This window comes from Oryctolagus cuniculus, chromosome 11 (genome assembly GCF_051225735.1).
Source record: "Oryctolagus cuniculus isolate XC-2025 breed Fujian yellow rabbit chromosome 11, ASM5122573v1, whole genome shotgun sequence".
Taxonomy (NCBI): Eukaryota; Metazoa; Chordata; class Mammalia; order Lagomorpha; family Leporidae; genus Oryctolagus; species Oryctolagus cuniculus.
Genome location: NC_142877.1, coordinates 12151333 through 12433562, shown reverse-complemented (window position 1 = coordinate 12433562; position 282230 = coordinate 12151333). Strand labels below are relative to the sequence as shown.

The 282230-nt window shown below is 52.2% G+C and overlaps 2 protein-coding genes, 1 long non-coding RNA gene, 1 other non-coding gene and 1 pseudogene across 52 annotated transcripts in view; 2 read left to right on the top strand and 3 right to left on the bottom strand.

Annotated features, from left to right (window-relative positions):
- Positions 1-85, bottom strand: part of LOC103352387 (uncharacterized) — a 12316-nt gene extending 12231 nt beyond the window's left edge. For 14 of the 28 annotated variants that reach the window (XR_016216503.1, XR_016216485.1, XR_016216484.1 and 11 more), the window contains exon 1: positions 1-83. This exon is cut by the window's left edge and continues 56 nt beyond it. This is a non-coding gene — a long non-coding RNA (uncharacterized LOC103352387). The other 14 variants (XR_016216492.1, XR_016216501.1, XR_016216508.1 and 11 more) reach the window with 4 other exon arrangements.
- Positions 86-39784: 39699 nt separating this feature from the next.
- Positions 39785-185367, top strand: NCOA3 (nuclear receptor coactivator 3). Of its 15 annotated transcripts, XM_089307068.1 has the most exons (25): positions 41307-41518; positions 78046-78224; positions 111550-111630; positions 143035-143129; positions 148268-148372; positions 149130-149302; positions 150040-150140; positions 151595-151769; positions 152567-152755; positions 152949-153050; positions 158606-158746; positions 158976-159123; positions 159786-160177; positions 160639-161501; positions 162254-162389; positions 163841-164035; positions 165107-165361; positions 165457-165583; positions 166781-166952; positions 173661-173954; positions 177445-177549; positions 180529-180757; positions 181296-181470; positions 181793-181934; positions 182204-185367. In XM_089307068.1, exons 5-25 carry the CDS (start codon positions 148278-148280, stop codon positions 182213-182215), a joined length of 4221 nt encoding a protein of 1406 aa, XP_089163194.1. In that variant the 5' UTR covers positions 41307-41518; positions 78046-78224; positions 111550-111630; positions 143035-143129; positions 148268-148277; the 3' UTR covers positions 182216-185367. The 15 variants fall into 15 exon arrangements, with proteins under 15 accessions (XP_089163195.1, XP_069907822.2, XP_069907820.2 ...); XM_089307069.1 differs by lacking the exons at positions 41307-41518; positions 78046-78224; positions 143035-143129 and adding exons at positions 39785-40021; positions 145640-145759; XM_070051721.2 differs by lacking the exons at positions 41307-41518; positions 78046-78224 and adding an exon at positions 39785-40021.
- LOC127491226 (small nucleolar RNA SNORA14) lies at positions 55200-55330 on the top strand. Its single transcript, XR_007919816.2, has one exon. It is a non-coding gene; the product is annotated as a small nucleolar RNA SNORA14 (small nucleolar RNA).
- On the bottom strand, positions 90136-93764 carry LOC149123335 (BTB/POZ domain-containing protein KCTD1 pseudogene; annotated as a pseudogene). Its single transcript, XR_016216483.1, has one exon. The product of XR_016216483.1 is annotated as a BTB/POZ domain-containing protein KCTD1 pseudogene (transcript).
- Positions 185368-186128: 761 nt separating the features above from the next.
- SULF2 (sulfatase 2) lies at positions 186129-275636 on the bottom strand. 7 transcript variants are annotated; one of them, XM_051844953.3, is made up of 21 exons: positions 275402-275636; positions 254176-254413; positions 238788-239027; positions 217508-217659; positions 208442-208611; positions 204463-204613; positions 202615-202790; positions 200343-200471; positions 198622-198678; positions 198143-198272; positions 196282-196495; positions 192976-193204; positions 192770-192866; positions 192315-192409; positions 191528-191587; positions 191029-191195; positions 190758-190900; positions 188998-189121; positions 187761-187794; positions 187537-187590; positions 186129-186794 (listed from the first exon to the last, which is right to left on the bottom strand). In XM_051844953.3, the coding sequence occupies exons 2-21, from the start codon at positions 254348-254350 to the stop codon at positions 186764-186766; spliced, it is 2628 nt and encodes an 875-aa protein (XP_051700913.3). In that variant the 5' UTR covers positions 254351-254413; positions 275402-275636; the 3' UTR covers positions 186129-186763. The 7 variants fall into 7 exon arrangements, with proteins under 7 accessions (XP_051700913.3, XP_051700912.3, XP_089163992.1 ...); XM_051844952.3 differs by lacking the exon at positions 275402-275636 and adding an exon at positions 274607-274773; XM_089307866.1 differs by lacking the exons at positions 254176-254413; positions 275402-275636 and adding an exon at positions 240369-240719.
- Between the last annotated feature and the right edge of the window lie 6594 nt (positions 275637-282230).

The following is a 282230-nucleotide window of genomic DNA, read 5'->3' as shown; positions in this document are numbered from 1 at the left end:
GTTGGGCGCCAGCTGCGGTGACTGTTCCTCGCCACCGCCGGAGAATTAGGCAGGCTGCCCGTAGCTTGCCTTGACCGAGGAGGGGAAAGTGTGCCACCCGCCACTCAGCCTTCCCCAAACCCAGGGGACAATCAGGCGCGGTGTGGAGCCCAGTCGAAGCAGGGTCTCACGGTATTGTAAAAGGGAGGTGTATATATAGCTGAGGTACAGAGCGGATGGTACAGAGCTAGATGAGCTGATGCGGGCAAGGGGTGGGGTGTTGTGATGCAAAAGGGTCCTAGCCACTCCTGTTATACCACCTTAAGGATCCTTAGGCAGAAGCGCCCTGGGGCTGGGGTGTTTGCTACCAGGGATCTGAAACTTAAAGTCAGGTTTTCAAATTCGAGGCAGGCTCAGGAAGTTCCTCTAGGCCTCTCCGGATTCCTGCCTGCGTCCCAGCTCCTCTGCGTCCAGTTCCAGCCTCCTGCTCATGCTGATTCCGCACACCTGGGAAGGCAGCAGATGACGGCTGTGATGGCGCAGGTATCGGGGTCCCTTCCACCCACGTGGAGGACCAGGTGGGGCTCCAAGTTCCTGTCTTTGGCCTTGGCATTTGTGGAGTGAACCAGCAGATCTCTCTGCCTTTTCAGATAATAAATAAGTAGTTTTACAGGAAAACACAGTCTTTGGAGGCTAGATCAGTGACATGGACGCTCCTGGAGGCGGCTCACGCTCGGATTCAGGCAGAGCAGAGTCCAGAAACCCGGAGGTGGTCAAAGAGATGGCGTCGTGGACGTTCTGAGGGAGGCTCTCTCTCTCTCTCGCTCTCTCTCTCTCTCTCTCTCTCCTCTTTTCAGTGTCTAATTAACTCCCATTGAAGTCGACGACTTTATTAATTTATTGAACACGTAATCTGTCCCACATGCATTGCTTGGAGCGGGACAGGGTTTTGTGAATAACAACCCAGTGGACAAGTCTGTTCATTTGCAAAGGCTTAAATGTTTGTTCCATGTACAGTTAGAAGACCTTGCAAGTTTCACCACTACGAAATTAAATTATACATGGCCTAATTAGAATATCCGTAATCCTTCTAAAGCATTGCAATTTCAGACAACTGGAGCGTTCAGAGGAAGCCGGAGCGGCTCCATGATTGGCCTCCACCCCCCGGCTGCTGGGACCCTTGACTAACTTTGACCTTGACTGACTACAGCCACCACTGGAAGCAGGCACTGCGCGGTTGCCTCTGGGTCGCCAGGCCCCGCACTGTGTGCGTCAATCTGAGATTTCTGTAATTGTTCAAGGGTGGGATGTGAACCACGAATTAATTGTTTTTACATAGGCTCAACAAAACCAGCATTTTAATATAATGCATGAAAAGAAATACAAACCCCCTTTGTTCCAATATTTAGTCTCTGGACACTTTTGAAGTGGTTTTGTTGTTTTTAAGCGTTTTCCCCCCACAGGAGCCTGCTGTGGCTCCGTCACCGTTGGTGATGAAGGCGGCAGTCCGCCATTTTCCCTGTGCCCTGCGCTCTGCCACGACACTGCCTTGGGTGGACGGACACACATGGGCTGCTCACTCTCTTCTCAGTTAGTCGGCGTCGCGTTGCAGCACTTGATGTGCTGAAACTATGGAAAATATAAAGGTTTATTGATTTATTTGAGAGGCAGAGTTATAGACAGAGGGAGAGACAGAGAGGTCTTCCATCCACTGGTTCACTCCCCCAAGGGGCACAATGGTTGGGGCTGGGCCAACCCGAAGCCAGGAGGCAGGAGCTTCCTCTGGGGCACCCTTGTGGGTTCAGGGACCCAAGGACTTGGGCCATCCTCTGCTGCTTTCCTGGGCACATTAACAGGGAGCTGGTTGGGAGTAGAGCAGCCGGGATACGAAAGGCACCCATATGCAATGCCTGACTGTAGATGGTGGCTTAATTCACTGTGCCACGGCACCAGCTCCTGAATTATCACATTTGTAAGGGTCTTATAACTCATTTTTTTTTTTTGCAAATATAGTTTGAGTTCCAAATCCGTGCCCCATAATCCTCTAAGCAACAGGGCCCGGCTGAGCAGTGGAGGTGGGAAGGCCGCTGGCTAAGTGTCGAGTGTGTGTGGTTGCCCCAACCTGCAGCACCGCATCCTGCTGGTTCCAGTCCTGGCTACTCCTCTTCCGATCCAGCTCCCTGCTTATGGCCTGGGAAAGCAGCAGAGGACAGCCAAGTGCTTGGGCCCCTGCACTCACATGGGAGACCACAGGAAGCTCCTAACTCCCAGCTTTGGCCTGGCTCATTTTGGCCTGGCCCATAGCAGCCATCTGGGGAGTGAACCAGTGAATGGAAGATCTCTAACTCTGTCTCTCTCTCTAACTCTGCCTTTTAAATGCATAAAATAAATATTTAAAAAAAAAAAAAACACACTCATCTCTGAGTTTCAGGGGGTGAGGAACCTGGGAGTGACTTGGCGGTGGCTCCAGCTGTGTCTCCACCAGCGTCTCCGTCTCCATCTGCGTGGGCTGTGCTGTCAGGTGCACTGCCGTCATCCGCTACTGAGCCTGTATCTCTTTTAAAGAAGGACCCTTTAGGGGTGGACTTTTGGTGTAGTCATTAAGGTGATTCTTCAGGTACTTCCATGCCACATCAGAGTGCCTGGGTTCAAGTCCTGTCTCTGTTTCCAGATTCCAGCTTCCTGCTAATGTGCACCCTGGGAGGCAGCTGGCGACCTGTCAAGTATTTGGGTCCCTGCCATCCATGTGGAAGACCCAGATGGAGTTTCTGGCTCCTGGCTTCAGCCTGGCCCACTTTGGCTGTTGCAGGCATTTGGAGAGCGAAACAGTGGATAGAGGATCTCCTCTCTCTCTGCCTTTCAAATAAATACAAATTTAAAAACAACAAAGCAAGTTATTAAACAAAAAACAAGAAAGAAAGAAAGAAAGAAAGAAAGAAAGAAAGAAAGAAAGAAAGAAAGAAAGAAAGAAAGAAAGAAAGAAAGAAAGAAAGAACGGAGGTTCTTATATAAGCCTCAGGTCCCACAAAAGTTGGAACCTGCGCTGGGGGAGGATCTGCAGCTGGAATGCTGGAGGTTTGGCGCCTGGGGCCGGAAGCAGGACCTGTCTGGTGGAGTGGTTGGCTGAGGACTGATCTACCTGGGGAAGGTGTAGGCTCAGCACCTCCCTCTCTACCATCCCTTACTCCTTGAGAGCTTCCGCTGCTGGTTTAATGATCAGAGGTTCTGATGAGTGACAAGGAGACAGCGCACTGTCTGCACACTGTAGGGTGTGTTTAAACACGGCGACAATTCTCAGGTGAAGAGTGGCTGTTGTTGACCCTACTGCTCTGTAGGTGGCTGTGCAGGGGGAGGGGGCAGGAGAGCCCCTGGACTGAGGGGCGGGGGCCTCACAAGTTAATTGCCTTGTTTGGTCTCATTCTTCTCAAACCACAGGAGTAATAAAATGCAGTATTTTCTTCTTTGGGTTTTTTCTTAACAACATCAAGGAAAACAGAGCTGTCTCTTAAAACCCTCTGGCAACTATCAATTTTTGAGGTTCCCTTTATGAATTCACAAAAAAAGCTAACAATAAACCACTAACTCTTTAAAAAAATTCTTTTTTAATGTACTTGAGAGAGAGAATGCCAGTGTTCCCATTCCCTGGTTTACCCCTCAAATGCCAGCGATGGCCCTGGTCCAGCCAGGAGCTGGAACTCAAACCAGGTCTGCCACATGGGTGGCAAGTTGTCGGAGACGCCACCCCTGGCTCCCAGGGTCTGCATTAATGGGGATGCTGGAAGTAGAAGCCAGAGGGCAGGGATCAAACCAGGCTCTCCATTGTGGAGACATGGGTATATTTTCGGTTTTTGTTGTTTAGATTTATTTATTTAATTAAAAGATAGAAAGATAGAATCAGAGAGAGAGAGACACACACACACACAGAGAGAAGAATATTCTATCTGCTGGCTCACTCCCCAAATGGCTGCAGTGTTCAGGGCTAGGCCAGGCTGAAGCCAGGAGCCTGGAGTTTCATTTGGGTCTCCCGTGTGCATGGGACCTAAGCCCGTGGCCCATCTTCCGCCGCCTTCCCAGAGTCCTTAGCAGAGAGCTGGACCAGAAGTGGAGCCGCCGGGCCTGGAATTGGCACTCCCATGGAAATGCAGGCATCACAGTGGAGGCTTAGCCTGCCGTGGCACAAGCACCGCTCCAGACGTGGGCGACCAACCAGCGTCTCAGCCACCAGCTCAGATGCCCACCCCAACCACCGACTCTTACTTATTTATTTATTTGAAAGGCAGAGTTAGAGAGTTGAGAGAGAGAGGGAGAGAGATAGATAGATAGAGATCTTCCATCACTGGTTTATTTCCCAAATGACTGCAGTAGCCAGAGCTGGGCTGATCTGAAGCCAGGAGCCAGCTTTGTCCAGGTCTCCCATAAAGGTGGCAGGGGTCCAAGCACCTGGGCCACCTTCAGCTGCTTTCCCAGGCACACTAGCAGGGAGCTGGATTGGAAGTGGAGCAGCCGGGTCACAAACCAGTGCCCACGTGGGATGCTGGTGCCGCAGGTAGTGGCTTTACCCACTAGGCCACCACACCGGGGCCACACAGCTGTGTTTAGCCGGAGGACCAGCTGTCTAGAGGGAACACTGCTCATCATGCTCTCCCACCCCCACTCTCCTGCCATCTGATGCTCAGCCAGTGCAGGGGACACATTACCAAAGCAATGAGGAGGGGCGGGCATTCAGCACCTGGGATGGCCGGGTCCCCTACGAGAGGGCTCAGACTGCAGCCCCAGTTCCGCTCTGGATTCCAGCTTCCTGCTACTGCACAGTACGTAGAGGAAGTCTCCAGTGCCTGGGTCCTTGCTGCCCGCGTAGGAGACCCAGGCTGAGTCCCAGGCTTCCGGCTTCAGCCTGGCCCAGCCGTGGCTTTTGTGGGCATTCGAGTGGTGAACCTGCAGATGGGAGATCTCTGTCTCTTTCTTTGCCTCTCTGCCTTTCAAATATAATATATAAAGGGAAATAGGGGGGCCGGTGCTATGGGGAAGTGGGCTAAAGCCCCAGCCTGAGGTGCAGCATCCCACATGGGCGCCAGTTCTAGTCCTGGCTGCTCCACTCCCAATCCAGCTCAATGCTGTGGCCTGGGAAAGCAGTGGAAGATGGCCCAAGTTCTTGGGCCCCTGCGCCCGCGTGTGAGACCCGGAGCAAGCTCTTGGCTCCTGGCTTCGGATTGGCTCAGCTCCTGCTGCTGCAGCCATCTGGGGAGTGAACCAGCGGATGCAAGACCTCTCTCTCTGTCTCTCCCTCTCTCTCTGTCTCTGTCTCTCCTTGTAATTCTTTCAACTACATAAAAATAAATCTTTTAAAAAAGAAAAATAGAACTAAAAAAAGCAGTGATGGGCAGGGGGGTTGCAACCCTGCCTCACCTCTCCACGGTGATGAGGCTGTGGCCGAGTGGTGAGAGCCCCTGCTGCTCTGGTCTCCTCGTGCGTACAGCAGGCACCGTGACAGCACGGAGTTTCTCGAGACTGCTGAAAGATTTAAACAGGTTAATCCTTGTAAAATATTAACAAGAGGGGTTGGCAGGCAGCCAGCGTTACATAAGAGTTAACTATTAGTGTGCACTTGCAGCTTCCGGTGAGTCACTTTCTGCTGCTGCCAACACAGGAACCAGGAAGCGGTGGAGAGGAACTCTGAGCAAGGGCAAAAGCCACAGCTCACAGCTCACAGCTCACGGCTGCCTGGCTTGAATCCACTAATTTCTAAATTCCAGTCTGGGGGCGGGCACCGCTCGGCATGCCCGTGTCCCGTGTCGGGGGGCTGAGGCCCAGGTCCCAGCTCCACTCCCAGCTCCCGCTTCCTGCGGATGCCCTGGGAGGCAGCAGGTGCTGGCCGAGTCGTTGAGTCTCTGATTGCCCACGTGGGAGCTGGGTTGAGTTTGGGGCTCCTGGCTGTAGCCTGACTCAGTCCTGGCTCTTGTGAGCATTTGCAGAGGGAACCAGTGAATGGAAGTGTTTGTTCCCTCTCCTTCTCTCTCTCTAATTTTGAAACAAATTTTATAAAGTTTTTTAAAAAATAAGAGATTTATTCTTTGGGGAAAAAAAAAGTGAGAAGGATTATTTTTGTGCAAGAAAGTCTCCCGTGAGTGGCAGAGCCTCTGGCCTCCCTGGTCATAGCCCACTAACGCCGATGGCGTCCCCTTGTCCTTGTGACCGCCACAGTTGTCTAAGAACTCCCCCCCTCACACACACACTAGTTACCACCTTTGCTAAGGACCATTTTTCTTAAGACGTTTGTTCTTGTTGTGGTGTAGTGGGTTAAGCCACTGCCAGTTTGAGCCCCAGCTGCTCCACTTCCGATCCAGCTCCCTGCTAACACGCCTGGGAAAGCAGCAGCAGATGGCTCAAGTGCTTGGGCCCCTGTATTCACCTAGGAGTCCTGGATGAAGCTCCTGGCTCCTGGCTTCAGTCTGGCTCGGATCTGGTGGCCAACTGGGGTGTGAACCAGCTGATGGAAGACCTCTATCTCTGGGCCGGCGCCGCGGCTCACTAGGCTAATCCTCCGCCTAGTGGCGCCGGCACACCGGGTTCTAGTCCCGGTCGGGGCGCCGGATTCTGTCCCGGTTGCCCCTCTTCCAGGCCAGCTCTCTGCTGTGGCCCGGGAGTGCAGTGGAGGATGGCCCAGGTGCTTGGGCCCTGCACCCCATGGGAGACCAGGAAAAGCACCTGGCTCCTGGCTCCTGCCATCAGATCAGCGCGGTGCGCCGGCCGCAGCGTGCTGGCCGCGGCGGCCATTGGAGGGTGAACCAATGGCAAAGGAAGACCTTTCTCTCTGTCTCTCTCTCTCACTGTCCACTCTGCCTGTCAAAAAAAAAAAAAAAAAAAAAAAAAAAAAAAAACAAACTCTATCTCTGCCTCTCCCTCTCTCTCTGTAACTCTGCCTTTCAAATAATCTTTAACAAATTAATAAAGTTTGTTCCAGTATGGGATAAAGACAAGGACCTGAAGAAAGCCTGGGGTGTGACCTGCAGGTTACATGGGAGGAGTTTACTACCTAGAGGAAATAGGCTGTGCAAAGGCCCTGTGGGAGGGGGTGCTTTCCGGGAATTGAGGAAAATCGACAGTGTCAGAGACGTTGAGACCGAAAGGTTCTTAAGCCAGGCGGCGTGAGTTCGAGTGTGCTGACTGGCGAGCTCAACATTACACTGACCTGGAAAGACGCGCTGCTGTGGTGCAGACAACAGGTCGGAGAAAGCCAGGGCAATGAGGCGGCTTATTCCTACTGGGCAAAGGTGGGAATCAGCCAGAATGACCTCACAGAATGACCTCAGGTGGGGCCACAGTGAAGCCAGCAGTTCTCGGGGTCCCCCCCTGAGCAGCAGCAGTGCCTGAGAGCCCCAGAGGTCCTGACCCCTCACCTCCTGACTCGGCCTCTCCCGGTGGTGGTGGGGTGTGTGTGGGGGGCAGTGTGCATCCAGCAGGTCTTCCAGACGGTGGGGGGGGAGTGCACTCAGCACGTTTCCAGATTGGGGGGGGAGTGTGCACTCAGGTCTTCCAGACGGTGCAGGGTGAGGGGGAGTGTGCACTCAGCAGGTCTTCCAGATGGTGGTGGGGGGGGAGTGTGCACTCAGCAGGTCTTCCAGATGGTGGGGGGGAGTGTGCACTCAGGTCTTCCAGATGGTGGTGGGGGGGCAGTGTGCACTCAGGTCTTCCAGATGGTTGGGGGGGGGGTGTGCACTCAGGTCTTCCAGATGGTTGGGGGGGGGGGTGTGCACTCAGGTCTTCCAGATGGTGATGGTGGGGGGGGGGAGTGTGCACTCAGGTCTTCCAGATGGTGGGGTGGGGGGAAGTGTGCACTCAGGTCTTCCAGATGGTGATGGTGGGGGGGGGAGTGTGCACTCAGGTCTTCCAGATGGTGGGGGGGAGTGGGCACTCAGGTCTTCCAGATGGTGGGGGGGCAGTGTGCACTCAGGTCTTCCAGATGGTGGGGGGGGAGTGTGCACTCAGCAGGTCTTCCAGATGGTGGGGGGGGGCAGTGTGCACTCAGCAGGTCTTCCAGATGGTGGGGGGGGAGTGTGCACTCAGGTCTTCCAGATGGTGGGGGGGGGGGAGTGTGCACTCAGCAGGTTTCCAGAGGACCGTGAGGCCGCCCACGTCTGAGAGCCGCCCGGGGAAGTGTGCGTCAGAGGAGCTGCGGGTTCACCTGCGACTTCAGAAGCTGCTGTCCGGGAAGGAGCCGGAAGGGCTTTAAGCGAAGGGACGCGGGTGAGCGTGCTGAGTGGTCTGTGTGTCAAGCCGTAGGATCTCCAGCGAGAAGAAATCATGGACAAAATGTCCAAGCAAGTGAAAAGGCAAGGACAAAAGTCTGCACATTTTGTTTCCATTTGGTATAAAAGCAAACAATGTCTTGGGTGGGTACAGGCGCGTTTGCAACACTGTTAGAACATTCAGGAACAGCCCCTTCCCAGCCAGCGAGCAGCGATCCCACGATCCCTCGCACACAGAGCCGGGGCCTGGGGACGGTGGCCTTTCCGCACCCAGTCCCGCTGTGGCCCTTCTAGGGTCTGCCGTGGTCTGCCCGGTGGCGGTGCCCTCTTCTCTTCGCCCTCCCCTCCGCTCTGGCTCAGGCTCCGCCAGGCTTCCCAGCGCTCTGTGTTCCTTTTGGAGCTGCTTGGGAGGAGAGAGGTGGGGGGAGCTTCCGTCTCCCAGAGCCCTGGCGTCTCTCCCAGATGCTGGGGGCTCCCGTGGGCCCCGGTCCCATGCATCATCACCCTGCACCCAGGCCAGAGGGGAAGCAGAGGTGAGGAGGCGGGAGATCCCTTTTTGCGTCTGGAGAGGTTGTAGACACAGGAGAGCTGCTTTCTTGTTTGATTTTTGATTTATTTGAAGGGCAGAGAGAGCTCTCATCCTGCTGGTTCACTCCCCCAAATGCCTGCAACAGCTGGGGCTAGGCCAGGCCGAAGCCAGGAGCCAGGAGCACCATTCGGGTCTCCCCTGTGGGCAGCAGGGACCCAGCTTCTGGGACCATCACCTGCTACCTCCCAAGGTATGCATTTAGCAGGAAGGCAGAGTGGGGACTTGAACCCAGGCCCTTGATGCGGGGTGTCTTACTGCTGTGCCGCACGCAGGCCCCACCCTGGGGGCTGGCGCCCTAGCAGGGCTCACTGCGGCGGGAGCGCAGTGCCTCCCGCTCCCCAGCCTCTGGTGTTTGCTGCCTTCCTGGGCAGCAGGGAGAGTCCAGAGATAAGCTCAAGGCCATGTTGTTCAGCCCTTGATTGCTACAGATCTGCTGCCTACAGAGAAAGAATGTTCTAGAAAGACCCAGCAGACAAGACTCACAGTGCTGGGGATTAGCTGGGCTGAGAGGAAGGGCGAAGGGACAGGTGTGAGGACTTTACTTTCCTACCAGTGGTTTGGCGAGGGGGTGGTGAGGCAGCGAAGCTGTGGCTCAGACCACAGCAGTAGGCCAGGTGGCCTTGGGTCAAATGTGGTTTGAACTCTCAGAGGCCGTGTGACTGCGGGCAGCGGACTGTTGCTCAAGTAGAGATGGTGGTCGTCATAGCAACTGCTTCACAGGGATGCCGTGAGAAATAAGTGAGTTCATACACTCCTGCCTCTCAGCAGTGCTCTCACGGAGCAAGTACTCAACAAAACTCAAGTGCAAATCCATATGCGTAATTCTGTGTCAATCAAAAATAAAGCTCGACTTAAAGTTAGGATATTGTTACTGTATTATGTATATTTTCCATGAATATGTGTTACTTTTTTTAAGATTCATTTTTATTTTTTTGAGAGGCAGAGTTACAGAGAGGCAGATGCAGAGAGAGAGAGAGAGAGAGAGAGAGAGAGAGAGAGAGAGAGAGAGGTCTTCCAACTGCTGGTTCACTCCCCAGATGGCTGCAATGGCCGAAGCTGTGTCAATCCGAAGCCAGGAGCCAGGAGCTTCTTCCAGGTCTCCCACATGGGTGCAGGGGCCCAAGGACTTGGGCCATCTTCTACTGCTTTCCCAGGTGCATTATCAGGGAGCTGGATCAGAAGAGGAGCAACCGGGACTAGAACCGGCGCCCATATGGGATGCTGGCACTTCAGGCTGGGGCTTTAACCCGCTGCGCCATAGCGCCAGCCCTTATGTGTTACATTTATAATAAAAAAAAAAAAAACCTAGAAAGTCCTTTCTTTTTTTTTTAATGAGGAAGTTGAAGATTTTATTATGTTTCTTATTTGCTTAGCGCTGCTGCTTCCCTGTATAAACAGCACCGGCACACGCAGAGTATTGCAGACTTCAGAGAGCGTGCTGTTCTCTGGCACTGTACAACCAGCAAAAACTGTTCTGCATCCCCAGCTACTCCCGATGGAAAGACATTACATGTGTTGACCCCAGTCCAGGGATGGGTATAAGCAAGTTACAGTATTACATAAGGCTTAAGATAACAATGTTATCCTTGGATTACATTATTTGTATAACTAGTTGTTACCACAGATAACTTCATGTATTCTGAATACTGGTGCCTAGGGCCTAGTAGAAAAATTGCAAGGTACTGTGAAAAAGCGGCATATTGTGTTCGTCTACAATCATTTACAAAATTAGGGGAGATTTTCTCCCCGGAGCAGAGTGGGAAGTAATATTTCTTCCCATCAATATTGCTAAAAGTTGCTGGTGTAAGTCCTGTCCGCCACTAATTTAGGATAAAACTGTGCTGGGTGAGGTTGTTCCATACCGGTTTGTGTAAGGGTTCCGCTCGCATTCCTCAGTAGGTCTTGTGTGTTTCTCACAGGCTTCTTCCCTCATTAGTTCATCTGGCTCTGAAGGCTGCTCGGTGTCACCTTGATCAGCCAGCCGTCTTCAGAGCAGGAGCTGTGGGCGAGTCCTGGGTTGTCTGCAGGGGCTGCGTTAGCTGCCGCCTCGCCCTGCTAGAGGAGACTGGAGTTCACCAGCAGCTTTCACGCTTTCCGGGGCACCAAACGCATCTTGTTTTTTCAATTTTGTCCCAGTTTTAGGCAGACTACAATAAACAACATCTCCCAAAGCTGTGCAAAGTCTCTGGTTCCCGCGGTTCCAATGCCATTTTCTGTTGTTATCCGTTCATGTTTCTCTGTGTATTTAGGCACCAGGAGCAGAGCGGGTCCCATGCGCAGCATCTGGAAGGCGCCCGCCCACAGTCGCCAGGGCAGAGGTGAGCACGGTGCGGTGGGCTCCAAGGCCACGAGCAGGCTGCCGGCTGCCCCGCGCCACTCGCCAAAAGTTCTTTCCAAAGGCCAGCTCTAGTGTCTAGTGCGGTTAGACGGACACCTGTCTTCTGCCTCAGCAATTCCACTCTTGGAGTAAGAGGAATGAATGTCGTGCCCATGAAAACGTTTGTTCAGGCGTGTTCACAGGCAGGCAGGCAGGCGTTGTGACACAGCAGGGTACGCCACTGCCTGGGAAGCCTGCATCCCGTGCCAGAGCAGGGCTTCAAGTCCCGGCTGCTCCACCTCCCGTGCGGCTCCTACCCACGTGCCTGGGAGGCAGTGGATGGTGACCCAAGGTCTCGGGTACCTTGTGGGAGACCCGGATGGACTTGTGGACTCCTGGCTTCAGCCTGGCGAAGTCCCGGCTGTGGCAGCCATTTGGAGAGTGAACAGGTGATGAAAGATTATAAATATATATATATTTTTTTACAGGCAGAGTGGACAGTGAGAGAGAGAGAGAGAGAGAGAGAGAGAGAGAAAGGTCTTCCTTTGCTGTTGGTTCACCCTCCAATGGCTGCCGCGGCCGGTGCGCTGCGGCCAGCGCACCACGCTGATCCGAAGGCAGGAGCCAGGTGCTTCTCCTGGTCTCCCATGGGGTGCAGGGCCCAAGCACTTGGGCCATCCTCCACTGCACTCCCTGGCCACAGCAGAGAGCTGGCCTGGAAGAGGGGCAACCGGGACAGAATCCGGCGCCCTGACCGGGACCGGTGTGCCGGCGCCGCAAGGCAGAGGATTAGCCTAGTGAGCCGTGGCGCCGGCCTATGAATAAATCTTAAAAAACAAAAGAATATTCCCAGAAACTTGTTTCATAATCATCCAAATAAAAAACAACCAAATGCTCATCACAAGAAGACGGACTGGGTTAAGTCCCAGCTCTGGCACCTGACTCCAGCTCTGTTAGCAGACACGCTGGGAGGGAGCAGTGATGGCCCAAGTGGTTGGGTTCCTGGAAGACCTGCATCGAATTCCTGGCTCCTGGCTTTCGCCCAGGCCAGGAGCTATGGCACACATTTGGAGAATGAACCAGTAAATAGGTGCTCGCTCCCTCTCTTTCTCTTTCTCTCTGCCTCTTAAACAATTAAAACTAAAATCTGAAAAAAAAAAAAAAAAAGAGGACTGACAAATAAATGATGGTATAATTGGATAGTGGATTACTACTCAGAAGTCAGATATAAAAGAGTTCACTTTGAGGGCCAGCGATGTGGCACAGCAGGTGGAGCCGCAGCCTGTGACGCCAGCAGCCCATATGGGCATCGGTTTGAGTCCTGGCTGCTCCACTTCTGCTTCAGCTCCCTGCTAATGTGCCTGGAAAGCAGTGGAAGATGGCCCAAGTGCTTGGACCTCTGTACCCATGTGAGAGACCTGGGTGAAGCTCCTAGCTCCTGGCTTCGGTTTGGCCCAGCTCTGGCCTTTGCAATCATTTGGGGACTGAACAAGCAGATGGAAGATTTCTCTCTACTCCTCTTCTCTCTGTGTGACTCTGACTTTCAAATAGATAAATAAATATTAAAAAAAAATTCAGTTTGGACCCAGCATTGTGGTGCAGTGGGTAAAGCCACTGCCTACAAGGCTGGCATCCTATCTGGGCGCCGGTTCAAGTCCCAGCTGCTCCACTTCTGATCCAGCTTCTTGCTAATGCACTTGGGAAAGCAGTGGAAGAGGGCCCACGTGCTTGGGCCCCTGCATCCACATGGGAGACCCAGGGAAAGCTCCTGGCTCCTGGCTTTAGAGCAGCTCAGTTCTGGCTGTTGCAGCCATTTGGGGAGTGAACCAGCAGGTGGAATATTTCTCTCTGTCTCTCCCTCTCTCTCTCTGTGTAACTCTGACTTTCAAATAAGTAAATAAATATTTTAAAAATAAATGAAAATTTTAAAAAAGTTCATTTTGCATGATTCTGTTGGTAGGAAGTCCAGAAGCAGGCAAAACGAGTGGTGGTCAAGGGCAGAATAGTTTTGACTTTGGGAAAGGATAAGAGGGAACTTTCTAGGGAATGGAAGTGTTTTGTGCCCCAGAGGACATTCGGCAACATCTGTGGACATTTGTGGTTGTCCCAGCTGGGCTGGGGTGGCTACTGGCAGCCCGTGGGTGGGTGCAGGCAAGGAGTGCCGCTCAGCACCTACATGGCACAGGACGGCCCCACAACAAAGAGTTATCTGGCCCTACATGACAGTAATGCTGACAACGAGACACTTCGGGAAGTGTTTTGTTTTATTTATTTATTTTCAGTTTCATCACTTTAATCTCACTCTGTTCTCATCCGCACTGACTGTAGGTGACAGGTGCATACACAGCTTGATTGACGAGTCTCCACCCTCATCGGTTTTCTGGACCCTCTTGGGCGGGTGGGATGTGGGACGTTCTATAGTCCCGTGACCCAGACAGCTGTGTTGAGCCCCGTGTCTGTGCATACCTGTGGAGTCGCCATCTCCATGGCAAACCTCAGGATGTCTGTGAGCGCCTGCGACCCAGCTTCTGGAAGCCCACGCCGCAGATAGCCTGTGGATGCTGATGGCGCACTTTCGGCTCACCAACACACTGATGGCAGACGGCCCACTGCCCCTGCCGCCTTCGTGGGAGCCATTCTGTAGGGGCCCAAGTTAGAACGGAAGCTGGGAGATCAGGGGCTCCTGCCTCCTCTAGGGGCGCTCGCCACGCTGATGGGCGACGTCGGAGCGGCAGAAGCAGCGAGCTAGCCCAGGGATATAGAGTTGTCACCGGAATGCAGCCAGCCACGTGGATTCCCTGTTCCCTTGCATCTGTGGGATTCGCTCATTCGGATAGGACGGGAACAAAAGCAATGGACGTTAATGCTGGGCAAGGCAGTGGAGAAACGTGTGCCCGCTCCATTCTTTTGTCCCCCTCCCCGTCCCCGCTGGATGCAGACAACAATGATGGAGCCCCAGGGACAGAAGAGAGCTGTCAGTCAACTGGCAGCCAGCACAGCCGGCCCTGTGAGCGAGAGATAAAGCCCTCCAAGGCGAGCCCTGCAATGTCGGTCTGTGGGGTGCAGTGGCTGATGGTCCGCTCATCCCATGTTCAGCCAAAAATAGAGCCTTGGAAGGGCAGGTCTCCCAGCTGATCTACTGAGGGCCAGTTAATCTCCCTGGTAAATTCTCTGAGAGCAGGGATCATGTGGTATACATCTTCTTAATCCTCCACAATGCTAAGCACCATGTTGAACAAATGCCACATTTTTTTTTTTTTCCCCTCCCAAAGTCATACGGCTTCTTGGGTTGCAAGAGAACTTAAGTGAACTTTTGTAATCTTTCCAAGGCACCCTTATGGGGCCACAAGATACCAACTCCCATATCCCATGCGGGATTTACTGTATCACCAGCTCCGAACTTGGGTTCTAGTAGGTTTATGACAACCAACGTACGTCTTCTTTCCCTTAGCCTCGCTGTTAGGTTCACAGACATGACCGTGACCATGACCGAGGCAGTGAGACAGAAGAGGTTTGAGGGTCCTCAAGGCAAGCAGCTTCTTCTCTTTCAAGAGAAAGCCCTAAATACGAGGGGACTTCACAAAGCTTGCAGCAAATGAAGTTAAAAGCTAAGTTTGGGGTGGGCATGGTGGGACAGTGGGTTAAGTCTGGGGTGGGCACAGTGGGACACTGGGTTAAGCTACCACTCGGGAAGCTGGCAGCCCATATCGGAGTGCCTGGATCGAGTCCCGGCCACTCAGCCTCTGATCCAGCTTCCTGCCAATGTACCTTGGAGGCAGCAGATGACAGCTCCAATGCATGCGCCCCTGCCACCCACATGGGACACCCAGATGGCTCCTGCTTTGGGCCTAGCCCAACATAGGGAAGTTCTCTCTCTTTCTCTCTTTCTTTGTTTCTCCCTCTCCCTGTGTTCCTCTGCCTTTCAAATCTTAAAAAAAGAGAGAGAGCAAAAAACCAAAGAGGAGCGACAGGCAGACATGGTTCCCAAAGGTTCCAACATGGCCGGGAGTTTCTGCATTGGCTCTCTGCCTCTCAGGACTTTAGCTTTGCCCATTCGTGGTGCCGAATAGCAGCCACAGTTCCAGACGTCCAAGTCACAGCGCCACGTGTCTCTGTTAGCAAGAAAAGCTTTCCCCAGAAGCACCGGGTAGTTTTTTTTTCCTCTTGTTTTATTGGCTGGGTGGCATCACATGACAATGCCCTGACCAATCACTGAATTCCATAATTGGCTCACATCCATATGATTCTCTTGCAGGCTGGGGCTGGACGGGCACCCGTCCCCTTGGAAGCATACGGCCATAGGAGAAAAGCAAACACATGGCCATGAGCACAATTATGATACAATAAGGTGGATGGGTTTTCAGTAGACCAACGACACACTGTCATAAACACTGCCGTTAATTATAGATATTGGTGTAGGCCTTACTTAAGCATATGTCAGCAAATGACTGCAAAGAAAGAAGTTGGGGGGGGGGTGGGAGATGCCAATGTAGTCCATAAGCTGTACTTTGGAAATCTATATTCATTAAATAAAAGTTAAAAAAAAAAAAAAAAGAAGTTAGGGAGAATTATATTGGCTTTCACAGCTCAAAAGTTTTCCGAGTTTGTCAGCTTCAGGCATGGGTGGACCCAGACGACAATGTCTTCAGTACATGGTCCCTCTATTCATCTCTTGTCTCTACTTTCCGAAGTGCTGGCTTTACTCTCAGACAGAATCCTACCCAGTGGTGGCCCCAGAAGTTCCCAGCATACTTCTTACCAGGTTAGCATCTCCAGAGGAAAATGTATCTCCTAGGCAATACAAGTTTAAGAATTCAGTCTTAGAGACTTGGCTTGGACAGCAACCTCATCCTTGAACCAATTACTATACCTGGGAGGAGTGGAAAGCCCTGATTGGCCAAGCCTAGATTTTGGGACTACCTCTTGAACCAGGAAAATGAGCTTATTTCCTTAAGAATGTGGGGAAGGCAGCCCGAACGCTGCCAGTGTAGACTCTGTGAGTGACTGGGTGATCCCAAGAGCCCAGCACCAGCATGCTTTGCACCGGGGCAACCAAGTTCTAAAGCCCCTTGGACTTTCTCTAGTTCTTTCATTGATTCCTGCAGGGTCACGTCCCGGTGAGGGCAGGGGTACGTCGCGAGGAGTGTGTCCCCGGGTGATTCCATCACGGTGTGGGATCGGAGTTTGTGTTGCACAGTCCTGGCTGGCAGAGGCCCGTCGCTGGATGGGACCGCGGGAGGCAGTCAGGGCAAGCAGTAGCCACCAGGTACATGGGGCTGGTGGGGCGCAGTGAGGCACATGGCTTTACAGGAGGCTGTTTTTGTAAATACAAGTACACACCAAAACAACGATAGAAAGTATAGTATGGGCCAGCGCTGCGGCTCACTAGGCTAATCCTCTGCACCCCAGGTTCTCGTCCTGGTCAGGGCGCCGGATTCTTTCCCGGTTGCTCCTCTTCCAGTCCAGCTCTCTGCTGTGGCCAGGGAGGGCAGTGGAGGATGGCCCAGGTCCTTGGGCCCCTGCACCCGCATGGGAGACCAGGAGGAAGCACCTGGCTCCTGGCTTTGGATCAGCGCGGTGTGCTGGCCGTAGCGGCCATCTGGGGGGTGAACCAACAGAAGGAAGACCTTTCTCTCTGTCTCTCTCTCTCGCTGTCTAACTCTGCCTTAAAAAAAAAAAAAAGTATAATATGGGAAATAACATAAGCTGGTAGCATAGTCGCTTATTATCATTCCCAAGTAATATGTGCTTTACACAATTGTACAAGGTCGCTTCAGAAAGTATGTGGAAAGTGGAATTAAACTATAAGCCTCCAGTGTTTAAGCCTCTGGTTGGGACAACCAAAGCGCCTGGTTCAAGTCTTGGCTCCACTTCCAGTTCCAGCTTCCTGCTAACCTGTACCCCGAGAGGCAGTGATGAGAGCTCAAATGTTGCATCTTTGCCACCCATGTGGAGGCTTGGATTGAGTTCCGTGCCCCCAGCCTTTGGAGGGTGAACCAGCTGATAGGAACTCTGTCTCTCTCTGTTCCTGGTTTTCTTTCTGCCACCCAAATAAACCATACAATTTTTAAAACACAGGTTTCTTTTAGTGCAAACATACTGTGAAGCCCACGCATGTAGCCATTTCCATGGATTTTTGGGGACCCTTGGAGGGCGCTATCCATGTTTGTTTCCACCAGCGTCACCGCAAACATGCATGCCTCACTATAGCCTGAGATGGCTGTGATGTCGCTAGGCCACAGGACCATTTCAGCCACTGAGATCTCACGGGACCGCGGTCATACGTGCAGTGCATGTCTGTGTGTGGCTGCGGCTTGCACTGGGCACTTGGGCCATTCGCCGCTGCTTCTCAAAAGCATGAGGTATCTGGGACCTCTGGGAATGCAGCATTGGGCTCAGCAGGCCTGAGTCTGCCTGCCCGTGGACCACAGGAGGTCACAGTGCGTCTTGAGGGTGATCCCGGCCCTCCAGAGGAAGCCACGGTTGAGTTGGGCAGAAAAGCAGGCCATATGAGTTCCTTTTCAAAGAAATTTGAATTACACTATGAGCCAAGGGGCTGGAGCTATGGGTCAAGCCACTACCCGCAGTGCAGGTGTCCCACATGAGCAGGGGTTCGAGTCTTGGCTGCTCTGCTTATAATCCATCACCCTGCCAATGCACCTGGAAAGGCAGTGGATAACAGCTCAAGTATTTTGGTCCCGGCTTCTTACACGGGAGACCACGATGGAGTTCCAGGCTCCTGGCTTCAGCTGTCCAGTTCTGGCCATTATGGCCATTTGAGGAATGAAACAGCAGATGGAAGATCTCTCTCTTTCTTTCTCTCTCTCTTTTACACTGTAACTCTGCCTTTCAAAAAAGAAATACTTTTTTTTTTTTTTAAAGTAACTCAGGGGCCGGGGCCAGCGCCGCGGCTCACTAGGCTAATCCTCCGCCTTGCGGTGCCGGCACACCGGGTTCTAGTCCCGGTCGGGGCGCCGGATTCTGTCCCGGTTGCCCCTCTTCCAGGCCAGCTCTCTGCTGTGGCCAGGGAGTGCAGTGGAGGATGGCCCAAGTGCTTGGGCCCTGCACCCCATGGGAGACCAGGAGAAGCACCTGGCTCCTGCCATCGGATCAGCGCGGTGCGCCGGCCGCAGCGCGCCAGCCGTGGCGGCCATTGGAGGGTGAACCAACGGCAAAAGGAAGACCTTTCTCTCTGTCTCTCTCTCACTATCCACCCTGCCTGTCAAAAAATAAATAAATAAATAAATAAATAAATAAATAAATAAATAAAGTAACTCAGATTGAAGTAAGTAATGATAAGGTGGGTTGTGGTTGTAGCACAAAAGTCCCCGAGGTGTAGCAAGAGTGAGTGAAACGGGGAATTCTAGTAGAAGCAGGCTCTTTTCCGGAACTGTGTTTGGCTGAACCACACTGGACAAAACCTCCCTTGCGTGGAAAGTAGAGGAACTTTCAAAGTACAGACAGCTGCTGCTGCCTCCAGGTGTAGCTTCAACGCCCAAACACTTTCTGCTGCAGCCTCTTCGAACCTGAGGGCGATATGCAAATGTATTTTCAAAGTTCCTTCTTTCGGGGAGCGAAGGCATTGTGTGTCCAAGCTCTCTGCCCGAAGCACCAGGTGGCCAGAGCAGCTGGCTTTTGAAGTCTTGCCAAACAGACTTGAAAAAGTTGGCAACCCAGGCAAGACCCCAGAGTGGTACCCAGAACCCGCGACCTTGAAAGAGGCCCGCTTGTTATTTACAGAGAGGCTGGCTTTGCTGAGCAGGCGGATTGAAACCCTGTGCAGTTGCGGGAAGAGAGTGTGTGTGTGTCGGCTTTTCATTTTCTTTCCTCTCCTGTAGTTATGAACGTGTGATCCCAAGGGTCAGCGGCTCATGTCACCGTGGAGTTGTTTCTGGTGTGTCCCTGGAGCCTGAAATGCTCACTGCACTGGAGCTGATTAACTCAGAGGGGAAGTTCAAGGCGTGTTTTCTGCTTTTCCTGTCTGTACCTGTGAGCCGCCCGCCAGAAACCCCACACACCCTTTCTGCATTCATCAATGAAAAGTGAAAGCTGATAAAGAAAAGAATGCCTGTTACAATTTATCAAGCGCATCTCTTAAAAAAACCAGCGCCTTTGGGGTGGGTGTTTGGGGCTGCGTGGGAGGCCCCATCCCGGGTTAGAATGCCTGGGTTCGAGTTCCAGCTGTGGGGGCAGCGTGAAGGTCCAGGTACTTGGGGGACTCGGACTGAGTTCTGGGCTCCTGGCTTCAGCCTGGCTCTGCCCTGTCTGCTCCGGGCATTTGTGGAATAAATCAGCGAGTGAATGGGAGATCTCCATCTCTCTGCCTTTCAAATAAATGAAAATAAACTGTAAAAAATTAAAGGCATCTTTATACCTAAAATGACTGGTAAGTCTGGTTAAACAACATACTGATAAATCTGGATAATGGATTTTTTTTTTTTTTTTTTTTTAAGAAAATGTCCAGGGCCAGTGCTGTGGTGCAGTAAGTTAATGCCCTGGCCTGAAGCGCTGGCATCCCATATGGGCACCGGTTCGAGACCTGGCTGCTCCATTTCCAATCCAGCTCTCTGTTATGGCCTGGGAAAACAGTGGAGGATGTCCCAAGTCCTTGGGCCCCTGCACCCGCATGGGAGACCCGGACAAGGCTCCTGGCTCCTGACTTTGGATTGGCGCAGCTCCAGCCATTGCAGCCAACTGGGGATTGGACCATTGGATGGAGGATCTCTCTCCTTTTCTCTCTCTGCCTCTCTGTAACTCTGACTTTCAAATAAATAAATAATTTTTTTTTTTTATTTTTTACAGGCAGAGTGGACAGTGAGAGAGAGAGAGAGAAAGGTCTTCCTTTTCTTTTGGTTCACCCCCCAATGGCCGCTGCGGCCGGCGCACTGCGCTGATCTGAAGCCAGGAGCCAGGTGCTTCTCCTGGTCTCCCATGGGGTGCAGGACCCAAGCACTTGGGCCATCCTCCACTGCACTCCCTGGCCACAGCAGAGAGCTGGCCTGGAAGAGGGGCAACCGGGACAGAATCCGGCACCCTGACCGGGACTAGAACCCGGGGTGCTGGCGCCGCAGGCAGAGGATTAGCCTAGTGAGCCACGGCGCCGACCAATAAATAAATCTTAAAAAAAAAAAAAGAAAGAAAGAAAGAAAGAAAATGTCCTCATGGGACCGGTATTGTGGTACAGCAGGTTAGGCTGCTGCCTGTATCCCATGTGGGCACTGGTTCAGGTCCTGGCTGCTCCACTTCCAGTCCAGCTTCCTGCTGGTGCATCTGGGAAGGCAGGGGAAGATGGTGCCTGGGTCCCTGCAGCCCCTGGGGGACGTGGGTGGAGCTCCAGTCTCCTGGCTTTGGCCTGGCCCAGCCCTGGACGTTGTAGCCATTTGGGGAGTGAATGAGCAGATGAAAGAAATCTGTTTGTGTCTCTCCCTCTCTCTCTGTAACTCTGCCTTTCAAATAAATAAGTACAACTTTATTTAAAACAGTAAACAGAAAATGTCCTTGTTCATCTCCTGGGTCTGGCAATGCAGGGTAAGGAAACCCACTTTGGCCCTTCGCCTGGCTCTGATCAAATGAGATTTTGTTAGCGTTCCTATCCGCCCGCCTTCCTTTCTTCCTTGTTAAGCTTTATTAAATACTCGCTATGGTGCTGTGCTATTTGTCAGGGACGCAATGAAAACCAAAACAAATAATCTCAGCTCAGGTGGAGTGCAATTTATTGGCAGGTGTGACAACTCAAATGCTCAACAGGAACCAACAGGAACACATCAGGGAATGGTGTGGACTGCGGCACACCGGAGAGCTCATGTCCCTTTCCACGTCCTTATATTGACCGTGCAGGAGGACTAGACCCCGTTCCTTCATCTACTCATACATACTTCATGAGAAGTCACAAACTCATAGAGATTCAGATGCTTCTGTGAAATCTACCAACATTCAGACACTGTCAGCTCATTCAGATGTTTAAAAAAGATTTCTTCATTTTTTTGAAAGGCAGTTAGGGAGAGGAGAGACAGAGATATCTTGCATCCACTGGTTTACTCCCCAAGTGCCCCCCATAGCTAGTGCTGGGCCAGGCTGAAGCCAAGAGCCAGGAGCTCCGTCCGTGTCTCCCACGTGGGTGGCAGGGACCCAAGTCCTTGGGCCATCCTCTGCTGCCTCTCAGGTGCATCAGCAGGGAGCTGGATTAGAAGTGGAGCAGCTGGAACTCAATTAACACCGAGAGGGGACACTGGCGTCACAAGGGGTGGCTTGATCCTTGTGCCACAACGCCAGCCCCCTCTTCCAACCTGCCATACGGATCAATGCTTTCCCTTGCTGAGTAGTGTGACCACTGCACGGTCCGGGTGTACCACCATGAACTGGTGGATGCACACCTGGGCTGGTTCCAGCTCTGGGGTCACCTCCTGAGCCTACATAAAGTTTTATTGGAACACCGCCCGGCCCACTCCCTTACACAGGCTGTGGCTCCTTCCCAGGGCTCGCGAGGCTGCCCACAGCCTAAAATGTTTACTCTCTGGCCCTTTACAGGAAAGGATTCCCGAGCCCCCTTGTAAGCTCGTGATGCACATGAACCTGCCTCACTGTTACTACAACATCTCCAGGTGATTATTCCCAGTGTCACTCACTTTCTGCAAAGGAACAGACTGAGGCCCAGAGACAGGCAGTAATTTTCCCAAGGACACACAGCTGAGCTAAGTTTCAAACTAAGCAATCTGGCTGCGAGAAGGGGGCGGGGTGTTGCCACCTAACCAACGCTGCTTCTCAATTCTCTTCTGATAGGGCCGCCCAAAACAGAGACAGACAACCGGGAACCAGCCGCTGAGCGACAGGGGTTGGCTCTGGGGGCAAGGGAGTAAGAGGTTTAGCTTGTGCACTTGTGCTCCTTTGCTTTCTTTTCTTTTCTTTTTTTCTTTTTTTTTTCTTTTTCTTTCTTTCTTTTTTTTTTTTTTTTTTTGACAGGCAGAGTGGACAGTGAGAGAGAGAGACAGAGAGAAAGGTCTTCCTTTTGCCGTTGATTCACCCTCCAATGGCCTCCACGGCTGGCGCGCTGCGGCCGGCGCACCGCACTGATCCGAAGCCAGGAGCCAGGTGCTTCTCCTGGTCTCCCATGGGGTGCAGGGCCCAACCACTTGGGCCATCCTCCACTGCCTTCCCGGGCCATAGCAGAGAGCTGGCCTGGAAGAGGGGCAACCGGGACAGAATCTGGCACCCCGACCAGGACTAGAACCTGGTGTGCCGGCGCCACAGGCGGAGGATTAGCCTATTGAGCCGCGGCATCGGCCTCCTTTGCTTTCTTAGGACAATTATGCTGGGAACAGAGCTAAAACGGCTCACTTGACAGTTCCGTGTAGGGCTTCTGAAAGTTTTCCAGGATTTAATTTAAGCACAGGACTGAAGGCCTGGACCCCTGGTTTTTGCTCCTACATTTGCAGCTGGACAATCAGCGCTGTCATTGTTGTCTTCTGCTGTGTCCTAGCGGCTTTCAGCTAAGTAGGGATGGGACACCTGCCAACACTGAGTGTGTGGGGGCAGAGGTGGCCAACTGGCGACACTGCAAGGAAATGCGTCTCTCTTCTCCCTTTACTGGGGGGTGATTTGGGTCTCTCACTAGGGTGACGACTGTTCTGCTTTTCCTCGGATTGAAGGGGTTTTCTAGGATTCAGGTCTTGCAGGACAAAGACCAAGAAAGGCCCAGAAAAATTGTGCTGATTCATCCAGGCACCTGGGTCCCAAGCTGGACTCCAAAAGACAAAGATTTCAATTGAAAGAAATTTAAAATTTCTCTGCTTCGAGAGCTCCACGCGCAGAGTGGCTCTTCCACCCAGCACACACAGTGAGTCCTAAGGACCGGGCCCTCTCCAAACAGAGCCATCAGGCCCAGGAAATCCCCTGTTAGCATACAAACTCCCAAACTCGCATTGCCCTAATAAAGTCCTGTTGCTTTTATTTGAAAGGCCAAGTTACACACACACACACACAGAGAGAGAGAGTGAGAGAGAGAGAGAAAGAGAGACAGAGACAGAGAGAGACAGGTCTTCCATCCTCTGGTTCACTCCTCAAATGGCCACAATGGCTGGAGCTGGGCCAGACGGAAGCCAGGGGCCAGGAGCCTCCTGTGGGTCTCCCACGTGGGTGCAGGGCCATCCTTCACTGCTCTCCCGGGCCACTAGCAGGGAGCTGGATCGGAAGTGGAGCAGCTGGGACTCAGCTGCCATACGGGACGCCAGAGCTACAGGCAGCCGCTTAACAGCTATGCCACAGCGCTGGCCCGAGTTGCTTTTTAATAAAATTTTTACTTTATTTTTGTTTGCGAACCATCTGCTGGTTCATTCTCCAAATGCCTGCAACAGCCAATGCTGGACCAGGCCAAAAAGCCCAAAACTCAGTCTGGGTCTCCCATGTTGGGGTAGAGACGCAAGTACTGGAGTCATCACCTGGTGTCTCCCGGGGTGCCCAGGAGCAGGGAACCGGAGCAGAGCTGGGCCTTGAACCCAGGCACTCGGATCTGGGAAGACGGGAATGTTGACGGTTAAGCCAAATGCCCTCCCTCTTTTTTTTTTTTTTTTTTTTTGTCTTTTAATATTTTTTTCTTAGTTTTGACCTGTTCTACAGGATGTCCTTTAATTTGGATTTCTGATTTTTTCTCCCCCATAGATTTAGATTTAGTGCAAACGTTTTTGGGTAAAATCCTGTGAGGATGATCTACGTGTCATTAAGGAGCGGTTAGTCCCAGGCCTCCAAGGTCACCTATGCTTCTTCCTGGTGACCCCAGACTCCAACCCTGGTCTCTGGGGCCTCTGCACCCGCGCACTTCTGTGTCCTGTCTTCCCAGAACAGACTTTTCCCCACTCCTGCCGGTAGCGTGGTTTCTTGGGGCCAGAACTCTGCTGAAAGAGTAATAATTTTGCTGTGTTACTTTTGCACACAGCTCCCTTCTCTCCAGCGAGGCCTGAAGTGCCATTGTTTGTGTCCAACTTCCTCACAGCACTCCTTCCCTGGTTCAAGATAAGGCCTGTTCTCAGCAGGGCTGGGGAGCCACACCCGGGGAGGCTGCTCCGGCATGTCCCACATTGTTCCCTTTCTCTGATAAGCTGAGGACACTCCTCTGTCTCTCACCTGTCTCCCTGCAGCTGCCCCGGAGATTATTCACACTCTGTCTACACTGCACTCAGGGTCACTTCTTCTCTGTCCACACTGCTCTCTGAGGGACACTTCTTTGCGGGACCCCCTGGCGGCGTGGCCGCTTCTCTTCGGGGCTGGTTAATTATGCTGAGTGTGTATTCTCGGCAGCCAGTTACAGCCCACCTGCCCCCAGAATTCCAGCCTAAACCAGTCTTGCAAAACTTGGACACGCATCAGAATCAGCCGGAACGCTTGTTCCAATACAAATGGCCCCTGCGCTGCTCTGGTCCAAGCCCAGATCCCCTCTCGCCTGGAGGGCGGCAGCTACTTTCTCTCTGGCATCCTGTCCAGCGCCTGCCTCAGCCCCGAGAGTTGCCAGCCAGATCCTTGAGAAATGCCAGGCCGACCACGACCCTGCCCCCACCCCCGCTGAGTGCGCATCCAGTGGCCGCTGCTGTTAGAATAAATGGCAGGGGCCGGTGCTGTGGCACAGCAGGTTAACGCCCTGGCCTGAAGCGTTGGCATCCCATATGGAAGCCGGTTCTAATCCCGGCTGCTCCACTTCCAGTTGCGCTCTCTGCTATGGCCTGGGAAAGCAGTAGAGGATGGCCCAAGTCCTTGGGCCCCTGCACCCACGTGGGAGACCTGGAAGAAGCTCCTGGCTCCTGGCTTCGGATCTGCACAGCTCCAGCCGTTGCGGCCATCTGGGGAGTGAACCATCGAACCGAAGACCTCTCTTTCTCTCTACCTCTACTCTCTGTGTAACTCTGACTTTCAAATAAATAAATAAATCTTTAAAAAAAAAAAGAATAAATGGCAAAGATCTCTTACGACCAACAATCATCTCCCTGCCCAGCCCTGCCTCCTGTCTGGCCTCAGTGCTTCTGGAGCTTATCCCTCACACTGCAGGCTCACTGGGGGCCGCCCTGGCCTGCACACACCTGGCTGTGTGCCCTTGTCCCCACCCCCACCTGGGACCCTGGGCTTGACATCTTTGTATTTACAGGATGAGTGAAGCAATGTCCAAGATGTGGAAGTGTGAATTATGCCCGTTACCGATTAAGTTAGAAAACACACAAAGGAAAAAACCAGAGAGTAGCCACTCGGTGTCTGTCAAAGGTGCCGATCTTGTCCAGTGGGGGAATGCACAATACAATCCCGTGGGCGGTTCAGGACCTGAGCCCCGGACGCGCCTGCTGGCTCGGGGGCCCAGGAGCTCCTGACGGTGGGTGCACGGGTGCCCTCTGCAACTTGCTCACCAATGCTACGGCTGCGCGAGGTCGTCAGCATCCACGAGAAAATACGGGATGGTGTTGCCTGCTCCGGGCCCGAGGGTTCTTGGCTGCAAAAGGGGCTGAATGGATGATATTCCCACTTCCATCTGCCCAGAGCCGCTTGCTCCTGCTCTGTGATATCGCCGTATCCTCACACTACCTGTGTCACTGACTTCAAGAGCATTTTTCTTGAGATCAGTTTGCTTATTTTCAATTATATAAAGTTTATTTCAAAAGGAAACGTTAAGGGTGGGCGTTTGGTGTGTGGTGAAGGTGCCACTTGGGTCGCTCCCGTTCCATATCAGGGTGCCCGGGCTCTCCCAGTTCCAGCTTCCTGCTTCTGTACCCCTTGGGGGGCAGCAGGTGGTCACTCAGCGGCTGGGTCCCTGCCATCCGTGTGTGAGGCCCAGGAGGAATCCCTGGCTCCTGGCTTCTGACTGGCTCAACCCTGGTTGCTGGGGACATTTGGGGAGAAAACCAGCAGGTGGGGGATGTCTGTAGGATGTTCTCTTTCTGTCTGTCTCTCTGCCTTTCACTAAGTAAATAACTAAAAAATCTCAAAAGGAAACATTATATCAATAGACGAGCAGAAAATCCTGTATCCTTTGCTGGGTACACTTGCCTGGTAGAGGCCTCCGGCTTCAAATCTGCTTGTGCTTTGTTCCAGAGGGGATTGCAAGGCTGATGTTGTGGTGCAGCAGGTCAAGTGGCCACCTGCATCCCATATGAGTGCCGGTTCGAGTCCTGGCTGTTCCACTTCTGATCTAGCTCCTATATGGGATGCCAGTGTCACAGGCAGTGGCCCTACTGCTATGATACAATGGCAGCCCCACAGCATTTTTTTAAAAAGATTTATTTATTTAATTGAAAGGCAGATATACAGAGAGAGAGCTTTCATCCTCTGGTTCACTCCCCAAATGACTCCAATGGCTGGGCTGGGTCAGGCCAAAGCCGGGAGTCCATCCAGGTCTCCCATGTGGGTGGCAGGAGCCTAACTACTGTGCCAGCCACCCCCTGCTGCTTCCCCAGGCTCATTAGCAGGGAGCTGGATTGGAAGTAGAGCAGCTGGGGCTTAAGCAGGTGCTCATACGGGATGCGACATCACAGGTGGTGACTTAAGCAGCTATGCCGCCGCCACTCTGCCCCCCCACAGAAGAAACTGTGCTTGTGGGCAGTTCCCTCCCAGCCCTTCCACTTCCTATCCTTGGCTCCCATGAACCCATTTTCCGACTCGATGGATTTAGCTATTCTGGACATTTCGTACGAATGGAATTGTGCTATGTGTGACCTCTTAACACTGGGCATATTTTCTTTATTTTATTTTTTTACAGGTAGAGTTAGATAGTGAGAGAGAGACAGAGAGAAAGGTCTTCCTTCCATTGGTTCACCCCCCAAATGGCTGCTACAGCCGGCACTGAGCCGATCCAAAGCCAGGAGCCAGGTGCTTCCTCCTGGTCTCTCATGTGGGTGCAGGGCCCAAGCACTTGGGCCATCCTCCACTGCCTTCCCAGGCCACAGCAGAGAGCTGGACTGGAAGAGGGGCAACCGGGACAGAATCCGGCGCCCTGACCGGGACTAGAACCCGGGGTGCCAGGGCCGCAGGCGGAGGATTAGCTTAGTCAGCTGCGGCGCCGGCCTCACTGGGCATCTCTTCATCGTCAGCTTAGCACAGCTGTAAGATTTGTCCCTGTTGTGGAGCATACTAATGCCCTGTTCCTTCATGCCACCAAATAGCATCCCACCAGATGGACACTGCAACTGACAGGTGAGGGAGTTGTTTCCACTTTTTTTTTTTTTTTTTTTTGTCTCTGATGAAGAGAGCTTCCACACGTGCTCGCAAGCAAGTTTTTGTGTGGACGCCTGTTTTCAGTGCTCTTGGGTGTGTACCTGGGAGTGGGACTGCTGAACGGCGTGGCTTCTCTACGCTGAACTTTCTGGGGAACTGCTGCAGCTGCTCCTTCCGTGGCCTCTCACGACGGTGGCCGTCCTGTGTTTGGAGCTTTTGGCTGCAGAAATGAAGATGCACCTGATGTGCTTTAGAAAGGGATGGGCTGGTGGTGAGGACTTCTGCAGGGATTTCACCTTGCTACCATTGCTTCCGGGAAGTCATCAGCGCACGCAGGAGAAAGGGGCCCACAGGACAGTGTCCCTTCGCCCAGTGCAGCCATGCAGCCCTCCTGGGACGCCCCCAGCCTGTGTACCTGCTGACTCCCCGGCTGGCAGCGCCCTCTCTGCAGACAGTGTGAGACCCGCCATCTTCTCAGCATTCCTTGTCACCCAAACGTCACCTTCTGTGGGAGCCTGGCCAGACACGCTGAAGCGGTCCCCAGCCCCCAGCCCCCAGCCCCCAGCCTCTGTGCATCACCGTGCCTTGTTTCTTTCACAGCGCGCTCACCACTTCCTGACATGGTTTTGTTTATTTGTTGCCTTTGGGGTTCTTTGTCCCCCTCCCCATGTCTCTGCTGGCTAGAATTTGAGTTCCTGACATCACAATTGTGCATTGCTCCTTCTATCTCCTGGTCTAGAATAAGTGCCTCAGAAGACGTTACCTTACATGATCTCAATTTAAAAAAAAAAACCATTTAAAATGTTTATTTATTTCAAAGGCATAGACAGAAGACAGGGATCTCCCACCTGCTGCTTCATTTTCCCGAATGCCCATGCTAACCAAACCCGGGCCAGGCCAATGCCAGGACCCTGGAATTCAATCTGGGTCTCCTATGGGGCTGGCAAGCGCTGAGCCACCACCCGCTGCCTCCCAGGGTGTGCATGAGCAGGAAGCTGGAATTGGAAGCAGAGCCAGGACCTGAACCCTCCTACTCTGCTGTGGGATGCAGGCATCCCGTGTGGCATCTTAAACACTGTGCCAAATGCCTGCTTCTGAAAAGGTCTTTGAAGGTGGATGAAGCTGAGAAATTCGAGATGGAGATATTATCCAGAGTTACCTGGAAGGACTCAAAGTATCCACAAGGGGGTCTTTTTTTTAAAAAAAAAAAAAAAAAGATTTATTTTTTGAAAGTCAGAGTTACATAGAGAGAGGAGAGGCGGGGGGTGGGGCTGCTGTGTTAATCCAAAGCCAGGAACCAGGAGCTTCTTCCTCTTTCCCAAGGACTTGGGCCATCCTCCACTGCTTTCCCAGGCCATAGCAGAGAGCTGGATCAGAAGTGGAGCAGCCGGGACTCGAACTGGTGCCCATACGGGATGCCAGCGCTTCAGGCCAGGGCATTAACCCACTGCGTCACAACGCCGGCCCCTACAAGGGTCTTTTTAAGAGGGAAGCGAGAGGGTCAGTCTCGGAGAAGATGTGACAATGGAAATTAAGCGGAAGTGAGGCAGCTGCTGGCCTTCAAGACGGACCAGGCCAGCGAGTCAGGAATGTGGGGAAGCTTCCGAGACTGGGAAGGCGAGGAAACCCATTCTCCCGTTACAGCACCCAGAGGGATGCAGCCTTTGGTTCTAGACCCCAGTCCAGACTCCTCGCCTCCAGGGCCCTAACAGCGGACTTTTGCAGGGCTTGAAGTCTTCCATTCACAGCTATTTGTTACAGTAGCCAGAGGCAACAAACTCAGCACTCATAAATACCCAGCCCTGGCTGTTAGGAGCAGATGCAAGGTCTCTCTCTGTCTCTGCGTCTGTCTCTCTCTGCCCTTCACGTGCAATGGAAAGAAATAAAACATGTCAAAATGTTAAGCTCGCTGCTTTGCCGGTGTTTAGCTAAGCCTCCTCTCCGGGGAGGTTCAGGGGTCGGATCCCAGCCTTGCTGAGTCCACGGCTCCGAGCTCCGGGAGGAGGCTCCTGTGCTGGTGCAGGTTCTGTCTCGGGAGCCCCTCCACCTCCTTTCCTGCCCTCGCATTTGCATTTCCGCCCCAGACCCTCGCTTTCTGAGACCCACGACGCCTTTCCTCTGCCAGTCATAGGATCAGGTCACAGCGACTGGTTGAGTTTTCAGTTCCATTTTTGTTTGTTGGTGTCTGGGGATTTCCCTTACTTTCTCGTGAACTCGGTTATTCGTTTGAAAGAATTCTTGTGATCCTTTACCCAGAATTTTAAAACCTTTTGGTGGTGGGGGCAGGGCGTTTCGGGCGCTCTCAATCGCTCTGTGGCTGGAAATGGTCTCCTGCACTTGACTTTCTTGGTGCCTCTTCTCTTCCTGCAGGCGCTGAGTACTCACGTTCTGTCCTATCACAGCTCGTCCTCTGTCCTATCACAGCTCGTCCTCGTCCCCTCTGTCCCGTCTGCCCCTTACCCCTTCCGCTTCCAGGCCTCATGCTAACACGCCGATCCACTCTGTAGTTTCTAATCACAATCCACCCTTCGTGGGGCTCTGATGGTTGCACCTGGTTTCTGCTGAACCAGATGTGTTCGCGCCCCTGTGCACTGGCTGCCACGGGAGCTGAGGCCCGCGTCTAACCCACTCTGCTGCGGGGTGAGCAGAGGCTCTTCCTGTGGCTGGGGGAAGCAGCACGGCTCACGAGCAGAGCAACTTCACCTTAACAGGCTCTGCACGCAGTTGTTGATAATAGCCACAGGGTTTTGTCTCCTTTTTTTTTTTTTTTTTTTTTTGACAGGCAGAGTTAGACAGTGAGAGAGAGAGAGAGAGAGAGAGAGAAAGGTCTTCCTTCTGTTGGTTCAACCCCCAAGTGGCCGCTACGGCCAGCGTGTTGTGCCAATCTGAAGCCAGGAGCCAGGTGCTTCCTCCTGGTCTCCCATGCGGGTGCAGGGCCCAAGGACCTGGGCCATCCTCCACTGCCTTCCTAGGCCACAGCAGAGAGCTGGCCTGGAAGAGGGGCAACCGGGACAGAAGTCGGCGCCCCAACCGGGACTAGAACCCGGTGTGCCGGCGCCGCAGGCGGAGGATTAGCCTAGTGAGCTGCGGCGCCGGCCAATCTCTCCTTTCTTTTTGAAAGCTGCACTCATAACTCAGCTCACACAGTCACCCCTGGCATAGATATAGTTTTCAGGCCCCAGCACATTCACTCTTGCAACGCTCCTACTCTGTAATTACTAAATAATTGGAGAGGGTTTATCCTTTTAAATAAGCTGTCATGATTTAAAGACCCAACTTCATTTAAAGAAAAGGAACTGGGCGATTCCAGGGCCGTAGTTGGCCAACTTTTAATAACCTGGAGACGGGGCCAGTGTTGCGCACTGGGTTAAGCTGCTCTGTATGTTGCTGGCATCCCATATCTGCGCACTGACTCAAGTCCTGGCTGCTCCACGTCTGATCCAGCTTCCTGCTAATGGGCCTGGGAAAGCAGCAGAGGACGGCCCGAATACTTGGGCCCTTGCCACTCACATGGGAGACTTGGATGGAGTTCCTGGCCCCTGGCTTGGCCTGGCCCTGCCCCAGCCCTTGTGGCCATTTAAGGAGTGAACCAGCGTAAGGAAGATCTCTCTCTCCCTCCCTCTCTTTCTCCTTCCACCTCTCCCTCTTTCTATGTAACTCTGCCTTTCAATTAAATAAATAAATCTTAGAAACCAAAACCAAACAAAAAGCCCAGTAAGAAAAGGTCTCCCAGGTACTTGATGTTACGGAACAGTCAGAGGCAGAGCAGTGCGGGTGGCAAAGCAGCACTGGGGTCAGCCACATGTGCAAACGCGTGCGTGTGTGTTATTTTTTTTTTTTTTTTTGACAGGCAGAGTGGACAGTGAGAGAGAGAGACAGAGAGAGAAAGGTCTTCCTTTTGCCGTTGGTTCACCCTCCAATGGCCGCCGCTGCAGCCGGCGCACCGCGCTGATCCGATGGCAGGAGCCAGGAGCCAGGTGCTTTTCCTGGTCTCCCATGGGGTGCAGGGCCCAAGCACCTGGGCCATCCTCCACTGCACTCCCTGGCCACAGCAGAGGGCTGGCCTGGAAGAGGGGCAACCAGGACAGAATCCGGCGCCCCAACCGGGACTAGAACCCGGTGTGCCGGCGCCGCAAGGTGGAGGATTAGCCTAGTGAGCCACGGCGCCGGCTGTGTGTGTTATTTTGTAGGTACCGATGCGCCTCCATTTCCATTGGGGTTGCTGCATCTGGAGGAACTCACTGACGTTCGAAACATTGGGAGTCAAAATGCATTTTTTCTTTGACAGGTAGAGTTCGACAGTGAGAGAGAGGGACAGAGAGAAAGGTCTTCCTTCCGTTGGTTCATCCCCCAAATGGCTGCTACAGCTGGCGCCTGTGCCATTCCAAAGCCAGGAGCCAGGTGCTTCCTCCTGGTCTCCCAGGACCCAAGCACTTGGGCCATTCTCCACTGCACTCCCAGGCCACAGCAGAGAGCTGGCCTGGAAGAGGAGCAACCGGGACAGAATCTGGTGCCCCAACCAGGACTAGAACCTGGAGTGCCGGCGCCGCAGGCGGAGGATTAGCCTGGTGAGCCGTGGCGCTGGCCCAAAATGCATTTCACGCAGCAGCCTCCTGAACGTCCTGGCTTCACGGCCCAGCGCGCTGCAGGGCGTCGGGGGTGCAGCATCACGGTCCGGGGCTGAGCAGGAGCCCGGCCCGCTGCCCAGTGTCCTCAGACAGCACAACGCTAGCGCGGGAGGAGATCAGATTCACAATTCCCAGGCCGTTTTTCCGAGTCCCCATCGTGTTGCGTCATTGAAGCCGAGAAAGTGTGAGGTCAGGGACCACTGAGCATCTCCTGGTTAACACCTCAGCAGTTGGCATCAGCGCCGATTTCAAAAGCAAGGAGGGGAAGAGAGGACGGGGAGAAGAAGGCCACAAAGCCCTGCGCCCGGTGGGGAGATCGCGCTGCAGCACGGCCACGCCTCACATCTCTCTCTTTCTGGAGAAGGCGAGGGTTGGACTGAGTCCTAACAACTGTGACGTCATGACCTGTGCTGCCCACCAGCAGTGGGTCTCACTTCCCACTGAGATTTCACCTTGAGGCTACTGGATTCTCAGTTCTCTGTAGCAAGCCCGGGGAACAAGTCTGAAGCTCTGGAAAAGAATATGGGGGCTAAAGAGCTACCCCCAGCTTGGTGTGGTCCAGCCTGTGATGATGGAATCACGGCGCTAAATACACTTCACCTTGCATTTTATTTATTTATTTGAAAGGCAGAGTCACCAGAGAGAGAGAGAGAGAGAGAGAGAGAGAGACAGAGAGAGGGAGAGACAGACAAAGAGATTTTCCATCCACGGGTTCACTTCCCAAATGCCTACAACAGCTGGGGCTGGGCCAGGCAACAGAAGCCAGGAAGCTTGGAACGCCATCTGAGACTCCTACACAGGTGACAGGCACCCAAGCACCTGAGCCGTCACCTTCTGCCCCCAGAGTGTGCATTAGCTGGATTGGAAGCAGAGGTAGCACTCTATCCCAGCTGCATGTCCCAAGTGGCAGCAGCTGACCCCACTGTGCTAGAACATGAACATGTGCCTTATTTTAAAATATTATTCGAAAGAGAGAGACAGACAGGCAGAGATCTTCCATGCATTGGTTCACTCCCCAAGTGGCTGCAACAGATAGGGATGGGCCAGACTGAAATAAGGAGCCTAAAACTCTGTCCTGGTCTGCCACGTGGGTGGCAGTGGGCTGAGTACTTGAACCATCATCTGCTGCCTCCCAGGGTGTGCACTGGCAGGAAGTTGGATTGGAATTCTAGTTGTCAGGACTCCAGTCAGATACTCTGATGTGGGAGGCTGGCTTCCCAAGCCAACACTTAATCACTGGGTCAAAGACCCATGTAACACTGTATGTCTATATAAACTTGAGATAAAAAGTTTAAGAGACAAAGGCTGGCATTGTGGCACAATGGACTGGGCTACTGCCTGTGATGCCTGCATCCCACATGAGTGCTGGTTTGAGTCCTGGCTGCTCCACTTCAGATCCAGTTCCCTGCTAATGCGCCTGGGAAAACAGAGCAGGATGGCCCCAGTACTTGGGCCCCTGCCCCCACGTGGGAGATCCTGGTGGAGTTCCAGGCTCCTGGCTTTGGTGTGGCCCCTCCCTGGATGTTGCGGTCATCTGGGGAGTGAGCTAGCGGATGCAAGCTCTCTCTGTGTCTCTGTCTCTGTCTCAGTTTCTCTCTCGATCTCATTTCCCTCACCCCTGTAACTCCGCCTTTCAAATATATAAATAATTTTTTTAAAAAAGGCTAAAGATGATACGCACTACATGAGATCTCCTCTGATATTCGGTAATATTTCACTATAGTTTTTAAACATAGTGGAGAAGCTCCCCAGCATTGATCTCCACACCCTCAAATGGGTTTTGACCCACCATGCAGTTCCTGGTCTTTCTCTAGTTCCTCCTAACATCCACGAATCTTTTTTGTGCTTCTATAATTTGCCTATCCTGGACATTTCATATATGTAGAATCATACAGAATATTGTCTTTTTTTTTTTTTTTTTTTGACAGGCAGAGTTAGACAGTGAGAGAGAGACAGAGACAGAGAGAAAGGTCTTCCTTCCGTTGGTTCACCCCCCAAATGACCGCTACGGCTGGCGCGCTGTGCCATTCCAAAGCCAGGAGCCAGGTGCTTCTCCTGGTCTCCCATGTGGGTGCAGGGCCCAAGCACTTGGGCCATCCTCCACCGCACTCCCGGGCCACAGCAGAGAGCTGGCCTGGTCCTTTGGGGTGTTTCAGCTATCAGGAGTAACGTTGCTGTGAGTGTTTCCATACAGGCTTCTGTGTGGATATTTGTTTTTAGTTCTCTTGGGCACACACACACACACACACACACACCTAGGAGGAGAATTGCTAGGTCCTATGGCAACTCCAGGTTGAACACCTTGAAGAAGGGCCTGTTTCCAAAATGGTGGCACCACTTTACAGTCCCACTTACAAGTTCCAGTTTCCTCATTCTTGTCAACACTCTGTCTTCTTCTTTAATGGGTATGCTTTGTTATTTGAAAGGCAGAGAGAGAGAGAAAGATATCTTCCATTCCTCAAATACTGAAAACAGTTGGGGCTGGGCTAAGTCAAAGCCAGGAGCTCAGAACTCAAACAGGGTCTCCTGCGAGGGTGGCAGGGACCCAACTACTCAGGCTGCCACCTGCTGCCTCCCTGAAAGTCCATTAGCAGGGAGTCAGACAGGAAGTGGAGCAGCCAGGACTGGAACCAGGCACTCTGACATGGGGTGTGGGCCTCACCAGAGGTGGCTTAACTCGCTGCTCCACAACACCTCCCCCCAACACTGCTTCTTTATTTTAGTTATCCTACCTCGGGAAAATTCTTTTTAAGTATTTGATTTTCAATTGTTTTTCCCCAAAGCAAATATATTCAGTATATAAGTCCTGGAAAGAAAAAAAAAAGTGCGTTAGGCTTCTGGCTCTTCCAGCCTGGACAGCCATTCGCAGGTGGTGGGGCGGGAACCGGGTGCCAGTTCCAACGTCTCCAACGTCTCACCTGTCTCTGGCACGGCAGCCCCACAGGGCCCTGGGCTGGCCGCGGCTTAAAGGCAGCAGCAGGAACAAGCTGCCGCTGGGTGGAAGTCCTGCTGCTGCTCTCGCCACCGAAGCTGGCCCTCCAGCTGCTGCTTCTCAGAGGTGGGTGTTTTCCTCTCCCTTTAAAGCAGGACAACGAGTATTCACGGGCCCCCGGTGGCATCTGTCTGTCGTTCCCTCTCCCCTCGCTGTGTGCTCCCCTGGGTGCAGAGTGGCTTAGAGGAGAGCCTGGGGTAGAGCCTGGGCCCCAGGCCCGCTCACTCTCAAGCGATTTCAAAAACAGAGTCGTGGGCACGCTCAGGGCCTCGGCATTTGCCTGAGCAGTCTGTGCTGTCTGCAGGAACGTTTCAGCCTGGAAGGACGCTAAAGAGGCAAAATGGGAGGAAAAAGCAGGAAACTGTGACTAACCCTCGGCATGAACCCCTCCAAACCCCAAGTTTGGGACTGCCATCCCTAATCACCGTTAACCTTTGTCACCCATACACTTGACACAAGACACCATTTTCAGGACCTCCGCCAGATTGTTTTATTTAATACTTATAACATCCTATGAAGTGTGAATTATCATGGTTACTACTGCTCTTACTTTAGGAAATGGAGATACAGAGAGTTCAAGCAACTAGACATTATCACACAGCTTTCGAAGTAACAAAACCAGGGCCAGCGCTGTGGAGTAGCAGGTAAACCCGCCACCTGCAGTGCTGGCATCCCATAAGGGTGCCGGTTCGAGTCCCGGCTGCTCCACTTCCGATCCAGCTCTCTGCTATGGCCTGGGAAGGCAGTGGAAGATGGCCCAAGTCCTTGGGCCCCTGCACCCACGTGAGAGACCCAGAAGATACTTCTGGCTCCTGGCTTCTGATTTGCCCAGCTCTGGCCATTGCGGCCAACTGGGGAGTGAACCAGTGGATGGAGGACCTCTTCCTCTCTGCCTCTCCTTCTCTCTCTGTGTAACTCTGACTTTCAAATAAATAAATAAATCTTTAAAAAAAAAAAGTAACAAAACCAGCCTGGCCAGTTAGGCAGTGAGTACCAAGCCATAACTCTTAACCATGAGACTCTATTTTTTTAAATATTTAGTTTATGTATTTGAAAGGCAGAATTACAGAGATAGAACCACTGGTTCACTCCCCAAATGGTCACAATGGCCAGGGCTGGACCAGTCTGAAGCCAGGAGCCAGGAGCTTCTTCTGAGTCTTCCCTGTGGGTGCAGGAGCCCAAGCACTTGGGCCATCCTCTGCTGCTTTCCCAGGCCATTAGCAGGGAGCTGGATTGGAAGTGGAGCAGCCAGGACTTGAACCAGCACCCATATGGGATGCCAGCATTACAGGCAGCAGCTTAACCAGCCAGGCCACAGTTCCAGCCCCCATGAGGCTCTATTGTAACACAATGAGAGAAGGATTTGGGGGACTGTGAGAGCAGGAGGGGCAGAAGCAGAGACTGAAACACTAGATGCTTGCGTCTCCACATTCTCTAGGGGAGGCCTCTCGCCTAGTTCCCTGCTGTAATGGGCTGTAAGGGACCTTTACTTAGCAGGGAGAAGGGGGCAAGTTTGGAAAAAAATTTATGTTTGAAAAGAAAGAAAGGGTGATAGAAGATTGCTCTTGATACGTTCGTCTTTCTGCTTTCTGCTATTTGGATTTGGTTGTGAGCTGATGCCTTATGGCAGTCATCCTGTGACCATGAGGCTAAAAGCTAGGGACAGACAATCAATTTGCTGAAGATGATAGAGCAGAGAAATTGTAAGATTCTGGTCCTTGATAATCATACACTGTAACTCTCCACCTCCACCAATGCTACAGGGAGACAATTAAATGTCTTTATTGTTCATGCATCTGTGAAAGGCAGCCAAGCAGACTAGGTAAGAACATGAGTTTGTGAACCTGGGTTCATATCCTGACCAATCCAGGTCTCCCATGTGGGTGGCAGGGACCCCAGTGCTTGAGCCATCACCTGTGGCCTCCCTGGTGGGCATCAGCAGGGAGCTGGAACTGGACGCGGGGTCAGATAGGGGACTTGGATGTGGGGCTTGGATATGGGATCCGGCTAGCCAAGTGGCTCGGAACGGCTATGTCCAACGTCCACAGGCACAATCACTTTAATGTTGCCCATGATTCTATAGGTTGACTAGGCTCCGTGGGATGGTTCTTCTGTTTCAGGCTTCTTGGCCAGGGCTGAAGTCACCTGGAGCCTCAGAGACCGGACCGTGCCAAAGGGCTGACTTATGGCTGGCAGCTCGGCTGGCTCTTGCCTGGGATCTCACCAGGGCTGTCCAGTGCAGTGTCTCCTGTCTCACCATGTGGGTTGGTCTTCCCACGGCATGGCAACTGGGTTCCAAGAGGAAAGAAGTGGAAGCGGCCACTCATCTCCACCCTCGGCTTGGATGTCCCGCCATATTCCCACCAGCCAGCCACAGAGCCAACTCCAAGTCAAGCCAGAGAAAATCCAGTCAGCCACTTCCGGAGACGTCGTCTGTGGACAGGAGGAAGGACGAAGGCAGTTATCTTCAAGACCGTCTGCCAGAGCATGTCACTCGGTCGGCTCCGATTGTTTTAAGATTTATTTTTTTATTTGAAAGGCAGAGTGACATGGGCTGGCATTATGGTGTAGCAGGTAAAGCCACCTCCTTTGACACTAGCATCCCGTATGGGCACCGGTTCATGTCCCAGCTGCTCCACTTTCAACCCAGCTCCCTGCTGGCCTGGGAAAGCAGAAGAAGATGGCCCAAGTACCTGGGCCCCTGCACCAGTGTGGGAGACCTGGAAGAAGCTCCTGGCTCCTGATTTTGGCTTGGCTCTGTCTTAGTCATTGTGGCTACTTAGGGAGTAAACCAGGGGATGGAAGATCTCTCTGTTTCCCTCTTTCTCTGCCTTTCAAACAAGTAAATCAATCAATCAACCTTGTTTTTAAAGGCAGAGTGATGGAGAGTGAGAGAGACGAGAGATGAGCTTTTTTTTTTTTGTTGTTTTCAGTTATAGAAAGACAGGGAGAGAGGGAAATAGATTCCATCTGCTGATTTACTCCCCAAATGGCGGCAACTAGCAGAAGCCAGGAGCTTCTTATGGGTCTCTCACAAGGGTGCAGGGGCCCAAGCACTTGGGCCATCCTCCACTGCTTTCCCAGGCCATAACAGAGAGTGGGATCAGAAGTGGAGCAGCCAGGACACGAACAGGCACCCATCTGGGGTGCCGGTGTTGTAAGTGGCGGCTTAACCTGCTGTGCTACAAGGCTGGCCGGACAGGGCTCTTTGACCTGCTGGCTTCACCTGCAGCAGGGCAATACCCACCCTCGATTTTAGAAAGTTATTTTGTTTTTATTTACTTGAAAGGCAGAATGAAGGGGGTAGGGAGAGATCATTCACCTGCTGGTTCACTCCTCAGATGCCTGCAACAGCCAGGGTCAGGCCAGGCCAAAGCCAGGAGGCAGGTACTCCATCCAGGTCTCTTAGGCGGATGGCAGGGACCCAAGTACTTGAGCCATCACCCTGCTTCCCAGGGTCTGCATTAGGAAAATCTTGGGTGAGGACCTACAGCTGGGATTCAAACCCAGCTATTCCGATGTGGAAGGCAGGGATCCTAACTGGCCCTTAACCCCCCCAGTCTGAGAACTGGCCTCAGAATATGTATTTTGGACTGTATGTCTGTTTGAGTCAATAATTCAATTTCCTTTCCCTTTCTTTTCAAGTATTTTTTTTTTTTAAGATTTGTTTTATTTATTTGAAAGACAGTTACAGAGAGAGGCAGAGAGAGAGAGAGAGAGAGAGAGAGGTCTTCCATTTGCTGGTTCACTGCCCAGTTGGCCACAACAGCCAGAGCTGCGCTGATCTGAAACCAGGAGCCAGGAGCTTCTTCCGGGTCTCCCATGTGGGTACAGGGACCCAAGAGCTTGGGTCATCCTCTACTGCTTTCCCAGGCCACAGCAGAGAACTGGATCGGGAGTGGAGCAGCTGGGTCTTGAACCGGAGCCCATATGGGATGCTGGTGCTGTAGGCAGAGGATTAACCTACCGCACCAGGCATCGGCCCCACAAGTATTTGTTAAGTGCCTTCTAAAGGCCAGGTGCTGGGGCAACTGCAGTGAACTAAACAAATTCTCTGCTGTTGTTCAGAGACAGAGACAGCTAAAAAAAAAAAAATCTTGGGTGGAGATACTCCTCAGGAGGAACGTAAAGCAAAGCAGTCTGTAGAAAATCTGCAGAGACCTGGATGACGACAGGGAGCAAGAGGAGGAGCAGTCCAGGCTGGCCCTGTGGTGTAGAAGGGTGAGCCTCTGCCTGCAGCGCTGGCATCCCACAAGGTTGCTGGTTCAAGTCCTGGCTGCTCCACTTTCATCCAGCTCTCTGCTAAAGCGCCTGGGAAAGTAGGGGGAATGGGTCAAGTGCTTGGGCCCCTTACCCATGTGGGAGACCTGGAAGAAGCTCCTGGCTCCGGATCGGCTCAGCTCCAGCCATTGTGACCATTTGGGGAGTGAACCAGAGGATGGAAGATTCTCTCTCATTCTCTCTCTCCTTCTATTTCTACCTTTCAAATAAATAAATCTTTAAAAAATATACAGGCAGGTAAAGTGAATCTTTGCAGATGAATTTATTAAAAAAAGAGAAGTCCAAAGGGAGCAGCAAGTGCAAAGGTCCTGAGGCGGGAAGAGGCCTGGCATGTTTAGGGATGTCAGTGTCCTGCCTGGGATGAGAAATGGGGGCTGGTGGGGAGGGGGGGAGATATGTTATTTGAGATCAGAGAGAAAGGTGGAGACCAGAGCAGTTAGTGTCTGGGCTTTATCTCAGATGCAATGGGACACTGTTGGCAAGTGTCCAGCTGGAAGTGGCCTGCTTTAATACCTGGTATTTCAAAGGTCCCTGGGCTCCTGCGTGGGGCGTGGCCTGTCAAGAGCCAGTGAGAGGTGTCCGGGAGCACCTGGGAGCCAGGTGCAGCTGCTCAGGTGGAAGCCTGTCCCTTCTCTGGATTCCGAGCATGCAACACAGCATTTATTTGTCGGCTTGTGAGGAAGTGAATTCATCCATGCAGCAAATATTGACTGAGTTCTGCCGTGGGTGCTGAAGATGCATCCGGGAACAGACGAGAACAGGTTTCTCGGGGCTTTCATGCTCGTGAGGAAGGGAGATCACAACAAGGTAAGGCAACAGCCATAGAGGGTGTTCCCAACACAGTACTCTGAAGGGCAGTGAAACGGGGAAGAGGGACAGGAGGCCGGGCTCCGTGGTCAGGAACCCAGAACAGAGCAGTCAGGGAAGGCTGCCCGGAAGAGGGGACTGACATCTGGACGGGGAGAGGAGCGTGGGCTCTGCGGCAGAGGAAATAGGTGCAAAGTGGCCGGGGGTGCCGCACGCCCAGGCCGGCCACAGCGACCCCAGGGCTCCGGGGTGCCGCACGCCCAGGCCGGCCACAGCGACCCCAGGGCTCCGGGGTGCCGCACGGCCAGGCCGGCCACAGCGACCCCAGGGCTCCGGGGTGCCGCACGCCCTGGCCGGCCACAGCGACCCCAGGGCTCCGGGGTGCCGCACGCCCAGGCCGGCCACAGCGACCCCAGGGCTCCGGGGTGCCGCACGCCCAGGCCGGCCACAGCGACCCCAGGGCTCCGGGGTGCCGCACGCCCAGGCCGGCCACAGCGACCCCAGGGCTCCGGGGTGCCGCACGCCCAGGCCGGCCACAGCGACCCCAGGGCTCCGGGGTGCCGCACTGTGCAGTGAGCATGAGGAGGGAGTGGCTAAGGGCGGCGGGAGGCAGCTGTGTGGGGGCTCCGCAGGTTCCCGCAGGGGTTTGCAGGAGACACGAGCCTCACTGGGTTTCTACCGCCTGCCTCTGGCTGCCGCCCGGGGCGTGAACTCCGGAGGCAGGGAGAGCAGTGAGGCGGCGGCTGCCCGGGCCAGGTGGGAGACGATGGCCGGCGGCGGAGCTGCCCCTTCGGCCTCAGACCCCGCGTCGGCCTCTGGCACACGATCCGCACGCATTCTGAACATCACCCGGATGCAGCCAAGCCTCATCTGCCGCGTCGGGTTCTCTGCCCTCTCCCGGGCTTCGCGGGTTTAAGAAGCCCGTCTTCGATGACGTGCTCCCGGCTGGAGTCGGCTTAGCCGACGTCTCGTGCGGGCCACCGCCGCCGGCCGCCGACCGCACACCCCGCGCCGCCCCGTTCCCTCAAGATGCCCGATTTCAGGGTCTGGGCTTGACACACAATGGGCGCTCCGCAGACGTTCGGAGGCCAAGTATGAAAAAAATGAAGGGCAGGGCCCGGACCGCATTCCACTCCCCGAATCCCGCAGCGGCTCGCACGCGCCCGCGACCCACGCCGCCCCGAGGCTCGCACGAGGCCACGCCCTCTGCCGCGGAAGCCCGAGCGCGGCGCCGGACCCCGCGGCCGCGAGCGCAAGGCCCCCTGGGACCGGTAGTGCTGGGCGTGGCCGCGGGACTACAAATCCCGGCGGCCCCCGCGCCGCGGCTTCAGCGGCTGCCGCCTCAGCTCCTGTGCAGCGACGGCGGCGGCCGCAGCTGAGGCGGTGGCGGCGGTGGCGGCAGCAGCAGCAGCAGCAGCAGCGGCAGCGGTGGCGGCTGCAGGGTGAGCGGCGAGTTTCCGATTTAAAGCTGAGCTGCGAGGAAGATGGCGGCTGGCGGTGAGTGGAGATAAAGGCGGCGGCGGCGGCGGGCGAGGCGCTGGGAAGAGGGCGAGCCGGCGGCTGGGGCTCTGCCGAGGCGCTGAGGGGCGCGCCGCGAGCGCTGAGGGGGTCTCGGGGTGCCGGGGCCACGCCGCTTCCCTGCAGCCGGGGGGCGGCCGACGGCGGAGCCGCTGGCTTTGGGGGTCCCCGGGGGTCCCCGCGCGGAGGGCTTCCCGCGGAGTTCGGGGGCCCACTTGGCCCGCCCGTCCCTGAAGTTTGAGCGCCCAGCCCCGGGGGCTGTTCGGCAGGCGGCCCGCGTCTGCCTGCCGGGGTGCGGAGGGGCTGGGGGCGGCCGCGCGGACCCCCGCCGCAGCCTGCGGGCCGGCCCCCGGGGTCGGGGTGGAGCTGCCCGCCGGCTCTGCTCCTGCGCCGGGGCATTTAAAGACTATTTGAGCGCGAGCGATCTTCCGTGGGATTTGCGGCGGGGGCTCGCTCCGAGCGTCCTGCGGGCTCCGGCGTGCAGGCTGGGAAGTGGCCAGGGGGCAGTTGCGGGGTGGGATCGGGGGTCGCCGTCTTCATTAGTAGCGCTGCGCTCGCGCTCGGTGCCGGGCGCGCCTCTCGGCTCGGTCGCTCATTGATTCAGCGTGCGATGCTTGAAACCGACGGTCTTGCCCTTGCCTTTGCAGCCGGCCGGCAGCCGATGGGAAGCTCGGGTGCTTCCCGGGCAGGGCGAGGGCACCTGGGGTGGAAAAGTTAACCCGGGGAGCGGCCGCGAGGGGCAGGGGGCGTCGTCCCGGGGGCCCCCGGGCCGGCGGACTTGGCGGTGGACGGGCTCGAAGGGTCCGAGATAATCTCGAAGTCGAAACTTTTTTTTCCCCCTTCCTCCGCTTCTGAATGCGAGGACTTCCTTTTTGCAGTTTTTGAGCAGCGCTTCGGGGCCAACCTGTTTTTGTTATTAAGCCGCGCAGGAACAGGAAGGCGAGCGCCAGCTGTCTTGCTGCAGTGGCTTTGAATGGAGGGTCGAGATGGGCGGCGGTGGGAGCGGGGGAGACTGCTGGCTCGCGTTGATTGCCATGCCCGCCCGGCCTCGGACCGGCTGACCAGTCCCTGGCCGCAGGGAAGCGCCGGCGTTTGCGGCAGCAGGTTGTTGAAGACGACCGGGGGGAGGGGGGACCCTAGGTCTTCTGCGAATCGTGCGTGCTCTGAAATGCTAGTGGAGACCTGGAAGTTGCGAGAATTGTTCGCGCGCGGACGATGTGTAAATGAACGTTTGCTGAGACAGGTACAAAGATGGAAAAAGGAATCCTCCCTCCTGCACTCTAAAGCGTGCAGTGCCCCCTTCTCGGAGGGATGCCTGCCGCTAGTTCCTAGCGCACCCGTGGTCTTCGGGATGGTTATTTTGAGATTTTCATTGGATGCACACCCCTGTTGGGAACCAGAAGCAGGGAGTGAACAGAAGAAAGGGAAACTGTGATGGGAACATTGTTTTCTTAATGACAAGCCCGCTAGCTATTAGAAAACCCTTTCTGAATTGATTGTGACGTTGCCTTATCTGCTGATACCCTTGAAGAAATCACCTTCCGTGGGGTTCAGCAGGAAGAATCTGGCCAGGGCTCATTGTCTGCACGTGAGACGAATCCCGTGTTTGTTGCATGTAAAATGATATTGAACGCTATGGCTCCAGTCAATGGAGGGTGCTTTGGATCCTGCATGTAAATGAGCAGTAATATAAATTGCCTGTGATCCTAAATTGCAGAGGTATTTTGTGTGTTGATAGAAATAACAGCGTTTAAAAAAAGGCGGATGCTGCCTTTTGGTGTATAGAAGTGCATTTTGGAGATGGGATTGTCAACCAAGCAGGGAGGCTGTAGTCCCTAGAGCAGTTACAGGCAATGTTTCTGCTAGAAAATATTACTTAACTACAGAGGTTTTGCAAATGCAAGACAACTTCAGCAAGGTTTCCTTTTTAGAAGTTTTAGAATGGCTGCTTTTAAAATTTACTAACAATTCATTAAAAATTCAGTGATATTTGAGCTAGGGCATTAGGGATGATACTAAATAAACCATATTTTGAAAGTGATTATGCTGTACATTTCCCCTCCATAGAAAATTATTTCTATAAAGCACCTCCTGCCCCGTATGCAAATAAGTTTGAATGAATTCGGGATAAAGTGAGTGAACCCTGGACCCTTTTTCAAAATTTTTTGCCAGGCAGAGCTAGACAGTGAGAGACACAGAGTTACAGACAGTGAGAGGGCCGTGGCTCAATAGGCTAATCTTCCGCCTTGCGGCGCCAGCACACCAGGTTCTAGTCTAGTCCCGGTCGGGGCACCGGATCCTGTCCTGGTTGCCTCTCTTCCAGGCCCGCTCTCTGCTGTGGCCAGGGAGTGCAGTGGAGGATGGCCCAAGTGCTTGGGCCCTGCACCCCATGGGAGACCAGGAGAAGCACCTGGCTCCTGCCTTCGGATTAGCGCAGTGCGCCGGCTGCAGCACGCCGGCCGCGGCGGCCATTGGAGGGTGAACCAATGGCAAAGGAAGACCTTTCTCTCTCTCTCTCTCTCTCTCTCTCTCTCACTGTCCACTCTGCCTGTCAAAAAATAAAAAATAAATAAATAAATAAATAAAAATAAAATAGACAGTGAGAGAGAGAGAAAGGTCTTCTGTCCGTTGGTTCACTCTTCTAATGGCTGCTACGCCGATCCGAAGCCAGATGCCGGCTACTTCCTCCTGATCTCTCATGCGGGTGCAGGGACCCAAGCACCTGGGCCATCCTCCACTGCACTCCTGGGCCACAGCAGAGAGCTGGACTGGAAGAGGAGCAACTGGGAATAGAACCCAGGGTGCCGGTGCCCCATGCGGAGGATTAGCCAAGTGAGCCCCGTCCCCCTCCCTTTTTCTAAGAGGTGTGTGAATAGTGGTTCTTGAGGTAGTGCCTAAGTAGTGCCTTCTGGGTCTTTTGAAGTAAACTTCCTTGCTATGTTAGGGACATGACGTTAAAGATAAATTTTTTTTTTTAACAAAGAATTCTATTATGCATTAGCAGTTTGATTCTAGAATAGGTTCTTTTAACTTGAATTCTGTGTTTTTGAAAAGTCTTTTCAAAGAATAAAAATGTCTTAGTTTAGACAATAGGGTAAGATAAAACATCCCTTTCTATTGTCATCTTACTAATTGGTTGTTAAACTAGATGGCTTCAGGACTTTTTGCATTTTTTTAAACTACACAGTTTTAAACCTTGGCCAGAGGAGGAATAGAACTTCTGAAAACTTTTAATTTGTTGCAAGTTTAGAATGAGTATAGCCTCCAGTGGCTCCTCTTCTGCATAGCAAATTGGCCACAATTTAATACAGTTGTTACTCGTTAATGCTACCTGGGGCCAGAAGAGCAGAGTTGTTGCACATGATGGAAGAGGACTGTAGTTTCTCATGGGTTAAACCAGAGGTTTCCTGTACCTGTCTGAATTTTTTCTTATTGGGTGGTTAAAGCTCTGGATACAGAAAATGAGTACTGGAAGTGTGGGTAAACTTTGCTTCTTTCTTGTAGTTCAACAGATTGGAAAAATAGGTGACTGTTGGTTTTAGGTTCTCAAGAATAGCACTGAGATGGAGTGCTGTACTATAATGTAGGCATTTTCTCCCAGTTTGAGTGCTTTTTGGGGGGAGCCTGGAACTCTTCCCTGGTTTCCCACATGGATGCAGGGGCCCAAGCACTTTGTCTGCTGCTGCTTTCCCAGGTTCATGAGCACAAAGCTGGTTTGGAAGTTGAGCGGCCAGGTTGGATGGGATGCAGGCAGCAGCTTAACCCACTGTGCCACAGCGCTGGCCCCGGGCTGTGTTTTAATGAGGCTTATTGCATCAGTTTATTAATGTTTGCTAGGTAGATGCATTTGGTTCATTGTTTTTCTGAGAGGGTAGCTGAATGGTTATTTTTGAGTCAAGAATAGTTTATCCGCAGCCCAATGTTGTTTTCAGTCCTTTGACAAATGATGGAATCTACTTGAATTTAATCACCTCTCCCTCTCCTACCTTCTGGTGAAGAGTTGTGAAATGAAGAGGAAAACGGCCAGCAGGTAGCAGGAGCAGAAAGGGAGACTTGCGGGGTCTAGAGAGCCGATTTATCTCACACTGGATGAGCGTAGGCTACAGACTTCCAGTTGCCACCTTGCTCGGCATTAACTCGGTTTGGTAGGTGCTGCGGGCCTCGGTGGTATACGGTGGGGGAAGTCATAAAGGTCTGTGTAGCTAACTGTAGTGAAATTTGTGGCCTAGAGGCAGGGGAGAGGAGTCTGACCTGACCAGCAAGCAGGTTTTGCCTATATTCTAAAGGGAAACGGACTACTGTCTTTTCAAGTTTGCCTTTTTTCAGATTTTGTTCAGAACACCTGTCCACCTATTTTTTTCTTTTCTGTTAATTTTGTGTTGACAGGAGAGGCTGTGCCATTCTTGTCTGCTGTTGCTGTGAAGTGTCCTGTTGATGTCCAGTTTCCTTGCCGAAGGGCTCTGAGTGGAGGCCATGCGGTGTCACTGTGGCAAGCAGACTGACTAGATGGCTCAGTTTAACCCTTGGTTTTCTATGTAGGAGATCCTGAGAAGGGAGTATTGGCCTGGGATCACATGGTAATGGCTAATCTGCTCCCTGGGGCTTTGCTATTGGTAGCTCTGGCAGCTGAGTTGGCATGGTGGATGGATGGATGGGAAAGGCCTGCAGAAGCCAGCATAATCCTCAATTAGGATAAGCCTTATGGTTAATTGAATGTTGAGTGTACAGGTTAAATCCCATTATAACAAACTCCAGGGGACTAGTGAAATTATTTTGTTGTACTGGGATTAGTCTTTATTAAATGTTGTTTAAAATAAATTAGTCTTTTTGTTTTTGTTAGAGGTGTTAGAGGTTCTGGAAAAAATTCTTTTTATGAAGTGACTTGACAAGTTGTTACTCACAGATCTTCCATTTTTAATGCTTTCTCTTTTAAAGAGGAAAAAAATTGATGTTGAACTGGGCAGATAATTTCTTTTCCCCCTACATGTCTTGAGCAGCTCCATTGTTTTATCTCAGCAACCTCATCAGTTTATTAACACCACCATCAAAGTGTGGTCAGAAGTCATGGGAAGGCTGGCGCCGCGGCTCTATAGGCTAATCCTCCGCCTGCGGTGCTGACACCCCGAGTTCTAGTCCTGGTTGGGGCGCCGGTTCTGTCCTGGTTGCTTCTTTTCCAGTACAGCTCTCTGCTGTGGCCCGGGAGTGCAGTGGAGGATGGCCCAAGTGCTTGGGCTCTGCACCCCATGGGAGACCAGGAGAAGCACCTGGCTCCTGGCTTCGGATCAGCATGGTGTGCCGGCCACTGCCGCCACTGGAGGGTGAACCAACAGTAAAGGAAAACCTTTCTCTCTGTCTCTTTCTCTCACTGTCCACTCTGCCTCTCAAAAAAAAAAAAAAAAAAAAAAAAAAAAAAAGTGATGGGAAATTCCCCAGGTTTTCAGGTGGCTGCTCCGGGTCGTTTTTTGTGCTCCTGACAACTTTCTAGAATACATGAATATACTTTGTTTTGGTGTGAAGTTTTCTTTGAGTCAGTCGTTGACTTAGTTCTGTTCTCTTCAGCTTGTAGAGGTTTGAGATCATTAGATCTCTAAATGGTATTTTGTTGAGGAAAAAGTGATGATTGTAGTCTTTAACTTGGAGATACTGTATGTGTAAGTGTAGAATTTATATATCTGAGAAAAAGACTCTTCTTAGGCTTGACCAGAAGTAAACTTCTTTCTGTCCTGCACTTTTTGATTGGTGTTTGCCAAACTTCAGGCAATTATATCCCATCCCTCCCATATCAAGGGTAACATTCTTAGTCCTTAGAGAATTTTGATTGGGTACAGCAAGATATTTTTGAAGTCATTCTTTTAAGCAGACGCTCCGTAAAGGAAGGAATGTCTGAGAGGGAATCTCGAGGCTGCCCACGCGGCGTTTTGAAAGTCCTCAAGTCTTGGCTGGTGCAGCTCACTAGGCTAATCCTCCGCCTGCGGCGCTGGCACCCCAGGTTCTAGTCCTGGTTGGAGCACCAGTTCTGTCCCGGTTGCCCCTCTTCCAGTCCAGCTCTCTGCTGTGGCCCAGGAGGGCAGTGGAGGATGGCCCAAGTTCTTGGGTCCCTGTACCCGCATGGGAGACCAGGAAGAAGCTCCTGGCTCTTGGCTTCAGATCAGCACAGCTCTGGCCGTCGTGGCCATTTAGGGGGTGAACCAATGGAAGGAAGATCTTTCTCTCTGTCTCTAACTCTGCCTCTCAAAAAAAAAGTTCTCAAGTCTTAAGAATAATGACTGAAGCCGGCGCCGTGGCTCAATAGGCTAATCCTCCACCTTGCGGCGCCGGCACACCGGGTTCTAGTCCCGGTCGGGGCGCCGGATTCTGTCCCGGTTGCCCCTCTTCCAGGCCAGCTCTCTGCTATGGCCAGGGAGTGCAGTGGAGGATGGCCCAGGTGCTTGGGCCCTGCACCCCATGGGAGACCAGGAAAAGCACCTGGCTCCTGGCTCCTGCCATCGGATCAGCGCGGTGCGCCGGCTGCAGCGGCGGCCATTGGAGGGTGAACCAACGGCAAAGGAAGACCTTTCTCTCTCTCTCTGTCTCTCTCTCTCACTGTCCACTCTGCCTGTCAAAAATAAAATAAAAAAAAAAAAAAAAAAAGAAAACACTTATAAAAAAAAAAAAAAAGAATAATGACTGACTAGTAGGCAGGAAGCCCGCAGTTGTACTGTGGTATTGTCTCTCCATCTCACGTACTTGAGAACTTCAGTACAAAAGAGGAGAAAGCGTGGGGAGGGGAGGGAGAGGGTTTTAACAGTAACAACAACAAAAAGAGGCAGTGGGGCTTTTGGAGTAAGTATTCTTTGCTGTTTAAATGAAATTTGAAACCAAATTTTTCTACTTTGGAGCAAACACATACTATAATCTAAATCCTAAATTGATAGTTTTTTTTTTTTTTTTGAGAGGCAGAGTGGACAGTAAGAGAGAGAGACAGAGAGGAAGGTCTTCCTTTGCCGTTGGTTCACCCTCCAATGGCTGCTGTGGCCGGCGCACTGCGCTGACCTGAAGGCAGGAGCCAGGTGCTTCTCCTGGTCTCCCATGGGGTGCAGGGCCCAAGCACTTGGGCCATCCTCCACTGCACTCCCGGGCCACAGCAGAGAGCTGTACTGGAAGAGGGGCAACCGGGACAGAATCCGGCTCCCCGACCGGGACTAGAACCCGGTGTGCTGGTGCCGCAAGGTGGAGGATTAGCCTAGTGAGCCGTGGTGCCAGCCAAAATTGATAGTTTTATAAGTGCAAGTTAATAATTCTTGGTGGAAAGAATAGCAGCTCAGTTTCTTTCTTTTTTTTTTTCTTTCTTTTTTTTTGGACAGAGTGGACAGTGAGAGAGAGACACAGGGAGAAAGGTCTTCCTTTACTGCTGGTTCACCCTCCAATGGTGGCTGCGGCTGGCGCACTGCACTGATCTGAAACCAGGAGCCAGGTGCTTCCTCCTGGTCTCCCATGCAGGTGCAGGGCCCAAGGACTTGGGCCATCCTCCACTGCACTCCTGGGCCACAGCAGAGAGCTGGACTGGAAGAGGGGCAACTGGGACAGAATCCGGCGCCCCGACCGGGACTAGAACCCGGTGTGCCGGCGCTGCAGGCGGAGGATTAGCCTAGTGAGCCATGGCACTAGCTCAGTTTCAAAACAGAACTTAAAAATATTCTTCATGTGAAAATTTTTCCTCTTCTGGTACCTGATCCATAATCATTTGTTAGTTTGTTACTTTGGAAAGAATACTTAGCAATGAAGGATTCAAGTATTTTGTAAGCTTGTGCTGCTGTAAGATTTGGACAGATCAGTATGTCTGGGGCTGTTTTTAAATCTATAAAACAGAGATATCATTATCCAAGATTGCTTGTGTTAGAAAATTTTGTGGGGGTCTGGCGCCGTGGCTCAATAGGCTAATCCTCCGCCTGCGGCACCGGCACACCGAGTTCTAGTCCTGGTCGGGGCGCCGGATTCTGTCCCGGTTGCCCCTCTTCCAGGCCAGCTCTCTGCTGTGGCCCGGGAGTGCAGTGGAGGATGGCCCAAGTGCTTGGGCCCTGCACCCCATGGGAGACCAGGAGAAGCACTTGGCTCCTGCCATCAGATCAGCGCCGTGCGCTGGCCGCAGCGTGCCGGCCGTGGTGGCCATTGGAGGGTGAACCAACGGCAAAGGAAGACCTTTCTCTCTGTCTCTCTGTCTCTCTCTCTAACTCTTCCTGTCAAAAAAAAAAAAAAATCTTTAAAGAAAATTCTGTAAAGTTAAGGAATCATATAGAATTGTAGAATGGTCTTTAACTTAACTTTTATTGACCAAACATTTATGTGACCAAACTTTTATATGACCAAACATAATGAATTCAGTTCTTTATGTGAGATTACAGTGTAAAGTCAGATGCAGCTTTCAGAGTGCTAATCATAAATTGTTTTTGGGGCAGGCATTTAGTGGTTGGTAAGACTCCTTTTGGGATGCCCACATCCATATCAGAGTACCTAGGTTTGCACCCAGGTGGTGATGGGTCTCTGCCATCCACATGGAGACTCATATTGAATTCCTGGTTCCCAACTTTGACAGGGCTCAGGCCCTGCCTTTGTGAACACTTGGAGAACGCATGAGTGAATGTGAGCTCTGTCTTTCAAATAAATCAGTTAAAGAAACTACAGGACTTTACTGACTTTACCATAGTATGTCATAAATGGGTAAAACATCTCTGTCACATACACATTGGGGGAGATTGAACCCCCATATTCTAGGGCAGGGGAGGGGAACCACTGGCTCATAGGCGGTTAAGGCCTGCAGAATCCTTTCTGGCCCTGTCAAGGCAACCTTAGGCTGGATTTGAAATTCAATAAATCTGTAGCAGGCTAACTTTGAGTTGATAATTTTGTATGGCCTAAGAAATGATGTTATAAATATCCAAAAGGCCCTTGGCAGAAAAAAAAGGTTTTCCACCCAGTTTTCAAGAGTAAGAAAACAAAGGGAATTTTTTTTCTCTCTCAGTAAAGTTGTCATTGGTGAAATGGATTATTTTTTTTTTTTTTTTTTTTTTTTTTTTAATTTTTCTGACAGGCAGAGTGGACAGTGAGAGAGAGACAGAGAGAAAGGTCTTCCTTTGCCGTTGGTTCACCCTCCAATGGCCGCCGCGGCCGGCGCGCTGCGGCCAGCGCACCGCACCGATCCGATGGCAGGAGCCAGGAGCCAGGTGCTTTTCCTGGTCTCCCATGGGGTGCAGGGCCCAAGCACCTGGGCCATCCTCCACTGCACTCCCGGGCCACAGCAGAGGGCTGGCCTGGAAGAGGGGCAACCGGGACAGAATCCGGCGCCCCGACCGGGACTAGAACCCGGTGTGCCGGCGCCGCTAGGCGGAGGATTAGCCTAGTGAGCCGCGGCGCCGGCTGAAATGGATTATTGAATTTAAGTCACCCTGTCGAGTAGCTACATCAGCTTGGTTTTGTTTGCAGATTGGAATTTGGCAACTTCATTTGAAAATGTTTTAAGGATTACCCAGCATCCTCTTCACCAAATTGTGTTTTTAGTCTGTGTACCAAATGACTTTGTGTCCACTGCTGTTGGAGCGAGTATTTGGCTGCATCTAGGAAAATGCAGCTCCATCAATGAGAGAATAACTGCACATACATCTTGGAAGGCTGGTTGTTTCCTCTTGATATAATACGGCCAGTTTTAAAACAATTGCATTGAAAATCATTAAAAAGGAATTCGGGAATTACTTTCAAAGTTCACAACCACTTCTAGGCTCGTGGAAGCCTTAGGCATATGGATCCCACATTAGGTAAACCTGTAATCTGTAACTTGCAAAGTAACCATAGGTATTTCTGTTCTTTCTCCAAAGTATAAAATAGTCTCCGCATGATTTTTTTTTTTTTTTTTAAGGATTTTAAAAATTTATTTAGGAGGTAGAGTTACAGAGAGAAGGAAAGAGAGATGCTGGTTCATTCCCTTAGTGGCTGCAACAGCCAGAGCTGGGCTGATCTGAAGCCAGGAGTCAGGAGCTTCTTCTGTCTCCCACGTGGGTGCAGGGGCCCAAGTACTTGGTCTGTCTTCCACTGCTTTCCCAGGCCATAGCTGAGCTGGATCAGAATTGGAGCATCCAGGACTTGAACTGGTACCCATATGGAATGCTGGCACCACAGGTAGAGGCCCAGTTCACTATGCCACAGTGCCAGCCCCCTCCATATACAATTCTTTAAGCTGCGTATGCACACCACAATTTGGCCTTAAACTTTAGTCTTTACTTTGCTTTTCTGTGGCTGGTCCCGTTCCCCATATGCCCATGTATGATGACTTAGTATTTATTAAGCTTTTACTATTTAATGCACTGTAAGAATTAACAAGGTTTTTGACCTCCAAGGGTGCAAAGCCAGGTACCCAGCATTACTTTAACACAAGGCAGTCTGCCCTAAGTTTCTTTTACCTCTGAAGTTGGTAGACCAGTTCAGAGGAGGAGAGGGGTTACCCGTGACCAGGTTATCAGGTGCAGGACATTAATGAATAAGTGTTTTTTTTTTTTTTTTTAATTTATGTGGGCAGCTCAAGATGAACTATTAACAAAGCTCAGTGGATGCTTTTGATTTTTTTTTTTTTTTTAAGATTTATTTGAAAGTCAGAGTTACACAGAGAGGAGAGGGAGAGTGAGAGAGGTCTTCCATCCGATGGTTTATTACCCAATTGGCTGCAATGGCTGGAGCTGCGCTGATCTGAAGCCAGGAGCCAGGAGCTTCTGGGTCTCCCACACGAGTGCAGGGGCCCAAGCACTTGGGCCATCTTCTACTGCTTTCCCAGGGCATTGCAGAGAGCTGGATCGGAAGTGGAGTGGCCGGGTCTCGAACCGGTGCCCATATGGGATACCAGCGCTTTGGCCAGGGTTTTAACCTGTTGTACTACAGTGCTGGCCCCTGAAGAATAAGATTTTTAAAAGGGGCTGGCTTTGTGGCACAGAGGTTTAAGCTGCTGCCTGTGATATGCATATCCCATATGAGCGCTGGTTTGATTCCTGGCTGCTCCATTTCCTACATACATAGCTCTCTGCTAATGCGCCTGGGAAAGCAGCAGAAGGTAGCCCCAATGCTCTCCATGTGGAGGACTCAGATGGAGTTCCAGGCTCCTGGCTTCAGCCTGGCCCATCTCCAGCCATTGTGGCCATTTGGGGAGTGAACCGATGGATAGAGGATCTCTCTCTCCTTCTTTGTCTATAGTTCTGCCTTTCCAATAAATAAATCTTTTTAAAAAATTCAAAATTATTAAAAATTCTATTTTTTCATTTATTTGAAAGGGTAGCAGAAAGAGTTCTTCCATCTGCTGGTTCACTCCCCAGATGCCTGAAAGTTGGGGCTGGGCAAGGCCAACGCCAAGGAGTGAGGAACAAAGTCCTGGCTTCCCATGTGGGTAGCAGGGACCTGAGTACTTGAGCCATTTGCCGCCTCCCAGGGTGCAAATTAGCAGGAATCTGGAATCAAGAGTGATGTCCTAACTGAATCCCAGGTACTCTGGTGTGGGATGTGGGCATCCCAAGCCCATATCCTCTGTGCCCCAACAATACCCCCCCCCCCTTTTAAGATTTATTTGAAAGGCAGAGTTAGAGGGAGAGATAGAGTGTGCGCATGCTAGAGAGTTCTTCCATCTTCTGGTTCACTTCCTAAATGGCCACAGTGGTTTGAGCTGGCTCCAGGAGCCGGGAGCTTCATCCAGGTCTCTCATGTGGATGGCAGGAGCCCAAGGACTTGGACTATCTATCTTCTACTGCTTTCCCAGGCCATAGCAGAGAGCTGGATGGGAAGTGGTACAGTCAGAACTGGCACCCATATGGTGAGATGCTGGCACTGCAGGCGGCAGCTTTACCCTCTACGCCATAGTGCTGCTGCCCCCTCTCCCCTTTAAAGATTTTAATTACTCAAAGTAAAATCTTAAAAAACAAAACAAAACAAAACAAAAAAACAGCTTACTGTTTCCTGTTGCTGGAAGGCATGACATTTTCACATTGTTCTTCATTGTCTAAGAGTTTGAAGCTGCTTAGGGAATTTTAAAACACTTTTTAAAAAAATGTCTATTAAAAAATCTTAACACACAGAGATGCACTTGCAAATGGTGTCACTTAATATCTTTTGAGGCTGACATCAGGTGCTTTACCTCCTATGCCATAATACTGGTCCAATAAAAGGGATTTTGAATTAAAACTACAGTGAGATGTCATTACACATCTACCAGAATGTTGAAATGTAAGACTATTAATACTAAGTGTCAGCGAGGAAATAAAATTGGAATTTGGCTGTATTGCCAACAAGAACACAAAATGGTACAGTCCCTTACCGTTCACAGGTAAGCAGTTTCACCATTTCTTTAAAACTAAACATACATTTAACATGTAACCCAGCAATCCCAGCTCCTGGCATGCAATCACATCCACACTAAGACTTGAATCGAGATGTTCAGTAGCAGCACTACTCATGACAACCAAAAACAAACAACAAAAATGTTGCTTATAATTAGTAAGCTATTAAGTATACTGTCAAAATGCAGCATTGCACATATCCATACCAAGCAATAGTAGAACTCCTGATACACCCAACGTGAGCGACTCTCACAGGGTGAAGCTGAGCGAGAGCTCTGAAGCAGTCCTGATTGGTTCCAATTAGATGAAATGTAAATGAAATTTGACAAAATGCAAAGCTGTATTGATAGAAAGCAGATCAGCAAACCTACAGCTAAAATGTTATTAATGGTTACCACGTTCAGATGTGCATTCAACATGTACTGAAGGCACTAGCCATTACAATAAAGCAAGAAAAAAGAAAAGGCATACTGACTGGAAACAATGAAGTAAAATTGTTTTATTCTCCGAAAACATCATCAACACCTATGGAGTAACCCAACCTTAACTCAACTCTAGTTGAGAACAGATATTCTTGCAGACCGCTATAAGCCACACTGTGTGGGTATACAGAAACTCCAAACCCCAGTTCGGCGATAGAGGGTTTAATGAATCTGCACACTAGCTGCAGGCAAGTCCTCAACTTCACCTCTTCACGTAAAAGCCCAACAATGCCTCCATTAATTATAATGCTTACATTTCCATCTCCAACCAGACTTAGGATGTATGTAACATATATGATGATTTAGTGGACATATACACTCATCTCTTGAATATTCATAACCTTTTCCAAAAAATATGGAATGGTATACTTTCCCTAAAAGCAAGCCCTATAAAATTTGTAACTCTTGTAATTTGTAATTTCTTTCTCTCTCTCTCTCTCTGCCTCTCCTCTGTGTAACTCTTTCAAATAAATAAATCTCAAAAAAATGTTTAGCAAGATTGTAAGATCCTAAGTCAGTATTCAAAAATAAATTACACTTTGACATACTAGCAAAAATAGTGGAAATTGAAATTTAAGAACCAGTACTGAAGTAGGCATTTGATTTAACACTAAGATTTCAGTTAAGACACATCCCATATCAGAGTACCTGGGTTCAATACCCCATTTCAATTTTCCACCAGTGCAAACCCTGGGAGGTAGCAGGTAATGGCTCAAGTAGTTGGGTCCCTGTCACCCATGAGGGAAATTTTAATTGAATTTCTAACTCTTGCCTTCAGCCCCAACTCAGCAGCTATTTGGGGAGTAAGCCAACAGATAGACTTTCTAATTTTAAAAAAATTAAAAATAGTATTGGTAGCCTCACTGTAAATGCTTGCAAAGTATGAGTGAATGCTGTAGAAATCACAGTGGAGTCAAAAGCTTGTGCTTCTCCTGTGGTTGTCTTATTTCGTACCTGCTGCATTAAAAAAATTATTTATTTATTTGAAAGTCAGAATTAGAGGTAGAGACAGAGATCTTCCATCCTCTGATTCAATCCCCAGGTAGTAGCAGTGGCCAGAGCTGAGCTTGGCCAAACCCAGGAGTTTCACCCGAGTCTCCCACATGGGTGACAGGGGTCCGAGTACTTTGGCCATCTTCTGCTGCTTTTCCCAGACCATTAGCAGGGATCAGATCAGAAGTGGAGCTGTTGAGACTTGAGCCGGTGCCCACATGGGATGCTGGCATCCGAGTCTATGGCTACACCTGCTACACCACAATGCCTGCCCCATCTGCGACCTATTTTAAGAAAGATTCACACGAAGGAAACTTCCCAAAACCATGCCTATCCACTTTGGTTGTGTAGGAATGCTCCTTTGCAACAATAGAGGAGTCAATTTGTTGCAATAAGAAATGTTTTTGCAACTTGTCCAGTTGCTCAGCCAAAACAGTGTTTGAAGTTAAAATTTACATCATGAAAGAAACAGAAGCGTGCCAAGAGAGCTGGACTTTCCAAGTTACCTGACCTTAAAGACACAGAAGCTGTTCAGAAGTTCTTTTTTTTTTCTTTTTTCTTTTTTTTTTTTTTTTTTTTAAGATTTATTTTGTTTATTTGAAAGATAGAGTTACAGAGAGAGGTAGAGACAGAGAAAGAGGTGCTCCATTTGCTGGCTCACTCCCCAGAGGGCCGCAATGGCCGGAGCTGTGCCGATCCGAAGCCAGGAGCCAGATCCTCCTCCAGGTCTCCCATGCAGGCACAGGGGCCCAAGGACTTGGGCCATCTTCCAGTGCTTTCCCAGGACATAGCAGAGAGCTGGATCGGAAGAGGAGCAGCCGGGACCAGAACCGGCACCCATATGGGATGCCGGCGCTTCAGGCCAGGGCCTTAACCCACTGCGCCACAGCGCCAGCCCCTCAGAAGTTCTTCATTGAAGAAATACAGCTTCGTGAAGAGTTTCTAGCTCAAGGTGAATGAGAAGGCTGTGGACCATCTCAGAAAGGCAGTTGCCATATGTGGACAGTCATAGCAGTTACCACGAGTGTTACAGCGTCCTCTTCCAACACCAGTGTCCCATATGCTATTGACAATACTCCTCACAATAAGAGAATCGCTGACTGCTCAGAGCTTGGCTGAAGATGATGTGGAATGATGCACAAATGTCAACATAATAAAATCTCAGTTTGAAATTGAAAAACTAAATAATAAAAATGAAGGGGCCAGTTTTGAAGCACAGCAGGTTAGGTCACCACTTGTGACACCAGCATCCTATGCTGGTTCGAGTCCCAGCTACTCGACTTCTGATTTAGCGTCTTGTTAATGCACCTGCAAAGGCAGCAGCAGAAGACCCCTGCTCTCTGATTTTGACTTTCAAAAAAATAAATCTTAAAAACAAACAAACAAACAAAAAAACAAAACTAGAATATACAACTTTCTAGAATAAGAAGAAAGGGGCTGGTGTTGTGGCTAGCAAGTTGGACTGCTGCCTGCAATCCAGCGTTTTATATGAGTTCCAGTTCCAGTCTCAGCTGTTCCACTTCTGATTTCAGCTCCCTGCTAATGAGCCTGGTAAAGCAGTACAGAATGGGATGAGCACATAGGCCACGCCCACCACGTGGGAGACCTGGATGGAGTTCTTGGCTCCTGGCTTCAGCCTGGCCCAGTCCCAGTTGTTGGGGCCATTTGAGAGTGAACCAGCAGATGAAGATTATCTCTCTCCCTCTACCTCTCTATAACTCTGCCTTTTAAGTAAATAATACATAAATAAATAGTTTTTTTTTTTTTTTTTTACAAAAAATATTGAGCATACTTGGTTTGGCAAAGTTGTGTTAAAGAAGCATGAACAATTTTTAGAAAATTTGAGAAGCAGGGACTGAGAGACCAAGAGACAGAGAGCTCCCCATCTTCTGGTTCACCCTGAAAATGCCTGCAACAGTTGGGTTTGGGCCAGGGCAGAGTTGGGAGCTGGGAACTCAATCTAGGTCTCCCATGCGAGTCGCGGCCCTATCACGTGAGCCTTCGCGGCTGTCTCTCAGTCTGCATCAGCAGGAAGCTGGGTCAGGAGCTGGAGTGAGGAGTACAGATGAGGCAGTCAATCCAGTGTAGGACATAGAACCTTTTTTTTTTTTTTTTTTTTTTTTTTGACAGGCAGAGTGGACAGTGAGAGAGAGAGAGACAGAGAAAGGTCTTTCTTTCTTTATTTATTTATTTTTTTTTTTATTTTTGACAGGCAGAGTGGACAGTGAGAGAGAGAGACAGAGAGAGAAAGGTCTTTCTTTGCTGTTGGTTCACCCTCCAATGGCCGCCGCAGCTGGCGCGCTGCAGCCGGCGCATCGTGCTGATCCGAAGCCAGGAGCCAGGTGCTTCTCCTGGTCTCCCATGGGGTGCAGGGCCCAAGCACTTGGGCCATCCTCCACTGCACTCCCTGGCCACAGCAGAGAGCTGGCCTGGAAGAGGGGCAACCGGGACAGAATCCGGCGCCCCGACTGGGACTAGAACCTGGTGTGCCGGCGCCGCAAGGCAGAGGATTAGCCTAGTGAGCAGCGGCGCCGGCTGACATAGAATCTTAACACCTGGCCTAAGTGTCTACTCTAGCCTGAACTTATTAAAAAATCAATAAATTTAACTCTAGTGACATTAAAACCTTCCGCTCATCAAAAACACTAATGAAATGAGGCCACAGACTGAAAGAAATTATTTTTAATGCATATATCCAAAAATATCTTTGCCTCTAGAATAAAGAACTTAGATCTCCATAAGAAGATAAAACATTCCTGCTGAAAAATGAGCAAAAGATATAAAAAGAGACTTCATTATGCAAGTGACAAATAAGTACAAGAAAAGATACTGAACATTAGCCATCAGGGAAACAAAGATACCATTGTACATGCTAATATTAAAAAGAATGGTAGTACCAAGTATTGATGGAAATGTGGAGTAACTGGGGATTACAGGCCTAACTTGCTACACAAGCATCTGATATGGGTGCTGGTTTGAGTCCCAGCTGCTCCACTTGCCCTCTAGCATCCTGCTAATGTACCTGGGAAAGTAATAGAGGATGGCCCAAGTACTTGGACCCCTGCCACCCATTTGGGTTGGAGACCCAAATGGAGTTCCAGGCTGCTGCCTTTAGCCTGGCCCAGCTTTAGCCTGGCTGTTGCAGTCATTTGCAGTCATTTCTTTCTTTCTCTCTCTTTCTCTTTCTCTCTCTCTCTCCTTCCTTCTTTCCTTTCGCCTTTCCTTTATTTTTTTAAAGATTTATTTATTTGAAAGTCAGAGTTACACAGAGAGAGGAGAGGGAGATGAAGAGGGAGCCTTCATCCGATGGTTCACTCCCTAGTTGGCTGCAATGGCTGGAGCTGCGCTGATCTGAAGCCAGGAGCTTCTTCTGGGTCTCCCATGTGGGTGCAAAGGCCTAAGGACTTGGGCCATTTTCTGCTTTCCCAGGCCATTGCAGAGAGCTGGATCGGAAGTGGAGCAGCCGAGTCTCATCCATATGGGATGCGGGTGCTTCAGGCCAGGGTGTTAACCCGCTGTGCCACAGCACCAGTCCCTGGGCAGTTTCTAAAATTTTTAAGTACTGAGTATACACTTACCCGTATATCCCAGCCATTCCTCCTGTAGTATTTACCCAAGAGAAATACAAGCATATATCCACATATAACCTTGTACAGAAGTGGTCCTTTTTTGATAACCAAAAACTAATAACAACCCAAATGCTCATCAACAAGTGAGTGGATCAATAAGCTGTGATACAATAGTATAGTGGAATAGTACTAATCAATTAAAAATAAACTATTGATATTTGCAACATGGATGACTCTCAGAATTAATATACTAAGTGAAAGAAGGCAGCTTCCTCTAAAAATGTATATTTACAACTAATTTAAGACTTAGTTATTTATTTGAAAGGCAGAGTTAGAAAGAGAAGAGAGGTCTTCCATTCACTGGTTCGCTCAAATGGCTGCAACGACAAGGCTGAGCCAGGCCGAAGCCAGGAGCTGCTTGCAGGTCTCCCATGTGGGTGCAGGGGCTCAAGGACTTGGGCCATCTTCCACTGCTTTCCCAAGCACGTTAGCAGGAGCTGGATTGGAAATGGAGCATTCGGTACTTGAACAGGCCAGCATATGGGATGCCAGTGCCGCAGTGGCAGCCCCACAGTTCTTTTTTAATCTTCAGTGGCACAAAGTGTCAATAATTCCCTAGAGATGGTGAAGGATGGATTATAAAGAAATACCAGGGAACTTTGCAAGGTACTGTACAATGGGTATGTCCATCATTATAATTGTGGTAATGGATTCACAGCTGGATACCTACAGAATGTTCATGGAAGTGGGATTAAAAGATAAGTTCATTTTGAGGCAAAAAGTCTTTCAAATCCATACATCCAAAGAAGTTTACAGAAAAATGCCTATTATGAAAAAAACTGCATAGATCTCAAAATTTTTGCACCATAATGAACTTATTGTTTAATTCCTCTTTTCTAGGAACTTACTTAAGTCCACTAGTTTATATGTTTTAGATGTAGGCAGGAGTAAACATTGTGCTGCAGTGGGTTAAACTGTCACTTGGAAGTGCCTATACCCTATGTCAGGACTGCATAGGTTCCAGTCCCACTTCCCCTCTGACCCAGCTTCCTGCTAATGTGCACCCTGGGAGGCATGAGATGATAGTTCAAGTACTTGGGTCCCTGCCACCCATGTGGGAGACCCAAATGGAATTCCTGCTTCCTGATGTCAGTATGGCCTACCTTGGGCTTTTGCGGGTGTTTGGGAAGATCTCTCTCTTCCTTTCAAATAAAAATAAGCTTCAAATTAGACACACACACACACACACATACACACACACAGAGAGAAAACTGCTAATTATATGTCAATTATACCTCAATGAAGGTCAAAATTTCATCAGATAGGGGCTGGTGCCATGGCTCACCTGGCTAATCCTCTGCCTACAGTGCCGGCATCCCATATGGGCTCCAGGTTCTAGTCCCGGCTGCTCCTCTTCCAGTCCAGCCCACTGCTGTGGCCCAGGAGGGCAGTAGAGTGGCCCAGGTGCTTGGGCCCCTGCACCAGCGTGGGAGACCAGGGGGAAACACCTGGCTCCTGGCTTCGGATTGGTGCAGCGCCAGCTGTGGCAGCCATTTGGGGAGTGAACCAACAGAAGGACCTTTCTCTCTCTCTCTCTCTCTCCCCAACTGTCTAACTCTGTCAAATAAATAAAAATTTTCATGATAGAAAGTAAGTTGATGGTTCTAGGGATGGACTGCAAGAGAGAAAGAAGGAATTTTCTAGGTGAAGAAAATGTTCTGCATCTTGATTGTGATGATGGTAACAAAGTTGTCTACATTTGCCAAAAACTCACACTGTGTACTTAAATGAATTTACTGTAAGTAAATTGTACCTCAAACAAGCAAATTAAAAAATTTAAAATCCAGTGTTATTAGGTACGTTTTATTTTATTTTATTTTTTTGATAGATGCAGAGAGAGAAAGTCCTCTACCCACTGTTTGACTCCCCAAATGGCTGCAACAGCTGGAACTGTGCCAATCTGAAACCAGGAGCTTGGAGCTTCTTCCGGGTCTCTCACACAGATGCAGGGGCCCAAGGACCTGGGCCGTCTTCCACTGCTTTCCCAGGCCATAGCAGAGAGCTGGACGGAAGTAGAGGAGTCAGGATTCAACCGGTGCCCATATGGGATGCTAGCACTGCAGATGGCAGCTTTACCCACTATGACACAATGCTGGCCCCATATATAGGTACATTTTTTTTTTTTTGACAGGCAGAGTGGACAGTGAGAGAGAAAGGTCTTCCTTTGCCGTTGGTTCACCCTCCAATGGCTGCTGCGGCCGGCGCACCGCGCTGATCCAATGGCAGGAGCTAGGTGCTTCTCCTGGTCTCCCATGGGTGCAGGGCCCAAGCACTTGGGCCATCCTCCACTGCACTCCCGGGCCACAGCAGAGAGCTGGCCTGGAAGAGGGGCAACCGGGACAGAATCCGGCGCCCTGACCAGGACTAGAACCTGGTGTGCTGGCGCCGCAAGGCGGAGGATTAGACTAGTGAGCCGCGGCGCCGGCCTAGGTACATTTTAAACACACTAGAGGCCAATATCATGGTGCAGAAGATTAAGCTGCTACCATCTGAAGTGGCATCCCAAATCAGAGTACTATTTCAAGTCCTGCCTGCTCCACTTTTTTTTTTTTTTTAAACTTAATAAATTTTTATTTAAGGAAGTCCTCATGTTGCAATTCCTTCCACTGTCAATCAAAGTCCTCCAGTTAACTGTTGTAAATCTTCAAGCCCTTCTAATGCTTAATTCACAGTTTTCTTATCAAACCACAATTTATGGTCTGTTAATCCCCACTTGAGTATATATGTAGTAACTTCTAAATTCCACCTAAAATCTTTGGAATATAATTTCTTAAGCAATTTACTCTTGGTATGCAGGGCTCCAAGCACTTGGACCATCCTCTGCTGCTTTCCCAGGCGCGTTAACAGGGAGCTGGATCTGAAGTGGAGCAGCCGGGACTTGAACCACGGCCCATATGGGATGCTGGTGCTGCAGGCCAGGGCTTTAACCTGCTGTGCCACAGTGCTGGCCCCCTGCTGATGGATTTGTAAATTGATACGAACTCTGCCAGGAGGCAAGTTTTTCTGTCTTTAAATTCCTACTCTTTGGGGCAGTAGGTTAATCCTCCTCTTGCCGCTCCGCATCCCTTATGCGCGCAGGTTCTAGTCTCAGCTGCCCCACTTCTGATCCAGCTCTCTGCTATGGCCTGGGAAAGCAGTAGAGGATGGCCCAAGTCCTTGGGCCCCTGCACCCATGTGAGAGACCCGGAAAAAGCTCCTGGCTTCAGATTGGCGCAGCTCCAGCCATTGCGGCCATCTGGGGTGTGAACCAGTGGAAGGAAGACCTTTCTCTGTCTCTTCCTCTCATTGTCTGTGACTCTACCTCTCAAATAAATAAATAAAATTAAAAAAAAAATTCATACTCTTTGATCCAGCATTCTACTTCAAAAAATATATACTTTATTAAAAAAGTAGTAGAATGATGAAATATATATGAGAATATTTACATAGTTTTGTTTGCATTAATATGAAACTGTATAAATTATATATTATATATTCATACAATGAAACACTATAACTATCAGAAATTTTTAAAGCACTTTTTAAAGAAATATGTATTTGAAAGGGAGAGTTAGAGGAAGAGAGAGAGAGAGAGAGACAGACACTGAGAGAGAGAAAGACTGAGACTGTCCATCTGCTGGTTCACTTCCCAAATGGCCATAATGGCCAGAGCTGGGCTGGTCTAAAGCCAGGAGCCAGGAGCTTCTTCTGAGTCTGACATGTGGATACAGGGACCCAAAGACTTGGACTGTCTTTGTTGCTTTCTCAAGCCGTAGCAGAGAGCTCAACTGGAAGTAGAGCAGCTGAGACTCCAACAGGCACCCATGTGGGATGCTTTGGCAGGGGGCAGCCTGAACCACTACACCACAGTACTTGCCCCTAGAAATTTCTCGGCAGCTATAAGTCACCTAACCTAGATTCGAGATATTCTCCAAGACCATTTGAAAAATGTATAAAATAGGCCGGTGCTGCGGCTCACTAGGCTAATCCTAGCGGCGCCGGCACACCAGGTTCTAGTCCCAGTCGGGGCGCCGGATTCTGTCCCGGTTGCCCCTCTTCCAGGCCAGCTCTCTGCTGTGGCCAGGGAGTGCAGTGGAGGATGGCCCAAGTACCTGGGCCCTGCACCCCATGGGAGACCAGGATAAGTACCTGGCTCCTGCCTTCAGATAGGCGCGGTACGCCGGCCACGGCGGCCATTGGAGGGTGAACCATCCGCAAAGGAAGACCTTTCTCTCTGTCTCTCTCTCTCTCTCTCTACTGTAGCAGGTGGCAGCTTTACCTGCTGTGCCACAACACCGGCCTCTTTTAGTTTATTTCTATATAAAGGTGCGGGTTGGTGTCCCTGCTGCTCCACTTCTGATCCAGCTCCCCACTGATGGCTTGGGAAAATCAGTGGAAGATGGCCCAAGTGGCCCTGCCTCCCACATAGGAGACCTAGAAGAAGCTCCTGGCTCCTGGCTTTGGTGTAGCCCAGCCCTGGCTACTGCAGCTATGTGGATACATTCAAAAGTATTAGGTTTTGAATGCTTGTTTAATCACCTGATTAGAAAATCCTGGCTTCACATTGTGTTTTCACATTTTTCTGTTTATATTAAGTTGTAACCATCAATTGTCTCCATGAACACTTTTTCTTGTTTAGAAAGCAAGACGCACCTCAGGTTACTTTACCCGTCCCTTCACCCCAGTTTAAAGATACATATTTTAATTCCTTTCTGTCTGGATTATTCTTTCTGTCATGCTGGAATTTTGGAGCATTTTGCAATTTACGCTTAAGATGGCAAGTTAAAAAAGAAACAGTGGAAATTTCCAGCTTTTAAAAAATGTGACTACTAGTCTAATAACTGCTTTGTAGGAAGAAAGAAACATGAAAAAGAACCGCAGACGTTCTGGATGTCAGCCTGTGAAATTTTCCACTATTTCCCGTGATGACGGGCAGACAGGCTTATGCCGCTGGGTTCTGTGCAACTGCAGTTGTGCCCTGAGAGCAATGTGAAGTGCTCTATCAATGATAAAATGGCATCTGGCCAGCTATTAATGAGCAGTGCGTAAGTTTGCACATCTAAGGTATTGTATGTTTCTTTTATCTCTGCCTGAATATTTGGGCATAAACACTAAAGTTGCAGACTTATTTAAAACTCGTGTCATTCAAATTCCTGTTTTAAATGATTTTGATTTTTTATTTCAGATTTATTATGCATCTGAGAAGATATATAATTATTTGATAGTGCTGTGTAAATAATATTTAATAGGATTTTATAGTATATAGAATAATACTCTGAAAAGTAAAAGCAAATTTTGAAGATTTATATTAGCTCAATATTGATTTGGTGTGATTCAAGAAACATTTAACATTTTAACTATTTTAGTTTCCTATTAATCTTTCACAAGTCAGCAAACTTTACATTAAAATTGATTCTGTGTCTGCTGAATGACTTTCAGATTAGAAGACAGTGTTATCTTGTTTTCCTGATGATGGAAGCTTAGGTTGCCTTGCTCTGTAAACTGGCAGAGCAGAACAATGAAGAGGTTACAGATAAACTATAATTACCCATCTTATTCCATCTCTTTTTTGACAAATGTCTAACATATTAAGGAATGAACGGAGGAATTCAGGTTTTATGAATTAACCTTTTAAACTTAGGCATGTCTGCACTGAAGAATTTGAAGGTTCAAAGTGGCACAACAGATGCATGTGTCTGAAACATTTGTAAGTTACTCACATTTTGAACCATATTAATGGCTAAGTTTATCTGTTTTTCTAGACGGTTAGGTCTTAGATTTGAGCAGGAATAGGGCTGAGGCAACGGAGTGTCCTCCACCCCTTCCCCGTGAGCTGTTCTTCCCTAGTGTGGTTCTTGGGTCCTGCTGACGTTTCCTGTGTGTGTAACACTGCTCCTGACCTCTTCCTGCACTTCCCTTCTCAACCCTTACTCTCTCTACAGCTATCCCCCCCCCCCCCCCCCCCCCCCGCCAAGCCTAAATTTCATTCTGACCGGTTGCCTTCTTGTCCACTGTCAACCTTCCATTCTTCGAGTCTCTCACTTTCTGGTTGCTGACTGTTCATCAAGTATTATTTATCTTTGGAGTCTTTTGCTGCCAAGTTCCCTGCTTCTGAGAGATTGATTTTGTAGTGTTTGACCCTCAAACATACATATCCTCACAGCCTCCAAAAGTCCTCATTTCTGTTCCATGTATTTTTTTTTTAAGATTTATTAATTATTTGAAAGAGTTAGAGAGCTGGTGGAGGGGGAGAGAAATCTTCCATCTGCTGGTTTACTCCTCAGGTGGCTTTAATGGCAGGGCCGGGCCAGGCTGAAGCCAGGAGCCTGGAACTCTGTGCAGGTCTCCTACGTTGGTGCAGAGGCCCAAGGACTTGGGCCAGTTGTGTAGCTCTCCTGGGTACAGTAGCAGGGAGCTAGATTGTTAAATGGAGTAGCAGGGACTGGCATATTGCAGGTGGTGGCTTAACCAGCTGCCCCACAATGCAGGCCCCTGTTGCCCTGTTTTATTTTATTCTACAAAGATTTACTGAGTGCTAGCTAAGTGTTGGCTCTTCTCTAGATGTTAGGAATATTAACAGTGACCAGAATGGCGATGGAAAAAATAATGCCGTGTAAGAGTACTGGAGATTGGTTTGTGTGTGTTGAAGTTTTAGGTGGGCAGTCACAGTATCTTTGCAGAGAAATAATTGAGTAGAGGGCCTAGGATGTATATCTTGTGGATATTGGAGTGCAGAATTGGGTATGGAGGACATTTTGTATAGTGAAGCATCAGAACAGAGGCCTTCGGGTGGGAGCATTCTTAGTGTATTTGAAGAATAACAAGGTCACCAGTGTGCCAGAGCACAGTGGGCACAGGAGTAATGAGGGTAGATATCAGAGAGCTGACTGGGGGGCCTTCTAGACATTTGTAGGGACTGAAGCTTTTTACTTTGTGTGAAATGGGAAACTGTTACAAGTTTTTAATTATATTTGATTATTCAAAAAAGATCATTGATTTTTTTCTTCCAATTAAAGCATTCTTTTTTATTATAAAAATTAATTCATGAGCCGGCGCCGCGGCTCACTAGGCTAATCCTCCACCTTGCAGCACCGGCACACCGGGTTCTAGTCCCGGTCGGGGCGCCGGATTCTGTCCCGGGTGCCCCTCTTCCAGGCCAGCTCTCTGCTGTGGCCTGGGAGTGCAGTGAAGGATGGCCCAAGTGCTTGGGCCCTGCACCCACATGGGAGACCAGGATAAGTACCTGGCTCCTGCCATCGGATCAGCGCGGTGCGCCGGCCGCAGCGCGCCGGCCGCGGCGGCCATTGGAGGGTGAACCAACGGCAAAGGAAGACCTTTCTCTCTGTCTCTCTCTCTCACTGTCCACTCTGCCTGTCAAAAAAAAAAAAAAAAATTAATTCATGCTCATATGGAATACATAAAAATACAGAAATTTACAAACTAAAAAAATAAGGATTACCAGTAGTAGTCTTCTCATCGATTTTTTTTAAAAGGTTTATTTTATTTATTTGAAAGACAGAGTTGTTTTTTTTTTTTTGTTTTGTTTTTTTTTTTTTTTTGACAGGCAGAGTGGACAGTGAGAGAGACAAAGAGAAAGGTCTTCCTTTGCTGTTGGTTCACCCTCCAATGGCCGCCGCGGCCGGCGCGCTGCGGCCGGCGCACCGCGCTGAGAGAGAGAGAGAGAGGTAGAGCCGGGGGGGGGGGGGAAGAGACTGAGACTGAGACTACTCCACTCCGATCCGGCTCTCTGCTGAGGCCTGGGAAAGCAGTAGAAGATGGCCCAAGTGCTTGGGCCCCTGCACCTGCGTGGGAGACTGGGAAGAAGCTCCTGGCTTCTGATAGGCTCAGCTCTGGCTGTTTCGGTCAATTGGAAAGTGAAGCAGTGGATGGAAGACCTCTCTTTTTCTCTCGCTGCCTCTCCTTCTCTCTAACTCTGACTTTCAAATCAATCAATCAATCTTTTTTTTTTTTTTTAAAAAGATGCTATATATAATCAATGTCTCACTAGTGTTAGCATCCTTAACTATGTAATGAGCACCATTTTATTGGAAACTGCTGAATTCATCTTCAGTGATTAATAACTTTCTGAATATTCTGGGCATTCAGTTGTATTCTCCTTAAACTTGAAAACAAGATAAGAGAAGACCTAAGTAATATGCCTTTTACTTTAGATTACCAACATCTTTTGAGGATAAGTTCTTTGGATAGTTATTTTCCGTGTAAAATTCTTTAAATATTTTTCAATTCTATAAGACTTTTTCTTTTTTAAAGATTTATTTGGTTGAAAGGTAGAATTACAAAGAGGCAGAGGCAGAGAGAAAGAGAGATGTCTTCCATCCTCTGGTTCACTCCCTAGATAACCTCAATGGCTGAAGCTGTGCTGATCCGAAGCCAGGAGCCAGGTGCTTCTTCTAGGTCTCCCATGCGGGTCCAGAGGCCCAAAGACTTGGGCTGTCTTCTATTGCTTTCCCAGGCCATAGCAGAGAGCTGGATCAGAAGTGGAGCAGCTGGGACTTGAACTGGCCTCTGTATGGGATGCCAGCACTGCAGGCAGTGGCTTTACCTGCTGTGCCACAGCGCTGGCCCCAAGACTTGTTTTATAAATAATGAATATTATTGCTTACTTGGCATATGTAAAACATTCTAGGAAATACAAAGTTGAGTGAAAAAAGCCCTCTACCAGAAAAGAGCTCATGTACCTAGTTCTTAGCTTCCTGCTTATGAGAACCCTGGGAGGCAGGGGTGATGGCTAATCTGATTCTGTTCCTGCTACCCATCTGAGAGACTTGGTTTGTTTCCAGCTTTAGGCCCTTCTCAATCCTTTGGGAGCCTTTGGAGAGTTCACCCAGCTTTTGGGAGCACAACTCTGTCTTGTTTCCTCTGTCAAGTAAAAAAATTGAGTTTTTCAGGGGCAGGTACTTGGCACAATGGTTAAGATGCTGGTTGGGACTGCTGCAATCTGTAATGGAATGCGTAGTTCAAGTCCTGGTGCCTGTGCTTCCGGTCCTGCTTCCTGTTGATCTGCAGTGTGGGAGGCAGTGGAAATGGCTCTGTTGCTTGGGTCCCTGCCATCCATGTGAGAGACCTGGATTGATTTCTGGACTCCTATTCTCAGCCTGGCTCAGCCTAGCTGTTGGCAGGGATTTGGGGAGTGAGCCAGCAGGTAAGAGATTTCTGACTCTCTCTGCCTTTTAAATAAAATAAAAATAAGTAAGTATAGTAAAATAAAACATTTCACCCCAGACTTCCTCCTAGTTGTTTCTATTTGCTGATTTCAAGTGCATTTGCAACCCATCATTGCTATTTCTTGGAAGTGATTGCTTTGGAACCTTATTTTATATCAGTATTCTTTTCTTTAAATCTCATATTCTCTCACACACAACCTATACTTAGAAGGTTACTTTTAGGGGTCAGCATGTGGTACAGTTGGTTAAGCTGCGACTTGTGATTCCAGCATCCCGTGTGAGTGCTGGTTGGAGGCCTGGCTGCTCCCCTTCTGATCAGCTTCCTGCTAATGTGTCTGGGAGAGCATTGGAAGATGGCCCTAGTGCTTGGGCTCTTGTCATCCACATAGGAAGCACAGATGGAGTTCTGGGCTCTTGGCTTCTGCGTGACCCAACTCCAGATGTTGCTGCCATTTGGGTCGTGTCTGTCTTGCTCTCTCTCTGTCACTCTGCCTTTCAAATAAATAAACCCTTGAAAAACATTTAGATGGACTACAGAGAGAGATGGATAGAGATCTTCAGTTTGCTGGTTCAATCTCCAAATGCCTGCAGCTGCTGGGCTGGGGCATGCCAAAGCCAGGAGTCTGCAACTTGCTCTGGGTTTCCCATATGGGTGACAGGGACGCAAGTACCTGCTGCCTCTCAGGGTGTGCATGAGCAGGTAGCTGGAGTTGAGAGCGGGGCCAGGACTTGAACCCAGGCACCTTGAGATGGTATGAGATGGTATGTGGCTGTTCCAAGTGGCTTTTTTTTTTTTTTTTTTTTTTTTTGACAGGCAGAGTTAGGACAGTGAGAGAGAGAGAGACAGAGAGAAAGGTCTTCCTTCCATTGGTTCACCCCCCGAAATGGCTACTATGGTCGGTGCGTTGCGCTGATCTGAAGCCAGGAGCCAGGTGCTTCCTCCTGGTCTCCCATGGGCCACAGCAGAGAGCTGGACTGGAAGAGGAGCAACCGGGACAGAATCCGGCGCTCTGACCGGGACTAGAACCCAGGGTTCTGGTGCCGCAGATGGAGGATTAGCCTAGTGAGCCGTGGCGCTGGCCCCAAGTGGCATCTTAAGTGCTGTGCCAGATGTCTGCCCTGCTATATATACTTTTGCAGTCTTGCATAGGAGCACTTTGTTTCTTTATTCTTTTTTTTTTTTTTTTTTTTTTTTTTTTTGACAGGCAGAGTGGACAGTGAGAGAGATAGAGAGAAAGGTCTTCCTTTTGCTGTTGGTTCACCCTCCAATGGCTGCTGCGGCCGGCGCACCGCGCTGATCCCGAAGGCAGGAGCCAGGTGCTTCTCCTGGTCTCCCATGGGGTGCAGGGCCCAAGCACTTGGGCCATCCTCCACTGCACTCCCTGGCCATAGCAGAGAGCTGGCCAGGAAGAGGGGCAACTGGGACAGAATCCGGCGCCCGGACCGGGACTAGAACCTGGTGTGCCGGCACCGCAAGGCGGAGGATTAGCCTATTGAGCCACGGGGCCGGCCCTTTATTCTTTTTTTTAAGATTATTTATTTGATAGTCAGTTACACATAGAGGCAGAGAAAGAGAAAGAGGGAGAGGGAGAGGTCTTCCATCCACTGGTTCACACCCCAATTGGCCACAACAGCCAGAGCTGTGTCGATCTGAAGCCAGGAGCCAGGAGCTTCTTCCAGGTCTCCCACATGGGATCAGCGGCCCAAGGACTTACTTGAGCCATCTTCTACTGCTTTCCCAGGCCACAGCAGAGAGCTGGATTGGAAGTAGAGCAGCCGGGACACAACATGGCACCCATATGGAATGCCAGCACCGCAGGCCAGGGTGTTAACCTGCTGCGCCACAGTGCCAGCCCCAAAATATTACTTTTTATATTTGAAAGAGTTAGAGACAGAAAGCTTCTAGCCACTGTTTACTCTCCACATGGCCATAATGGCCTGGGCTGGACCAGTTTGAATTTAGGAGCCAGGAGTTTCTTCCAGGAGACCACCTGGGTAGCAAGGGCCCAATTGCTTGGGCCGTCTTCTGCTTTTCCCAGGCCATTAGCAGACAGCTGGATTGGAAGTGGAGCTGCCAGGGCCACCCATATGGGATGCCACAGGTGGCAGCTTTATCTGCTATGCTACAATGCTGGACCCTGTAAGGAAATTTTTTTTAAAAAGATTTATTTTCTTTATTTGAAAGACAGTTACAGAGAGAGGTAGACAGAGGAAGGTCTTCCATCCAGCGGCTAACTTCCCAAATGGCCACAATGCCAGAGTGGAGCCAATCCGGAGCCAGGAGCTTGTTCCAGGTTTCCCACATAGATACAGGGGCTCAAGCAGTTGGACCATCCTCTGCTGCTCTCTCAGGCTCATTAGCAGGGAGCTGGATCAGAAGAGGAGCAGGTGGGACTTGAACTGGCGCCCATATGGGATGCTGGCACTGCAGGTGGCAGCTTTACCCATTATGCCACAGTGCCGGCCCCTAGTGCTTGCTTCTAAGTTAAGTTTTTTACTTGAGCTGTACTGTCAACTTGCCTATAGTCCTTATTTCTATCTGATATTTTTCTTTTGAAGGATTATTGAATCTAACTCATGCAGATAAATCACAATAATCTAGTTAGTCCAACAAATGACTGCATATAAAAACCAAGAGGATTAAAATGTCCTATTTAGATAACCTTTTGTTGATTTGACACGTCTTTTGTTCTGGGAACATTGTAGTTCATGATGTGATTTTCTTGAAACAAAGAAATATGTAATATTAATTTATTTGGTTTGGAGAGGAATGGGGAACCTGAGCTATAATATTCTATCTAAGAGTCTGACATTCATATCTTTAACTACAGTAATAAGGTTTTTGGAAAAATGATTTGTGGACATATGAGATAATTTTAAAATATATATTTTTCTATGTCTCCTGAGAGACATTTGTATTTTTTAAATAACCAAAATTATTATTCCTGTCTTTGAATGAATCTAATATGTTTTAAAATTTTTTCATTTACATTTTGAGAGGCAAAGAGAAACAGAGTGGTTCATTCTTCAGATGCCTCGGGGCTGGGCCAGGCTGGAGCTGGGAGCCAGAATACTGTCCAGGACTTATTACTTGGTGGTAGGAACCCAATTGTTCAAGCCACCCCCGCTGCCTCTGAAGGTCTGCATTAGCAGGAAGCTGGAGTCAGGAGCCAGAGCTGGGAATTGAATCCCATATGGATATGGGCCTCTTAACTGTTGTATGTTTTGCTTTTTGAAACTAGGTATGAAATTATCCCCTACCTCTACCCCATTTTAGCTTTCAGCATCTGTTATGGCTGCTTTACTTTTCCCAAACCTTTATTTAGAGTGAAAAATTAGCTCAGGTGTCCTGCTTCTAAGACTTCACTTTGCCTTTTGATGGAATTTTACATAATGGTTGGCCAAGGTTGTTTTATTTTAGTATCTTTCTATGGTTTACTTAGTTAACTTTTTCAACCTGTGGGACAATATGTTGTTTGAATTGTGAATTTCGACTTTTCCTTTCTTGTCCCATAGACATTATGTATGCTAGTAGAACATAAGAGTTTCTCCACTGGGAGTCATCTGCTTTGCTTACTCCTATCCTTGATACTCAGAATGGTGGCAGGCATACGATAGTGGTGGCAAGTGTTTAAATGTTTGTTGAATACATTCAGAGTAGTGGTAGAGAAAGTTTCTGTCTGTTGAGCACACCATATGGCAGAGTGCTGAGCACTCTGGATTTGGTGGTATTTCCACTTTATAGCTGAAGGAGTTGTTTCTTACTATAATGGTGTGTGAATGGGTATGAGGGAGGAAGAAGAAGGTGAAGTTAGTATTTGTTGAGGATGCTGCCAGCTATGACTAAATTTCATCAATCTTAAGATGTCGTGCCGGAGCCGGCGCTGTGGCGCAGTAGGTTAATCCCCGCCTTGCAGCGCCAGCATCCCACATGGGTGCCGGTTCTATTCCTGGCTGCTCTTCTTCCAATCCAGCTCTCTGCTTACGGCCTGGGAAAGCAGTGGAAGATGGCCCAAGTCCTGCATCCATATGGGAGACCTGGAAGAAGCTCCTGTCTGCTGGCTTTGGATCGGCCTAGCTCTGGCCGTTGCGGCCATTTGGGGAGTGAACCTGCAGAAGGAAGGCCTTGCTCTCTGTCTCCCCCCCCTCATTTTCTGTTAACTCTACCTCTCAGATAAATAAAATCCCTAAAAAAATGTTGTGGTGGGGGCAGGGAGCACTGTGTATGACACCGGCATCCTGCAGGTTTTTTTTTTTTTTTTTTTTTTTTTTTTAAGATTTATTATTTCTTTGAAACAGTACAGAGAGAGAGAGAGAGACAGAGAGACATTTTTATCCTGTGGTTCATTCCCCAGATGGCCGCAGAGGCTGGAGCTGAGCCAGGCCAAACCAGGAGCTTCGTCTGGGTCTTGCACATGGGTAGCAGGGGCCCAGACACTTTTTGACCATCTTCAGCTGCTTTTCCCAGGACACTAGCAGGGAGCTAGACTGGAAGTAGAGCAGCCAGGACATAAACTGTATCCATATGGGGTGCTGATACTGCAGGAAGCAGCCTATCTATGCCACGACCTCAGCCCCCAAAATTAAATATTTTAAAAGAAAGATGTCATCAGGTTTACAGCATATTATTTTATTTTATTTTATTTTATTTTATTTTATTTTATTTTTTTTTTTGACAGGCAGAGTGGACAGTGAGAGAGAGAGACAGAGAGAGAAAGGTCTTCCTTTGCCGTTGGTTCACCCTCCAATGGCCGCCGCTGCAGCCGGCGCACCGCGCTGATCCTGGCAGGAGCCAGGAGCCAGGTGCTTTTCCTGGTCTCCCATGGGGTGCAGGGCCCAAGCACCTGGGCCATCCTCCACTGCACTCCCTGGCCATAGCAGAGAGCTGGCCTGGAAGAGGGGCAACCGGGACAGAATCCGGCGCCCCAACCGGGACTAGAACCCGGTGTGCCGGCGCCGCAAGGTGGAGGATTAGCCTATTGAGCCACGGCGCCGGCCAGCATATTATTTTATATACTATTTGGAAAAATTGTGAAATTGCCAATTAAACTATGGTATCTTGTTAATATGACACATTCTGATTTCAGATACAAAAACATGAAAAAATTCTAAGAATCTGTAAAATAATGAATACCAGCAATATTATATAAACTGTCATTTAACAGTCAAAACCTTCCAGATACATATGATATCCTCATTTCAAATTAAAAGATTTTATTTGATTATCTGAAAGGCAGAGTTAGAGAAAGGCAGAAACAGATCTTCCATCTGCTGGTTCACTTTTTATTTTTTAAGATTTATTTTTATTTATTTGAAAGACAGAGTTACAGAGAGAAAGGCTTTCCATCTGCTGGTTCACTCCCCAGATGGCCGCAATGGCCGGAGCTATGCAGATCTGAAGCCAGGAACCAGGATCCTCTTCCAGGTCTCCCACGTGGGTGCAGGGCCCAAGGACTTGGGCCACCTTCCATTGCTTTCCTAGGCCATAGCAGAGAGCTGGGTCGGAAGAGGAGCATCCGGGACTAGAACCGGCGCCAGTATGGGATGCCAGTGCTTTAGGCCAGGGCTTTAACCTGCTATGCCACAGTGCCGGCCCCTGGTTCACTTTTTAAATGGCTGCAACGGGTGGGACTAAGCCAGGCCAGAGCCAGGAGCTTTATTTGGCTCTTCCATGTGGGTGGGAGGGGCCCAAGTCCTTAGGTTATCTTGTGCTGCCTTTCCCAGCTATGTTAGCAGGGAACTGGTGGACGTGGAACAGCTGGGACTCAAACCTGTGCCCTCTTAGGGATGCCGGAGTCGCAGGTGTCCACGTAACCTAGTGTGCAATAACCCTGGTCCCCTTTTCTTATTTTAGAGATGAAGAAATTGAAGCTCATGGATTAAGTTGAGAAATTTAGAAATTGGTAGAGAATCCAAATTTACATCTCTTAGATTTCATAGGCATGTGCTTCTTACCACCACACATTGCTTTAGGAGTCAGATCAACAAAATAGGTCATTGGCTTGTCAGTTCTAGCTTGAAGATTCTTAAATTCTTTCCTAATGTAATGGATTTTTCCCTTTTAAAAATATAACAAATAAATTTACTGTGTATTAGTTGCTCTGTGTATCGGCACATACACAAGAAAACCTTTTGTTTCAAGGAATTTATAGTCTGTTTGGGGAGGTGAGAAATAAGCACGAGAGCTGGATAACTACTGAAGTTTTAAATAACATTTCAGAGACTAATGGAACAGGTTTAACAAGGCAGTGCAGGATTAATTGCCAAATAAATTGTACAAATAATTGCTTTTGGAGTTTGGAGGAAGGAGAGATTGCTTGAGGCTGGACTTATCTAGGGAAGGATTGAAATGAATTCCTGGGAGATATTTTCAGTTAGTGAGATTATTTACTTTACTTCTAAATCATATTACTGTTTATTGCAAATGGAACTGCAAACTAAACATGAATAACTTTCATATCTTAGTTTTTCCTCTGTGTGAGAGCATAGAACTACCACTCTTTGAAAAGTAAAAGAAATCATGTTTTCTACAGGTATTTGCTTCTGTGGATCAAGTGGATGGAGACGATACTCACTTTTTTTTTTTTTTTTTAAGATTTTATTTATTTGAGAGACAGAAAAGTCTCCCATCTACTGGTTCAGTCCCTAAATGGCCACAGTGGCGGGAGCTGAGCTGCTCCGAAGCCAGGAGCCAGGAGCCAGGAGCTTCTTCTGGGTCTCCCACGTGGATGCAGGGGCCCAAGGACTTGGGACGTCTGCAACTGCTTTTCCAGGCCATAGCAGAGAGCTGGATCAGTGGCGCAGCAGCTGGTACTCAAACCGGCACCCATATGGGATGCTGGCGCCACAGGTGGAGGCTTAGCCTACTCTGCCGCAGTGCTGGCCCAGTACTCATTTTTTAGAAGACTTCTGAGTGAAAAGCGAAGGCAGCTCCCGTCCCTGCCTGCCTGGAGTGCCACATGAACAGCCAGTGCCACTTTCTGAGCCGTTGCCAAGGTTGTTTTTTGTGACTCCTGGTGTTCATGGTGAAGCGCTAGGAAGAAGCGCTAATCCTCCTATGTTACTAGTATTTTCTACATTTTGGAAATAGGAATATCATTGAAGATATGCAGAAAGTAAAGAATGGGCCACCGTGTTTCAGGAGGATGTGCTTGGCACTGTTTCAGGGTGGGTTCCCAGACCAGACGCTCTGAGCTCAGCATTAGGTTTTACAGTGTGTTACTTGTTTTACAGACTGACAGGTAGTAAAAGCTTAGAAAGTGGAAAAGCTGCAAAGTGGACCTGACGTATTTTTTGTAGATTTATTTAATTAAATTATTTATTTGGAAGGTAGGCTTAGAGAAAGAGAGATGAGAAAACGCATCTTCCATTCACTGGTTCACTCCCTAAATGGCTGCAACTGCTGGGCCCAGCTGAAGCCAGGAGCCTGGAATTGCAGTTGAGTCTCTCATGGGTGGCAGGACCCAGGTGCTTGAACCACTGCTTTCCTAGGCATTTCACAGGGAGCTGAATTGAAAGTGGAATAGGCAGGATTCCAGCTAGCGGTCAAATGGGAGAACAGGATTGCAGGCAGCAGCTTAACACGCTGTGCCACAAACTGGCCCCTGTAAGAATTTATTTTAATTGAAAAACAGGGCATTGAGAGAAAGAGGGAGAGAGGAAGAACTGATCTGCTGGTTCACTTCCCAGATGGGCCACAACAGCTGGGGGTGGTGGCAGGCAGAATCCAGGAGCCTGGAAATCATCCAGATGTTTTCTGTGAGCGTCACAACTCAAGGACGCAGTCATCTTCTGCTTTCCTAGACACATAGAATGGAGCTGAATCAGAAGAGGAGCAGCTGGGACTCTGAGATGGGATGCCGCTCTGTGACACTAGCTCTGATCTGGGGAATGTTATTCAACCTGTTTTTTCTTTTTTTCTTTCAATATTTTTTTCTTGTTAAAAAAAATTTGATAGGGGGCTGGCTTGGCACCATGATTTAAGCTGCCACCTATGATGCTAGTATCCCATATGAGTGCTGGTATCCAATATGAGCACTGGTTCAAGTACTGGCTGGCCACTTCCTATCCAGCTCCCTGCTAATGTGTCCGAGAAAGCAGCAGAGGATGGATGGATCAAGTGCTTGGGCCCCTGCCACCTGTGTGGAAGACTCAGATGGAGCTCCAGGCTCCTGGCTTCAGCCTGACCCAGCCCTGGCTTTTGTGGCCATTTGGGTAGTGAACCAGCAGATGGAAGATCTCTTTCTCTCTCTCTCTCTCTCTCTCTCTCCCTGTCTCTTTGTTGTCCCTATATTTTATGGAGATTAGTTCCATGGACACCAAAATCTGTATATATTTAAGTCTCTAATTAAAAATGTTGTAATATTTGTATACAACCTGTGCATATCATCCTGTATACTTTAAATAGATTACTTGTAAAACCTAATATAGTGTACATTATCTGTAAATAGTCATTAGACTGTATTGTTCAGAGAATAAAGACAAGAAAGTCTGTACACCATCATAGGCCCAACTATAAAGTATACAAAAAGAGATCCAAGGCAAATTGTGCCCAAACTATGAGTGCTGGAGAGAGGGAGACAGAGAGAGGGGAAATTTGTAGAATGGTGTGAGGTTAAAGCAGAACCTACCTACACATTTCTTCATTTGTATATGTTCATTGTACTCAGTGTGTGGCAAGTTCAAGTTAATTCTGTTTGGAATTTTCTGGGCTTTTTTTTTTTTTCCCAAATATATTTGCTCTGTGATTGTTGGTGGAACCTGCAGATACAGGGGGCAAACCACATCTCAAACTTGGTGCCTTGAAACAGTGTTTGTTATCTAGTTTCTGAAGGTTAGGACTGTGACAGTAGCCTTGCTTGGTGGTTCCTGCTTGAGGTTTCTCATGGTCGCAGTTGTCTGAAGGTTTGACAGGGCTGGAGGATTTGCTTTCAAGGTGGCCCACTTAACAGTGATTGCAGGAGGCCTTGGTTCTTTGCTTGAGTGTTCTGAAGGTGCTCTGCAGAGTAAATGATCAGCGAGAGGGTGTGGGGAGCAATCCGGACTAGACTAAGTTACTGGAATTAAGACTTATTCTATGCATCTGCTCTCCCACAATATGGCGCTGGGAGAGAAGAAAACAGCTTTTACACAGCTGCCTCCAGTTCAACCAATAAACTGTAGGACTTGCTCCTGATTGGAGAGCAGCGTACTCGGCGTGTGGGCAGCCGAGTTAGGATTGGCGGAGGAGGACTATAAAGGAGGAGAGAGACAACATGCACCAGGAACATCTAAGGGGAACACCTGTGCAGCCCCCGAGAGAGCCGGCCGGCGGTGTGCCGCTCCCCTGCGGAAGTGGGGAATGTGGCCAGGGGGAACTGCCCTTCCACGGAGGTGGAAGGGATAGTAGCCAACCCGGGAAGAACCAGCAGCAAACCCGGGGAGGGCCGAGCAGACGAAAGAACAGCGCAGGGTCCTGTGTCGTTCCTCCACGAAGAGGGGGAGCGACAGAGGGGAAAAAGGAAGGAAGTTGTAATGTTTTCTATGACCCCCGGGGACAAACGGTCACTTTTCCACTTTTCTTTCTGTCTCTCTTGCCAACCCTGATACTATGTGGGAATGGAGACTTAACGGTATGAATACCAAGAGATGGGAAATTCTGGGGTCCATCTCGGAGGCTGGCTACTGTAGTGAGACTGCTTCAGAAAGAGTGGTTTAGCAGTCGTTAACCAGCACCCTGTTAATTTATTAGTAGTAAAATGCTCATTCTAACTTACACCCTTTTCACTTAGTAGCTATATTTCTATAAAGAGAAGCTTCCTTGATTCAATTGTTTGGTTACCCAGAGAGAATACAGTTCAAGTAGGAAAGATGAGATACATATTGAGTTCTTCCTCTTTTTTTTTTTTTTTTAAGGATTTATTTTTTCATTTGAAAGTCAGTTGCGGTGAGCGAGACGGGGAGCGAGAGTGCACACACGTGTGCCTGCATTGGACCATCTTCTGCAGCTTACCTGGTTGCATTAGCAGGGAGCTGGATTCGAGTGAAGCAGCTGGGACTTCAGCCGGTGCCTCTATGGGACGCTGATGTCTCAGGTGACGACTTTACCTGCTCTGCCACAGCACTAGCCCCCTACCGTCTTATTTCTTAGTACATTGAAAAATAACAGAAGTTTTATTTGCATTCTTCAGTGCTAAAAAAACATTTTCTCCAACTCAAACTGTTTTGAAGAGCTGGCACCATGTGGGAGACCTGGATGAAGCTCCTGGCTTTGGTCTGGCCCAGTCCTGGCTGTTGTGGCAATTTGGGGACTAAACCAGTGGATGGAAAATCCTCCCTGCCCTGCCCCCTGTAACACTGACTTCCAAATTAAAAAGATTTTTTTGGAAATGATTTTAGATATGCAAAAAATGGAGTATTTCTTTATATTCATTCAGGTTCCCCTACTTTAGTGATCAAAACTAATGTTAATATTGGTACAGTAAATAACAAGTATTATCATATTTTCCTCTGTCTTTTTATCTGTTTTAGGATCCAGTTCTACTGTTTGTCTCTATCTTTTTTGGGCTTGTTTTATTTTTCATAGCTGGGTATGGAAGTCTGTGACAATGTGTGTATATATATATATATATTTTTTTTTTTTTTTGTAATTATTTACTGGGGCTGGTCTTGTGGCATAAATGGGTTAAGCCACCTCCTGTGATGCAAGCATCCTGTATGGGAACTGGTTTGAGTCTTGACTGCTCCACTTCCAATCCAGCTCCCTGCTAATGTGCGCAGGAAAGCAGCGGAAGATGCCCCAAGTCCTTGGGCCCCTGCGCCCACATAGGAGACCTGGAAGAAGCTCCTGGCTCCTGGCTTCAGATCAGCCTAGCTCCGGGCATTGCAGCCTCTTGGAGTAAACCAGTGGATAGAAGATCTCGCGCTCGGGCTCTCGCGCTCTTGCCCTCTCTTGTAACTCTGCCTTTCAAATAAATAAAATCTTTTAATTATTTATTTGAAATGCAAAGTGGGGTGGTGGGAGAGAGATGTTCCACCTGCTGGTTCACTCCCCAAATGAATGGCTTGGGCTGGTCCAGGCAGAAGGCAAGAGCCTGGAGCTCCATCTGTGTGTCCCACATGGGTTGCAGGGGCATGAATATTTGGGTCATCTTTTGCCGCTTTCTGAGGTGTACTAGCAGGAAGGTGGGATTGGAAGTGATGCTACAAAACTGGATGCTGGTGTTGCAGACGGCAGCTTGGCTTAGCTCACTGTGCCACAATGCCAGAGGCATTCGTGGTTTTTTTTTTTTTTTTTTTTTTTTTAGTTTGCATTCTTGTTCTAGTTAGTTGTCTTTATATTAAACTCTTATGTTTTTTTTTTTTTTTTTTTTTTTTTGACAGGCAGAGTGGACAGTGAGAGAGAGAGACAGAGAGAAAGGTCTTCCTTTGCCGTTGGTTCACCCTCCAATGGCCGCCGCGGCCGGCGCGCTGCGGCCGGCGCACCGCGCTGATCCGATGGCAGGAGCCAGGAGCCAGGTGCTTTTCCTGGTCTCCCATGGGGTGCAGGGCCCAAGCACCTAGGCCATCCTCCACTGCACTCCCTGGCCACAGCAGAGGGCTGGCCTGGAAGAGGGGCAACCGGGACAGAATCCGGCGCCCCGACCGGGACTAGAACCCAGTGTGCCGGCGCCGCTAGGCGGAGGATTAGCCTAGTGAGCCGCGGCGCCGGCCTATTAAACTCTTATGTAATAGAACTTAGTTTTATTCATTTGTTTTTTGGAATACTGTTGGACTAAACCTACTAACTGTTCTCTTCCCCAGCATCTGATTTAAAGTAATACTTTTTTTTTTTTTTAATATCATTTAAGGCAATCAGCCAGTATATTCTAGTTTTTAAAAGTCACTGGAGGCCGGTGCTGTGGCTCACTAGGCTAATCCTCCACCTTGCGGCGCCAGCACACCGGATTCTAGTCCCGGTTGCCCCTCTTCCAGGCCAGCTCTCTGCTGTGGCCCTGGAGTGCAGTGGAGGATGGCCCAAGTGCTTAGGCCCTGCACCCCATGGGAGACCAGGAGAAGCACCTGGCTCCTGCCATCGGATCAGCACAGTGCGCCGGCCGCAGCGCGCCGGCCATGGTGGCCATTGGAGGGTGAACCAACGGCAAAGGAAGACCTTTCTCTGTCTCTCTCTCTCACTGTCCACTCTGCCTGTCCAAAAAAAAAAAAAAAAAAAAAAAAAAAAAAGTCACTGGAGAGGCAGAGAGTGAGAAAACCTGTTCTCATCTACTTGTTCAATCCCTAAATGTCCATGATGGGCAGTGTGAAACCAGGGGTTAGGAACTCCTCCCAAATCTCCCATACTTTTACCATTACACACATTAGCAGGAAGTTGGAGTCGGGACTTGACTCAGCTACTCTAATGGGTTGGGTGCCATAACCAGGATCATTTTTTTAAATAAAAGATTTATTTATTTATTTGAAAGTTGGAGTTACACAGAGAGAAGCAGAGGCAGAGGCAGAGAGAGAGGGAGGGAGGGAGCGGTCTTGTATCTACTGGTTCACTCCCTAATGGGCCGCAACAGCTGGAGCTGTGCCAGTCTGAAGCCAGGAGCTTCTTCTGGGTCTCCCATGCAGGTGCAGGGACCCAAAGACTTGGGCCATCTTCCACTGCTTTCCCAGGTCACAGCAGAGAGCTGGATCAGAAGTGGAGCAGCTGAGGCTTGAACTGGTGCCCATATGGGATGCCGGCACTGCAGGTGGCAGCTTTACCCGCTACACCACAGTGCCAGCCCTGAGGCAGTGTCTTAATATGCTGTACCACAGTGCTGGCTGCCCAACTGGCAACTTAATTGCTAGTCTCAAAATTTACCCTCATAGTAACTGAAGCCCACCTTTACAACCCTAAGTAATACTACCATAATACTAATTCTCTAATATACCAACATTTTTATTTATTGTATTTAATGGTCACATGATTTTCCCTGATAAAGCATATCTCTGCTCTCCTCTTGCTGACTGATAGATCTCAAACACTTAGATGAGTGCTTGGTGTATCGTAGACATTCATTATTCATTTGTTGAGTGAGAAAATATGCCTTATTTTCCTTTGAAAGGACTCTGTCCTTCTCAAGCTATTCTTTGTTCCATCTCCAAATGTGACATGAAGATATTTTTCTGGCTCATGTCATATCCATCCTCAAACACTGTGGAAGTGCATTAGGGAAGTCCCTGCTCTTTGTTGGTATCATTTTAGCTCCTGGTCAGTTTAGTCTGGAACCATGTATAGAAATCCATTCAAGGGGCCGGTGCCACAGCTGACTAGGCTAATCCTCTGCCTGCGGCGCCAGCACCCCAGGTTCTAGTCCCGGTTGGGGCACTGGTTCTGTCCCGGTTGCTCCTCTTCCAGTCCAGCTTTCTGCTGTGGCCCAGGAAGGCAGTGGAGGATGGCCCAAGTGCTTGGGCCCTTCACCCGCATTGGAGACCAGGAGGAAGCACCTAGCTCCTGGCTTTGGATCAGCACAGCGTGCCAGCCAGAGTGGCCATTTGGGGGGTGAACCATCGGAAGGAAGACCTTTCTGTCTCTCTCTCTCTCACTGTCCCAACTCTGCCTGTCGCAAAAAAAAAAAAAAAAAAAAAAATCCATTCAAAGGATGGGCATCAGTGCAGTGGTTTATTTATTTTCTGAAAGATTTATTTATTTATTTGAAAGGCAGAGTTACACAGAAAGGGGAGAGGCAGAGAAAAAGAGACCCTTCACCCTTCACTGTTTTATTTTTTATTTTTATTTTTTTTATGCAGTTTGAGAAGAAGGTATATGTAGACATTAGTATACAGTTGCAGGGGCCGGCACTGTGGTGTAGCAGGCACCTGCAGTGCCGGCATCCCATATGTGCACCGGTTCGAGTCTTGGCTGCTCCACTTCTGATCTAGCGCTCTGTTATGGCCTAGGAAAGCAATAGAAGATGGCTCATGTCCTTGGGCTCTTGCACCCACATGGAAAGACCTGGGGGAAACTCCTGGCTCTGGGCTTCGGATCGATGGAGCTCGGGCCGTTGTGGCCAATTGGGGAGTGAACCAGCGGATGGAAAACCTCTCTCTCTTTGTAACTCTGACTTTCAAATAAATATTTTTTAAAAAAGAACTGACCTATGAAAACCAAAAATAATTTAAAAAATATGATTATAGGTTGCTTTTTAAACATGCTTTAAAAGCATGTTACACCTCCCTAATGTGTTTGTAATTCTGTTTTAGCAAACTAAGAGAGTGGTAGTAGTTTGGAAAGGAGTGTATCTGTTTATCAGATGATCTTCCCAAGAAAAGCGGTGCTGTTCTGTACATCACTGTCGGGAACAAAGTGGAATACAGCAGCAAGGACGTCAGTTATGAATATGATGAGATCTGTTAGGGTTATTAAATCTCTAAAAATTGCTGTTTAGTGTGCTTTAAAAATTGTTGGTTATTAATGAGAACATTTTAAAAATCACTATTTTCTCCCTTAGGTTTGCATAAAACACCTCAAGGTGTTGCAAAGACTTATTTTAGAGTTAGAAATCCAGGAATATCATTTTGGTGTCTATATTTTTTAGTCTTTTATCTGCATAAATTCCATAAAACAGTATATAAGAAAAAGAAATGGGATCATATCAAAATATATTATGAACATTTTTAGACTGTAGTATTCTGTTGTGGATATATCAGCTTCTTTAAATTGGTTTTCTAATGCTACTTATAGGTTAACTTTTTGTTGCTAGTATCAAGTAACATTGTGTTTAAAAGTATTTGATGTCTAATTCAGTTGAAGGGAAACATTTTTAAAGTGTTTATGTCCTCTATTTTCTTTAAATTTGTAGATGGTTGTTTCTAGAGGGTTGAACATAGACTATTTAAAAAGGAATAAATTTCCAAATTAGTAAACTTTTTTTTTTGAAGGTTTATTTTATTTAAAAGAGTTACAGAGAAAGGTAGAGAGAGGTCTTCCATCTACTGGTTCACTCTCCCAATGGCCACAACGGCCAGAGCTGGGCTGATCTGAAGCCAGGAGCCCATATGGGCGCCCACATGGGACGCTGGCACTGCAGGCTGGGCCTTCAACCTGCTGTGCCACAGCGCTGGCCCCCAGATTAATAAACTTTTGTTCTCTCAAAATTTTAAGAAAGTTACAGAGTCTTGTTCTCCTGATTGTTCTTTCAGAGGTTTTTTCTTTCTTTTTTTAAGATATATTTACTTATTTGAGAGTGAGAGGCAAATTTACAGAGAGAGAGGTCTTCCATTACTGGTTCATTCCTCAAATGGCCACAACGGCCAGAGCTGGGCTGATGTGAAGCCAGGAGCCAGGAGCTTCTTCCGGGCCTCTCATGTGGGTGCAGGGGTCATCTTCCACTGCTTTCCCAGGCCATTAGCAGGGAGCTGAGGTCAGAAGTGGAACAGCCAGGACTGGAACCAGCGCCCATAGTGGATGCTGACACCACAGGTGGAGGCTTAATACTCTACACCACAGTGCTGCCCCACCCCTCCAGTTGTTTTTGAAACTGTGGCGCAGCGAGTTGATGCCCTGGCTTGAAGCGCAAGTATCCTATATGGGCGCCGGTTCAAGATCCTTGGGAGACCAGAGGAAGCTCCTGGTTCCTGGCTCCGGATTGGTGCAGCTCCGACTGTTGCAGCCAGTTGGGGAGTGAACCATTATCAGGTGGTTTCCCATTCTGTTTCCATCAAAATTGAAGGAGGAATTTATCAGATTGCTCTGAAAGAACATGAAAAATTCTTTGATTGTTCACTGAGATTTTTGTCATGTAATTAAGATTGAATTGAAATGATTGAGTGGCACTGTTTTCACATAACTCCTTCCATTTATTTGCCTACTTACGTCAGCAAATTTTATAACTGAAAAACACCTGGGCAGAGGAAGATGGTATGGACTTCCCTTCATACGCAACTAAACAGATTTCATGATGTTAAACTGTATATATTTAATAAGACTCTTAAAATGTTTGTTTGGAACAATTAGGATATAATTATCATAATGATTGCAGAAATAGCTCCAGATAAAATATTTTTCAACATTTAGCACCTATGATGAGATGTAATTTAACTATCCAGTTTATTTTTTTGTTTCAGAGGTAGAATGATCAATAAAATGCGCCCAAGCATAAAATAGTATTTCATTATGATCAGATTCTGTGGGTGAAGAGGAACAGAAATTCGCGTTCTAGGAGAAAGAGCCTTAAAACTTCTGACTTAGTGAGGAATTATGATAATCTAGTTCCTCGGAATAAGGAATGATAGAGCATTTTATAAAGATGCAAATATGGTATCTTGGAAATTATTGCTTTCTAACTAGTTAGATTTGAAAAATGTAAATGTCAATTTAAGGTTGTATGGCATGCACGTTTTCTAGATTCTTTTTGCAGATCTATTAGAAAAAAATCTGAAGTCCTTTGGTACCTATTTGGTATTAAGCTTTATGCTGGCTGCATTGGTGATAAAACAAAAAGTGTGCCGCATTCTTAGGTTTTTCTATAAAGCATATTCCTTGAAAGCTATTTAATTTATGTCTGAAGTAAAGACACCAACTTTATAAAAACATGAAATGTCAAGAGCTTTAGTGTTGTACAAGGAATCACAAATACATATTCTGTATTTGGAATTTAAATCCCCCCCCATGTTTTCTTTATCAGGGTGCAGGCTGGAAAAGAAATGTTTGCTTCTTCTTGGCAGTGATGAATGGAAGCTTAGAATAGTGGTGATTCTGTTAAAATTTAAATGTGTATTTAAAAAGATTATAATTTTCTTATAATTTAGCAATGTAATTTTCCTGCATTAGAAATAAGAGAAATTTTTGCATGGTCTAATGTTTCATCATTAAGATAATTTAATGTATTTGTATACATCATCATCCATGAATTATAAATAGGAAGGCTGAAATGGAAAGGTTAATGTAAGCATTTTTAAAAACCAATTTTTTTTTTTTTTTGGCGTGAAGGAAGCTCTAGTTCTCGAGATTTTAAAATCCTGATGTGTACCAGGTTAGTCCTTTTGCTAAGGATGAGGCACTTTTGTGGTAGTGTTGCCATGGTGACTTCCTTCCCAGCGCTGTCTCAAGGTCACTCATCACTCATAGCTCTGAATACTTGGATTTTGTTAAAGAAAAATATCAACATTGAGTGGATAAAGCAAAGCTAATTATCACATCACCTTAAACAACTCGAGAAAAATTATACTTTTAAACAGTATTTTATGTTAATAGTGTGATAAAATATTTTGTTTTGATATTGAATTTTAACCTTCCAGATGGAAAATGGTAACGGTAAATCTATACCTCAACCATAGTCATATATTATAATGCTTTGATTTTATAACAGTTATGCCTTTGTAACATGTAGCAACTTCAGGTTATTGCATATATACCCCTTAAGATTGGATTTTTGATGTAAAAGCAAAGATTCCTTAATTTTTCTTTTTGGTAAATGCACCTTGAAGGTGCCAGTTGCTTTGACCTTTGTCCATAAAAGAACAGAATGATCATTGAATTTTCTGCAAACTAGCTTTTAGAGATCTGTTTTCTACCTGATTCCTATTTCATACACTCTTTGTCTTATGCTATTATTAATTTTCTGTGTTCTAACTTTGAGTTTTTATCTTTTAGCTAAATATAGATGTTATGCAATAAAAGCTGTTCATTAAAGATCTTTGTATATTGTTATCAAACTGTTATTTAATAAAAGAAGATAGGAAAAGAATGCCCCTTGTAGTAGTCTTTATTATGAGTCTTGTTCTAGGGATAGAAAAATCATGGCCTCCATGAGGTTGGAAGGTGACTGAAATCAGAGATGAGAAGCATTGTAGAAAGGAAAGAGCCAGTGAAACAAATGAAATGCGACTTGAACATGTATGGCTGGAAAATTTGATCTTCTAGCTAATTCGAACGTAAGTAGTTGTGGAACTTCCAGGGGAATTGGATGAATTAGTTCTCAAAGCATTTCACCTCTGTCTTTGCAGGCGAGACACCTTTGCAATGTCTGATCAAGTCATTTTTACATGCTTGAAATTTCAGTGAATACAAAGCTCTATAGATAGTTTTACAAATATACAGGTAGTAGTATAAACCTTGTTTCATTTAAGCATAGTTATGGTACTATTTTTGCTAATTCATTTGGAAAGAGGCATTGATTTAAAACTCTGTAAGCTGTGATGTACAACAACCTATCTAGAAATAAGGGTGTTAGACTGAGAGGCCAGTGCCCTGCACTGATCCTTTATCTGTCAGGTCACTTGCTGTGTTGGGTTTAATTTTCCTCATCTACAAAACAATGTGGTCCCATTTGCATTGTGAATTTTCATAATTCTAGTGTCAGCATCTTGTAAAATTTTGTTTATCTCCAGTAAGATAGGAGAATTGCAGTTTGTACTAATCTACAATGTTGAATATTTCAAACTGATTTGTCTAATTTTAAATACAGATTTTTTTCTTTGGTATTATTAAAGTGATTTTGTATTCCAGATGCATATTTAACTAGGCTTTTTAAAAATTTAAATAAAAAATTGAGAGGCAGAGATAGAACTTGCATCCATTGGTTCACTCCTTGGATGTGCACAGTGTCTGAGATTGAGCCAGGCTGAAGCTACAGTTGGAAATTCATTGCTGTGTTGGTAGCAGGAACCCAATTGCTTGGGCCATCACTGCTTCCTCCCAGGGAAGTTAGAGTCAGGAGCCAGAGCTGGGAGTTGAACCCAGGCATGCTGATGTGGGCTGTGGGCAGATGCAGGCATGTTAATTGCTAGGCTAAATGCTAGCTCCTGAGTTTTAAACAGTTTTTTTTTTTTTTTTTTAAGTTTATTTATGTATTTGAAAGGAGGAGTGACAGAATAGTGGGGGGTGGGGAGAAAAGAGAAGAGAGGTCTTCTATCTGCCTATTTACTCTCCAGTGGCAGCACCAGCCAGGTCTAGGTCTAGACCAGGCTAAAACCAGAAGCCAGGAACTCCACCTGGGACTCCCATGCTTGCTGTCTTCGGAGGCGCATCATCAGCAGGAAGCTGGATCAGAAGTGGAGCAGGTAGAACTCAAACTGGCACTCGGATGTGGGACGCTGGCATCACAAGTGGTGATGTAATTTGCTGTACCAGTATGCTGGCACCTTAAACAGTTCAGAAAAGAAAAATATGAGTGAAAAGTGAAAGCTATTTATGTTTCAGAAGTACATCTAGTCATAGCCATTTCCATGCATGTATTTGTGTAAACATAGTTTTTACTCTGTTGGATCATATTATACTTAATGCTGCCACTACTTTTTGTCAGTATGTGGAGATATACTTCATTTGAAAAATAATGGCTAATATAGACAACATAGTCTGATAATAAACCTTTATTGGTTGATGTTAAAACAATGCCAAAAAAGAACATGTTTTCTCCTGTCGTTACCCACTTGTGCAAATATCCCATAGAACAGATTCTTTGAAGTTGAATTTCTGGGCCTGTGTATGTCTGAGATATATGCTTCATGTTTGGATAGATATTTTAAAACTGCCTTCCAGAAAGTTTTTATTAGTGTTTACAGCCCTGTTAAACAGTGACATCTATTTTTTATGCACATTTTCCTTGGATCACAATGTTACCATTGCTACTATTTATTGAGTGCCTACCTTTTGTTAGGAATTGTGCCAAGTGCTTAACTTGACTCTCTAATCCTGGTAATCCTGTAAGATATTAGTGTGATCCCTTTTACACTTGAGGAATTTGAGGGTCAGAGAGGTGAAATAATGTGCTTCAGGCCACGTCACTAACAAATGGAAACATGGGTTTAGACCCTTATCTGTGTGATTCCAAGGTCTGTATTCCGCATACAAATTGCAAGAGTGAAGGGACCATCTTTTAACAGGTATGTGTACAAACTCAGAATGTAGATGTTTTCCTTCAAAATAAGTAATAGTTTTATATTTGATACATAAAATGCTAATAGTGTTTCACATCAGTCATAGTCTAAATACCACAAATGCAATAATAGTTTTGAAAATAAAATACATGGTATGCAAGAAATCTTTTAAAAGCTCACAAAGAGGGGCTGGCGCTGTGGCCCACTAGGTTACATCCCATATGGTGCCGGTTCTATTCCCGGTTGCTCCTCTTCCAGTCCAGCTCTCTGCTGTGGCCCGGGAGTGCAGTGGAGGATGGCCCAAGTCCTTGGGCCCCTGCACCTGCATGGGAAATCAGGAAGAAGCACCTGGCTCCTGGCTTTGGATCGGCGTAGCTCCGGCCACAGCAGCCATTTGGGGGGTGAATCAATGGAAGGAAGACCTTTCTCTCTGTCTCTCTCTCACTGTCTAACTCTGCCTGTCAAAAAAAAAATTTTTTTTATTTTATTTATATGAAAGGCAGAGTTGACAGAGAGAGGGAGAAACAGCAAGGGAGATCTTCAATCTGCTGGTTCATTCCCCAGATGGCTGCAATGGCCAAGGTTGGGCCAGGATGAAGTCAGAAGCTTCTTCCGGGTCTCCTTTGTGAGTGCAGGGGCCCAAGCACTGGGCCATCCTCCACTGCTTTCCTATGTGCATTAGCAGAGAGCTGGATTGAAAGTGGAGCAGGCAGGACTTGAACTGGCGCCCATATAGGATGCCGGCTCTGCAGGCACAACAAGGCCCCCTGCTTATATAATTTCTGACTCTGGCTTTAGATCCTTGATTTTTTTTTTGACTTTGAAAGTATGTTAATATCTAAGTGGTACTAAGACTAACTTGAAGAACCAATTACTGCAATTAGAAAAACAATGGTGGTCTGTAAACCCAATCTGCTATTAGAAAGACATATATGTTAGGGCCACCATAACAAAATTTCCCAGACTGGATGACTTAAACAACAGACATTTATTTTTCAATTATGGAAGCTAGACATACAAAAACCAATTTCTTGACAAGGTTGCCTTCAGAAACCTCTTTCCAAGACTTGTAGATACATGGTTGGCTTCTTGTGTCTGTATGTGATCTTCTCTGTGAATGTTGGTATCTTAATTTCCTCTTCCCATATGTATACCAGTCATATTTGATCAGATCTAATGGCCTGGGGCAGGTGCAGTGGCTCAGTGGGTTAACACCCTGGCCTGAAGCACCAGCATCCCATATGGGCACTGGTTTGATACCCGGCTGCTCCACTTCTGATCCAGCTCTCTGCTATGGCCTGGGAAAGTAGTAGTAGATGGCCTGAGTCCTTGGGACCCTGTACCCATGTGGGAGACCTGGAAGAGGCTCCTGGCTCCTGGCTTCGGATCGGCTCAGCTCTGGCCATTTTAGAGTGAACCAGTGGATGGAAGAACTCTGTCTGTCTCTGCTTCTCCTCTCTCTGTGTAACTCTGACTTTCAAATAAATAAATCTTAAGCCATTTTCCATTGTCTCCTGTAGTTTAAGAATTTTGTATGTATTATGTTTGAACTTGAGATTTTTAAAAAAATTTGAGATAGGGGCTGACGCTGTAGAGCAGCGGGTTAAAGCCCTGGCCTGAAGCGCCAGCATCCTATATGGGTACTGGTTCAAGTCCCGGCTACTTCTCTCTCTTCTGATCCAGCGCCCTGCTATGTCCTGGGAAAGCAGTAGAAGATGGCCCAAGTCCTTTGGCCCCTGCACCCACGTGGGAGACCTGGAAGAAGCTCCTGCCTTCAGATTGGCGCCCCGACCAGGACTAGAACCCCAAGTGCCGGTGCCGCAGGCGGAGGATTAGCCTAGTGAGCTGTGGCACCGGCCTAAAATAAATCTTAACAACAACAAAAACCTAGATATTCCCATGTGGGATATGGATATCTTAACCACTAGGCTGAACTTTGGCCTGCTCCTGAACGTGTGATTTTTTTTTTAACTTTATTTAATGAATATGAATTTCCAAAGTACGACTTATGGATTACAATGGCTTCCCCCCCATACCGTCCCTCCCACCCACAACCCTCCCCCCTCCCACTCCCTCTCCCCTTCCATTCACATCAAGATCCATTTTCAATTATCTTAACATACAGAAGATCAGCCTAGCACACATTAAGGATTTCAACAGTTTGCTCCCACACAGAAACATAAAGTGAAAAATAATAGATGATTTTTTTAAATGATGATGAAATCAGATCAGACCTATTGTCATGTTTAATCCCAGTGAGAGTCAAGTTGGGAATTGATAATTTTTTTTTTTTTTTACAGAAGATCAGTTTAGTATGCATTAAGTAAAGATTTCAACAGTCTGCACCCCCATAGAAACACAAAGTGAAATATATTGTTTGAGTACTCGTTATAGCATTAAATCCCAATGTACAGCACATTAAGGACAGAGATCCTACATGAGGAGTAAGTGCACAGTGACTCCTGTTGTTGACTTTACCAATTGACACTCCTGTCTATGGCATCAGTAATCTCCCTATGCTCCAGTCATTTGAGAGAGATAGAAGGAGAGACAAAGAGAGCTTCCTTTTGCTAATTTGCTCCTCTTATGGCCCCAACAGCCAGGGCTGGGCCAGGCTGAAACCAGGAGCCAGGAGCTTCATCTGGGTCTCCCACACAAGTTATTTTAACATAGCTGAAGTTTAGTTTTCTCATCCATGGACAGTTAAATGGTAGGATCTAGTCTAACATAATTTAAACAACTTTTTTCTTTGGGATCAGAATGGTGTGAGTAAAGTAATGAGAGTGATAACTAGTAGATATTGTTTGGGTTTACTTATATACAAGACACAATCTTTCATCTAATAAAAATACATTAGTATGTGATACTATGCAAGTTTTTTTTTTGTCTACCTATCAGTCTAAGGTATTTTAGGAAAAAACTGAATAAATCCTTTTTGGCCAAATAGTGTGCCCCTCCCCTTTTTAAATGAATTATAAGCAGGAAGAGATCATCTAACAAAGTTCTGGTTTAAGAAATGTTTTAAACCTTTTGGTAAGTGTTGTGGTTACTGAAAAAATTTGAGCCAGATTACAGTAGATAGCACAAAAAATTAGACTAAGTTAATTTATTTGAAAGGCAGAGAGACAGACAGATCTTCCATACCGGTTCACTTCTCGAATCTCACAACAGCCAAGATTGGGCCAGGCTGAAGCCAGGAGCCAGGAACTCAGGCGAGGTCTCCTATATGGGTGATAGGGGCTCTTGAGCCATTATCTGTTGTCTCCCAGGGTTCATGTTAGCAGGAAACTAGAATTAGGAGTGAAGCCAGAACTTTTGAACTGGGCACTCTGATAGGGGATGAGGAAGTCCAACCAGTTGCTTAACTGCTAGGCCAAATGACTGCTACTATAAAAGCTATTGCTATTTACTTATTTAAAGATTTATTTATTTGAAAGGTAAAGAGGGAGAGATAGAGATCATCCATCCACTGATTCAGTCCCCAAATGGCCACACTTGCCCTGGGCTTAGCCAGGCCGGAGCCAGGAGCCAGGAGCTGCTTCTGGGTCTCCCACGCGGGTTCAGGGGCCCAAAGACTTGGGCCATTTTCCACTGCTTTCCCAGGCCATAGCAGAGAGCTGGATCAGAAGTAGAGCCCATATGGGATGTTGACACTGCTACACCACAGTGCCAGCTCCCAAATAAGGTTTTTTTAATTTTTAAATCAGTTTATTGTATTTGATATGTTATAAAATTTGAAAAATGATAGGAAAGTAGCAGACTCAAACTGGAGCAACTCTAACAAGTAATAATTCTGGCCCCTTTGCAAAACTGACCCATTTAAAAACAAAGTAAAGTTCATATCTATGAGGTGCACAAAAAGTGTGACTTTTGTACAAATCATATTTAAAATTTCATGTCTAAAAGTCTTTAAATGCCATGTGCTCAGAGTTTTTCTGAAATCCTGCCTGGTCCTTGCCTAAAGAGAGACAGACATGAAACCTCTAAATAAAAGGAACACAATTCAAGGTGTCTTAAAAAAAGAAAGAAAGAAAGAAAAACAAAGGAAAAAGGAACAACGGATGGCTGTTGGCAATGGAAATTGTAAGGGGACTGTGACCTCCTGCTCATGGCTTGTTTATTGGTCAGAGGCCTTGGGAGGCCCAGGACGCTTCACGGCCATCACAGCACCAAGTGTAGCTATTACCTTTTTTCTTTTTTTGTTTTCTTTTTTACATTTCCTACCTTTTGATATATACATACTTACATATTTTTTACACCTTGAGGATATCGCTATTCCAGTTGTTCCCATATGAATATAGGTGTGGTCTCTATCAGATATAAACGTGTCTTTTATTCAATTTTAGGTCCAGGACTTGGGTTTGCCATCGCACCTGCAAATAAATGTCCGTTTTCTGTTTGCGTTATTTGTGGTGTGTGTTTTCCTCTTTGTGTGTAAGAAATAAGTTCATTAGTCCAGGGGCTCTTGCTTTATCCAGATCACAGGGGGTAGGTGCAGCCTTCGCCTCAGTTCCCACCGGAGGGTATTCGCTGAACTGGGAAGAGTCCACTCCTCCCCCGCAGGAGTCTTCAATTTCAATTCCTCTTTCTTTGCAACCTCCTGAGGACCTGGACTGAGTTGAGGTGACAGTGGCCATTGAGTGGAAACTTCATGACATGGAGTCGTGATTCCAGCCGGTATTGACGGAGTTGCACACCATGTCAGCAATCTCCGGAAACGCCTTTTCTGTCAAGGACTTGTCGCCACTGAGCGTGATCCTCTCTCCGAGGTCAGGGGCCACCTGCACCACGACGCACTCACAGGGCCATGCAAAGCGACACTGTCTCTGTCCTGCTCCCATCTTTCCATCTGCAACCGCATGGGCTGAAGCTGAAAATATTTTGTCTTTTCATATAACTAAATGTAGTCCTTGAAATCATCAGGAATGAGGAGTTTTGACGTTCGTAGAAAATTCAAGGTACAGCTGAACATCTGTCCATCTCTGTTGATGAAATAGTGCTCTTTGAGACTGTCCAAGACAATGGGCTCTGTACCGTCAAAGTCTTCCGATTCTTGATTCGGGGTGTTTGGTGAGGGTGTCCAGGCTGTTGGTGTACACGGCGCATTGAACTTTGTGAGCTGTGCTGGCATGGGATGCCTTGGCTGTTCAGTGGAGATGTGGGGGATCTAGTGATCAGAGGTCTGGACATGTCTGCCCGGGCAGGAGCGAGGGAGGGCTGGCAGGAGGGTGGGGCGCACGCCCTGCTGTAAGTAATGCCCCCTCTCGTTACCCTCTGCGGCCAGGGGTTTGGGGCAGCTTTGGGTGCTGCAACAAAAAGCCTGTGTATGGAGCAGCCCCAAATAGAGCTTTATAGAACTTTGTTTTATGGCTTTGTCAAACCAGTGTTTAAGAATGTTCTGTAGTTTTAATAATCTGATTCCTTTAAAATTTACAGTATATGGGTGAATGGTAACTTCTCTATTCAGTTATTGTTTATAGCCACTGTCTGTATCCCCACTAAACTAGGGTCTTTTTGCTTGTTAAACCTCTTATTGGGTGAAGCATTAAGCTTACTTGAAAGGCAGAGTTGCAGAGAGGCAGAGGCAGAGAGAGAGTCTTCCATCAGCTCATTCACCCCCCAAATGGCCGCAATGGCCAGAGCTGGGCCTATCTGGAGCCAGGAGCTTCTTCTGGGTTTGCAAGTGAGTGCAGGGGCCCAAGCACTTGGGCCATCATCCACTGCTTTCCTAGGCCATAGCAGAGAGTTGGACCAGAAGAGGAGCAGCCTGGACTTGAGCCAGCACCCATATGGGATGCTGGCTTTGCAGGTGGTACACCACAGTGCTGCCCCCAGGGTTTGTTTTTTTTTTTTTTTTTTAAGGTTTATTTATTTATTTGAAAGGCAGAGTTACAGAGAGAAGGGGAGAGAGAGAGAGAGAAAGAAAGAGAGACAGAAGGGGAGAGATCTGTCTTCCATCTGCTGGTTCACTCCCCAGATGGCCAAAACAGCTAGAGCTGGGCTTGTCCTAAGCCAGGAGCCAGGAGCCAGGAGCCAGGAGCCAAGAGCTTCTTCTGGGGCTACCATGTGGGTGCAGGGGCCCAGCACTTGGGCCATCTTCTGCTGCTTTCCCAAGTGTGTTAGCAGGGAGCTGGATTGGAAGTGGAGAAGCGGGGACTCAAACCAGTGTCCATGTAGGGAGGATGCCAGTGTCACAGGCAGCGGCTTTACCATCAAGGCCACAGGGCTGGCCTGAAGCATTCATTAAGCCTTTTGTACTATAATGTAAATTTAAAAAATGTTATCTCAAAAACTAAGAGGAAGACAAGGAGAGGGAAGAATGCTGAGAGGGAAAGCTGGGGAAGGGAGGAAGGAAACACCATTATGTTCTCAGAATTGTTTCTAAAAAGCCGATTGACTCTGTTAAACACTAATTAAAATTAAAGAAAAATCTTTAAAAAGGGAAACTGTATGTTCTAATATGAGGTTTAATTGTATCTTTACTTTGAAAGCCTGAACATATTTTCCCATTCTAGTGTTTGAAAGAACTGCCCATGTGCACGTTTTCTACTCCCTAAAACCTTTGCTAAAAGTGGCATTTCCTGTTTGTGCCTGTGTCTGAGAAGATAATGGTGTACTAAGCAGCAGCACCTTAGGTGCTCCTTAGTGCTTGCAGGCTTGGTCATTTTGAGGAATTGTCAAGGTCAGTATTGTTCTCCTTTTCTGAAATCTACCAGCTACTCTTCGATTACTGATGGGGATAAGGATTCATTTGTGAAACTGGTTGAAATATTTTCTTTGCTTTTGCTAAAGAGCTTATTGATTCATTTTAGTTACACATTTGTGCTTTTTGTGCTTATTCCAAAACTATTAAAATACATCTCTATTTTATAAGAGTACTTCTTGGTAAAGTAGCTCTGAGGTTTTTGTGTGAATCACTAACAATCTGTAACTCTCTAATATACAGTTAAGCTTGTATATTTTCTCACTATGTACTTGATATTCCTCTCAGCAAGTTTATTGGAATAGATTTTCTTTGGATAATCAGCTCAGTCTCTTTGACAAGGCAAAAATGCTTTGTTACAGTATATTCATCCTGGCACATGGATGTTTGCTAAATGTTTGAGTTGACAGAAAAAAAAAATCTTCCAGTTTTGTTATGCAGATAGATTGCAAAGCCTTAGGGATGATTGAATGAGAATTGTAGAGAAAAACACCTTCTACACTGATTAATTAAGACAAAGAGCAAGTTTATATTTACTGTTGTGATTCCTGCTAATGCGCCTGAGAAGGCAATAGAAGATGGCTTGAGTGCTTGGGCCCCTGCCACCCACTTGGGAGACCCGGGTAGAGTTCCTGGCTCCTGGCTTCTGCCTGGCCCAGCTGCAGCCATTGCTACCATTGGAGGAGTGAACAAAGCAGATGGAAGATCTCTTTGTCTCTCCCTCTCTCCCTATCACTCTGCCTTTCAAATCTTTAAAATACACACACACACACACACACACACATGCACACATACACTGTTGAGAACCAGCTTGCTAGGGTTATTAACCCAAAGGTCACCTTAAATCTTTGAAGACTTTTCATGCGAGTTTTCCTCTTGGGAGCTTTGGATGGCATTATTTACATAAGCAAAAATGTGATGTTGAAACTCTGCATCCTTATTTTCGAAAGTTTTATGCAACTCAGTTATTAAAATAATTGCAAAACTTGCTTATTTAATTTGTGTTATGTAGTACTTTATCAAGTGATACCTTTTTTGAAATTTTTTAAGAAAACATTTGTTTAATTGAAAGGCAGAGTTAGAGGGAGAGACAGGGAAGGGGGGGAAGAGAGAGAGATCAATCTTACATCTGGTGGTCTTTCCTCAAATGGCTGCAAGGCCAAAGCCAGGAGCTTCATTTGTGTCTCACATAGATGGAAGGGCCTCAAGTACTTGGGCCATCTTCTGTTGCTTTCCCAGGCACGTGAGGGAGCTGGATTGGAAGCGCAGCAGCTGGGCCTTGGGCGCCCTTATGGGATGCCTGCTTTGCAGTTTTGGCTTAACCCACTGCTCCTCAGTGCCAGCCCCTTGTTATTCATATCATGGGGGAAAAAAGTCTATAAACTTTTTTTTTCTAGTAACAGGTTTATAGTTATAGAAAAATTTAGCATTGAGCAGATAATATACTTCCCATTTACTTTGTATTCCCCCCTCCGTTTCCCTACTATGTGGTACATGGTACATTTATTATAATTAATAAACTAATACTAATACAGTATTGTTATTTAAAGACTTATTTGGGAGTCCAAGTTACAGAGAAAGGGAGAGAGAATGCTTGATCAATTCATCTTCCATCTGCTGGTTCACTGCCCAGATACCCGCAACGGCCAGGCTAGGCCTGGTCAGAGCAAGGAGCCTCTTCCAGGTCTCCCACATGGGTAGTAGCGGCCCAAGAACTCAGACCACCTTTCACCGCTTTCCCAGGTACATCAGTAGGGAGCTGGATCAGAAATGGGCCGGCATCCATATGGGATGCTGGCACTGCAGGTGGCAGCATGGAAGATTCCCTCCCTCTCTCTCTGCTTCTGCCTCTCTTTTAATTCTGCCTTTCAAATAAATAAATAAATCTTTTAAAATAATTTGTTTATTTGAAAGGAGTGTGGGATAGATAAATATCTTTCATCTGCTGATTCACTTTCCAAATGCCAGCAGCATCTTTGGGGCTGGGCAAGGCTGAAGCCAGGAGCCAGGAACTCCATAACTGTCATTCACATGGGTGGCAGGGACATAAGTATGTAAGCCATTAACCTCTGCCTGCCGGGGTGCACGTTAAAGCTGAAATGGCAGGTGGGATAACCAGGTCTCAAACAGGCATTCTGAGGAGGGATGTGGGTGTCGAAGCTGTGACTTAACTACTGCACCACATGGTGCCCCCTTCCATTTTGTGATTTTTAAAAGTAATGTTTGGGTGAGTGTTTGGCACCATAAACTTTGTGTACACTTCTTTTTTAAAAAAATATTTTATTTATTTGAAAGAGAAGGAAAGATGGAGACAGGTATCTTCCATTCCCCAAATGGCCTCAACAGCCAAGGCTGGGCCAGGCTGGAGTCAGGAGTTTCATTCGGGTCTCCCATGTGAGTGCAGGAGTCCAAGCACTTGGGCCATCTTTTGCTGCCTTCCCAGGCACATTAACAGGGAGCTGGATTGGAAGTGGAGCGGCTCGAAGTGGCATCCGAGTGGGATGTGGGATGCTGGTGTTGTATGAGTGGCTTTACCTGCCATGCCACAACTCTGACCGGAAGTAGGTTCTGAATCATACTTTTTTTTTTTTTTTAAAGATTTATTTATTTATTTGAAAGTCAAGTGACAGTTTTCTTCATCCACTGGTTTATTCTACACATGGCTGAAATGGCCAGGACTGGGCCAGGCCATAACCAGGAGCCTGGAACTCCATCTTGGCCTCTCACATGGGTGGTAGGGGCCCAAGAGCTTAGACCATCCTCTGCTGTCTCCTTTCAGACACATTATCAGGGAGCTGGATTGGAAGTAGAGCTGCCGGGCCTCGAACAGCATATACTGTAGGATGTTGGTGTGGCTGCTTACCTGGCCGTGCCATGATGCTGGCCCCTGGGTCAAAGATTTTTAAGACTCTTGGTAAATGTTACTGTTTTCCTAATCTATTCTTTTTATATTACATTAATAATTTAACATTGTCTTTATAGTTTGTTTAAAAAATACTGAGAACATGTTATTCGTAATCCTACTGCTTAAGAAAGTACAGCAGTTTTGGCTTGATAAATGATGTAGCAGATTCATCAGTTGGAACAAGTTTGCCACTCTGGGGGTTGTTAATAACGGGTGAGGATATGCATGTGTGGGGGTGTATTTTGCTATGAACCTAAAACTACTCTTCAAGAGGAAGTACAATAATAAAAGCATTTCCTCAGTTAAGTTGCTCATCAAAATTGTCTGTACCTTTCTCTACCCCAGGTGTAAGCATTTCTGTCTGTGTAGAAGTACTCTGATATGTTAAAGCAACCATGTTATGTTGCCTGCAGATTTTTTCAGTTGCTGTTTCATGGAGTTCTTTGTATTTATGTGGTTTGTATGAAAATCTGCATTCTCTTCCATGGCTATTATGTGATGTGACATTGTTGGATGTCTTTTTTTAACCATTTGTCTGTTAATTCAGGAAATGGACATGTCATGTGCCAGTTTCAGGGTGTGTACTCAACAAATAGAAAAACTGTGATCTCCTACTTCAAGCAGCTTGCATCCAATTAAAGGGCCAGTGATTTGGAGTAGTGAGTAAAGCTGCCAGCTGTGCTGCTGGTGTCTCATATGGTGCCAGTTCATGTACTGGCTGCTCCACTTCCATCCAGCTCCCGCCTATCTCCTGGGAAAAGTAGCAGAAGATGGTCCAACTGCTTGAACCCCTGCCATCCACGAAGCTCCTGGCTCCTGGCTATAGTCTGACCCAGTCGTGGCCACTGAAGCCATCTGGGGAATGAACCAGCAGATGGAAGATCTTTCTTTCTCTCTCTCTCTGACTTTGAAAATAAATAAATCTTATAAAAAAATTTGGAGTTTATATTCCCCTACTGGTGCTCGCTATGTATTTCCCCACCTTATTTTATTCTTATATAGAATATTATATTGAGTGTCCTTGCTGTATACTTTTTTTTTTTTTTTTTTTTGACAGGAAGAGTGGACAGTGAGAGAGAGAGAGAGACAGAAAGGTCTTCCTTTGCTGTTGGTTCACACTCCAATGGCCGCCGTGGCCAGCATGCTGCAACTGGCGCACTGCGCTGATCCGATGGCAGGAGCCAGGTACTTATCCTGGTCTCCCATGGGGTGCAGGGCCGAAGGACTTGGGCCATCCTCCACTGCCCTCCCGGGCCACAGCAGAGAGCTGGCCTGGAAGAGGGGCAACCGGGACAGAATCCGGCGCCCCGACCGGGACTAGAACCCGGTGTGCCGGCGCCGCAAGGCGGAGGATTAGCCTAGTGAGCCGCGGCGCCGGCCCTTGCTGTATATATACTTTTATATTTTGATGCGCCTTTTCTATATTCTTTGTCATGGATTTCTTCAGCCTAAAAGATACATGCACTTTTACTGATTTTTTTGGGGCCAGTATTGTGGAATAGTGGATCAGGCAACTGCTTGGGATGCCTGCATTCCACATCAGAGAGCTTGATTCAAACCCAGGCTCTTCTGCCTCCTCTCCAGCTTTCTGCTAACGTGCATGGGACACAGCAAATCATGGCCCAAATATTTAGGTCACCGGCTCCTGACTGGCTTAGCCTAACCCTGCATTTCAAATAACCGAAATCTTAAAACGTTACTAATTTTTGCCACTAACATGATTTTATATGCAAGTATTGTGTATTTCATGTGTTGCTTGGCCGTTTATACTACTGTGATATTGCCCATTTTCCTACTTTGTCTTTCCTCACTAATCTTGTAGAGCTTCTTATCTTGTTTATAAATTTTAAATGTTTTCTCCCTGTTACTTACTGTTACATTTTTTTTGTATTTTCCCTTTATTTTAGAAAGAAAGTTGCAAGGCTAATACAAAGAATTCTGAGTAATCTTTGCTCATATCTTCAAATCTTTACATTTATTATAGTGTATCTGCTTCCTCCTTGTTATATATGCTTATTTTTCCTATGCCATTTGAAAATAAGTTCCAAAATACATACTTTAGTGTATATTTTTTAGGGAATGCATTGATTTACTTATTAAACTAATTACAAAAGTCAGGAAATTAATATTTATGGAATCATTTATAGGCTTTATTCAAGTTTCATCAGTTGTCTCAATGTTCTCTTACATGAAAAGAAATCGAAGTTCATGCACTGGATTGATTTGTTATGTCATAATTTTCAGTCTTAAATCTGAAACAGTTTCTGATCTTTGTTTCATGACATTGATACTTTTGAGGATTGTAGATCAGTGATTTTATGGAGGTCCCTCAATTGTTGGGGGTGTGGTTCCGCATGTTTATGTTCAGCTGTACTTTTGAAGGAGAAAACAAGTAGATGTGTTCTCAGTCTAACCAGATGCATGTAGATTTGTCCCATTACTGCAGTATTTGACCACTTGATCAAGGTGTTGCCTGCTACTTCACTGTATGGTTATTTGTGGGAGGATACTGTAAGATATCCTATGAGGTTTTTAGTCTAATTATGGAAATATGCCATTACTTCTGAAACTTTTAACTGCTTTTTATGATTCTTGAATTGTGAATGAATTATTACAGCTTTTGCCAAATGTTGATTTTTCTAATTCCATCATTGCTTCCATATTTATTATAGAAAGCTTTCTACTCTAAGGAAGACATTTCTCTATATTCATTTTTGGCTTATTCCATAGATTGTAATCCTTTAATATTATCTTTCAAAGATGTGTCTTTCTGGCAAAGAGAGAGTGCAAGGCCAAGAGTGAGAGTGATTTCATCTTCTGGTTCAGTTCCCAAATGCCTCAAGAGCCCCTGAATAGGATGGAAGGTGGGAGCTGGCGCTCAGTTACTTGGGGCGTCACCTGCTGTGTTCCAGGGCTTGCACTGTAGGAAGCTGGGATCACCAGCCTGAGGTGGGTTCATTGAATGCAAAATATTCCCATGTGGGATGTGGCTGTCCCAAGTGGGCTATTAATCACTGAGACAGATTCCTGCCTTGCCATTATTATTTAGATGTTTACATTTTACCACATTTGACCAGTTGAAGTTTAACTGTGTTCATGGTGTGCATGTTTTTGGTGTATGAAACCTACATATATTCTAGGACAGGGGTTTGGGCTAATGGCTAAGATGCCTGGATTTCATTGTAGAACCTGGCTTTGATACCTATTTCTGGTTCTTGACTTCAGCTTCCTGTTAATGAGGATCCTAGGTCCCTAGCAGTAATGGCTCAAGTGGTTGAGTTGTTGCCCACACTGGGATGTGGGTTGAGTTCCTGGCTCTGGCTTTGGGTTTCTAGGTATTTGGGGAGTAAACAAGCACATAGGAGTTTCTCTCTCTTCCTGTCTGTCTCTTTTTATTTTTAAAATGTTAAAAGATTTATTTTATTTATTTGAAAGGCAGAGTTACAGAGAGAGAGGAAGAGATCGTCCATCTACTTTTTCATTCCCCAAATGGCTGCAATGGCTGGAGCTGGGCCAGGCTGAAGCCAGGAGCTGCTTCAGGGTCTGATTTCCCAGGCATATCAGCAGGGAGCGGGAACGGAAGTTGAGCAGGTGTGAATCAAAACCAATGCTCACGTGGGGTGTCAGCATTGCAGACTCTGGCTTAACCTGCTGTATCACAATGCTGGGCCCTTCTTTGTTTCTTTTTAAAGATTTATTTTAAAAGCAGAGTGACATAAAAGAGACAAGGAGAAAGAGATATTTCATCCACTGGTTCACTTCCTATATGCCTGCAATAATTAGGGCCAGGCTGAAGCCTGGAACCAGGAACTCCATCTGGCCTATGGGTCTCTCACATTGGTGCAGGGGCCCACACACTTGAATCATCTTCTACTGCTTTCCCAAGCGCATTAGCAAGGCGCTAGATGGGAAAGTGCGATAGCTAGGACTTGAACTGGTACCCATATGGGATGCTATGCCGCAATGGCAGCCCCAGTCTCAGTGTTTTTAAAAAATTGAGAGAGGTGGCCGGCGCCGTGGCTCACTAGGCTAATCCTCCGCCTAGTGGCGCCGGCACACCGGGTTCTAGTCCCAGTTGGGGCGCCGGATTCTGTCCCGGTTGCCCCTCTTCCAGGCCAGCTCTCTGCTGTGGCCAGGGAATGCAGTGGAGGATGGCCCAGGTGCTTGGGCCCTGCACCCCATGGGAGACCAGGAAAAGCACCTGGCTCCTGGCTCCTGCCATCGGATCAGCGTGGTGCGCCGGCCGCAGTGCGCCGGCCGTGGCGGCCATTGGAGGGTGAACCAACGGCAAAGGAAGACCTTTCTCTCTGTCTCTCTCTCTCTCACTGTCCACTCTGCCTGTTAAAAAAAAAAAAAAAAAAATTGAGAGAGGTTGGCGCTGTGCTGCTGCCGGCATCCCATATGGACGCCGGTTCGAGTCCTGGCTGCTCCACTTCTGATACAGCTCTCTGCTGTGGCCTGGGAAAGCAGTAGAAGATGGCCCAAGTCCTTGGTCTCCTGCACCCACATGGGAGACCCGGAAGAGGCTCCTGGCTCCTGGCTTCGGATCGGCATAGCTCCAGACATTTGGGGAGTGAACCAGCAGGTGGAAGACCCCTCCCTCCCTCCCTCCCTCCCTCTTTCTCTTCCTCTCCTCTAAATCTTAGAAAAAGTTAAGAGAATGGCATCTTACATTATTTCTGAGTAATAATAGTTTACAAGATGTTTTAAAAATTTTAAGCAGAATTTTTTTTTTTTGACAGGCAGAGTGGACAGTGAGAGAGACAGAAAAGTCTTCCTTTTGCCATTGGTTCACCCTCCAATGGCCGCCGCGGCCGGCACGCTGCGGCCAGTGCACCGCACTGATCCAATGGCAGGAGCCAGGTACTTCTCCTGGTCTCCCATGGGGTTCAGGGCCCAAGCACCTGGGCCATCCTCCACTGTACTCCCTGGCCACAGCAGAGAGCTGGCCTGGAAGAGGGGCAACCGGGACAGAATCCTGTGCCCCAACTGGGACTAGAACCCAGTGTGCCGGCACCGCAAGGTGGTGGATTAGCCTAGTGAGCTGCGGCGCCGGCCAGAATATTTTGATTATGGGAATAATCTGCCCAGTTTCAGCCCATAGGAAATATTTGAGACTTTTTTTTTTTTAAACCATTCTGGCAAAGCCAGAAGATCTGGAGGCCACTATTTTGTTTGCTTTTGTTTTATAGTCAATATTTCCTTTCTGGTTCTATTTTTGGCACACAAACTGCAGTGGTCCAGGAAGAAGACCAGGCAGCAAGCTGCTGTGGCCTGAGTTTAATTTGTGTTGCTTGCCAAGTGAGGCATGCATTGGGCACTTGGATAAAAGCAGGGGAGAGGAAAGATTTAGCTGGAGCTGAGAGGGACCGATTGCACTTCCCTTGTCCTGGTTATGACAAGAAACTAGCTGGTTACTGTTTCAGCTCAGTGCTTTCTTTGTTATTTTGGGAATGATTTATGTGGTGGGAAAAAAAGAAAAGAGAGGCCAGGAGAAGTTGAGGAAAAATTCACCCCCTTCATTGCCCCACTAGGTTTCTTGGGGGGAGGTAGTATGAATAACTAATTTACCCCTGTGCCTCTTTGGATTTGTCCCATTTCAGAGGCATGGATCTGAGCTTCTTTAGGCCTTCTGAGTGCCTTTCTTATTCTCAGCCCCCTGCACCCCCCAGGTTGTCTGAATTCAGTGAGTCCTCACAGTGTTTTTATTTGGTTGCCTTCCCTTTCCTAAAATGGTTCAAAAAGCTGTTTGCATATACAGAAAGCTCTGTGCTCACTAAATAACAACCCTTTCCTGTCAGTCATTGAAAAGTAAAAGACTTTAAAAAAAGTATCAGTTTGTTTGGACTCGAGAGTCTAAAATCATTTGTTCACTCTCTGTTGAAGTTATTGAACCAAACCTCAATCAGAAAAATGGTGGGGACCACAGGGGAGGGACAAAATTATATTCTAAATTCATGTAGCAAATAGAAGTAATGCCTTTAACATGCTGATAAGGGGGCAAGGAGAGAGAAGCTATGTTTTGTTCTACAACTATTAAAAACAGAGATGTCTTGCTGATTATATGTGGAATATTATGGTTCACATATAATCCCCATTTGGAAAAAGGCACACAAAGTCAATCTAAATTTTCCAAGGTTACATATAGAAAATTACAAGATTTGCTGACCATGTTTAACATTTTATCCATTTGGTAGCAATGTATAGAGAGCCTTAAAGAGTATGGGTCTTTAATGTTCTCCTAACTGTGCATAGTAACTACTCCATACATTTTCTTATTAATTACTCAAGGAGAGGTTGATTGTCTAGTTGCTGGTAATGTGTATTTTGATGTGTGGGTTGTTTATTGGGGGGGCTTAGAGGTATAATATTTGTGTTAATGTTGATAAGATGAAAATTCAGTTGAATTTCAGAATAAAAGTTTTACAATTCAGGCTTTTGTGTTTTAGATTTCTGCATTGATGAGTTTTATATAAAACCATGTGGCTTAAAAGAAATTTGTCTGATTCTGTTTTCTTCAGTGACCTGTGCCTTCCTTTGTAGGCACTTTGTGTAGCAAGTACAGGTTAAGTTGTCTTGAATATTAAGTTTACTTCAGTGTCTGACATTAACTGATTTGGTATAAAGTGAAATGTTTTTACACATCATAGGGGAGGATATCCTTGATACACTCTTGATATGAAAATTATATATTGGATTAAATTTGTTTTTAAATATTAAGGAATAGAAATATTTTAATATGCCAGTGATATTAATTTTACTATGCCAGATCCACTATGGCCCCCACCCTCGCACAGCATAGCTGCAGAGAGATGGAATCCTCTCTGAGTGGTAATAGATGCCATTACCCACTCCCTTCCCCCAGCCTGAGCCGGAGCCTGGCTTGCCTGCAGCTGCAACGGTAGGCATCTTTCAGGAAGTGACCTTGGCTTGTATTAATCAAATTCAGAACACACAAAAAAGCTTCTTGCTAACATGCTGACTTGATGTAAAATTTTATCACATCCATTTTCTTTCAGAATGAGGCCATCTTGTAGGAAGATAAACAGAAGACTCCTCTAATTTAATGTAGATATATAAAGCTTTTGCAAACTATGTTAAAAATCAACTAGATCTTTTTTTAAAATTATAGACTTTTTATTGCCAAATATGCATAAACCTAAATCATGAAGGTTTGGTAGTGCTAACTAGAAAATTACTTGCTTTAATGCTAAATTAAGAAGTAACTATATCAGCATTACATTTATTTACTGCCTTAACAACTGTCATTAAATTGCTACACACATTTTATACACTATAGAGTATATGTAAACTAGGGGCATTTTGGCTGTATACTAACTTAAGGTACTTTTGCATGTTGGTTACTTAGGGGTTTTCAGAAATTTCTGTGGTGTCTTTGCTGGTTTGGATAAGAGCTAATAATCTTAAATGAAATTGTTTTCTTAGGTCGTGATGATACCTATGGGGCTTCTAAGTGTAAACTTAAGTCAGTAGAATGCTAAAATTCAGTTGCCTTTTGTATCAGTGAGAAATATTGCTAGCTACACAATCACTATCTGTTGATTTAGAATTGACATGTTTGGATAAGAGAGCAGTGAATACAGCTATTTTATACTTTTATCCTGTAGTGCTTCAAAGGCAATCTAGGTTTTTTTTTTTTTTTAAATCTAGATTTTAAGTGTAGTACTTCAAAGTGTATATAGTATAGATCTTCATTTTAGCCTTGTTCAGTGTTAAATATAGAATGTTGAAAATAGTATTTAATGGGTTAGTTTATTGATTTCTGTATTTGGAAGGAATTTACATGAAAAAAATTAGTGAGGGATGCAGTTGGATCTATTGCCAGAGGTTTCATGCCTGAGTTTATGTAGAGGAATACTCCTGGGTACTGCGTTTGGGGGAGAAATAGAGAAAGAAACCTTAAACTTTAAGAGCTGTACCTACATTTCTGTAGATCTATAATATGAAAAGGATAGGCATATTCCACATTTATGTTAATGATTTGGGGAGGGGTTGGGGATCCATGCAATTAGAAAAATTTGGGTGTAAATAATTAAATATCATTACTAAAAACACAACCAGCACTCTTTTACTATTATTTTGTTATTGTTCTTAGAATTGCAGTCTCATGGAGGTAAATCCATCTCTGCTTAAGTTCATTCTTTGTGTTGTACTAACATTAATACTTGGTTTGTTATAGGGTATAATAATTATTTCAAGGAGAAAAATAATTACTTGATTGTCCCCTCTAGCACCTGTTTAGAAGACATGGTCTTAAATAAAATTGTCATCTTGAACTTAAGATGTTCTTTGCCTTCTCCCAGTCCCTTTCTGCCCTTAAATAAAGAAAAGCAAAAGAAAAACCTTACAAGAAAAGGAATATCTGCAATCCTGGTAGCCAATGAGTTAATGTTCATTTGCAGCCCGAGGGGTCAGCATGCAGTCTGTTTCCTGATTGGCTGCTAAAAGGTGAAATTGAAACCACTGTAAACTTTTGACCCTGTAGCAATTCTTGTGGAACGCCTTCCACTGGCGGAGCCCAGAGCCGTGCTCACCTCCCCACCCGCCCCTCCCACCCTCTTTCCTGTATTTATTCTGCCTGATCGTGCAGCTCTGCATGCAGTTTTGCCAAGGAGGGTGGAGGGAGGCAGAACGTGCGCTAGCAGGCTGTTTCAGTAACCTTGTCGTTCCTGACTTTAGCTCAGCCAAAGATACGGGTTCTGCTAGTAAACTGGTCTGCCAACGGGATTTTTTAGTTTGGTTCTCAATCTCAAAGTAATTTGAAAAATTAAAACGTTTAATGCTATTTTTCAATTACTGGACAGTATCAATGTGTAAGCACATGTATGGCATAATTTTCTGGATATGTTGGTTTAAAAATAGTTTTCATTTTCACCTACCTTTATATACCCCATTTAATGTTTCCTGTGTTCCATCTATGTAATTTTTACATAGATGACATCTTTTGCCTTTTATTGCAAAGAAACTAAAATGGCACTTTGATTATGATAAGTCTGGACAATAAGTGCAAAAATTGTACATGTTTTCACTAGTCCTTTATTGGGCTGGGGCTGAGATAAATGGATTTGCCTTGCTTTCACATTTGAATAGTGACGACCCTGTGAAAATGGCAAGGCAGGTTGTCCTTCTCTCCGGTTGTACTCCCGCTCTCACAGGGCCATGCCCTGCACTTGGGGCTCTTTTATCCCGCTGTCTAGCCCGATGGCACGCTGGTGCTCAGCAAGTGCTTACTGGCTGAACATGGCCTTCCTTTCAGGGAAGGTATAAAGCGGGGCTCTTCAGACCTGCTTCGCTTTTCCTCAGTCACTGTAGGAACCATGATTTGCTTGTATTTCTAAGGACCAGCGCAGTGCCTGGCATCTAACAGACACAAAGTAAGCAGTTAATTGAATTAAATGCTTGTGCAAGGTCATTTCAGTAAGCTGGATATTATAAAACTTTCTAAAGCCAAGGATTCTGTTTTCCCTTCATCTTTTAAATTTTCAGGTTGACTATGTATAGAACTAAATATTTGTTATAATTTTAAAATTATTTATGATTATAACTTATTAAATAACTGCACAGAATAAATTGTCATCTCGATCCTTTCTAGTATATGTCATAGGATAAGTGGTAATATGTCAGTTATTTTTTTTTTAAGATTTATTTTATTTGAAAGGGAAAGTTACAGAGAGAGAGAGAGAGAGAGAGAGAAGGGTCTTCCATCTGCTGGTCCACTCCCCAGATGGCTGCAACAGGTGGAGCTGCACCGATCTGAAGCCAGGAACTTCTTCCAGGTCTCCTAGATGGGGTGCAGGGCCCAAGTGCTTGGGCCACCTTCTGTTGCTTTCCCAGGCTCATTAGTAGGGAGCTGGATTAGAACTGGAGCAACCAGGAATTGAACTGGATCCTGTATGGAATGCCTGCGCTGTAGACGTGGCGTAACCTGCCATGCCACGGTGCTGGCCTCATGTCAGATTTTTTTTTTTAAAACCTGTTTTTATTTTATCAAATATGCATATAATGTAATACTTTTTCCTTCTCCCCCATCAAAAACATGATACTGTTTTAAAAAAATCTGTTGCTGAAGTCTTACCAATGTTCTGGATACCAAAAACATTTTCAAAAAAAGGGTTATTTTGGGGCCAACACTGTGATATAGCAGGTAGGGCTGCCACCTCCAGGGCATCCCATAATGGATGGCGGTTCAAGTTCTGGCTGCTCCAGTTCTGCTCAAGCTCCCTGCTATGGCCTGGGAAAACAGTGTAAGATGGCTCAAGTCCTTGGGCCCCTGCACCTGCATGGGAGACCCAGAAGAGGCTCCTTGCTCCCGATTTTCAACTGGCCCAACTCTGGCAGTTGCAGCCGTCTGGGGAGTGAGCCAGCTGGTAGAAGACCTTCTCTCTCTCTCTCTCTCTCTCTCTCTCTCTCTGCCTCTGCCTCTGCCTCTGCCTCTGCCTCTCTCTGACTCTGTCTTTCAAATAAATAAATTTCTTAAAAAATTAAAGTTTTTATTTGAGAAGGGGGAGAGAGAAAGAGATAGTCCATCTGCTAGCTTACTCTCCAAGTGCTTGTAACAGCAGCGCCTGCACCAGGCTGAAGCCAGGAGCCAGAACTCTGTCCAGGTCTCCATCATAGGTGGCAAGCACCCAGGTACTTGAGCCACCATCTGCTGCTTTCTAGGGTGTGCATTAGCAGGAAGCTGGGTCTGAAGCCTTGGGACTCTGACCCCACGCACTTGGATATGGGATGCAATATAGGGGTGCTAGCATCCCAAATGAGAGTTAGCTTTCTATGCTATAATGTCTGCTCTTGCGAAAACATTTTAACTTACTTGAACATATAATAAAGGACTAAAAATAGTAAAATTTTAAAAATTAAGCTTATAAAGCTAAAATGGCACCTTTTTATGGAATTTTTAATTTTCATAGAATTTTGACTTATATTCATTTCTTCCTTTCATTGTAGCTGTATACTGGGTGCAGTTGATTCTTGCAAGTGAAATGTTATAATTTTTTTTTTTTTGACAGGCAGAGTGGACAGTGAGAGAGAGAGACAGAGAGAGAAAGGTCTTCCTTTGCCGCTGGTTCACCCTCCAATGGCCGCCGCTGCAGCCGGCGCACCGCGCTGATCCTGGCAGGAGCCAGGAGCCAGGTGCTTTTCCTGGTCTCCCATGGGGTGCAGGGCCCAAGCACCTGGGCCATCCTCCACTGCACTCCCTGGCCATAGCAGAGAGCTGGCCTGGAAGAGGGGCAACCGGGACAGAATCCGGCGCCCCAACCGGGACTAGAACCCGGTGTGCCGGCGCCGCAAGGTGGAGGATTAGCCTATTGAGCCACGGCGCCGGCCCGTGAAATGTTATAATTTTGACATACAGCTTGTTTACTACTTGATAAATGTATCAACTACAAGAATGTTGTGTTTATCGGCGATGTTATGCAGCCTTTAACTGGAAATCTGATTGGAGACCCAGCTTACTCTGTATTGCTCTCTAGATGAGTGGGTGATACTGGGTTTTCCTTCATCTCTGATTTCAGGACAGTGAGGAGGCAGTCCCTGGGAGCAATGCCAGTAGCAGCATGGAAAGAACAATGAGTTTAATGTGATTAATGGTGGAGCCCTTGCCCCCTTCCATGTTCAACAGCAGAAGAAAAACACGTCCATAATATTCAGTGGCTGCTTTTGTCCTGTTGGTGTTTTCCAGGCGTCAGCATTATATAGATGCAATTTTCTCTCTTAACTCTCTGCCCTCAGGTTGATGCTTTGTTCTGGCCTCCAGGCACCTCTCAGATGAGCCATCAACAAATCTCTCTCTCTCTCTCTCTCTCTTTTTTTTTTTTTTTTTTTTTTTAAGATTTATTTATTTACTTGAAAGGCTGTTAGAGAGTGAGTCTTCAGTCTGCTGGTTCACTCCTCAAATGACTGCAACATCTGGAGTTGGGCCCATCTGAATCCAGGAGCTTCTTCCGGGTCTCCCACATGGGTCCAGGGGCCCAAAGACTTGAGCCATCTTCTACTGCTTTCCTAGGCCATAGCAGAGTTGGATCAGAAATGGAGCAGCCGGGACTAGAACCAGTGCCCACATCGGATGCCGGGCACTGCAGGTGGTGGCTTTACCTGCTATGCCACAGTGCCAGTTCCACAGAGCTCGGTTTGACATTCCTCCCACCCTGCCCCCTTGGTGATGCAGCTTTTGATATCATAGATCCCATCATTCACCATTTTTTCCTTTAAAATTTATTTATTTGAAAGGCTGAGTGAACCATCTGCTGGTTCACTCCCCAGATGTCTCCCAATAGCTAAGGCTGGGCCAGGCCAAAACTGGGAGCCAAGAACTCCACCTGGAGATAACCTTTGTGGGTGGCCCGGACCCAAGTACTTGGGCTGCCATCGGTTATTTTCCCAGGCATGTTAGCAGGAAGCTGGATTGGAAATCAACAGCAATGCAGCTGGCACTCTGGATTGCTAAGTCATAGGGTGGTTTAACCACTACACCACAACTCCAGCCCCACATCAGTCACCTTTCTGTAAATTCTAGTTAATTAGTTTTGTCTCTTTACCTTCTTATTTATCTAATATTTTGGAAAAATTCATACTCAGTTTTTATGTCAGTGGGATTTGGTTTTTGTATGTGTGATTGTCAATCTTTCATCTGCTGGTTCACTCCCCAAATGGCCGTAACTGCCAGGGCTGGGCTAGGCTGAAGCCAGGAGCCTGGAGCTTTATGTAGGTGTCCCAGATGGGTGCAGTGACCCAAGCACTCAAGCCATCTTCCGCTGCTTTCCCAGATACATCATCGGGGAGTTGGATCAGAAGTAGAGCAGCTGGGATTCAAACCAGCGCCCATACGGGATGCCGGCACTGCAGATGATAGCTTAACCTGCTGTGCCACAGTGCCTGCTCCTCTGTTGTTACATTTGGAAATTCGTGGGTTGAGGTGAATGTTTTCATTGGCTGATTTCTTTGTCACATCGGAACCCGCTCCCTAGCTTCCTCATGTGTAAAGCCTGCTGTTTACATGTTCCTGTATTCTGTTGCATATTGTTTTGGAAACACCATTCCTCAGTTTCCTATTTAGAAATACTACTTTTTGGTGACCCAAATGCATCCTTTTATGACGAGGCCAAGGAAACATCTGTGTCCCTTCGCTCCCCTGTGCTTGCTTTATCCCTCCACGTGGTAGGAATTGATCTTTTTGGGACCAGGGCAGTTACACACCAGCATCTGCCAGGTATTAATGTCGTCTTTCTTGCTCTTTGTTGAGCATTCATTTTGGACACGTGAGGACATCTCCATACCCATTGGTTTTGATCACTTTTCAGGACTTGGAACTGGTCTTTTATTTATTTATTTATTTATTATTTTTAAACAGGCAGAGTGGACAGTGAGAGAGAGAGAGAGAGAGAGAAAGGTCTTCCTTTGCCGTTGGTTCACCCTCCAATGGCCGCCGTGGCCGGTGCGCGATCTGATGGCAGGAGCCAGGTACTTCTCCTGGTCTCCCATGGGGTGCAGGGCCCAAGCACTTGGGCCATCCTCCACTGCACTCCCTGGCCACAGCAGAGAGCTGGCCTGGAAGAGGGGCAACCGGGACAGAATCCGGTGCCCCGACCGGGACTAGAACCTGGTGTGCCGGTGCCGCAAGGCGGAGGATTAGCCTAGTGAGCTGCGGCGCCGGCCGAAACTGGTCTTCTCTACCTGAATCTCGAATTATCTGGGTTCAATTTTACATACTGTGGACAGAGGATATTGTGTATCATACCTGACTTTTTAAGTGTAAGAATGATAATAGCAAAATAAGGCCTTTGCTCAGTTCCTAGGAGTGTGTACTTGATAGCTTCTGTTTGTTTCATATATCCAGGGAAGGGAAGGATGGGAACAGGTAATTTGTGTTTATGACTAATAATAAGGCTTACATGATGAAAAGAGCATTACAATTTAACCCTTTTCTGCCTTTTTTTGTTCTCAGGATCAAAATACTTGTTGAACAGTGAACACAGAGACCAATAAAAATAACTGCTACCTGAACATCATTTGGCTGGTTAGCCAGGTAATTCAGTTTTACTTTGACTTGATTCTTTGTAATTTTTCTACTTCACCTCCTGAAGATACTTTCTTTAATTTGTGTTTTAATTTAAACTTGCTTTATGATTAATGTTTTTATAATACTTGAATGAATAAACTTGGAATATATACATGTCCATAATCATCACATCACAAATCGGGGTGGGGGGCAGAAAGGAAACTTGCCTTTTTCCTTATGCTTTAGTAGCATTTGGTCAAAACTCTGTGTCGTCCTCAGTTTAGGTTTATGGTTTACCTGGTAGTCTAATTTCCCCAGATTACTTGAGCTAGCTAGTAACATTTCATCTAACCTTTTTTTTTTTTTTGTAATTAAAAAATTTTTTAAAAATGATTAATTTGAAAAGGGGAGTCACAGAGAGAGAAAGCTGTCGTCTGCTGCTTCACTTCCCAAATGGCTGCAATAGTTGGCAGGAGGCCGGGCTGTGTCTAGGAGCCTGTAACTCCATTTAGGTCTCTCACATGGGTGGCAGGGTCTATGCGCTCAGGCCATCTTCTGCCTCACAGGCACATTAGCAGGAGGTGGGATCAGAAGTGGAGGGGCTGGGACTCTTCAGTGTGGGATGTAGGTGTCTGAAGTAGTGGCTTAATCCACTGTGCCATATTGCTGGTCCCTCTTAAGTCCACTCTTTCTATCAGATTTAACTTGCTGTACTCATAATTTTGGGTGAAGCTATTTTTTCTCCAAATTTTCTTAATTGAATAAGCCCTTGAGCTGCTAAGAAGCAGTCTGTCTTACTGGTGAGACTGGTCCCTGTAAGTTAAGAACAAGTGCTGGACCCCTAGGTAATCTCTTCTTGAATCAAGTGCACCCTGTGTTTCTTAATAGACTTGTCACAGCTAATGAGGATGGGAATTATTTCAGTTATAACACTTAAGGTCTAGTTATCTTGATAAATCAATTGACATATATTAAAGCTGTGCAAAATGACACTATTGACATGAGAAGTAGAGAAGACTGCTTTTACTATTTTCACTGTGTGTGTGTGTATGTGTATATGTAATTTTTGAATTGGCCTTAATATTCTGAGTCTTTTAATATTTGCCATTTGGGGAGTAACTAGCAGATGGAAGATCACCCTCTCTTAACTGCTTTCCTTTCTTTCTTTTCTTAAGATTTATTTATTTGAAAGGCAGAGTTACAGAGAGGGAGAGACAGAGACAGATATCTTGCATCTGCTGGTTCACTCTCCCAATGGCCCTATGGCCAGCACTGGGCCAGGCTGGAACCAGGAGCTTCATCTGGGTCTCCTGTGTGGGTGGCAGGGGCCCAAGGACTTGACCTATCTTCTGCTGCTGTCCCAGACCCATGAGCAGGGAGCCAGACTGGAAGTAGAGCAACTGGGACGTGAATCAGTGTCGAAACGGGATGCCGGCATTCAAGTGGCAGCTTAACCCATTATGCCACCATGCTGGCCCTTCTGCCTTTAAATTTTTATTTGTGTTCATAGAGTTCCCATTCCCTAGTTTACTCCTCAGATGCCTGCAATGGCTTCCAACCGGGACCATAGCTGGGAATCAGGAACTCAATTTAGGCTTCCTTTGTGGGTGGCGGAGACTAGTCACTGGAGCCATCAATACTGCCTCCTATGGTCTGCACTGGCAGGAAGCTGATGCAGGACCTGGGGTGTGGGGTTGACCAGTATTTTAACTGCTAGGCCAAATGCCTGCTGATGCTTAAAAACCTTGTTTCCTTGAAATTTGGGGATAGAATCAGATGCTATTTAAAATAATTTTTAAATTGGAGAGTACTGATGAAGAAAGCAAAATATATTTTTCATATATGCTCCAGATAAGAGTATTAAAAATCATATTCAAAACAATGACTAAATTTCTCATTATTTCATTCAGAACCGTGTAATTCTGTTTTGCTTAGTCATTTTTTTTTTTTTTTTTTTTTTTTGGACAGGCAGAGTTAGTGAGAGAGAGACAGAGAGAAAGGTCTTCCTTTTTCTGTTGGTTCACCCCCAAAGTGGCCACTATGGCCAGCGCGCTGCGCCGGAAGCCAGGAGCCAGGTGCTTCCTCCTGGTCTCCCAAGCGGGTGCAGGGCCCAAGCACTTGGGCCATCCTCCACTGCCTTCCCGGGCCACAGCAGAGAGCTGGCCTGGAAGAGGAGCAACCGGGACAGAATCTGGAGCCCCGACCAGGACTAGAACCTGGGGTGCCGGCGCCGCAAGGCGGAGGATTAGCCAAGTGAGCCACGACACCGGCCGCTTAGTCGTTTTTAAAGAAGTGTCGACTTCAGGTATATAAAAGAGACTTGGAGGGCAGTGGTTAAGCCCCACCTGTGATGCTGGCATCCCATATGAACTCTGTTTTGAGTCCCTGCTTCTACCCTTCCAATCCAGCTCTAAGCTAATGCACCTGGGAAAGCAGTGAAAGGTGGCCATTGCCACCGATGTTGGAGACCTGGATGGTGTTCTGGGCTCCTGGCTTCAGCCTGGCCCTACCTTGGCCATTGCAGCCATTTAGGGAGTGAACCAGCAGCTGGAAGATCTTCATCTCTCTCCCTCTCTCCGTGTTCCTCTTCCTTTCAAATAAATCTTCAAAAAGTTTTTTTCTATTGAAGAATTAAAGTAGCCCTGAAGTCATTAGTACTTTGAACTGATGTTTTTAGATGACATTCCTCCAGTCCTGAAAGTGTCTGTGGTATTCAACACAAAAATTCAGTTCCAACCACAGAAGTTTTGAAATCTTGACTTTGGAATCTCAAGCTGTGAGATCATTCATTGTCTTGAAATTAACTTTCTGAAGTCAGCCTCTGAAAACTTGGTGGATTTAACTTCATGAAAATTTCTTTGGCTAATTTTTATGTCAGTTTACTTAAGATAAGAACATACTAAATATAGTTTGATAAACGAATGAAACATTGCCACGGAGATAATAATTATCAAAATGGCTTTATGCAACATTTTGCTAAAATTCTGGTTTCTGAAGTTAAGTACCATACCTTGTAGAGAATGTTGATAGGAAGAAAAGTTATTACTGGCACAAAAAATGGCATTCTAGTTTGGAATGTTAGAACTGTATTTATCTCTGTCTTCTAGTTTGATTTGGATTGAATCACTAAAGTTGGGCTATTTTGGTTATAAATTTTGCTTTTATTCTAATTAAAATATGAACCAAAGTCATGGAAATCTTATGAACTAACTCTTAACGGTTTAAGGGAATTGCTTTTATTTTATTTTTTCAAGAGATGAACTATTGGCTCTTAGGATTTAAAAAAAATTTAGTAGAGAGGGGTGGACATTTGGCACGGTGGTGTTAAAGAGCCACTGGGGATGCCCACATCACTCACTGGAGCCTGAGCTGGAGCCCTGGCAGTGCTTCCTACAGTGTGCCCTAGGGGGCAGCAGGTGACACCTGGCGTACTTGGTTCCGTGCCACCCACATGGGATATTTTGGGAGTAATCCAGTGGATTGAAGATCTCTGTCTTTGGCTCTCTGACTCTGTCTTTTCAAGTACATAAAAGTAAATAAAAATCTGTCATTGAGACAGAAATGGAGAGAGTTCGCATCTGCTGCCTCACTACCCCAAATGCCTATAGTGACTGGTACTCAGCCAAGGCTGAGGCCAAAGCTGGGAGCCAGGAACTTAACCCGTGTCTCCCATGTGGATAGCAGAGCCCAGTTACTTGAGTCTTCACTTCTGCCTCCCTAGGCCTGTGTTAACAGGAAGCTGGAGTCAGGAGCTGGTTATCAGACCCAGTTATTCTGATACGAGACCTGGGTTTCTTAACTGCTAGACTAAATGCCTGTGGCAGGTGAATTGCTTTTAGGTTTATGTTGTCTATATGTAGGAAAATGGACATTAGTTAATTTTGTCATTACTTACCTAGATATAACACCTTCTAACTTAAAGCCACAAAACACAGAATCTCAGTTTTCCAGCATGGAAGCTGGAAGAAGTAGTAGGCTCATTTTGGCATCAGTTTCCTTGCTTGTTTTACTGAAGATCTCAGGCTCTTTTTTTTCTTCTCCCCATAAGACTTATTTATTTAAAAGGCAGAATTACAGAGAGAGAGATATCGAGTGATTGATCTTATATCCATTGGTTCACTCCTTAAACAGTTGCAATGGCCGGGACTGGGCCTGGCTGAAGCCAGGGGCCTAGAACTTCATCTAGTCTCTGATGTGTGTGTCAGGGGCCCAAGTACTTGGGCTATCTTCATTGCTTTCCCAGGCATACTAGCAAGGAACTGGATTGGAAGTAGAGCAGCAGGGACTCAAACCAGCACTCACATGGGATGCCAGCATCCCCGCAGTGGCCCTCGCTGAACCACAGTGCAGTCCCTGAGCTCAGGTTTTTTACAGCTTTGGGTTTCTATGATTGACAGATCTGGTACTTTATTTCAGAGCCATTTAGTTACCAGGCAGCTGCTTCTTCCTTGCTCAGTATAAATGGGTGATGATAACTAGTCAGACTGAGATGAAAATTTTGGTAAAATAAAGATATTTAAAGTTGTTTTTAGGAGTTGGTGCTGTGGTGTAGTGGCTAAAGCTGCTGCTTGCAGTGCCGGTATCCCATATGGGTGCCTGTTTAAGTCCTGGCTGCTCCAATTCTGATCTAGCTCTCTGCTATGGCCTGGGAAAGCAGTAGAAGATGGCCCAAGTCCTTGGGCCCCTGCACCAGCGTGGGAGACCCAGAGGAAGCTCCTGGTTCGGATCAGCCAAGCTCCATCTGTTATGGCCATTTGGGGAGTGACTCAGTGGATGGAGGGACAACCCTCCCACCCCCCGCCTCTCTGTAACTCTACCTTTCAAATAAATAAATGAATCTTTAAAATAAAATTGTTTTTAAAAGATGTTTATAGGGATGAGTCAAGAATATATAGTCCTTGGTTGATGATGGGCTGCTGTTATTTCTGTTTTCTTTTCTTAGCCTGCTTGGAAATTCTAGTAGGTATGGCTAGAAAGCAGTAATCTATTGTTGGGAATCTTAGGCCAGTTATGTTGAAAATGCATGGTGTGGTTATACTGAGAGAAAGGGTGGGATATTTGATGACATAGTTTTTCTTTTAATTTTGTCTATTTTTGGTGGGAATCGTTAAGAGCCTGGCTCTGTGACTTGCCTCTTATTTCTGGTACTACTTGTTAGATGTATGACCTCGGATGAGTTATTTTACTTCTCTCTGTTTTCTTGAATTAAATAGGGATAATGTTGAATTCAACTTTCATCTGGTCACTATTCTGATATTATAAGGTTGTTATAAGGGTTAAATGGGAGTAGTAAGTAGATTACATTTATCATAATATCTAATTCAAATGTTAGATTAATTATTCATTCATAGAGTGTTTTGTTTTACTTAAACATCAAATATTTTTAAAATAGAAATAAGGTTATATTGTATGTGTGAGGAAGTGTGGTTTGAAGGACCTACTGCTTAAACGTAAGAATGGGAGCATCATTAATGTGCACCTGCATTCTGGGTGTTTCTCCTTGAACTCATCATACTTCCATCCCAGAAGTAACAGCCATTTTGTCTATTTATTTATTTTTATAATTTAAGATAGGAGTGTGTTGGGGTCTCAAGTCCGAGGCTGGCCTCTGACCAGCAGGGGCCAGTACAGACACCCCCCAACAAGGTGATCGGGAAGGGTAATGTCGACGGGTCAAGCACACCACAGCAAGCACCCGTGAGTTCTGTCGAAGCAGGAACCACTTTATTGAGGAAGCGTACAGGCTTATAAAGCTTACGAAGGACATGCGCAGTAGGGGAGCCAGTCAGAGAAAAGGTCACGCAGGCACGGGTGGACCACGCACAGGGGCACCTTAAGTAAAGTATAGGGATCACGCGCTGTCCACGTGTCCGGAACTAAAGCGGACCTGTCCCTGCGGGTGGCAGCCGCAGACACGCCCCTCGAACATCCGCCAGGCGCCGTGTTGTAATGGAGGTTTTAGGCAGTGCCCAGTGGGAGTGGGGAGAGGGCACTCCTGTCAGCTGGTTCACTCCCCCAGTGCCTGCAGCAGTTGGCACTGAGCCAGGACTGCAGTCTAGGTTTCTCCCATGTGGGAAGCAGGTACCTGATTACTTGATCCAAATATTTGAATTAATAATTCCTTTGAAAAAATTTTTACTAGTCCATGTATGAATGTGTTCCTGAGCAATATTTAGTTTTTTTTTTTGCTTTACAAAAATACAGTGAATGTAATTCCTTGCTTTTTAAATAGAATTATGACTTGTGAGATTCAATCATGTTGTATGTAGTTTATTTTCACTACTGTATTGTATTCTTTTCTATGGCTCTTTTAGGATTCATTTTTCTTTAAAAATTTTTATTGATTTATTTATTTGAAAGGCAGAGTTATAGAGAGAGGGAGAATCCACTGCTTTACTCCTCAGATGGTTGCAATGGCTGGGACTGTGCCAGGCCGAAGCCAGGAGCCTGGAACTCCCATGTGGTTGCAGGGGCCCAAGCACTTGGGCCATCCTCTGCCACTTCATCAGGTGCATTAGCAGGGAACTGGATTGAAAGTAGAGCAGCCGGGTCTAGAACCTGTGCCCATATGGGACGCCAGTGTTGCAGGTGATGTCTTAATCCACTATGCCACAGTGCCGACCCCTAGGATTCATTTTCTAATATGAGATTGATATACATTGTCATTTCATCTGGCTTTTGATGTATTTACAATATTACAAAACAAACTGCTGATAAAGGAATTTGCTTTCTATGTGGCAGTACTTCTTTAGAAAAAGTAAATCTTAGGGGCCGGCACTGTGGCATAGTGGGTAAAGCTGCCGCCTGCAGTGTTGGTATCCCATATGGGCGCTGATTCTAGTCCTGGCTATTCCACTTCTGATCCAGCTCCCTACTATGGCCTGGGAAAGCAGTAGAAGATGGCCCAAGTCCTTGGGCCCTTGCACCCATGTGGGAGACTTGGAGGAAGCTCCTGACTTCAGATCGACCCAGCTCTGGCTATTGTGGCCATTTGGGGAGTGAACCAGCAGATGGAAGACCTCTCTGTCTCACCTTCTCTATATATGTAACTCTATTTCTTAAATTAAAAAAAAAATAAAAATATTTATTTATTTAAGAGGCAGAGTTACAAGAGGCAGAGACAGAGAGAGAGAGAGAGAGAGAGAGAAGTCTTCCATCCGCTGGTTCACTCAGTGGCCTCAATGGCCAGAGCTGGGAGGATCTGAAGCCAGGAGCTTCCTTCGAGTCTCTCAACGCTGGTGCAAGGGCCCAAGGACTTCCAATCCAGCTCTCTGTTTATGGCCTGAGAACACAGTGGAGGGTGACCCAAGTGCTTGGGCCCCTGCCAGTCATGTGGGAAACCTGGATGCGGCTCCAGGCTCTTGGCTTCTGTTTGGCTGAGCCCTGTTCATGGCTGCTATCTGTGGAGTGAGCCAGCGGTAGAAGGATCTGTCTCTGTCTCTATTATCTCTATCTCTATGTCTCTGTCTCTCTCTCTCTCTCTCTCTCTTTTATCTCTCCCACTCTTTCTGTAATTCTGAATTTCAAATAAGTAATTAAAAAAACCTACAACTTAAGTGTTCATCAAAGGGTCTTCAAAATGTTCATGGAGGGGCTGGTGCTGTGGCAAAGCTGGTGAAGCTGCTGCATGTGACACTGGCTTCCCATATGGGTACCGGTTTGTGTCCTGGGTCCTCCACTCCCGATCCAGCTCCTTGCTGATGTGTCTGGGAAAACAGCAGATGACCCAAGTGCCTGTGCCCCTGCCACCCATATGGGAGACCCAGATGGAGTTCCAGTACCAGCGCTGGCTGCTGTGTCCATCTGGAGAGTGAACCAGCAGATGCAAGATCTCTCTCTGTCTCTCCCTCTCTGTAATTCTACCTTTCAAATAAATAAATCTTAAAAAAGAAACGGTATTTTAAATCTTTAAAAAATACCCTTTCAAATAAATAAATTTTTAAAAATATGTTCATGCAAATGCATAGTATGAAAAAACTCTGCATGGATTTAAGGAAATTTGAGTTAAATTAAACATCTTTTAAATCTGTTTTCAACAAACTTTTTGAACTATTACTCAGAAATAAAAAGAAATGAAGGGATTGATGTTGGCTTAGGGGTTGAAATGCCTGCATCCTTGCCCCATTCAAATGGGAGTGCTGGGGTTCAAGTCTGGCTGTACCACTGGTTCCAGTTCCTTGGTAGTGTACACCTGGGAGGCAGCAAGGTGGTTGAAGTAATTGGGTTCCTGGGAGACTTGAATTGAGATCCAGGATCTGGGCTTCGACCTGGCCTAGCCACTGCTATTGCAGGCATTTGAGGAGTCAAACAGTATATGGGAACTCTGTTGGTCTATGTATCTCTCTCTGAAATAATGGAAAATGGAAAAAAAAAAAAAAACTATTGATATATTCTAAATCAGCGTTTGCTCCCAGGTTTATAACAAAACAAAAGTTTTTTTTTTTATTTTAAAAACTACCAAAAGTCACCATTTCGAGGGATTTGCTATTTAAAGAGGAATAATTACTGTGGTTAGAAATAGAAAAGCTGGTGCTGGTGCTGTGGCGTAACGGGTACAGCTGCGACCTGTGGGTCACCTGCCCTATGCTGGCTCAGGTCCTGGCTACCCTACTTCCCATCCAGCACCCCTGCTGATGTACCTGGGAAAGCAGAAGATGGCCCAAGTCCTGGAGCCCATGCGCTCACAAAGGAGACTCAAAAGAAGCCGCTGACCCCTGGCTTTGGATTGACCTAGCCCCAACAACCGTTGGCAGCCATTCGGGGAGTGAACCAGCAGATGGGTCACTCTGTGCCCCGCCCCCCACCTCCGGCTGGGCCTTTCAAATCAATAAATGAATCTTAAAAAGAAATGAAAACCCATGGTTACTTTGAGATGATTTGACTGCCTCTTTTCTCATCTCCTTTTTATTATTTTCAAGCCTTTACGCGTCTTTTCTGCTGTGAAAGGATGATTGCTGACTCATAACTGATAGGAAATTCAGAGGTGCCCGAGCCTGGTTTCTGTGATGTGTATGATAATACTAATGCACTTGTAGTTTTAAATGTTTATATATTTTGGATTTAGTCTCAATCATATAGAGGTTTACTTTAAAAAGTAATTTTTAAAAAAATCACTGGTCATCTGCTCTGTAGATGATGCTTTGAAAAGGGAATTCCTGTTGATAGTTGTATTTTATTATTAAAGTCAAAGGCCGGAGGTTAAACTGCTTTACTTTCAGGATGATGCATTCAGAATATGCCAAGAAAACTAAGATTGTAGAATTCTTCTTTAATATGATTAACAAGCCACTCAAACTACTATAATAACCCAGTCACCCTTTTTCCATTCTTGATGAAAATGGATGGAGATAAGATTTTGATAATTGTTCATAAAACCTGACAGTTATATTGGATTTGGGCAAATATAGACATAAAACAACTCAGAAATCAGTTATGCTGTAGTGCCTGTGATACTTAAGTCTGCAACTTAATTAAGAAGTATAATTGACCTAAATATCAGCTCAGTGATCTGAAAAGTGAAGTGCTATGCAGATAGTCCAGTTTATATCACTGTAATAAAATGGCCCTCTCATGTGCCAAACTCCTAATTAGTTTCTTATGAAAGTATTGTCTTTGTTTTCAAAGATTGTTTTAATTAGAATATAGTTTTTTTTTATTTATTTTTTATTTTTTGACAGGCAGAGTGGACAGTGAGAGAAAGAGACAGAGAGAAAGGTCTTCCTTTGCTGCCGGTTCACCCTCCAATGGCCGGCGTGGCCGGTGTGCTGCAGCCGGTGCACCGCGCTGATCCGATGGCAGGAGCCAGGCACTTATCCTGGTCTCCCATGGGGAGCATGGCCCGAGGACTTGGGCCATCCTCCACTGCACTCCCTGGCCACAGAGGGAGCTGGCCTGGAAGAGGGGCAACCGGGACAGAATCCGGCGCCCCGACCGGGACTAGAACCTGGTGTGCCAGCGCCGCAAGGCGGAGGATTAGCCTAGTGAGCCGCGGTGTCGGCCAAGAATATAGTTTTGAGTCTATGTAATATTTAACATATAAAGCCTGTATTATTTGGAAGTTGATATTGAAAGCCTTTAAACTTCTGACCTTGAGTAGAATTTGCTGTAAATGACCATTGCATGCAGCTGGTGGATTTAAAAAATTGCCCTTTCTGGGTTTCTGCTTTGTGAAAAGTAGTATGTATTGGACATGAGTGCTTGACAGCTGACATCTATCCATGATAACAGAATACTTATTTTCATATTTTAAAGCAGCTTTGAAAGCTTTTCATGTGCACACATGCTCAACATATGTTTCTAAAGCTTTAACTATGTATTTTCCATCATGTATTGCTTGTCATTAATACAAGAAACCATAAATCTTTGAAAAGCTTCGTATCTTAAACCTAAGTAGACAAGCATCTGAAGATCAACAATGCGGAGTGTTTAATTCATTTCCGTGGAATTTTGTGTTCCTTAGAGTTTTAAACTATTACAAGTAAAACTTTAATATAAGGGCTGGTGCGTGGCTCACTTGGCTAATCCTTCGCCTGCGGCTCTGGCATCCCGGGTTCTAGTCCCAGTTGCTCCTCTTCCAGTCCAGCTCTCTGCTGTGGCTCGGGAAGGCAGTGGAGGATGGCCCAAGTGCTTGGGCCCTTGCACCCGCATGGGATACCAGGATAAGCACCTGGCTCCTGGCTTCAGATCGGCACAGTGCGCCAGCCGTAGCGGCCATTTCGGGGGTGAACCAATGGAAGGAAGACCTTTCTCTGTGTGTGTCTCTCTCTCACTGTCTAACTCTGCCTGTAAAACACACACACACACACACACACACACACACACACAAAACAAAAAACTTTTAGTACTGTTCTAATATTGTGTGATTTGACCCTTGTTTAATTTATTCATAGAATTTGGCCCTAATATAGAAAATCAAATTATAAGAACAATTTTTTCCCTAATTCAACTACTTTTTGATATTTATAGGGCTAGTTATTTTAATTTAAAAGCTTTATTTTCATTTTATTTGAAAGAGAGACAGAGAGAGAATATCTTCTATCTGCTTGTTCACTCCACAGATACCCGTTACAGCTGGAGCTCTGCCACGCTGAAGTCGGCATCTCCGGTGGGAGTGGCAGGGCCAAGTACTGCAAGCCGTTCTCTGCTCCCCAGGCTGTGCGTTAGCAGGAAGCATGATCCAAGTGGAGCCTGGACTCAGACTAGGCGTTCTGGAATGGGCACGGGTGGTCCATGTGGTACCTTAACTGCGCTCTAAACACCCACTCCAAGGCTAGTTACTTAACTTTACTGAAGTGTGAAGTAACGGAAATTGGGGGTAGGGTGGCAAGTGGTGTTGCGGCACAGTCGAGTGAGCCACTGCTTATGGTGCCAGGATCCTGTATCAGCAGCAGTTCAAGTCCTAGCTACTCTGCTGCTCCTCCAGTTCCCTGCTATGGCCTAAGAAAGCAGAGGAAGATGCCCCAAGTCCTTGGGCTCCTGCCACCCATGTAGGAGACCTGTATGGAATTCTGGGATCCTGGCTTGGGCCTGACCCAACCTCGGTCATTATAGCCATTTGGGGAGCAAATCAGTAGTTGGAACACCCCCCCCCCCCCCCCCGCAAATATTTATTTATTTGAAAGAGAGAGATGGAGATCTTATATCCACAGGTTCACTCCCAGATGACTACAATGGCCAGGACTGGGCCAGTCTGAAGCTAGGTGCTTCATTCAGGTCCCTACATGGATGGCAGGGGCCCAAGGCCTTGGGCCATCTCCTTCTGCTTTCCCAGGCCGTTCGCGGGGAGCTGGATCAGAAGAGGCACAGCTGGGACACTCGAGCCAGCGCCATAGGATGCCTGCTTTGTAGGCAGTGGCTTTACCCACGCCACAACACCAGCCCCTCTGCCTTTCAAATAGATAATAAAATAAATCTTTAAAAAGGAATAAAATTAGAATTGTATGATTTCTAGTGTTAGTACTTTTCCTTTATCTTTAAAATTAGATCATGATAATTTAAAAAGAATTCTCAAATAAAAGAAATACTTCATAATATGTTAGCAAACTTTTTAATTAAAAATGATATCTTTTGTGGTTGGTGTAGGTTTCACATACTTAGGCCATTTGATAGATTGGTGTGCAGATCAGATTGACTTGCTGCAAGATAATAAGAGACATGCTTTGACTTCAGAAGATAAATTGGCCATGCGCAGCTGTAATCCTACTGTCTTTTCATTTCCAGACATGCTTCAGTAGTGTAAAGATTTGATTCTTAGGCCTTGGAAAGGAAGTTGAAATTTGATGGTTTATGAGGATTTTTAGTCAGGTTTTTGATAAATCTGTTTTGTGAAATGACGGTACCATGTAAATTGTGTTTCATGACTTAAATAGCTCTCTCTCAGTTCCATTTGAAATATAAGAAGCCTGAATTCCTTTCCATTTTTTTCCCCCTGGCATTTGTAAAGCAAACCATGTTACTAAGAATGATGTGAAAGGAATTTTAAATTTAGGCTAGTTAAGTTGCCATCTTTATAGTTATGGAAAAGGTAGCAATCAGTGATGAACATTAACCTGAATTTTCAAAGGTGAAATCATCCTTATGACCCATATGCTCCATTTAATAATAGTTCTTCTTTTATAAAAGCTTTTATTTTAATTTAAAAAAAAAAAACCTTTATTTGAAAGGCAGAGTTATAGAGAGGCAGAGAGAGAGAGGTCTTTCATCTGCTGGGTCACTCCCCAAATGGCCACAACGGCTGGAGCTGCGCTAGTCCGAAGCCAGGAGACAGGAATTTCTTCTGGGTCACCATGTGGGTGCAGGGGCCCAAGCACTGGGGCCATCTTCTACTGCTTTCCCAGGCCACAGCAGAGAGCTGGATCGGAAGTGGATCAGCCAGGTCTTGAACCCGCGCCCATATGGAATGCCAGCTCTGCAGGTGGTGGCTTTACCCAGCACAACACAGTGCCTGCCCATTTTATAAATGCTTTTGACAGAAATGTACAATATCAGATTTTAAGAAATTATTTGAGGTGTTTACATAAGAACAATTCAAGACCTCTGTCAGAATCTTTTTGGGGGACCAGCACTGGGTGTAGTGGGTTAAGCCACAGCCTGCAGTGCCAGCATCCCATATGGGCATTGGTTCAATTCCTGACTGCTCCATTTCTGGTTGAGCTCCCTGCTAATGTGCCTGGGAAAGCAATAGAAGATGGCCCAAATGCTTGGGTCCCTGCACCCACATGGGAGACCCAGATGAAGCTCCTGGTTCTTGGCTTTGGTCTGACCCAGCTCCAGCCATTTGGGGAGGGAACCAGTGGATGGAAGATCAATATCTCTAGCTCTCTCTCCCTCCCTCTCCCTCACTCTCTTTATGTCAATAACTCTACCTTTCAAATAAAATAAATCTTTAAACAACCATGAAAAAAAAACCCTTTTTGGTCTATCTTAGCATCTGCTATGGTTAGACTGTCTCCTCTAAAACGTGTTTTGAAATTTAATTACCATTGTGATGATACTAAGAGTTGGGATCTTTAAAAGGAAATTCAGTATTGGATTGACATATTATTTTGCAAGAGGACTAGTTACCAAGGGAATAGGCTTTTTTCTTTTTTTAATAAAGATTTTTTTTTTTTATTTGAAAGGCAGAATCACACAGAGGGAGGCAAACATGGAGATATCTTCCATCTGCTGATTCATTCCCCAGGTAGCCACAAAAGCCAAGTTAGGGCCAGGCTGAAGCCAGGAACTCAGTCTGGATTTCCGACATAGGTGCAGGGTCCACGTACTTAGACTCTTTCACTGCTTTTCCAGGCATAGTAACAGGAAGCTAGATCGGAAGCGGCAGCCAGGACTGGAACTGGCCCAAGCCGCTGCGCCGCGATGCCATCCCTTAGACTCTTGGTAAAAAGTGAAGTCCTGTCCCCTCTGCCCTGCGTCTTGGGTGCTTGCTTCCCCTTTGGCTGTTGGTCGGTGCAGCCCGAGACTCTCACTAGAAGCAGATGCCCTCTTCTTGGATCTCCCAGTCTCCAGACCAGGAGCCAAGTAAATCTCAGTTCTTGTTGAATCGCTCAGTCTCAGGCATTCTGTACAGCAGAAAACTGAGCATCCAAGAGCATCTTCAACAGTGTTTTCCAAGAGACAGCTCTTTAATCCTCTCAGGGCACCAAGATTTAGATAATTTGCTTAAGTCACGCAGTTAATATAGGAATTTAAAAACACACAAATACGTTGTTTCCTGAATTTATCTGGATTGAATACCAAACTACTTTATAGTTTGAGGCAAAAATATGCTTTTTAAAGAACATTGTGTCAACAACTCTTTTTTTTTTTTTTTTTTTTTTTTTGGACAGGCAGAGTGGACAGTGAGAGAGAGAGACAGAGAGAAAGGTCTTCCTTTGCCATTGGTTCACCCTCCAATGGCCGCCGTGGCCGGCATGCTGCGGCCGGCGCACCGCGCTGATCCGATGGCAGGAGCCAGGTGCTTCTGGTCTCCCATGGGGTGCAGGGCCCAAGCACTTGGGCCATCCTCCACGGCACTCCCTGGCCACAGCAGAGAGCTGGCCTGGAAGAGGGGCAACTGGGACAGAATCTGGCGCCTGACCGGGACTAGAACCCGGTGTGCTGGCACCACAGGCGGAGGATGAGCCTATTGAGCCACAGCGCTGGCCAACAGCTCTTAAGATTCTTGAGGGATTCAATTTTCTTTTGTCTTCTTCCTTCTTCTTCTTCCTTCTTCTTCCTTCTTCTTCTTCTTCTTCTTTTTTTTTTTTTTAAGATTTATTTTATTTATTTGACAGAATTATGGAGAGAGGTAGAGCCAGAGGGAGAGGTCTTTCATCCACTGGTTCACTCCTCAAATGACTGCAATGGCCAGAGCTGAGCTGATCTGAAGCCAGGAGCCAGGAGTTTCTTCTGGGTCTCCCAAAGTCTTAGGCCATCTTCTACAGCTTTCCCAGGCCATAGCAGAGAGCTAGATTGGAAGTGGAGCAGCCAGGACTTGAACTGGCGCCCATATGGGATGCCAGTGCTGCAGGCCAGGGCTTTAACCCCCTGTGCCTCAGTGCTGGCTCCATGGGATTCGCTTTTTAAGAACCATTTACCATTTGCCAGACACTGAGTGTTTTTTGGTTTATTGGAGGTTACAGTGGTGGTGGTGTGTCCATTTTAGAGAACAGGAAATTGAGGCTCAGAGGTGTAAATTTTGTCAGCTCCTAGTGGGATTCAGTTGACATTCAAATCTGTTCTTTCTGGCTGGTGCTGTGGCTTACTTGGCTAATCCTCCACCTGCGGTGCTGGCACCCCAGGTTCTAGTCCTGGTTGCTCCTCTTTGAGTCCTGCTCTTTGCTGTGGCTCGGGAGTGCAGTGGAGGATGGCCCAAGTACTTGGGCCCCTGCACCTGCATGGGAGACCAGGAGCAAGCACCCGGCTCCTGGCTTGGGATCAACGCAGCGCCAGCTGTAGTGGCCATTAGGGGAGTGAACCAATGGAAGGAAGACCTTTCTGTCTCTCACTAACTCTGCCTGTCCAAAAAAAAAAAAAAAAAAGTTCTTTCTGCTACTTTGCTTCTGAGCTTCATTCTGGTTGGTTTCATCAGCTTCTTGTCTAATGCACTCACGTGTTTCTCTTGCCAATCTAGGAATTAACCCTATCTGCCCCATTTCAGAATTTGCCATGCTAACCAAATTTATCCAGAGTTTGGCTGTTTTGTGCTCAGATAATGGGCAATATGACTTTTTCAAAATAATTTATGAAAATTTATCATTCTTTTCACATCCATTCTGTTTTGGTGTTTTTTTTTTTTTTTTTAATTCATGACTGTCAGTTCTTTATCTCATTAAGGATCGTGCACATTTACTTTAAACTCATTTCAGTGCCTAATAAAATAAAATCTTGAATTAGTTTTCCAGGAATATCTTAGATATCTTTCTTGGCTCGTTTTCAAAATATGCTTTGCAATATTGGTGTATGGTGTTCGTCTTGAGTGGGAAATTAATTTTTCCTTTCTTTGTTTTGATGTCCTCCTTGATGTGTCTCCTGCTCCCTGCCATCTGTCCCTCCATTTTTGTTGCTTTCATCCATTGCCATCATACCTAGTGGTTTGGATCTAGGAGTCTGTTACATCCATCATATCAGAGATAATGAATGACTCAGGTTTTGTATGTAGTACCCCCTCTACATTGCAGGTGGCAGTTTGGTACAATGGTGACCTTAGCTATTGTTAATAGCTTTTCCTACCTTCCTTCCAGAAAAAATTTTTTGTATTTATGAACCATGCATTCATTTATTACCCTGTGTGTGATTTGATTTCCTGGCTGCCTTTGCTTGTTTCTGGTCCTGGAACTCAGTTTTTGTGTTACAAACTCATTGCTTTATGTTTGCTTTGTGTCTTGGTCCATAGACATACTTGTTTTCCTTTCTTGTCTCCTCTCTTCCCCTCCCCTTATCAATATTTGAGAATCTTTATTGTTAGTCAATATACCCTGAAATAAATATTGGTAACTATTATAAAGGATCATCATGCTTACATCTCACTCTCAAATTGTTCAGTGAATGTTAGAGAAATTTATAAAATGAATGGGAGTAACTTTGTGTTTCTTTTTACTCATTTAAAAAAATAATCTATAATCACAGGCTTAATTCACCACTAATCATAGTATTCAACAAGAAGTTGGAAACTGTAGTTCCACAGAAGTATAAACAAGTGGTAATTCCACAGTGTATATATGTTTTCTTTATCTAGTCATCAGTTGATGGGCACCTGGGTTGATTCCATATCCTAACTATTGTGAATTGAGCTGCAATGAACATGGGGGTACAGACGACTCTTTCATATGGTGATTTCATTTTGATTGGATAAATTCCCAGGAGTGGGATGGCGGGGTCATATGGTAGATCTGTTTTCAGATTTATGAGGAATCTCTGTACTGACTTCAATAATTGTTTTACTAGTTTACATTCCCACCGATAGTGAATGAGGGTACCTTTTCCCCCATGTCCTTGCTGGCATTTTTTGTTTTTGATTTTAGGATGAAAGCTATTCTAACTGGGAGGAGGGGAAACCTCATTGTGATTTTTTGGTTGTTTGTGTTTTGCATTTCCTGAAGGCTAGCGATCTTGAACATTTTTTCATGTGTCTGTTGGCTGTTTAAATTTCATCCTTTGAGAAATGCCTGTTTTTGTCCTTTGCCTATTTGTTCCTTCCCTCTCTCCCTCCTTCTTTCCTTCCTAAGATTTACTTATTTATTTTGAAAGAGTTAGAGGAAAAGAGAGAAAGGGGAGTCTTCCATCTGTTGGTTCACTCCCAAGGTGGCCACAATGGCCAGGGCTGGGCCAGGCTGAAGCCAGGAGCCAGATGCTTCTTATGGGTCTCCCCTGGGTGCAGGTTCCCAAGCACATGAAGCATTTTCTGCTGCTTTCCCCAGGCCATTAGCAGGGAGCTAGACTGGAAGTGGAGCATCCAGGACATGAACTGGTGCACATACAGGATGCCAGCATCAAAGGTGGCTGCTTGCACAGTTCCGGCCCCTTATCCATTTCTTAACTGAATAGTTTGTTTTGCTGTTGAATTTCTTGAGCTCTTTATAGATTCTGGATATTAACTCCTTAGGAGTTGCGGAGTATGCAAATATTTTTTTCCAATGTGTTGGTTGCTTCTTCACTTGGCTGAGTGTTTGCTTTGCAGTGTAGAAGCTTCTTTGCTTGATGAAATCACATTTGTCTTTTTGCTTTTATTACCTGTGCTTCTGGGGTCTTTTCTAAGAAGTCTTTGCCTATGCCAGCGTCTTGTAGCTTCCCTGAGTTCCTCTAGTAGTTTGATGGTGTCAGGTCACAGATTTAGATCCTTGATCCATTTTGAGATGATTTTTGTGTAAGTTTCAAGGTGGGGCTTGTTTCATGCTTCTGCGTGTGTAGATCCAATTTCCCCAGTAATGTTTGTTGAAGATATTTGGTTGGTTGGTTGGTTTCTCCAGGGATTGATTTTAGCTCATTTGTAAAAGATCAGTTGGTTGTAGATGTCTGGATTAACCTCTGGGATTTCTATTCTGTTCCATTGATCTTCATGCCTATTGTTGTGCCGGTACCAGGCTGTTTTGATTGTAACTGCCTTGTAATGTGTCTTGAAATCTGGTATTGTGATGCCTCCAGCTTTGTTTTGGTTGTTTAAGATCGCTTTAGCTATTCAGGGTCTCTTGTGTTTCCATATGAATTTTAGCACTGCTTTTTTCCCTAGATCTAAGAAGAATGTCCTTGATCTTTTGTTTGGGACCACATTGAATCTGTAAATTGCTTTGGGTTGCATGTACATTTTGATGATTTTCTTTATTATTTTATTTATTTGAAAGGCACAGCTACAGGGTGAGGGAGAGGAGAGAGAATTTATTTTTTATTTTTTATTTTGACAGAGTGGACAGTGAGAGAGAGAGACAGAGAGAAAGGTCTTCCTTTTGCTGTTGGTTCACCCTCCAATGGCCGCCACGGCTGGCGTGCTGCGGCCTGCGCACCGCGCTGATCCGAAGGCAGGAGCCAGGTGTTTCTCCTGGTCTCCCATGGGGTGCAGGGCTCAAGCACTTGGGCCATTCTCCACTGTACTCCCTGGCCACAGCAGAGAGCTGGCCTGGAAGAGGGGCTACCGGGACAGAATCCGGCGCCCCGACCAGGACTAGAACCTGGTGTGCCGGCGCCGCTAGGCGGAGGATTAGCCTAGTGAGCCGCGGCGCCGACCAGGGAGAGAGAATTTTAACAAAGAATGATCACTACAACACTTCCTATTTTGTTTTTAACCTTAAGTCATTAACTTGTTTTTAAATCTCTCATATCTATCTAGATTATTCCTATTCTTTTTTTTTTTCCTTGACAGGCAGAGTGGACAGTGAGAGAGAGACAGAGAGAAAAGTTCTTCCCGCAGTGGCCGCTGTGGCTGGCGCACTGCGCTCATCTGAAGCCAGGAGCCAGGTGTTTCCTCCTGGTCTCCCATGCGGGTGCAGGGCTCAAGGACTTGGGCCATCCTCCACTGCACTCCTGGGCCACAGCATAGAGCTGGACTGGAAGAGGAGCAACCGGGACAGAATCCAGCGCCCTGACCGGGACTAGAACCCGGGGTGCCGGCACTGCAGGCAGAGGATTAGCCTAGTGAGCCATGGTGGAATAGTCCTATTCTTAAAGATCATGTTACACTGTCAACTCTATTGAAAATATTCCCAGTTCTCCCAGAGAAAGGTTCCCCTGCTTTTAAAAAAAAATTATTTGAAAGAGTTATAGTGAAAGAGGGAGAGACAGAAATAGGGGCGAGAGGAGAGAGGAGAAGAGAGATCATCCATCCACTGGTTCGCTCCGCAGAGGGCTGCAGTGATAGCTGCATTAGATGTGAGCTGGATCAGAAGTGAAGCAGCAGGGACTTGACCCAGCACCTACATGGCTTGCCAGTGTTGCAAGAGACAGCTTTGTGTGCTGCCTCACAATACTGGTCTCATTTTGATATTAATTCTTCTAATCTACAAACATGGATGACTTCCATTTTTTTGTGGGTATGTCTTCTATTTATTTCTTTAATGTTTTGTAATTTTCACTGTAGAGATCTTTCACATCCTTGGTTAAATTTGTTTCAAGGTATTTGAATTTTTTTTAAAGATTGATTTATTTATTTGAAAGTCAGAGTTACACAGAAGAGAGGCAGAGAGAAAGCGAGAGAGGGAGGGAGGGGTCTTCCATCCGATGGTTCACTCCCCAGTTGGCTGCAATGGCTGGAGCTGTGCCAATCCGAAGCCAGGAGCCTGGAGCTTCTTCCAGGTCTCCCATGTGGGCTCAGGGGCCCAAGGACTTGGACCATCTTCTGCTGTTTTCCCAGGCCATAGCAGAGAGCTGGATTGAAGTGTAGCAGCCAGGTCTTGAACCCGCGCCCATATGGAATGCTGGCACTTCAGGCCAGGGCGTTAACCCACTGCACCATAGCACCAGCCCAAAGGTATTTCAATTTTCTTGTAGCTATTATGAATGTACTGATCTTACAATTTCTTTCTCAGCTGTGGTGTTTGTATATTCAAAGGCTATTGTTTTTTGTGAGTTAATTTTTAGATCTTGCAATTTTATTAAACTTTCTTATGAGTTCCAGTAGTCTCTTAGTGGAGTCTTTCGGTTCCCCTATATATACAGAATCATGTCATCTGCAAACAGGGATAATTTGACTTCCTGCTTTCCAGTTTGTATCCTTTTGATTTCTTTTTCTTCCCTATTGGCTTTGGCTAAAACTTCCAGAACTATATTGAATAGCAGTAATGAAAGTGGGCATCATTTTCTGATTCTGGATCTTGGTGGACATGCGTCTAATCTTTCCCTATTCAATAGGATGCCGGCTATGGGTTTTTCATATAGTGCCTTGATTGTATTGAGAAATATTCCTTTGATACCTGATTTGCTTAAGTTGTTATATGAAAGTATATTGTATTTTATCAGATGTTTTCTCTGCATCTGTTGAGGTAGTCATGGTTTTTATTCTTCAGTTTGTTCATGTGATGTATCACATTTATTAATTTGTGAATGTTGAGACATCCCTGCATACCAGGAATGAATCCTACTTGGGCCAGGTGAATGATCTTTCTGATGTGTTTTTGGATTCAGTTAGCTGGAATTATGTTGAAGCTTTTTGCATCTACATGTTCATCAGGAATGTTGGACTATAGATCTTTCTTTATTGTATCTTTTTCTGGGTTTGGAATTAAAGTGGAATTAATGCCGACCTCATTTAAGGAGTTTGGGAGGATTCCTTCTCTTTCAATTACTTTGAATAGTTTGAGGAGAACTGAAATTAGTTCTTTAAATGTCTGGTAGAGTGCAGCAGGGAAGCCATCCAGTTCTGGGCTTTCCTTTGTTGGGAGGGTCTTTGTTACTGATTCCATCTCTTTCTTGGTTATTGATCTGTTTAGGTTTTCTGTATCTTCGTGACTCAATTTTGGTACTTTGTAGCACATTCAAACCCTGTTGCAGTGCCTCTTATCTGTCCCACTTAAATGTGAGGGAGGCATGAGCTAAGCAATAAACTTTGGCCAATTTTAATCTCTTTTAGTAGAAACAACTAGATTACTGCAGAGATTTAGAACTTTGAATAGCTGTATAATTTTTTGTGACCAATTGTTCTTGCCTTTGAATCACAGGTTAGCCATTAATTTTTAGTAAGGATTTTTTTACAACACATAATAGATGTTGTGATGATATACTTAATAGTTTGTTGATCCCTGACACTGAGTCATCAGTTTCTTGAAGGCCAAAAATCAAACAAAAATCTTGACTGTTTTTTTTTTTTTTTAATTTATTTTTTACAGGCAGAGTGGACAGTGAGAGAGAGAGACAGAGAGAAAGGTCTTCCTTTTGCTGTTGGTTCACCCTCCAATGGCCGGCGCGCTGCGGCCACACACCGCGCTAATCCAAAGCCAGGAGCCAGGTGCTTCTCCTGGTCTCCCATGGGGTGCAGGGCCCTAGTACTTGGGCCATCCTCCACTGCACTTCCTGGCCACAGCAGAGAGCTGGCCTGGAAGAGGGCAACCGGGACAGAATCCGGTGCCCCGACTGGGACTAGAACCTGGTGTGCCGGCGCCGCAAGGCGGAGGATTAGCCTAGTGAGCCGCGGCGCCGGCCTAAATCTTGACTGTTTTGACCAGCAATTCATCCCCAGCATATAACATGGGAAATATTTTCTTTGTCTCTTTGAACAATATACAATATGTTGAATTGACTACTCTTTTTTTTTTTTTTTTTTTTTTTGGTCAGGCAGAGTGGACAGTGAGAGAGAGAGAGACAGAGAGAAAGGTCTTCCTTTGCCGTTGGTTCACCCTCCAGTGGCCGCTGTGGCCAGTGTGCTGCGGCCGGCGTGCCTTGTTGATCCGGAGCCAGGTGCTTCTCCTGGTCTCCCATGGGGTGCAGGGCCCAAGCACTTGGGCCATCCTCCACTGCCTTTCCGGGCCACAGCAGAGAGCTGGCGTGGAAGAGGGGCAACCAGTACAGAATCCGGTGCCCTGACCAGGACTAGAACCCGGTGTGCCGGCCCTGCAGGCGGAGGATTAGCCTGTTGAGCCATGACGCCAGCCAAATTGACTACTCTTTAAGACACTTGGTGAGCATTCTTTTTAGAGACTAACTGATTTATTTGAAGGAGTGACAGAGAGGGAAACAGAGATATCCTCTATCTGTGGATTCACTCCTGAAGTGCTAGCAGCAGCCAGGGCTGGCCAGGCCAAGGCCAGGAAGTCCATCCATCCTGGTCAGCACTGGGATGGCAGGGACCCAAGTACCTGGGCCATGTTGCACTCCCTTCCCAGGTACATTAACAAGGAGCAGGATTGGAAGCAGAGCAGCCAGAACTTGAACCTGAGTACTGATGTCACAAGTAGTAGCTACCCACTGTACTGCAACACTGGCCATGGGACTGTTACTTATTCATTCATTTACTTATTTATTTTTATTTGAAAGATAGATTTACAGAGAGAGGTAGAGCCAGAGAGAGAGAAAGGAGTCTTCCATCCACTAGTTCACTCCCCCAGATAACTGCAGTGGCCAGAGCTGAGCTGATCCGAAGCCAGGAGTGTTTTCCAGGTCTTCCTCATGGGTGCAGGGACCCAAAGACTTGGGCCATCTTCCACTGCTTTCCCAGGCCATAGCAGAGAGCTGGATCGGAAATGGAGCAGTTTTATGTTTTAATTTATTTGGAAGGCAGAGTTATAGAGATGGGAAGTCTTCCATCTACCAGTTCAATCCCCATTGACCGTAATGGCCAAGGCTGAAGCCAAAAGCCAAGAACTCCATCCTGGTCTCTCATGTTATGGGGAGCAGGAGCTCAAGCCCTTGGACCATCTTTGCAGGTTTCTCAGGCACATTAGCTGGGACCAGCACTCATATGGAATGCTGCCATTGTGAGCGGTGGCAGCACAAAAACACTGGTCCCTAGGTTTTGGTTTTAACCAGTTTTGTTGCATGACTGATTTTATAGAAGTTTGTAATTAAGTTTTGATGCCTCAGGTATGCTCTAACCAAAAAACAAACAAACAAACAAAAATAATAAAAGCCTGAGGTAGCCCTTGCTTTACTTACTAGACATGCATAAATAGGTTTTGTGAAGAACAAAAGAAGCTTTATAAAGCCAGGAATCCCAAAACTGACCTTTGAACACCAACAAGGAAAAACCCAGCCTGCATCATGTTTGAAGTCATTTGAGTGATGTGGTCGCTGTAAATTTCCCTGGGGTAATTGGGACCTAGTGGTGCAGACTTTTAGCTCCACATAATGTGGTAACTGTTGCTTAGAGTTTAAGTTCTGATACTTTTTAACCTTCTGGTCAGTGCACCCCGTCTCTCCCAAAGGTTAATGATGTGAAAGTGCTTCCTTACTTTCTCTTTGGATATTTTTTAAAAAGATTTTATTTGAAAGGCACAGTTGTGGGTAGGGGTGGGGAAAGGAGATTGATTGATCGATCGATTGATTGATTTTCCATCTGCTTGTTCACTCCCCAAATGGCCACCGTGATCGAGATCAGGCCAGGCCAAAGCCAGGAGTCTGGAACTCTCTCCGGGTCATCCTCTGCTGCTTTCCCAGCCACATCAGCAGAGAACTGGTTTGGAACCGGCATCAGCACCCATGTGGAGTTCCTGCATTGCAGGTGGTGGTTTAACCTGTTGCACCTCAGCACTTGCCCCTGGACCTTTTGAGATGTATGCTTCTATTTATTATTTGTGCAGTATCCACTGATTCACTCCCCAAATGGCTGCAACAGCAGAAGCTGGGCCAAGCGAAGCCAGGAGCCAGGAACTTCTTCCAGGTCTCCCACGCAGGTGCAGGAGCCCAAGGACTTGGGCCACCTCCCTCTGCTTTCCCAGGCCAAAGCAGAGAGTTGGATCGGAAGTGGAGTGGACAGGACTTGAACCAGTGCCCATATGTGGTGCCAGCATTGCAGCTGGCAGCTTTTTTATCCACTATGCCACAGGACTGGCTCCACATTATTTTTTTAAAAATTGAATTTATATCAGATTTTATTCTACTCTGTGCTCATCTGCCTCCTACCTCCATACTGCTTCTCTTCTTTCAGCCCTTTTTTAAAAAAATATTTATTTATTTGAAAGAGTTACAGAGAGAGGAGGAGAGGAAGAGAGAGAGAGAGAGAGAGAGAGGTCTCCTATCCAATGGTTCACTCCCCAATTGACCACAACAGCCGGAGCTACGCCAATCTGAAGCCAGGAGCTTCTTCAAGGTCTCCCACGTGGGTGCAGGGGCCCAAAGACTTGGGCCATCTTCTACTGATTTCCCAGACCATAGCAGAGAGCTGGATTGGAAGTGGAGCAGCTGGGTCTTGAACCGGCGCCAATATGGGATGCCAGTTTTTCAGGCCAGGGCATTAACCTGCTGTGCCACAGTACACAGTGCTGGCTCCCAGCTCTTTCTTCTTGGGGATGAGTAGGGGCTAAAATCTTTTGTTTCCCTGTTCTCTCTTGTTTTCATTGCTATGCATATTTTTATCATGTGCCAAAGGGACAACCTTACGTATAAATAATACTTTTGATATAGATATATTAATGTCTGTCAAAGAAATATTAAAGCACAAATCCAGGGATGTTATGCATTGTATGTACCTAGTACCTTTGAAGATACCTGAATGTCCTCTTTAGAGTCTTTTTTTTTTTTTTTAAAGATTTATTTTATTTGAAAGGCAGACTTATACAGAGACAGAGATCTTCCATCCACTGGTTCACTTCCCAGATGGCTGTAATGGCTGAGGCTGGGCCAGGCTAGAGCCAAGAGCTTCATCTGTGTCTCCCATATGGGTTCAGGGGCCCAAGGACTTGGGGCCATCTTTTGATGCTTTCTCAGATGCATTAGCAGGGGGCGGGATTGGAACTGGAGCAGCCAGGACTCCAGCTGGTGCCCGTGTGGGATTTCAGGGTTGCAGGCAGCGACTTGACCCTTATGCTTCCACCAGCCCTGACTTAGAATCTTCTGAAAGGTGTGCACTTACTTATCTCATCATGGGTTCTTAAGACAATATTTTTTTTTTTTTTTTTTTTTTTTTTGAGAGGCAGAGTGGACAGTGAGAGAGAGACAGAGAGAAAGGTCTTCCTTTGCCATTGGTTCACCCTCCAATGACCGGGCTGATCCGAAGGCAGGAGCCAGGTACTTATTCTGGTCTCCCATGGGGTGCAGGGCCCAAACACTTGGGCCATCCTCCACTGCACTCCCGGGCCACAGCAGAGAGCTGGCCTGGAAGAGGGGCAACCGGGACAGAATCCGGCACCCCAACCCGGACTAGAACCCGGTGTGCCGGCGCCGCAAGGCGGAGGATTAGCCTAGTGAGCCGCGGTGCCGGCCGGTTTATTCTGTTTTCATAACTGTGTGTTAACTACTAGCTGCCTCTCACCACTATATTTCAGTGGGAAAATGTTTTGAATTCCAGTCAGCTGTCTGTAAGTTTCAAATAGCCTGAATAGTTCTGCTTAATTTATTGTGTATGAATCTTTTTAATTGGTTGCACTATGGGGTATTTGTAGTTATTTGTATTTCAAATGAGAACAAAATTAGTGTTGCTGAACATACATCTTTGTTCTTGGTGTTGTGTACCTTGGAGGGATCACCACTATTCCCACTGTCAGTTGCTTGCTGTGTATAGATTTCTATCCTTAAATAGACATGAAATGTAAGGTATGATTATCCTCAGTTGTACAGGTTACAGGGTTTCACAGGTGAAGGGTATTTACCTGAAGTGATACTGGGATGAACTCTTAAGTTTGATTCCAATGAAGCTGTATTGTCTTCTTGTTATATCATAGTCAAGCTGGGGAAGGATTCAAGCCTTTGAGTTTTATTGGATAGGCAGCCAGAAGGCACTATTTTTGGTGGGGAATACCTAAATGGAAAATGACAAGTCAAAGTAGTGAAAGTGTTCTATAAAGTTTGTGACTTCTTTTCCTCCCCTTTCCTTCCACAATGTACTTCTGAATTTGGGAAGGCATGGGCTTGATCACAAGTACAATAGATAAAAAAGAATGCAAAGAAGAATAAGAGTTGGTAAAAGGAACCAGAGGAATGGTGGTATCAAGTAATAAAAAAGAGGAGTTTGTAGTAAGAGTCTTATACAAGTTTTTGTATTTATTTAAAGCTTACAATACTAAGAGTGGATAGGGCAGATACTTGACCTAGTGCTTAAGATATCAGTTAGGGTGATTGCATCCCACACTGGAGTGCTGGGTTTCATTTCCTGGTTCCTGATCTAGCTTCCTGCTACGCTGAACCCCGGAAGGCAGCAGGTGGTGGACAGCTCAAGCAGTTGGGTTTCTGCTGCATACATGGGAGACATGGATTGAGTTCTGGGTTCCTGGCTTTGACCTGGCACAGTGCCAGGTATTGGGAGCATTTGGGAATGAATAAGCAGTTGGGAGATTTTCTCTCTCTCTGCTTCTCAGATAAACTAAATAAATAAAAATTAGAAGAAATTAGAAAAAATATAGACAGATGAAAAGTCAATAGAAACAGAATGTAGTGTATAAAATGTTACAATGAAAATATGAAAAGAACGTTAGGATAAAGAAGGGAGAACTTGGGGTTGGTGCTGTGGCACACAGCAGGTTAAGCTGCCGTCTGTAGTGCTGGCATCCCATTTGGGTACCAGCTTGAGTCCTGGCTGCTCCACTTCTGATCATGTTCCCCGCTAATGCTCCTGAGAAAGAAGTGGAGAATGGCTCAAGTGCTTGGGCCCCTGTACACACCTGGGAGACCTGGATGAGGCTCTTGGCTTTGGCCTGGCCCAGCCCTACTCCTTGTGGATATTTGGGGAGTGAATAAGCAGATGGATGAACCCCCCCCCCCCAACTCTGACTTTCAAATAAATAAATCCTTTTTTTTTTTTTAAAGGGGGGTGGAGGGACTTTCTATGAGAGGTTCGAGGTCTTTCTTTCTTTATTTCTCTCTCTCTCTCTCTCTTTCTCTCTCTCTTTCTCTCCTCTCCTCTCCTCTCCTCTCCTCTCCTCTCCTCTCCTCTCCCCTCCCCTCCCCTCCCCTCCCCTCGCCTCGCCTCGCCTCGCCTCGCCTCGCCTCTCCTTTTTTAAGATTTATTTATTTCAAAGGCTGACTTAGAGAGGCAGAGGCAGAGAGAAAGCCTTCTATCCGCTGGTTCAACTCCCAAATGGCTGCAATGGCCGGAGCTGGACCAATCTGAAGCCAGGAGCCAGGAGCTTCTTCCAGGTCTCCCACATGGGTACAGGGACCCAAGGAGTTGGGCCGTCTTCTACTGCTTTCCCAGGCCATAGCAGAGAGCTGGATTGGAAGTGGAGCAGCTGGGACTTGAACACCCATATGGGGTGCTGGCACTGCAGGCAGAGGCTTTACCTACCTTGCCACAGTGCCAGCCGGGATATTTTCAATAGAGTTGACAGTGCAACAAGATCTTTAAGAATAGGAATATTCTAGATAGATATGAGAGATTTAAAAACAAGTGAGCCGGTGCCGCGGCTCACTTAGTTAATCCTCCGCCTGCAGTGCTAGCACCCCTGGTTCTAGTTCCAGTTGGGGCGCTGGATTCTGTCCCGGTTGCTCCTCTTCCAGTCCAGCTCTCTGCTGTGGCCCAGGAAGGCAGTGGAGGATGGCCCAAGTGCTTGGGCCCTGCACCTGCATGGGAGACCAGGAAGAAGCACCTGGCTCCTGGCTTCAGATTGGCGCAGCCACAAAAAGTAGGGCTGGGCCAGGCCAAAGCCAAGAGCCTCATCCGGGTCTCCCAGGTGTGTACAGGGGCCCAAGCACTTGAGCCATTCTCCACTTCTTTCTCAGGAGCATTAGTGGGGAACATGATCAGAAGTGGAGCAACCAGCACTCAAACTGGTACCGGCCGTAGCAGCCATTTGGGGGTGAACCAACGGAAAAGGAAGACCTTTCTCTCTGTCTCTCTCACTGTCTAACTCTGCCTGTCAAAAACAAAAACAAACTAACAAAAAAAACTAGTGAGTGACTTAAGGTTAAAAACAAAATAGGAAGTGTTGGCAGAGATTGTCCTTTGTGAAAACTTTGAATGTAGATCATTTTGGTGACTGCTGGTGGTGGTGGTGGTGGTAACAAAAAAAAGGATCACTGATATTTAAAATGAAGCTGAGTTGAAGTTTATAAATTTAAATTTAGATCTTAGATAGCAGAGAGATTCAGTGCATTAAACTGTAGGAGTCAGTGTAACCCTAGAACAAGAGTTAAACAGCTAGTTAGGATGCCGTCAGGAGAGGGTAATTCAGTTTAGGTGGAATTAACTCCCTCTGCACAGTGTATATTTGTGAACTTCCACTTTGTTGTCCATGTAGAGGTTGAGAAGCCTCTTGGCAACAAGCTTCCAGTTGAAACTAACACCTGCGTTTGTTAATTGGTTTTTCCAGTTATGGGACCAGAACCCCCGAGGAGTGGTGTTTGACTTCAACTTCATCAGGTTTAAACTGAGCATAAATTTGAAGGAGCCTGTTAAGAGTGAGAAGGCAGGGCATACAGATGGTGAAGAGGGAATGAAACTTTTTGCCTAAAATAGTTAAATTACATTCAGTTCAGTTTATATCTGTAGCATTTTTTACTTTGTTGTTCCTTGCTAGCCTCTTTCCCAATGTGTTGGAATTATAAAAATAGAAGTGGAGAAACTAGCAGGACTTAAGGTCATACTGTTTGCTTGTGTGAGTTGTCTCCTCTAGGGTAGTTTGTTATAGATGACAGGTGCATACTTTTTGTTTAGTTTCCTGTTGGTTGGGTTGCTGTGGTACTGCAACATTGAAACACTTAGCAAATTGGAATTCTTTATATGTTTTCTGCTAGTTGGAGAGTTAGTTTGTGGTGTCATTCATCTCTGTTTCTTGAACCTAAAGTGCCTAGTGTTTTGAGCTGTAATTGAATCAAGCTGAAAATTGATTGCATTATGTGGTTTTTGCTGTATCCTACTAAACATATTCAATTATTAGCAGCTTGACAGAAGGGTTTTGCCATGTTGTTTTTATTTAAACCTTTTCTCCTTGTCACTCTGTGGCTCTTGTCCTCCTTTCCTGGTTAACAGGACGCGTAAAGGCAGGAGACCCTGCTGGAAGAATCTCCAGCTGGTGAGGGAGCTTTCATGAAGGCTTATGCACCTGTCTCTTCCCCCGACCCCAGTGTACAACTGGTTATGTTTTTCTTCAGTTTTTCCCTCCATAGTGCCAGTTTTCTGGAGCTGTACTTACTGTTCAGCATATGGGTAATACATTCAAAAAAGCCTTTTATTTTGGGGTTTTAGAAAAAATGATCTCTTAGAATTAAGCCTTTAGATTAACTAATGGTAACTGCAGCTGAGTTGTCTGAGTAGGGATGCTAATTTATAACTTGAGTTTCTAGTGGAGCCTTTGTGTGTGAATGCCTCAAGTTCCTCCCAGAAGCTTTGATTCCTGGCCGACCCCGCCCCTCATCCAGTCTTGTTTTTGACTTGAGCAGTCTTGGTTCTTCGTGGTCTTTCAAGCAGTTTTCAATAAATCAATTCAAATCCACAGCTGTTGATTGAAAACTTTAAGTTACTGTGATTCTCAAGAGATGCTCAGAAAGTCTCCCTAATTACTGTGTTTAACCAGATGTTGTGCAAGGGAGGCAGACTTCAGAGGACCAGCTGACTACCTGCTGGGGCATCCAGAAGTCATTGGCCTCCACGTTTAATCTTAACAAACCCAGGAATAAAAATACTTGACAGGCTCTCCTTTAGGGGTATGTTTTCTGCTTTTCTATTTTTTTTTAGGATTTATTTACTTGAAAGGCAGAGGGGAAAGGGAGAGAGGGAAAAGGGAGAGAGGGGAAAGAGTGAGGGAGGGGGGGAGAGAGAGAGAGGGAGAGAGCTATCTTCCATCTGCTGGTTCACTCCCTAAATGGCCGCAACGCTGGACCCTCAGTTTCTTTTTGCTGTGTGAGCCACTGTCTGGTTGAAGTGGAGATAAGGGTCATGGTCAATCATGTTAGGCCATCAGAGGAATCAATTTATCCAGTGACTTGGAGAGTAATAGTTAGGTTTGGGAGCATGAGGGGAAAAGCAGGATTAGCACCAGCCAAAGTCAAGCAGCTTCTTGTCTTTGAGCCTTATATGACATGCCCCTAAACCATGGATGGCACAGCCCATCAGTGCTCTTACTGATTCTGGCTAACTGGTTGGAAATGTGATTCATTGGTTTGTTTTTGTGGTGGTGATGGTGCTGGTGGTGAATAAAATGCCCAAGAAATATATTTCTTTTAAAGATTTATTTATTTGAAAGACAGAAGGATAGACAGAGACAGAGCTATCTTCCATCTGCTGATTCACTCCCCAAATGGCTGCAGTGCCAGAGCTGGTCCAGGCTGAAGCCAGGAGCTGCATCTGAGTCTGTGTTGGTACAGGGGCCGAAGGGGTTGGGCCGTCCTTGGTTGCTTTCCCAGGCATGTTGGCAGGGAGCTGGATCAGAAGTAGAACAACAAGGACTTGAACTGGCACTCATATGGGGTGCTGGTGTCGCAGGTGGTGGCCTAACCTGCTGAGCGACAACACCAGCCCTGCAAGAGATATTTGATATACAAATATTTTGTTGGTTATGAAGTATTAAAATATACTGTAGTTCCAGAGGAATAATATGTACTTTTATAAATTACTTGTGTGTAATTACCAATGTATGTGATATGCCCAGTGTTATATTGCCACAAAAGTTACCTTCTCTCTCCCTAATCAGTTCAGGAAAAATGAAATATTTTAGTGGGTATCTATACCAATTGAGGTTTTGGCCTAGCATGACAATTCTAAGGTCTCCAAGATAACTTCTTGCTCAGAGTGAACACACTGGTATTGTTGATTGATATCTTTTCCTTTTGGACAGAGAGTACTTCCTGTATCCTTGTCCATTTGTATATAATCAAGCTTTTCTCCTGTCTAAACCCCAAACAACCAAAAAGAAAACTGCTAATGCTTCCAAGTCATCCACCAAAGTTTGTCATTTTTGAGCTACAAGTATGAGCCTTTGCTGCTTTTGAGCCTCAATTATTTCATGAATGTTTATTTCTAACAATTACATTCTGTGGCTGCCTAAGTTTTAATATATTCCATAGCTTGATTGTTACGTATAGAAAGGCCTATGGTATTTATTCAAAACATTCTATCCAGTATCTTGATGCTTCTTGCTCAGTTTACATCATATCATGCGTGTGCTGCTGACTTTTTGGAGTAACAGAAAAGTGGCATTGAAGGTTGCTACTCTTCTGTATTTGAATAATTGCACAGACTCTCCTTAAGTGTGTGCATCGTCACATTAATACATCTAAGTCATATAACATAAAACCTCTTCAGTAGAAACATTTCAGATAAGGGAAATAATTGCGAAAGTGGCACAAGAATCTGTGTGATGGAGGTCCTGTTGAACTATTGCATTTATGTTTGCTTTTGATTCTGATTCAGTAAAAGTTCTCCACTCTGGTCCTTTTTTATAGTGTGCACAAGAGACTTGCAAAAATCATCTCTGATTGGATTATGTTTAACCTGGAAGGTCGTTCAAGTATCATTTCCAGTTAAACAGTGAATTGGGGTATGTGTGTGTACAGTTACGTCCTGATTCTATTCATCTGTGTAGGTGATAATCTTCAGCTATAGGAAAGCAGAATTTAGAAGAAGCTTGATATTAATTGATTATTTAGATTTTTTAATGATAAATGTGTTTCATTATGTATTTAAGCTCGTGCACAAGCTGGTGAACACTTGACAAATTATTTCTCCCATAGAACTGTAACCACGCATTCCTACACAGTATAAGTACACGGTTGAACTAATATTAATGCACATCGCCATTTTATCAATTACATAATAAAACATATTATCAGATATTCAAATATCAACTTACACAGCTCAAAAGGCATGTGAAATATTAGATGTCTGCTCGGTTCATTAGCAGAAACCCACTTTTTGGCAAGAGATTGGGAAGAATGACGTGCTTCAAACAGAAATAAGTTGGTAAACAACTTTTAATAAGTATGGAAAAAAATTAAAAGAATTTCAGAAATTTTATGGTCTTTTTTTTAAGCTACAATAACAAAGCATCTCTACCTCTTAAATATTTTTTTTTTTTTTTTTGACAGGCAGAGTGGACAGTGAGAGAGAGAGAGACAGAGAGAAAGGTCTTCCTTTGCCGTTGGTTCACCCTCCAATGGCCGCCGCGGCCGGCGCGCTGCGGCCGGCGCACCGCGCTGATCGATGGCAGGAGCCAGGAGCTAGGTGCTTTTCCTGGTCTCCCCTGGGGTGCAGGGCCCAAGCACCTGGGCCATCCTCCACTGCACTCCCCGGCCACAGCAGAGGGCTGGCCTGGAAGAGGGGCAACCGGGACAGAATCCGGCGCCCCGACCGGGACTAGAACCCGGTGTGCCGGTGCCGCTAGGCGGAGGATTAGCCTAGTGAGCCGCGGCGCCGGCCCCTCTTAAATATTTTTTAAAGATTTATTTATTTATTTGACTGGAGAATTACAGAGAGGCAGAGACAGAAAAGTCTTCCATCTGCTGGTTCACTCCTCAGATGACCACAACAGCTGGAGCTGAACTGATCCTCAGACAGGAGCCAGGAGCTTCCTCTGGGTCTCCCACGTGGCTGCAGGGGCCCCTTTGGGCCATCTTCCACTGCTTTCCCAGGCCATAGCAGAGAGCTGGATAGGAAGTGGAGCAGCCAGGACTTGAACCAGCACCCATATGGGATGCTGGCACTGCAGATGGCGGCTTTACCCACTATGCCACAGCACTGGTCCCTCTTAAAAATATTTACTAAATTAAGGCCGGCGCCGCAGCTCACTAGGCTAATCCTCCCCCTTGCGGCGCCGGCACACCGGATTCTAGTCCCGGTCAGGGTGCCGGATTCTGTCCCGGTTGCCCTCTTCCAGGCCAGCTCTCTGCTGTGGCCCGGGAGTGCAGTGGAGGATGGCCCAAGTGCTTGGGCCCTGCACCCCATGGGAGACCAGGAGAAGCACCTGGCTCCTGCCATCGGATCAGCGCGGTGTGCCGGCTGCAGCGGCCATTGGAGGGTGAACCAACAGCAAAGGAAGACCTTTCTCTCTGTCTCTCTCTCTCACTATCCACTCTGCCTGTCAAAAAAAAAAAAAAATTTTACTAAATTAAAGAGGTTCATCTACATGTTCTGTGCAAGACAAAGGCAACGTTTAACTAAAAATATTTAGTAACCCCCTCTGTTGTTTTTTCAGGTCCTCCCTGTGAAGTTGCACCTCAGTGTGCAAACGTTAACTTAACTGTAAGGCTTTTTTTTTTTTGGTCTGAAGATGTTGAAGATGTGCTTCGGGTACAGTTAGATTTTAAAAATGGAGGCTTTATTAATAGCAAAGAATGAGATTTATAGAAACATTAAATAATCAGACTTGGTTTAAAAATAACCAGTGGTTGTGGGAGATATAAACATGAAGTGAGCAGGCAAATAACCATTGAGTCCCTACTTTCAGTGTTTGCAATGACTGAAGGAACAAACCACGTAAGGGCTACAGTGTTCATAGTTCGTGGGATTCTAATTCTGCAGGATACTAAAAATACCCAAGTGTTGTGGATATTTTGGCACCTAATCTTTCTACATTTCTTATGTATTGATAAGATTCTGGCATGGGAATAGATTTACGACCCAACTCAACATTGCATGATTTTAGGAAAGGTCAGTTGGTACAAACGATAAGCACACTCTTTTTTTTTTTTTTTTTGACAGGTAGAGTTATAGACTGAGAGAGAGAGAGAGACAGAGAGAAAGGTCTTCCCTCTGTTGGTTCACTCCCCAAATGGCTGCAACGGCCGGAGCTGCGCCGATCTGAAGCCAGGAGCCAGGTGCTTCTCCTGGTCTCCCATGCGGGTGCAGGGACCCAAGCACTTGGGCCATCCCCCACTGCCCTTCTGGGCCACAGCAGAGAGCTGGACTGGAAGAGGGGCAACTGGGACAGAACCAGCGCCCATATGAGATGCTGGTGCTGCAGGTGGAGGATTAACCAAGTGAGCCACAGTGCCGGACCCAATAATGTTCTTTTTTTTTTTTTTTTTTTTTTTTTTAAATTATTTTACAAAGGTAGAGAGAGAGAAAGAGGTCTTTCATCTGCTGGTTCACTCCTCAAATGGCCACAATGGCTGGAGCTGAGCCGATCTGAAGCCAGGAGCCAGGTGCTTCTTCTGGGTCTCCCACTGGATGGTAGGTACCCAAACACTTGAACCATCCTCTGCTGCTTTTCCCAGGCCTTCAGCAGGGAGCTGGATCGGAAGTGGAGCAGTCAGGACTTGAGCCAGTGCTCGTGTGGGATGCCCATGTTGCAGGTGGTGGGGTTACCCACTATGCCACAATGCTGACCCGATGATGACTTTTTTCGACATTGAAAATTTTGAAAATATAGATTTCCTGAGATTGTGTAATTCTGTTATGCTTTAAAATCATAATATTGAGTCCTTTTCAGTCAAATTTAAGTTACTTTCTCTTTTTCATTTAAAATCATGTCAAGGGGAAAATACACATTCTTGAGACATTTCAGCCTTTCATCCTTTATGCTTTACTTTCAAAATATAAAATGAATTTCATTGGTATTTAGTGTATACCTAGAACATCTACAAAGACAGTTATATTGTCTAGAACTCCTGATTATTTTCATGTGATTTTTAATTTTTAGAAGTCCATATTTTAAGTGTGATCAGCATCTTTTTTTAATTTTTATGTTTTAATCTTTTTAAAATTTTTTTATTTTTAAAAAATTTTTTAAATTTATTTGACAGGTAGAGTTAGAGACAGAGAGAAAGGTCTTCCTTCCGTTGGTTCACTCCCCAAATGGCCACAACTTCTGGTGCCGCACCATTCCGAAGCCAGGAGCCAGGTGCTTCTTCCTGGTCTCCCATGCGGGTGCAGGGACCCAAGTGTTTGGGGCATCCTCCACTGCCGTCTTCCTTTCTGGTAGTATTCTGCCACCTAGTGGACATTTATGTTATTTGGACACTGTCTCAGTCACTAAAACTGGTTTACAATGTTTGGACTTTGATTATTGATGTAAAATTCAGTGGTTCTCATTGTCTTGTCCTAAACAAGAGTTTAGTACAGAAAAACGTCTTAGTAAGTAAAGGCTTTGTAGGTGTCTGGAATTACAAGCTACTGTGTGTTAAAGTTGGTTCTCCAGCACCTTCTGTGGTCCCTTTGTCCTGGGGGATCACGTCCGTGTGGGCATTTAGGAATATTTAAGGAAATTAAATGGAGGGGCCGGCACCGTGGCTCTCTTGGTTAATCCTCCACTTGCGGCGCCGACATCCCATATGGGGGCCGGGTTCTAGTCCTGGTTGCTCCTCTTCCAGTCCAGCTCTCTGCTGTGGCCCAGGAGGGCAGTGGAGGATGGCCCAAGTGCTTGGGCCCTGCACCCGCATGGGAGACCAGGAGGAATCACCTGGCTCCTGGCTTTGGATCGGCGCAGCGCCAGCCATGGCGGCCATTTGGGGAGTGAACCAACTGAAGGGAGACCTTTCTCTCTGTCTCTCACTGTCTATGACTCTACCTGTCAAAATTAAAAAAAAAAAAAAAAAAAAAAAAAAAAACCTTAAAAAAATTAAATGGAATCAAGCTGGGACCTCATATTTATAATAAACTGCTCAGTCCTCTTATCAATTCTATGAATTGGCTTTTTTGTTAAAAACTTTAACTGGAATTTATTGAGAATAGTGGCTTTGACTGAATCAACTTTTTTTGTGTGATAACAAAAATGTAAGTAAATAGTGACAAAAAATAAAGTTGGTTCTCAGTAAGAAAAACTAATCTCATTTATCTTTTTCTTCAATAAAACTTTAACCAAAATATACTATTTTTCCATCTGTCAATATCAAAATAATTGTTGCTGTGGATCACTGTCAAAATGTTCCCCCAACCTCAGGAGTTTCATTGTTTTATGTCTACTTTCTAAGAAGAGTTTTACAACGTCATTTACACAGTCTAGGTTTCTTTTGATGTAATAGAAGAAAAAGCTCACTGAGTGATTAATATGAATGGAATGATACAAAGGGAAAGAGTGCTACCAGAAAAGACCTTAAGTAATCTAGACTTTATCACTTACCAGATTACAAGAGAAGATTTATTTGTGCTTTACTTGAGTGTAAATAAAGTTTAGGATTTTGTCAACTCTGAAGACTTGACTGTCTCTTCTTGTTACTGAATATGAGGATGGTGTATTATTCTTTTCGTTTTTTTGACATTTATTTATTTATTTGAAAGAGTTGTAGAGAGAGAGAGGGAGAGACTGAGAGAGAAAAGATCTTCTGTCCACTGGTTCTCTCTCCAAATGGCCACAACAGCCAGGGCTGGGCCAGGCTGAAACCAGGAGCCTGGAACTGTATCCGGGTCTCCCACCTGGGTGGCAGCGCCCAAAGACTTGGCCATCTTCTGCTGCTTTTCCAGGTGTTGTTAGCAGGAATGCTAGATGGGAAGCAGAGCAGCAGGGACTGGAACTCACGCTCAGATTTGGGGTGTGGCTTCAGAGCTAAACATTCTGAGTAATTACAGTGGAATATACTTGGGTAGTTTCAGTATAGCAATTTATGATGAAGTGTTGGGAATTACCTAACAATTTAGAAATCAAAGTAGTACTGAATTACCAGATACGGTCAGTCATGGAACATCTTCATTGAGTCACGAGTATTTTATAATGCTTCTATCTCATTTCTTGCTCTTTCTTAGTTGCTGATGTATGTTCAAGATGAGTGGACTAGGAGAAAGCTCCTTGGATCCTCTGGCCAGTGAATCGCGAAAGCGCAAGCTGCCGTGTGACACCCCGGGACCAGGGTACGTGACTGCTGCGCAGGAGCCTCATGGGCTCCCCTGCCCACTCCTTCCGTGAGAGGACTGCATTGCAGCTTCCAGTGATTTACGGTCTCGGCCTAGACTCTTTTTAGAGGCTTTCAAAATTGCTGATTCAGATAGAAGGTCGAAACTTATGGCAACAGCCTGGTACTCTAAGAATCCACTCCCAGGGTGGAGGAGTTGGGGTGGATGATCCAGGTTATTATAAGAATCTTCAGTGTCCTTAGAGATTATAAGTTCTTATTTTGACTTTGTGACATTTTCTTTTCCTGAATAAAATCAAAGTTTAAAAACCAGAAAGAAACAAAGTACTGTTATCTGTGCGGTGCCACTCTGTAGATTTAAGTATTTGCAAAGGTCAGTGTCTTTTGAGTTTTAATGTGATAATTGAAAAATAAACATTCCACAGTTAACAGAACTCACCATGAGTAATACGTACCATTCCTGTTTTGGTTATACTTTGTTCCATTCTCTCTGCTAGGTAAAGATTATTTATTCCTATTTTCCAAATAAAGGAACTGAGACTAGTTCTGCCCAAGGACACCTACCAAAAAGGTGGAATTGAATTAGGTTTGCGTGAATTTCTCCTGTCACACCGATTCTCCCATGCAGTATTTTGATGGTTTCGGTTGGCTGAGATGAGTTTGTTTCCACATGAAAGTGCTGCTGCTCAGAGAGCTGACTCCTCTCATTGCTGTTTTCTGATGGGAACATCATGGCTTTCTTCCTTTCTTCTTAGTCTTGCCTGCACGGGTGAAAAGTGGAGACGGGAGCAGGAGAGTAAATACATCGAAGAATTGGCGGAACTGATATCTGCAAATCTTAGTGATATTGACACTTTCAATGTCAAACCAGATAAATGTGCGATTTTAAAGGAAACAGTAAGACAGATTCGTCAGATAAAAGAGCAAGGTAATACAAAGTAAGAAATACTCAAGTCTTTTGGGAGAAACTTATTTGTTTATATTTTACCCTTCCCCCCCTTTTTAAAAATTTATTTATTTGAAAGAGTTACAGAGAGGAAGAGAGAGAGAGATTTTCCATTCACTGCTTCAGAACCCAGATAGCCACAATAGCCAGGGCTTGGCCAGACCAAAGCCAGAAGCCAGGAGCTTTATCCACGTCTCATACATGGGTGGCGGAGGCCCAAACACTTGGGCCGTCTTCCACTGCTTTTCCCCGGTCATTGGTAGGGAGCTTGATCTGAAGTGGAGCAGCCAAGGCTTAAACCAGAGCTCCTATGGGTTGCTGGAGTTGCAGGCTCAGCAAGCTGGGCTGCAATGCCAGCCCCTGCGTTCGGCCCTTTTGCTACCTTGGTTAGATAGAGCACAAGTGATTGGGTTAGTGCCTGGGAAAAGGTGATGGATTGACCATCTTTGCCCTTTAGGAAACAGATCAGAGTTGGAAGAAGGTCATTGTTGCTACCCTGTCACATGGTAGTTACCTTTCGGGAAGCCATGGAATAGTGCATTTAGCTTTCCCGGGTCACTACAAAGTTTAATTTTAACTTAAAACTGTAGCATTATCTCTTACCAGGAAATGTTCTGTATGCATGTATCTGTGTCTTTGTGTCTGATGGACTATCGAAGGTAGATTTAATCTATAACGAAAAACCTGCTATATTCATACTGTTGTCTCTGTCTTTTCAGGAAAAACTATCTGCAATGATGATGACGTTCAGAAAGCTGACGTGTCTTCCACGGGTCAGGGAGTGATTGACAAAGACGCCTTAGGACCCCTGTTACTTCAGGCAAGTGTAGAGATTTTGGCCATCCAGTATTGTGTTGTGCCTTGTTGATACTTTATTTTTTAAATATTTACTTTGAAAGGCAGAGCAATAGAGAGGGAGATACAGAGAGAAAGGTCTTTCATCTGCTGGTTCAGTCTCCCCAAACGGCCATAAAAACTAGGGCTGGGCCAGGCTGATGCCAGGTGACTGAATCTCCATCTGGGTCTCCCACATGGGTAGCAGGGGCCCATCCACTTTTTATTTATGTGTTTGAAAGGCAGAGTTTCAGAGAGGCAAAGGCAGAGAGAGAGGTTCCATTCCACTGGTTCACTTCCTAAATGGCGGGAGCTTCTTCCAGGTTTCCCATGCAGGTGCAGGAGCCCAAGGACTTGGGCCATCTTCCACTGCTTTCCCAGGCCATAGCAGAGAGCTGGATAGGAAGTGGAGCAGCCGGGACTAGAACTGGCACCTACATGGGATGCTGGCACTGTGGGCGGCGACTTTACCTGCTGCACCACAGCGCCAGCCCTTTATGCTGTCCTTAGATGCCTTTTTTCCCCTTCAATTTATTTTTCTTTTTTATGGTCCTGGTGGTGTTAGCAATGATGTTATTAAATGGCAGCTCACCGTTATTTGTCATAGTTTTTATTTTTGTAAAAATTGAGCTGTACACAGTGGTGTTATGTAAAGACCACATTGCTTGAAATTCATGTGATAGTAGTATGCTGATTATATGGCATAATTTTTTAGAGTTGTATTTGTTTTATTTGAAAGGTAGAATTGGGAGGGAGGGAGGGAGGGAGGGAGGATGAATCTTCCATCCAGTGGCTCACTCCCCATATGGCCACATGTGCCGGACCTGGGCCATGCTGAAGCCAGGAGCTTCATCTGGTCTGCCAAGCACTTGGGCCATCCTCTGCAGCTTTCCCAGACCCAGTAGCAGGGAACTGGTGGGGAGTGGAGCAGCTGGAAATTGCGCTGCCACCCATGTGGAATGGCAGCACTGCAGGCGGCGGTTTAAACCACTCCATCAGCCTGCGATAATTCTTGCCAGCTAATTTTTTTCCAAATTCTGTTTATGGTTAAGGCTGCTGTCTTAGTCTAAGGTTGCCATGACAGAGTGCTGCAGACGGGGTGGCTTTAACAGCAGAGGAATTTGTTTCTTGCCATTCGGGAGGCTGGAAGTGCAAGATCAAGGTGTCGGCAGAATGGTCTCTCACTGAGCTCTCTCACTGGTTTGTCGCTCGGTGCTACGGCCCTTTCTCTGCGTGTGTGTCCCTGGCATGGCATCTCTCTCTACTTACTAGGATGCCAATCATACTGGACCAGAATCCCACCCTTACAGCCTCTTTTATCCTTAGTTACTTTGAGAGGTCCCACCTTGGGCACAGCCATACTGAGGGCCAGGGTTTCAGCATAGGAAGGCGGGGACTACAGCTGTCACTAACAGCCTGTATTCACGGATCCCTTGGTAGGCATTGGATGGTTTCCTGTTTGTGGTGAATCGAGATGGAAACATTGTGTTTGTGTCAGAAAATGTTACACAATATCTGCAGTATAAGCAGGAGGACCTGGTTAACACAAGTGTCTACAACATCTTACATGAAGAAGATAGAAAGGATTTTCTTAAGAACTTACCAAAATCTACAGGTAGGCTCTTAATGTGTATTTTCTAAATATTTTTAAAATTTTTTTCCTCGATCATTTCTTTAAAAATAGAATGTACCTGTTAGGAAATCACAGATCAAACTTGTATAGAAAGCAAGTATTTAATAGCTACCTGCTTTGTAAATTTATTTGAAAGGCAGAGCCATCTCTATCTCTGTCTCTGTCTCTCTCTATCTCTCTCTCCTGATACATACATATATATATCTATGAGATATCTATGAGAGATATATATACATATATATCTCATATATATATATCTATATATGAGAGAGAGAGAGAGAGAGAGAGAAATATCTTCCATCTGTTGGTTCACTCCCCAGATGGCTGCAACAGCTGAGGCTTGTCCAGGCCAGAGCCAGGAGGCTGGAACTCCATCTGGGTCTCCCACATGCTGCCTTTCCAAGCACCTTAGCAGGGAACTGGATAGGAAGTGGAGCAGCCGGGACTAGAACTGGCATTCATATTGGAAGCTGGCATCACAGCCATGGCTTAGCCTGCTGTGCCGCAATACCAGCTGCAATAGCAAACTCTTCTAACATGGCTTTGGGCAATTGAAAATTTGTTTTTTCATGGGATCAAAATATGGAGTGAGTGAGAAAGTATACAGTGAGATTTCTGTTCAAATTGGAATTATCCAAATGTTTTCTGTATTTTCTCTGTGAAACATTAGTGTCGTTATTATGGAAGGCACGGGTAATGAGAAAATGCATCTTGATTCTTGATGAGCATTGACTCAGCTACCAGCTTTCTAAAAAGTAATTTCAATCTGTCTTCCAAAGTTAATGGAGTTTCCTGGTCAAATGAGACCCAGAGACAAAAGAGCCACACATTCAATTGCCGTATGTTGATGAAAGCAGCGCATGGTCTTCTGGAGGATATAAACACCAGTCCTGAGATGCGCCAGAGATATGAAACAATGCAGTGTTTTGCCCTGTCTCAGCCCCGGGCTATGATGGAGGAGGGAGAAGGTAAGAGCGGTCCCGTGTTTGGAATATTCATGTTCGTGGAATGTTCATACATTGCTCGTGGAATAAACATCAGCCGAACTTGGAGTTGTGTGACTTCCACTGCTGTGACTCTTCTCGTTGGGTTCCGTGTCCTTGCTTGCTTCTTGAACAGAGATGTCCCGAAGTCCTTATCTGGTTGCATTTTTTATCGTAGATTTGCAGTCCTGTATGATCTGTGTGGCACGCCGCATTACCACGGGAGAGAGAGCGTTTCCGTCTAACCCCGAGAGCTTTATTACTAGGCACGATCTTTCAGGTAAAAGCTGTGTGTGTGCGTTCTCATTTTGGAAACGCTCATCAAACTTAACTATGCTACCATGTGTACTGCACTATCATGTAAGTGCCTGCACCCACCTCATGAACGCCTTCTGTGTATTTCCTCTGTTTCTTACATAACCCTCCAAGAATTTTACTAAAGCTGTTAGTATTTAAGTGGTTGTATTTGACGCTTAAATTTGTCCACAAATTTAAAGATACTTGACTTTCTCTCTGAATAGTATTTTGCATCAGAATTTAGTATTTTTTATTTAAACCTGTTTATTATAAAGATATATACTTTTGGCCGGTGCCGCGACTCACTTGGCTAATCCTCCGCCTGTGGCGCCGGCACTCCGGGTTCTTATCCCAGTTGCTCCTCTTCCAGTCCAGCTCTTTGCTCCGGCCTGGGAAAGCAGTAGAAGATGGCCCAAGTCCTTGGGCCCCTGCACCCATGTAGGAGACCGGAAGAAGCTCCTGGCTCCTGGCTTTGGGGAGTGAACCAGCGGATGGAAGATACCTCTCTCCCCACCTCTGCCTCTGCCTCTTTGTAACTCTGCCTTTCAAATAAATAAGTAAATCTTTTTAAAACTATATATGTATGATTACATTAAATATAATTTATTAGTTGGTGTGATTTATTATTAGGTTATAGATATTTGTTTGCAAGGTAGAGTTATAGAGAGGGAGGAGAGACACAGATTTTCCATCTGCTGGTTTACTCCCCAAGTGGCCTCACTGGCAGGAGCTGGGCAAGTCCGAAGCCAGGAGTTTCATCCGGGGTCTCCCACGTGGGTACAGGGGCCCAAGCACTGGGGCCATCCTCTGCTTCTTTCCCGAGACACATTAGCAGAGTGCTGGATTGGAAGTGAAGCAGCTGGCACATGAACTGGCACCTATATGGGATGCCAGTGTTACAGATGGTGGCTTTACCTGCTATGCCATGACACCGGCCCCAATAAATAAAATGAATCTTTAAAAAAAAAAAAAAAAGTCAATTCATGGGGTGGGTGTTGTGGTGCAGTGGGTCAAGCTGCCCCAAGATGTCTGCTTTCCCATCAGTGCCAGATTGAGTCTTGGTGGCTCCACTTCTGGGTGGAAGATCCACCTCTCTCACGTTCTGCCTTTCAAGTAGATGAAATGGAACATTTTAACATTTTCTCAAATATTTTCCCTTATCATAAAAATAGTATGTTTATTATTTTTAAATTTTATTTGAGAGACAGAGCACACGTACAGTCCCATTCACTACTTTATTCCCCACATGCCGCCAGTAGCCTGGGTCCCAGGGTCGACACCTGGAACTTAATCCAGGTTTCCTATGTCAGTGGCAAGGACAACATCTTACTTGAGCCATTCCTGTTGCCTCCCAAGATCTGTAGTGGCAGGAAGTTGGAGTATGGATCTAGAGCCTGGAATTTAACCTTGGCATTCTGACTTGGGATGTGGGCATCTTAACCACGAGGCCTGATGCCCACCTCGTGACTGTGTTAGTGAGCTTCTCATCGCGATAAGGCACGCTTGGACACAGGCTGCTTACTTACTAGCTCGCAGTTCTGGAGTCCAGAGTTCAAGACTGGGCATCAGAGGCGTCTGTGCCTTCTGGTCAGAACCAGCAGGTGGCAGCACATCACGATGGGAGCCAGCTGCAGAGACTGGAGCGGGCCCCACTGAGGTGTGTTCCTATCCTCTCTGGAGGATTACCCAAGAGTTCTAGGAGTAGGACCTTCCAAGAGCACAGTCTCCTCTCAGTGGCACCACTTGGGGACCAAGCCTTTGACACATGGGCCTTTGGGGGATCTCAAACATGCAAACCATAGCATTTACACAGGTTAGAAATTACTAAATAAGAAGTCTTACTGTTTCTGGTTGACGTAGTTTAAGACTGAGAGCTGTCTTGCCATAATTGTGGCACCTTCTGATTGTGCTCCATTCCATTGTAGTTTGTTGTACTTAACGCTCTGGAGAGAATGTGTCCTCTACCCTTCTGCGTTTCATTCAGTGCACATTTTCTGAGCGTCTGTTTGTGTTTGTCATACGGCTTAAGGCTAAACTCAGGAGGTGGTTTAGGACAGGTCTTTATTCTTTCACAGTGCACAGGTATTTTCTGGAGTGCATTTGTTCTTCCTTGTCATTGTTTCCCCCACTAATAAGATCTTTTACTTATTACCATTAAAAATCTGAATTTTAGGGGCCGGCGCCGTGGCTCAATAGGCTAATCCTCCGCCTGCGGCGCCGGCACACCGGGTTCTAGTCCCGGTCGGTTGCCCCTCTTCCAGGCCAGCTCTCTGCCGTGGCTTGGGAGTGCAGTGGAGGATGGCCCAAGTCCTTGGGCCCTGCACCCACATGGGAGACCAGGAGAAGCACCTGGCTCCTGGCTTCGGATCAGTATGGTGCGCCGGCCGCAGCGCATTGGCTGCGGCAGCCATTGGAGGATGAACCAACAGTAAAGGAAGACCTTTCCCTCTGTCTCTCTCACTGTCCACTCTGCCTGTCAAAAAAAAAAAAAAAAAAAAATCTGAATTTTAGGGGCTGGTGTTGTGGTGCAGCAGATTAAACCCCTGTCTGCAATGCCAGCATCCCATATAATCTCTGGTTTGAGTCCTGATTACTTCCTGTCTAGCTCCCAGCTGATGTGCCTGGGAAAGCAGTGGAAGATAGTCCAAGTACTCGGGTCCCTGCCACCCTGGCGGGAGACGCAGATGGAGTTCCAGGCTCATGGCTTTGGCTTGGACCAGTCCTGGTGGTTGTGGCCATTTGGGAAGTGAACCAGCAGATGGAAGATCTCTCTGCCTCTCTTTTCTCTCTGTAACTCTGCCTTTCAAATAAATAAATCTTTTAAAGTCTGAATTTTAAATAGATTCTTAAACTGATGGCTTATCAATTGGCTTATTCCACATCTGTTCCTTTCTCATTCTTAGTAGCTTTTTTAGAGCTATTTTTAGAAAATTAAGGAAGCTCTGTGAATTTTCCCAGTCCAAACTTGGCTGTAGTGATCATATGAGGGTACTTCAGAAAGTTTATGGAAAAATTAACTTAAAACATAGATTTGGTTTGGAGCAAAAAAATTTTTGGAATCCATGAATACATTTTTCATAGCATATATTTTCCATGAACTTTCCAAAGACCCCTTGTATTATAGAGGATAAATGGATTGGCAGACCTATTTTATGTCTTTTCCAATTTTCTTGAGTCAGTTCGTCTACCACTTCTTTCAGGGTAGTTGTACATCTTGGGTCATGATTTCCGTTATCTTTGGGATTTGCTGTGGTATGAGATTGCCTGGATCTGAGTACGCATTTTTAGTGAAGCCTTTTGTGGTATAAGACCACAACATGAGGTTCAGTCCTCGTCTGCCATTTTGACTGTGGAGCACATTTTGCTGTGGACAGAATCCATACCATGGACATTGGTCATATAGCTTTTGCCCTGGACATCCTCAGTAATTGGTTTGAATTTTCTAAATCCAACTTTTTTCATTCTGCAGATTAGCAAGACTCACTTTAAAACATAAAACTTTTGAGGCTATGAAATATAATTTTGGTTCCTTGAGTGTTACTAATATTTCTCTTTTAAAAAAAGATTTATTGGGGCTGCCACAGTGATATAGTGAGTTAAGCCATTTCTTGCCCTGCCATCATCCCATATTGGCACTGATTCGAGTTCTGGCTGCTCCACTTCTGATCCAACTCCCTGCAGATGGCCTGGAAAAGCCATACCCACGTGGGAGGCCTGGAAGAAACTCTTGGCTCTTGGCTTTGGATCAGCTTAGCTCTGGCCATTGTGGCCATCTCTCCTTCTCTGTCTGAAGCTTTGCCTCTCAAATAAACTTTTTTTTTTTTTTTAAGATTTATTTAGCTCTTTATTTGAAAGAGTATCAGAGAGAGAGAGAGAGAGAGAGAGATCTCCGTCCACTGACTCACTCCCCAAATGGCCTCAACAGCCAGAACTTGGTCAGGCCAAAGTCAGGAGCCTAGAACTCTATTCTGGTCTTCTACATGGAGTGGCAGGGCCCAAGCACTTGAGCCGTCGTCTGCTGCTTTTCCAGGTGCATTAGCAGAGAGCTGGGTTGGAAGTGGGGAAGCAGAGCGGCCTGGACTTGAACTGGCGCTCCAGTGTGGAATGTCGGTGTCTCGAGCAGCAGCTTACCCTGGTGCTGCAAAGCACTGGTCCCCAGTATTTCTTACATTGAATACAGCTGGTGCATACCAGTCTTCCCTGGGAAACAGATGGCGCGGTTTTTAGGGGGCTCCCTTTCTGCTCTGTTTTGTGAAGTGCTTGTTCTTGCCAGTCTCCCTGGTGCTGTTAAGAGCAAAAAGACTCAGTCTTTAAGGACCACCTTCATCTATTTCATAGCGCTTTTCAGTATGTAAATTTGGCTTCTCCAGTATGTTTGATGTTAAACAGAAGTTGTCAGAAACTTGTAAGAAGTGTGGAAATGGGTATTTGATTAACTCTCTTAGTTTAGATTTTAAGTGTACAAAGATGAGGGACTTTTCGGATGGAAAAATGGTTTCTGTCTTTCAGTGTTTTCTCTTCCTTCCTGGTTGCAGGCAGAGTTTTATCAGACCAGCAGTTTTATGGGTAGGTTTATTGCTGGGTGACAGCAAACCTCAATTGTCTGGACTTGTTATGAGCATCCAGGGAGGAGGAGCTGTGTGAGTCGCTCATGTTTCACACAGCATCTGAGAGCCCTGTTCCTGTGTGCTCATGCGTCACTGTGACACCGAGTGGGGCTCTCCCCACATGGACCATTGGGTGTCCTACAGTTTAAGCTCCTGTCAGATCCTGAGGGCTAACAGCTCAGTTCTACAAAGCTGCCCACATTTCAGATGCCAGTTGTAGGCAGCTTTCCTACGTCTGTTTGACCCCCTCTCAGGTCTGATAATTTGCAGGAATGGCTCAAGAAATCAAACAGTGCTTATGTTTAATGATTCATTGTAAAAGATACAACCCAGGAACAGCCAGGTGGAAGAGATGTGTAGAACCAAGTATTGATGAGCAGAGTGAAGATGGGGGCCAAGAGCTTCAGTCCCGCCTCCAGGCGTGCAGCCCATCCAGCGCCTTGATGTCTGTTCATCAGCCTGGAAGCGCATGAGATCTTTTATTCAAAGGTTTTTCTAAAGCTTAATCTCCAGCAAAACCTCCTCCCCCATTTCCTGGAGGTCAGTGGGTGGTGCCGCAAGTTCTCATCCTCTAATCATTGCTCTTTTAGTGATTATTGGCCCCGCCCACTGTCCTGGCCTTCCAGAGTCTGCCACCCCAGGTCACTTCTCTGGAATAAACCCAGCTGGATCAAAGGGGCTGAGCTGGTAAAGGACACAGGACACTGTTGTCACATAGGAAATTCCAAGACTTTAGAAATTCTGTGCCAGGAACCTGGACAAAGACCAAATAATGTGTATTCTGTGGACTTTGTCCCTAATGAGAAAAGCTCTGGATGTAACAAATTTGGAGCAGAGGAGGTAGAGCAAAGATGTAATGTCTTTTACTCCACACTGCTAAGCCAGTGAGTACTTCTGGGTTGGGTTTAAATCTTTGTTTTCTGTTGAATAGGAAAGGTTGTCAACATAGACACAAATTCTCTGAGATCCTCCATGAGGCCTGGCTTTGAAGATACCATCCGAAGGTGTATCCAGAGGTTTTTTAGCCTTAATGATGGGCAGCCAGGGACCCAGAAGCGTCACTATCAAGAAGGTACAGATATTTGAATTGATTCGTCGCTGTCTTGGGTGTGCTATAAAACACTAACTATACATGTGACTGCCATAGTGTGTATGCGTGTCTGTGTGTGTGTATGTGTGTGTGTGTTGGGGGATTGTTCTTGAGCACACTTTTGCTCATGCATAGTTTTGCAAGTCCAGTCTCCTTACATATGTTTATTTTGCTGCTTGTCATGACTAATGCTGGAATATTTTCCCCAAAGCGTATATACATGGCCATGCAGAAACCCCAGTATATCGGTTTTCCCTGGCTGATGGCACTATAGTGACAGCACAGACAAAGAGCAAACTCTTCCGGAATCCTGTAACAAATGACCGGCATGGCTTTGTGTCAACTCACTTTCTTCAGAGGTAATGATATGTTCTGATGTATTCTTGGACTAAATGCAACAGTGTTTTCAAGATGTGTCAATGTTAAGGTTGGGTTAGGTGAAGTGCATTTAGATGCCTAGATTAAGGTATGTTTTCTTTAAGGTTATATTTTTATGTGAAAGGAAGTATTCATTAAATAATTACTTGCTAGGAAAGCTTGTGGATAAAAGAGCATATAAAATCTGATTACATCTGTTCCCTTTCATTTCGAATGATGTATTGTATTGCTTTTAGAAACTGAATTTGAAATTTGAAAGTATGCTTTAAGAACAAAAGATTCTTGCTATTGGTATTGCTAATGGTAAATGGGCGGTGCCTGAAGGGAAGATATCCACCTGTTCGTTTTCCTGAGTAATTTGCAAGTTCCTCCAGGTTAACTCCTGTGGCAACTCCAGTAGAGCCCAGCTGTGATTCCGGTTAACAGTGCTGTAGTGTGGTATTCATGCTTATTGTAAAGTGCGTTACTAGGTTAATAACTGATCAGTGCCTAAATTGAATTTATCACTAGGTGTTGGAATAGCATTGAAGAAGTTAAACTCCTAGGCAGTTACTCCATCTTTTTTTAAAAAAGAAAAGTCTGTTTCAGGGCTTCAGTGAATACCTGTATTTGTAGTGAATGTTTGCTGTTTGTTTCTTTGCAGAGAACAGAATGGGTATAGACCAAACACAAACTCTGTTGGACAAGGCATTAGGCCTCCTGCACCTGCGTGTAACAGTTCTGTGGGTGGCATGAACATGTCACCAAACCAAGGCTTACAGATGCTGAGCAGCAGGGCCTATGGTTTGGCAGACCCCAGCCCCACAGGGCAGATGAGTGGAGCCAGGTATGGGGGTTCCAGTAACATAACCTCACTGACGCCTGGGCCAAGCATGCAGTCGCCATCTTCGTACCAGAGCAGCAGCTATGGGCTCAACGTGAGCAGCCCCCCCCACGGGAGTCCTGGTCTGGGCCCCAGCCAGCAGAGCATCATGATTTCTCCTCGTAACCGCGGTAGTCCAAAGATGGCGTCACATCAGTTTTCTCCTGTTGCAGGTATTCATGTGGGCGCTTCCTTTTCTTTATTTTTTAAAGTTATTTAAATTTTTATTTATTTGAGAACAGAGACAGAACTCCTGTCTGCTGGTTCATTCCCCAAATGCCTATAACAGCCAGGATTGTGCCAGGGCCAGAGCTGGGAACTATATCCAGGTCCCCCATGAGTCGGACCCCTCTCCTTTAGCCATCACCGGCTGCTCCCAGGGCCATGTTAGCAGAAACGTCAAGTCAGGAGCCAGAATCGGGGATTGAGCCGGAACACTTCCAATGCAGCACTTGCACATCTTAAGTACTGGGCCAAATGCTGCCCCTGCTTTTTGTTTTTAAGTGGCTTCTTTTCTTTCTGTCATCACTGTAACTCTTGTAAAGTGAATTTATCTTATAGTAGGAACTTTGAGGAATTAAGTGGTATTTTGTTAGTCTGATAGCTTCTTTCCCCAACTTCTCTCCAAATCCAGGGGTGCACTCTCCCATGGGATCTGCCAGCAGCAGCGGGAGCCACAGCTTTTCCAGCAGCTCTCTCAGTGCCCTGCAAGCCATCAGCGAGGGCGTGGGGACTTCTCTCTTATCCACTCTGTCTTCACCAGGCCCCAAATTAGACAACTCTCCAAATATGAATATAGCCCAGCCAAGTAAAGGGAGCAGTCAGGATTCCAAAAGTCCCTTAGGCTTCTTTTGTGAGCAGAACCCAGTGGAGAGTTCAATCTGCCAGTCAAACAGTAGAGATCACCTCGGTGACAAAGAGGGTAAGGAGGGTGGTGCTGAGGGGCCAGAGAGTCAGCGGGGCCCTTTGGAGAGCAAAGGCCACAAGAAACTACTGCAGCTGCTCACCTGTTCTTCTGACGACCGCGGCCACTCCTCCCTGACCAACTCCCCGCTCGACTCCAGTTGTAAAGACTCCTCCATTAGCGTCACCAGCCCCTCTGGAGTCTCATCCTCGACCCCGGGGGGCGTGTCCTCCACCTCCAACATGCACGGGTCACTGCTGCAGGAGAAGCACCGGATTTTGCACAAGTTGCTGCAGAATGGGAACTCGCCAGCCGAAGTCGCCAAGATTACTGCCGAGGCCACCGGGAAGGACACCAGCAGCGCGGCGTCCTGCGGGGAGGGGAGTGTCAAGCAGGAGCAGCTGAGTCCCAAGAAGAAGGAGAACAACGCGCTCCTCAGGTACCTGCTGGACAGGGATGACCCCAGCGACGCGCTCGCCAAAGAGCTGCAGCCCCACCTAGTGGAAAGCAAAGGGAACCCGTGCAGCACTTCCTCCACTCCCAGCTCGAGTCAGGAGAAGGAATCGAAAGTCAAGACGGAAACGAGTGAAGAGGTAATCTGTCTGTCCTCCGCGCCGCCTAGTCACTGTGTCTCGGCCTTTCATTTCTGTAGTAGGGAGACAGTAAAAGACAGTTCTTTTATTTCAGGTTTAGTTAGTGGAAATGATTCTTGCTTTTGTTCTGTCATTGTTTTGGGCCCCAGTAAAGTTACTGTGCTGCATTTTAGAAATATCAAATGTATATATTTTAAAATGTAAATATAACTTTTTGTGATCAGTTTGAAAATTTCTCATGGAGATGTTTTTGGTTGGAATGAACAGTTTGGGTCATTAAGGGCATGGTAGAAATTATCAGGAAAAAACTTTAGATTTGAACAACGTAATTTTTATTGTTACCCAATAATTAACTTTCTTGCATACAGTCCCATTCTATGTAATCATTTCCCAAATCCCACTTGAGGAACACCAGAAGGTGGTAATATATACCTGCGAACACATGAAAGGCTTGGGTGGTCTTACAGTTAGGATGTGGGCTTAAATTTGTTTAACCTGGTGGTGTATACCACATTTATGGACCAAAGCTCTTTTGGGATTGCTCCCAAATCCAGTGATCTGTCTCAGTGCTTGAAGCTGTCATAATGAGCAGGAATAGGGATAGGGGTTCATGTAAACCAGCTCTAAAGTTGGGCATTATTATTTCAGGGAACTCGTGTTAGCTTGTTCCCGTTTCCTGTATCCTGATGAGTGTGTTTGTATTTGTGTATCTAGTGATGCCTGCAGGTTAATTTTTAAAGTTTTGTTTTCAGGGATCTGGAGAGCTGGATAATCTGGATGCTATTCTCGGTGATCTAACTAGTTCTGACTTCTACAACAATTCTATATCCACAAATGGCAGTCATCCAGGGACTAAGCAACAGATGTTTCAAGGAACGAATTCTTTGGGTAAGAAAGAACCAACAGGTTGGTGTTTGCTGTCTGAAACTTTGCTGCACGCTTGTGCACTGTAACACGAAGGCGGGCGTGACTAACGTAACTGCACAACAAACTCTGCCTCTCAGTTTCTTATGCCAGTCTTTAATGTGTGCGATTTAAAAACCTTTGGTTTCCTGTTTTAAATTCCCATTTCTAATTAATATGTCAGTATGTCCATCTTTGATTATTCTAGATGAGTAGTAGGTGTTGGGGTGTTAGGACATATATTTTTCTTAGCCACAGAGAATTGGATTAAAAAGCAACTCAAACTATAGGTTAAAACTTGTTCTTTGGGGGCTGGCATTGTGGCATGACAGGTTAAGCCACCTGTGACACTGACCTCCCATGTGGGTGCCAATTCGAGTCCAGGCTGTTCCACTTCCAGTCCAGTTTCCAGCTTAATGTGCCTGGGAAACAGCAGAGTTTGACCCGAGTACTTGGACAGGAGCACTCAGAAGAGGCTCTTGGCTTCTGGCTCCTGGCTTCTGCTTGGCCTAGTCCAGCCAAGGTGGCCATTTGGAGAGCTGACCCATGGATGGGACTCTAACCAACACTCCACTGTGGGATACCAGTCTCACAAGAGGCAATCTAGGGACCAGCACTGTGGGGTAGCAGGTAAAAGCCGCCACCTGCAATGCTGGCATCCTATATGGGCACTGGTTCGAGTCCTGGCTGTTCCACTTCTGATCCAGCTCTCTGCTATGGCTTGGGAAAGCAGTGGAGGATGGCCCAAGTCCTTGGGCCCCTGCACCCACTTGGGAGACCTGGAAGAGGCTCGAGGCTCCTGGCTTCAGATCGGCCCAGCTCCAGCTATTGTGGCCATTAGAGGAGTGAACCAGTGGATGGAAGATCTGTCTCTTTCTGTGCCTCTCCTTCTCTCACTGTGTAACTCTTTCAAATAAATAAATACATCTTTAAAAAAAAAAAAGAGGCAATCTAATGTGCTGAAGCACATGTCAGCCCCTATTTATTTAATTAAAAAATTTTTTTTTGAATTTTTATCCTCTTGAAAGAGCAGCAACAGATAATCCATCTGCTGGTTCACTCCCCAGAGGCCCACAACAACCAGGGTTGGGCCAGCCTGAAGCGAGCAAACAGGAACTCCATCTGTGCCTCCCACATTGGTGGCAGGTGCCCAAAACTTAGACTGTTGTTGGTGGCTGCCAGGCACATAAGCAGGAAGCTGGATTGGAAGTGGAGCAGCTCTGACTTGAACTTGTGCTCTAGTATGGGTTGCAGACTTGTTAACCGCTGCATGGTACCCGCTCCTTAGTGTTCGTTTGTAAAGGAAGGTAGTGTTTGTTTTCATGAGAGGGAGGCGCTCTTGGTTGGAGAGTTGTAGTGTTTATGTCTTGTGCTCGATTTTTTGTGTGTCATCAGGGGATATCTGTGTACACGTGTTGTGCCTCTGTTTTTCTCAGGTTTGAGAAGCCCACCGTCTGTGCAGTCCATTCGTCCTCCGTACGGCCGAGCGGCGTCTCTAGACAGCCCTGTTTCTGCTGGCTCAAGTCCTCCAGTGAAGAACATCAGTGCTTTTCCCATGTTACCAAAGCAGCCTGTGTTGGGGGGGAACCCCAGAGTGATGGATACCCATGAAAGTTATGGCTCAAATACGGGTATGTTATTTCTAGTTAGTATCTGGGATCAAAAGTTTCTTTTTGGCAAAGAAAATTTAAGACACTTAAAATTGTTTAAATAATTGGGACTCAGTAGTAAGTCTTTTCTTTTTCCTTGTCCTTGTCCTTTTCCTTTTCCAGATTTACTTATGGGGCTGGCGTGGTGGTGCACTAGGTTAATCCTCCGCCTACGGCGCCGGCATCCTATATGGGTGCCGGGTTCTAGCCCTGGATGCTCCTTTTCCAGTCCAGCTCTCTGCTGTGGCCTGGGAAGGCAATGGAGGATGGCCCAAGTGCTTGGGCGCCGCACCTGCGTGGGAGACCAGGAAAGAAGCTCCTGACTCCTGGCTTCGGATTGACTCAGCTCCGGCCGTAGCGGCCATTTGGGGAGTGAACCAACGAAGGGAAGACCTTTCTCTGTCTCTCTCTCACTGTCTTTTTTAAAAATCTTTTTTAAAAAGATTTACTTATTTATTTGAAAGGCAGAGTTACACAGGGGCAGAGAGAGAGAGAGAAAGGTCTTCCATCTATTGGTTCACTCCCCAAATGGCTGCAATGGCTGGAGCTGAGCTGATCTGAAGCCAGGAGCTTCTTTTAGGTCTCCCGTGTGGGTGCAGGGGCCCAAGCACTTGAACCATCTTCTGCTTTCCCAGGCCACAGCAGGGGGCTGGATCGGAAGTGGAGCAGCCAGACTTGAACCAGCGCCCATATGGGATGCTGGCACCACAGGCAGCAGCTTTACCTGCCACGCCACAGCGCCAGCCCCCAGCTTTCATGTTTAAAATTTTAACTGATAAATAAAAATCATACATATTTATTGGGTACCAGGTTTAACATGAGCATTCTTTCATGCGTGTCCATTTATTCTATGCTTTGGTTGTTTAAACTGTTGGGAGTCTTGTTCTGTGTTGGACACGTGAGAATAGTAACCTATCAGCACTGTGCAGAGTTGGCCATCCCAGAATACTTTTTTTTTTGTCAAGGTTGATGAATGTTATGACCGCACTGGTATGATACAAGGAAGAGTTCATTATAATATGGGGAAGACCTAATTATTTCTGCCTGTTTTAGGTGGACCAAACAGAAATGTGCCTGTGAATCAGACTCCTCCTTCGGGAGACTGGGGTGTGCCGAGCTCAAAGGCTGCCAGAATGGAGCCTATGAGCTCCAGCCCCATGGGAAGAGCAGCAGATTACAACGCGTCTTTATCCAGACCTGCCCTGGGGGGCTCTGTGCCCTCCTTGCCTCTGCGGTCCGACAGCATCCCGGGCGCGAGACCCATGTTGCAGCAGCAGCAGCAGCCCCAGCAGCAGATGGTTCAAATGAGTAAGTGTCCCTGTCACTAAAAAAAGGACACTGGGTATTTTAGGGTAGTTTCTGATATTGGCTTATTCAGAAATTTGTGGTTTTTCCTCCCCCAGGGCCTAGTGAGATTCCCATGGGAATGGGGGTCAATCCCTATGGCCAAGCAGCACCGCCTAACCAGTCAGGTTCCTGGCCAGATGGCATGCTGTCCATGGAACAGGGCCCGCATACCACTCAAAATAGGTGAGGCTTTGTTTTTGACTTCTGCCTAAAATGTTTAGTGTTGGATTATCTAGAAAAAGAGTGTGAGCATAGTAACGGATCTGAAAGAGAATGGGAAGATCCTCTGTAACTGAGATACGTGGCTGCTGCGGGGCACTGCTCCAAATAGTGAGGAGCAGTGAGGCTGAGGCAAAGCAGTTGGCTCCTGTCAGGGGGAGGAGAGAGCTGCGTCGCAGCCGTCAGGGTTAGGGTTAGGGTCAGGGTCAGGGTCAGGCCTCAGAGCCGGTCCTGGATGCTTATCTTCCAGAATTCTCTGGGAGGGGCATTAGTGTCCATGTGACAAGATGGATGCCTGCCCCAGGGATTGTATAAATGGTGCCTTAGCTTTCTGGAAAATTGATTTTTATGGATTGACTAATTCTTTTCTAAAATTGTTTACCTTCACCATCATCACTGAAATGTTTAAACTGTAGTACCCTTGTAAATTCTGTGAAAGAGTGTAGGTTCAGTCTGTATCTGATGTAGCTTAGTAACTTATTTGCATGTAAGAGATTATTATTGTCAGTGTTAACTGTGACTCAAATTCTACAGTAAATAAAAAACATGAACCAATTTATGCAGTAATTAGTACTATAACTTCATGAGCTTATTAACTTGAATGTTTCTCTGTGCAGTGGTGCACAAATAGTTTCAAATTCACACTTCTGTGTGTTGGAGAACTGGCGCGTTGTTGTGGGTGTGTAGACTTGTATTATGCTTGTGAGAGTCGTGTGGGTCAGGTAGAACAAAGCTATGTTGACAGTTGTGTAGCTGCAGTCAGTATATAATATAATAATTCAGTATATCTGTCCTTTCTTCTTTTGTTGCCTTACCAAATTTTCAAGTATCATAATTACTACCATTTCTATTCTTGTTTTGAAAATAGCACCCTCCCCAGTCTCTTCTGTTCTCCAAAAGCCTAAGGTCTGATGATCCTTTTTGGTAGCAGAATATGGTTGGAGCTATGTGTGGTATTCTAAGATGACCTGGTGAAGTTTTAAAACTGTAGGTCTTAAGTTTAAACTGCCGTATGTTGTTCGCTATCACATGGTTTACTATTTAGTCATGTGAGGTATTATTGTTCATTCAAAATAGTACACATGGATACTATGATCTAATGTCTTTTTTAAGAAAGAAAAGAAAAAGTACTATTGAAATTGATTGCAAGTCACTCTGTAGGCCCCTTCTTCGGAATTCCCTGGATGATCTCCTCGGACCACCTTCTAACCTGGAGGGCCAGAGTGATGAGAGAGCACTGCTGGACCAGCTGCACACTCTGCTGAGCAACACAGATGCCACAGGCCTGGAGGAGATTGACCGAGCCCTGGGCATCCCTGAACTTGTGAGTCAGGTAGGCTGCATTCACAGAGAAGCAGGAGTGTGTGTGCACCGCGCACAGAGCCACGTGGAATGCCTGTGTGTGTGTTTCCTACTCGTGTTACATGACTGCATTCATAGCGTCAAGTTTAGAAAACAGACTTTTTGACTGTGATGTTACTTCCAGCGAGCAGCCTACTGTTCTGTAAAGATGTTACACTCTAGTCGAGCACAGAAATGTTTAGTGAAACTGCCGTATAATTTAGAAAGTCCTGCTTTTTGTGATGAGTTCTTGTTTTCATAGCTACCTTTGCTACCTGGCCAACCATTATGCGCTCTGTACATTGTTTATTATCTTAAACCAAATCTGAATGCAATACCATTGTCTCCAGTTTTATGAGGGGCCACACCACTCACAAATCTGTATTTTTGAAGTAGATGCATTCAGTAGATGTGTATCTGAAACAGATGCACTTACATGTGTGCTTATAGTTTTGGATGGGGATTTTATTTTATTTGCTAGAGGAGTCTATATTTGTTCCTTTGTTCAGAAATACTTGTCTTCTGTGTGACGTCAGGCTGAGGGGTCAGTAGTAAGCAAAGTCGTTCTTGCTTGCGAAGCTCACATTCGATAAGCACAGCAGACACCAGGCAGGGAGCCGCGTGCACAGTCTGTGGTGTAACAGAAGTGGCAGGAGAGGCGTCTGGTGCTTGGAGGCTGCGTCTTAGGAGGACCTGTTCTTTGGGTAGGGGCAGGGCTGAGTAGATTATAAAAATTTTCTTTAAAAAAGTGTTTGAGTTGGGATTTGAAGGATGACGGTTGTCTAATGTATTGCAAATTAGTTTTCTTTCTTTTTAGTGGGGATTGCTTTCAGTTTTGTTTTTTAGTTTAAAAAGTTCTTTGTTTTCAACTCCAGGGGAATGAGATAAAGAATAAGTGAGGGCTCACTTGAGTGGCCAGGAAAGCTCTTTTGGGGCTGACACATGAAGGACAGAATGAGTCAGCCACGCAGGGAGCTTGGGGAGCGCATCCCAGAAGAGCAAACTCAAAAGTCCTTAGGCGGTAGAGCTTAGGGATTCTACAAAGTGAGTATCAGCAGAGCAAGGGTAAGTGATGTTAAATGATGTTAGAGAAGTCAGTAGAGGCCCAGATCCACAAAGCCATCATTTTAAGTTTTTATTATTTAAAAAAATATTTATTTGAAAGTCGGAGAGACACACATACATAGATGTTCTATCTGCTAGTTCACTTCCCACACAGTGATCAATATTCTGTCCGCTGGTTCACTTCCCAAATGCAGCAGCTGGGGCTGGGCCCAAGAGGGACCAAGCTGAAGCCAGGAACTCAGTCTGACTCGGTCTGAGTCTTCTGTGTGTGTGGCAGGGTCCCAAGCACTTAGACCATCGCCTGCTGCCTTTCAGGGCATGGCCAGAAGCTGGACTAGAAGAGGAGCAGGTCCTCAAACCCTGGCATTCCGGTAGGGATACAGGTATCCCAGGCAGTGTCCCAACTGTTGGACCAAATGCCCACCCCCACAGAGCCATTTTAAGGAATTGAAAAGTTTTCTACAGAATTGGGAAGCCATAGAAAAATTTGAAGCTGGGTAGTGATGAGACTTGTTTTCCTTCTATGTGTGATTAATTTTTTAGTTTTTGCAAAGCAGTCTATTTGTCACTTGATATGAAAAGTGTATAATAAAAAAATAAAAATTTTAAAGATTGATTTATTTGAAAGCAGAGTTATAGAGAGAGGAAGAGACAGAGCTCTTTTCATCTGCTGGTTTGCTCCCCAAATGGCTTCAATAGCCAGGGCTGGGCCAGGCTGAAGCCAGGATTCTGGAGCTCCATCTGGGTCTCGTGTGGGTGCAGGGGCCCAAGCACTTGGGACAACTTTCACTGCCTTCTCAGGCACATTATTAGCTGGATCAGAAGTTGGTACCCATGTGGGCTTCGGACATCACAGGCGGTGGCTTAACCCGTTATGCTGCAATGCTGGCCCCAAAAATATTTTTATTGAAATACCAGTTACTTGCTCGACTCTGGAGGTAATGAAACTCAGCTCCTTGTTTATTTTGCTAAGTGACATGCTTAATTAGCTGTTTCTTTATCAACCTTAGTCTATATCTATTGAATTCCTGGTAAGTAATCGATTACACATTTATAATCTCTTATCTGAGAATCTTGGGGCCAGGTATACTTTGGAATTCAGGAGTTTTTGGATTTTAGTAAGAGGAAATGGTGCAAAAATACCATATGTTACATAGTATACCCCTTGTAGAGTTTTGTGTTCAAACACTTCTACAGCAAAATATATAATTAATACTTCCAAAACAAAATTAGTCACACAGAGTATGCCGTGTGGATAGAGGTGTTCTTTCTTTTTTTTTTTTGACAGGCAGAGTTAGACAGTGAGAGAGAGACAGAGAGAAAGGTCTTCCTTTTCCATTGGTTCACCCCTCAAATGGCCGCCACGGCAGGCACACTGCACCGATCCGAAGCCAGGGACCAGGTGTTTCGTCCTGGTCTCCCGTGCAGGTGCAGAGCCCAAGCACTTGGGCCATCGTCTGCTGCCCTCCTGGACCACAGCATAGAGCTGGACTGGAAGAGGAGCAACCGGGACTAGAACCCGGGATGCTGGCAACGCAGGTGGAGGATTAGCCAAGTGAGCCGCGGCGCCAGCCTCCTTTTTTTTTTTTTTTTTAAATTTTTAATTTTTATTTATTTGAGAGGTAGAGTTATAGACAGTGAGAGGGAGAGACAGAGAGAAAGGTCTTCCCTCCACTGGTTCAGTCTCCAAATGCCAAACAGCCAGAGCTGCACCGATCCGAAGCCAGGAGCAAGGTGCTTCTTCTCGGTCGCCCACGTGGGTGCAGGGCCCAAGCACCTGGACCATCCTCCACTGCTTTCCCAGGCCACAGCAGAGAGCTGCAATGGAAGAGGAGCAGCTGGGACTAGAACTGGCGCCCATATGGGATGCCGGCGCCGCAGGCAGAGGATTAACGCACTGCGCCGCGGTGCCGGCCCTAGAGAGGTGTTATTTCATGTACGTTGCTATCATGTTTGCTGCTAGTGAAGTGATTGGGTTCTTCTGGAGCTTTTTTTGAAGTTCCGAGTTCTAGGCCGGAAGCTGTGGCTCTGAGCTGCTCTCGCCTCTCCCCGCGGTGCGCCCCAGCGTGCGCGATCGTCTCTGCATCGCACAGGAGCACGGGCTGTGCGCCGCGCACACTTAGGGCTGCCACGGTCGGTAGTGCCACAGTTCGGTCTATTGCTGTGTCGAGGGTGGCGTGTGTATCATTTATATTTTTTAGTTGGTAATTGTCTTTTCTTTTTTGCTGTTTCCACTTAATGATAATTGTCCGCCAGATAGGTAGTCTAAGGAAACTATACAATTTCTCATTTTTTTTCACATGTTCAAACACATTAAAAAGCCACCAGTTCCTTCCCTTTGTCCTGTAGTCTCTTCTGTTTTACTCCATGCTTGTCATTATTCTCCTGTGTTGGGCTACCAGTTCCCTGGGTCTCAAGTCATTTTTTTGGTTTACTCCTTGTTTTACTGCAACATAGCTTGTATTAACTTATCTGTTTGTACTTGATGAGATAAAAAATGTGTGGGTATTTTTGTGTCTGCAAGTATGTTTGTTCTATCTTCCCTGCATGTCTGATCATGTATTAGACTTTAGGTTGGGAATAATTTCTTCTTAGAACTTTGAAAAGTTCTTCTGTAGTTTTCTGGCATCTAGTGTTGTCATTGAGTTGTTTTCCGTTCAGATTCCTGTTCTTAAGCATGTGGCCGTTTGAGTTCCTTGCTATTTATTGGAGTCACTTCTATGTTGGAAGCTTTTCTCAAATATCTGGTGATCGTTCACTGTCTAGGAATGATACATTGAAAAGGTGATTTGGGGATGGGCACTTGGCACCGTTGGGATACCCACATCGCGTCTCCGCGCCCAGCTCCGGCTTCCTGCTAATGCGTACCCTGGGAGGCAGCACTAGGTTCTTGCCACCCATGTAGGAGGCCTGGATTGAGTTCCTAGCTTCCAACTTCAGCCTGGCCCAGCCCGGCTCTGCCATTGTGGGTACTTGGGTTGTGAACCAGTAAATTAGAGCTCTCTCTGTATCTCAAATTAAAGAAGAAGAAAAAGTTGATTTGAGGCTCCGTAAAGACAACTGATCCTGCTCACATTTACAGAGAATTATTAGGAAGGGATAGGGAGCTGGGCTTTTAATTAGAGTCCCCAGATTGCAGCTCGTAGAAACCACTCGTCCCACCTCCCAGGCACTGTCTGCGTGTTTTCTGGAGACAAGGGCTCCGTTTCTTGCCTGGGAATCTTTTATTGCGTGGTTGCATTTTAGCAAGCCAGGCTGGGGAGACAAGAGGATAGTCTCATGGTGTGGAATATAAAATTATAAAGTACAAAGTTTTGCTGGAAATTACCAATATGTAAGATACACAGTTTCCAGTCTTTGGCCTCTGCCTCATCTTGCTCTCTGCTGCGCTTGGAGCTCCTGATCCTGGGCTTTGAGGGAGGCAGGAAGTGGTCAGAGAAGTGGTCGACTCCCTGTTTCTCTGTCCCGACTCCTGGCTCACTCGGGCTCAGCCCTGAACCTGGTCCTCTGCTGGCTCCGTCCAGCTTCTCTGGTTCTGGTGGCTCCGTCTGCTCACTTCGCGTGTGTATGTTTCTCCTGCAGGCACACGAGGCCTGTGTTTCTCTGCTGTAGAAGTTGGCTCCTACTCCTTCATGCACTTCCTGTCTTCTAGATACCTATCAAATATTTTATCTGGTTGCCTTCCTTATTATTTTTATATTTATAAATTTAATGTAAATGTTTACATATATTATAAATATAAATTAAGTAAATTTATATTAAATATATTTATGTTTATTATTTTTCTGGCTATATTCTTTACTTCATCTTAGTAGCATTCCCAAGAGAAAGGTAGGCATGCATACACGCCTGGGTAGTCTGCCATATTTTATCTTCAGGTCTGATTTGCTTTAGGAGATCTCTGACTGCCGTCCAGAGGGCATGGTGGAGCAAAGCAGAGGCTTGGGTGCCGGTTATTGCGAGAGTCCAAGAAGCGTGTTGGGAGCAGAGATGTGCAAAGAGAGGAAGGTGCTTGCTATGTCATGGTGGAAAGGCTGTCAGGACTTGGTGGACTGTGCGCACACAGGTGGAGAGGGAGGAGGTGAAGAGTTTAGTTCTGGGTGGTGGGTGGGGTGGCCATGGAGGTGCCTGGCGTGTCCAGATAATGATGGAAAGCAGGCGTTTATTTGCATAAATAAAACTAAGCACGCGGAGATGTTTGTGTTGGAAGCAAAAGTTTCCTGTTATTACGTGTGGGTGAGAATGCCCAAGCAGAGAGAAGAGAGTCTGGGGCTGAACTCTGATAGGAATTCTTGTTATTCGTCCAAGGGAAGGCCTGAGGGAGAAGAAAACCAGCAGTGGAGTCGCGGACTCCCACAGGGTGGAGTCGGGCTTGTCGGGGTGCTGATGCATGCTGGGTGAGCACTCCAGCCTGTGACCGAGAGCCTTGTTGTGGCACAGAGGCAGGCTCCGCCTGCAGCGGCTGTATTTCACGGGGGTTCTGAGCAGGAGCTGCGCCGCCCGAGTTCCAGTGCAGCTCTGCCCGGCAGCGTGTGCCTGGGAGCAGCGAGGCTGAGTCAGGCAGCGGCCCTGCCCCCTGTGGGTGACGCAGGTTCAAGTGCTGGCTCCTGGCTTTGACCTGGAGCTCCTGGCTCGCCCTGGCTGCTGCAGGCATTTGGGCGGTGAGGAGACCTCTGTATCTCTGACTTTCAAATAAATAAAAAAAAATTTATTTGACAGGTAGAGTTATAGACAGAGACAGAGAGAAAGGTATTCCTTCTGTTGGTTCACCACCCAAATGGCCGCTACGGCCGGTGCTGCATCGATCCGAAGCCAGGAGCCAGGTGCCTCTCCTGGTCTCCCATGGGGTGCAGGGCCCAAGCACTTGGGCCATCCTCCACTGCACTCCCAGGCCACAGCAGAGAGCTGGCCTGGAAGAGGAGCGACCGAGACTAGGACCCGGCGCCCCAACTGGGACTAGGACCTGGGGTGCCGGTGCCGCAGGCGGAGGATTAGCCTAGTGAGCCACAGTGCCGGCCCCATAAATAAAAAAATTTTAAAAATAGGGTTTTTACTTTTTTCTCCTGCACCTGCTGGATGCGCTTTTGTGCGTGTCCTAGCACACAGGAAGTGCCGGCCTCCACGTGGTCTCATCAGTACTTGCTGAGCACAGTGACTTCTTTGTTCCCCACGAGAGTGCTGAGACGGCCTGCTGCAGCTTCTGCTCGCCGGGTGGGTGCGTGCCAAGGGGGCGTGTGACCTGCCTCTCCCTCTCCTGAAAGGCACCCCTTGCTGCCGTCAGAAATTCGAACTGCAGTGGAATTCAGTGATTGCAGTGCCTTTAATTGATTTATGCTTGGCTTGGGAGATACATGTTTGTTGGCACAGAAGTCTGATCTGGAACAAATACCGTTTCTCCAAGTGTTTAATACGTTGTGAATATTTAGCTCACACAATGTTTGAGTGTCTCCCTGTGTGGGAGTCTGTGCTAGGCACTAGGTCGTGGCCATGAACTGATAGGGTGTGAGACCTCAGATGGTAAGAAAATAAATTCGACTTTGTTTTTGGAATCCTGCAGCATGATTGCCCACGTTTTCACCTTTTGACTGCTTTCACTGATGCGCTTCCCTGTTGTGTTTGTGTGTTGGATGTTAAGGGACAAGCTCTGGAGCCCAAACAGGATGCTTTCCCAGGCCAAGAAGCAGCAGTGACGATGGAGCAGAAGGCAGCGTTGTATGGGCAGCCGTACCCTGCACAGGGGCCTCCCATGCAAGGAGGCTTTAATCTGCAGGGACAGTCACCGTCCTTTAACTCCATGATGACTCAGATGAGCCAGCAGGGCGGCTTCCCTCTCCAAGGAGCGCACCCCAGGGCCAACATGATGAGGCCCCGGACAAACACCCCCAAGCAGCTCAGAATGCAGCTCCAGCAGAGGCTGCAGGGCCAGCAGGTAACAGTTGCGTCCTCTGGGTTGCCCACCTGCCTTTCTTCTGGCCTCACTGCTTTACTTGCTTTTGGATTGTGTTCCTCAGAGCTCTTTCCTCTGGTTCTCTCTCTTGTCAAGTAAAGGAAATCCTCCTGTGTTAAGATTTGTAACAGATGGCTCCTTGCTTACGAGTGGCTGTTTTAGAATTGGATACCTCTTTTTTTTTTTTTCCTTAAAGATTTGTTTATTTGAAAGAGCTAGAGAGATAGGGACACACACACACACACACACACACAGAGAAGGAATCTTCCAAGGTTGAAGGCAGGAGCTTCTTCTGGGTCTCCAGTGTGGGTGTCGGGGGGTCCATCTTCCACTGCTTTCCCAGACCATTAGCAGGGAGCTGGATTGAAGAGGAGCAGCTGAGACTTGAACTGGCATCCATATGGGATTCCAGTGGTAGGGGTGGTAGCTTTACAATGCTGGCCCATGGACACCTTTCAGTAGAGCATTCCATTGTATAGGTTCAAAAGGCACACATACCAGAAAGAATTGAGTTAGGGGGAATAATGTGTTCATTGATTTCTTAAAGGTAGGTAATTTGTTTTCTAAAAGTCCTTAATACTAATAACCAAATATTTAAACCTTGATTTTAGCACATTTTCTGAAACTTCTGGTATCTAGAAGTTTTATAGAACTGGAGCTCTCTATTAATATCCTAGGATAAGATTTCTGTTCTGTCATTGTTTCTTTACCCCCAACTAATGTTTTAATTTTAATTAAAAGTTATTTGCCCGGCGCCACGGCTCACTTGGCTAATCCTCTGCCTGCGGCGCCGGCACACTGGGTTCTAATCCCGTTTGGGGTGCTGATTTTGTCCCGGTTGCTCCTCTTCCAGTCCAGCTCTCTGCTGTGGCCCGGGGAAGGCAGTGGAGGATGGCCCAAGTGCTTGGGTCCCTGCACCCGCATGGGAGACCAGGAGGAAGCACCTGGCTCCTGGCTTCAGATTGGTGCAGCGCCAGCCATAGCGGCCATTAGGGGAGTGAACCAACGGAAGGAAGACCTTTCTCTCTGTCTCTCTCTCACTGTCAATAACTCTACCTGTTTAAAAAAGTTAATTTGAGAGGCAGAGAGGGAGGGAGCTCCCATCCTCTGGCTCCCTTCCCTAAATGTCCACAATGGCTGGGAGGCTGAAATCAAAGGGCGGGAACCCAATCCTTGTCTCCCACTCAGGTGGGGGAATCCAACCACCTGAGCCAGACTGCTGCCTCCAGGGGCTCTGTTGGCAGGAAGCTGCAGAAAGGAGTCGGAGTTGGGACTCAAACACTGCGTTCTGATGTGGGACATGCGCGTCTTACTAGGCCACGCTCCTGCCTCCCCACAAGTGCTTCAAGATTTAATTTCTACTGTCTGTGTCTTGAGTATTCTGAGTCATTAAATGTGGCAGAACTAAGCTACCTTTAGATCCGTTGAGCCCAAGACTCTCTGCCGCATGAACAATCCTAAAGTCAGCGTAGGTACTTGGGAAAGCTGTGGCAATGGGTCCATTGTATCCTTTTAGTTGTTTTTTTTTTTTTTTTTTTTTTTTTTTTTTGACAGGCAGAGTGGACAGTGAGAGAGAGAGACAGAGAGAAAGGTCTTTTCTTTTGCCATTGGTTCACCCTCCAATGGCTGCCGCGGCCGGCACACCGCGCTGATCTGAAGGCAGGAGCCAGGTACTTGTCCTGGTCTCCCATGTGGGTGCAGGGCCCAAGTACTTGGGCCATCCTCCACTGCACTCCCTGGCCACAGCAGAGAGCTGGCCTGGAAGAGGGGCAACTGGGACAGAATCCGGCGCCCCAACCGGGACTAGAACCCGGTGTGCCGGCGCTGCAAGGCAGAGGATTAGCCTAGTGAATCACGGTGCCGGCCTCCTTTTACTTTTTATCTTTTTTTCCTTTTCACTAGCAGTTACTTAGGGAAAGGTAGCAGAGGAAATACTTTATTCACTATTACTCTGATCAAGTTCAACCTATTTCCTGAAGTACCTGAATGATCCTGAAGATACTCGTTATTTATTTATTTATTTATTTTTAAGCTTTTAGTATTTATGTAGTGAGAGCAATGCACAGGAAAGGGACAGCTTTATTTCAGGGAGAAAATTATCAGGACTTAAACCAGGAGTTTCATGCCAGGTTTTCCCAGGGAGTAGACCAGAGGCTGCAAGGGAGAAGGGGCCCATGGGCAGAGGAGCATGCCAGAAGACCTCCCATACCATGAGGCATGGGGACCAACCAAGTGCCTGAGTAATCCTGAAGATGCTCTTTATTTTGGGCCGGCGCTGTGGCACAGAGGGTTAAAGCCCTGGCCTGAAGCGCCGGCATCCCGTATGGGTGCCGGTTCTAGTCCCGGTTGCTCCTCTTCTGATCCAGCTCTCTGCTATGGTCTGGGATAGCAGTAGAAGATGGCCCAAGTCTTTGGGCCCCTGCACCTATGTGGGAGACCCAAAAGAAGCTCCTGGCTTCGGATTGGCACAGCTCCAGCCATTGTGGCCATCTGGGGTGTGAACCATCGGATGGAAGACCTCTCTATCTGTAACTCTTTCAAATAAATAAAAATAAATCTAAAAATATATTTGAGAGGCACACAGAGAGAGACAGAGAGAGAGAGACAGAGACAGAGAGAGGTCTTCCATCTATTGGTTCACTCCCCAGAAGGCCGCAATGGTTGGAACTGTGCTGATCCGAAGCCAGGAGCTAGGAGCTTCTTCCGGGTCTCCCACGTGGGTGCAGGGTCCAAGGACTTGGGCCATCTCCCACTGTTTTCCCAGGCCACAGCAGAGAGCTGGATTGGAAGTGGAGCAGCCGGGACTAGAACTGGAGACCATATGGGATGCCGGCGCCGCAGGCAGAGGATTAACGCACTGCACCACAGTGCCGACCCCTTAAAGATACTCTTTAAACTGCACAATTGCACTTTGATTTTTCTCCCAATGCCAAACAGTAAGGCTTTATATACGAGGCAAGAACTTTTCATCATTAACCTTTTTTTAAATGTTTATTTTCAATTTCTTGAGTGGCCAGTGGGGAAGAAGGGGAGATGTAGATAGATCTCTGTTTTCCACGTGCTGGTCTATTTCCCAAATGCCCACAACAGCCAGGGCTGGGAAGGAGCCTGGAACTCCATCTGGGCCTCTTTGTAGGTGGTAGGGGCCCAAACACTCAGGCCATTACCTGCTGCCTCCCGGGTTACATTAAGAGGCTGGATCAGAAGCAGGAGGTGCTGGGACTTGAACCAGCACTCCGATAATAGGATGCAAGTGCCCCAAGCAGCAGCTTAATCCACTGTGCCACACACAACACCCACCTCATCATTCACCTTGTGCATGCGAAAGTGTACTGGTCCAGCTAGGTGTGGCTTAGCCACATTAATGGATTTAGAGATGTCGTGACCTTAGGCGCTGGTGCTGAGGGTTTGGAAAGCTGTTTGGGGCTGTTAACATGCTCACTTGCATTCTAATGAACCTGCCTTGCTTCAGTTTTTGAATCAGAGCCGTCAGGCACTCGACATGAAAATGGAAAACCCAGCTGCTGGCGGTGCTGCAGTGATGAGGCCCATGGTGCAGCCCCAGGTGAACTCCCAGGTGAGCCATTTTCCACGTTCACTCAGTGCCCACCCCAGCACAGGCAGCCCATGCTTGGTGCTCAGTGCTAGAGCAATTCCAAATTTCTCCTGTAAGAAGCCATTCTGTAGCCCCATCATGCGTTTTCTCTTCCCTTCTCTCTTGCTGGTGATGACAGGCATCAGAGAAGGAGGAGGGGGTCTTCATTAAAGTCACTGGTTAGTATCTTTTAACGTATAGCAGCTATCGCTTGGCTTTTTAGGAATTTAAAATAACCTGTAAACATTTCTATGTTCCTGAATTGTGAAACCACAGGGTCATTAGGTAAAATTTTGGTAATTATAAGTATAAAGAAAGGATAAAGCTAAAAACTTGCCATGGGTGTCGCTCCCTGTCTTCGTGGAGGAATGACACAGGACCCTGCGCTGTTCTTTTGTCTGCTCGGCCCTTCCCGGGTTTGCTGCTGGTTCTTCCCGGGTTGGCTACCAACCCTTCCACCTCCGTGGAAGGGCGGTTCCCCCTAGCCACTTTCCCCACTTCCGCGGGGGAGTGGCACACCGCCAGCCGGCTCTCTCGGGGGCTGCACAGGTGTTCCTTCAGATAGATGTTCCTGGTGCATGTTGTCTCTCTCCTCCTTTATAGTCCTCTTCCACCAATCCCAACTCTGCTACCCACACGCCGAGTACGCTGCTCTCCTCCAATCAGGAGCAGGTCCTACAGTTTATTGGTTGAACTGGAGGCAGCTGTGTAGAAGCTGTTTTCTTCTCTCCCAGCGCCATATTGTGGGAGAGCAGATGCATAGAATAAGTCTTAATTCCAGTAACTTAGTCTAGTCCAAGTTGCTCCCAGTTGCTCCCCACACATGGGACTCCAAATCCCATTAAGCTGGGTGGTCCTAATGCCATCTTACGTGTTCAAGTGATCATATTAAGTGTGTAACTGATCATATAGCTAGCATTAAGTGTCAAAGGGATCACAAAAATAAGACCAAGTATCTGGTAATAACAATAGATAGAATTACCAGTGGAAAGAACAGGTCTTCAAAGAAGGAGGTACCTTTCTCTGAAGGGAGGAGAGAACCTCCACTTTGACTATGACCTTGTCTAAACACGATAAGAGTCGGAGAACTCAAGGGGCTTCCATAGCCTTGGAAACTCATGACTGGAGCATAGGGAGATTACTGATGCCATAAACAGGAGTGTCAATTTGTAAAGTGAACAACAGGAGTCACTGTGCACTTACTCCTCATATAGGATCTCTGTTCTTAATGTGCTGTACATTGTGATTTAATGCTATAACGAGTACTCAAATAATATATTTCACTTTGTGTTTCTATGGGGGTGCAAACTGTTGAAATCTTTACTTAATGCATACTAACCTGATCCTCTGTAATAATAAAAAAAAAAAAAACAATAGATAGAATTAAAAAAGAGAGAATGAGCCAACATGGGAAGAGGCCACACAGCAGACTCAGAATGACAAACACCCTAAACAGCACTCTGACCTCAGAATTAGCCCTTAAGGCATTTCTGGCTGAAAAGCCCATGAGAGCATTTCAGGCATGGAAAGCCAAGGCACTGTGACAAAAAATGATCTACATGAAGGATCTTTGTGAGTGAGATCCCAGTGGAAAGAATGGGCCATCAAAGAAGAAGGTACTTTTCTCCGAAGGGAGGAGAGAACTTCCACTTTGCTTATGGCCCCATCAAATAATGTTGGAGTTTGTGGACTGAAAAGGCTTCCATAGCCTTGGCAGCTCAAGACAAGAGCCGTGGGTGATTACTGACGTCATCAATAAGTATGTCAGTTGTTAAATCACCAATAGGAGTCACTGTGCACTTGCTCCCCATGTAAGACCTCTGTCTTTAATGCATTTTACTATGAGAATTAACAGTAAAACTTGTCTTCAAACAGTACTTTATACTTTGTGTGTCTGTGTGGGTGCAAACTGTTGAACTCTTTACTTAGTGTAGAGTTGGTCTTCTGTATATAAAGATAAGTAAAAATGAATCTTAATGAAGAATGGGGTGGGAGAGGGAGTAGGAGGTGGGACGGGAGTGAGAGTGGGAGGGCAGGTATTGGGGGGGGGGGTTCCTAAAGCTGCACCTGTGAAATCTGCATTCATTCAATAAAAGCTTTCTGAAAAAAAAAAAAAAAAGAAAAAGAAAATGATACATAATTCCATTCTCAATGAGTCTGGGATGACCTGTTTCCCATCACGGCAGGGAATGTTAAACTCTGTGTCTGCAGCCAGTGGTGGAAAGGAAGGGTGTCCAGGTGTTTTCTTAATGTGAATGAGGCAGATGACTACATGACAGTCACTTACTAGGGTGGGAAACCAAGGTGTTTTTTTTTTTTTTTTTTTTTTAACCTGTGAAATGCTTGATTTTCACGTCTATGCCCACTTAGAAGAGCCTCTCTATTTTCTTGATAATCAGACACCCTGTATAAGCTGTTAGGTGTCCTCTGAAAGGATGATACAAGTGTGTTTTTTGGAAATGATGCTCTCCAGTGGAAGAGTTGAGACAGCTTCAGGGTCTTCCCTGCCTCTGTTAGAAGGTTTAGAAGAGAGCGCATGAGCTGGGGCGGGTCCTCAGGAGACAGCCCTGTGCCCCCCCCCGCCCCCCCCCCCCCCCCCCCCCCCCCCCGCTTCGCTCCTCTACCACCCAGCACACTCTCAGTCTTGCCCTCTAAGAAACAGTTTTATTTCCTGGTTTCTGAAGAGTCTGTCTTCAGATTTTATGCTAACTGTTCTGTCACTGTGAGAAGTGCTTCTAGCTACATCAAAAGCGTGACAACTTGTCTCCCCGTGTTTCCTAGCTACAAATAACCTCCAGGTCCCCCCCCCCCCCAACAGCCTAAAAGCTTTTATCGCCAGGACTAGTGCGTAGACACTGGGTGGTTTCCTCTCTGCCCCCGACGTGGTGTGGGGGTCCCACGCGTGGGGCACTGGCTGGATTGTGCTATGCATACGTGACCACGCTTCTCCTTGGGCGTTAGCAGGGCTTTCTGAATGCCCAGATGGTTGCCCAGCGCAGCAGAGAGCTGCTGAGTCATCACTTCCGGCAGCAGAGGGCGGCCATGTTGATGCAGCAGCAGCAGCAGCAGCAGACCCGAGCCTTCAGCCCGCCCCCTAATGTGACCGCCTCCCCCAGCATGGATGGGGTCTTGGCAGGACCTGCGATGCCACAGGCGCCACCACAGCAGTTTCCTTATCCACCAAATTACGGTAAAGTGGGCGGGGAGGGTGTGCTTTCCTGAGTGACGTTGTGGAAGACACGAGCGTCACTGGATCGGCACACCTGAGAAGCAGACGTCTCGCCCTGTCTCACTGCTGCCTCTGTGCCCCAGGGTGGGAACTCGGTGGTGCCGGAGGCAGGAATGGACCGTGGGGGCTTCCGAGCTCCCACCGCACGGGCGTCTTACGGTGATGCCGATTTCTCTGCTGGCCTGCTTTGAGAGGCTGTGGGACGCCAGGGGTCACAGCTTACGTTTCTGGGTGCAGCCATCTCGGGATGAGAGGGGCAGTGGTGCGACTAGAGTGAGTCCCTGGGCACAGAATCACCATGGAAACGGTGGGCCTCATGTGACCTAGACGGGGAGCCTTTCTGTTGTGGTGAGCCCATCACTGTGGTTGTCACCTCGGTCCAGAGCAGGAATAGGTGGGAGGCGACACCCTGTGCACTGTCGGCGCCTGTTCCCGTCCCCTTCTGAGAGGATGAGAAAGTGATGCATGAGCACTTAAGTTTTTCCTGTTTTCTTTTAAGGAATGGGACAGCAGCCAGACCCAACCTTTGGAAGAGTGTCTAGTCCTCCTAATGCAATGATGTCATCGAGGATGGGTCCTTCCCAGAACCCCATGCTGCAGCACCCTCAGACTGCACCCATGTATCAGTCCTCAGAGATGAAGGGCTGGCCGTCAGGAGGCCTGGCCAGGAGCAGGTAAAGACCAGCGACTCCAGGAGCCTTCACATCCCAGTGCCGCAGGCCAGGGAGTGGACGTCTCTGCGCTTTCAGCCACGCCTGGGTGGGGCACTCAGACGGCCTGGGCTATTAGATGGTGTCGGTGGTGTCCGTTTTAAGAACCTGTCATATGGCACACAAGCCCAGTGGGGCCCCGAGTACAGGCAGCGTAAGTGGAAGAACACTGTGGGCAGGATCCTCTCCCAGTATCTCCTACCTAGTGGTCCTAACGTGGTGATGGTCTCGCCCTGTGCCCGAGCCGCTGAGTGACTCCCGAGCTAATGCCGCGCTCTCCCCGCAGCTCCTTTGCCCCGCAGCAGTTCGCGCACCAGGCGAGCCCTGCAGCGTTCGGGATGGTGCACATGAACGGCAGCGCTGGCCACTTGGGACAGATGAGCATGGGCCCCGTGCCCATGGCCGGCATGCCCCTGGGTCCTGACCAGGTAAGGACATCTGCTGCTTTTCCAGAAAGTTCCTGTTTTCTGGAGAGAACCACTGCCTCCCTCCCCTGTAATCTAAAGGTCCCGTGTAGGATTTCACTCGGATGTCCTCACGTCACTTGAAGTACAGCAATTGAGAACACTTTGGCACTGGGGACCTCGGGGGTCGGAGCCCGCCAGGCCACGTTGCAGGCCATCACTGTCGACACTGGGATTTGTCTTCTGTTGTGCTGAGCGCCCGTTTTATTCCCGTTCTTTCTGGTTGTTAACAGAAGTACTGCTGACGTCTCGATACCAGGCCCTCTAAGGAGATCAGTATACAGATGACACTGCACGTGGACTGTCGGGAGGGAAGACTCGTTCTGCGCGGGCCGACTTGAAGAAGGGGCCGGCGTGAGCCCTGTCAAGGGAGTTCCAAGTGATGCCGTGTGAGCAGGACTGGATTGAAGCTGAAGCGCAGCACCTCCCTGTACTCCCCACCCTGTGCACCTGACGGTCTGCCTCCGAGGGATGTAATCCTGGAGACATGGAGTGCCACTTCTTTCTGCCTTGATAGCCAAAGTCTCTCAAATAGGTGGGCCAGACAACATTGGAGAGGCAGAGGAGAACATGTGGCTTCTCTCTGCAGTGCTGGACAAAGAGCACAGTTCCCCGCGTCCTGTTTCGTCTCCAAGTGGTTCCTTTGGAATTGGCCTCTCCTGCCCTGCCCCTGGCTGGCGTGGAGCGACTCTGTCCCTTGTCTGTGTCCTGGGCTTTCTCCTCAAGACTGATCTGCCCCCATGTTCTGTAACCTTCACCTCGGGGACCTGTCACCGATGCTAGATGGCTTTCAGAAGGGAAGATGAGATGACAGTATTTAATTGCAGCAGTAGCAAAGTGTTCACATGCTCATGTGCAGCCGCGTGCACTTTATTTAGAAAGTAATGGATAAATGCAATATTCTTGCGGTCTTGAGGAATGAACCACATTCCTGGTTTTTGTCTAATCTCTTGGACAAGAACTATGATTTTTTAAAGAATATTAGTGTCACCCTTTGCCTATATGGTAGAGCAATAATGCTTTTTGAAAATAAACTCTGAAAACTCAAGGCCAGGTACTGCATTCTGAATCAGAATTTCACAGTGTTTCTGTGAATATTTTTTTTGTAAATATGACCTTTAAGATATTGTATTATGTAAAATATGTATATACCTTTTTTTGTAGATCACAACTCATTTTTACAAAGTTTGTGAAGCGAAATATTTAACATTGTTGATTTCTGTAAGCTCAGTGTGGCGTGGCTGCTGGCACACGGGCCACCCCCCCCCCAAGTTGTGCAGCGGGGGGCCGGGGGGAGGTGAAGGCAGCCTGTCCTCCGCCAGCCTTTGCCGCCTCACCCTTTTCAATCTCCCAATCTCAATGCTTTTTAAGAGATCATTTGTTTAGATGTAGGCATTTACATTTTAAATTCCTCTACCAGAACTAAGCACTTTTGTTAATTTTGGGAAAGAATGGATATGGGGAAATAAACACTTAAAGTCAGGAATTAAAAACAAGCAATTTGACTTAAAAGGAATCTCTTGGATTTTAAGCAGTCTATACCAGTAGCGATTATTATTTTTAATTGTCTTTTCATCCATTCTAGGAGTGCACTAAGACTTTGGTTGCTAGGATCTGCATCCCACATTGAGGTCGCAGGAGTGCAAGCCTGGCGCGCTTCCTGGTGTCTGCTCCGCTGCCTTGCCATTCTGCTCACACCGCTGGCAACTGCACGCCTCTGGGTTAGAACAGTCAGGGTGACTTCCTAAGCGCCGTGTCCAGAACAGCGTTGCTGCGGTTCAGAGCCACAGTCCCACTGAGCGTCCCTGCCCACCCCCTCTTCAGTCTCCTCTCTTTCCTGAGGCTGCCTCTCCTTGACACCTGTTCTAGGTAATTGGGAGTAGGGGGGAAATCAAGTTTAATTCCTTTTATCAGGGTTACTTTATTAGGTTCCAACAGTTGAATGAAATCTGGTTTTTGGAGTATCTGTGAATTTCAGATCTCTCTGCCAGCCTTGGCATCATTTTCTAGCAATAATCGAGGCAGGTAAATTTAAAAAATGTTTTAACACCTTCAGCCAACTTTGTAGATGCCTCTCTGAAGGTGTGGTCATTCAATTTCTCTGGCATGAGGACGTGAGCCCTGATGTTCCCAGAGCTACCACTGGGGGTGGGGGTGGGGTGGGGACTTTATTTTCCCAACAATGTATAAGCATCGTGAGTTTCTTCCCCCTCGATTACACAGTCAAGCATCGTACTTGGCAGACGACACCTTCTCCCGTCCGGGGAAGGCAGAGCTGAGGCAGAGCCCGGTCGCCGGCCTGGCGGTGTCGGTGTCGAGGGGGATGGACGGGTGCTCCTCCTCCCTCACTTCCAGGACGCAGCAACAGAGACCACGTCCTGTCTCCTCCCCAGTCCTGGCTCCAGGCTCACGGGAAGGCGCTAGCGCTCACTTTTCTATGGGGGGGAATTACATTTATTATAAGTCTTTGTGTTTTCTACCTGTTTGTTTTACAAAAATGGTGCAAACTTGAGATTTTTGATTTGCTTTTAATCGACGCTGTCTCAGAGAATTTGCTTTTGCCTTTCTCACCCTTTGACCTGTCTTGGAGGATTTTGTGCTCCGCTGCTACCTCTCCTCACCCCCACCCCTGCACCACCCCCTTTTAAACCTAGGTATCTCTTGGGTGACCAGAATCCGTCATCTTTTCTTCTGCTTTTAGAATGTGGGATATTTCCAGTACCTACTTTTTTGCTGAATCCAAAGATATATAAATAAATATATTTTATGAAGATCAAAACAATATAAAGGATACATGTTTCTTCCTTTAAAAAACAGAAGTTGCATTGTTAATATTCACGTTAAGGCCACTTTTTAATTGCATCTGGATGACAAGGTGTAGCTACCCGTGTGTGGCGAGTCGGGAGGGTGCGGGTGCCCTAGACGCGCTCTGCCCCCGGGGCAGATGCAGCTGGGCAAAAGCCAGACTGGGTGGCTCGTGCCCCGTGCGGAGGGGTGTGTTCCCAGTAGGACGTTCTCGGGAGCGCTCCCTCCAGGGTGGCTGCAACTTCACGCCTGCTGCAGAGGGACCCGAGTTGTTCTCAGCTGCAAGGCAAACTGTGCGGTAGTGAGCATGGTGTTCTCGCTCTCCTCCCCGTCTCTCTCCAGTGTGTGGAAGTTCAAAGAAGCTAACGTCAGTCTGAGAGCAATATTCAAATTCTCAGGAATTAAGTACCAAGAATGAATTCAGTTTCAATCAAGTTTACATTAAGCACTGCTTTAAAAAATTGTTCTTTTACCCTACAGAGATTCGAAACCACAAGAGATGACTGACGACATGGGGTGGGTGGTGAACTGGGACTGCTTTGCTGGCTGTTTTAGATGTCGCTGTAAATAAAGGTTTCTACGTAAAGTTGGAGCCTAAGAGCTTTTTGCCTTTTTTTTTTTAAATCCCAGTTGGATTGAGGGTAAAAGAGAAGGTTAGGGAGGCCTATTTAAGATAATGGTAGCAACTTCTAAAGTTAAAACAAAAACCAGGGAGCCTTTGAGCCATGCCCAGCCTTGGCCATTTGTAGAGTGAATGGGTCGATGGGGTTCACGCACACCCCACCCCCAGCTTCTGCAGGAAGCCTGGGCCGTCTGTGGCGCCGCAAGGCAGAGAGGGAACCGTTTTCCAGAACAGGAGGACCTGGGATCCTCTCTGTCCGTTGTGGAGCGCCGTCAGCGGATGCTGGCTGCCGCCTGCCACATACACAGGTTGGCTAAGGGGGCGAACTGCTGGCAGCTGGAGTAACGTGAGGCGCCCTGTGAGGCTGCCTGCCGTCTGCTACCTTTTAGTCATTGATTTGCAACCACCTGCTCCCCCTTAAAAGTTCTGTAAACCTACCGCATCTCCTTGCAAACCAGGCGCTCACTGTTGTAGCTTGGATTCTTTAACAAACACAGCAGAAAACTCCTGAGAATTAACAAAACAAGTGTTTCTTATAACTGCTGGTCATCAGCCGGGGCTTTGAACATTGTATGACAATACTCAGCTACAAAAATTCTTTACAAAACGATCTCTAAAATGTGGGACATACATACTTCATTGCTTTTCAGTACCTGAAAACACAGTTCGGGGATGGGTGACGGGGCGGGGGACGGGGTGTGGGCAGCAACGAACGGCCACAACGACGAGGGTTTCTTTGACACTGGCCACAGGGCGTTTATTGGCGCGCCACTCTTGAACACGGGGGGTTCTGCGGGTCAGTCCCCGAACGGTCCCGTGTGGGTTACAGGGCGAGAGTCACGTATGTACAGGGAAGGCAGCCGGCCAGGACGATCGTGCTAGGTCCGTGTCGCCTGTCTTGTGCCACTGACTCACGGTCTCACTGTGTGCTGTCGCAGCATCTGCCAGCTGCCCCTGCCGGTTTCTCAGTTCCTTCTTTGTGATGAATCAAAAGAATACGAGGATTTAAAACAGAGTCGTTTTCCCCCTATGATTTAAAAAAAAAAAAAATTCCAGTGACTTTCACCCTTGGGGGAAATTTCCAAGAAAATCTCTGTTCCCCTCGCGAGCCTCTCGAGGGTTAGTGGTGACTTCTGATCCGAGACGCATCCTGTGCGGCTGGCGAGGCAGAAGCAGGGGCGCAGGTGGGCTTCCTGAAGCTCTGCTCCCGCCGCTCATCCTCCGGAGGTCGCCGCGGTCCCCGAAAGCAGGCTGTTTCTCGGGCTGCCCGGCCCACAGCACAGGCTCCTGGAAGTCGCGCACGGTCTCTGCCCACCGGGCACTCAGGCGGGGCCTCTGGGTTTCGCAGGTCCATCGCCGTTGCGTCTTAGCCTTCCCAGCCTTCCCACAGCTGCCCCCTGTGGAACAAAACATGCTCCTCTTAGCGGGACGAGGCTCGGTCCCACAGCCAAGGAAGCGGCTGCTGGCATCTGGTTCTAGGGCCCTGGGAAGGCACGCTCGGGCTGGCAGAGGCGGTGGTTAAGATCTGGGCAGAACAAGGGCCGAGGGACGGAAACGTGAGCGAGGCACCACAGCAACGCCTGGGAAAGCCACGTGGCTACAGATGCACACCCAGCGGTCCCACGTGACAGCTCACCCACACGGCTATGTCAGCTTTGTTGCCAGTGTTAATGAACTCTCTCTCCTACCTGCATTTTTAACTTTCTCAGTGATTTTAGGAGGTCTGGTGAGTTGTACCTCCTTCCTGCTGGGGATCAGAGGTGACCAGGTGACCCTGGTGGCCATGGAGCCCCTGCTGGCCGCTAGTGGCACTGCAGTGGGTGTGTCGGTCCGGCCTCTTGGGAGCCTTTAATGAGGTTGCCGTAGTGCTAAGGATGTGGACCAGCCACAGCCTCCCAAGATGTTGGCCGCTGTAATTCTGAAAATCTTCTCCACCTCTTACATGACAGCTCAAGTTCAGCGGCAGTGGTCACTGAAAACACGGGATGTAGTTCACGTGTGTTATCTTCCAGGCCGGCTCACTGCTCCCCTCGGTGTGGGCACAGCACTGGTAACGGGAAGCGGCCTGCACCCACGAAGGCCTTGGCAGAGCGAAGCCAGGCAGCCCCCAGCCCTGCCTGAAGCAGCCCCTGCACTCACAGCGACTTGGAGGACGGCCTCTTCATCTCCGGCCACTTGCGACGCTGGAACTGCCTGCGTTTCAAGTGTGAGAAGGAAAATGAACGTTATGCACTACCGAGAAAGTCATCCCCAAAGAACCACCCGGAGAAGGTATCTCAGTGACCCCCCCATCCCTGGTGGGGCCCCTCCAGGACACACTGAGGGCGGGGCCTCCCTGGGGCGTGAATGACAAAACTGAGTACCTGTACTGTTCATAGCTGCCGCCATCTTTGAGTCCTAAATGCGGGACAAATGAACAAAATAGGAACAGAGTTTAGGGCAGAAGTGGTATAAGGAGGACAAACCATAACCGTTCAGTAAACGAAACCCCCACCCCAGAAAGCGGCGGCCCCGTTCAGAGGGCAGTGGTGGGACTGCGAGGCCTCCCCGTAGATCGCCCGTGGGCCAGTGTGGCTGGGTCAGGTCCAGGCCCCCGAGCCCCTCACTCAGCACGGACCTCTGTCCCGGCGGGGCAGCCACGCCGGCACGAACGCCTGTGCCACAGAGCGTGGCAGGCAGCGGGAGACCCCCGGGTCTGGACCCTCGGGAAGGCTTCCTGAGGATTGTGGGGTCAAGTGCCCAGGCTTTGGAGTCTGCCAGCCGGTTCACTGTCCTTGTCCACTAAGTGAAGGTCACGGTGATCTCAGAGGGCTGCCGTGGGGCTCCCCCGCGACGGCACACACAGCGCTCAGCACTGGGGTAGCGATGAATTCGTGCCTCTGATCACAACGGGCCTCTCCTGAGCGGCCTGGACGGGGAGGAGTCCCCAGACCGCCCTCTGTGTTTCGCTGAGGCTGGTAAGAACAACTTCCTGCTTTGTTTGTGCGCTGAAAATACCCAGTCGGCATCCTAGACTCTGTCTCCTAAAACCCAGGCGTCAACCGTGCCTCCCAGCTCCCGGGGCGGCGGTGCCCCCGTCACTGTGTCCTCCCTACAGTCCTGACCCCGGGCCTGGGCCCAGACCCGCCCTGGCTTCCTGATGGACCTGAATGCAGCCTCCAGGACGCCCCCTCCCCTGAGCCGGCCCCACCCCCTCACACTCTGACGCCAGACCCCGCGTTTCTCTGGAGGCGGCTGCTGCCTGCTCTTCAGAACTGGGCTCGGCCGTCACTTCCTGGAGGCCCCCTCCACCCAGCGGCGCCCTCCCGTCCCAGGGAGGCTGAAGTGTCCCAGTGGACATGCGCTCCACGCAAGTCCCGGGAGTGCGGGCGCCGCTCTGCTCCCCGTAGCCAGTGTGTGCCGGGCTCGCGCGGCAGTGCCTCCTGGTTGACTGAGTAGGCGACCGGACCACAGGAAGAGGAGGAGCGGAGCGGGGGGTCCGGGTTTCCCATGGAGGCGTCCTCAGCCAGCGTCTCGGGAGGCCAACTCCGCTGCGTGCCCCGGGCGGGGGCCTCCCTCACCTAGGGGACTCGGCCCCGCCTCCCCGGGGCCCCCACTCACCCAGGTCCATGTTCCGAGTCCGGGGGTTGCACTGCTTGTGCCCCTTGCAGCTCCTCAGCTCCATGAGCTGCACGTGGAGCTGGTTGAGGACGTCCCTGTCCAGGGTGTTCACCGCGTTCATCAGCTGATAGGGAAGAGGTCGGCGGTCAACAAAATGAGTGCAGGGACCCCCCCCCACCCCCCGCAGCAGGGCTCCTGGCGGGCTGGGGGAAGGTGACATCTCGGCCTCTAGAGCCACCCGGTCCTCTCCTTGGGGGCGGCAATTCCTGGGACAGCACCAGCAGGTCAAGCCTCCCTGTGACGCCGGCGTGTCCCAAGCACTGCTCCGCTTCCCATCCGGCTCCTGCTAATGCGCCTGGGAAGGCGGCCGCAGGGGGCCCGAGTGCTGGCCCCTGCCACCCACGCGGGAGACCTGGATGGGGCTTCCGCCTGCCCCGGCCCCAGCATTGCAGCCACTTGGGGAGTGAAACGGTGAACGGAAGACCTAACTCTGCCTTTCGAATGAATGAATAAATGAATCTCTTCAAAACCAGACAAGCCCCATCTGTGACTTCATGTGGAACTTCAGGGCACTGGCCAGGAAACTTCCGAAGCTTGGAAAGGCGCCCTCCCGAGCCTCGGCTGTCCGCAGCCTTTCCCCACAGTCCTCTGCTCCTCGGGAGCGGAGAGCAGCCGTTGGGCGAAAGGACCGGTGAGCGGCCCGGGCCTTGCCCAGGCTGGGAGCGCCGGGCGAGCGACAGGCCTACCTCATCTGCCACCCCTTTTGGTAGGACAGGGTGACCCCGCGTACACAAGGCAGGCAGGTGTGTGGCACCCAAAGCACGGAGACCCTGACATTAAAAAGCACATTTCCCGGAGAACAGTTCTCAGGCTGGCGTGGCACACAGCAGCTTAAGCTGCCCCTCGTGCTGGTCCCATTCCTGGCTGCTCCCTGCCAACGTGCCTGGGAAGGCAACGGATGACGACACAAGGGATTGGGCCCCTGCTGCCCATGAGGGAGACCTGGACCTGGCTGCTGGAGCCATGTGGGAAGTGAACTAGCAGATGGAAGATGTCTTCTCTCTCCAGCTCTTGACATTCTGCCTTTATTATTTATTTATTTGAAAGAGTTACACAGAGAGAGGAGGAGAGGAAGAGAGAGAGAGAGGTCTTCCATCTGCTAGTTCACTCCCTAATTGACCGCAACAGTTGGAGCTACGCTGATCTGAAGCCAGGAGCCAGGAGCTTCTTCCAGGTCTCCCACGCAGGTGCAGGGGCCCAAGGACTTGGGCCACCCTCTACTGCTTTCCCAGGCCATAGCAGAGAGCTGGATGGGAAGTGGAGCAGCTGGGACTTGAACTGGCGCCCATATGGGATGCCGGCACTGCAGGCGGCAGCCTTACCTGCTATGCTACAGCGCCAGCCCCAACATTCTGCCTTCAAATACATAAATCAATCTGTTTTAAAATGTCGGGCTTTTCTTTACAAGTTGAAGCCTGGACAGTTCCAAGGCCACACAACAGAACAGCTGGAACTCATAGTAACTGCCCCTCCTACACGCTCCTCACTCCCCGCTAGCAGGTGCACCATGGACCCGGGCCACTTCCGTCCTGCCTTGATGGCTTACTCCTGGAATTCTCGGTGGCTTCCTCACTCACTCTTCTCGCCTCGGGGACCCAGTGGGTCGGGAGAGTCTGCCGTCGCTGAGCAGGGTGGGGGCCCTGCCCGGTGCTGCCCGCGTTCCCCACCCTCTGGTTACGTTCAGCCGGGGCTGTGCGCACCTGGTAGGGGTCCGTGTTGAGGTCAAAGTACTCGAGGAAGCCGGTGGCGAATTCGCAGAAGAGGAAGTTGTGGGTCTCGTTGATCGTCCTCATGCACCAGTACGTGTTGTTGTTGGCGCTGGTGCAGGCACAGAAGGGCCCCACTGCCGAGGGGAACAGAAGAGCCTGGCTGCCCGCCCACGGCCGCCAGGAGCGGCCCGGGGCAGCGGCCTCCGAGAGACCTACGGGGTCCGCTAAGGCCCTCCCACGCCGGGGCGGGGCCCGTGCTCACGCGTCCAGAGCGGGGCCGTCTGCCAGTGCTGGTTGTCGTGCGTGAAGCACGTGAGGCCGGGCATGCTGCACGTGTCGTTGTTCTGCAGCCGCTTCAGCAGCTTGCGCAGCTTCTTCTTCCGCTTCTGCTCCCGCAGCAGCCACACCTTGTCCTCCGGCAGGCCCTTCCTGCGGCACGCGGGGGCCCCGGTGAGGCCGCGGCAGGCCCGCGCTCCCCGAGGGCCGCTCACTGCTGCTCAAGGCCCAGCTGGCTCTCCTGGGTGCCCGTGGCCTGCCTTAGCCCCCGAGGGGAGGCGTGGGGGGCTCCCGGGACCCTGCTCTCGCCCATCCCCTCCCTTCCTGAGACTGGTGCGGTGCTGCTCCAGCACCTTGCCACAAGGGGGCGCCCAAGACCGGCCCGAGGTCTGTCCACAGCAGAGTGAGACTTCAAGGAAAAGCCGGGGCCTGGCTCCTCTGTGTCTGGCTCAGGGAGGGCAGCAGTGTCTCCTGGCGGCTCTCACCTGAAAGGGTGCAGGCTGGAGCCCTTGTGCTTGAGGCGGCCACTGTGCTGGCTGTGGAAGCTGGAACAGACCCCAGCCCAGGCCTCAGCCCCTGCAGGCCAGTGTGGCTCCTGGGGCCCCTAGGCTGCTGCCCCACCCGGTCCCACCCCCTGCCTCTCTCCCCTCCCCTCTCCCCCCGTTGGCAGTGTGTGTGGGGGTGCCACACTCCCCAGGACAGCCGCCTCTGCCAAGTTCAAGCCCAGGTGGCCCTGGTAGAAGACCTCAGGCCAGGGCAGGTGTGGCTCAGGGGCGTCCCCTCCACCCACCCACCCCATGCGTGCCAAGGGTGAAACTGGGTTGCACAGGCTTTTCTGGGGCTGCGGTTATGCTGTGCAGTCCAGGAGCCACGGCCACACGTGGCCACGCCAGTGTGGGAGAACAGAGACTTCTTGCAAACCGCCCCCCCCAACACAGAAGCAGCCCAGTCCCAACGACTCAGGTTCTGCGGGCAGAGCCGCTCTGGAGTTGAGTCCTTTGGGGACCCCGGAGTCCTGTGGGCAGTTTCCGAAAGGGCGGTCGGGGCAGGCGCTGGGAGCCGGCTACACAGCCCACACCCGTCTCCCGTGGGCGCTGCGGCAATCCAGGCGCTGGCCTGGCTGCCTGGGGGCGGTCCTGTGGGCCCAGCTGGCTAAGGGCTGTTACCCTGAGTGGAGAAGACTGGGCGGAAAAATACCACCAGGGGGCGCCGTGTCCCCAGGGGCGGTCCTGTGGGACAGCCAGGGCGCGCAGGGGCCCTGCGACCCCTCACCTGGGTTTCTGGCAGTCGCATTCCTCCGGCCGCTTCTTCTTCAGGTGGCCTCGGACCTCCCGGAGGTTCTTAATCTTATTCTGCAGGGTTTCGATCTGGGGGGGGGAGGGGTGGCCTTAGAACCCTGCCAGGCAGGCACAGCCCCGTGCTGGCTCCTGGCCCCGCAGTGGCAGCAGCAGCCTGCGTTCCCCAGCCCTGGGGTGCACCTGCCATCGTGGGCGCCAAGGCCACCGCCGTGGCTGCTCCTGCCGAACGAAGCCCCCTCCCCTCCAGCCAGGCTCCGGCGAAGGAACGGGGCTGTTCTTCCTGGCCCACCGAGGCTTCCACTGCCCCCGCCAGGCTTACGCAAAGGCAAGCCACAGCACAGACATCTCGCCAGGCTGCCGGGGCGCTGGCACTCGGGCCGCCCTCGGGTTGAGGGTTCTGTAGGGGTCTCCCCACCCCGCCTCGCTCACCTCGTGGTCAATGTGCAGCTTGTGGTCTTTCCACGCCTGCAGGGACCTGTACAGGTCCAGGTCACACTGGACTGTGTCGTTCTCTAGGATGTAGCACCTGCTCGAGAGAGGGGACACGTGTGGTGTCCAGGGGCCCAAGAGGTGTGGGTAGCCTGTGCCAGTATCCGCTGTGCCCCCTCGCCCCCGGCCTCTGCCTGGACACTCACCGATGTGTCACTTTAATGGGGTTGGGGGCTGAGAAGTCTGGGAGGCCTCCAGTGCCACTGAAGTCCCCAGCGTCCTTGTCATCTTGCTCCTCGGGGGCCCCTGGCCAGTGCCTCTTGGTGAGGTTGCGGGGCTGGGAGGCGCTCGCGGGGCCCAGGTGGTACACCTTACCGCCCACGATGACGGGCACGGAGCGGATGGAGCGACTGCGTACGTAGCTGGCCTTGTACTCTGGGGGGGTAGAGGGGGAGCCAGGTTGGGGGGGCTGGTCTCCCCAGGAAGGCCCTCAGCCACAGGCTCAGGGTCATCTGAGACTTGAGGACCAGCTAGGGCGTGATCCTGTGTGTGTTGGCCCAGCAGTTAGGGTGCCCGCATCTCATGTCCGAGGGCCTGGGTTCAAATCCAAGGTCCAGTTTCCTGCTAATGTGCACCGTGGGGGCAGCTGCTGGTGGCTCAAGAGGTTGGGCCCCTGCTACCCACAGGGAGACCTGACCTGGCTCCCGGCTCCCAGATCTGCCCCTCTGGCTCTCACGGGCATTTGGGGAGTGAGCCAGCAGGTGGAAGACCTCTCTCTCTCTCTCTCTCTCTCTCTAACTCTGCCTTTCAAATAAATAAGGAAATCTCTTAAAAAAATATTTGATCAAGTCGCTGGATTTTTTAAAGGGGTGGTGGTAGGGCTGGTCACGTAGGCCCCTGCAGCTCCTGAGAACGGGGCAGCCGTCCAGAGGCCCAGGGCCGTGCAGGGTCCGGACAGGCAGAGGCCTGCACAGGGGCTGGGTCTGCCCCTCCTCCCTGCTGTACACCTCTGCCACCTTCCCGTTGAAGCCCATACCCCTCGGGGGGCGGCCGCCAGTTACCGGCCCAGGCTTCTGCTGGGTCCCAGATGACCACTAGAGGGCAACCGAGGAGGACGGCCTGGGGCCTGCAGAGGTGCACCCTCGCCCAGGCGAGTCAGGCTCTAGGGGCAGGTGCCCAGCCTCCAGGGCACAGGGCCTCCAGGGCCCAGCCTTCTCCTCGGCCCCCTCTCCTGTGCTCCTCCGGCTCCTCTGCTCTCACTCGGTGCAGGGATTGGCCGCTTCACCTCTTCCCACCCTGCCGACCCCCAGGGGTCCCCAGCCGACGGCTGCCACCTGTGTGGGCAGACACGGTTCCCGAGGAACCCGTGGCACAGTGGAGACAAAGCCCCCCGCCCACATAGCCGCGACCTCCTCAGGCCCTGGACGGAGCTCTGCCCGCCCCACCATGCCCCTTGCCTGGCCCACAGCCATGATCCTGGCTCTGTCCATCGTGCCCCCCCAAAGGGTTTCCCAGCTCCCGGAAGCCCCTTCCTGCCGCACAGATGGGGCGCAGAGGGGACAGGACTCACAGCCCAGCGGCCAGCGGACTGGGTGCGAAGCCTGACCCGTGTGAGCGCGGGCAGTCGGGGTCAGTTCCGATGGCTGTGTTCCCGTGTGACAGGGCTCAGGCCTGAGACAAATGGGCGACTGCTCAGTGCTGGGTGGAGGAGCCGGCGGCAGCCAGTGCTGCCGGGGTCGGGGACTTGGCAGTCGGGACATCCTCGCCCAAGGTGACTGCCTGTGTGTCTGTGACCATCTGCGTGTCCTGCAGGAAGTGACACCTGCTGGCAACTTGCCTCCATCTGTCTCGTCCATGAGCCCAGGTCAGCGTCTGTCTCATTCACCTTGGGGGGGCTTGGCATCTGGCACACAGTAGGGCTCCAGGAGGTGTTGGGAGAATAAAGACCATGAACCCCCACAGTGTGCACGGCCTCTGTCCGGGGCCGCCTGGCTTCCCCAGGGTGTGCACGGCCTCTGTCCCAGGCCGCCTGGCTTCCCCACGGTGCACATGGCCTCTGTCCCAGGCCGCCTGGCTTCCCCAGGGTGCGCACAGCCTCTGTCCCAGGCCGCCTGGCTTCCCCAGGGTGCGCACAGCCTCTGTCCCAGGCCGCCTGGCTTCCCCACACCGCTGCAGGGCCCCAGGGTGTCATGGCGGCCAGGGCGTGAGAGGCTGCCCTCTAGGGCCCCTTGACCCTGCACTGCTGATGCCAGGGGCTGTCCTGTGCCTCATGTGACCCGGCAGCACCCCTGTCATACACAACTGTGACGCTGCCAAGCACCCCGGGGTGGGCTCCCCCGCTGGGCTGAGCAGACAGGGAGCATCTTGGGCGTAGTCCCTGGATGGGGTTCCTCACAGGTGGCTCCTGCCCTACTCACAGGGCTGCTGCCGGGGCTGGGGTGTAGCAGGTTAAGAATCTGCCTGTGGCGCCAGTTTGAGACCTGGCTGCTCCTGGGAAAGCAGTAGAAAATGGCTCAAGTCCTTGGGCCCCTGCACCCACATGGGAGACCTGGAAGAAGCTCCTGGCTTCCGATGGGCGCAGCTCTGGCCATTGTGGCCAGCGGACAGAAGACCTCTCACTCCCCCGGAACCAGCAGGGTTTCCTGTTTTGACTTCAGCTGGGAACGTGTGCAGAGCAATTGAGGGCAGAGCAAAGGGCTGAGTGTGCAGCGTGGAGCTGCGTGTGAACTTGGGCAGTCGCTGGCTTTGCAGACTCGGAGTCCTGGGAACATACGTGGGAACATACGGGCCACAGCCGCACACACTGCCAGCTCCGCTTCAAGTCTCACCCAGAGCCCGACCACCTCCTCCACCTCACGGCCACGCCCGCAACACGCGGCTCCTCCCCACTCACCTCCTGCCTGCGCCCTGGTCCCCGCCAGCCTCCGCTCTGAACACACACACCTGACCCTCGTCTTTGTTTTTTTTTGACAGGCAGAGTGGACAGTGAGAGAGACAGAGAGAAAGGTCTTCCTTTGCCGTTGGTTCACCCTCCAATGGCCGCTACGGCTGGCGCACTGCGGCTGGTGCACCACGTTGATCTGATGGCAGGAGCCAGGTGCTTCTGGTCTCCCATGGGGTGCAGGGCCCAAGGACTTGGGCCATCCTCCACTGCACTCCCTGGCCACAGCAGAGAGCTGGCCTGGAAGAGGGGTCACCGGGACAGAATCCGGCGCCCCGACCGGGACTAGAACCCGGGGTGCCGGCGCCGCTAGGTGGAGGATTAGCCTAGTGAGCCGCGGCGCCAGCCCTGACCCTCGCCTTGAGCTGAACGCCCACCACGCTCCCCCTGCACAGGTGACCCCGCTGCTCCTCCCGCGCCCCACGCCACCCGAGGCCCCTGTGTCCTTTCCACTGGGCGGCTGGCGAGGGGTCTGGCTGCGTCCCCAGCTCCTAGGACGCTGCGTGCCCCGGGGCAGCCTCGGGTCACCACCCCCTCCCCCCCCCCCCGCCACCAGGGCCGCCACACTTACTCTTCTTGAAGAGCCTTCTGCGGCGGCCGGCCAGGCTGAGCTTGTAGTCGCGGGCGCCGTCGCAGGTGCAGGCCTCGCCGCCCCGCGCGTAGTACTTGGGCACGAGGTTGGAGACGGCCCCGCCGCCCCCGCCGCCCCCGCCGCCGGACCGCACCGGGCCCTTGCATTTGTGCAGCTTCAGCTTCCCCGTGGCGTCCTCCACGCACTGCCACTTCTGCGGGACACGGCTCGCTCAGCTCCCCCGCACCGCCTGGCCCAGCACGCCCTCCCCACGCACGGCCACTTCTGCGGGACACGGCTCGCTCAGCTCCCCCGCACCGCCTGGCCCAGGCACGTGCCCTCCCCACGCACTGCCACTTCTGCGGGACACGGCTCGCTCAGCTCCCCCGCACCGCCTGGCCCAGCACGCCCTCCCCACGCACGGCCACTTCTGCGGGACACGGCTCGCTCAGCTCCCCCGCACCGCCTGGCCCAGCACGCCCTCCCCACGCACGGCCACTTCTGCGGGACACGGCTCGCTCAGCTCCCCCGCACCACCTGGCCCAGGCGCGTGCCCTCCCCACGCACGGCCACTTCTGCAGGACACAGCTCACTCAGCTCCCCCGCACCGCCTGGCCCAGCACGCCCTCCCCACGCACGGCCACTTCTGCAGGACACAGCTCACTCAGCTCCCCCGCACCACCTGGCCCAGCACGCCCTCCCCACGCACGGCCACTTCTGCAGGACACAGCTCACTCAGCTCCCCCGCACCGCCTGGCCCAGCACGCCCTCCCCACGCACGGCCACTTCTGCGGGACACGGCTCACTCAGCTCCCCCGCACCGCCTGGCCCAGGCACGCGCGCTCCCCACCATCCCTCTGCCTGCCCCGATGGGATCACCCCGGCGAGACGGCTACAGCCCCCGGCCTGCGTCCATCTGCCCCAGGAATCCTCACACACACAGCAGCTGGGGGACCACGTCACCCCTACTTACTGCCCTCCGATGCCTCCCGCCACCCTCCACGGCAGCCCCGAGCTTCCGGTCCCCATCCTGGGGCCCTGCACAGCCCCTGCCTGCTCCCTGGGCCACGTCTCCTGCTCTCGCTCATCCTCGGCCCTGTAATCTCTCTCCCCACATCCCAAGCATGCGCTGCCTCAGGACCCTTGCACTCTCTTCTGTCTGCAGGACTTCTGCTCCAGCTCTGCCTGCAGCTGGAGGCCTCTCACCCCTCAGGTCTCCGCTCCAGTGTCACCTCTTCCAGGAGGCCTTCCCTGACCACCTTGTCTAAAACCCCCCTCCCCACCTTACCAGGCCCAGATAAACAGGTGCAGTTGAATGCATGCACACCAACTCAAGGGCCTGGGTCAGGAGGGTAACAGGAGCAGTGATGGACTCTCTCCTGTATCGACCCCGTGCTCGGCCCGGCGGCGCCCCTCTCCCCTCCTGTCCACCCGCTCCAGCCACGGGGGCCTGCTGTGTGCTCTGCTCCCTTGTGCTGCCCAGGGAGGGGGCCCCGACTCATCGCCTACAGCTCAGGCCACCCTGTGGGGCAGCCGCTGTCCCAGGCCACACCGCGGGGAGCAGGCGCCGGGCAGCCGGGTTCCCTGCTCGCCCAGCGCCCCTTGCGGCCAGCGCTTTGGCACCGGGAGCTCGGCGCAGGCCGGCTGAGCCTCGCTGTCTGTCTGTCCTGCTCTGCACAGTGGCTCCCTTGCACCCACTGCCCCTCCCCCCTGCCTGCAAAAGCGACCACAGGACGACAAGGCCAGGGACCTCTGCCGTGGCTGCTGGCCTCCTGGGCAGGACGGGCGCCGCAGGCCAGCGGGCGAAGGCCACACCACGGGGGCCCTGGGCAGGGCTTGGAGGGGCCGCGCCGAGCCTCACCTGCCCCAGCTGCTCGCACGCCGTCTGGTACTCGGCCCGCTGGCACAGGTCCTGCACGCGCTGGTACCTGGGCAGGAAGTTCTGCTCCTGGGCGTCCACCTTGTCGCTGTCCCGCTTGTGCAGCAGCTTGCTGTGGGGCAGGAGCAGGAGCAGGGGCTGGCCTGGGAGCCCCGGGGCCGTGCACCTGCCACGGGCACCCGGCGCCGGTTCATCCTCGCCGTGGCGGTGGCGGGGTGCAGGGCAGCAGGTGCAGCCGGACCACAGCTCTGGCTCTCAAGCGACTTGAGAGACTGCAGTTCTAGAGGGCCCTCCCCCATGGCACGCGGCGGCTGTAAGTTAGAAACCAGCCTGGACAAACCACGTGGCCTCCAGACACGGACTCCGCCCCCCGCACAGGGATGGCACGTGGGCTTCCCTCCTGGCTGGGGCTTATCCTTGCTGACACCCGGAAATGGGGGCACCACGGGCCCGGCACTCACCCCCTCTCCACCAGGAAGGAGTCCCGCCAGACCCTCATCTTCTTCTTCAAGTGGAACCTGGGGAAAAGCCCATGGGCAGCTTCTTAGCCCCGTGGGGGCCTGCACGCCGCCCACCCCCTTCCTTGCGGAGGCACTGGACTCCCACGCAGCTCCAAGCGGCTGTGCCCGTGGTCTCTGCGCCTGCAGCAAGGACACGGGGTCCCCGCGAGTCCACACCACGTGTGTGGCTGTCTGGACTTCCGGTCAATGGCCCTGCCCTCCGGGTGCCCTCTCCCCTTGACCCCTGCCCCGTGTCCTTCACGCAGGGCCATGCCATCGCTGCCACCCCCGGCCTTGCAGCGGGAGGGGACTGGCAGGGTGAGAGAGATGCTGCTTCCGTCCTGAACCCAGGGCTCCTGGGGTACGGGCTCCCAAGCTGGCGCCCCCCCCAACCCATGGGCCTCATGGTGGGGGCGGGAGAGGCTGCCCCCTCCCGCAGGTGCACAGAATCTGCCCTCGGGGAGGCCACACAGGGAGGGCTTGGCCGCAGGAGACGCAGGCCAGGGGCCACACAGCACCTTGAAGCCAGAACCTGGGAGCAGTTACAGCGCTGGCCACCAGATGCTGCTGTGGCCATACCAGTGGCTGTGTCCCCATCTTCCCTGTCCCGGCCTGACTCAGCCACCTGCCCACCTGTTTTTGTCACCGTCCCTGTTCCCATGGCACCCCCTGGCTTGAAAGCCACACCCACGCCTGCTGTGAGACAGCCGCAGGTTTCTCACCCTCTCTGGGACTCCCAGTTCCAAATGCTTAGAACGGGCACCCTAGGGTGTGTCTGGCACAGCTTGGGACGCCGCGTGGCGTTGCAGATCCCCTGGGCTCGAGTCCCAGGTCTGCTCCCGACGCCAGCTTCCTGCTCACGCGCACCCCGGGAGGCAGCAGGGGACGGCCCAAGTACTTGGGTCCCTGCCAACCACACGGGGGACCCAGATGGAGTTCCCGGCTCCTGGCTTTGGAAGGGAACCCAGTACATGGGAGTGTGTGCTCTTTTACTTGAAAGGCTAAGTGAGAGAGAGAGACACACACACACACACGCACACACACACACGCACACACATAGAGAGAGAGGTGTTTCATCTGCTGGCTCCCCCCCAGATGGCAGCAATGGCCAGGGATGGGCCAGGCTGAAGCCAGGAGTCCGGAACTCAAAACGGGTCTCCCACACAGGTGGCAGGGGCTCCAGTCCATGGGCATCCTCCACTGCTTTGCAAGGCGCATTAGCAGGGATTGGAGGTGGGACTGGATCCGGGCTCTCGTGGGCTGCAGGCGCTGCAGGCAGCAGCTCACTGGGCTGTGCCACCACCGGCCCCTGTGCCTTCAAATCACTGAAATTAAATAAAAACCGGGGATGCTAAGAACGCCCACCTCACTGGGAACCAGCGAGAACCAAAATGCGCCGCCCCTCGAGCAGGAACTGCTGCCAGCGTAGGACTGTGCCCTACGCTTGAAGGACACACTGGGGCCGGCCGCCACGTTTCCTGCTGTTGCTGCTGCTATTATTTCAAGTTTTGCAAACTTGAGCTCCGAGAGGCCCCTCGACCGCACACGGGAAGGCGGGACCTGGAGAGCGGCACCCATCGTTTTCATGGTGGGGCGGTGCTGGGGGTGAGGGGTGCAAGAGCCCCCGGGCCCAGGCAGCGGGACCCTGAGCTCCCACGGGTGGGGGCCCTACTGCCCCTCACCGGTTCCCTGGCCGCTCCGTGTCCAGCAGTTTGAGGATGGACTTCCCGTCCATGTCCGCGGGGATGTCCAGCCCTGCGATGTCCAAGATGGTGGGGGCCAGGTCGATGTTGAGGACGATGTGGGGGTTCCTGGGGAGGCAGAACAGTGGAGACTCAGCTCCCTGCGCGGTGGTGGCGGGGGCGGAGCCCTGCCTGGGAGAGGAGAGACGGCTCCGGGAGACACCTGCCGTCACCTCCACCTTCGGCAGCTCCGCTTGCTCGGTGCCCGCGTTCAGCAGAGCCCCAGCCTGCTGCTGGCATGCCCTCCCCGTCTCCACGCCGACCACAGGCCGCCCCCAACCCTGACCCACAGACACAGACCCTCCCTGGACCTCTGAGGCCATCGCTGGCCACCTTGCTGTTCCTTCCCAGGCAGGGCCCAGTCCAGCCTCAGCCCTCCATCCCTGCTGGTCTGTGTCTGGAACATTCTCCCCATGTCCCTCATCCACTAGGCCCATGACAGGCTCCAAGTGGCCCCTGGGAGCACCCTCCCCGCCCCGCCACCGAGACCACACTTTCGTGAGCGTGGGCCAGGGCTGGCCTTGTAGCAAACAAGAAGACGAGGGTGGCGTGGGCCGCCGCCTCTGTGCCACACCGCCCTCGTCGCTATCCCCTCCTGCTGGCTTTGCAGAAGCCACCATGACCCCACCCCAGCAGGGACAGGCCGGCCGCGTGCGTGCGTCAAGTTCCTGTCTGCACTTGACCTGCCCTTGCCCAGCCGAGGCGCAAGGGGAGATCGCAGCCTGAGCAGCTGCGCCCCACACAGAGCCACCTGCTTCCTGAGTGGCCACTCGTCCCCTGGCACGGACACGCCCTCCAGGCTCATCCCGACGCCTCCCAGCCTGCCCTGTGTCTGGCCGGCTGTCGACACGGTCCACACGGCAGGAAGCCGCCGCTGCATGCCCAGCAGGTGCAGCTGGGAACACACAGTAGGGCCTTGGTAAATATCAGGGAAGAGCTGTCACCGCCTGCCACGCTCCTGCCTCCTGTTTCCACCTGCTGCTCTCCCAGCGTGGGGGCAGCGGCTCCGCGGCTGCGCCTAGCACAGGGTCATGGGCCCCACGCTTGAAGGACACACTTGGCCCTGCAGCACGAGGGGCTGGGCCTGGGTCGCGGGGTTTCAGTCACCTGTGACCCAGCCGGTGCCCGAGAATGTCCGGGGGCCGAGTGTGCCAGAGGCCAGGGGCAGGTGCTGCACCCGAGGGGACTCTGAGGCCACGTCGCCCAGGGTGAGGGAGCTGGGGACCCCCGAGGGAGGGGCGCGGCTGAGCTGACTGCAGCCTGCGGGGAAGGAGGCCACGCCCCTGCCCTGCTCCCCCCGGGCTCCCGGCCAGCACCACGCCTGGCCCTGCGGCACCAGCCTCTAACCCCGGAGGAACTGCCCCGTCCCACTCAGATCTCAGCCTGGTCACACGGGGGTTTTGATCACCCTGGCCACTGTGAGGGGTTCGGGGCTTCTGCTCAAACCACTGCCTGTTTTCCAGGCTGGATGGCTGGAAGTCGGAGCTGCGACCCAGCCTGGGAAGGAAGCAGGACTGAGAGATGGGGACCAAGAATTTCCTGATGGCGTCGTGTGACTGCTGGATCCAGCCACGCCTGAAGCCACAGCTAGGGTCGGCCTTTTCAGTTACTTGAGCAACTTCCATCTATCTGGGTGGAGGGTCACTTCTGCCTGTGACCCATGGAGTCCTGGCTGACAGATGCCCTGTGTCTGTAATGCCCCTGACATTAGCGCCCTCTTTCTCTCCTCCACGTTGGGGGTGGGCTTGGGTCCTAGGCACCAGTTTGCTGCCAGCAGGTGTCCTGTCCAAGGTTAGCTCAAGGGCAATGGCGGCTGAAGGCTGCGGCCCACATGGTCCCCGAGCAAGGACGGGCAGGGAGCCAGCTCAGCTGATGTCAGCTGATAACCCTGGCCCAGGCCCAGGTCTGAGTTCCGCCCTGACAATCGGCAGACCCCGCGACTGCCAAGCCCAGAACGGAAATCCAAGTGCCCTTTGTACCCCTGGGCGAGACGCGCACACACCCCAGCTGCCCGGGCTTGGCCGGCTGCCCACACGCGTGCAGGTGTGCAGCCACTGCCGGCCCAGGCTGCCCCGCGGAGCGCTACTGCACACGCCGGAGTCCACCCCAGGGAACGCCGGCTCCTACACGGGCCCCGGGGCCCAGCGCCGGAATCGCCTCTGCCCGGGCTGCGGCTCAGGCTGCAGATGCCGAGTGGGGCCCCCGCACTTACAGAGAGCCGGCCTCCACGTTGGGGCCCCGCACGTAGAACGGGACCCTGATGTCAAACTCGTAGGGCATGGACTTGCCCTTCACCAGGCCGAACTGGCCGATGTGGTAGCCGTGGTCAGCGGTGTAGACGAGGTAGGTGTTGTCCAGCTCGCCCGTCTCCACAAGCATGTTGTAGATCTGTGACACAGGCAGCGGGTGAGGGTGCGGGGGGCCTCCTGGCACAGACCCGGGCCTGCGACCCCTCCCCCCGCTGCAGGCCTCCCCCCAGGCCACTTCCGGTCCCCTCCCACATGGCTCTTCGCAGCAGTCCTTGCCAGCGTCACCAGCGCTGGCTTCTGGTGTGCAGCTTGTCTGCCCCCGAGAGGGGAGGGAAGTCCCTCGGGGTGGGATTTTGCTCCCTGCCCGTGGCCCCTGGGCGGTGGCACCCAACGCGTGCTGTCCAACGAAGGCGAAGCTCAACTGTGGCAGACTTTTATTGTCTCACTTTGAGAGCGAGCGAGAGACAGAAACGAGACAGAGAGACAGAGAGGTGGGTCTCCCATCCGTCAGTTCGCTCCCCAAATGCCCACAGGAATCAGGGCTGGGCCAGGCTGGGTCTCCCACAAAGGTGGCAGGGACTCACGCACTAGAGCCAAGCCCTGCTGCTCCCGGGGTGCCCACGAGCGAGCTGGCATCAGGAGCAGGGAGGGGCGCTGTACATGGGACGTGGGTGCCCAGCCACTGGGGCGTGTGACCCAGGGCACAGCCTCGACCCGGGGGACGTCGGTCCCTGCGCTGCCCAGGGTTTGCGAGCCAGCACTGCGCCGTCCCTGTGGCTGCCGTGAGCACGCGACACGCAGCTGGTGTGTGGGAGAGCTGACGTTTTGATTTTGTTGAATTTAATCATCGCCATGGATAACACAGCGGGATCTGCATCCAGGCGATGGAATACTATTCTGCCATAAAAAGGAATGAACGTTACCACCGGCCCCGCCCTGCGAGAGCCGTGGGGACGTCAGGCTGGGTGACAGCAGCGTCACACGGGCCTCACGGCGTGCGATTCGTTTGTGTGAAACGCCCAGGCCCTCTGGGGACGGGTGATCTGGGGGGCGACGGTTTTTTCTGGGGTAATGGGAAATGCCTGTGGTTATGGCTGGTGAGGGCTGCACCTGCCTGCGAGTGGAAACCGCTCAGTCGCACACTTTAACGGGTGAATCGTAGGGTGTGCAAATTAGGCCTCAATAAAGCTGTTAAAAAACCGTCGGTGGGGGCAGGCACCTGGGCAAGCAGTTAAGACGCTGCTCGGGCCGCCCCGTCCCACGCGGGAGCTCCTCACGCCAGCTTCCTGCGTAGCCCGGGACACGGCGGGCGGCGGCTCGGGCACTTGGGTCCCTGCCACCACGTGGGAGACCCGGATGGAGTCCGGGTTCCCGGCTGCAGCCCCGTCTCAGCCCTGGCGGTTGTGGGTTTGCGGAGTGAACCGGCAGATGGGAACCTACTGCCTATCAAGTAAAAATTTGAGAAAATGCACGTGACAAAGCCCAAAATGGGGCCGCACGTCGCTATGATATTGGGTGGCATAGACCTGGAATTAGAGCTCCGAGCGGGCCGGGGTTTTGCTTGGATTGCTCTCAAGTCTAGACATGGCCCGGCGGGCGCTGCCTCCGCGTCTGTTCACCCCCAGCTGATGACGATCAGGAAAGCCCCCCGGGGGGGGCAGGGAACGTGGGGTCCTGGGGGGCAGGGAGCGTGGAGTCCCTGGGGGCAGGGAGCGTGGGGCCCGGGGGCAGGGAGCGTGGAGTCCCCGGGGGCAGGGAGCGTGGGGCCCAGGGGGCAGGGAGTGTGGGGCCCGGGAGCAGGAGGCGCCTACCGTCTCCATGGAGTCGTCCACAGACATGAGGGTCTGCAGGCGCTTGCGCTGTAGCACGTTGGTGAACTGCATGTGGATCGGCTTCATGGGCCCTGTGTAGCGCATGATCCAGTGCTTGTCTGGGTTGGGGGCGTAGTTGTAGCTTGGCGTGCTGGGGAGACACACACGGGAGGGTCAGGGTGCGGGTGCGGGTGCGGGCAGGGGCCAGAGGCCAGAGCCAGGGCCCGCCTTCAGAGAGCAGCTGTCCACAGCGAGGGGTACACGAGAGGCCTGGGGCACGGATGACCTGACCCCGGGCCCTTTGACCCCTCTCTAGGACTCACTCAGATTCTCCTCCGAAGGGGAGAGGCTCAAGTTCAGAGTCGCCCACCGCCCTGGCACTGGGCAACCGCCACGGGGTTACGGTGGGCTACGGAGCGTGCTTTGGCAGCAGACTTTGGTTAAACGTGAACTTCACCTGCACATCAAGCAGCTCACGTGTGTGGGCAGAACCCCGAGGGCAGCCCCCAGTGCGTGCTCGCGCCATCATCGCGACCACTCTCCCAGTCACAGCTTAATCGCCCGCTCCCTGAAGCGGACACAGGGGTTCGAGAAGTCCAGGGACCCGCCCAGGCTCTCGGTGAACGAGGGACGGAGCCTTGGGTTCGGTGACTGCCGTCAGGCCTGGGTCAGAGGGCTCCATTCTCCCCTTGACTCCGCCACAGTCCTGCCAGCCCTGGGCCCGGGGCGGGGCGGTAACTTCCCAGGGGCAGAGTGGCGATCTGACGCCGCTGTGGCGACCTCATCACAGACACCTCCCGACACGCACTCGGGACCCGCCCGGTGTGCACATCACAGGTTCCCCGGCAGAACCTTGGACTGAGACACACCTGCCGCGGGATGACGCAGCAGAAACACAGGTGTACCCAGGTCACGGCCTTGAACTTTCCAGATGATGCCGGTAATGATCGCTAAACCAAGAGCACCCTCTGCCACGCTGCCTGTGCGCGGCCCGGCTCTGAGCGACACGGCAGAAGCCCCTGCTGAAGACCCCACCCAGTGGGGGGGTCTCAGGAGCCTGGGCCCCGTGCCCCTCAGGCCTCCCTCCCTCCCATTCTTCCTTCCTTCCAGGCCGCACAGAAAATAAAGGTTGAGCTTGCACTGGCTGTGGACAAAGCTTTTCAAAATGAGTCTTATAGGGGTGGGGCGGGGTGGACAGGAGGGCACAGGGCGGACAGGAGAGCGCGGGGTGGACAGGCCTTGTTGGCGAGGGCTAAGTTCTTCCTGCTGTCCCCCACGGCAGGATGGCAGTGAAACCGAACCCCCGTGACGTGAAGCAGGACCCAGCCTCCTGCCTGTCCCCCTCAGCCCAGGGCGTCCTTGCCCGGCCTTTAGCTAGGGGAATTCCCTGGTTCCGGGGGGCGATCCAGCTGGCCCTCCAAGGGGTCGTTTGCTTCTCTGATAGATACAAACCCTGATGGCCAGTGCTGTCCTGGGGTGCTTGGTGTCGGGGAATCCCAGGGCCGGGCATGCGGTCCCCAGACCACCTGGAGCCCCCAGGGTCACCACTAATTCCCGACAGAGCCGACCCATCACAGGAAGCACCCCTGCCCACCCGGGGACACGGACGTGAGCTGATCCCGCGCCTCTCAGTCCCAACCTCTGCTCCTAAGAACCCTCGCCCCTCGCTCTCGGGCGGCCTGGGAGGAGGGTGGGACTGCCTGGCTCCCTGCTCCACGCTTTGCAGTCAACACCACCTCCCCGTGCGTGCGCAGCAGGCGAGCGGACCCGGGGTGGGGGTTCCGTAGTGACGCCTCTGCTGAGGCTGGGGCGCTCGGCAACAGGAGCAGCCTCTCAGATCTCCCCCAAGGTTCCTGTGCCGCTCCGGGCAGACGCGGTCGCCGTGCAAGGCGGGAGCTGAGCCACGGCCTCCAGACTCGGCAGTGCCCTGCCGCCTCCCGCTGCTAATTCTTCCCGGGCCCCCGCTGCCGCTGCCTTCAGCTGCCTTCGATTTTCAGGATCACCGCCCTCCCCCACACCGGCTTTGCCAAGCCCACCTCCCCCTGGTGAGGTGGGGGTTGCACAGCGCAGCACACGGTGTGGGCCAAGTGCTCCTGCAGGCCCAGGGGCCCGGGGTCCAGGGTGCAATGTTTAGCGAGGACCCCTGAACCTCTGAGGAGGAGGCTGGCACCTGCTCCGGAGCCAGCGAGTGTGGTCTGCAGCCTTTCCCGGACAGGCTCCTGGAGCGGGATTCTGAGGCCAAAGGACGCTGGGTCCAGCGGGACAGAGGCCGTCCCCTCCCCCAGGACCAGAGAGGCCCCTGAGCCTCCAGGCAGATGCCACAGCGAGAACGCAGCTCCAGGGCCGAGGGGCCGAGTGCGTGAGTACGTGAGCACGTGAGTGCACCCGTGAGTGCCCGTGAGTGCGTCTGCGTGTGCTTGCGTGTGTTCACGTGTGCTCACATGAGCGTGTCTGGGTGCCCGTGTGCAGAGGGGAAGGTGATGGGGCCCTGGGGTCAGGAGTGGAGTGGCCGCGGGTGGTCCCAGCCGCCTGTCAGAGTGCACAGGTCTTCCCCCATGTGGGGCGCAGGGCGGGCTTGCGGGGGTGAGGACGCGCACCCCCAGGCTCCTCTTCCCCGCCTCGCGCTCAGCCTGAAGCAGCCCAGCTGCGGTGAGCGTCCGGGCCACGCGCTCGGCACAGCGGGGACAGCGCTTTCCACGCCCTGCGAAGCCACAGCTGGACTCAACTCCCGCCCATCCTCCACTTCCGCAATTTTCCTTTCAAAGGGAAGATAAGGCCCCTGGTGGAAGCCCTGGCCAGCCCCGGGGCTGCTGGGCGCAGGAGAGGGGTGGGGGAGCGAGCAGGTGCTGCCCCACCCGCACCACCCTGGGGCGGGCACCTGGGGGAGGGGCTGGCCTGGGGGGCCAGCGGGGAGCCTTGCCCTGCAGCCCCGCGCCTGGACCATGGTTCATCATCTTCTGTCACAGCCTCAGCCCCACAGACCAGGGAGCAGGAGGTTAACGCGCGGCCTCCGCCTCCCCCGACCCTGCCAGGAGGTAATTACAGCCGCGGTGAGCAGGGCACTGCATCCTGACGGTGATGAATATTAAACGCCCTGAATATTCAGGCAGACTCCACACTGCCCTGTCCTTGTCGCCCAGGAATGTCACAGAAGGGCTGTGCTGCGTCCCTGCTAAGCCGGAGGTGGCTGGAGGCCCAGGAAAGCGAGAGAACTTTCCAGAAGGATGTGCCAGTGGGAGGTGAGGGAGGACCGGAGGGGCAGGCAAGGCAGGCAGATGAATACGGGGCTGCACTTGAACCCTGACTCTTCCACGGGGCAGTGGTGGGGAGGGGGGTCTCGGGTGAGTCCACTCACCTCTCAACGCCTCAGTTCTCTCGTCTATAAAATGGTAATTCCCCGGGGGACAGGCAGCCCCAACATGGCCCCCGCGGCCACCACTTCTCTCGCCCCAGGGCGTCCCTCCCACGTGAGCCCAATCTCCCTTCCGAGACTAGGCTACTAGACTGTGCTGTCCGTCTTGGTCCCTCTTTCTCTCTGCTGGTTCTGCAGGAAGCCGCTACCCCATCGTCTTGAGGACACTCAAGCAGCCCCAGGGAGAGGCCCGGGGGCAGGTGGCACTGCCGAGCCCCAGGGGACACCCTGATTGCAGCCTTGGGCTCCCGACTCGGGGTTCCACAAGGCACTCTTTGGGCCCCGGGTAGTGGATACTCCAAGGGGTCGCTGTGAGTCCCCTGGTGCAAAGCGAGGGCTGAGAAGTGCGGCGACCGGCTGGCAGCAGGCAAAGCACGCTCTCCGTCCCCAAGTGCGTGAAATCCACAGGCTCACGGAGGAAACCGTCCCGACCCCCCTCACAGCACCCGCGGCAGGAGGACGTGGGCCCCAAGTGCCAGCCTGGCACCTGCAGCGGGCAGAGCCATGTGAGCCGAAGCCACGGCTGGGGCCCGGCCAGACCCTCCCGCCCCGGGGGCCCAGGCTTACATGTGCTGGGACGCGTTGGGGAAGAAGCGGGAGTACTGCGGGGCTGAGTCCTCGGGGCCGTGCGGGGCCGCGTGGCTGATGACCATGAGCACGGGCCGGTGCGGGTACATCTTCTTGGATGTGCGGAAGAAGCTCACACTGTCGTTGGTGATGAGGTCCGTGAGGTAGTCCTGGGGGTGCAGGGAGAGAGGGTGGTGGGTGAGCGGCCGGCTTTCCTCCCAAGCACCCGCTACCTGCTGGGCGCTGTGGAGCAGTAAGGGCCACGGGACGGCACAGGGTGCTGGGCTCCATGGAGGAAAAGAAAGGGAGGGCGGGCAGGAGCAGCAACTTGACAGAGGCTACAGGGAGGGCTCATGCCAGGGCTGTCCTGTGTTCTCTGTGTCCGCCCACGACCGTGGGAAACAGGTATCGTGAGACTCCCTGTTGTCTAGAACAGACAATGGAGGAGCAGAGAGGTTAAGTGAATCGCCCTCCGTCACACAGCTCGGATCTCCTGAATGTGAGGTTTTCCCAAGGCTCTGGGCAGGGCAGGGCATCCCTGCATCCCTGCACCCCTGCAGGGGGCGGGAGCAGCCAAACTGAGACAGTCACGAGGTGTGCCAGACGAGCCACTACGAGAGGAGCCAGGAGCAACTGGGGCTGGGCCGGGCGGTCAGGGAGGGCTTCTCTGAGGAGGTGAGCTGAGACCTGATTGAGGAGAATGGCCTGGGCAAGGAAAGGTGGGCACCTCTGGGTCTCACCCTCGGGGGCCTGCGGGAATCTCCCGGGGGCTTCGCTGACGTCTGCGCCCAGGCTGAGGCTGCGACGTGGGCAGCGTGTGATGCTGCCCAGGGCTGAGAGTCACCGAAGAAGCGGCCGAGTTCCAGGGGCGGGCATTCGGCTGAGGGCTCAGCGCATCCGTCCCACGTCCCTTACGGGGCACCTGGCTTCGACACCTGTGTCTGCCTCCGGCCCCCAGCGTCCTGCTAATGCAGACCCGGGGAGGCAGCAGGTGACGGCCCGAGGAATTGGGTTGTTGCCATCCATGCAGGAGACCTCGACGAGTTCCCCGCTCCTGCCCGCGGCCCAGTCCACTTCCGCCCTGTGAGGGCACTGTGGAGGAATCTGAATGGCGACCCTGTCCGGGGTGCACACTCGCTCGCTGGTGCTCTCTGTGCCCCCCCCCCCCCCATTATTAGAGAAAGAGTTCTAGAGAGGAGAAAGAGCGGGTAGAAGGGCTCAGGAAGGCGTGAGCTCGCCGCGTGTGCTGGGACAGCGGGCAGGTGGCAACTGGCGCCTTGGAGGGAGGGACGACGCCAGCAGGTGAGACGCGGAGGTGACAGCAAAGTGTGCAGTGCGTCTCCCGAAGAGTGAGCGGCTTCCTTTTTGTTAAGAGATCATTAAAAAAGTTATTTGAAAGTCAAGAGTTACAGAATGAGAGAGAGAGAGAGAGAGAGAGAGAGAGAGAGAGAGAGAGAGAGACAAATCTTCCATCCACTCATTCACTCCCCAGATGGCTGCAATGGCCAGGTGAGAGCTAGGAGCCAGGAGCTTCATCTGGGTCTCCCACGTGGGTGCAGGGGCCCAGCACTTGGGCCATTCTCTGCCGCTTTCCCAGGCGCGTTAGCAGGCAGCTGGACTGGAAGCGGAGCAGCCAGGACACGAACCATATGGGATGCTGGAGTCGCAGGCAGCAGCTTTACCTGCCAGGCCACAGCACTGGACCCCAGCAGGGGCTGACTCACACACTGGGTGAGAAGAGTTAGAAGAGTTAGAGCAAAAGTAAGTGCCCAGAAACCAGGGGCTTTTTAAAAAAATTTTAATTTTAATTTTTTATTTTTTTTACAGGCAGAGTGGACAGTGAGAGAGAGAGTGAGAGAGAAAGGTCTTCCTTTTGCCGTTGGTTCACCCTCCAACAGCCACCGTGGCCAGTGTGCTGCGGTCGGCGCATCGCGCTGATCCGATGGCAGGAGCCAGGTGCTTCTCCTGGTCTCCCATGGGGTGCAGGGCCCAAGCACCTGGGCCATCCTCCACTGCACTCCCGGGCCACAGCAGAGGGCTGGCCTGGAAGAGGGGCAACCGGGACAGACTCTGGCGCCCTGACCGGGACTAGAACCTGGTGTGCCGGCGCCGCTAGGTGGAGGATTAGCCTAGTGAGCCGCGGCGCTGGCCAAACCAGGAGCTTTAAAAGCTCAGCTAAGATGCTGAGATCTGCCTGAACTCTCCCTAACAGTGAATCTTCAGCTGCTGATCTGGCTTGAAGGCAAAACGTTCGTGAGATTCATCCTCTGATTTCTAGAGAGCGATTCACCCACAGCTGCTGCTTTCAGAAAGATAATTGGATAAAAATAAAGGTGGAGAAAGGGCTGGAGCTTCCACCTGAAGGGTGCCCACCTACACGTGCTATGCTGCGTTCACGTCTACACACATGCCCTCAAGGACACCCAGCCACTGTGTCTGAGGCACAGGAGGGTGACTGCAACATCGTTTACAAAGCAAAGCATAGGCAGTGGCCAGCAGAGGCAATTAACTACCTTGCTTTCATTAAACAGTGTATCTGGGGACTGGCATCCTGGTGCCGGATAAGGACCACGTGGGTGCCAATTCGAGTCCCGGCTGCTCCACTCTGATCCAGCTTCCTAACACTGCTGCCCGGGCCCCTGTCACCCACGGGGAGACCAAATGAAGCTCCTGGCTTCAGCCTGCCCCAGCCCCGGCCACTGTGGCCATTTGGGGAGTGAACCAGTGTTAGGAGATCCATTCACTCTCTCTCGCTCACTCTCTCTTTTCCTCCCTCCCTCCCTCTCTGTAACTTTGCCTTTCAAATAACTGAGACTTTAATCTGTGGTTACTGATGTGGGAAGTTGTCCCAAGAGAAACTGTTATGAGAAAGAACAAGAGTCAACCCAGAGAGATTCTAATTTTTTTAAAGAGTTATTTACTTGAGGCCGGCGCTGCGGCTCTCTAGGCTAATCCTCCACCTTGGGCACCAGCACCCCAGGTTCTAGTCCCGGTTGGGGCGCCGGATTTTGTCCCGGTTGCTCCTCTTCCAGTCCAGCTCTCTGCTGTGGCCTGGGAGTGCAGTGGAGGATGGCCCAAGTGCTTGGGCCCTGCACCTGCATGGGAGACCAGGAGGAGCATCTGGCTGCTGGCTTCGGATCGGTACAGTACGCTGGCCCGTAGCGGCCATTTTGGGGGGGTGGAGGGACAATGGAAGGAAGACCTTTCTCTGTCTCTCTCTAACTCTGCCTGTCCAAAAAAAAAAAAAAAAAAAAAAAAAAAAAAAAAAAAAAAAAAAAAAAGTTATTTACTTGAAAGGCAGAGTTAGAGAGAGAGAATCGATTGATCTTCCATTCTCTGGTTCACTCCCCTGGTGGCCACAATGACCACTATCAGGAAAGCACATACAATGGGATCATACGGCAGTGAGAAAGAACTTGATGGGCTGGCACTGTGGGACAGCAGATGAAGCTGTGGCCTGTGATGCCAGCTTCCCATATAGGAACGCTGGTTCAAGTCCCGGCTGCTCCACTTCCAATCCAGCTCCCTGCTAAGGGGCCTGGGAAAGCAGTGGGAGACGGCCCAAGTGCTTGGGGCCCTGCACCCATGTGGGAGACCTGGATGGAGTTCCAAGCTCCTGGCTTCGGTCTGAAACAGCCCGAGCTGTTATGGCCATTTAGAGAGTAAAACCAGAGGATGGAAGCCTCCCAACCCCTCTGTCTCTCCCTCTAACTTTGCCTTTCAAATCAATCAATCAATTTGTTTTTTAAGAATAAACCACGGTTACATGGATCAGTCTTACAACAGACACATGCGTAACGTGGCTAAATCTTGTTCCATCCCGTGAGGATACGCATGATATACTACCTTTTATACAAAGTCTAAGAACACACAGTAGGAAGGCATTTCAAAAAGTCTGTGGGAAATACAAATAAGAGATAAGTTTATTTTGGTGCAAAGCATTCTGAAATCACTGATTCATAGTATGTATTTTTGATGAGTTTTTGAAGACCCCAGGATGGGTGGATTTCAAAATGTTTTGCGCCAAGATAAACTTACCTTTTAATTCCACATTCCCTGAGCTCCGGGGAGCCGCCCGCAGCACCCACGCAGGAGGTGGGTTACGTGGTCCCTGGTAGGTAACTCAGGGGCTCCTACCCCGGTGTCCTGATTCCTGTTTAGCAGAGTGGTTGGTGTGTGTGTGTGTGTGTGTGTGTGTGTGTACACAGTGCGGGGGCTGCACCTGCCTCTCCAGGCTGGCACGGGGGTCTACAGTGCTAACAGATAGGAAGCACTGGCCACAGCGCCCGCACACGCCAGCTCTGTAAGGTGAGGTTCATAGCTGTGAGGGTCCCGGCAGCTCAGCAGCTTCTGCCTAAGGGCCACTCACCCACCCTCTCTACCTCTGCAAGGATATCCGACACCCACACCTGTCTGAGCCCTCCTCCATGCATGGGATTGGATGGGAGGGCACGACTGGCAGCCAGGTCTGGCCAGTGAGAACCAGCCAACCCTGCTGGTCCAAGCCCAGGTCTGGGGTCAAGATGGCAGGGGCAGTGTTCCCTGGCCTGGAGGCAGACAGCTAGGACGAGGCCATTAACTGGACTGCGAGGTGCAGTAGGGGCTGCCGCCAGCCCTCTACTGATTGACTGACTTCCGGTTTGAGTGGCTGGGGGAAGGGTGCAGAGACCCAGATCCTGCAGAGAGAACGGACCCGGGTCCAGATCTAGCAGGGAAAGCCGTATTCAGATCTGGACGAGCTGTTTGGGGTGAGCCACGAGGGAGGATTTAGCAATTCTCAGTTGTGAACAGGAAAGTGAAATGGGCGGGCGGCCGGGCAGGGTGCCTGGGAGACCCCGGAGATAGGCTGGCTGCCCTGCAGAGTCACCCTGGCCTCCTCCCGCTCCCCGGGGCCAAGGTGCGGCCGGCACACCCAGTGCCCGGAAGCCAGACCACCCCATGCACCTGTGCCGGCGGGAGGTGGTGCCAGGGCTTGGGGACATGGCCCCTTTCCCCGCCCCCTCTCCCCGCCCCCTCTCCCCACATCCCCTCATCTGCACTGACGTGGGGCGATACTTGTGAGGGACCTGCGAGCTGTCCTGTTCTCCGCGAACGGTCACTTAGAACAGGACTTCTCCGGGAGGAAGGGCAGCAGGTGCAGACGGGGCTTGCCTGAGCTCTGGGGCGGGGCCGGGGCAGACCTGGCTCCTCCCTCGGGGGCTGCCCAAGAGCTCAGCTAGCACTCGCTCAACAAGCATTGCGGATACTCACTCCGGGCTCCCTGTGGAGACGAGAGCGGAGCAGGGGACCCGGGCAGGGGCCAGGGCTCCGCTCACTGAAGCCCTATGGGCACCCAGGGCTCGGAGAGAGAGCAGAGAGAGCGTGGCTGCTGGCTAGGGGGTGAGAGAGAGGGAGAGGGGCTGCTGACCAGGGGGAGGGAGAGAGGGAGAGAGGGAGGGAGAGAGAGAGAGAGAGAGTGTGTGTGAGAGCGTGGCTGCTGGCCAGGGGGTGAGAGAAACAGTTTGGCTGCTGACCAGGGTAGGGGAGAGGGAGAGGGAGAGGGAGAGAGAGAGAGGGTGTGGGGGGGAGAGAGACAGAGAGAGAGAGAAAGAGAGAAAGAAACACGCCGCTGACCAGGGGGAGAGAGAGAGCGCGTGGCTGCTGACCAGGGGGTGAGAGAGAGAGACAGTGATGAGAGGGAGAGAGGGAGAGGGGCTGCTGATCAGGGGGAGGGGGAGAGAGAGAGGGAGAGGGAGGGAGAGAGAGAGAGAGAGAGAGAGTGGCCGCTGACCAGGGCTGGGGGAGAGAGCGTGGCCGCTGACCAGGGGGAGAGAACGTGGCCGCTGAGGCGCCTGCCGGGGCCCGGTTCCCACGGAGCTCCCGGGAGGTGAGCACGCTGTGCCCGTGGAAGCCAGGGTTTCTGCCTGGTTTGAACTTGGCTGAGCTGTCTCCCCGAATCGCACGGGCCTCTCCGGCCTCACAGTCTCCTGGCCTCGTGATCACAGATATTTCCTGCTGGGGAGCACTTACGTCTGGGCCGGACCCCACCGGCTTCACTCCCCCAAGGCCTGGTGCGGGGCGGGGAGGTGGTCTCTGCCCCAGGCAGCCCCCGGCCCAGCCCTCGTGGTGCCCTCTCTGGGAGTCGCCCTCCCCTGGGCCCTGGGCGTCTCCAGGAAGAGGCTGCGAAGCTTCCTGCCGCCAGGTTTACAGAGATTCACATTCCTTCAGGAAGCGCCACGCCTCGGGCAGGGGGCTCCGGGGTCGGGCAAGACTGGGTTCAGGTCCCAGCTCCACGGCCCGCCCCTGGGGCTGGGGCTAACCCCGCGTGGACTCAGACCCTTGCAGCTAGCAAAGAGCCTGTCACTCCCTCCTCGGGGGTGCCAAGCGCTTGCCCGAGAGGGTAAAGCACCTGGCAAGAGCCCAGCCGCCCCCAGGCCCGTACCCAATGTAGGTTCTCACTGTCACTCTCTACATTGGTTCCAGAGACTTCCACAGCAACTTTGAAAAGCAGACATTCTACCCATTTCACAGATGGGGCAGCTGAGGTCACACACTACTAAGCAGAGACCAGAGACTTGGGATGGGATCCTCAGAGGGCCTTGTAGAGGAGCCAGGGAAGGAACATGGCTTCCTCCCGCCCCATGCCTCCCACGGAGGCTGGCAGTGGGCTCCGCAGGCATCGTCCCGCCCAGAGTATAGGAACCCGGCCTGCCTTGGCTCCCCGCTCTCCCTGCCTCGGCTCCGGCTCTCGCTCCCCACTGGTGCCTTCAGGATTGGAACCCTGGACCCCAGCCAGCTCTGACTGCAAAGCCCCTCCTCTCTGTTGCAGCGGGCCTCTGTCCCTAGGCCCCGGTCACTGGGGGCCCAGGAATGCCTGTGCTTCTGTCCCGGGGGGCTCCTGCCACTCACGGGGGCGGTGTGAGTGTGGCAGGGAACGGGCAGGATGGCAGACCCTCTACATCCCGTCCCCGGCCGCGGGAGGACGCGGGGAGAACTCGAGGATCGGCTGCTCTGGGCCAAGGCCCGGGCGTGGGCAGGAATTTTAAAAAGGAAGGAACGGGTGTTTCAGGAGATTTAGGGAACCTGCCTGCCCTGGGGCTGAGAGGAGGGGGCAGCGAGGTCAGGCCGGGCCGTCGGCAGTCGCCCGGAGTCTGGGTGGCTTCCCTGGGGAAGTGGGGGAGACCTGGGGGTGGGGCGAGTCACTGTGGTCCCCGCCCCCAGCCTGCACTGAGCAGACGCGCACACAGCGCACACAGGAAGTAACCGTCAGCCAGGACTCCACCGACGCTCGGTCCTGACGTCAGGCGGGACCCCCACCCAGCCTCTGGTGAGGGTGGGCAGGCTGTCTTTCCGGCTGCTGCGCATGTAGTCAGCCTTTTCCCAGCGGAAGCTCCCCACTTTTATTTGGGGCTCCATTCTCGGCCCACACTCCTGGGCAGGGCTCCTGCTGCCCACTCTGGCTCACCAAGGCCGTCTACCCAGGGCTCAGAAACACTGCAGCTCCCTGGCCACCCTGAGCGGCTCAAGGACAGTCACGTGACCGATTCCGAGCCAAGCAGAGGCAACAAGACTTGGTGGGTGGGAGACTTGCCTACAGCCAGGCAGGAAGCTGGGTGGGTATCACCTGGGGGTCCCTGTGAAGGGGGCAGGATGGAAGGGAACAGAGTGGAGAGAAGCCGCCTCTACGGAGCTCCTGTTGAGCCTCTGGATGCAGCCATGCCTGATACCGTCCCTGCTGGATGGTCTGTTAAATAGCCTCACCTACTTCCTCTTCAGTTACAGGTGAAATTCTGTTTACCAATAAGAGAGCCAAGTGCGATTGTAAACTGATAAGAACAGATTCTACGCTTGATCCCAGCCCAAAGGCCGAGAAGCGGCCAAGTGTGATTTTAAAAAGCCAACAAAACCAAGCGTAGGTGAGGAACTTGGAGCCACGCACCCTCCTGACTTTCTGGCCGGGAGCGCAGGTGGGCACGGCGCCTCCACAGCTGCCCGGGGTCTCCGACCACAGGGTGCGGAGTCGGCACCCGCTGGGGGCTGGCAGCGTCTTTGTAGTGGACACAATGAGGGGTCAAGCCAAGCACCCACCAGCTGAACGGCTAAAGCCCCTCTCGTGTATCTACACACCGCCCGGCACACGGAGATAACGGGCATGCATGCCGCTGCCTCGCACAGAGGTCACGCGGGGCGCAACAGCCAGACACGAGAGCAAACATGGCGCAGGATTCCACTCCTGTGGCACTCTCGAGGGGACAACAGCAGGCCTGGGGGCGGGAGTCTGAGCAGAGCTGACCCCTGGGGGTGGCGGCAATGACCGGGAAGGGTCCGAGGCAGCCACCTGGGGGCACGGAGCGTCCTATACCTCGTTTGGGGCAGTGGTTAGACCAACGCGCAGGGGTGTGGACATTCACCTCGCTGTCCACTTGGCGCACCTCACCTTATGTCAGTTCCACCCGTGAAGACGGAGGCAGACCCTCAGCAGCACCCACTGAGCACACACCCCGTCCCCAGCAACCCGGCCGTCAGGGGCGTGGCGGACAGAAACGAGTGCCCGTGTCTGCCTAAGTGCGCATGCGACTCTTGCTAGCAGCTCTGGCTGCAGCAGTTCCAGGCTGGAAAGCCCTAAACGCAGGATCCCAGCAGAAGGGAGGAAGGAGCCGGCAGGGGCACCCAGTGGAGCGTGGCACAAACGCGCGGGGTTGGCGGGGCAGGTGGACGCACGCGGCTCTCGGCAGCTGCAGCCCCACGCGCGCAGTGGGTCTGCCCAGCGCCCGCCTGCAGTGGGGGCTCAGGGCAAAGAGCTGCACCGGTGCCTGTCGGGGCGGTGGCCACGCTGCTCTCAGCCTGGCGGGGCGGTGGCGGCGTGCAAATGTGTGAAAAGCCACCGCCCACACGCGTGTGCATTTTCTCAAGAACACGCTGATTCAGTAAAACGTCAGTCCAGCGAACTCCTGGAAACAGACGCCACTCCCCAGGAGAAGAAAACAGCCGGACGCTGAGGGCACGGGAGTGGCTCAAGGGCACGCGTCGCGGTCACGGTCACGTCGCGGTCACGGCTGGAACCCCGAGCCGGAGGGCGCAGCTCACCTTGGCGTAGTCGAAGCCGTGCCGCTCCTTGACGCCGTTGCGGCAGAGCGTGTAGTTGTAGAAGCGGGAGTTCTTCAGCAGGCTGACCCACTCCTTCCAGCCGGGCGGCACGTACGAGCCGTTGTACTCGTTCAGGTACTTCCCGAAGAAAGCTGCGGGCAGGAGGGAGGCGTGTGAGATGGCAGGAGCCCCGGCCCCGCTCACTAGGCCGAGGCAGTGAGCTTCCACCTGCCGGCCTGCTCCCCGAGCGCCCTCGCCGGCCGGGCAGGGGACCCGCAGGCTCGGAGGTGGAGCTGGCACCCTGACTGGGCAAAACGCGCCCCCTGAAGACACCATCCTGGGGCCCACGTCCCCTTCTCCAGCGTCGTCACATGCACACGGTGTCATATCGAGGCTGGCAGGGAAAACCTATGATGTCCAAATACGATCATCAAACTATGCGAGGGCTCTGTGATGGAGTGACGCGTCCTTTGGAACACGAATACGGTGAAGGCGAGACCCTGCAGAGCGCCCACGGCAAGGCTGCGGCTCGTGAAACTACTCGGTTTTGCGATACCCAAACATTGGCGGTTCCCACGGCCCACAGCCTGGACTGGCGGGCGGCTTAGCTCACGACGGAAGCCGAAGGAAAGCGTCGGTTGTCAGTGAGTGAAAAACCTCAGGTTCAAGTACGTGCACTCCCTGGACTCAGTCTACCACACGGCCACCGACGTGACTCATGTTTAGAGCAACCGGCAACACCCAGCGTCAGTGCGGCTGCAGGTGGCTGGGACCCCTCGCACCCTGCTGGTAGGGGGTCAGCCAGTCCCACCCCCGCGGAGGCCTCCTCGGCTGGGTCATAACCTCTGGCTCAGGGCTCCGACCTTGGGCACCTGCCCGAGAGAAAAGCACTCGCGTACAGGACGTGCTCAGAGAGGCACAGCCGCAACAGCAAACAAGCAGAAGCCAACCTCGCGTCCGGCAGCAAAACCATGGCGACCCCCGGCTCCCCGCTCCTTGTCCCCGGGAGCATCCCACAGAGCGGGGCCCAGCCGGCCTCCCCAGGAGAGGGCAGCCAGGAAGGACCCAGGGTCAGCGGATCACAGGGTCCTTGGAGCAAACGGTCACAGACAAGACAGCGACAGGCGAGTGTGGCTCGGTGCAGCAAAACGTTTGCAAGAACAGAGCAGCGGCTGGACGAGATCCGCGGCTGTAACCAGGGCTTTGGACGGACACGCGGGGCCCGCACAGCCCAACTCTGCCCTTGCATCTCCTCTGGAGAGCGAGCCGCCCTCAAGGAATACGAGGTTAAGAGTGAGCCAGTGAGCAAGTTCCCATCTGTTGGCTCAAGCCCCAAATGCTCACGACAGTCAGGCTGGGCTGGGCCAGGCCAGCACTGGGAGCTCGGATCTCGTCCAGGTCTCCCACGGAGAGGCAGGGGCCCAGCCACCGGAGCCGCCACCGCTGCCTGCCGGGGTCCGTGCGAGTCAGGAGCCCGCGCCGGGAATTGAACCCCGGTACTCTGATGAGGGATGCAGGCGTCTCCGCTGTCTCAACCAAACCAGCAAGCCGAGTTCTAAGGAGGCAGGGCGGGGAGGGGAGGGCCTGCGCCCCCAGGGAGCCCACCTAACTCCGAGCTTGCTCAGGAAGTGGCCGCCTGCAGAGCCCGCCCTCGCCTGACACATCCAGCTGCAACAGCCAGAGCTACACCCAAAGCCAGGCGCCAGGAGCCCCCTCTGGGTCTCCCACGTGGGTGCAGGGGCCCAAGCGCTCGGGCCATCTTCTACTGCTTTCCCAGGCCACAGCAGGGAGCTGGAAGGGAAGCGGAGCAGCTGGGACTCGAACCGGTGCCCCTGTGGGATGCTGGCACTGCAGGCAGTGGCCTTACCGGCTGTGCCACAGCGCCGGCCCCTTGTGAGCCTTTTCATCAGTGACAGCCTGGAACCACGGCCTGCACGGATGCCGGCCACAGCACACGGCCCGGGCCTGGGCCAGCACGTGCTGTGATGTTGGCACAGAGACAAAGCCGTCTTGGGACGTGGTCCTCAGACCGCGCCCCCTCACTGGGTGACCCGTGATGGCATCTTGGGCACTTATGGCACAGCAGGCAGGAGCTGCGCTAGGTGCCACAGGGCTGGCCCCTCGTGGGGTGGGCATCCTGGCAGCGGACTGTGACGAAGGAAGATGATGTAGCGGTGACAGCGGGGATCAGGACAGCCAAGAGCACCACAGGGCCCCGCGGAGCTGCGTGCTCGGGGGTGGGAAGACAAGAAGAAAGTCGGCTGGGGAAAGGGGGGACGGGTGGTGCAAAGGTCCTGGGGCAGGAACGAGCTTATGGGCCCGAGGAAGACAGTAGGGAGGGAGGAGGTGACACCACGGAGAGGAGGCGACACTGCAGGGGGAAGTGACACCGCAGGGGGGGAGGTGACACTGTGGGGGAGTGACATCATGGGGAGGAGGTGACACCGCGGAGAGGAGGCAACACCGCGGGGGGAGGTGACACCGTGGGGGGTGACATCATGGGGGGGAGGTGACACCGTGGGGAGGAGGTGACATTGTGGGGAGGAGGTGACATTGTGGGGAGGAGGTGACATTGTGGGGAAGAGGTGATATTACAGGGGGGAGGTGACATTGCAGGGGGTGAGGCGACACTGCGGGGGGGAGGTGACACTGTGGGGAGGGAGGTGACACTGCAGGGGGGAGGTGACACTGTGGGGGTGAGGCGACACTGCGGGGGTGAGGCGGCACTGCGGGGGGGAGGTGACACTGTGGGGAGGGAGGTGACACTGCGGGGGTGAGGCGACACTGCGGGGGTGAGGCGACACTGCGGGGGGGAGGTGACACTGTGGGGGTGAGGCGACACTGCGGGGGGTGACATCATGGGGGGGAAGTGACACCATGGGGGAGGTGACATCGTGGAGAGGGAGGCGACATCGTGGGGGGAGGCAACATCATGGGGGGGAGGTGACATTGTGGGGGGGTGACACTGCAGGGGGGAGGTGACACCGTGGGGGTGAGGCGACATCGCAGGGGGTGAGGTGACATCATGGGGGGGAGGTGACATTGTGGGGAGCAGGTGACACCACAGGGGGGAGGTGACATCATGGGGAGGAGGTGACACCACAGGGGGGAGGTGACATCGCAGGGGGAGGTGACACCATGGGGGGGTGACATTGTGGGGAGGAGGTGACACCGTGGGGGGGAGGTGACACTGCAAGAGGGGGAGGTAACATCATGGTGGGGGGGAGGTAACACCCCGGAGAGAACAGGATGGGGGGCTGACGGGGGCCACGCAGGCCCTGGGGGAGCGCAGCCAGGGTCTGCACTAAACGTGGTTTTCCTGGAGACTGGGCCAGAGTGTAGGACACCTCTTAGAACATACCCAGGCCCACCGTCGCTTCAGACGCCTAGAATTTCGCCCCTGGGTTTGCAGAAGAGCGGCTGAAGACCGGGACAGACGCCCTGGGGCCCTCGGTCCCCTCCCAGGTCTCCCCGTCCCGGGATTTGTCCCCTCGGACCCGGGCCAGGTCTCTCCCAGGACCTGCAGCGTGCCATGCTAATGAGCTTCCAGTCCCGGCCCAGCTGGGGGGGGTCTCCTGGGGGAGGGGGGACGTGAGGTCCTGGGAGCCCACGGTCCCTTGCCCACCGTCCCGGGCCACAGATGTGACGTCCTGAGCCCTCCTGTTGGAATGGCCCCTCGCACAGCCTTCCCTCTCCCCCTCCGGCGCTTACAAAACCCAGAGTTGATTATTCAGGCTCCATAAGGGCCCGGAAGATGGGGTACAGCCAGGCTTTTAGTGCCAAATTAGATTTCGCTCTCATTTGATTAGATTTCCCAAGGCAGTTTTTAAAATGGTTATTCCGGCACCAGTTGAGGTGGGAGAAGCACATTAGCATGGGCCCTGGGGCTCCGGGACTGGGAGCTGCAGCCAAGAGACTGAGCCGGAATCCAAACCCCGACGCAAAGGACAGCTCGTGGCGGGGGCCCGGGCAGCCTGGCTTTGCCGAGCCGCCGCGGCTGGGACAGTGCCGGGGAGGGACAGATGGGGGGCAGGGCGACTTGGCAGCAGAGGAAGAGGAATGAGCACCAGGCCAGGAAAGGGCGCGGAGGAGGTGCCGGCCGCCGCTGTGCCTGGGCAGCGGAGGACAGAGCGCGGTCTCCCAGGTGCCAGGCACAGGCTCAGGCCGCGAGGGCTCCGGGTTGGCCTGGCTGGTCCTGTGGCCCACTGGGCACTTCCGCTTCCTCACTCAGGGACACGAGGGCTGAACTGCGCTCCGGGCTGCAGGGGTGCACGCGTTACCCGTTCCTGCCGTGTCTGCCCGGCCCCCAGCTGGCCAGGGATGGGCAGACAACCACGCTGGGCAGGCTGAGGTTATTTCTAGGAAGCTACTAAATGTGCAACCTGAACCGTTCGAAGAAAACATCGGGGAGACGCTTCAGGCCATGGGAATAGGCAAGGGCGTTTTGCACCAGACCCCAGTAGCACAGGAAAACGAAAATGTAGACAGACAAACGGGATCTCATTCAACCACAGAGCATCTCATTTGATTAGATTTCGCAAGGGGAGGAACCAGCGTCTGCAAGGGGAGGAACCAGCGTCTGCAAGGGGAGGAACCGACAGAGGCAGGAGGCAGCGTCTGCAAGCGAGACACCGGGCGGGGGCTTGACACCAGGGCGCACAGGGAGCACCGCGCGGCAGCAAACGTCCGAAGCCAAGGAGCCCCAACAGGCGCTTTCCAGAGGAAGACGTGTGAGCGGCTGACAGGCGACCGCAGAAAACCCTCCGCGTCACTATTCACCAGGGACTGGCAAAGCCCAACCACGCCGAGCTCCCCCTCCCCGCAGCGAGTCAGGCTGCAATCAGACAGAACGCGCTGGCAACCACATGGACGGGACCCGTGCACACTGCTGCTAATGGAGGTTAGCACAGTCAGTGTGCAGACAGCCTGGAGGGTCCTCAAAACCCTAAACTAGAGCCACCACGTGGTCCCACAATCTCACTGCTGGTTACGAGTGAGCCCCCAGGAGAAATGGAACCCGTCTGTCAGGCACCTGCTGCTGTAGCCACCTAGGAGTGCCTGCACTGATGAACGGATGCAGAAAATGCGGGGCCTGCAGGCGATGGAATACTACTCAGCCCCGAAAAAGGCACCTGCAGCCACATGGCTGGAACTGGAGGTCATGGTGTTAGGAAGTCCCCCACGGAAAGGCGAGACCACAGCTCTCACACGTGCAGCATAAGACCTTTTTTTTTTTTTTTTTTTTTTTTTTTTTTTTTTATGACAGGCAGAGTGGACAGTGAGAGAGAGAGACAGAGAGAAAGGTCTTCCTTTTGCCGTTGGTTCACCCTCCAATGGCCGCCGCGGCTGGCGCGCTGCGGCCGGCGCACCGCGCTGATCCGATGGCAGGAGCCAGGAGCCAGGTGCTTTTCCTGGTCTCCCATGGGGTGCAGGGCCCAAGCACCTGGGCCATCCTCCACTGCACTCCCTGGCCACAGCAGAGGGCTGGCCTGGAAGAGGGGCAACCGGGACAGAATCCGGCACCCCGACCGGGACTAGAACCCGGTGTGCCGGCGCCGCTAGGCGGAGGATTAGCCTAGTGAGCCGCGGCGCCGGCCTGCATAAGACCTTTGATCTCGGGCCGGCGCTGTGGCGTAGAGGGTTAAGGTACCAACTGTGATGCCCGCATCCCATATGGGCACCAATGCAAGCCCTGACTACTCCACTCCTGATCTGGCTCCTTGCTAATGCACCTTGGGAAGTAGAAGATGGCCCGAGTCCTTGGGCCCCTGCACCCACGTGGGAGACCTGGAGGAAGCTCCCAGCTCCTGGCTTTGGATTGGCACAGCTCCGGCCATTGCAGCCCTCTGGGGAGTGAACCAGCGGATGGAAGATCCCCCCACACAACCACACTGTAACTCTACCTCTCACATAAATAAATAAAACCTTAAAAAGGAAATGGAATGAGGAGTGCAGTGCACTCTGCCACGGGGTGTGGGCATCCCAAGGGCACTGCCAAATGCCAGCTGGTCTGCTTCAAGTCAAGTCTAGAGGACCTGTAACAGCCGATGCAATGGTGACGCTATGGAGCCGACGTCAGTAACACCGGACACAATGGTGACGCTACAGAGCCGACGTCACAGCGCACAGCTCAGGATTCTGGCGAGAACCATCCAAACATGTTCGGTACAGGTGCGTGTTTTCCTGGCGATTTTCCACGCTCGGTTGGTTGCATCCACAGACCCATGACACAGAGGGGCCAAGGACCTAAGTTCAGGGCTGGCACAGGACCAGCACCCGCCACGGCGGCGTCTTCACATCACCAGTGGGCCTGTTCCCCCTGCCGGCGCTCGGTGCTCAGTTCCCACTGGGGTCAGGAGTCCCTGCGGTGGCAGAATCAACCCTCCCCCCGGGGGGGATCATCACCACCCCCAGTCCTCCCGGGCCCCGCGGTGCAGCAGGTGCGCGGCTCCTGGCCGCTTTGCCTTGGAACCTGCACATGGTGTCTGGCTCATGGAGGTCCCCACCAGTCCCAGGCAGCTGGGGAGCCGCGGAGAGCCTGCCAGGAGAACCCTGCCGTCCGGGTCTCTCCCAGCCCTGTGTCCTGGGACAGCCGCGTCTCACCTCGGCCGGCAGCCCTGATTATGCGGTGATGGACGTAAGGCAGAGGCGGGAGCCAAAGGCACAAGGAGAGCTCAGGGCTGCGCTGCTGGAAACCAGCAGGAGGCTCGGGGTCACTGCTGCCTCCGGTCAGCAGGCCTGGCCGCATGCGGGACGCCTGTGTGAACCCCTACCCGGCACCCGTTCCCTTGTCCCCGTTACACGGGAGGTGACGCAGTGAGCGGCCAGCAGGGGTCCCTGCAGCCCGACTGTCTGGGTTTCACTCTCCGTCTGCCACCTCCTAACCCCGGGACCCCACACGAGTGACTCCACTGAGCCGCACGAGACAGCACTCGGCTCATCCTCTCGTCCCCCCGTACGGCAGCGAAGGGGACTGACAGCAGCCCCTCATTCGGAGAACGTTCTGGGCCCCGCACGGGCCAGCTGGGAAAGACGGCAACAGGGCTGTGGTCAGGACGCCGGCGACTTTGGGCACATGCTCATCCCACACCGTCTTCGCCCACGTCCTGGTCCTGCAGAGACTGCCGGCGGTCAGAGCGCCCCGGAGTCCACTCGCACGAGCGCCCCTCGGGCAGCTGACGTTTCATGGAAGGTTCATTTGCTTTTCTTTTTTTTTTTCTTTCTTTTTTTTTTTTGACAGGCAGAGTGGACAGTGAGAGAGAGAGAGACAGAGAGAAAGGTCTTCCTTTGCTGTTGGTTTACCCTCCAATGGCCGCCGCGGCCAGCACACCTCACTGATCTGAAGGCAGGAGCCAGGTGCTTCTCCTGGTCTCCCATGGGGTGCAGGGCCCAAGCACCTGGGCCATCCTCCACTGCACTCCCTGGCCACAGCAGAGAGCTGGCCTGGAAGAGGGGCAACCGGGACAGAATCCGGCGCCCCGACTGGGACTAGAAGCTGGGGTGCTGGCGCCGCAGGCGGAGGATTAGCCTAGTGAGCCGCGGCGCAGGCGCTTTGATTTCATAGTTCCCCCCTTGTAATAGAACCCATGTACAATGCACAGCACTTCCACGCACATGAACATGCAACACACGTGCACACACAGCACCTCCACACACACATGCAACACCCATGCAGGAATACACAGCCCCTGCACACGCGTGAATGTGCAACAGACATAACACATACACGTGTGTGAATGTACAGATATATTACACATGCTATACATCACATGTAACATGCACACATGTGAAAGTACACAGATATAACACATACACACATGCATCTGCACATAGGTTACACACACACCTGAACACACAATGCACATACAACTCACATACATACATGCAGAAACGCACACGTGGTTTATCATTTGGGTGACCCCTGAAGAGCCATGACCACTGCACCCCTAACGCAGAGGTCCCAACTGCCAATCACGCCCTCTCCCCACCCACAGGCAGGCGTGCGCCTGAGCTCAGCCCGTCAGCCTCTCCCCTGGGACCTGACATGTAAGGAGATGGGGGGTGGGGTCCCCTGATGAGTCGCTGGCTGCAGAGCTGCGTCCGGCCCTGGCCCCTCAGAGCCCCTGCTTGGAAACCCCAAACCTCTCGGGCGCTACGAAGCCCCAAGGGGACAGAGAAGCGTCTGGGTCCCTAGACTTCCCTTCCCGCTCAGCAAGCAAAGTCCTCCTCCCGGACCTGCGTCTCGGCTCTCCCTTCCCAAACCACAGCTGCCAGAGGGTCACCCGGAACCCAAGACCCAGCCAGCCCCACCGGTGACTCACCCTGCCCCAGCCACCCCACAGCTAGCTCTCGGCCACCCCAGGGCATTTGCACCTGCTCCCCCCCCCCCCCCCGCTGCTGTGGGCATGTGACACTTCCTCTTCCCCTCTCAAGGACCCCGCCTCGATTCCCCCAGGCTGATTCTGAAATGATCGAAGGAGGTATCTGTCTTCTTATTTGTTCTCTTCTCCTCACCCAGGATGTGGGCTCCAAGAGGTGGGAGTCTTGTCTGGGTGCAGTAGCCTGGCCCAGCACCTGCCAGGAGCAGCCACACGTCGAGCAGCCGCTGGTGGGAGGGCAGGATCTGTGGGCTGGGAGAGCCGTGCCCCTGTCTTATTGAAAAGGATTTCTGCCGCGGTAGCTGCAGCGGAGGGCGCCACACACTGCAGAAACCACCCACAGCGGGGCCGTGTGCAGAGCCCGCTGACCACAGGCAAGACCAAGGGGGCAGGGCTGGGCCTCCCGGAGACGGAGGGCGGTGCCTGGGGCCAAGGGGCGAGGCCAGGGACGCTGCACCGCACAGGCCCGGGTGACAAAGGGCGACTGGGCCCCGGGGTTGCAGATCTGCCCTGGGCACACGTGGGCCCCAGCAGCAGGGGTGCCACGGGGCCTTCGGGGCGAAGTTTCCGGTCAGAGGACCGAGCCCCAGCCCCGCGCCCTCGGGTACGAGCGCGCGCCTCAGCCTCAGCGAGCCCATCTGCAGAGGGGAGCAGCAGCACGGGGGACCTCGCCTGTCCAGGGAGACAGCTCCTCGAGGAACTGTGGGTCCCTCAAGGCAGCCGGAAAACCTGGGCCTCAAGGGAAAAGGCACTGGCCATGGGGACCCGGAGGAGAGGCAGACCCTGGACGGGGTGTGCCCGGGACCGCTGTGGGTGGAGGGACATCCAGAGAGGCAGACCCGGACAGGGCGCACCAGGGACATCCGGAGAGGCAGACCCTGGACAGGGCGCACCAGGGACATCCGGAGAGGCAGACCCTGGACAGGGCGCGCCCAGGACCGCAGTAGCAGGTGCGCAGAGGGACATCCGGGCTGCCAAGGGCGAGGAACAGCAGGAGCCCGAGCAACGCGGGTCAGCCGGCGACAAATGAAGTCGGACGCTCTGTGAGGCCATCCTGCCGGGAGCACACCGCCCTGTTTCACGCGGGAGCCTGGGCAGACAAAGCCCTGACTTGTGTGGGCCTTTGGGGAGAGAACCAGTAGACAGAAGATCCCTGTCTCTCTGCCTTCCAAATAAAAAAAAATGGAAAGAACTGTGACAATTATTTGAAAGAGTAGTAATCACAGATCTATCACTTTGTAGCATGTAGGTTTCCCCAAACAGCACGGGATTGGCGGGAACTGCACCGTTTCACATTTGCACAGACCCCCGTGAGGCCTGGGGTGACGGACAGCTGGGTTCTCACACCTGCATCTGCTTCAACCTGCTGCCATTCCTTGTTTTGGTTGTAACCCTGAAAACCCATTGGCTGCAGACAACGTAACACTATTTAATCCCGTTTTAGTCGACCTGAGTATGTCATATACCTGCTAGAAAGTTCTACCCTGCACTTGCAAGAGGACAGCGAATAATAAGGGCAGACAATGTAGCTTTGGGTCCGGGGGTTCCCGGGTAAGGCAGCACACGCGGTCGGAAGAAGGGCTCGGCCAGTGTTTCCACGTAACCGACTTCCTCTGTGTCCTGTGTTTTCCTCCATGCACAGGCACCCTGCGTGCACATGACGGGCGACTTCTGTCCGATTCTCCACAAGAAGTGGGCGTGCCTTCCCTGTGTCTTCCACTTCCTGCGCTGGGGTGTGGACATGGTGGGGAGCCTGCCGATGAGGGCAAGTCCCCAGGACGCTGCAGCCTGGCAGCCAGCGTCCCGCCCCTGCTGGGCAGTCTGTGCCCAGATGGCCAAGCGCGAGGGAGCTAAGCGGCCAACTCTGTCATCTGGGAATCCAGGTGCCCCCAGCTCTGCCCGCCCCCAGTGAGCGCAGGGCTGGGCTGTGACCCGGCCAGTGCCACCACCATCTGCAGCTTTGCAGCCACCAGGTCTCTGCTGCGCTCATCCAGCCCTGCTGCCACCGAGTGAAATTAGTTGTGGGCGATACATAAATTAATGCCCATAAAACCTTCCACACGCAGACAGGAACAGACTCCTCCGGCTGTGGTTTGCTGACCCTACCCTCCAGGAATGCTGCTAAGGCCGGCAAGGTCATCGCTGCGCTTGCTTTTTTTTTTTTTTTTTAAGAGGTTTTGAATCTAAAATTGGGGGTGCAACGTCCAGATTTTAAGGAGCATCTTGTAACTCGAAGGGGACAGACGTGGGGTGGCCCGAGGCTGTCGGATGCGGTTCTCAGGGGCACAAGCTGAAGATGAGCTGATTTTGGGGGCATCTCCGTCCAGGCAGAGGTGGGAGACTTTCGCCATCGGGTGTGTGGTGTCCTGGGGCTTCTGGAGAGAAAAGCTCTTTTGCACACCCGGGAACACTGTAAGTACAGATGTGAAATGCGCAGGACTGAAGTCTTTGTTTTCCTGGCAGGGCTGCAGGGAAATGCATCCCAGGAGCCCGGAGCCCAGAGCCCCCAGGGCTGGGCACTTGTGAGATCCTGTAACTGGATCCTTTTAACTTTGGGCTGCCTGCAAGGTTACAACACGCGTCTTTCTTCTGCTTTGAAAAGACACTGGACGCAAATTACAGCCCGCAGCGATACATCAGTGCTGTGGAAGCCCTGGATGTCAGAGCCCGGATTTGTGGCCTGAGAACCGCGGGGAGGCGAGGGAGGAAGCGGGGTGGGGGTGGGCTCAATTCTGCGCAAAGGCAGCATCTTGTGCCGGAAGCAGAGTGGGCGGGGTCGGGAGAATCGCCCTCCTCTTGCGGCATCTGGGTTTCTGCGTGGACATCTGCTTCGTCTTTTTGCCCAGCCTTTTCCTGACTATGTCTTCAGTTACCAAAGAGAGAGAACCCACTCTCCCCTTGGTCACCCTGACCTGCTCCGGTGAGGTTGCTCCAGCTCCTACTCCTTGGCTCGGCTCAGCACGTGACCTGGGCCTGACCAATCAGGGTAGCCCACCTCCCTGGGCCTCTGTGATTGGGTCAGGGTGAGACACAGGACCCTGGCTGAGCCAATGGGAGCCTCCCCTGGGACTTTTGCTGGAGCCACTGGAAAGAGCCCTCCCTGTCAGCGGAGGTCCGACTGCTTGAGATGGACCCTGGTGGTCATTCTGCCACCCCAAAGGGGGAATCTTCCTAAAAATAGAGCCAACCCAGAAGAAAGAAAATCCAAGAAGCTGAAAGACAAGATTCCTAGGACAGCGTCTGAGTGCCGGGACCCAGCCAATGGGCACGAACTGATTCCAGCTGATGCTTGGGCAGAGAGACTCCTCCAAATCCCACTCTGTGCCTCTTTTCTGCTGTAGGCTTAAGGCCTGAGCCATCGCACAAGCGTGCAAATCTTTACTGAACACACAGCACCTGCCAGGCACTGTTCATGGACGGGCACTGGGCACAACGGATCAGAAGTGAGTTCACAAACACCTAAGACCATTTCCAGGGGACTGAGTCCCAAGAGGACCATAAAGCAGGTGTCATGGTGGAGAATGGGAGCGGGAGGTGAGTGCTGACACAGATTGGGAAGAAGAGGAGGTGGAACGGGGACATTCTCCATGGAAGAAGAGTGATGACAAGGAGACAACTGCAGGTGCCAAGGCCCCGGGGCAGGAACGACCTTGGGACATTTGGAGAAACAGCAGAGAGGCCGGGAAGCCCAAATGTCATCAGAAAGGAAGGGAGATGTGGGTAGAAGGGGGGCGGCCCTGGCTGTGAGCTGTGTGCAAGCTTCTCTGAAGGGCGGCGTGCGGCTGGTGCGGGGTCCTGAGCAGCGAGCCATGCCAGACCTCTCCCAGCGTTTAAGCAGTCCTCTGGCTTGGGCTGGGCAGGAGGCGTGGCTTACCGCTGGGGGGAGGTGGGGCAGAGCCGATCGCCAAGGCAGGGGCTGAGGGCTGCCCTGGTCCTGGCCCGTTTCCCACCCGCCTGGTCGTGGCGATGCCACTGCTATGGAGGAAGCCTGGCCTGCAGATGACCCCGAGGTCGTGGCTGAGTGGCTGCAGTGGCACTGGCCGAGCTGCCGGGGAGGCTGCCTGGGCCTCGGATTGGAAGCTGGGCTCAGCCCCGGGCTCGTGCGCGGGTCACGCGGCTCCAGCGAACGAGGGCAGGCTGTTCATTTCCCGAAGACTCACCTGGCTGGGGCAGGGGCTCCGCCGGTGCCAGGCTTTATCGCCTGCTGAGTCACTGCCGGGAAGAGCCATGACTTAACATCGCTTTTGCTCCTTTCTAAGTGTGGGTTTGTCCAGAAGAATGGGACAGAGGAGGCAGAGAAGAGCCAGAAGAGACCCCCGTCTGGCGGGACCAGCGATCGGCGGGTATTTAACGATCACCTCGGGGGGGCTGGCACCACGCCGAGCCTTCCAGGAGTGGTCTTGGCACTGGTGGACTCGCGTCCCCGCTCTGCGACCCCTACAAACCTCCCTCATTCTCCTGCGAGGGAATTTATAGGTAAGAAAAGCCACCTATGCACCGCATTTCCAGAAAAGAAAAATCAACAGGGTGCGCTGACCTCGGTCTAAGAGAAAAAGGAAGGCAATTTATAATAACAAACCTGCATGCGACACTTCTCAAGATGTCCCTCACGGAGACGTGACGGGGGTCACACGCCTGTAGCTAGAGGCAGACGCCCTGGGAACGCGCCCGAGACAGACGCAGCTTGAGTGAGTGCAGCATTGGCGATGCAAACCCTCCCGGCCACACTGCCATCCAGGACGAGTTCAGAAAGTTCTGTGTTTAAGTACAACGTTCCTTCTGTTCTCTCATCACGCACCTTCCCGGGAAACACGGGGCACATTAAGCTGTTCCCTAAAACCTGCTGTGTTTGTATATAAACGAGACTTCGGCTCAGGGTTCAACAACAATCAACTCACACCAACCTGCCTGTGCAGAGGGTCTGGTAGGACGCTCAGAGGCCATGCGGGACAGGAGGCAACTTGGAGGCCATGAGGGCTCTCCTGTGCAGAGCGCCACGACCAGTCTCTGGTCTCCACCCCAGGAAGCTGCAGCTCCCAGCCTGCATCACCACCAGAAACACTCTCCATCCCCTAGGGGGCGCTGTGCTCCCTGAGAACCCGCACGAATGCTTGCCGTGGGCCTGGCTGGTGTTGATAGTCCAGCCAGGATAACGGGCCCCTGCCCTGCCCAGCCTGCCTTCTGCCACAGGTGCATTCAAACTTGGCATCCTTGGGTCTAGGAAGGTTCACACAGGCATGGCAGAGAGCAGGTGCCCCTGGCCTGGGAGGTGCTGAGGCACAGTGGGCTCGACTCCCTTCTCCCCCCTCCCGAGAGGTCTCCCTGAGTTCTAGAAATGACCCGTCCATCACGGGATGTTCAGAAAAGTAGCACCTGTGCACGACAAGTGGGACCGGGAGCTGCTCTCGATCCTGAGCCCTGACCTGGGAGGCAGGATGGGCTGGGAATAAATTAAGGTGCTGGGGACGGAGGGGGACCAGGCTGGTGAGGATTACACGAGGTGAGGCAGGCAATGGTGGCAGCGGCGCTGTGTGGGAGAATGCCACACCACCACCAACGCAGGTGCTCATTCCCACAGCCTGCCGGGCACCACCTCCCCTGGACATCGGCTCTGCTCGGATCAGGCTCTGTCCTCACGCTGTCCCACAGCTGACCCCGCACTGAGAGAAGCGCTCTCCATCTGCAGTGTGTGGTACCCAGGGGTGCCTGCTGGACGCCTGTCCTGCGGCTGGCACGCCTGGAAACGGACATTTTGATTTAATTTCAGTGAATTTACAATGAGCTCCCTGTGGCTGGTGGCCAGTGTACTGGACTACATGGTTCTAGACTAACCCCTTCCAGGACGTGCTGGACAGCCACGGCCAGCACCCAGGAGAGGCTGCAGAGGTCACCCTCACCTTGAAACCCCCCTTGAGGCTCCCAGGATGGGTTTATTTTTTATTTTTTTTTATTTTTTATTTATTTATTTTTTTTGACAGGCAGAGTGGACAGTGAGAGAGAGAGAGACAGAGAGAAAGGTCTTCCTTTGCCGTTGGTTCACCCTCCAATGGCCGCCGCGGCCAGCGCGCTGCGGCCGGCACACCGCGCTGATCCGATGGCAGGAGCCAGGAGCCAGGTGCTTTTCCTGGTCTCCCATGGGGTGCAGAGCCCAAGCACCTGGGCCATCCTCCACTGCACTCCCTGGCCACAGCAGAGGGCTGGCCTGGAAGAGGGGCAACCGGGACAGAATCCGGCACCCCGACCGGGACTAGAACCCGGTGTGCCGGCGCCGCTAGGTGGAGGATTAGCCTAGTGAGCCGCGGCGCCGGCCCCAGGATGGGTTTAAGCGCCCACCCACCCCCAAGCCATCTTCTCCCCCACTTTCACCACGACTGTCACAGGCGTCTTAAAGCCACTGTATTTACAGGGTCCCCAAGGGAAACCCACGCCAGGGACAGGAAGACTGCGGGGCAGAGTTGGGGCAACACCACGGACCACGCCCGGGCGGGAAGGGCAGGCAGCTGGCATGCCTGGGGTCCACCTCACGGCTCTGCAGCCCTCGTGCAGGTGAGCGGATGGGAGGACCCCACTGCGTGGGCTCAACCGCGTCTCCCCCCGCTGCACGTGCACGCCAGTCCTCACCCAGGCGCCCGTGGTCAGGGGAGATGAGTCCCGTGCCTGGGAAATCCGGACACAGATTGAGAGGGAGAAGGCCACAGGCAGAGCGGGACACACAGGGAGATGGTGGCCGATGTGGCCAGGAGGCACGGAAGGGGTACCCTGACAGCCGTGGCCCCGTGGAAGCTGACTGCAGATTTCTGGGCTCCAGATCCAAGAAAATGAGGCACTGTCTCGTCTGAAGCAGCGCCAGGGGCCGGCACGTGGCCTGAGGGTCTGGGACAGAGGGCGTCGCCTGCACCCAGACAGAAGTCTCGGCCTGGCAGTCTCCCCATGTCCGAGACGCGGAGGCGAAGCACTCACACCTGCCTCCTCTCCCGGCCCGGTCACACGGCGACACACAGGCTGCAGTGCTGTTGTGGGGGGAAACTGAGGCTCAGTGGGTCCTCTGGATGCCTCCCTTGTTCTGAGTGTGCAGGTTTGGGGGAAGGAATTTGGCTTGAGGGGTGCACAGAGGTGGCAAAGCTGTCTCCGGAGGACGCCCCAGGCCAGCGACGGCCTGTGCGGGCTGCCTAGCCCGGACCTGCATGGTGAGGGTGGGAGGGAGGGATGGCGGCCTGTCCCACTGGGTGGATGGAGCCGGAAGCGGCGGCCGGGCGCGTGAGGGGCAGCTGGGCCGGGGGAAGAAGGAGGGAGCTGTGTGTGCTCCAGGGCAGAGGAAGAGAGCAGGGGCCAAGCCGGAGAAGAGCCAAGCGCGGAGAAGGCGGTGATTGTGCGTCAGGGACAGCTGCGCCCGGGGCCTGGGAGCGGCCCGCAAGAACTCAAGTCCTCTCTTCTGTGTGTGTGCAGAAGGGCCGGGGAGAAAGAGGAGGAAGGGCCGAGATGGGGGTGGGGGGATGGGGGACACAGGAAGGATGGGGGAGGGGCGGGGCCCGCGCGGAGTCGGCAGGTGCATCCCCTCTACAGCGATCTGTGCGCCTACTATGGGGATCCAGTGGGGACAGCACCCCCCGTCCCTGCCTCCATGGAGCTGGCGTCTCAGAAGCAAGACTGACCACAAGCCGAGCAGGCAGGACACACAGCCAGCAGCTGGAAGGGCCACGGAGCTGGAATAGGAAAGCCGTGGGGACCGCAGCATAGGGGTAACAGGAGGGCAGCCGTGTGCCCGGCCACGACGGGCATCAGGGCACAGAGGCCCTGTCCCCCCGCCATGGAGGCTGCCCAAGGGTGCCAGCTCCCAGGTTTATATGAAAACAGCAGAAATAATAGGCGCTCAGGGCCAAGTCTGAAAACAGGCTCCAGCCGGGATCCCCGGCAAAGCACGGGCTCACATGGAGGGCTGCTCCCCGGAACATTCTAGAAGATGACAGGGGACGGGCAGTGAGCTCACTGCCGTCTCTGCAGAAGTCTGTGGCAGAGGCAGAAGCCGCCTCACCACAGCCAGGTTCCGATGGCAACGTGGGCTGAGGAGGGGACAACCTGGACCAGAACACGGGCACTGCGGCTGCGCTCGCCAGGGACGGCAGGGGAGGGGTCTGGTTCCTGGTCCCCCCAGAGCAGCGGAAACTCGCGCTCCCCACCCCTCCCCTTCCTTCCCAGTAGTCTCAGTAGCCACGCGGGCCTTCAAGACGTGGGTAGAAATGCACCGAACAACTATGCAGGGCGTGCAAGTTTTTGCTCCCACTAAACAGAGATTATGCCTTTGAACTGCAGAGAGAGAGGGCACATGCACGCACACACACACACCTTCCATTCGCTGGGTCACACCCCCACATGCCTGTAACAGCTGGGGCTGGGCCAGGCCGAAGCCAGGAATTCCATCTGCCACATGGGTGGCAGGGACCCAAGAGCTTGGGTCACCACCTTAGCCTCCCAGGAAGCTGGAGCAGCCAGGACTTGAATCCGGCATCCAAGACGGGATGTGGCTCCAAGCCGTGGTTAACCCGCTGTGCCACAACACTCACCCAGTGGACACATTTTTCTGCAAACTTCTTTAAGTCCCTTGTATTGGGGGGTTCAGGGGCTGGGGGACCAGGACTCGCAGCTGCTGCCCCAGGGACAGCTGACCCAGGCTAAGCTACGTGACGGCTTCCAGGTGCTCTGCCCGGCCACTGGTGCAGGGGTTGGCAGATGTCTCAAGCCAGGCCCATCAGAAGGAGCTTCAGAGTTTCAGGAATCTGGGAAAAGGCGGCCACTCAATACGGCTGGATGGGAAGGGGGAGGCCCGGGGACCCTGGAAGCGCCAGTCACCGTCCCGAGACCTTGAGCCTTCTGACAAGGTCATGACACCACTACGCCATGGCTGCGACTCTGCCTGAAAGCTCGCCTGTGTCCCTCCAGCAGAGAGAAGGAAAATTCGTGGCTGGGGTGCCCCCGGGCCACCAGCATGGCAGGAGAGCGAACAGGGCAGCCAGCTAGTGTCCCCCGTTCCTGAAGCGAAACTCGGGGTTCGCGGCCTGAGCACACTGCTGACTGCCAGCAGGTGCACAGTCTCTTTCCTCTGCACCAGGAGCCAGCAAACTGCTCTTCCGAGTGCCACCTCCTGGGCGCCCTGGTCCTCCCCAACGCAGGGACCACTCGACGGTGGCTGTGGGGACAGGGGATATGCCCGTGAGGTGCTGGCTCTGCTGGCACCGGGCTGGCGGCCAGCGAGGTTGTTAAAGCTTGAAGATGACTTCATTCCCCTGAACTCCTGCAGGAGTCAAAGTCCTGAAAGCTCAGGTACAGGGGAGTGGGGGTGGGAGCGTCTCTGGTGTGGAGGTGGGGCCAACAGGAAGTGGTCAGGCCTGATCGGGGGGCGGAGCCCCCGCGATTCCATCCTCGTGGCTTGCCGGGGGAGACAGCACACACAGGGAGGCACCTGCTCCTGCCACAAGGTGCGGCAGTGTAGGACGCCCCCCCACAGCCTGCGCCGTGCCGGGGACCTTGTGCCTGCAGGTCTCAGAGCCCAATCCAACCTCTCCCCTGCAGAGCAGCCTGCCCCAGGCATTTTATTCCAGCAGCGACACGCTGACAGATGCGGATGTCAGGCGGCGGCCGTGGCCTGCTGCAGGTGCGCCTCGGCTGGTAACTGACAGCATCGGCCCCAGGTGGCCTGTGTCATCCCGTGCTACTTCACACATCACTGTAGCAAAATTTCTCAAGGGCTGAGCCTGGCCCAAATGCTGTTCTAACACACCGAACCCTCACGAAACCCTCTGAGCTGGGCAACAGCACGACCCACGCTTGCAGCAACCAAGCTGTGGAAGTCAAAGACAATCGTCCGAACTCACGTGGCCAGGAAGTGGCAGAGCCCGGATTCGAACCCCGACCAAGCCATGCTCTCAGCCACTTGGCAAAGCAGAGGGAGAGGTCTCAGGCCGCGAAGCCCCGGGACCTTCACTGGAGGTCTCTGGGGGGCAGAGGTTCACGTGGTCCTTTGCTGACCTTACCCATGAACTCCGTGGGCGCAGTCGGAGCAGCAGCTGGTTCAAGAACACGCTCGCGGATGACCAAGCGTTCTGCGAAGGCTCACCAGGCCTCTGTCTCTGCGGGGACATTCGTGCCGCAGAACCAAGCCCCCAGCGCCCGAAGCAGCCGCCCACGGGATTCTCCACTAACTGATGTTTATCCCTCATGAACCAAGCACCTCTCCTTGGCCTGTCGAGCTCTGTGGCACACACGGGACGACGCAAAGCGAGACTGCGGAGAAAGTGCACGTCTTTCCAAACAGGCAGGGTTTGTGAAGTGACTGACGGGAGAGGACAGCGTGGGATGTGAGCAAGCCCATCGGCATCGGCCAACGAGCCCGGGCCCCGCGATGACGAGGGTGAGGCCAGGGCGCGGGTGGCGAGGTAATAGCTCTTCGCCAGGCAACTCAGATGTCAGCGGCCAGGACAGGCCCTCGGAAGCCAGCTCGGGGCCTCCAACCCTTTCTCCACGAGGACCCTCGGGTGGGTCTACGCAATCTGGTGGGGAAGGGACGGATCACAGCCGTCCCGACCGACGCTTCCATCCATCAAGCCTGGCTTTGCCCCCTGGCTAAGATGCCTGCATCCCCCATCAGGGGCCGGGGTTCAGCAGCCAGCTCTGGCTCCTGAGCCCGGCTTCCTGCCAATCCAGACCCTGGGAGGCTGTGGGGTGGGGCTCCAGGGATTGGTTTCCGCCACCCACGTGGGAGATCAGGATTGCATTCCCAGCCCCTACTCTGCTCACCACTCACTTAGGAGAGGGAACCCACAGACAGGAGCCATCTCTCTCTGTCCCAGAAATAAATAAAGCAGACCCAGGAGTCCAGCCGTTCCTGTAGCCTCGGCTCAGTTAAATACCGTGAGATGTCACCAGGTTGTTGTCTGCGTTCTGTAGTTTCATTTTTCCAGTTAAAATATCTAATACACTAAAAGCACGATTTATTACGAAATGCCGGCTGCTTGCGTGAGTTCGTCTTCCCCAGCTCAGGCTGACCCGACACAACCTCCAACAGCCGAGAGCTGCTGCCGCGGCCGAGACGTTTAGTCCCCCCCCACGCCGCGGTATCTCCTTCCTCTTCTCCCACACTGAAATAGTTCTCAGCTGGGCAAGTGACCGCTAAGCCTAACGGCTGCATTTCCCCCCAGGCTCCCCGGCAGCCGCGTGTGGGCCGTGGGCAGAAACGGTCCATGTCTGAGCGACCCACGGAGACGGCCACCCAGACTGCGCGGAATTGGAATTGAGAGGAATCCGAGGCTGACACCTGGGCTCACACACACACAGCCAAATCGAACACGACCCCTTCCCCTGATGCCCGCGTGCAAATAGGTTTACCGTGGCCCCACAGCCAGCAGCACACCTGACCTCAGGGGTTAGAGAGGTACCCCATATTCTGGGGCCAGCATCGTGCCAGTCCCGGCCGCTCCACTTCTAGTCCAGCTCCCCGATAATGTGCCTGGGAAGGCAGTGGAAGATGGCCCAAGTCCTTGGGCTCCCGCGCGTAGGAGACCTGGATGGAGTTCCAGCCCCTGGCCCAGCCCCGGCCGTTGCAGCCAGGTGAGGAGTGACCCATTGGAAGGAAGACCTCTGTGTCTCTCCCTCTCTCTTTCAAATAGATAAATAAACCTTTAAAAAATGTATTATATATTCTAATAGATGTCAGACAAACCAAGTTAATCTAAAAGGGATTCTGAATTCATGAAAGTTTTTGTCATTTTCTCAATCAATAAACGCTGATCAATGTAACCAATATGCAGTGGGATCTTTCCAATGTCTTCTCTTTAATCAGCGACTAACATAGAACTCATTGTGGGGCAGAAGGGGAAATGTGTAAGGTACACGCAGCACAGCAGGCCATCCGGGTAAACAGGGTTTTCAGGGCCCGAGTTCTACAGGGGAGGCTGGCCTGGGATTCCAGGTGCAGAGGGCCACTTTTCACACAACGAGCAAAGCTGTCGCTGGCTGGTGACTTCACAGCGCCGCCCCGAGGCTGGGTTAGCTAGCCACAGCTGGATGGAAGCAACTCTTGGGGCACACAGCTCTGGGTGATTTGTGCTGAACTTTGGGGTGCTAGTTTGGAAGAACAGTTACTCTTGAGCTGGTTCCTTTACTTACATCACCTGTAGGATTTGGTGATGCCAGCAGGGTCTTAGCTCTGGCCACGAGCCCGCCACGTGGCCCCAATGAGCCAGAAACCAGCACATGCGAGTCTCCTTTCAATTTCACAGACGCCATTTCCACGCCTCTCCCCCCAGCTGAATCCAATCCCCAGCCTCACTTCCGTCTCAAGGACATCACATGAACCTCATCTTCAGACTCTGGGCCAACTTTGGCCTGTGAGCCACACCAGCACTCACACATTCGCATGCATTAAAAAAAAAAAAAAAGACATTTTGCCACCACTTTCAAAAATCAGGAGGTTTGGGTGAGAATCCGATGTAAGAGTAGCTGAAGGTTGGCAGCTCTGAGCAGCCACGGCCAGAAGTTCTGGACCCGAGTGGCAGACGCTCCCCTGTGCCGCACCTGTCCTGCTTCCAGCAGTGACACCCAGGTCCCCCCAGCCACCCAGGGTGGTGGCCCAGCGTGCCCTCTGCACACATGGCTCTCCGCAGAGGACTGGAGCCCGCAGGACACGCGGGGTGCGTTGGCCGTCCCTCGCTCTCTCAGTGGGACCTGCCTTCTAGAGGATTCCAGCAGTGGGAGGGGCGTGCAGAGAACCCATCGTACTGGCCTGCTCCCTCCCGCGTGCTGGGGCCGCCCCCCTGTCTGGGAGCGGGGAAGCCGCCCAGCCCGAGGAGGTGCCTGTCCCACACGTCACTTGGGTCCCAGGCAGGACGCCCGCGGCGCGAGGGGCTCACCTGTGCGGTAGCCGGTGCTGTTGAGGTACACGGCGAAGGTGCGGCTCTCGTGCTGCGCCTGCCAGGAGGGTGAGGAGCAGTTCTCGTTGTTGGTGTAGGTGTTGTGGTTGTGCACGTACTTGCCGGTGAGGATGGACGAGCGCGAGGGGCAGCACATGGGCGTGGTCACGAAGGCGTTGATGAAGTGCGCCCCTCCCTGCCCCATGATGCGCCGCGTCTTGTTCATCACCTGCATGGAACCTGCAAGCAGCACAGGGCACAGGTGAGGGGGGGCCTGGAGCCAGCCACCAGCGCAGGCCCTCCCCCCGCCCCTGCCTGCAGGGGCCCATTTTGGAAATCTAAGGGGGAGGGGACAGCAGGGCACTGTGGTCCTGAGTCCCCCTGGACACGCCGGTGATGCAGGTGGAAACGTGGGGGTAGGTGACCCGGGACGCTTTTCTGCAGGCACGAACAAACACGGTTATCTTTCCCTTTCTGCCAAGCAACCACTAGGAGGCTGTGGGGAGACTGTGCTGTGTTTGCTTGGCGCCTTCCCAAGGATTGTTCACTACCTTTCCCCGGAATACTCCGCGGCCGAGACGCCCTGCGCCCGCCTTGAACCACGCTCGCCTCCTGGGTCCGCTCTGTTCTTGGAGCCCAGAACCCCATTCTTCCACATGGACCCTGTCGGCCGTGCTGCTCCCAGGGGGCCCCCGGGGGTCTGGCAGGCGTCTGGTGGCCCCGCCCCCAGCACGTGTCCCTGGGACTTAATGACACACACCAGGCAGTGTGCCTTCACTCGCACCTGTTCCCAAGGATGATGGAGGAGAGCGGGTGGGAGCCCTACTGTGTGCAGGCCACTGCCCTGCTCAGCACCGGATCCTGGGCGCCGCGACGGCGTGTGACGCAGGAGGCACTCAGCAAGCATGGGTGGCCTGGCTGCGTCACCGCACACCTCCTCCGTGCCGAGCGCTTAGCAGAGCTCATGGGACTCTTCTCTGCCAAGGCCAGCCTCAGCTTTCCCGCCCAGGCCGTGCAGGTCTCGAAGAGTTTGCAGATGTATGTTAAGGATCTGATCATTTGGGAGTTATTGGGGAGGGGCCGAAACCCAATGACAGGTGTCTCTGCAGCGAGCAGACTGGCCTGATGCAGCCATAAGCCAAGGGGCGCCCTGGGCCCCCCGAAGCTGGAAGGGTCTGCTCCCCTGGAGCCTTCGGGGCAAGCACAGCCCTGCGACAACTCCAGAACCCCAAGAGACTAAGTCCCCGCTGTCTGGGAATTTGTGGGTGCACCAGGCACCTGAGGTTCTTGCCAGGAGCTATGACCCCCATCAGCAGCCCCCAGAGACCCCCCAAACAACGAAGCAGACCCTCCGCCTTCTGACCCTTTGGGCTTTCTTGTCCCATCTTTCTGCCGACCAGGGACGGAAACCCGGAGACGGTCCCTGGGGCAGCGACTGGATCTCGTCACTGCCTCTAAGCACGCAAGCGGGAGTCTCCCCTTGCACTGAGACTACGACCCAGTTCCTCCCTGCGGCGTCCACCGGCGCCTGCCCTTTGCTCTCGGCTTGCTCACCGGATCTCCCAGGAGCTCCGAACTCACCCCTGCCTGTGCTACTGCCTCTGCCTGGGGTTCTCTCCCTGAGACTTTGGGCTGGCAGAACCCACGTTCAGCACTCAAACCAAAGGTCACCTTCGTAGCACCCGAGGGAGCTCACACCAGGGCTGCTTCCTATCTCCTTCCGAAGTGCCTGGAGGGCCGGGTCGGCTCCAGCTGTGACTGGTGCACAATTAGGTTTTGCCGGGTGCAGGGCCTCCCCTCACCAGCTGGCCCTGCTCAGCACAGCCTGCAAAGGGAGTGGGGCAGACTCGGGTCAGGCAGGGCCCCAGGCCATCCTGGCAGGCGCTGCGCGGCACAGGGGACTTCACAGTCAGTGGGAGCCCCTGGGAGGGCGAGCGGCAGGTGTCCTCGAGCTCAGGGCCTGAGGATTCCAGCCCAGCACAGACACAACGCAGGTGTCTCCACTCCGCCCTGGGCGACCCTGAGATACCTGGGTTAGGAGCGAGGCCCTCAGGGAAGCAGCTCAGCAGAGCAGCTGCGTGAGGCAGGGACTCCCTGACGTTTTCCCTGCTTTATTTCCAACCCTACCAGGACCCAGCACATAGTAGGTGCTCAGCAAACGCCTGCTGTGACCTTCCTCTCTGGGGTTCCCAGGACACTCAGGAGCCCAGACTGGTGTACGGCCACAGACCCTGTGCGTGGATCTAGAAAAATCTGACCTTAATTAGCATCAAACAGCTCACGTGTGCTTTTCTTTGCCACATGCCCTCATTTTTTTTTTTTTTTAAGCTTTATTTATTTGAAAGGCAGAGTTACAGAGAGAGTTTCCATCTGCTGGTTCACGCCCCAAATAGCCATCACCCAGAACCGAGCTGGTCTGAAGCCAAGAGCCAGGAGCTTCCTCTGGGTGCCCCCATGTGGGTGCAGGGGCCCAAGGACATCAGCAGGGAGCTGGATCAAAACTGGAGCAGCCGGGACTCGAATCAGTGCCCTTAAGGGATGCGGTGCTGCAGGCGGTGGCTTTATCTGCTACACCACAGCACAGCCCCTTCCCCCTGTAGTCTTACACCAACTTCGCCGGGTCCCTGGAGGGGCTGATAGCGCAGCTCCTGGAATCTAAGTGGCTGACGGCTGCACGTCACCCCTGGGGCAGGGGGCAGCGCCCCACAACCACAGTAACAATCGCTGTGTCACTGGCTGTTCATGGCTGGGCACGCGATGCGTCATTTGCTTCTCTCACCATCTTAGGGAACAGGGAACGGAGCTGGGGGCCTGAATGACGCTCAAGGGGGCTCCGCTCGGAAGGTGGTGAGGACTGAGGCCCAGCATGGTCGGGTGGCTGGCGGGGCGCTGGGGTTCACATTCATGGGAGGACGCACAAAGATGTCCCTGCGCTCTTGGTTAACCCCTGGCTGCAGTGGGGCTCAGAGGGTCCCCTAGTGTTTGCACGGGTGACTTTAGCCACCACGCCAGCAGTGGGTGGCCCAGTGTGCTGTCATCTGTTGGTTCCCTCCCAAATGGCCACAATGGCCAGGACTGGGCCAGGCTGAAGCCGGGAGCCAGGAATTCCATTTGTGCCTCCCATGTGGGTGCAGGGGCCCAAATACTTAAGCCATCCTCCACTGCCTTCCCAAGGTGCACTAGCAGGGAGCTGGATCAGAGGTGGAGCTGCCAGGACTCGAACCAGCGCTCTGATACAGGATGGTAGCGTCGCAGGCGGCGGCTTAACCTGTTTGAGGTTGGCTGCTCTGCGTGCTGGCGTATTTGCATATCTGTGTACTTATCTGGTTTGCTGTCTCCGGTGGTCCAAGGGCCAAGATTACTGACTGTGCTCCCCAGTGCCAGCCCCAAAGCCGGGAACACTGCCTGGCACACAGTAGGCGTCCCCTAAGCCTCTCTCGGCTGTGCAAATCCTGTGCACTCCAGGAATAAGCAACCCTTAAGCCTCCAGTCCTCAAATCCCACGAGACAGGACAAAGCAGCCGGCAGCGAGGCCTTGGCCTCTCCTATTCTCCAGGGACCACAGCACAAAGGCCCCGCGGGGCCTCCGACCCCTCGCCCAGCCGCCACCTGCTGAATAATCCGTCGTAGGCAGCCGCCCTGAATGCCGGGTTGGCCATGGAATCGTTTATTTTTAATGCGCTCAAAGCCGGAGGGTCCAGGCGCTCTCAACCCCCACCCCACCCCAGCGACTCAGGGACACGAGCCGTGGTGTGCTCTTAGCCACAGCTCTGTGCGCGTGGCCAGTGAGCCCGTGGAGACCACCACGTCAACCCGCTCGCTCCCCGCGAGCCCTCAGTGGGGATGAGAGCAGCTTAACTGAATCTGGCACAGCAGCGAAGTGTGTGCTGCAAACCACCCCCGAGGCACCACAGCTACCGCCAGGACCCCGTGCCCAGCCCGGCCCAGCCCGGCCCAGCCCAGCCCAGCCTGAGGCGCGTGGATGGCGCTGGTGCCAGGAAGGCGCCTGGAAGCCGCGGCCACGCAGAAATCAACAGGAGTTTGGGACGAGGCTGGGCCCGCCAACCCAAACTCGTTTTGACCAACATCAGTCTGGGGACGAGCAGACAAAACAGCTGGGGCGGCTCCTCTCCGGCCCGAACCTCCCCAGCGCACTCGACTGGGAGGGAGGTCACCCTGAGGGAGGTCACTCCTCTCCGGGACCCGGGACCTGAACTCTAGGGCCCCAGCCCTGACCACCAGCCCTCCGTGCCCCACTCCCCGCCCAGCCCCTGAGACTCTTCACCCATTTGCGATGGCTTTTTGGGGCTCCAAATTGATTATCTGATATTTTTGGGACTTCACAGAACTTTCATCTCAATCCAAATAGTTGCCAATTATGGATTTCATGTGCTAGTTCTATTTTTTGACGTACAAGACGATGAGCTTGCAAAGTGGTAAAAATCCTCGTTTTTGGACTGATCACCGCCTGCACCGGGAGTGTCCAATGCAGCCTCCATCCGCTCTCCCCAAGGCCTGGATTGTGGCAGCGGCCGTCTGAGGCACTCAGCAGGTGCCACGGCTTTCAGGACGGAGACCTGACCCAGGGTCTGCCTCTCCTGGGCCAAGGCAGCCCACGGCTGCTGGGGGCAGGTGCACACTGCGCCCCTCCAGACCCCCAAGGCCCCTACTTGGGTGGCACTGGAGTCACTGGTTTTGACTGATAACCAGATGACCACTTCCTGTGGTTGTTTGCTTAAAATTATGGGTCAAGGGCAGGCGCTGGGGCACAGCGGGTTAAGCCACTGCCTGCAATGCCAGCATCCCATATGGGCACCGGTTCTTGTCCCAGCTGCTCCACTTCTGATCCAGCTCCCTGCTAATGGCCTGGGAAAAGCAGCAGAAGATGCCCCAAGTCCTGGGCCCCTGCACCCACATGGGAGACCTGGAAGAAGCTCCTGGCTCCTGCCTGGCCATTGTGGCCCTCTGGGCCATGAACCAGCGGATGGAAGATTTTTTTCTGTCTCTCCCTCTTTCTCTGTAACTGTGTTTCCAATAAGTAAATAAATCTGTAAAAAACACGGGTTAGTGTCTGTGATGGCAGGGTGCTTGGGAGAGCGCTGGGAGTTACTTCGGGACCAGAGAAAATAAAACTGAAGGGAATAACTCAGCATCATGACTTAAATCTGTATCTGACCACTCTGGTGTCCGGCCTGGGCTGACGCGGTAGACTCTTAAACCGTCATCCGCTTGCACCCTGGTCTCCCATATCCGGGTGCTCCCCTGGGCAGCCAGAGGGCTCCTTTAAAAACCTAAGGTCACACCCTCAGACAACCTGGCTCCACTCTCCCCGGGGAATGGACAGAGTCCAGCTCTCCTGACGGCCCTCAAGGCCCCCAGTCTGAAGGCTCCTTTTCCATGAGGCTCCCACTGCGCCTTGGCCCTGGGCAGCCTCACATGAGACTCCTTGCTGCTCCTGGATCCCAACAAGCATGGCCCTGTCTCAGGACCCTTGCACCTGCCGCTCCTCCACCCAGTCTCAACCCTCGGTGCGTTCCGGTCCCTGCAAATATGCACATCACCTCCTCAGGGGGGCGCTCTCGGGGCTGTGCTGACTGCAATCACTCCACCCCTCCCATCCTGCTCTGCACTGCTCCCCTTGGCACGAACATGGGAGGAGGTGACGAGAAAACATTCTCGGCGATCCGCAAACCGCAGACGGCTGCCTCCCGGGTGATCAGCGGCCGCGGCGCTCGCTGACCCGAGGGCCATCCCTGCTTGCTTTGAAGTCAGTCTGCTCCACTCACATGGTTCTCAGTACGCTGGGACTGTGGGGAGAGAGAGTGACGAGGAAGAGCGAAAAGCAAACGCCCTGTGACGCTGGCCGCCTTCCACGGCTTTTATCTGGGGGACAGATAAGCAAGTGTGGAATGTTCTAGCAAGAGGCCTCTGAGCAAGGACCCCTGTCTGCCTTTGACTCCTGAAGAGGCCACAGTTGGGAGGCCAGGGCCCGGGCAGCTCACGCAAGTGTTCAGTTAGGTTTCTCCAGTGCACAAAGAATCCCACGCCCACATCTTACCACACAGCATGGGGTGGGCGGGCGGGGCGGGCAGCACCCGCATCCCGCGTCTGAGTGCCTGGGGCTGGTTCCCAGCACTGCCTCCTGCCTCCTGCCTCCTGCCCCCTGCCCCCTGCCAGTGCAGAATCCCAGGGCAGCCGTGATGACCCCAGACCTCGGGTCCCTGCCACTAATGTGGGAGACCCCGTTGGAGCCCAGGCTCCTTCCTGGCTGTGGCCCGGCCCAGCCCTGAGCATCCTGGGCTGGGGAGTGAACTGGAAGGTGGGATCACTCTGTCTTTCTCTGCTTCTAACTCCCTGTCTCAGACAGATACTTTTTATTATTTTTTTTTTTGAATTAGAAAATGTAGGATATTTTCCTGGGACCATATGACAGTTTGTAGTGCCCCTGGTATCTTTGCTCCCTGGCTCCCTCCTCTGTAAAAAGATATTAAAAATTATACTCTATGGCCACGTGGGTAGGGAGATGACTGCTTTACTATGCTGCATCAAAGCATTTTCTCCGATGTTAGGCTACATAGTTTCTTCCGATGTTAACAAGGCTCAAAGCAGACGTTCTCACAGTCCCGGCAAGTCCCCTGGGTCTCCCCAGCATTGCCCCGCAGGAGAATTTGGCCTTGGGTTTGCCACAGAAATGTCTCTGGCGTCTCCCGAAATCTGTAACAGCAGGAAATGCGTCTGCCCTGGGCATACCCGGCACCCGCTACGGCCCCTCTCCCCAACCCCACCGGCCCCTGGGGCTCCCAGGCTGTGCTTCCTCCTCTCCTGGGGGTCCAGCAGGGGCCTCTCAAGGGCCACCTGGCCAGGAGACGAGGAGGATGAAGAACAGGACACACGCCCCCTGCAGGCCCTCCCAGCGTCTCCTCTCCCCTCTGTAGAGTTTTGTGTGTTAAAAGCGTTCAACTCTGGGCTGGCGCTGTGGCATGGCAGTGCGGGCATCCCATGTGGGCACCAGTTCTAGTCCCGGCTGCTCCACTTCCAATCCAGCTCTCTGCTATGGTCTGGGAAAGCAGCAGAAGATGGCCCAAGTCCTTGGGCACCTGTACTCGTCCTGGCTTCGGATTGGTGCAGCTCTGGCCATGGCGGCCATCTGGGGAGTGAACCAGCGGACGGAAGACCTCTCTCTCTTTCTGCCTCTCTGTAACTCTCCCTTTCAAATAAATAATATTTTGTTTTTTAAAAAAGCATTCAGCTCTTAAACATGTACAGACTGTGTAACACATACACGCACACACACATGTGCACACACGTGTGCACACACGTACACACACACATATGCACACACACATACACGCTGCCGTCCAGCTGGAGCCCCCAACTCCTCTCTCCTCTGTACTACTGGGTACCCAGGAGGCGTGAGCTGCCTTAAATCACTACTTTCTGTGGGTTTCTGTTTTCCTCTGTAAAAACAGAGCACAAAGAAAACTTTAGGCATTCAGCATTTTTTTTTTTTGACATGCAGAGTGGACAGTGAGAGAGAGACACAGAAAGGTCTTCCTTTGCCGTTGGTTCACCCTCCAATGGCTGCCGCGGCCGGCGCGCTGCAGCCGGCGCACCGCACTGATCTGATGGCAGGAGCCAGGAGCCAGGAGCCAGGTGCTTCTCCTGGTCTCCCATGGGGTGCAGGGCCCAAGCACCTGGGCCATCCTCCACTGCACTCCCGGGCCACAGCAGAGAGCTGGCCTGGAAGAGGGGCAACTGGGACAGAATCCGGCGCCCCAACCGGGACTAGAACCCGGTGTGCCAGCGCCGCAAGGTGGAGGATTAGCCTAGTGAGCCGCGGCGCCGGCCGCATTCAGCTTTCTTTCAACTGTGAAGTTCCGGGACAATTCTAGAACATTCTATGTCACCACCGAATTCTGGTTTTAATCCTAGTAAACCATTGGGTCATTTGTATAAGACAAAGAGAGAGCTCCCATCCACTGGTTTATCCCCAAAATGTCCAGAGCAGCCAGGGCTGGGCCAAGCCCGCGCCAGGAGGCAGGAGCTCATCTAGGTCTTCCACGTGGGTGCCAGGGACCCAGGTACTGAGCCCTCACCCGCTGCCTCCCAGGGTGCACATCAGCAGGGAGCTGGAATCAGAGCAGAGCGGGGACTCAAACCAGCACTGGGACGCGGCAGGCAGCTCCAGGGGCTCCCTAACTGCAGTGCCAAGAACGCCCGCCTCGCTAACCTTTTTCAATTGAGCACAGCTCACGGTCAGTTCAGCTCTGTTTGACAATCCGGGTGGACTGAGCGAGCAGGGCTCCTTCCTCCTCTGCTGCCCTCCGCGCCCGCAGCCCTGAGCGCGGTCCACTCCAGATGGGACCAGCGAAGTACCCCTGAAAGGACCACTCTCCAGCACCCCAGGGTTTTGCAGGGGCAGGGGGGAGGCTGTGGGTCCCTTCAGGTGCGACCTGGCTTCGCAGGGTGGCAGGTTCGGAAGCCCTGAGTCCTGCCCCCTGCTTGGGAGGCTGCTGTCTGCCCGCCAGGCTAGAATTCACCTGCAGCCTTGTCTGCCCAAGAAAGGCCCGAGGGAGACCGTGGGGGACCTCTCCTGCCCCTTGGCAGTCACAAACTCAAGTCCAGTGTCACCACTCAGCAGAGCCAAGGCTCAGAATTGGTTCCCACAGCCCCAGGCCATGGACGTGGGTAAGCAGCCCTTGGCTTTCTCCACTGCCTCCTGACCCGGTCAGCCTCAGAGGGGCAGGGGTGGGGCCCGGTGCCTCACTGGCCATTTCCTGTCCCGACAGCCCCACCCCACTCCCTGGTGTCACTCTACCGCCAGCCCGCCCACAGGAAGTTTATTCACTGGGGTGGGGCTCTGCCTACAGCCTGGAACCCCGGAGCTCTCCCGTGCCAGCACCTGCCCCCCCCCACAACCTGCTCTCCAAAAAGCAGGGAGGAGCCAGCGCTGGTCTCCCTCCCTCATGCCCCGCCCTGCTGCCACCCACCTGCAAAACCCTCAGGGCAGGGTCCCCACCTGCCCCTCCCCACCACGCTCCTGCTCCTGGGCCACGCCCTGTTCACCTGCAGCACTCAGAACATTCCCGAGACCCTCCGGCCTCGTGCTAAATTCCAGACTCCTGCACGGCCTGCCTGGCTCCCGCCGCCCTCCTCGCTGCCCTCACCCGGCCCTGCTACCTCTGTTCCTGCCGCCGTGGGACTCTTGGCCTGGCCGCCCTGCCCAAGTTGCTCCTGCCCCAGATTCCCACATGAAAGGCGGTGCAGGTCTCGCCAGCGTCCACGCCCACAGTGCCGGCATCTGCTGCAGGAGGGGCTGCCCCGTGCCCCTGAACTGAGGGCGGCTGAGACCCCGGGCAGCACACCAGTATCTGTTTCTCCTCCTCCACGGCCCCTCCAAGGTGCCCAGCTGGAACACGACACTCCCAGACTTGCTCTGGCTGCCTGTGCCGCCTCCTCGCCGCGCCCTCCAGACCCTCTGCGCCCAGCTCTCTGCCCTTTGGCGTCTGGCTTCAGCCACAGGGGAGCCCCGAAAGGGAGGTGGGGTACAGATTCCTCTCCCTTCCTCCGTGTCTGCCATCAGCAGAGGGTGACGCTGCTGTCAGGCACCCTGGCCCCAGGTGCCACTGTCACCTGTTCCCTCCTCCCCTCCTGCCCCATCCCCACGGGGATGCTGGATCCGCCGCACCTGCAGACAATTTGGAAGCCCCCTGGGATCATCCTCTTTTGCATGTGTCCCACGTTTCCTGCCAAGACCGTGAAGCTAAAGTTCTGTGTGTGTTGCAAGTGGCTTCTGGGATGAGGTCCTCAAGGAGGGAGGACTTGAAGATCCACCCTTTGTGCCTTTGTACTTCTTCCCGGAATGTGGCTGTGATAGCTGGAGCTGAAGCAGTCATCCTGAACCACAAAATGACCTTGACGGTGGAAGCTACACAGTAGCACAGAAGGGAGGCAGGGAGGGAGCCCGGCTCCCAGATAGCCTTGAGGTTGGCAAACCTCCCTGCCAACCTCCAACTTCCCTGTGAGTGACAGGCCAAATTCTGTCTTGCTTAAGCCACTGTTACTTCACATTCCAGCCAAAGCTAACCCTGATTCACTTAGCTCCCAGCATTCAAGGGCGCTGTTGAATTGAAAAAAAGAACCTTTCAGGAATGTGTTTGGCAGGGCCACGGTGGGGCGGGCCCAGCGGAGCCTCTCTCCCTCCCGGCACAGGGATTGCCTGCACCCACGTCTTCCTGACACGGCAGGAATGTCAGGAGGCGGGGCCGAGAGTGAGCTGGCGTCTGCAATCCGGCCGCCTGCCCCCGTGGCTATCAGTCTGTGGCACGGGGTGTGGTTCCCTTGCGTGCACAGATGGAGGTGGAAACAGGGATCTGGCCAGGACCCCCCCCCCCCCAGGCCCTGCTCTGCGAAGCCCCCTCTCCCCACCACAGTTCTGTTCCCTGCATGGCGGCCAGAGGTCACTGTGAAACACTAAACACACGTGTCCCCTCCCGCCGCCGTCCCTCTCAGAAAGCCCAAGCCCCAGCCCCCCACGGTCACGCCCTGCAGGGTCCACTCACTCTTCCTGTCCCTGTCACTTGCGCTACTCCGCGAGCTTCCAGCTCAGGGCCTTTGCACAGACGGCTCCCACAGCCTGCAGAGCCCTACCCCAGGGGCCCCGAGACCCATGGAGGTCCACACTGCTCACACGTGCCCCCCTCACCATGCGACACCTCTCCCACACTCCACCCCACACCCCCGGGTCTGGGTCTCCTTCCTGCCTCCCTCCCCCCGCCCCTCCGCACTGATGTGCCAGGGACCTCGTCGGCTTCCACTGGAAAGAGAGAGGAGACCTGAGCTGTCTGAATGCTGCTGGGTCCCTTCTGGCATGCAGTAGGTGCTCAGCAAATGCTCAGTGGATGGATGTGTTTGCCCGTTGTCTGAGCACCTTGCTTCCGGGTCAGCCACGCGATGGCAGCATGGCGTCTCCCTGCCTTGACTCCGCCCCAGCCATCCTGCCTTCCTCAGGCATCTGCTCTCGAATTTTCCTTCAGGAAACCACCTGGGCCCCATTGCCAGTCCCCAGGAGTGCGTGGACGATGTGACCTCACCCCAATACTCCGGGGTCTGCTGTATCCTTAAACCCTCGGCACAAGGGCCATCGCCAGGGCTGGCGTGCAGCAGGTGAAGCTGCAGCCGAGGACTCCGGCATTCCAGAGCACGCACCAGTTCAAGTCCCGACTGTTCCACCTCAGATCCGGCTCCCGGCTAATGCGCCTGGGAAAGCAGCAGAGGATGGCCCGAGGGCTTGGGCCCCTGCACCCATGGAGGGATCTGGGTGGACTTCCAGGCTCCTGGCTTCAGCCTGGCCCAGCCCAGCCGTTGTGAGCCAGCGGATGGAAGACCTCCCCGTCTCTCTCTAACTCTGCCTCCATTGCCATGTGGCTCCCAGCAGCAGAAGCTGTGACTCCCACTGGAGAACGCGTCCCCTTGTCCCGTGGGCACCACGTCACCTCTCCTGCCTCTCTCGAAACTGCCCATCACCTTTTCAATGACGACACCCCGGCCTCGCGGGAGGTGGCACCTGGCAGAATCTCGAAAACACTGCGCTCGGTCTTCATTGCCCTTGGTCTGGCAGTGACCTCTGATCAAAGGCCATGGATGCTGGATTTTCCAGAGTTAGAATTCAAAGCTTCCTTTTAAAATAATGTCTAAGTGGGAGCCAGCACTGTGGTGTAACGGGTAAAGCTGCTGCCTGCAGTGCCGGTATCCCCTGTGGGTGCTGGTTCAAGTCCCAGCTGCTCCACTTCCCATCCAGCTCTCTGCTGTGGCCTGGGAAAGCAGTAGAGGGTGGCCCAAGTCCTTGGGCCCCTGCACCTGTGTGGGAGACCTGGAAGAAGCTCCTGGCTCCTGGCTTCAGGTCAGTGCAGTTCTGGCTATTGCAGCCATTTGAGGAGTGAACCAGCGGATAGAAGACTTCTCTCTCTCTCTGTAACTCTATGTCTCAAATAAATAAATAAATAAAATCTTAAAAAAAATAGCATCTAAGCTTCACAAGGTCAGTCCAGTTAAAAACCACAAGTCCTGGGAGAGCTGGGACACAGTGCACTCTCGGGCCCCAGGCCAGGGACACGGAGTCGCCTGGGCCCCACCCACCCAGGGTGGCCTGGAGCGGATGAAACAGGAAGCCCTGGCAGAGTCCACTGTCCCCGGGCTCCCCTCCCACCCCCGGAGCCCCCTGTGCTTCTCCCGGTCTTTCCTGCAGGGGGAGTGAGGCTGGCCGTCGCCTGCCGGCTTCCAAGGGGCACGCCCACGCCAGGATTCCCCCCCACTGCGGTGAACACGTGTGGGTTTTCAGGCCACCTGGAAGCCCCTGCAGCCTGGTCTCCCGCACCTGCCACTTCCAAGTGACAACAGGGAACGGAGCCGGACGCAGCCCTGCGGTCGGGGGATGGGCTGAACCCCTTTTCCTGCCGGGCCGGCAGAGCCTGATTGGAGCCAACGGCTGTTCTCCGCCCTGGCACTGGAAGGAAGCCTGATTATCTCAGGCGAGAAGTTCCGAGCCCGGAAAATTGTCAGAACTGCCGCATGGGGGAGCAGAAAATAGCAGATGATAAATTTTTTAGGACCACCCTCCGCCTGCCAGTCGTAGCAGACTGTGAGATAATGTGCTGGGCTTTTTTGGAACATGAATTATTGATCGGGGCCTGTCTAGTGGTTTATAAAAAGCCCATTTCCCCTCCCCCACCCACCTCCGCATCCCTCACCTCCCGGAAGAGGCTCAGCCGCCTGCAGGAGCCGGTGGCACTGGTGCAGGAGGGGCAGGCGCGTGGGCAGCGGCCGGACGCCACGGACACGAGGGGCTGCACGGCCACTTCCCAGCACTCGCGAGAACCTGACACGCGACCAATGACACAGAGGCCACTGGGCAGCCGCCCCAGCAGTATGGAGACTGCCACTCCGGGTGCCAATCCTGATGACCCTGGACAAGAGGCTTGCCCGCCCTGTACCTCGGTTTCCCCTTCTATAAAATGAGCGGGACAAATCTCTGCGCTGAGTTAGCCTCGGTTTCCCTGGCTCCTCCCTCGCAGCCCGTCTGCGTATTCTGCTGGTTTGATTCGGGCAGCTGACACAACACGGCCATCAGATTTCCAAAAGAGGCCCAGAAATGTGCTGCTCCCGCACCCCAGGGCCAGCCCTGGCCGAGGGGGACCGCGGCTCACCAGCTCCGCCACGCCCGGCTACCGCCTCCTGACGCCTCTCCCTGTGCCTGCTCTCGCCCCTGGCAAGCTCACGTCCCCCTCCTAGGAGCGGGAGCAGCAATCAGCGCGAGGTCACCGCAATCAGTGCGAGGTCACAGCCCTCGCACGGGAAGGCAGCCTCGCCCACCTGCTTTGCGCCAGGAATCTTGCTCAAACCCTCTGCAGGCCCGGCCCCGGCAGCCTCGGGCTTCTGCTCTCTCCGCTCGCAGCCCTGCTCCCTGCACCCCAGCTCACCGAGCCGTTTCCCACCCAGCACCTCGGCCTCTCCGGCGCCCTCCACCTGGAGCGCCCCTCGTTCTGCACAGAGCAGACCCTGATGGACACGTGCAGATGCGTGCATGAGCACCCCCGCCCCTCGCCGCTGCAAGGCTCAGCCGGCCATGGCCAGCAGGCCCTCCCCGCCCCACCCCTCCCCCGGCCCCACCCCGGTGGTCAACTGTGGGTCACTTTAAAGGCGCTGGGCTCCGACTGCTTCCTGGTGGCAAATTCTTTTTACACTGACAGAAGCTCCTGCAGAAAATATCCTTGTGACCGTGAATACACACTGCGAGGAGTGACTGGGTTTTACATTAAAAACCTCTCAGTTTTGGAGCCAGCGATGGACTCAGGCCACAGAGGCTGACCCAGGGGAACTGTACATGCACTGCCATTAGCAGTACTCTGTTGTCCCCCGGAGGGGCGGAGGCTGAGCCCACCCTCAGGCTGGCGGTCCTCACAACTCACAGCCGCCTCCGAGACCTGACCCATCCTCTCTCCTGCTCGTGTTTCATCCCCTTCCCCAAGCTCTAGCCACCTCTGCCTTCTTGGTTGCACCCCAGGGCCTTTGCACATGCTGCTCTTAGTGCCTGGAACACTTTCCCCGATACAGTCACGGAACACGGCAGTGCCGATGGTAAAAGGGCAAATCTAACTTGTAACAGAAGGAAAATGCAGGAGGCTTGGGCACTGCCTAGCATGTCAGCCACAAGCCACGACTGGCTGCCGAGCACCCATGAGGTGCCGGGTTCTAATGGAGACGCCTTCTGAGTGCGAATCACCGGCCAGATCTAAAAAGTGATCTGGACAAATATAAAATGGCCGCAAACGATCTTGTCCGTTGACGACACGTTGAGACGATAGATAGCTTGGCCGTATTAGGTTAAACAAGACATTATTAACATTAATCTTACTGGTTTCATTTCACTGTTTAAAAAACCGAATGTAAAACAACATACGTCATTTGCATTTGTGGCTCAGATCACACAGGGGATTGGTCCCAAGGCCCTGCCACAGGCACTGAGATCTGTGGACACTCAAGCGTCGTGTAGGAGACGGCACAGGGCTTGGGGGAACCTGTGCGCGCTGCCCGGGGCCCTGTAATCACCTCTAGATGCCCCGTGCGCCTCAGGCGGCGCCAGCGGCACTGGCTGGGGACACGGGAGAGGCGGCGACGGCGCGGCATGGCAGACGTGGCGCTGCTTTGCGCCTTTCTGCTCCCCAGGGGCGGGACCCACCGAGGGGACGCCCGCGCATCCTGGATGTCTGCAGCCAGCACTGGCGTGGGTGCAGGAACGGGACCCGCAAAGCAGAGAATTCAGGGTGAGAGCGGCTGAGGCCGGGCGGACCCAGAGGTGAGCGGGGGAGCAGCAGACGCCGAGCGTGGAGCCCCAGCCTCGGTGGCCTCATTTCCACGGGCTCCGCCTCCTGCCACGGCACACACAGCCGGGAAAGCCTCACGCGAGCGGAGGAGGCCGCAGCTCCGGCACCTCCGGCCTTGGCCCCGAGGGAGGGGCGAGGCAGAGGGGGACTGGGGCCATGGGGGGGGGGTGGGCCGCGGCTTGGGCCTCAGTGGGGAACACGCTGCCAAGAACACAGCCGTCTCAGCTTCTCCTCTCCCGTCTCAGACGCTGGGAATCCAGGGACGGCTGTGCCCCGGGCAAAGGCGGGAGGTCCCGTCCTGGGGGCCAGCTGTGAGCCCCCACGTGTGCAGAAGTGAGCTCCCGAGTTTACACAACCACCGCGTACGGGGAGGAGGGCCCAGCGCAGTGATCGCGGCGGCGCGCGCGGGGGTGGGGGGGTGGGGTGGGGTGGGGGGCTGCTGCCTAGGCTGCGGACGAGGCGCCTCCTGGGAGCCCCGGGGACGTCCCCGTGGCCGGAACCCTTACCCAGCTCCACGTCCTGGTCGTCGGTCAGCACCAGGATGATGTTGGGCCGGATGTTCCTCCGGTCCCGCTGGAACCTGCCCTTCAGCCGGTGGTGGGCCAGGAAGGCAGAGCTTCCGTCGAGCAGGGAGAAGAGCGCGGCCCAGAGCGCGCACAGCAGGAGGCTGGGGGGCCCCATGGTGCACCGCGGCCGCTCCCTCGCCGCTCGCCTCTGGGCTGTCTTCCCTGGTCCCTCACGGATCTGGAGGAGGAGGACGAGAGGCAGGTCAATATTTACAGAAAGGCCGGCCCACGGCTCGGTCTTGCGTGTCGGCGGGCAGGAGCGGGACCTGCCAGACCAGCGCTTGCACGGAGCCCGGGGGTGGACCCGCCGCCCGGCCCGCAGCGGCCGCCTGGGCACCTGCACTCCTCCCGGGACCCGGGGCCTGTGCACTCGCTCATCTTCACAACTCTGAGTTCTGCCCCGGGTTTGTGTCTTGGGCTCGTTCTCTGCCGAGTGTGGGCACCAGTGGCGCGCTGTGTCTGCCAGCCTCACACTCACTCCACGGTGACTACGCCTGCAGCCACGTTATCTGCTCAGTCAGCTGCAGGGTCAGCTTCAGGACGGCAGAAACGGGGTCTGTGTCGCTCCCGGCTCCAGCCCCACACCTTGTGGGAGTCTGGCACAGACGGTTGGCTAAATGAGGAAGTGGAACTTTGGTTCCGGTCCCCAGAGTCCTGGGGGAGGAGGAGCTGGGCTGGGCCACAGAGGTCTCCACCGCTGCCCCTGTGCCCTGCCACTCGCCGGGGGACACTGGGAGCACTGGCCACTCCGGGCCGTGCTGTCACGGACAAGGCCCCAGGGAGCCGGGCTCTGCAGACCGCGTGGCCTGCACACTTCGGCTCTTTGGCGCGTGCTGGGCAGCGGCAGGAGGGAGGGGATGGGAGCCAGAATCGCTGTTCTCTGTGCCCCATGGTGTGCAGTGGCTCCCTGGGTCCCTCCCGGCTCTGCCCTCCCTACCCACTCCAGGAGCACCTGGGCTTCCGCTCTGCTGGGTAGCCCCTCGTGTGTTCCATTTTACAGCCCCCCCCCAGGCAGCCGTGAGCACCCTGCTACGTCACGCAGGGACCCCTCACAGTCCCTGCGTGCAGCATCAGGCTGGGCAGGACAGCGCAGCCCCCACCCCACCGGCATTGCTCCTGGGAGTGGGGAGCAGGTGCCACGCGGTGCCCCTCCCCGGGGACCTGTGCAGGACCAGGGTGACAGCTCAGCAGGGGGTGCTGGCAGGCATCGGGGGTACAGCCTGATGTGAGATGGTGAGGTTCCCAGGATCGGGGAGAGGGGAACAGATGCCACGCCCTTCTCAGCCTCCTCGCCTCTGAGACACACCTTGTGCCAGCCAGAGCCAGCAGAGTGATGGAACCCGCCTCCCTCCACGGGTTCCTGGGTTCCCGGCAGCGACCCTGGGCCAGGAACTTGACACCTCCTCATCTCCAACATGGACGCGTGCCCAGCGGGTGGAAATAACAAGACATGGTGTGGATGGCGTCATCAGAGCGCGACCATTGTCCTGCATCGGCACTGCCCACCCCATGCCTCCAAACCTCACCGGCCCTCTCGTCACACCCATCTTTTAAGAAAGACATTTATTTGAAGGGCAGAGTTAGAGAGAGAGAGGGAGAGACAGAGAGGTCCTCCGTCCGTTGGTTCACTCCCCAATTGGCTGCAACAGCCAGGGCTGGGCCAGACCAAAGCCAGGAGCCAAGAGCTTCCTCTGGGTCTCCCACGTGGGTACAGGGGCCCAGGCACTCGGGCCACCTTCCGCTGCTTTCCCAGGCGCATTCGCAGGGAGCTGGATCGGAAGTGGAGCAGCCGGGACTTGAACCAGCACCCACATGCGATGCTGGCGCTGCAGGCTGAGACTGAACCCGTTACGCCACAGCGCCAGCCCCGATCATACCCATTTTACAGTCGAAAAACCTGAGGCTCAATCACTGGTGAGGCCACCCAGAGACAGGACAGCAGAGCTGGGGGCTGAGCGCTCACGCGGGCTCCTTCCCACGAACCTCCCGTCTTCCACCTCCGTCCATCCCGGCACCACCTCCCCGCTTGCTCCCTGCCTGGGGCACACAGCTCCTCACCAAGCATTCCCTGATGCGCTTCCCTAAGTGGCATCATCTGAAAACAGAAACAAGCTTCCTATCCAAGGCTGTCCGGGCGCCTGCTCCCTGGAGAGTAAATGCACAAATCAGGTCCACGCAAGGCAGAGGCGGAACTCGGCGCCCGGCTCCCACTCCCCTGCCTGCTGCACGCCCAGGGGGCTCCACAGGTGTGCACAGCAGCTAGCGGCCCGGGACATTCCGCTGCAGCTCCTGGGGGCTACGGAGCAGCAGAGGTGCTCCCGCAGCTCACCGGCCCCCGACCCCCCAGTAACAGAGCGGTCCCCGAGTCCGGCCCAGGTCCCCTTGGGAATGCCGTGGAGGGCTCTGTGCTAAGCACCGGGGACCGCGCCAGCGCTCATCAGCGCACGCATGCATGCACACAGTCACACAGTCTTCCGCCGCCCGGACCACACACGAAATTTCCAGAAGACGCCCCCAGGATGGGAACTCTCCCGACGGACTCCTGAGAGCAGGTGCCCACGGACAGCTGGCGGGGCCCTGGCTCTGCTCCGGGCATTTGCAGGTGCCCGCTCCTTTCACACACAGACACACCCATGGAGACTGTCCCCACGGAGCACAGGGGACGGACGTCACCCTCGCCATCCCATGGCTCAGGAAGCGGCAGGAAGGGTCCAGCCCCGTGTGGCTGGGCTACAGCTGCTGGGCAGAGCCCGCTGCGGGCAGACCTTCAGGCAGCTTGCTGAAAGCCTCCAGCCCCAGAGCCGCCCGTTCTGGCTCCAGGGCTGCGATGTGAAGGTGCGACACCAGGGGGCGGTGGTCAGCTGCATGCACCTGCTGCGCCTCCAGCACCCCCTCCAGGCGGCGCTGCCTCTGGGTGGCAGTCAGAGCCCCACGCCGGGGCCAGGGGTGACAGGAGCTAATTATTTCATCAGATCAGCTCATCCGCGGGTCGATATTTGATGAATTCCCCCGGCTCAGACTCTGGCCTCGCGCCAGTCGCTTTCTGGATGCCGAAGAAATCAATTAAAAATGACACAAGAGATCCTGACTCCATTTCTTCCTTCCTGGGAAAACACTCCAGCGAAGCCACTTGGTGCCCCGGCTGATAATCCGTCGGCACCTCGACACCAGCTCAGTTCAAGTCTGCCTTGCCTTTCCTTCAGCCTGCGTGTCTCTCAGAAAGGCCTCCGCGGCCAGGCCGCGGGCTCTGGTGACAGCGCGGGCTGAGCATCAGAGCTGCACCTGCTGACCTGCACAGCCGCGCGCGCAGGGTCGCCGGGAGCTCAGCCAGGAGGTCTGGGCAGCTCCACACGAGCTGTTTGCCTCCGAGAATCCCCAGTCCAGCAGAGGGAACAGAGGGAAGTCTGGGCGCACTCTGGCCGCTGAGGGGGAGGGGAGAAGCGGCACTGGTCAGACCGGAAATGCCCGGATGAAAGGACCTTGGACGTGCAGAGATGCCCGGGCTGCTGGGGCCAGAGTCCCCCAACAGCCCCGGGGGCCCTCACTGGCTTTACAAGTGTTTGTTGAGGGCCTCCTGGGCGCGAGGCGTCCAGTGGGAGGGCCATCCTGCCGCCATTGTTAACAGCAGCCCCCTAACTGCTTTTCCTGCTTCCACCCTCACTCCCTTCCACCAGGCAGCCAGACGGCTCAGGCTAAAACAAAGCAGCAGCCTGTCTTCCTGTGTAGAAGCCCCTCCCCCCCCCGCCCATCCCCCCCTCTGACCTCAGCGCCTTCCTCTCTCCAGCAGCAGCTCCAGCCCAGAACCTCAGCGCTGCCCCAGGACATTTGCACTGGTGCTTCCTGCTGCCTGAAGCCTGCAGCAGACCTCCTCCAGGCCGAGTCCTGGCCTCCTCCGGGCCTCTCCTCAACCTCCACCATTGCAGGCTAACGCTGACCCTCCCTCCCGGGCCGTCCTCCCCACCCCGGGCTCCAGCTTGGCGCACACCATGTCCTCTACGCCTGAAACCGTGCTGGGACACAGCGGGACCTCCAGGTGTTTGCTGACCCAGCAACGAATGTCCTCTCCCCCCGGTAACAGCCCCCACTCCCCTTCTGTGCTGGGGGACCACAGGGCGGAGCAGGGACTTGGGCAGCCAATCCACACAGCCCATCTCTCCGGCTCCAGTGATTGGCCTAGGGGCAGAGCCGTCTTCTCAGGTCTGGCCAATGAGAGAGGGGGAGTCGCAGGTCTACAAGAAGGGCTTTCCCAGGTGCTGATGGCTGCTGCTAGGCACTGGCTGGGGCCCGAGAGCAGGTGCAGGTGACACTGGGCGGGACCAAACTGTACCCCGTGGCCAGCTACAGGCTCAGCTAAGTGCTGCTTGGCACTTGGGCTGGTCTGAGGTCAGGGCTGTCACTGGCAACAGGACGCACATGGAATGACAATAATCATACCTCCGGGGAAGGCACCACGGTCCACGCGGGGCTGCAGGAAGACCAGGCAGACGGCGTGGCTGAGACGAGCACCCAGCCCTCTTCCCACGACTCCTACACTCAGATGGAAACCAGCGATCCAAGGGACTGGGGATAAACGTGTCACACAAACTAGAAGAAAGAGGCAACTGGCCTAGGGGCAGTCAGGGAGGGCTGCCTGGAGGAGTACTTACAAAGTTGTGAAGGCTCCACAGGCATTGTGGAGACCCCGAGGAAGAAGGTGGCAGGCAGGGGCAGTCATTTGAACAAACCGCAAGCAGCAGGAGCGGAGAAGCCCATGCGAGGATGAGGAAGTCCAGCCCTGAACTTGGCAAGCCCAGGTGTCCAGACCATGGACGCACACACGCGTCCCCCCCCTCCGTCTCCCTTTGTCTCTCCTGCCGTGGTCCATGTCACCCCTGGCTCTTGGTGCCAGATGAGCAAGCCAGCACTCGAGGGCGGAGGGACAGGGAAAGACCAAGTTTCAAGGAAGGGCTCAGGACCCGGAAAAGAAATGAGGGCACAGAGCCAGCCGAACACCCCCGACCTGCTCCACCACGGACGCCAGAGAGAGCTCCCCGGCAGTGAGGAAAAAACGAAGCTGAACTGCCACGGAGTCCACGTGGCCGAGGCTGGGCTGGAAGGACCGGGCTGGGGTCCGGGCAGCACCCAGAAGAATGAGTGAGGACGGGGTCTCTCGTGCAGCGAGAGTCCCAGTGGAGTCAAGAGTCAGGGCTCTTCCGAGGGAGGAGCTGCTGTCCAGGGTTCCACAGCGAGCAGGTGCCCATGGGGTCACGCACGGACTCTCACACCTGGAAAAGCCAGGAGACCCTCCGCTCCCCGGGGCCGGCAGGGGGCAGGGCCAGGAGTCCCTCCACTCCCTGTGGACAGCAGGGGGCAGGGCCAGGAGTCCCTCCACTCCCTGGGGGTGGGCAGGGGGCAGGGCCAGGAGTCCCTCCACTCCCTGGGACCAGCAGAGGGGAGGGCAGGCCTGGGCGGGACTCAGCTCTGCCACTTACTGGGTGCGGGGACGCTCTGCGGCCTCCACTCGCCTCCTCTGACGGTGAGGACAAAGGGCTCAATGCTCAGAAGAGATCAGCGCGCAGTGAGCGCTCAATGCATGCTGGCTAGAGTAACCTGGGGCGCGGACGGCCTAGCATCCCCCGCCCCCAGTAGCTCCCCGCTTTCCCTTGGGGATCACCCTCTGCTCATCCTAGATCCCTAAGGTTTAAAACAGCCCGGGCTTGGGTGTTGCGAGGGTAGATCATGGGCTCCGGAGCTCAGCCACTCAGAGTTGCTTCCACCGCACTCCGGCTGGTCTGTCACGGGTCCTGAGCACCAGAGGCTGGGTCCAGCCGAGCCTGAAGCAGGACAATGTACTTGGAGGTTGTGTCTTCCTCCTCCCGTGACCACCCCCCTCCCCCGGGTCAACTTCCAGGCCCTTTGGCTCTCAGGGATGTAAGGCAGGTTTCCTTTTGGTCTCAGGTCACTTTCAACCCACGAACCCCCGGGCAGAGCCAGCGGGGGGCAGTGCTGATGCCCACAGCGCCCCAAGGGTGTGGCCAGGCCTCTCGGGCCGCAGCCACCGCCTCACGACGGCCACCTCTGTCACCCCGATCAGCCCACTGATGAGGGAGGCGTGGGGGACAGTGGAAGCAGCGTGGGCTCGGGGCACGCGGGCCCCAACTGGGACCTGGGCACAGCACGGCCGCCGAGACTGGGTGGGCGGAGCCTGCGTGGCCTCCGGTGCCCCCACCCTTGGTCCAGACAGTGCTTACACAACGCGGGGTCCCTTACGTCCTCCTCGTACTTGGGGAGAGGGCTCTCCCGTGGCGCCAGCCCCTGGCACACCAGGTGCCGCTGCTTCCAGTTACCACAGACACCGACTATGCCGCAGGCCCTGCTCTAAGTGCTGGCGACTGGAAATGCCGGAGCACAGGGCACAGCCTGCGAGGGAGGAGCCCCACGGACGTCCTCCAGGGAGGGAGGCTGCAGTGCAGGGGGTGCCGCGGTCCTGCCCCCCAGCAGGGGGTTCCGTGACAGGCCCTGAGTGCCTACAGGGGGAACAGCATTCTAGCCACAGGGAACATCGGTGCTGGCGTCCTGAGGCAGGAACCTGTCTGGGGCACAGGGAGCGCCTACCTGGGTGGAGGGAGCAGAGTAGGGGAAGCCTCGAGGGCCCCGCAGGGCGGTACCCAGGGCGATGGGGCCGGATCTGGCTGCGTGTGGAGCCCAGGCCGAGGTGGACGCAGGGAGGCCAGGGGGATGACCGCCCGGTGCCACGGAGGCCAGACAGCGCTTGGGCTGGGGCAGCGGTGAGGCAGTGAGAGGCGGTGTTGTTCAGTGAGTGAATGATTGACATGTGCCCATTGCTGCCATTACGAATCCTGGGTAAGAGCTGACCCTGGAAGGGAGTGTGGAATACAGTCTGTCTTTGTGCCCGGAGACTCGTGGCCAGGGGTCTGACGAGGCCACTCCTTGCTAGGAAACGTGTGAAACGCCACTGCAAAGACTCAAGGCGGGGACCCGGGTCCCCTGGCAGCTGCTGAGGGGGGGGGGGGGGTCACACACAGCCTCACCGTGGGCTCAGGGTAGAGCCTGACTTCTCAGTGGCTGCCCAGGGCTCCGAAAGCCAGCGTCTGGGCCATGCAGGCCTCCGCTCGGCTCTCCCACGGTGCCTGCCACCACATTCACCTGGTGACAGGGCTGCTCGGGGCCGGCCAGAGTCAGGGGAAGGGGACAGGGACCCCACTTCCCGAGGAGGAGCGCCCAGGGCGCGTGGATGGGCACGCAGGCACCTCGTGGCCATCTTGGAGAGCTGCCCAGTGCAGGGCCCAGGCCCCTTCCCGCAGCGCCCCTTCTGGGCGGTCAGAGCCTGGGGGCCACCAGGGCTGCTTGCGACTGCCGCCCCAAAGATGCCCAGAGCGGGGGAAGCAGCAGGGTGACTGCCCCAGCCCGTCTCCCTGCCCACGTGGCCACCAGGACGTCGGCGTGCAGAGGGCTCTGCGGGAGGGACCACGGGGGTTAGGCATGGCGACAACCCCCCCTTCAATTCGGAGACTGCTGAAAACGCTCGTTCCTCCCCGCTCTGCTGCTGCTGCTCCTCCTCCCCCTCCTCCCTGCTCTGCTCCTCCTCCTTGGCTTTAAGCAGAAAGCATCAGCGAACAACCCAGAGCAGCTGGCGGCAGAACAGGCTCTGAGCTGGGCACAGGCCCCGGCCTGTCCCGGCCCCCGCTTCTGCCGAGGTGTGAAATGGCTACGTTCGGGCGTCGCCTGCCGCCCCACGAGCTCAGCGTCAAGGTCAATGCGGACGCTGCCGTCCAGAGGGGAGACCGCGGTCTCCCGGCGCTTGGCTTAGTGTGGAGGACCTAGACAGGGGTGCCGAGGCCCTGAAGACCCGAAGTTGGGGGTGCTGGCCCGGGGCTGTGGCCTGGCGGGGCAGGACAGCTGGCGGCAGGCCCAATCTGCAGGGCTCGGCCGGGACCACCCGGCTTCTCCGCCTGGCCGGCGGCAGCAGCAAGCATTGCATGGGCAGCTCCCAGCCGTCTCCAGGGGAGTCGGCAGCTCGCAGGGCGGGGGCTTCTGGGGTGAAGCCAATGTGCCCTGTGCTGGGCGCGGCAGACTGTTACCGCGCTCTGAGCTCATCCACCGGCACGCAGCGTGGCTTGGGCTTCACTCTCTCTTAGTCTGGTCAACGCTCTGTGGGGAGTGAGCACCCCACGGCCGGACTTGGCCTCACGGTGGAGCACTGTGAATGTGAGGCCGGGTCTCACCTCCTCGCGGCACCGTCCTGGGCGTCGGGATGTCAGCAGCATCCGGGCTGCTCCCCACCAGGTGCACGGAGCATCAGCCCCCCACCCCCACCCCTTGACAATCAAACATGTCCCCGGATGCTGCCAGATGTCCCCTACAGGGCAAAGCAGCCCCCAGCTGAGAACCACCCCCACACAGGAGGCAACGCTTCAGAAACCAGCTCCGGGCCATCGTGGCCAACTTCCGGCTTGCCAGGGCTCCGAGCTTTGCCTTACAAGGGGAACGGGCCTGTGGAGGGCCAAGGAGGAGGGGCGGCGGGGCTGTCTCGTGATGACTCAGAAGGTCTGCAACAGCCGGAAAGGGAATGACCAGCTCAGGACCAGCGTCAGCGGCACAACGTCCCAGCGCCACCCCCGGGGGGACCCCGGCTCAGCGCAGCCCGTGGGATCTGGGACCCGGGCAGCAGAGGGAAAGGCCAGGCTGGCAAGCAGCGCAAGGGTGTGTGGGTGACAGACACCTGTTTGCAGCGGCCTCGTCTGTGACGGGGACACAAACACATCCCACGGGCGCCGGACAGGGGACGAGTGATGGGGCCTGGGTTTAGGAGAAGGGGGAGGGGCAGGACCTGGCCCACCCCGCAGAAGCAAACATTCAACCCATTCTCAACTCCGACCAGGACACGCACCACCGGCCTCGAGCTTGCCTGGGGGGGGGGAATCTGTGACCCCTTCCCAGCCATCCGATGTCTTCCAAGCCCCTAGGACGTGCAGTGAGATTCCGCGCAAAAGCAGCGGACCCAAGGCAGGCCAGGCCTCAGTCCTCAGGAAGCTGACCACGGGTGGCCGAGGCAGATGATTACCCAAGGAGGGCGGGTTCAGACTGTCCCACGAGCTTTGTAGAAAGGCGTCAGGAGAGAGAGCAAATCCAGGGAGACCTCTCGGAGGAGGTGGCGCTTGGGCTGAGACAGAGTGGGGCTGAGATGTTTTCTCAGCAAAGGAAAAAGCAAGTGTGAGGCCCTGTGACGGGCAGGGCAGGAGCACCACGAAGACCCGCCCTGGCCGAGCAGGGGGAGGAGGCGGGAGCTGGCCTGGCCCCGCCCCTGCCTTCTAGGCCGGCCACACCTGCCGCCCTCCCTGGGTGTTTAGGGGAAGCGGAATCAGATACAGAAATTCCCACCTCTGTGCTTTGTTCCTTTGTCTGGGCTGTGGACAAAAGCTTAGCTGGCAGGGAGTTACAAAGTTATTTCTGCGAAGGCCTCTGGCCAAAAGCAATAAGGAGCCATTATTCACGCCTAATTGTGGGCTGGCTCCCCAGCCTGCCCCTCCCCCGGCCCTTTAACTCAAGCTGCCCAGCCCTGAGCACCCCCACTGAAGGCTGCCGCCGGGAGGTCGCAGTTTGCTTTGGGAAGAGCACAAAAGAGATAAAGGACCTTCTGGCCGCTCGGTATTAATAATCCAATTACTTCTTCCCTTTCTACCCAGTCCGCAGCCGCACGCCCTGCGCCCCCGCTCATTAGCTCACCTTGGAGACGGCCTGGCGCCCAAGATCATTCCAGAAGCCAGGCCTCCGGGCCGGGGATGGCGGAAGCGGCTTTACCCACTGGGACGAGGGGGCTCCAGGTGTGTGGGCAAGAGCCGCACTCAGATGAGCTGGGGACGGGCAGGGCTCCGACCGCCCCTGGGGTGCCCCCATTACCATGGATGTTAGAAGCTGGTGGCAAATCACCCCCAGCTTTCGGATGAGGCCACACGGGAAGCATCCTTCCCTCAGCTGCTCCTCCTCTCACTCGCCCTCCCCTGCCCCGCTACAGTGCCTCAGTTTCCCCACCACAGCAACAGGCCCCACGGCAGGGACCCCCGGAGGATTCAACCTCCAGCAGCGGGTGCTGTAGGACTGGCGACTGCACCAATGTTCCGGGCCCGCCGTGCGTTCTCCCGCAAATGGTACCAGGTGACAACCGTAACCCCGCACCTGGGCCAGGTGAGAGAAGCTCACCTCCCTTCCTCTCCGCTCTCACTTTTGATGGAGGGGTCAGCAGAGAAACGCTTCTCCGCGATGAGGAAAACAGCAGGCGAGGGCCACGATAGACGGCAGTGAACGGCGGTGAACTTGGCCACAGCCCAGGCGAAGGCACCGGAGGGAGTGCGCTGAACTGGCGACCCCGGGACCCGGATGGAGGGAGCCCAGCGTGGTCAGATACGGCCTCCATCTTGCTGTTTTTTAGGAGAAACCGAAAACCTTCATGCTGACACGCGAAACCTCACAACGGCTGCAGGCGGATGGCTGCCTCCTGGCTCAGAAGGGGCCGGCGTTGTGGTGCGGTGGATTCCGCCGCCGCCTGGGCGCCCACATTCATATACGGAGCGCCTGGTCCAGTCCCGGCTCCTCCGCTTCCCATCCGGCTCCCTGCTAACGCGCTGGGAGGCAGCAGGTGATGGCCAAGTGCTTGGACCCCTGCACATGTAGGGGGGACCTGGACGCTGAAGGGAGCGGCCATGTGGGGGTGAATCAGCAGATGGAAGCGCTCTCTCTGTCACTCTGCCTTTCAAGTAAATGAAAAACCTTCAGAAAAATAAATAGAAGGTTCAAAATATGAAGGAAGTTAAAAAAAGCTCGTGGAAAATGTGTAGTATGAAAAAACCATGCATGGATTTCAAAACGGTTCGCACTAAAATAAGCACAACTTTTAATTCTGTTTTCCACAAAGTTTCTGAAGCGCTCTTGGGCTTCCAAAGAAAACACACGTCTGCAAGCTGCTTAGCCAGCCTGAGAGGCTCCTGTCTCTATTTTTTTTTTTTTTATTTATTTTATTTCCTTGGAAGTCACGGTGACGAGAGAGCAAGAGAGCGAGGCCTTCCATCCACTGTTTCACCTCTCCAATGGCCACAATGGCCAGGGTTGGGCCAGGCCAAAGCCAGGAGCCAGGAGCTTCTCCTGGGTCTCCCAGTGGGTGCAGGGGCCCAAGCACTTGGGCCATCTTCTGCTGCTTTCCCACGCGCATTAGCAGGGCGCTGGGTCGGAAGAGGAGCAGCCGGGACTTGATCAGTGCCCATATAGGATGCTGGCACTACTGACGGCGGTTTTACCTGCTACGCCACAGCGCTGCCCCCACGGAGGTTTTAGGGGCGCCAGCACCACGGCGAGCCCTTTGGCACGGTGCAGGATTGCCCAGCAGGAGGCGCCCTGTTCAGCATCAGCTCTGCTTCAGGCCCCCGGGCGTTCCCTGGGGAGCTGTGAAGCGCCTGGCCCCGCCCACCCCCGGGGCTGAGTGCACTGGTGCTGGGATGTCGGGAGCCCCAGTGTGGACCACGAGGGACCCCAGGTAGGCTAGAAGCATCTCCCCACGCTCACGGCGCCGGCCCCACCTCGGGCTCCCGGGGCAACCTCAGGTCCCCAGACCGGCCACTGGGTCCCTGAGGGGCTTCATAGCGGCGGTGGCCAGGTGAGCACGGGGAGGGGACCTTGCAGGCATGGCTCTCCAGTGACGGAGCAGGAAGCCAGGAGCAAGGGCCCAGCAGTAGTAGCTATGACAGCAATAATGATCACCTGCCTGCCTTCTTAAATCAGTCGGGTTTTTTGAGAGAGAAACAAGAGCGCACCCACTGCTGGTTCACTCCCCAGTCAATGGCCAGGACGGGGCCAGGCCAAGCCGGGAGCTGGGACCGCCATTCAGATCTCCTGTGTGGGCGGCGGGGGCCCCACCACTGGAGCCCTCCCCGCTGCCTCCCAGGGTGCACGCTGGCAGGAGCAGAGCCGGACTTGAACCTGACCACTCGGATACCGACGTGGGTCTTAGCCGCCAGGCCAATGCCGCCCCTCCTGCCTTTCTGAAGCCGTCTGTGTGCGCAGGACAGAGACCTGAGGCTCAGCGACACCGCCTGGCCTGGCTCCACGCTGTCCCTGAGAGGTCAGGCTGGGGCTGGAACCCGGGCAGCCGAGCCTGCACTCAGCGGAGCCGACGCATAGGCTCCGCGGACGGCTCTCAGGGCCGCCCTCTCCTGGGCCTCTGCTAACCCCAGTTCACGTCCCCACTCGCCGCTGATGCCGCAGCCGTTTCCTGGCCCGGCATCTCACGGACAGGTCAACTCGGAGGGCGACAGCGAGCAGGGGCACTCGGGGTAACCGCACGGGGCCACCCAGTGGGTTTTCCCTCTTGGTTTAACATTTGTTTGAAAGGGAGAAAGGCAGAGAGGAAGAGGGAGAGAAAGGAAGAGGAGAAAGAGAAGGGGGACAGATGGATCGTCCACCTGCTGGTTCACTCCGCAAACGCCCACAACAGCCAGGGCTGGGCCAGGCGGAAGCCAGGAAGCCAGAGGTCACCCGGGTCTCCCATGTGAGTGGCAGGGGCCCAAGCACTTCGGCCACCCGGGAGCATTAGCAGGTCGCTGGACTGGAAGCAGGGCTCTGGCCTGGGATGCAGGCATCCTAACGGCGGCTTAGCCTGCCACCTCACCCTCCTGCTTAACGCGCCCCAATTCCGTCCAGAGAGTGGGAGCCCCCCCAATAATAAACCAGCAACGCTCGGCGCCACTGGTCCTGGAGGGGAAACCACGCCGCACCCCGCACCCCACCCCAGGGTGTCCTGAGGACCTGCGAGGCTGTTTTGCTTGTCACACGGCCGGGTCACCGTTGGCTCTGGGCTGGGGGCGCAGGAGGGTGGCTGACGAGCAGGGCTCCAGGCGGGGAAGAAATGACTTCCCATGCCCCATTCGTCCAGGTGTAAGGGCCGCTCAGTCCCCTGGGCCTGGCGATGGAGACGGCTTTGCACGGTTTGTACCCTGCACAGAACTCCCCGTGGCCGGCGCCGCGGCTCACTAGGCTAATCCTCCGCCTGCGGTGCCAGCACACCGGGTTCTAGTCCTGGTTGGGGCACCAGATTCTGTCCTGGTTGCTCCTCTTCCAGGCCAGCTCTCTGCTGTGGCCCGGGAGGGCCCTGCACCCGCATGGGAGACCAGGAGAAAGCACCTGGCTCCTGGCTTAGCGCTAGCCGGCCATGGCGGCCATTTGGGGGGTGAACCAACGGAAGGAAGACCTTTCTCTCTGTCTCTCTCTCTCTCTAACTCTGCCTGTAAAAAAAAACCTATTTTGGAGAATCAACACTGTCCATGGCCAGGTCACCTGTGGTTGCTGTTTGCCCACACCACCGCCCCTAGCTGCACCTGGAGCTCTCGGCTGCCCGCGACTCTACGCCGGTAGAAGGACTGGCCGCCTGCTCTTCCCAGGCACTTACATACTGCAATGCGCAGTCTTCAATCCGGGTCATTTCCTTCTAGTTTTTGAATCACCGTCAGGGTATTTATTGATGAGCAAGTATGTGCATACATGTTAATTGTGAGTTTATTTCAGGCAAGTCGGCAAAAATACCTGCTGTAAGAAGAGGGTTTTTGGACTGCTGAACCAAGTCAAACAATAAAATCCGTTCCTCGTTCCCAGTGTTTACTTTAGAGATAAGTACAAAGCCCAACCCTGGGCCGATGAGACGGAAACAAAGTCTGCTGGGATGTGGGTGCTCTCCGAAGGATTTTGCTCTCTGATTAAGAGAGACAGCAAGGAGGATTTTACTTTCTGGTGAGGAGAGGGTCAGCAAGGTGTCCTTCCCTATACTCCCACTCTGTAACGGGATGTGATGTCTGGAGCCATGACAGCCATCTTGAGGCCACGAGGGAGCGAGGCAGAAAGATCCCAAGTCCTGATGACATTCTTATTGGGACAAAGCAGCTGTTGGACAAAAACCCTGCTTTGGGCTCTTTGTTACGTGGGAAACATTGCGGCTGCTTCACCAGGAAGAGTAATTCTCACACCGAATGCATCTCATTCACACTCAGGCGGTCAGGACTTCCGGCCTGTAAGACTCCTGCTCTCCACACACTCGGGTCAGTGCCCGTCTCTAGGGCTGCCCAGACGTGGCTTCCGGATGATCTGATTCTCACGGCGCGCGAACACCTCCTGAACTTCTGTGGGCCTTCCACCGGAGGCGGGCCAAGACCCTGCCGGGACCCGCGCCCAAAAGCCAACAAGAAAAGCCGCTGGCAACATTCTTCCCCTAACACACCCACTTCCACCTGGCCAAACACGTCCTGGGGGCCCGGGGACGGCCTTGGCCCTCAGCTCCCACACGCAACACCGATGGTTCGGGGGAGAGCTCACCTTAAGCAGAGCCCAGGTGCGGGTGCACGAGGCAGCTGGCGCGCCCCTGTGTTGCAGGCGGGGGCCACTGGGCGCCGTGGGGCTAGCAGTCCTGTTTAAGGACCATGGAGAAACCCTGGACTGGGCTGCAGACGCTCTGAGGCCGCACCACCCACGGTGGCCCCGCCAGGGCTGGGGACCGTGCACGCCCTGGGATATTTAGTGCCGGCTGCCAATCACTGGGCAGCGAGGCTCAGCCCGACCCTCAGGGGCGTCAGAGAGGTGACCGCATGGGGTGTGCGAGCCATATCCACTCAACAGGTGCGGGGCAGGTGTTGGGGCGCTCAGGGAGGGGGGACCACAACAGGGAACTAAACCCGTTCTCCAACGCCAGGGCTGCAAACAGTATCCCAGCACTCCGCCCGCCAGGGCCTCGCCCCCCACCCCGCTGCCCCGGGCATCCGCACCCACTGAGCGGCAGATGCCCCGCGGAGGGGGGCACCGCGGGCTGACCCTTCCCCACGTGCATTCCGATCACCCTCTCCCCACCCCAGATCCTCCTCACAGTCAGCCGGGTCCCTGGCGCTGTGGGACTTGGGGCGAGCCGCGCACTGCAGGGCTTCTGCCCACCCCCACCCCCCGGCCGCCAGCTGCTTCCCTCCCCAGACTTTGCTTAATGTCCCCTTGCAAAATGACCCCTGGTTGGGAACCACAGCCCACCCCCCAGCGTCCTGCCTGCCGGACCCCATGTGCGCTGCCACCACCCGTGCCCCCCACCCCCGACTCCTGGCGCCTCTGGGTGTCCCAGCTCCCGCCGGTCCAGCACCCACTCAGGGCAGCCGGGGAGGCTGCTCAGTGGGTACCGTGTTGCAGGGAGGGTGGGGAACAAGGCCTGGCCTCCACCAGGAGACACGGCTGGGGCTGTGGTTATCCTGACGGCCCTGGGTGTTCCTAAAGCGCTACATTTTTACTTTTTTCTGAGAGAGACAGACAGGAAGTCAAGCCTCCCAACGCGCAGGGTTACACCAGGCTGACGCTGGCAGCCTGCACCCAGGTCTCCCGCACGGTGGCAGGGACCCAGGACTGAGCCATCACTGTGCCTCTGGAGTCGGCAGCCAGCACTGCGCACTGAACCCGGCGCTCACGTGCGCGCAGGTGCCTCCGTCAGCCCTAGACCACCAGGCCAAGCCTCCTCCCTCCCTCCCCCAAGGAGAGGATGCTTCAATGTTCTCACCGCAAAGAAATGATCCGTCTTTGAGCGGCGATATGCTAATTACTCTAGGTTGATCCTTACACATGCATCAAAACACCACACTGCAACCCATAAACACTTGTGCATAATTGCAGGTCAATAAAAGCAAAACAGGCTGGCCCTGAGCCGCTGCTCGTCGCAGGCATTCAGATCGCTGGTTCGAGTCCCGGCTGCTCTGCTTCTGACCCTGTGCCCAGCTATCGCGGCTGGGGAGGCAGCAGAGGGCGGCCCGAGGGCGTGGGCCCCTGCACCCAGGCCGGAGTTCCAGGCTCCTGGCTTCAGCCTGGCCCAGCCCTGGCCGGCCATGTGGGGAGTGAACCAGCAGATGGAAGATCGCTCCTTCTCTGTGTTACTCTTTCAAGTAAACCAATCTTCTTAAAAAACCCATCATAAGGTAAAGACTTGAAAAATGAAGACAACCAAACACAAATCATGTCCTCCTGGGACTGAGAACCCTGCGGTGGTTTCCGCCGCCTTTACAAGGGGGTCTAAACGCCTCACCATGACTGATGTGCCCCCTGGCCTCCCCCACCCCACCGCACTTCTGTTCCCTGCTCTAGCAGGTCTCAGACAAGCCCCTCCTCTCCACCTCCAGGCCTCCCAGTGCTGTTCCGCCAGCTCTTCCCAAGGCCGGCTCCTCGCTAAAACGTAGGCTATGCTCAAAGGGCACAGGTGTAGGGGCCTCCTCGGCCGCGCAGAGGCCCCCGCCCTTGCCCCCTCATGCACCAAAGTCACCATCACTGTCTTGTTTCCGTCACAGAGCTCTGTGCCTGCCCATGAACTTGTCCGTGTGGGGTCCCCTGCTGTCCACGCTCTGAAGTGCCAGCCCCACACGTCCAGGTCTCTCTCACTTGTCCCCGCCCCTCGCACATGGCTTGCCACTCAGCAGGTGCTCATTAGACACCTGGACTCCCAAGCAAGGGGCCGCCCTGTGAAGGTGCCCAGCAGCTGGCCAGGGCCTAGAACATTCTCCAGGGTTCCGGCCGGAAGATGCCCACGCCCAGGGCCCTCTCGCTCAAGCACACGTGCACTGGTCGTCCCGGTGCCAGCCCCCCCTCCCCCTCAGAGCTCCGTTCAGCAGGGTCTGGACTGTGCACGTCTCAGGAAATGCTTCCAGACGGTTCTCCCGGCGGAGGGCTGGGCAAAGGCCATCCCCGGCCCCCAGAAAGCCCAGGCTCAAGGCCAGGCTGCACCCTGCGGACGCCAGCAGACGAGGCGGGCTCCGGGAGGCGGGGCATGTTTCCATGGAGTCCACCTCGGCCAAAACGCAGCGAGGCCCACTGGCCACCACCACGCACACCAGCAGCCCGCGCACAGGCAGAGCAGCCAGGCCCGCCTTCCACTTCACGCTCCCAGCCTGCTCTCTCCTTCTGGGCTGAGCCCGAGGGGCCAGGGGCTCCTCCACGCTGAGAACAGCCCGTGTTGACCCAGAGCTGGGGGTGCCAGACGCCACGCTAAGCGCTCGACACCGATGAGCTCATTTCAGCCGTACACAGACGGGCGACAGGTGCTGTGATCATGCCCACTTGCCGGATGAGAACATCGAGGCAGAGGGGTTAGGTCACCCACCTCCATCTCACTGCTGGGCAGGGGGCCAGGCAGTCTGGCTTTCCTAACCACCGTGCCCAGGGCTGCCAAAGCCCGCCCACTCCCTCCCTGGAGGGCGGAGCAGGGATGGAGAGGAACAGGGCCTCCGGAGAGCGCTGCAACTCTGCCAGCTGTGCCTGGCCAGAGTCACCGTGGCGGCTCTGCCTGCGGAGGCCCTAAGTCTTCACTCCTCCTGAAGCGGACCTGAGATGTTTCTCTGTTGCTTGCAGGAGAGAGGACCCTGATTGCTGCACATCCTTCCAGGAACACGCCCCTCCCTCACCCCTATTCCATTTGCAGCTCCGCGAGAGCAAGGGCTGCTCCCGCTTCCTGCCCGGCAGCCGCTGGAGCCGCAGCCCTAACACCCACTGTGACCCGCCCAGCGCCTATCCCCCCTTAGGCTCCAAGTGAGGCCTGGTTCCCTAGCAACCGCCCCAATTAGGCAATCATGCCATTTATCAGGATGCCAATTAATTATAATGATCTTAATGATCTCCCAATTAGATAGTGCCTTGAATCTGCCCGATCCGGGGCGCCTGCAGACCACCACCTGGGCCCATCCCAGGCCCCAGTGCGGCCTCAGCCCACAGGTTAGCACACAGGCCCAGGCCCGAAGCAGTGCGCCCTGGATTGGGGAAGGGGGATGGATGGGGGGGGATCCCCTTCTGGGGCCAGGTCTGTGCGACTCCACCGCCTGCCACAAGAGGGCGTCACCTGCAGGAGAATTTCCAGGCCCTGGCCCGCGCTGGCAGAGGGCTGCAATCCTCATCAGAGACCCGGGCTCCGGCGCCTCGGCTGCAGCTGACATTTCGCTCTGCGCTGTGACAGGAGTCAGCAGAGCGCGTGCATTCTTGCAGGCGGATGGCAAAGGGGCCAGGCAACCGCATGTTTTTCTCAGGGCAAAAAAACCCCCAACTCCGAGCCGAGCTTCTCTGCCAGTGGGGGTGCCGGAGAGGGCAGAGTCCAGGAGGCGGCTCCTTTGCGTGCTCCGCGGTCTCCTCACTTGGAGGGGCCGAAGCCCAGGAGAGGAGACCCCAGGGGTTCCGAGGCCCCGCCCCCAGCAGCGTCCTCTAACACTGTACCGACCCCATGGCGCTCTGTGTGCACTAAGTCACTATGGACAGGGCCCGCCGCAGAGCTGGGTCCACCAACGCCTGTCATCTCGGGGCTGCACGGGGCCAGGCCAGGGCTGGTTAGCATGGAGAGCCCCCTGCCTCCTCCACCCGCTACACAGGACCAGTCCTGGACAGGGCTCTGGTCTCCTTCCCAGCCGCAAAGTCGGAGAAGAGATAATGGCCCACACCTGGCCGAGCTGAGCTGGCCACGACTCCTGGGCTGGCTGTTAGGAGGCCAGAGCTGCCCCCTTGAGGCAGGTCCAAGCAGAGGACTCGCTCAGATGCAGGCGAGGGGCAAGGCAGTGGTATTCCCACGGCAACAGATGGGCCCCCAACCCTGGGGCAGGGGGCTGCACATCCACAGACCGGAGGTGCCGCGCAGGGGAACTCTCGGGGGGGGGGGGGCGCACACAGCTCCGCCACGAGCCCCGTGGGGCTGCACATCCTCCTCCAAGCCCTCGCGTTTGACAACCAACTCGCTGTCCAACGCTTAAGTTTCAAAACTTCACATGTTATCAAGGTTTCTGAAAAAGCCGTAAATTCAAATGGAAAACCTAAGACACACAAAGCCCAAACCCCAAACCCACGCTGAGCCCCAGCCACAGCGCTGATGCCAACACGGGGACTTCACGGCCGTGAACTTGGCCGAGGCAGAAGCAGCCTGCACCAGGGCCCTGGGAGCTGCTCCACAACCACTGAACCACGCCCGGGTCTGCAGGGAGGGGCCACAGTGCCCAGGGACACCCCCCACCCGCCTCTGCCTTTAGGGAGCGCTCTCATCCGATTCGGACCCTGAGGGGGTCTGTGAGGGGAGGTGCAGCCACAGTGAGGGGTCCCCTTCCCTGTAACTACAGCCAGGGGCCCCCAGGGAAAGCCGCCCCCAGGACCCGCCCCAGAGCAGCCCCCTGCTCTGCCCCAAGGGGGGCAATGGGGAAAGGAGGCAGGGACAGACTGAGGGCCGAGGGGGCGGTCCCGCCACGCACAGAGGAGCCAGAGCCCAGTCTCAATGCAGGCTGAATGTGATTCCTGGTTAATTAAATATTGACTTTTAACTCCAAAGGTGATTAAAACAAGCTGCAGGAAGGACTGTCCAGACGGGGGCGGGGCGGGGGACCAGAACTTTCCCGAGGGGGGAGGCGGAGGCCCCGTGCAGGTTGGCGTGCTCCTCCTACTGTGTGCAGCACCTACTGTGTGCCGGGCGGGCGGGGCGCTGTGGCCGGAGGCCGCTGCCCGCTGGGGATCGCGGGGTCTCCCGACCTTTCCCCACCTGCGGCCCCGCCGCACCCCCTTTGTCCTCCAGGCCGGCCAGGAGCTCGGGGCCCGCGGGCAGCAAACGCTGCTCCAGGGCAGCCCGGAGCCTGGCACCGCAGGCTGAGCCCCGAAAGCTGGGGGAACGAATGAATGAGAAAAGAATGTTTGAAAACAAATGAACAAATGCACTCCTGGAGGCCGCGCAGCCTGGCGGCGGGACCTCAGCCGGGGAGGGGCGTCTCCCACGGGCGGCGGAACTGGCTCGACCCGGCCCGGGAGGAAGTTTGCCTCTCGGTCCGCTGGTCCTCCCGGGACCCGCGAGCTCGCAGTCACTCTGGAAGTCCGGTCCCAGCTTTCCCGTGTCCTGCCCGGACAAGCCCCACGTGGCCTGGCTTCCAGCCGGTCCTTTGGGTCGCACCCCAAAGGGGTCAACGAGGCCATGCCCCTGCGGCCGGCGGGCCCAGGCGCGCCTTCTCCAGAGCCGTCAGGGCTCGGCGAGGCGCGTCCCCGGGTTAGGGGCGCGGCGGGAAGTCCTCGCCTGCCAGCCCGCCCAGCCCGCCGGCGGGGTCAAATGGGTCATCCCCCAGCGGCCGCTCGGCGCCGGAGCCTCCCGCCTGCGCGCCGTGTCCCACCTCCGCGCGCTACGCTGGGGCCGAAGCCGGAGCCAGAGCCAGAGCCGGAGCCGGAGCCGGAGCCGGGCGGTCCGGACCGGTCCCGTTTCACCTGGACAAGGCTCGCGGTCGTGCTCACCGCGGGAGAGGCTTGGATCGCCGGGAATCCCGGCCCAAACCTGGCGTCCCCCGGCCCGCCCACCTGCCCCGCGCGCCCCACTCACCGGCGCGCACGGCCCGGGCGGCCTCACCCGGCGCGCGGCGCTGCCGCCTCTGCCGCAGCCCGGCCGGGCCGCGGGGCGCAGGGGACTCCGCGCCGCTGCTGCTGCTGCCGCCGCCGCCGCCGCCGCCGCTGCTGCTGCATCCCCCGGCGAGCGCGGCGGCTGCTCCTCCTCCCGCCTCCACCCTCCTCCTCCTCCCCGCCCCCCGGCCCCGCCGCCGCCGCCGCCCCCGGCCCCCGCCCCGGCGCGCCGCCCTCGCCAAAGTCCGGGTCCGCGCCCCGCCCGGGCGGTTCTTACATCGCCCAGCCCCGCCGACCTCGCGGCCGGAGCCAGCGCCTTGGCACCGCGCGGCCGGGCCCCCGGCCCGCCGGCCTCCGGCCTCGGCGCGGGGGAGGCGGGCGCGCGCCGGGGCGGGCAGCGCTGGGCGGCCCCGACCCGCCAGCGGGCGCTTTACCTGCGGCTCGGAGGGCGCGGGCCCTGCAGCCCCGGGCGCAAGGCCTCGCCCCGAAGTCGGGGCCCGGGCCGGGGGCGGGGGTCCCCGCGGCTCTCGAGCTCCGGTGGCCTCCGGACCCTGCTGGCCGCGCTCCCGGCGCCGAGCGCGCACCCTCGCGGGGACCCACTCGCTGCCGCTCGCCCTCGGCCGGGAGTTGGGGCAGATTCGCCCGGGAGCGGGGCCGGAGCCCGAGAGCGCGCGGGAGCGGGGCATTTCAATCAATCGATCGATCGATCGATCGACCGCGTATCGTGGCGGAGTCCTGGGAGCGGGGGTCCCCGCGGCCGCAGAGAAGCGAGCCTTGCCTGCTTTGCGCTTTCTGTTTGTCCTCGCTCGGGGCTGCCCGGGGCCGCGCGTCCCGCTGGGCGTGCGACAGCCCGGCCGGAATGGCCCCTCGAGACGACACCTTAATAGATGTTTGCTCTGCTCATTCTGCAAACGCGCGCCGGCCCGGGTCTCGGCGGGACCTGCCCACGCGCCGCCGAAGCTCCCGAGACATTCACGGGCGCTCCGGGGAAAGCCGCCGCGTTTGCCCAGAAAGGGCCTCGGAGAAGCCGGCGTGCTTCCCAAAGTGCGGAGCTCGACTCCGGGCGGCGCTGTGGCGCTGTCGACCGGGATTCCACCGCCCCAGCGCCGCCGGGGGGCCGGAGGGGGCCGGGGCCGACTGGGGCAGGCAGGGAGACCCGTGGCTGCTGGGCGAAAACAGACCCTGCGGTAGAAAATGAATGGATTTAAATCTACAGCAAGGAGTCTTGTGAGGCCCATTGTACAGATGTGGAAACCGAGGCACGGAGGCGCAGCAAGTGGCCTTCGCCGGTGCTGCGCCTTTCACTGGTTTGTCCTTCCTGTTTCTGGCTAGGTTTGTGGGAATTCCTAAATAAGGTGTGGAGCATCCCTAGGGATTGACTGAGCCAGAGAAATTCCTTGTTTGGCTGAGATTCAAACAGGCCTCGCGCTAGCTGCTTCTCCTCTCCCCACAATCTCCCTTATCCACCCCAGATTAAGTTGCAGCCTACATAAATCAGCAAAGCTTGGACTTGCTTTGGCAAAGCAGGCGCTGGCCCCGCTGAGTGGCGGATCTGCCCCCGGGGTCTGTTGTCTACACCCCCATGGACCAGGAAATGGTGGAGACCCCGCCCCCGCTGCCTGCCCCGGGCACCAGGGACGATGTATGCAGTGTGTTCGGGATATTTGCTGAGATGCCTGCCCTAGGTGGGAACGGCCGTGCCCAGATGAGTGTCATTTAAATTTTCTTAGTAGTGCTTTTATGGGGAAGAGGGAGCCGGTAAAATTACTTTCAGTGATGTAGTTTATTTAACCTCATATATCCAAAATATTACCTCTTCCACATGTGTTCAATATAAAAATGATCCATGACATACCCTTTCGTTCCTTCTCTTTTTCCTTGCTAATCTTTGGGATCTGGCGTGTGTCCCGCACTGCCGCCAGCTCCGTTGGCTGTGGGTTCCCACGCTGGACAGGGCGGCTCAGCTAGGGCCGGGCTCGTGTGTGTACAGTGTTTCCAGCAGGACATCACGAGTAATCCTTTCAACAGTTTCAAAATGGAACTCGGGAGGTGAAGGACCTGCCCAGGGTCCCGAAGTCGGCAAGTGCAGCTCCTTCCCATCAGAGGCTGTGCCTGGCTTTGGGATGCACCCCAGAGCCTCTCGGTTTTCTAGCTGGGTCCTCAGAACCCCATGGGGGCACCTTAGGAGCCTGGGCTGGCAGAGGGAGGCCCAGGGGTGCAATCTGTCTCTTGCCTGCCTTTTGTTTTCTGAGCGCGAGAGAGTCCATCTGCTGGTTCACCCCCCAAGTGCCTGCCAGCTGGGCCAGGTGGACGCCAGAAACTGGGAACTCAGTCCAGCTCGCCCACGTGAGTGGCCCTCACCACTGCCTCAGCGGGTGCACATCAGCAGGAAGCCGGAGTCGGAAGCCGGAAGGGAGCGCTGAGCCCGGGCACTCCCTTGTCCCCACGCGCCTGACTCACTCTCCCAAAAGCCCACCCCTCTTGCTTGCTTTTGATGTGGATTCCGGAGCAAGTTTCAGGGGCAGGGGGATTTCCACCACCAAAAAGCTCAAAAGCCACACCCTGCATTGCAGAGCTCAGTAAGGAATGTGGCTCTCCCCTGCCCGCCCGGAGCCTGCCCACAGCTCTCTGCCACGCCTTCCGTCTTCACCTGGGGATGGAGGGGTGGCCCGGTGCCCCCCGCGGTGGCTGGGCTGACTGGGCATTGTCATTCTTTGCACTGTTGCTGTTGAAAGAACGTATGGTGCTGTGTTTTGCACCTTACGCTTCCTTCAGGAAGGGGGAGGGATCTGTGTGTGCGCATGCCTGAGTGTGCTCACACACATGTAGGCATTCCCTGTGGACTTCAGGCCCCGGCTCCAACACCTGGGATGTCCAAGGGTCTGCACCCTCTGCCCATGTTTCTTCCCCCAGATTCCCAGCAGCCTCCACGGTCCTATGAGTCCACAGCCTCAGCCTGTTGTCCAGGCCCCTTGCAGACAGGGAGCCCCACTGGTGGGGGGAGGGGGCTCAGCGGCTGAGATGTCCCCAGGCTGGGAAGCGGCTGTCAGCAGGCGCCGCAGGACAGCCCCAGTGCAGCCCAGGCCTTGGGGGCTCAGCAGCACCCCGGGGACCCTCAATTCTCCTGACCCCACAGCCCCTGCGGCCCCCACCACACCGCCCGGGCTGCCTTTCTCCTCCCAGGCCCCTGCCCTGCCCCTGAAGCCTCCCCTAGGGACCAACCTGCTGGACAGATGGCCTCCTGGGCTCCTGCTGCTGCCCCTCCCTCCCCTGGGGTCATTTGCCCCTGTGGCGACCTTTCTCCTGGCACCTGCGCACCCCTTGTTTCCTCCCCCTGCGGCCCCGTGGGTGGCCCCCTGGTGCGGGCACCCGGCTGCTCCTCAGTGCCTGGCACACTTGGCCGGAGGGGCTGCCCCATCTCCTCAACTCACAACAATAACTTTCAAAAGCAAAACAGGATTGCTCTTGCTTGGTGCTCGCGTGTCTTGGTGGAGAGGCTGGAACCCGCTCTGCTGTCCGAGCTCTTCTGGTTGGACTCGGGCTGCAGGAGATGGGGTTTTATGAGGGCTGTAAAAGCCGAGCTTTTAACATGCCTCCAACAAGCTGGCGTGGAGAGGAGAACCGTTACAGGCCGGGACACGGCTGCGGGCGGGGGCTGGGGAATGCGAGCCCAGAACGGGGGCACAGGTGGCTTTAATAACCCGAGTTCGGCTGGAACTCGCTTCTCCCCGGCGCAGGCCGCTGCCCCTCTTGGTGGGCGGGGGCTGGGACCTAACAGCTCCCGCGTGGAGACGGTGTTGCATGGGCTTGAAAATCCAGATTCCAGTATCATCCGTAACAATTTCCATTGGCGGCTGGTGCTGTGAAGGGTCCCTCCGACCCGAGCTGTCGTGCGTGTAGAAACACGACTGCACCGGAGAAACCGTGCTTGTATTTCTCGGAGCTCTGTGATAATGAAAAACAGCAGTGCGAACCCTCCTGAAGTTGGAAGGACGTTAATTGTACTCCGTGCCACCTCCCGAGGCCGGCGTACAGACAGAGGCGTGCTTGGCTTCAGCAAAACACAAGCTCATCTTTGCAGCCCGGTGCCCATTTTCCCCTTTAATTACATGTAATTGTATCGTCTAATTTATTCTAACGCCTCACGCCTGAAAGTGCACATTTATGAATCAAGGGTTAGTTTGAGAGGGAGGAGACTATAAACGGGGATAATTGCAGCCTCCTGGGGCCTGCTTACTCGTGATCTCCACAAGCAGCGATGTTTATTCTGAGTTCTTAGCCGGGAAGCCAGAGGGGCCGCCTCAGAGGACAGTTTGCTACGCACGCAGATAACCGTTTGTCTCCGGGCTTCAGCAAACACGCCAAGAGTTCTCTTTGGGATAAGCAGGTGAGAAAGATGGAACACGCGGACTGCACGTCGTCTGCGCCGTGATGACGAATGGAGCCGTGTACAGCAGCGCTGGCTAATTGAGTATTGAAAGGGGGAAGGTGGCCCTGCCGAGCGGGGCAGAGGGGCAGGTCCCAGGCACAGTTGGTCCACCAGGACGAGGGTTTTCTCAAGGGCAAAAGCAGGTTCCGTTTGAGCATACGTGCACATTGATTTGAGGTTCTCTCTGGACGCCAGGCAGACTTTTATAATCCTATTGCAGAAAAACCCCTTTTGAGGGCTGGTGGTGTGGTGCAGCTGGGTAAGCTGCCACCTGCAAAACCAGCATTCCCATATGAGCGCCGGTTCGAGTCCCGGCTGCTCCACTTTGTGATCCAGCTCCCTGCTGATGCGCCTAGGAGAGCAGCAGAGGATGGCCCAAGTCCCGGGGCCCCTGCACCCACGTGGGAGGCTGGGAAGAAGCTCCTAGCTCCTGGCTTCAGCCTGGCCCAGCCCTGGCTGTTGTGATCATTTAGGGAGTGAAGCAGCAAATGGAAGATCTCTCTGACTTTCTCTCTTTCTGCAAAACTGCCTTTCAAATAAATAAATAAATACATCTTTAAAAAATCACTTTTGAGCTTTGAGCTGAATTCGTTCGTCGATAGCTGTGATGCATGGTGGTGATGACAGCGACTTTGCGGCTTCAAGGCTGAGGGTCTGACTCGCCTGGGCTCCGCGCCCGGCTGGTGGTGACATTAGCCGACCTTCCTGGGTCCCCGTCTCTGCAGCTTAGGAATGGGGGTGACAGCAGGGCCGTTGCGGGCTGCCCCGTGGGTTATGTGGGGTTGCTGAAGGGAAATGTTCACACAGCGGCTGGCCCGCGGGAGGCACACCAGTGGGAAATGCGTGGAGAGACTCCACGCCACGTCCAGGCTGCTCTTACAGCAGAAGCCAAACGCTGGAGCGCAGCCCCTGCTGGCCTCTCCCGTGGCTTTCACTGCTGTCTTGCGTCCACGTTTTATCAGGAGCATTGCAAACAGGAAGAGTTCAGTGGACACACCCGTCTGGCGTCTGGACCCACAGAGTGTGCCTTGTGAGCTGCGGGCTGTTTAAAAGGAGGTTGTGGACGAGGTGACACGCCGCTCCTCGGGACGTGTCGTGGGCGGCGGCTCCCGGGCATGCATTGTTTACCCAGGTGACATCTGGGGACGTTACGGTGACCCCACAATCGCTCCCCAGCTTGCTCACCTCAGGCCTTTCTCTGGCTCAGGGCCTTGGCACGTGCTGGTCCCTGGATCGGTCTCTCCCCAGATTGTGCCCCGTCAGCAGGTTTTAGCCGACATGTCACCCCCAAGAGAGCTATTCCCTGCTTTACTTAACAGATGGCCTCGGATCTCTCTCTATACCCCCTTCCCGTTTTATTGTCTTCCTACAACTTGTGCCACTGCCGGAGACTCGGCTGTTGCTTTACCTGCCCGTCTTCCACCCCGCGGCAGCTGTGGGACAGCAGAGCTGTGTCTGTTTCTTTAAGGTTGTAGCTCCAGTGAGCAGAACATTGTCTGACACACAGTCTGTATTTAATAAACATTTACTGGGGCTGGCACTGCGGTGCAGTGGGCTAAGCTGCTGCCTGCGACGCCGCTGTCCCATCTGAGGGCCAATTTCAAGTCCCAGCAGTTCCATTTCCCATGCGGCTGATGCATCTGGGAAAGCAGAAGATGGCCCAAGTGCTTGGGCCTCTGCACCCACCGGGGAGACCCGAAGACGTTTCAGGCTCCTGGCTTTGGTCTGTTCCAGCCCTGGCCATGGAGGCCATTTGGGGAGTGAACCTGTGGATGGAAGACCTCTCTCTCTCTCTCTCCTTCTCTCTCTGTAACTCTGCCTTTCAAATAAATAAATGAATCTTAAAAAATGGATATTTGTCAAATGAGTGCATGGATATCCTGTGGGTGTTCTTTCCAGCAGAAGAGGTGGGAAGGGGTGATTTGGATTCTGGTGTTAGGAGAATCTGCCGTTTCCATCCCAGGCTCCCGCTCACCAGCTGTGTGCCCACGGGCCTCTTCTTTAAACTCACCTGCTGGGCCAGGAGCCTGACAATGTCACCGGGGTTGTGGGCACTTACAGTGAGCTCAGCTCAGAGGAGGTTCAACCCGGCTTTCCTGGAGCACCTGGGGCTACTGCCGAGTCAGCTGGCCAGAGGCCCATGACTCAGCCCCGCTGGCCACTGGCAGCCCGCGTGGGAATGGTCTCCCAGCAGAAGGCCGCTGGGAGAACTTCTTGGAAGTGCTGGTGTGGCCAGACTGCCGGCCGCACGCTGCCCCGCGAGAGGCCGGCGGGGTCCACATTTGGCCCAGAGGGGCTGTTTGCAGCAGGCGTCTGGGCTGATGGCTCGGGGCCTGCGCCTGGTATTTCGACGCTCACCCCGAGACCAGCCCTTGGAGGCTCCCACAGAGACACTGCTCCCCGCTGGACAAGCGGGCACCCGTGCCGCTGGGTGCCCACCAAGCGGGTCCCCTCCCGGGGGACCCCGCCCGCAGAGGTCGACCCTGCTGGGAGTCTTGCCTTCCTGCTGCTGCTTGTGTAGATTTCTGTGCTGATGCCCACACGCAGGGGCACGGAGGGAGGACATTTTTAAGCGTTTTCGGCTCAAGTTGCTATCGTCAACATGAGTGAGGAAATTAAGAGCAGCACTGGAAATTTGGGCTGTAGAAATGGCGCCTCGCTGGAGATGCGATGCGGCAGTCCCTCTAGGACAGTGCCTGGTTTTGCGGAGGAGGCGTCGCTGGCACTGGGGGAGACGTCCCTGCCCGACTGACAACTCCAGAGCCCCTGAGGAAGACCTTTGACCTCTTGCTCCAGATTCGGGCATGTGACTCAGGGCCAGCCAATCAGCGCATTCCCCACTCTGACCTGTGATTGGTCAGGTACGGACACGTGATCCTCACAGGCCCATGGGAATGGGGCCCAGGACTTCCACTTGAGCCGTTGAGTGAGAGGAACTGTCGGGGCCACAGTGGGCCTGGTGTGAGGCAGAGATGCTGCGTCCGGGGGGAGGCGGGGATGCCACATCCCGGGGGAGCTGGGACGCTGATGGCTCCCAAGGCTCCCCCTCTCAGCCCGCGGTGGGCAGGCTCTGGAGAGGGTACCAGGGCCTCACTCCCATGGCAGGGTTAAGGTGAAGACGTATCGAACACCCCAAATCTGTGAACGCTGAGTTCACCCAACGTGAGGTTACCCTGCT

Excerpts from the sequence above, each read along its gene's own strand:
- NCOA3 (XM_089307069.1), top strand. The coding sequence starts at position 148,278 with ATGTTCAAGATGAGTGGACTAGGAGAAAGCTCCTTGGATCCTCTGGCC. Across the intron at positions 149,303-150,039 it reads TCGTCAGATAAAAGAGCAAG|GAAAAACTATCTGCAATGAT; the intron begins GTAATACAAAGT and ends CTGTCTTTTCAG. Across the intron at positions 158,747-158,975 it reads GAAGCGTCACTATCAAGAAG|CGTATATACATGGCCATGCA; the intron begins GTACAGATATTT and ends TTTTCCCCAAAG.
- SULF2 (XM_051844953.3), bottom strand. The coding sequence starts at position 254,350 with ATGGGGCCCCCCAGCCTCCTGCTGTGCGCGCTCTGGGCCGCGCTCTTC. Across the intron at positions 193,205-196,281 it reads CAGAAGGCTCTTCAAGAAGA|AGTACAAGGCCAGCTACGTA; the intron begins GTAAGTGTGGCG and ends CTACCCCCCCAG. Across the intron at positions 192,867-192,975 it reads CCCATTAAAGTGACACATCG|GTGCTACATCCTAGAGAACG; the intron begins GTGAGTGTCCAG and ends TCTCTCGAGCAG.